This window comes from Manis pentadactyla, chromosome 19 (genome assembly GCF_030020395.1).
Source record: "Manis pentadactyla isolate mManPen7 chromosome 19, mManPen7.hap1, whole genome shotgun sequence".
Lineage (NCBI taxonomy): Eukaryota > Metazoa > Chordata > Mammalia > Pholidota > Manidae > Manis > Manis pentadactyla.
The window spans coordinates 28,909,935-29,138,652 of NC_080037.1; the positions used below are offsets into that span (position 1 = coordinate 28,909,935).

At 41.6% G+C, this 228,718-nt stretch overlaps 1 protein-coding gene and 1 pseudogene across 3 annotated transcripts; both read left to right on the plus strand.

Moving 5' to 3' along the window:
* Positions 1–9,110: 9,110 nt before the first annotated feature.
* CFH (complement factor H) lies at positions 9,111–113,950 on the plus strand. Of its 3 annotated transcripts, XM_036919696.2 has the most exons (23): positions 9,115–9,306; positions 34,638–34,682; positions 35,471–35,656; positions 35,982–36,087; positions 39,111–39,187; positions 40,558–40,749; positions 41,247–41,417; positions 53,873–54,046; positions 64,145–64,339; positions 64,747–64,923; positions 92,850–93,032; positions 94,698–94,874; positions 100,969–101,145; positions 101,928–102,110; positions 102,221–102,400; positions 103,904–104,080; positions 106,308–106,490; positions 106,960–107,169; positions 107,495–107,668; positions 108,369–108,545; positions 109,715–109,888; positions 112,912–113,094; positions 113,540–113,950. In XM_036919696.2, exons 1-23 carry the CDS (start codon positions 9,249–9,251, stop codon positions 113,740–113,742), a joined length of 3,762 nt encoding a protein of 1,253 aa, XP_036775591.1. In that variant the 5' UTR covers positions 9,115–9,248; the 3' UTR covers positions 113,743–113,950. The 3 variants fall into 3 exon arrangements, with proteins under 3 accessions (XP_036775593.1, XP_036775591.1, XP_036775592.1); XM_036919698.2 differs by lacking the exon at positions 107,495–107,668 and having other exon boundaries at positions 9,111–9,306; XM_036919697.2 differs by lacking the exon at positions 34,638–34,682 and having other exon boundaries at positions 9,118–9,306.
* A 10,504-nt stretch (positions 113,951–124,454) lies between these two features.
* Positions 124,455–128,315, plus strand: LOC118929510 (MKI67 FHA domain-interacting nucleolar phosphoprotein-like; annotated as a pseudogene).
* The last annotated feature ends 100,403 nt before the right edge of the window (positions 128,316–228,718 follow it).

Sequence of the window (228,718 nt, forward strand, 5' to 3'; positions counted from 1 at the left end):
CCATGCCCCCTAGGTGGGGACTTTGACCTCCCTCTCAGTCAAACTGCAATGCCCAACTGTCCTCCTGTGGGGCTGAGGGCCCAGGCAGAGCCTGAGTTCTGTCCCCCAGGAAGTCTTTTACAGACACAGGCTGGACATGGGGCTTTGCCTCTAACTTCTGTGTCCTGGACCTCAGCTTCTGCCAAAACCGGATGCTCATGTCTACCATCTCACTCTGGGCATAGAGGCGGAGCATGGAGTGCTCCACAACCTGGGAGGGAGCTGCTCCTCCCCCTGAGTAGCCCATGGTTGCTACATTTTTATTTTCTTAATTACAACGGAGCAGGCCTTTAATACAGGAGAGGCTGGTGCCTCAGGCAGTGGTCTTGGCCACAGTTCAACCTTTGGCCCCACTCCCTCATCCTCCCCCAACATCTCTACCATCTCCAGGGCTGAAGGCACCTCTCTTTCCTCCCCTTCCCCCATGGCCTCCTGCAACATGGATTCTCTTGCTGCCCCCTCCCTTGCTGGTAGTGTATCTTCCAGAAGCATTACCTGTCTTCTCAATAATTGTCTTTATTTCTTAAGGGTATCCCATAGGTCATCGCCCAGCTCCTTCAACCACCAGTGAAATTTTCCTCTCTTGATAACCCTTTCCACTATCTTGAGAAACAAACATCCCACAATCCTGGCTGCTACACAGCCATTTAGGGCCTCACAGCAGTCTTCTATCTCATAGAGGGTTAATTCCCCAGCTTCCAGTGTCCCCGCCCTTTCACAGTTCTGGGGAAGGGCCCATCCATCTGGGAGGTACTTTGCCCTAGGCCAATTCCCCACTGGGGGCTCCTCAAGAGGAAGCCCCATGGATAGGAGGTTGCTGGGTTAAGCTGCACCCTCTACCACTGCCAGAGGGAAGTGAGTTGTCAGCTCCCACTGCAGCAGCCACTGGGGCCTCCCCACCATTCCTAGGGGCAGCCCACCCGAGCATCGCACCCATGAAGACAGATTTCAGGTTCAGCGGTCCTCCTGACTACTGCCACGTGCAACTTTGGCAGGAAAATCTGTTCCCACCCCAGGGCAAATTATCTTTGAAACGAAATCAGTCAAAGTGAGAAATAAAGTGGAAGAAACACATTTTTTGCTTACAAGCAGTCATCCACTTCTGCTCGTCCATGTCTCTCATGATCCAGCTGCAAAACAGACTCGGCCCACCTCTCCAGCCCAGAGATGCCTTCATTCCCCCATGGAAACACCTACTGATATGGAGATGGACTAAAGCCAGGTGAGAGATTTCGGCATTTTGAAATTTTACCCACAAATGTATAAAGAATTTATAAAGAATTCCTACAATGAAATAAATAAAAGACAGACAATTCAATAGAAAAAATATGCAAAAGAATTAGACACTTCACCAAAGAGAACATCTAAATGGCCAATTGCTGAATAAAGTTGCTCAATTTCATTCATCATTAGGAAAATTATTATTAAAACCAAGAGAATGACTGCTTAATGCTCATAAGAATGGCTAAAATTACAAAGATTAAACATTCAAGTGTGTTGAGGATGTAGTGCAACTTACTCGCTGCTAACAGGAATGTCAGTTACATAACCTTTTGGAAAACTGTTTAATGTTACCTATTCCTCCTAAATATATTCATACATTATGTTCTAAAATTCTACTCTTAGGTATGTACTCATGAGAAATGAGGACGTGTTTATCAAAAATCTCATAATGTGATATTCATAATGATACCATTTGTATTATCTCCAAACTAGACTCTACTCAGAAGCCCATAAACAGGCAGACAAATAAAATGTGGTATATTCAAATAATTGGATATTATTAAGCAGTAATAATTAACCATCCATACCTATACCCAACAGTGTGGTTGAATAACCTAAGCATAATTTTTTTTTGTATCATTAATCTACAATTACAGAAACAGCATTATGTTTGCTAGGTTCCCCCCTTCACCAAGTCCCCCCCACATACCCCTTAACAGTCACTGTCCATCTGCGTAGTAAGATGCTGTAAAATCGCTACTTGTCTTCTCTGTGTTGCACAGCCCTCCCCGTGCCCCCCATGCACTATACGTGCTAATCGTAATGCCCTCTTTCTTTTTCCCCGCCCTTATCCCTCCTTTCCCACCCATTGTCCCCAGTCCCTTTCCCTTTGGTAACTATTAGTCCATTCTTGGGTTCTGTGATTCTGCTGTTGTTTTGTTCCTTCAGTTTTCCTTTGTTCTTATACTCCACATATGAGGGAAATCATTTGGTACTTGTCTTTCTCTGCCTGGCTTATTTCACTGAGCATAATAGCCTCTAGCTCCATCCATGTTGTTGCAAATGGTAGGATCTGTTTTTTTCTTATGGCTGAGTAGTATTCCATTGTGTATATGTACCACATCTTCTTTATCCATTCATCTACTGATGGACATTTAGGTTGCTTCCATATCTTGGCTATTGTAAATAGTGCTGCAATAAAACATAGGGGTGCATCTGTCTTTTTCAAACTGGAGTGCTACATTCTCATGGTAAATTCCTAGAAGTGGAATTCCTGGGTCAAATGGTATTTCTATTTTGAACTTTTTGAGGAACCTCCATACTGCTTTCCACAATGGTTGAACTAATTTACATTCCCACCAGCAGTGTAGGAGGGTTCCCCTTTGTCCACACCCTCACCAACATTTGTTGTTATTTGTCTTTTTGATGATGGTGATCCTTACTGGTGTGAGGTGATATCTCACTGTGGTTTTAATTAGCATTTCTCTGATGATTAGCTATGTGGAGCATCTTTTCATGTGCCTGTTGGCCATCTGGATTTTTTCTTTAGAGAACTGTCTATTCAGCTCCTCTGCCCATTTTTTAATTGGATTATTTGCTTTTTGTTTGTTGAGGTGCGTGGGCTCTTTATATATTTTGGATGTCAATCCTTTATTGGATCTGTCATTTATGAATATGTTCTCCCATACTGTAGGATACCTTTTTGTTCTATTGATGGTGTCCTTTGCTGTACAGAAGCTTTTTAGCTTGATATAGTCTCACTTGTTCATTTTTGCCTTTGTTTCCCTTGCCCGGGGAGATATGTTCATGAAGAAGTCACTCATGTTTATGTCCATGAGATTTTTGTCTATGTTTTTCTAAGAGTTTTATGGTTTCATGACTAATATTCAGGTCTTTGATCCATTTGGAGTTTACTTTTGTGTATGGGTTAGACAGTGATCCAGTTTCATTCTCCTAAATGTAGCTGTCCAGTTTTGCCAGCACCATCTGTTGAAGAGACTGTCATTTACCCATCATATGTCCATGGCTCCTTTATTGAATATTGATTGACCATACATGTTTGGGTTAATGTCTGGAGTCTCTATTCTGTTCCACGGGTCTGTGGCTCTGTTCTTGTGCCAGTATCAAATTGTCTTGATTACTGTGGCTTTGTAGTAGAGCTTGAAGTTGGGGAGCGAGATCCCCCCCCACTTTATTATTCCTTCGCTGGATTGCTCTGGCTATTCAGGGCCTTTGGAGGTTCCATATGAATTTTTGAACTATTTGTTCCAGTTCATTGAAGAATGCTGTTGGTAATTTGATAGGGATTGCATCAAATCTGTATATTGCTTTGGGCAGGATGGCCATTTCGATGATACTAATTCTTCCCAGCCAGGAGCATGGGATGAGTTTCCATTTGTTAGTGACTCTTTAATTTCTCTTAAGAGTGTCTTATAGTTTTTAGGATATAGGTCTTTCACTTCCTTGGTTAGGTTTATTCCTAGGTATTTTATTCTTTCTGATTCTATTGTGAATGGAATTGTTTTCCTAATTTCTCTTTCTACTAGTTCATTGTTACTGTATACGAAAGCTACAGATTTCTGTGTGTTAATTTTGTATCCAGCAACTTTGCTGATTTCCAATATTAGATCTAGTAGTTTTGCAATGGAGCCTTTAGGGGTTGTTTTTATGTACAATATCATGTCATCTGCGAATAGTGACAGTTTGACTTCTTTACCAATCTGGATTCTTTGTATTTCTTTGTTTTGTCTGATTGCCGTGGCTAGGACCTCCAGTACTATGCTGAATAACAGTGGGGAGAGTGGGCATCCCTGTCTTGTTCCCAATCTCAGAGGAAAAGCTTTCAGCCTCTCGCTGTTCAGTATAATGTTGGCTGTGGGTTTATCATTTATGGCCTTTATTATGTTGAGGTACTTGCCCTCTGTGCCCATTTTGTTGAGAGTTTTTATCATGAACGGATGTTGAATTTTGTCGAATGCTTTTTCAGCATCTATGGAGATGATCATGTGGTTTTTGTTCTTCTTTTTGTTGATGTGGTGGATGATGTTGATGGATTTTCGAATGTTGTACCATCCTTGCATCCCTGGGATGAATCCCACTTGGTCATGGTGTATGATCCTCTTGATGTATTTTTGAATTCGGTTTGCTAATATTTTGCTGAGTATTTTTGCATCTATGTTCATCAGGGATATTGGTCTGTAGTTTTCTTTTCAGGTGGGGTTTTTGCCTGGTTTTGGTATTAGGGTGATGCTGGCTTCATAGAATGAGTTTGGGAGTATTCCCTCCGCTTCTATTTTTTGGAAACCTTTAAGGATAATGGGTATTATGTCTTCTTTGTATGTCTGAAGAAATTCTGAGGTAAATCCATCTCTCCCGGGGGTTTTGTTCTTGGGTAGTTTTTTGATTACTGATTCAGTTTCATTGCTGATAATTGATCTATTTAGATTTTCTGTTTCTTTCTGGCTCAGTCTTGGAAGGTTGTATTTTCTAGGAAGTTGTCCATTTCTTCTAGATTTTCCAGCTTGTTAGCATATAGGCTTTCATAGTAGTCTCTAATAATTCTTTGTATTTCTGTGGGGTCCGTGGTGATTTTTCCTTTCTCTTTTCTGATTCTGTTGATGTGTGTTGACTCTCTTTTTCTCTTAATAAGTCTGGCTAGAGGCTTATCTATTTTGTTTATTTTCTTGAAGAACTGGCTCTTGGTTTCATTGATTTTTCTATTGTTTTATTCTTCGCAGTTTTATTTATTGCTTCTCTGATCTTAATTATGTCCCTCCATCTGCTGACCTTAGGCCTCATTTGTTCTTCTTTTTCCAATTTTGATAATTGTGACATTAGACTATTCATTTGGGATTGTTCTTCCTTCTTTAAATATGCCTGGATTGCTATATACTTTCCTCTTAAGACTGCTTTTGCTGCGTCCCACAGAAGTTGGGGCTTTGTGTTGCTGTTGTCATTTGTTTCCATATATTGCTGAATCTCCATTTTAATTTGGTCGTTGATCCAATGATTATTTAGGAGCATGTTGTTAAGCCTCCATGTGTTTATGAGCCTTTTTGCTTTCTTTGTACAATTTATTTCTAGTTTTATACCTTTGTGGTCTGAAAAGTTGGTGGGTAGTATTTCAGTCTTTTGGAATTTATTGAGGCTCTTTTTGTGGCCTAATATGTGGTCTATTCTGGAGAATGTTTCATGTGCACTTGAGAATAATGTATATCCTGTTGCTTTTGGATGTAGAGTTCTATAGATGTCTATTAGGTCCATCTGTTCTAGTGTGTTGTTCAGTGCCTCTGTGTCCTTACTTATTTTCTGTCTGGTGAATCTGTCCTTTGTAGTGAGTGGTGTGCTAAAGTCTCCCAAAATGAATGCATTGCATTCTATTTCCTCCTTTAATTCTGTTAGTAGTTGGTTCACATATATTGGTGATCCTGTATTGGGTGCATATATGTTTATAATGGTTATATCCTTTTGTTGGACTGAGCCCTTTATCATTATGTTATGTCCTTCTTCATCTCTTGTTACTTTCTTTATTTTGAAGTCTATTTTGTCTGATACTAGTATTGCAACACCTGATTTTTTCTCTCTGTTGTTTGCATGAAATATCTTTCTCCGTCCCTTGACTTTTAATCTGTGCATCTCTTTGGGTTTGAGGTGAGTCTCTTGTAAGCAGCATATAGATGGGTCTTGCTTTTTTATCTATTCTATTACTCTGTGTCTTTTGATTGGTGAATTCAGTCCGTTTACATTTAGGATGATTATTGAAAGATATGTACTTATTGCCATTGCAGCCATTAGATTCATGGTTACCAAAGGTTCAAGGTTAGCTTCTTTACTACCTTACTGTCTGACTTAACTCGCTTATTGAGCTGTTATAAACACAGTCTGATGATTATTTCTTTCCCTTCTTTTTCCTCCTCCTCCATTCTTCGTATGTTGGGTGTTTTGTTCTGTGCTCTTTTTAGGAGTGCTCCCATCTAGAGCAGTCCCTCCAAGATACTCTGTAGAGGTGTTTTGTGGGAGGCAAATTCCCTCAACTTTTGCTTGTCTGGGAATTGTTTAATTCCTCCTTCATATTTAAATGATAATCGTGCTGGATACAGTATCATTGGTTCAAGGCCCTTCTGTTTCATTTCATTAAGTATATCATGCCATTCTCTTCTGGCCTGTAAGGTTTCTGTTGAGAAGTTTGATGATAGCCTGATGGGTTTTCCTTTGTAGGTTCTCTCTCTGGCTGCCTTTAATACCTGTCCTTGTCCTTGATATTTGCCATTTTAATTACTTTGTGTCTTGGTATTGTCCTCTTTGAGTCCCATCTCTCAGGAGTTCTGTGTGCCTCTGTAGTCTGAGCAACTATTTCCTCCCCCAGTTTGGGTAAGTTCTCAGCAATTATTTCTTCAAAGACACTTTCTATCCCCTTTTCTCTCTCTTCTTCCTCTGGTACCCCTATAATGCAGATATTGTTCCTTTTGGATGGGTCACACAGTTCTCTTAATATTGTTTCATTCCTGGAGATCCTTTTATCTCTCTCTGCATCAGCTTTTATGCATTCCTGTTCTCTGGTTTCCATTCCATCAACGGCCTCTTGCATCTTATCCATTTTGCTTATAAATCCTTCCAGAGTTTGTTTCACTTCTGTAATCTCCCTCTGGACGTCTGTAATCACCCTCCAGACTTCTTCCCTTAGCTCTTGCATATTTCTCTGCAGCTCTGTCAGCATGGTTATGATTTTTATTTTGAATTCTTTTTCAGGGAGACTGTTTAGGTCTACCTCTGCATATCCTTTCTCAGGTGTTGTTTGAACTGTCTTGGACTGGACTAAATTTTTTTGCCTTTTCATGGTGATAGAGGTGGCTGTAGGCAGGTTGCATGTGTGTCAGCTGGGAGAAGTAAGTCCTTTCCTGCTTGCTTAATGCCTTGCCCTTCTCCGCTGCCTGTGACAGTTACCCACACTCCTGGAGCAGCCACCATGTTAGTCCCCTAAGCTGCAGTGGGCGGGGTCTCCATTAGAGCAGCATGGAGCCCTGCAAAGAGTGGCAGGAATGCCAGGTGTGCTCCTCCGTGCTAGCAGCTCCCCTGCCAGGTAGCTGTGTGCTAACAGCGACCTTTTGGTCTGGCCCAGGTTGCTGTGCTTAGGGCTGGGATTCTGGTCAGCTGCTGGGATCACACCTGCTCCCTCTGGCTCTGCTGCAGGTGCACGCAGGGCTGTACCAGGCTTCTCTGGCTTCACTGCCACTGGTGCACCTGAGCCATGCCCACGCTGTTCGGTTGTGCTGCTGCGGGTTCACACAAGCCTCTCCTGGTCCTGTCTGGGGCTGCTGGCACATGGATCTGCTCCCGGTCCCTTATGGTGCTGCCATCCCCGGCACGTGCTGCCACTCTCCTGTTACTGGGCCGGTGTGTCAGGGTCTGCACCAGTTGGAGGAATGACTGGCAGGCTGCTTAGTGCTGTGAGGGGCTTCAGAGCTGCACTGCCTCCCCAGGGTTTAGGGCACCTAAGTTTCCCCGGGATTCCCAGCTGCTGGCTATGTGTGCTGGGACAACTTCATCCAGCAATGGGGTCCCTGTATCTTTAAGACTTGCAGAAAGCACTCCTTTTCTTTTGTCTTAGGGGCACCGGTTGCAGGGACCTGCCCACAGGTTTTGCTTTTCCAATACTCTAATATCCAGCACCCCATGCACCTTGTGTCTACGTTCCGAGTGCGGATTTCTAGAGCTGGTTGTTTAGCAGTCCTGGGCTTTCACTCCCTCCCTGTTCTGACTCCTTTCTTCCCACTGGGTTTTGGTGTGGGGGAGCGTTCAGGTCCTGCCTGGCCAAAGCTTGTATCTCACCCCCTTCATGTGATGTTGGGTTCTCACAGATGTAGATGTATCCTGGCTGTTGTACTGCATCCACTGGTGTCTCTTTTAGGAATAGTTGTATTTATTGTATTTTCATAAATATATATGTTTTGGGGAGGAGATTTCCTCTGAACTACTCATGCCGCCATTTTCCCATGATAAACATAATTTTTAATGAAAGTCTGTAAACACAGAAGAGTAAGTATCTTACTCAATTTATATAAAGTACAAACAGTCAACTCTATTATTCCGTGTTCTTAGACATCAGAATAGTGATTATCCTGTGTGCACAGGGGTTAGGGGGGTTGACTGAAAGAGAGAACTGGGGCTTTCTGAGACATAGTACTGTTCAGTTTCTTGACCTTGGTGCTGGTTTCATGGTTGTCTTAACCTTCTCAATATTCAGCAATCCTTTTGCTTATTTCTCTTTGCATATTAAATTTCAATATAATTTCAATATGCAAACTTTTAATAAACTAAGCATTTTTATTTCTTGATTTTGAATTATTAAACTCATTTATGCCTAATGAGAATAAGACTGTTGATTCACATAACAAGTCATTAGAAGACTAATTTCACGAATTACAGGGAAAGCAGGCCCCGCAAATCAGCCAGCACTGCATTCTTGGCAAAGTTTGCTTACATTATCTGGGCCTTGATTGTGAAAACATTGCCTAACCACAAATTCTGTAAATAATTTTTTCAGAGTGTCTATTATTTTTTTCTTCTGAGGTTTACAGACTATAGACATGAATGAGGTTTAAATAATTGGAGGGCTTATGATATCCAGAAGAAATCACCAGTTACTGTTTTGCAAAAACTGCATTCCAAGAACCTGAATTTGTTTCAATGGAGGACATGTCTGGATTTATAACAACAAATCAAAAGCAGGCCACAGCATTAACATTCAGTAGGAGTAAGAATCAGGTTTAAACTGGTATTCCTGGGGCTTATGATTGATTTTTTTTCTTCTACTTTGCAAAAGTTTCCAGTGGGTGGGGCATCTAATAATCTCTTTAATTCCTAGGCTGTGTTTCAACTTCCTTTTGGAGCAAGTGCTTTCTGACTCTACTCACAATTTTTATCAGAGGAAAAGCTTACAGTGTGAGCAGCATAAGCTATTAAATGTACTCCTAAAAGATCCCAAAATGAGATTTCAAATGAAGATTGTGTGGATTATGTTATGGACTGTTTGTGTAGCACAAGGTAAGAGTAAATAAGGAAGATTTTTTCTACATTATAAACATTTTCTAATAGGATTTTCACAGTGTTAATAAAAATTTGGTCTAGAAAATGTGAATTTAATTACTGCTCTTAGCTTAATGTGTGAGTGGCTGTTGACATTGTTAAATTTAAAAATATAAGTAACTTATTAAATCTGGTTATTCATCATTTTATTTAATGTAAAAGTTCAGCTGTTTTAACATTTTTGAAAATTTTAATGTGATAATCATTTTCCTTGTAATTATCATAAAATGCAGTTCACTATTTTGCATAAAATTTTTACCAAAATGCTTTACCTGAAAGCACTAAACAAGTATATGAACATATATAAAACCACACCATAAATTAAATAAGAACCTTCAAATAATATAATGATTGGGTTGATTTCAAATATAGATATTAACTCTTCTTGATCAAAAATTCATTTATCATTTACAGCTGATGTTGTCATGGCCTTAAAAGTCTTGTAGACAAACATTATTTGTATCATTAGAATGAAAATACTACATAAATTAAAAAAAAACTGAATATGTAATCTTTGTAATATCTAAATTGTTCAATCGTTTTTTTTTGTGGTTGTATATAAAATACCTTCTAGAAAAGCAGTTTTTAAGAGTAGTGAATCTGATTGTAGGAGGTTTTTTTTCTGATATCAGTTAAACTTTCTGGATTCATAATTAAGTTTAATTCTATCACTATTTGTTGGTATATTAAAATTTTTTTTTCTTGGGGAAACTTAGTTTCCTAGATCATGATAGGTAACTAATTTGTGGCAGATATTTTATTGACATTTTTAAACCAAACGAATTACATATCATTCACAAATTTCTAAAACTTTTTCTAAGTCAACAAACTTTTATTGATAGTTTATTTCATGTCAGGCTCTAAACACTGAGAAGTATTAGCAAATAATACAAAAGCTCTATCCTTCAGGGTCTTTCAATCTAGAGTATAAAGGCAGATAACTTTTTCAGTTATATCCTGTAGTAATTCTTTGTTTCTTTAAATATGTTTAATACTTTTTTGAAAGATACAACCTTTTTTCTGTTATAAATTTTCATATGCTGTTGCTTAATTTTTAGCTTGTAAGCCTTATATCTAGCCACTTTTTAAACTAGGCATAAAATCATTTCTGTGCACATATAAATACTACAATTCATATTCAAAAGTAAAATATCATTTTACTGCAAAGAGTTCTGAAACAATGTTAATGTTACCAATCATAGCAAACATAATTGTCTTTTCTTTAATGGAAATATTTTGTTTCACTATTTAGATAATGCTTTCAGTGTTTTTATGTAGATATCATTTGTCACATAAGGAAGACTTTTTTCTAGCTCATGTTTAAAATTCAAGAATCATAACAAGTTCAATTAAACTTTAAGTGATTAGAAAATGGAATTTGAAATATTAAAATTTGATGCTAGAAAGTATGTTATCAAAATTAAATAACAGTGATTCAAATTTCTTGCTTACATAATTGATTCCTGCTGACTCACTTCACTTGTATTTTATATTTTGTTAGTGTATGTTAAATGAGATTATCAGTTTCTTTTGGCAGTTGAGCATTAGAACTATATATGTCATAGGGAGAATGACTGTAAATCTGGCTACTTCTTAACAGATAAAGTAGAACTTTAGTATTTAAAGCTACACTTAAGTTAGTCTCATGATTTTCACATAATGTAAAAGCTAGCAGAGAAAAATTACATGAATTTTCAGTAGATTTAGAACTGCTATTTTATTCCTTGTTTCCCAAATAATTCTAAAAGTAAATTAGTTTGAAATGTCAATCAAGTCTATCAATCTACTATATAACAAATTTTACTCAACAGAGCAACCTTGATCATTTAAATATCCATATATACTTCAACATTTACCTGTTTTTATTTCCCAGGTAGAAATAAATATGGAAGACTAAATTGAGATATTGAGAAATACTAATTGAGAAAATGAGAAGACAGTTTGAATACACAAAACAAAAGAGTAAAGCAGAATCACAATCTGCTCTACTCAACTAGAAAACATTTTAGAATTTCGTAAGTTGCCTCTGCCCTGTTAAGAGTGAACATTCCTCAAAACATACTATTTGCCCCTAAAAAAAGAGGAATAATAACCAACAGGAAGAATTTATTAGCTCATCTTTGTTTTTTTCTCTCCGTTTTTTAAATATTAAAGAGCAAGTAGTACCTTTTCAATTAAATAGTTTCTCTGCATTCACATTCCTAATTGTATAAGAACATTGTTCCTTCCTTTCTGTAAAAGGTCATGGATGAGAGAATCACCACAGGTTGCTAAGAACCTGGTCAAATTTACAAGACAAATTTAGAATAACAGTTCATCAGATAGTTTCTATTTTCTGGAACATATTATGACCAAGCTTTTCAAGCAGATATTTTAGATTTAGGTTCTAAGAAGTGTACACTTTTTTAAAGTAGCCACAGCCAGGAATTCTAGACTGATTAAAGTGAATGCCTACTGAAACATGTCCAGTGTGACTATGTTGTTTGGAAAGATATATGTTTTCTAATTCTGGAGATATCTGAAGGGCAAAAAAGTTCTTTTAGGACCTAAAATATATTACAGATCAAAAAAAGAGCATCTAGTCCATCAGAAAGAGAATACTGTTGCAAGTATCAGATGGTTTCAAATTTGGGTTAACCTTAATATGGAAGAAAAATTGATATTATGAAAATCACAAGAATGAATTATAAATTAATTTAAAAAATCATAAGGCTATATGAATATTTTGATATGCATAGTTATCTAATCCAGAAAATCATGGTAGTGATTTGTAATCCTAAATTTTGTTTTAATTCCAGTGTGATAAATAAGAACTCCCCACATCTGCCCCCCAAACCCCACATTTTCAAAGATAGTAGTATGGGAATTTCCTATATGTCATGATTTAAAGGTGTAAAAGGCAAGTTGTATTCAATATTCTCTCCTAAAATGTCTTACACATTGATAGTACCATACATTCAACCAATCCAAAATCATGTGAAATGATGAATACTCTGAATAAATACTTTGGGATAGTTAAATTTAGTAGTATTCATCACATATTACTGTGAATTATTTTAAGTTGATAAATTTTCTGCAACAATCGTAGTGGGGAAATGCAGAAATGGATGAGGAAAAGGATAAGAAGAGGACTAAGACGTCCTGGAGGCTGAGGTGTTTGCAGCTGTGACGGATCTGACTGACGGACCGCTGTGCCGTGCACGTTGAGGAAGGGGCAGAACCGATGCTCCCAGGAATGTCACAGAAAGAAGAGGGGCGCCCAGGCAGGCCTTACCAACTGCAAGCCAGGCATTTCCTGGGGATCCACAGGCTACTCTGTTATCTGCATATAATATTAAACCAGAAATGAATTATTTAAGTTTTGCTAAAATTATTCTTAGCTCGATACAAGTTCCCAAACATAAGTTGACTCAGAGGTTAGTGAAGATTCTCCATTTTTCGGCCTTTGATTGCTAGGGCTTGAGCCAACGTCTGAATCAATCCACTTTTATTTCAAAGCTCAATTCCTGATTTTACTTCAGCCTTTACCACCTCTCCTTCCTCCCAGCTGTGCCTCCTCCTCACTACACACACCATCCACCACCGAGCCTGTGACTGTAAGATCCTGCCAACAAATCTATCCAGTGTCCATTTAACTAAATTTTTAGAGTGCACCCATTTCTTAACAACTTTAACTGGTTTCAGAGCATAGTGCATGAAAAGAAAAGGATGTAACTGGAAATAAACAGTGTTACATTTTAAGTTAAAATTATAAGGAAACTTTATAAAAACAGCTCAGAGAAAATGAGGTAATGAAACAGAAAAAATCACAAAAATAATAAAAGAAAGGAAAAATATCGATTTGACAGGTTATTTTTTTTTGCTTTGACATTGTAACAGAGAGCCAGGTTTCTCATAAACCTTGTTAACCAGAAAATGTAATAGATATTAAAATGATTATAGAAATATTCCTTCAGAAGATCCCAAGTTTTTTGAGCTAAATTAAAATGGCTCTTGATTTCAAAAAGTATAACATAAATTAAAGCTTAAGACATATAGACACGATGAACAGTGGAATTACAGATGTTAGAGTTTCTTAGGTTCATGCAACAGAGAATTAAGTGCACTAAACAGTTCCCCCTCTGTCTTCTCTTCTCTTATACATTTGCTACTGTTTACAATGCCCTTTCCACAGCTTATCCATAATCTAAAGATAAACTGGAAAAGGCAACAAGATAGTTCCATATTCATTCATTTATTCTTTCATTTCTTCATTCAATAATTTTTTTGACCGTTAAGTGCCAGGTGACAAAAGGAGGTCTCTTAGTGGGGAAAACAAAAGGAATGATTATTGTATTTTATTGTACTGAGTATTGTGATAGAGTTGAACAAAAGAGACTCTAGGATCACTTAGGGAAGGCAAGAAACCCAAATTGGAATAAGAGGATGGAGTGGGACCTCTCCCACTTCTATTGAGGACTTGGATTTTAAAAGGTGCAATTAAGAGAGAGAAATACGTCAGGGTTGCAATGGCATCTAGGGTGGGTTTTGAAAGTTAACTAGGCATTAACCAGATGAGTCAAGACTAAGGATACATCAAGTGTTTATACAAAGAACTAACAGTAGTTTTATAAAACTGGAGGACTGAAATTGTCTTTTCTAACTCTTCTATCAATCAAACTCCTACAAGTACTCCAAATCAAATTGAGTATACTGTGTATTGTTTTTCCTTTCTTTATCTTTTAATACTTAGCCCAAAAATTGTCAGGATAATTATTCAGATGCTAAATTATTCCTGCTACAGAATTTTCAGTGTTCTCATGAGTATGTTACCGTGTGACTTGGCTCCTTTCTACGGCAAACAGTGAAGGCTTATGAAAATTATTCCACATATACTAACAACTTATTTTAAGAAGCTAATATTTTTAACTTGAACAATAATTGGCATTAGGTATTAATTATACAAACACTACACATTTCAAGAAACTTTATCTCAGTGGAATATTTCAGCATGTATCCTGATAGTAACTTGTTTCAACCCTAATTATTATATATATATATATGATTCTGCTCAGTTTCTTAGAGCTATCACTTATACTCCCATTTGCTTTATATCACCCTGGAATTATCTTCATGCTCTTTTTCACTGTGAATTTTTAGAAAGAAATTGTATAATCATCTTTTCAAATCTTAAAAATATAATTTTATTTCCTCAGTGCTTATTAAATACATGATCTGTTTTTTTCTAGAGCTTATTTTTTAAAAACTTTATTGCTACTGATATATTCTTTACATGGGTGTATATATTACTTTCCAAAATACCTTTGATTATTCTAATGTTATTTGTAAAAATCTAAATATCTGTTATTTTGAAAGCTAATTGGATCATGTCATATCTATGTAATATATACATATACCAATAAGAAGATAGGAAAGAAATTTAACATAAAATGCCTACTTTTGTTATATCTGTTTTGTCCACTTGCTTTATTTTTTCCAAGTTGATTTTTAGTTTTACCTTAAAATATATTCTCTAATATCTACTTAGTTTAAAATTAGACTATTTAAAAAGTAGTCTTCTGTTCTTTTCTCCCAAAATTATTTTACAAAAAATAGAGCAATTGAACAAAGAGACCACTAGTAGTCTACCAAAGCAATCTAATACAACCTTGGTTAAGGTTTTCTCAAATACATAATTTTATCATGAGTTAGTTCATGTGATTAAGAACACTTTTTAAAGACGAGTTTATAGCTATTTTGACATTAAAAACAAGTAACTTGTTCTGTGTTTGTAAGTCAATTATATTCCCTTAAAATATGAAAGTGAAAAAATTAAGTAAGTGATCATTACTAAATATCAAGTACATTTGTCTTTATCTTTGACCAAACTATTATAACACTGTCCCTCAAGTCAAAGCAAAATGAATCTTACTCCTGTCCAAAAGCCAAATCCACTTGTACTCCTTAATTTAGGGACTGAATAACTTTAAATTGGAAAATTTAAAGGACAAGTGAATAAAAAGTTCATCCAACTAGTGTCTTATAAAAAATTAGCATTTAAATGACTATGTAAACACATAAGATGAACACATTGTTTAAACCCAAGTAAATATTTGACATAAGAAACCTCAGCTAACACATTAACTTAGAACTTGAGAAATGAGATGGTTATTCAAAAATAATTTTTAAAGTTTAAGGTAAATCCTACCTCAAAAATATTTCCATACTTTTGAAAATGTTTTTATGCTACCTGTTTAATAAGTTCCTGCTTTATTTCTTCAAGAACTGCCAATTTAATTCAAGTAAATTTGGTTGTTTTACATACAGGCAAACAGTTTGACTAGTTGGGCTGTGAATTGTGAACTCCGTTGTGAAGGAAGTCAAGTAGGGACTTAGGGAAAATAACAGAAGTGAAGTGGTGTGGTATGTAGACTTTAGCCAGGCTGGGTTTGGAGACTGAGATAAGTAGATCACTTTGAATAAATAAGATTTCAGTAGAATCTGAAAGATGAAGCAAAGCCAGCCTCAAAAGTCTGTGTTAAAGTGTTTTACGAGGAGAAAACATGTGCAAAAGACTTAAGGGGAAAAGAATTTAAGATGATCAACAAAATGTAAGCAAACAAACCACAGTGGCTTTGGCACAGTGAATAAATGGTAGAGGTGACAAGATGAGATTAGGGAATGACAATAGCCAGACAAGGAGTTCCAGAGCCAAGGTCTGAGGTTTGAAATGTCATATAAGAGGAAAAGTCATAGAAGAATTTTAATCACAGGAGTGACGTGACAAATTTTGCAAAAATTCCTTGTAGTTCTGTAGAAAATGGGGAAGTGGAGATTTGGAAGCTAGTTAGGCTGTTTCATAGTCAAGGTGACAAATAATGATCAGAACTAAGAGTTTGGAGATAGCAGTGAGAAGACGGAAAAATGGAATAAAGGTGATAATATCCTTTCTTACAGACTCAAGAGATGCCATTTAAAGTTCATAGAAAAAGCATAAAAATTTTAAGTATTATTTGAGGTAAAGAGTGTAAACAATGAGACTCTAGATATATGGTAAGCATATACACAGAGTATATGCTGTGAGAAGCTGGTAGGAAGATTATGTGAAAAAGACGTATCCTTGTCTTTCATATCTGGTTATTAAAAGCAATTAACTAAATTTGAAAAATCAAGAATTAGAGGTATAAATATATTATCTGGAAATAAAACAACAACTAAAAGTAAAAGCATTTACCTCTGACTAGTGAATGGGCTGAATTTTTTTGTGGATAGATTGCTGTGAATATTTTGTAGATGGATTAGTCTTTTGATAGATTGATTACTTTAACAAAAATAATGTAAATATATTTTGAAAAATGTTATCACTTTCCTGCGCAGTAGCTTAAAAACAAGATAGGAACTAAGTTTATCAAAATGTTAATGTATTTGTGGAAAATAGTTCTATTTATTCTTAACTTATTTTTATAATAACCTAACTGCCATGAAGTGATGTGAATTTCTAAAGTAAAAAAAATGTATATTACCCTAATTATAGTTATAATATTATAATTATAAACAAAAGATTTCTAAAAACATGAACATTAAATTTAAAAAAACACAAAAACGAGGGCTTTTGTGGGGGGTGTTTGAGATGGGGTGTACACTGTGTGTTTTTTATAATAGGGTATTAGCACCATCTTGTGGAGTAAAAGTATATTTACTTAAATTTTATAATTTTAAATCAAAACAAATGTGGAATTATTACAAAGTTCCCTAACATAAATATGCTAAAAATTTGCAAGAACTTCAAACAATTAACACATATGAAAGCACTATCAAGTATCATTTGTTACATGAAAATGTATTTTCATACAGTGCTTCTGTGTAATATGGTAAAATATTTTTTAAATGATGTTTCATGCTGGGATTCAACTAATTATTTCCCCTTTGCTTTTTAAAAAGAACTACTAAAATAGAATTAAGCCATTGTAAAAACAAGAAAGGAGTTTAATAATGTAAGTAAAACAATAAATATGTTTGGTAATCAGTATCTTTGAATTTGCCATTTTTAAAAGTAATGTGTTGGGGTCTACTAATGTAATAATCTTATTAATGGTAGTTATATCTAAATTAAACTGTAGGCAGTATCAAAAATATTATCAATTATAATCCATAGGCATGCATTTTTTATTCATTTCCTTTGTTCTTTTGGTATTTCATTAGTTATTTAATTTATTGCAAAATAAGGATCACATTTTATATGGAGACTCTATATAAAATCTTTAATATCTTTATTGTAAAATATATGAGTGAATAAGATATGAATGCACTGTATTACAAATGATTATAATTATCCATTCCCAGGATCCCAGAAAAGTCCCTGTGAGTTTCTTCTAAATATCTCTAACTTTCCACTAGAAGAAAACATTTTCTTAGTATTTGTTAATTACACTCTGGCTTTTCTTTCATAATTTCACTGCCTATGTACATACCCCTAATATATAGCTGTGTTCTTAATTTTATTTTATTCATTTTGTTATCATTAATCTACAATTACATGAAGAACATTAGGTTTACTAGGCTCCCCCCTTCACCAAGTACCCCCAACAAACCCCATTACAGTCACTGTCCATCAGTGTAGTAAGATGCTGTAGAATCACTACTTGTCTTCTCTGTGTTGCACAGCCCTCCCTGTGCCCCCCCCACAACATTATACGTGCTAATCGTAAGGCCCCCTTTATTTTTTCCCACCCTTATCCCTCCCTTCCCACCCATCCTCCCCAGTCCCTTTCCCTTTGGTAACTGTTAGTCCATTCTTGGGTTCTGTGATTCTGCTGCTGTTTTGTTCCTTCAGCTTTTCCTTGTTCTTATATTCCACATATGAGTGAAATCATTTGGTACTTGTCTTTCTCTACCTGGCTTATTTCACTGAGCATAATACCCTCTAGCTCCATCCATGTTGTTGCAAATGGTAGGATCTGTTTTCTTCTTATGGCTGTGTAATATTCCACTGTGTATATGTACCACATCTTTATCCATTCATCTACTGATGGACACTTAAGTTGCTTCCATTTCCTGGCTTTGTAAATAGTGCTGCGATAAACATAGGGGTGCATCTGTCTTTTTCAAACTGGAGTGCTGCATTCTTAGGTAAATTCCTAGAAGTGGAATTCCTGGGTCAAATGGTATTTCTATTTTGAGCATTTTGAGGAACCTCCATACTGCTTTCCACAATGGTTGAACTAATTTACATTCCCACCAGCAGTGTAGGAGGGTTCCCTTTTCTCTACAACCTCACTAACATTTGTCGTTGCTTGTCTTTTGGGTGGTGGCGATCCTTACTGGTGTGAGGTGATACCTCATTGTGGTTTTAATTTGCATTTCTCTGATGACTAGCTATGTGGAGTATCTTTTCATGTGCCTGTTGGCCATCTGAATTTCTTCTTTGGGGAACTGTCTGTTCAGCTCCTCTGCCCATTTTTTAATTGGATTATTTACTTTTTGTTTGTTGAGGTGCGTGAGCTCTTTATATATTTTGGATGTCAACCCTTTATCGGATCTGTCATTTATGAATATATTCTCCCAAACTGTAGGGTACCTTTTTGTTCTATTGATGGTATCCTTTGCTGTACAGAAGTTTTGCAGCTTGATATAGTGCCACTTGTTCATTTTTGCTTTTGTTTCCCTTGCCTGGGGAGATATGCTCATGAAGAAGTCATTCATGTTTATGTCCAAGAGATTTTTGCCTATGTTTTCTCTAAGAGTTTCATGGTTTCATGACTTATGTTCAGGTCTTTGATCCATTTAGAATTTACTTTTGTGTATGGGGTTAGACAGTGATCCAGTTTCATTCTCTTACATGTAGCTGTCCAGTTTTGCCAGCACCATCTGTTGAAGAGACTGTCATTTCCCTATTGTATATCCATGGCTCCCTTATCACATATTAATTGACCATATATGTTTGGATTAATGTCTGGAGTCTCTATTCTGTTCCACTGGTCTGAGGCTCTGTTCTTGTGCCAGTACCAAACTGTCTTGATTATTGTGGCTTTGTAGTAGATCTTGAAGTTGGGGAGCATCATCCCCCCACTTTTTTCTTTCTTCTCAGGATTGCTTATGTTATTCGGGATCTTTGGTGTTTCCATATGAATTTTTGAACTATTTGTTCCAGTTCGTTGAAGAATGCTGTTGGTAATTTGATGGGGATTGCATCAAATCTGTATATTGCTTTGGGCAGTATGGTCATTTGATGATATTAATTCTTCCTAGCCAAGAGCATGGGATGAGTTTTCATTTGTTAGTGACCTCCTTAATTTCTCTTAAGAGTGTCTTACAGTTTTCAGGATATAGGTCTTTCAGTTCCTTGGTTAGGTTTATTCCTAAGTATTTTATTCTTTTTGATGCAATTGTGAATGGAATTGTTTTCCTAATTTCTCTATTAGTTCATTGTTAGTGTATAGGAAAGCCACAGATTTATATGTGTTAATTTTGTATCCTGCAACTTTGCTGTATTCTGATATCAGTTCTAGAAGTTCTGAAGTGGAGTCTTTAGGGTTTTTTATGTACAATATCATGTCATCTGCAAATAGTGACAGTTTAACTTCTTCTTTACCAACTTGGATTCCTTGTATTTCTTTGTTTTGTCTAATTGCCATGGCTAGGACCTCCAGTACTATGCTGAATAACAGTGGGGAGAGTGGGCATCCCTGTCTTGTTCCCGATCTCAGAGGAAAAGCTTTCAGCTTCTCGCTGTTCAGTATGATGATGGCTGTGGGTTTGTCATATATGGCCTTTATTATGTTGAGGTACTTGCCCTCTATACCCATTTTGTTGAGAGTTTTTATCATGAATGGATGTTGAATTTTGTCGAATGCTTTTTCAGCATCTATGGAGATGATCATGTGGTTTTTGTCCTTCTTTTTATTGATGTGGTGGATGATGTTGATGGATTTTCGAATGTTGTACCATCCTTGTATCCCTGGGATGAAGCACACTTGGTCATGGTGTATGATCCTTTTTATATATTTTTGAATTCAGTTTGCTAATATGTTGTTGATTAGTTTTGCATCAACGTTCTTCAGGGATATTGGTCTGTAATTTTCATTTTTGGTGAGGTCTTTGCCTGGTTTTGGTATTAGGGTAATGTCGGCTTCATAGAACGAATTTGGGAGTATTCCTTCCTCTTCTAATTTTTGGAAAACTTTAAGAACAATGGGTACTGTATCTTCTCTGTAGTTCTGAGAAAATTCCGAGGTAAATCCATCTGGCCCTGGGGTTTAATTCTTGGGTAGTTTTTTGATTACCACTTCAATTTCTCTGCTGGTAATTGGTTTGTTTAGATTTTCTATTTCTTCCTTGGTCAGTCTTGGAAGGTTGTATTTTTCTAGGAAGTTGTCCATTTCTTCTAGATTTTCCAGCTTGTTAGCATATAGGCTTTCATAGTAGTCTCTAATAATTCTTTGTATTTCTGTGGGGTCCGTGGTGATTTTTCCTTTCTCTTTTCTGATTCTGTTGATGTGTATTGATTCTCTTTTTCTCTTAATAAGTCTGGCTAGAGGCTTATCTATTTTGTTTATTTTCTTGAAGAACTGGCTCTTGGTTTCATTGATTTTTCTATTGTTTTATTCTTCGCAGTTTTATTTATTGCTTCTCTGATCTTAATTATGTCCCTCCATCTGCTGACCTTAGGCCTCATTTGTTCTTCTTTTTCCAATTTTGATAATTGTGACATTAGACTATTCATTTGGGATTGTTCTTCCTTCTTTAAATATGCCTGGATTGCTATATACTTTCCTCTTAAGACTGCTTTTGCTGCATCCCACAGAAGTTGGGGCTTTGTGTTGCTGTTTTCATTTGTTTCCATATATTGCTGAATCTCCATTTTAATTTGGTCGTTGATCCAATGATTACTTAGGAACATGTTGTTAAGCCTCCATGTGTTTGTGAGCCTTTTTGCTTTCCTTGTACAATTTATTTCTAGTTTTATACCTTTGTGGTCTGAAAAGTTGGTGGATAGTATTTCAATCTTTTGCAATTTACTGAGGCTCTTTCTGTGGCCTAATATGTGGTCTATTCTGGAGAATGTTCCATGTTCACTTGAGAAGAATGTGTATCCTGTTGCTTTTAGATGTAGAGTTCTATAGATGTCTATTAGGTCCATCTGTTCTAGTGTGTTGTTCAGTGCTTCCATGTCCTTACTTATTTTCTGTCTGGTGGATCTGTCCTTTGAAGTGTATGGTGTGTTGAAGTCTCCTAGAATGAATGCATTGCATTCAATTTCCTCCTTTTGTTCTGTTAGTATTTGTTTCACATATGCTGTTCCTCCTGTGTTGGGTGCATATATATTTACAATGGTTATATCATCTTGTTGGACTGACCCCTTTATCATTATGTAATGTCCTCCTTTATCTCTTGTTACTTTCTTTGTTATGAAGTCTATTTTGTCTGGTACTAGTACTGCAATACCTGCTTTTTTTTCCCTCTTGTTTGCATGAAATATCTTTTTCCATCCCTTGGCTTTTAGTCTGTGCATGTCTTTCATTTTGAGGTGAGTCTCTTGTAAGCAGCATATAGATGGGTCTTGTTATTTTATCCATTCAGTGACTCTATGTCTTTTGATTGGTGCATTCAGTCCATTTACATTTAGAGTGATTATCGATAGGTATGTACTTATTGCCATTTCAGGCTTTAGATTCGTGGTTACCAAATGTTCAAGGTTAATTTCCTTACTATCTAAGAGTCTATCTTAAACCACTTAGTATGCTGTTACAAACACAATCTAAAGGTTCTTTTCTGTTTCTCCTCCTTTTTCTTCCTCCTCCATTCTTTATATATTAGGTATCATATTCTGTACTTTTTGTCTATCCCTTAATTGTCTTTGGGATAGTTCATTTAATTTTGCATTTTCTTAGTAATTAGCTATTCTACTTTCTTTACTTTGGTTTTATTACCTCTGGTGAAAGCTATTCAACCTTAGGAACACTTCCATCTATAGCAGTTCCTCCAAAATAGACTGTAGAGATGGTTTTTGGGAGGTAAATTCTCTCAGCTTTTGCTTATCTGGAAATTGTTTAATCCCTCCTTCAAATTTAAATGATAATCTTGCTGGATAAAGTAATCTTGGTTCAAGGCCCCTCTGCTTCATGGCATTAAATACATCATGCCACTCCCTCCTGGCCTGTAAGGTTTCTGCTGAGAAGTCTGATGTTAGCCTGATGGGCTTTCCTTTGTATGTGATCTTATTTCTGTCTCTGGCTACTTTTAACTGTCTGTCCTTATCCTTGATCTTTTCCATTTTAATTACTATGTGTCTTGGTGTTGTCTTCCTTGGGTCCCTTGTGTTGGCAGATCTGTGCATCTCCATGGCCTAAGAGACTATCTCCTTCCCCAGATTGGGGAAGTTTTCAGCAACTACCTTCTCAAAGGCACTTCCTACCCCTTTCTCTCTCTTCTTCTTCTGGTGTCCCTATAATGCGAATATTGTTCCATTTGGATTGGTCACACAGTTCTCTCAATATTCTTTCATTCTTAGAGAACTTTTTTTCTCTCTGTGCCTCAGCTTCTTTGTACTCCTCTTCTCTAGTTTCTATTTCATTTATCGTCTCCTCCACTCTATCCAACCTGCTTTTAATACCCTCCGTCGTGCTCTTCAACAATTGGATCTCCGACCTGAATTCATTCCTAAGTTCTTGGATGTCTTTTCACACTTCCATTAGCACGTTGATGATTTTTATTTTGAACTCCCTTTCAGGAAAAGTCACAAGGTCCATATCATTTAAATCTTTCTTGGGAGTTGTATTAATAATTTTACTCTGGACCAGGTTTCTTTGGCATTTCATATTTCTATGTGGTGCCCTCTAGTGTCCAGAAGCTCTATTCTGGAGCTGCTGAGCCCCTGAAGCAATGTCAGGGGTCGCAGGGGAGCGGTATTGGTGCCTGGGGGGAGGAAAGAGCTGTTCCCTGCTTCCCGGCTGCTGTGCCTGTCTCCACTGCCTGAACCAGTGGGCCGAGCACACAGATACAAGCTTTTGTCCCAGAGCAGCCGGATATGGATCCCTGCTTTCCACAAGCAGCCAGAATCCCAGTCTCCCCAGGAACTCTTACTGTATTAACTTTCCAACCCGGTAGTCATGCGAGTATCATGAAAGCACCATGAAATGTAGGTTTGTGCTCCCAGTGCAGATCTCTGGAGCTAGGTGTTCAGCAGTCCCAGGCCTTCCACTCCCTCCCTGCTCCATTTCTCTTCTTCCTGCCAGTGAGCTGGTGTGGGGGAAGGGCTCAGGTCCCACTGAGCCAAAGCTCTGGTACATTACCCCATTCAGTGAGGTCTGCTCTTTTCTCCAGGTGTGTGCAATCTGGCGCTGAACTCTTTCCTGTTGCTCTTTCAGGATTAGTTGTGCCAACTATATTTTCTAATTATATCCAGTTTTAGGAGGAAGCCTCTGTCTCTCCTCTCATCCTGCCATCTTTCTCTGTTCTTAATTTTTATATGGATGAAATAATCATGTAATATTTGATGTACGCTCATGGTTTTTTACTTCATGTGATTATTATTTTTTCTTTTTATGTCATTTTGTGGCATTGGTGTATTATTCCACTGCATGGATATACTATTCAACTGTTGATGTACATGGAATTATTTCCATTTTGACTATTAAAAATCATATGACCATAAATATTAACATCCACAAAATCTGATTCACATGTGCATTATTTCTCTAGGATAGATTCCTAGGAATATAATTGCTGAGTAATAAATGATGCATATCTTCAACTTCACTCTTGGTTGCTAAACTCTTTTCTCTTGTGATTCCAATTGTTCTTCTTACCAGTGGTTCCTAAATGTTCCACATTCTTACCAAATACTGAGATATTTTAGATTTTATTTTTTGCCAGTAATGTTATTTTATTCATGGTTTATTATGGTTTTAATTTTCAGTTTCAGTTTACGTAATTTTTAATAAGTTTATCTCTTGGATTTTCTTTTTCATGAAATGCATGTTCAAGTCCTTTACCCCTTATCTTTTTTTAACTAGCCTTCTCAGTTTTAACAGCAATATCATTTTTCCTTGTATGTTTTGGAGAAGTAGCTGGTGAGGGCACTTCTGCAAACTGAGGCTAAATACAGTATGTTTAGCTTATTGAACCAAAGGTTTTTAAAATCTCTGTGAGTCAGTTTTATTGTCACATTTTCTTTTATAAATTTGTCTATTTTGTAAGTATTTTTAAATATATTGACAAATAGCTCTTTAAAATATTCTGGTAGAATCCTTTTGGTGTTTGCAAGCTTTGTAGTGATATCCCTTTTTCATTCCTGCTCATGGTTATTTGTGCCTTCTCTATTTTTTTATACCTTGATCAGTTTTGCCAGATTTTTATCAATATTATTTACCTTGTCAAAAAATTATTACTTTATTGATACTTTATATATTATGTATTTTTTTCATTTATTTCTACTCTTGTTATTCTTTTCTATTTACTAATTAATCCATTACAGCTATTCTAGCTTTTTAAATATGCTGCTCTCTTCATTAATTTTTACTCCTTCTTCTCCCAGTTAATATGGTTAAGTGTTATACCAAAAGCTTGTATAGAACTTTTGTTCTTGTTCATTATAAAAAATAATTTCTGGACAGTGACTGTAATGGGGTATGTGGTGAGGACTTGATGATGGGAGGAGTGTAGTAACCATAATGTTGTTCATGTAATTGCAGATTAATGATACTAAAATAAAAAATAATAAAAATAATAAAAAATAATAATAATAATTTCTACTGTAATTTCTTCAATGAATCACACAAAGAGATTTAGTAACTTACCATACCATGATTTTTTTGTTAATTTTTCATTATTTCTTGTAACACTGGGGGTTGGAGAATATATTTTGTTTAACTGTAATTTTTGTGATACTGATCAAGACTTGCATTGCACCTAGTGTGGTCAATTTTCATAAACATTTCATGGATTCATGGATTCATGAAATGTTATTAGGGGAAGCCCTCTCTATATATAAATTAGATCATTTGTTATATATGCTTTTGAAACTTTTATAACCTTATTGATTATTTTTCCTGCCTTTTCCCTTTCAATTACCAAAGAAGTGTATTAGATTTTCCCACTGTAATCTCTCTATGTGTATGTATTTGTGGCCTTATTGGTAGGTGCTACACATTTAAAATATCTTTCTGTGTAGTTGAACTTTTTGTCATTATAAAGTGCCTTTTTTTAACTTCTGATGTGCCTTAATGTCTATTTTGCTTGGTAATAATATAGCGACACCAACTTTCTTTTGATAGTATTTGTTTGGATGATAAATTTCCATCATTTTACTTACTTTAAATCTTCTGCATTTAAATTTAGATATCACCTATAGATAACTTTCAGTACTCTGTTTTAAATATAGTTTGAAAACCACTGTCTTTTCTTTTCAAGCTTGTCAGAGTACAATTGAAAAAATTGTATGTATATGTATATATATATATATATATATATGTATATATGGGTACAGATGTGATGATTTGATATATGTACACACTGTGAAATATTTACCAAAATCAGGTTCATTAACGTATCCATCAAATCACATAGTTATCCTTTTCTGCATGTGTGTGGTTGATTGGAATGCTTAAGATCTGATCTTTTATCAAACTTTAAGTATACACCACAGTATTTTTTTTATTATGGTATTATTGATATACAGTCACATGAGCAAAATTGTGGTTACTAGATTCCCCCGATTATCAAGCCCCCACCACATACCCTATTACAGTCACTGTCCATCAGCATAGAAAGATACTATAGAATCACTACTTGTCTTCTCTGTGCTATACTGCCTTCACCGTGTCCCTTTACATTATGTGTGCTAATCATAATGCCCCTTAATTCCCTTATCCCTCCCTTCCCACCCATCCTCCTCAGTCTCTTTCCCTTTGGTAACTGTTAGTCCATTCTTGGATTCTGTGAGTCTGCTGCTGTTTGGCTCCTTCAGTTTTTGCTTTGTTGTTTTACTCCACAGATGAGTGAAATCATTTGGTAATTTTCTTTCTCCACCAGGCTTACTTCACCGAGCATAATACCCTCTAGCTCCATCCATGTTGTTGCAAATGGTAGGATTTTTTTCTTCTTATGCCTGAATAATATTTCATTGTGTATATGTACCACCTCTTCTTTATCATTTCATCTACTTATGAACACCTAGGTTGTTTCCATTTCTTGGCTGCTGTAAATAGTGCTGCAATAAACATAGGGGTGCATATGTGCTTTTGAATCTGTGATCTTGTATTCTTAGGGTGAATTCCTGGGTCAAACAGTATTTCTATTTTTAGTTTTTTTAGGAAACTCCATACTGCTTTCCACAATGGTTGAACTAATTAACATTCCCACCAGCAGTGAAGGAGGGTTCCCCTTTCTCCACATCCTGGCAAGCATTTGTTGTTATTTATCTTTTGGATGTTGGCCATTCTAACTGGTATGAGGTGATATCTCATTGTGGTTTAATTTGCATTTCTCTGATGACTAGCGATGTGGAGCATCTTTTCATGTGCCTGTTGGCCATCTGAATTTCTTCTTTGGAGAAGTGTCTGTTCAGATCCTCTGCCCATTTTTAAACTGGGCTATTTGCTTTTTGGTTGTTGACACATGAGGCTCATTCTGTATTTTGGATGTGAACCCCTTATTGGATATATCATTTATGAATATATTCTCCCATACTGTAGGATGCCTTTTCGTCCTACTGATGGTGTCCTTTGTCATACAAAAACTTTTTAGTTTGATGTAGTCCCATGAGTTCATTTCTCCTTTTGTTTCCCTTTCTCAAGGAGATGGGTTCAGGAAGAAGTTGCTTATGCTTATATTCAGGAGATGTATTCCTATGTTGTCTTTTAAGAGTTTTATGGTTTCATAACTTACATTCAAGTCTTTAATCCATTTCGAGTTTACTTTTGTGTATGAGGTTAAACAATAAACCAGTTTCATTCTCTTGCATATAGCTGTCCAGTTTTGCCAACACCAGCTATTGAAGAGGCTGTAATTTCCCCATTGTATATCCATGGCTCCTTTGTCATATATTAATTGACCATATATGCTTGGGTTAGTATCTGGGCTCTGTAGTCTTTTCCATTGTGCCAGTATCAAACTCTCTTGATTACTCTGGTTTTGTAGTAGAGCTTGAAGTTGCAGAGCATAATCCCCCCAGCTTTATTCTTCCTTCTCAGGATTGCTTTAGCTATTCAGGGTCTTTTGTGGTTCCATATGAATTTTAGAACTATTTACTCTAGTTCATTGAAGAATGCTATAGGTATTTTGATTGGAACTGCATTGAATCTTTAGATTGCTTAAGGCAGGATGGCCATTTTGACAATATTAATTCTTCCTAGCCAAGAGCATGGGATGAATTTCCATTTATTAGTGTCCTCTTTAAGTTCTTTTAGGAGTGTCTTGTAGTTTTCAGGGTATATGTCTTTCACTTCCTTGGTTAGGTTTGTTCCTAGGTATTTTATTCTTTTTGATGCAATTGTGAATGGAATTGTTTTCCTGATTTCTCTTTCTGCTACTTCATCATTAGTTTATAGGAATGCTACAGATTTCTGTGCTTTGTTTTTATATCCTGCTGCTTTGATGAATTCAGGTATTTGATCTAATAATTTTGGAGTGGATTCTTTAGGGTTTTATGTTACAATATCATGTCATCTGTAAACAGTGAAAGTTAAACTTCTTCTTTGCCAATCTGGATGCCTTTTATTTCTTTGTGTTGTTTGATTGACTTGGCTAGGACCTCCAGTACTATGTTGAATAGAAGCAGGGAGAGTGGGCATCCTTGTCTTGTTCCTGATCTTAAAAGAAAAGCTTTCAGCTTCTCACTGTTAAGTATGATGTTGGCTGTGGGTCTGTCATATATGGCCTTTATTGTGTTAAGGGGTACTTTGCCCTCTATACCCATTTTGTTGAGAGCTTTTATCATGAGTGTTAAATTTTGTCAAGTGCTTTTTCATCATCTATGGAGATGATCATGTGGTTTTTGTCCTTCTTTTTGTTGGTATATTGGATGGTGTTGTTGGATTTTCGAATGTTGTACCATTCTTGCATCCCTGGGATGAATCCCACTTGATCATGATGTATAATCCTGTTGATGTGTTTTGGAATTCGGTTTGATAATATTTTGTAGAGTATTTTTACATCTATGTTCATCAGGGGTATTGGTCTGTAGTTTTCTTTTTTTGTGGTGTCTTTGCCTGGTTTTAGTATTAGAGTGATGCTGGCTTCATAGAATGAGTTTGAAGTATTCCCTCCTGTTCTATTTTTTGGAAAACTTTAAGGAGAATGAGTATTATGTCTTCTCTAAATGTCTGATAAAATTCAGCAGTGAATCCATTTGGTCTGGAAGTTTTGTTTTTGGGTAATTTTCTGATTCCCAATTCAATCTCATTGCTGGTAATTGGTCTGTTCATTTAGATTTTCTGTTTCTTCCTTGGTCAGTATTGGAAGGTTGTATTTTTCTAGAAAGTTGTCCATTTCTTCAAGGTTTCCAGTTTGCTAGCATATAATTTTTCATAGTATTCTCTAATAATTCTTTGTATTTCTGTGGTGTCTGTAGTGATTTTTCTTTCTCATTTCTGATTCTGTTTAAGTGTGTAGATTCTCTTTTTACTTTAATAAGTCTGGCTAGGTGGTTATCTATTTTGTTTATATTCTCAAAGAACCAACTCTTGGTTTCATTAATTCTTTCTATTTTATTCTTCTCAATTTTATATATTTTTTTTCTGATCTTTATTATTCCCTCCGTCTACTAATTTTGTGCCTCATTTGTTCTTCTTTCTATAGTTTCAATAATTGTGAAATTAGACTATTCATTTGGTATTGTTCTTTCTTCTTTAAATAGGCCTGGATTGCTATATACTTTCCTCTTAGAACTGTTGGGGTGTTGCACTATTGTTTTTATTTGTTCCCATATATTGCTTGATCTATGTTTTAATATGGTCATTGATCTATTGATTATTTAGAAGCATGTTGTTAGGCCTCCATATGTTTGTGACCTTTTTGTTTTATTTGTACAATTTATTTCTAGTTTCATACCTTTGTGATCTAAGAAGTTGGTTGGTATAATTTCAATATTTTTGAATTTACCAAGGCTCTTTTTGTGGCCTAGTACATGGTCTATTCTGGAAATGTTGAATGTACACTTGAGAAGAATATTTATCCTGCTGCTTTTGGGTGGAGTGTTCTGTTAGATCCATCTGTTCTAATATGTTGTTCAGTGCCTCTGTTTTTCTACTTATTTTTTGTCTGTTTGATCTGTCCTTTGGAGTGAATGGAGTGTTGAAGTCCCCTAAAATGAATGTATTGCATTCTATTTCCTCCTTTAATTTTGTTAGTATTTGTTTTACATATGTAGGTGCTCCTGTGTTTGGTGCATAGATATTTATAATGGTTGTATCCTCTTGCTGGACTGATCATTATCATTATGTAATATCCTTCTTTGTCTCTTGTTACTTTCTTTGTTTTGAATTCTATTTTGTCTGATAGAAGTACACCTGCTTTACTCTCCCTATTGTTTGCATGAAATATCTCTTTACATCCCTTCACTGTTGGTCTCTGTTTCTCTTTGGGTTTGAAGTGAGTCTCTTGTAGGCAGCATATAGATGGGTCCTGCATTTTTACCCATTCAGTGGCTCTATGTCTTTTGATTGGTGCATTCAGTCCATTTACATTTAGGGTGATTATCAATAGATATGTACTTATTGCAATTGCAGGCTTTGGATTCATGCTTACCAAAGGTTCCAAGGGGAGCTTACTTACTATCTAGCAGTCTCCCTTAACTCGTTTATTACACTATTATAAACAGAGTCTGATTATTCTTTTTCTCTCCCTTCTTTTTCTTCCTCCTCCACTCTTTATATGTTAGGTGTCATATTCTCTACTCTTTGGTTATGCCTTGACTGACTAGCTGATTTAATTTTGCATTTGGTTGGTATTTTGTTGGTCTACTTCCTTTTTTGTGCTTTTATTTTCTCTGGTGACAGCTATTTAGTCTTAGGCATACTTCCATCTAGGGCAGTCCCTTTAAAATACACTGTAGAGATGGTTTGTGAGAGGTAAATTACCTTAAGTTTTGCTTATCTGGGAATTGTTTAATCCTGTCTTCAAATTTAAATGATAATCTTGCCAGGTAGAGTATTCTTGGTTCTAAGGCCTTCTGTTTCATTGCATTGAATATATCATGCCATTCTCTTCTGGCCTGTAAGGTTCCTGCTGAGAAGTTTGATGACACCCTGATTGGTTTTCTTTTGTAGGTGATCTTTTTTCTCTCTCTGGCTGCTTTTAATACTCCGTCCTTGTCTTTGATTTTTGCCCTTTTAATTATTATATGTCTTGGTGTTGTCCTTCTTGGGTCCTTTGTGCTGGGAGATGTGTGGACCTCCGTGGGCTGAAAGACTATTTCCTTCCCCAGATTGGGGGAGTTTTCAGCAATTGCTTCTTCAAAGACATTTCCCATCTCTTTTTATGTCTTCATCTTCTTCTGGTAGCCCTATAATGAGAATATTGTTCCATTTGGATTGGTCACACTGTTCTCTTAATATTCCTTCATTCCTAGAGATCCTTTTTTCTCTCTCTGCTTCAGCTTCTCTGTATTCCTGTTCTCTAATTTCTATTCCATTTACAGTCTCCTCTACCTCACCTAATCTGCTTTTAAATCCCTCCATTGTTTGTTTCCTTTCAGTCATCTCCCTTCTGAATTCATCCATTAGCTCTTGAATATTTCTCTGTAGCTCTATCAGCATGCTTATGACTTTTATTTTGAATTCTTTTTCAGGCAGATACTTAGGTCTTTTCCATATATTTTTTAACCACTTAGGTTGTTTTCCCTATATATATTGTTGTTTGGGGTTTTTTTTTGATGGTTTCTATTGCTTTGTCAATCTTCTCTCTTTGTTCATACATTGTTTTCCTAATTTTATTGAAGTGTGTGTCTGTGTATGGTATAACACTTTAACAAAGGAATGATAAAAACCATATGATCATCTCAGTAGATGATAAAAAAAGCATTTGACAAAATTCAACACCCATTAATGACAAAAACTCTCAAGAAAGTGTGTATAGAGGGGATATAACTCAACATAATAAAGGCCATCTATAAAACACACAGCTAACATCATACTCAATGGTGAAAAGCTAAAAGCTTTTCATCTTACATTAGAAACAAGACAGGATGCCCATGCTCACTACTTTTATTCAGTTTAGTAATGGAGGCCCTAGCCACAACAATGAGACAAGGCAAAGAAATAAAATGCATCCAAATTGGTAAGTAGTAAAATTGTCACTATTTGCAGATGACATGATGGTATATATAGAAAATCCTGCAGACTCCACAAAAAAATAACATTAGAATGAATAAACTAACTCACTAAATTTGCAGAATACAAAATAAATATAGAGAAATCAGTTGCATGCCTATATCAAGCTAGCAGGAGAAATTAAAACAATAGTCAATACATGGAAACAACCTAAGTGTCCATCAATAGGTGAGTGATTAAAGAATATATATATTTATTTCACAATGGAATATTATTCAGCTATAAAAAATGAGGAATCCCAACAATTTGCAACAATGTGGATGGACATTGAAGGCATTAAGCAAATAAGTCAGACAAAGAAAAATACTGTATGATCTCACATGTGGAATCTAAAACAAATAAACTCATAGATAAAGATTCAGACGTGGTTATCAGAGGTAGAAGGAGTGGGGAAAGGTAATTAGAGGAAGTTGGTCAAAAGGTACAAATTTCCTGCTATAAGATAAGTACTAGCAATGTATTGTACAACATGATGACCATACTTAACACTGTTGTTTGATATATAGGAAAGTTAAGAGAATAATCCTAAAAGTTCTTATCACAAGAGAAAAAATTGTTTTGTTATTTTTCTTTTTATGTATCCATATGAGATGACTGATACTAGCTGAACCTATTATGATAATTGTTTCACAATATACATAAATCAAACCATCAAGCTTTGTGCCTTTACATTATAGCTATGTATGTCAATTACTTCTTAATAAAACTAGAAAAAAATGATATCACATCATATATAGCAGGTCACTAAAGAAATTATAAAAGCATGAAGTTTTATGCTTTTTCTCAAATTTTTAAAATCCACTCTTCAATCTACATGGAATTTGTGTGTATGTGTCTGTGTGTCTTCATAGATAAAGTAAGGATTCAACTTATTCCATTTTACTTCCACTGGTTTATCATTACAAGACTGCCAGAGTAGGTTTCAAACTGAGATTGTCAAATTCACACAATCCAGTTGACTTATCCAGTGCCAATTTTACTTTGTTTCAAGAAATAATATATAATAAAGAGTATAGCAATAGGTTCAATAAAAAATTGATGAAAATTTTACTCTCAGACATCACTTCTGGGGTTTCAACCACCCTATGGTTGTTTTTGTTCATGGAGATGAGCTGATGCAAATATAGTAATATTCATGCAAGACAACTATAGGCTTAGGGATCTTCAGCTTAAATACTTTATCACCTAGAATCTGGAGTGTATTTTGTGCTCTCAACTTTACTTACTATTTTCCTTTTTCTTTAGACTTAATTAATTTTTTAGCTCCAGGAGTAATAATTCTCAACTGTTCTAATGCATTAATGGTATAATTTCCCTTTTAATCATCTCACAAATTTTGATATGCATTATTTTTTATTATGGTTTAGTTCAAATTATATTTTAATTTGTATTGCGATTTCTTCTTTAACCCATGAGTTATTTAGAAGTGTTGCCTAACCTCAAAACTTTTGAGAATTTTCAGTTATTTACTGTTAGCAATATCTAGTGGTCATTCCTGGGGAGCATACTTAGAAAGTTTTCAATCTTTTGAAATTTGTTAAGACTTTTTATGGTCTATTTTGGTGAGTATTCCATGTAATCTTGGGATGATAAATATGTATCTTACAGCAGTTGAAGGTTCTATTCTATAAATATAAAAAGGCTCAATTTGGTTAATAATGTTTACATCTTCTATATCCTTACTTGTGTATTTGCTTGTCTATCAGACACTGGAAGAAGTGTTATTTAAATTCCAACTATGGTGGTGGATTTGTTCACTTCTCCTTTTACTTCTGTATTATTGTTCTAATGAAACAAATATGCTTTCTTTTCTTTGTCTGCTTTTAAGATTTTGCCTTTCTCTTTGGTTTTCAGCAAAGCCTCAGTATAGTTTTTCATTGTATTTACTTTTTGGGAGGTGTCTGAGCTTTTGAATATGATACTTTATTTCTTTCATCATTTTGGAACTTTTCACCCATTATTTTTTCAAATATTCCTTCTGTCCATTTTCTCTACTTTTGTAACTCCATCTAGATATATTTCACTTGACTCTGCCCCATACATTTCTTACAATCTGTTTTATTTGTTGCTGTTTTATTCACTTTTGTCTTCCTGTATTCAGTTTGGTTGTTTCCACATTGACCTTCTTCAAGTGTAATAAGTTTGTGTTATGCTGTATCCATTTAGCTCTTAAGACAATCCAATGTATCCTTATTTCAGGTATTTATTTTATGATTTTATGTAACATATGACTATTTTGTAGTATCACCTCCTTTGAATATCTTTGTCTTTTCACTTATTTTACCTATCTTTTTCCTATAGTTCCTTTAACATAGTTAAAATGGCTATTTTTAAATTGACACCAATTCCAACATCTGAATCTGAGTGTCTGCTTCTACTAGAGATTTATTTTCACTTCACTTTTTGCCATATTTCTCCTGCTTCTTTGTGCATTTTTAATTTTTACCCCAAACCATACATTTTATATTATATAAATGTAATGGTAATTTTTATATTATTTAGCCCACTGGCAAGAACGTTTGCTCTTTCTTGATCCGATTAGAAATTGAGCTCAGATGGACCCGAGTTACACCTGGAGTTTAAGTCAATCTTCTGGTTTTAAAAGTCTCAAGATAGAGACCTTTCTTTAAGCTTTTTATCAAGAACTTTGGTGGTCTCTTCTTCCTCCATCCAAAAGATGATAGATTTATCTTGTATTTCTGTTTTGACCTCTGCTCTTACCTGAGTCACTTACCTGAATCTTACTCTGAGTCACTTTCAAATATGGTAAATGCCTTGATGAAGATACCAGCTGTGTATTTGAAGCAGGTCCCTTTTCTTAGTAGGACCTTTCTGATAAGACTGTAGGAAAATTCAATCCACCCTTAAGAAACTAATTAGGCTTCAGCAAAGTGTCCTGATTCTGTTAAGTTTCAGAATTTTTCATGTTAGACACACCACCAAAAGTTTGGTTCTTTCCCTCATTAACATCCCTCTATTCAGACAAATACTCATCAATCTATACCCTGAGCTGGAAAACCCAACCAGGTAAGAAATGGCCAGAGACACGTTTACAGGCTCTTCCCACTTTGTTTTAATTCATTTCCTCCTACAATTTCCAATTTAAACAGACATGCGCGCACACACACACACACACACATTTGTTGTTTTCCTGTTTGTAGTAGGAGTTTTGTTCTATTCCATCCTATTCTATCCTATTTGGAATGTTTCCATATAAGTTTGCATCATCTTACCATGCTTTATTTTTCTAAATATAATTGATCTGTTAAGTATATGTACATCTCTTTAATTAGTTATTTTTACAACTACCTTCCCTCCTAGAGAGGAAGCAGTATGAGAGGAGGTACTTTGTCTCTTTTTTTCACTGTTTGGTCTTCAGAACTTTTAGAACAGTGCCCAATAAATATCTTCCAAATTAATGAATGAATAGTAGAATGCAGTGCAGCAGTTAAGAATAATATGGCATAGTAAATATAAGCAAATATTTACTATAATATTTAATAAATGTGTTAATATAATATAAATATAATATTTAATACATTTTATAGTACTCAATTATCAAATTAAATAATATGTAAATAAGTATTTATAATATAAAAAAATAATATGGCATAGTAAAACTATTTCTCTGGACAGTTATTCTTACAAATTTGTGTAGACTCAATTTCTGTAATGTAAAATATATTTTATATACATGTTAAGACACACATTTGGAAGGACCTATAGCTGTATAGGTATTTTTAAAGAAAAAAACAACCTAAACAAGCTGTATATTTAAATACTTTAAATGCTTATTCTGTTTTTATTATTTGTAGATTGTAAAGGACCTCCTCCAAGAAAACAGACAGAAATTCTGTCTGGTTCCTGGCCTGAACAAACATATCCAGATGGCACTCAGGCTATATATAAATGCCGCCCTGGGTATAGAACTCTTGGAACTATTACAATGGCATGCAAGAATGGAGAATGGGTGGCTCTTCATCCATCGAGGATATGTCGAAGTAATTGATACACTTATGAAATTTATGAATGTTTTGAGTTGTAAAAATACTGAATGATATTATAGTTATAGTGACTGAATTATATCACTATTATTATTTAAATACAGAACAATACACCATCATTATTCTTAGAAAGAGGTTGTTAGCCTCCAAAATTAAAAAAAAAGAATCAGATAGGTTCAACTATAAAAAATACCCTTGGCATTTTTCACTTTTCCATATCTTCAATTCCATCCTTCAATTCTGTCAAGTATCTTTGTGCTTGAACTCCTACATAAAATGTTTCCCTGCGTTTTATATTAGTATTATATATTTTTTATTTTAGAGAGACCCTGTGGACATCCTGGAGATACTTCCTTTGGTTCTTTCCATCTTGCAGTAGGAGATGAGTTTGAATATGGTGCAAAGGTTGTTTATACATGTGATGAGGGGTATGTATGAAAATACCAAAAGAGGTTTATAATTGAATAATTTATAAGTGACATAGTAAATGGGAACTGTACTAATTTGTATTTTTAAGGTTACTTTACTTTTCTATGAGCAACACACAAGTAACCTGAAAAATTACACTATAATAAGAATGACTATATTTGGATACCACAGTATGTCTTCAATGTTGAAAAAATTTTAATTATTACTCTGGTAGAGTGTAGTTATAGGACTCCAAGTCCTCATTACATTCTATTATGTGCAGGGTATTATGGCAGTTCAGTGTGTCAGGTACAATAAGAATGGTAACAAAATCAGATGACATGTTAATTATCTTGATAACGTCTTATTAAATTTAGTACAAGCAAGTCTTCTACATTGAAATGATAATAAGTACTATTCTTTAAGTTTCCATGGTCTGCAAATTATTCTTATCACATAAAGCCAAAATGCCACTATGTTCATAATCATTGACTCTGTTCTCTGACCATCTACCTAGTTTTCATGGCTAATCTTTACACTGTATTACCTCCTAAGTGTTCTTTCTTTCCTGATGTTCTCAGCCAGGTAAAAAATTATTTTGAAAAAATGTCTCATACATGGAAAAATCAGTATCATGACAATTTTATACTACATAAATACAAATAAGATCAAGAAATTTAAAATAGACTCACATTGTTCTCCCCATTATTTTTTGATTTGGGGCAAGAAAACATACTTTAAAGCTTAGGTACTGTAGTAAGCTTGCATTACAAGACTCCACCACTCAGTAACTCTTGGAATTTTTAAGATATCTTTTCACTCCCATTTCATCACCAATAAAAGCAGAAACATATCAGATGCATAATAGGTTTGGAGGGAGAAATAAATAAGGCATACAATGAAGCCCTTAGACACATTCTTAGGATAATGCAGATACCTCATACATATTAGTTCTTATAAATTTAGTCTCTCTTGCTATTACCTGAGGGAAATCTTTCATAGTCACTTCTACCCCAAACTTCAGTCATGAGTACAGTATTACACATGACCAAATAGATTAAGGCCGTTTGGCCCTGAGCTTTTCAATTCGTTCCACTCTAACCTCTGAAATACCCTTTCAATCCAAGCTAGTCTTAACCTGGCAAAAGGGATCAGAACTCATAGACTTCTTCCCACTAAGGTCCCTAAATCTCAGTAATAAAATATATTTATAATTTGGCAAAGAAATTAACAATATAATTACTTCTTCCTGGCTCTGTTTAACTCATCTTTGTCACCTCCATTTTGTATAAATTATAGGTAAACTCGGCTTTCGATTCTATAAGAATAACTGTCTCTAAAATGTGATTCAGTTTGGGCCTCTAAGAGGATTAGATATTTTGTCAGTGAAATGAGTCCTCAGACCCTGCAATGTCAGCAAGCAATAGTATATTATGCTATTTTAAAATATCACTGATGGATTATTTTACCTAACAGAGGTTGTGATTTTTTTGACCCATTGTGGAATGTGATGGTAAACTGAGTTTTCTACATCCACGGTTTCTTCCAGTCAACCCACCTCCTCTCACCTCTTGTCTCCAACCACCTTTTCTTTGTTAAATACCTATTTAGCTGAATAATAGATACAAAATATTTACTGTGGGTGTCTAGTTTCATTATTCTGCAAATAGGTAGTTTTAAAGAGGCCCTCTGCAAAACTTTTTTCTGGTAATTTAGCTGGCCGGGGTTAGAGAAACATGAGCCTCTACTTTTCCCCAACCACCAACATTTAGACAATTCATCTGTTTTCTCCTCATCCCTTATGAATATGGGCCCTAGGAAGTTTTGTACGAATTTTGCAGAATTACTGAAGGAGCTTTGGGGGAATGGATGGATCTCTGGTATCTATGGAAAGTGTTAATCAGGAAACCAGCTTTCTATGTTAGAGAAGGGTACCAGTCGTAAAACCAGAGAAGAATCTTTAATAACCAATTATTTTGTTTCTTCATATGACAGAGGCATAGCGTAAATATTTGACTTCAAGTTCGGCAACTCTCATTAACTCTACTGAATTTTTTATTGCTTTAGCTAATTAGGAACAAATAAAAAGCAAAGACAAAGGATTTTTTGGAGAGAGAAAGGTTTTTTTTTTTTAACTGTGTAATGGATAAACAATCCTTATTTACAGATGAAAGGAACATTTGTTTATGTAGAATTATTTAGAAGTTTATGAAAGCCTTTTATCAAAATTATCTCCCTGTGGTTATCAAATTCTGTCCATTATTTATTTTTTGAGAAAAAGCTTTTTGCCTCCAGCTCTCCACTGTAATACTAAGAAGGAAACTAACTACCTTGCTCTAAAGTCTCTGGTAATGACTGTACCTTCTTCATGTGCCCTAGGGAACTTTCTTCCAAGAAGAGCATTTTAGATTTTAAGGACAGGATTGATGGTTTACTTTAATTAGGTAAAGTTGACATTGAATGTGTTGTATAAGCAGACATTACTCAATGACCACACTCTGGAATGAATCTCTGGGATGAAGATGGGGAGATAGAAACAAATGCTGACATTAAGCCACATACTAATAAATGTTGACTAGCACTATCCTTAATATGTAAACAGTGTCTGGAAAATATCACAATCATGGAGGGTTAGAGTATGAAATAATGTAGGAGGAGGGATAACATATCATATTTTTAGCTTTTGTTTTTGGTGATAGTTCATGGAGATTATAACATTGTTCAGTGTAACTAATTTACTGACTCAGTGAAAAAATAGAAGTAGTATTATACATGAGTATAAAATAAAAGTAGTATTATGTATAATGTATATAATAAGTGTGCTATGAGCCAATGATTCTGGTTATTCCAAGACTAGAGGGTTTGAGACCCTTTCTTAGAAAGAGAGTGGAAGAAAAGGAAGGTAGTAAAGAAGGGAGGAAGCAAAGAAGGAAAGAAAGAAAAAGGAGAGAAGAAAGAAGGGGGATAAATACAGAATGGTGTCAACCTTAAAATTGCATATAAATGCACAGCAGCTCACCATTCTGCTATTTTTGGCTTTCAGGTATCAAATGCTTGGTGAGATTAATTATCGTGAATGTGAAGCAGATGGATGGACCAATGATATTCCTCTATGTGAAGGTAAATGTAAAATTGATTTATAAGTATATTAAATACTTAAAATATCTAAGGTTTTTTGAAATGCCTTACATTAAAATATCCTTTAAGTCCATAGTTAAATATTTCTTACTCAAGTTACTTCTGTAGTTTCTAATATAGTATAGAATGGATATCTGAGCTTTTTATTACTACATTTTTTGTGTGTTTCAATAACCAAATATGGATATAGTGCATGTGATCTAATAATCAAAATATTAGAGATTAGAAAATCTAAAACTTGTTTTTCTTTCCTCTTGGATTCTAGCTACTAGAAATAACACAAGTGTCAGTATTTAAGTCAAGATCAGAATTTCATCTTTCTTAATGAAGAGGCACTTACCCAATAACCACCCATATGCAGGGATCTTGTAACAGCTGAATGGAGACTATGATTCAGACTTCTCTACTGTCTTATGTGACAAGGAAGGTTTCCTTGTGGTCTTGGTTGTAGCTCCAGGGGGAAGGGTGTTCCCAGCCCAGGGCAAGACCCCCTATGAAACCAGTGAAACCAAAATAAGTCAAGGGAAAGGGTAGATAGGGAGAAAGGTTTTTATTCATTACAGTCACTAGCCAGACTCAGCACCTTCTGTCTCTTCCAGCTGTGGCTCATGCTCTGCAAGTCCTTTCTCCCTAGTCCCCACTAGCAAAAGCCCACTCCATGCTCCATTTCCCTCTAGCCACTGTGTGCTCTCTACTTCCTGCCTGCTCCTTCTTGAAAGGACTCCATGGGTGGGTCCTTGGTGACTGGAAATTGCTAGACAAATTACATAGCAAGAAGAGAGGGGAGGGGAGAATGGCAGTTTTCTCTCCACCCCTGGCCCCAGGTCAATGGGAGGATCTGAAATGATAAGCACTTATTGATATGTAAATGAACTAAGACTAGGTGTGAGATTCTGTAAATTCTGCCATTTACCCCACATGGTCCTACTGAAAAAAGACAGGAAATAGAAGAGAGCTCTGCTCTTTCTTACTGGCCCATAAAGCAAAGTGAGGATGAGAAAAAGTAGATCCTATTTCCAAACTTTGAGCTAATAAGCCCAATCTGTAGTCATCCTGGAAATAAAAGATATCAATCAGGACTGTTTTTCCTACTTCCATGAAGAGGTTTAAGTAAGGGGTGGGGAGTGGGAAGAGAGAAAAAGAAAAAAAGAAAGAGAGAGAAAGGAAGGAAGGAAGGAAGGAAGGAAGGAAGGAAGGAAGGAAGGAAGGAAGGAAGGAAGGAAGGAAGGAAGGAAGGAAGGAAGGAAGGAATAAGACAAAGGTTGTACAAGCAGACAGTGCTTGTCCCCACAATGTATATTTCTCATGATGTTTTCAAATTCTTTTAGAGAAAGTTATGTTTATTCTTTCAGTTGTTAAGTGTTTACCAGTGACAGAACCAGAGAATGGTAGAGTTATCAGTGGTGCATTGGAAACAGACCAGGAACATGTTTTTGGACAAGTGGTACAGTTTGATTGCAATTCAGGCTTCATGCTTAATGGACCTAAACAAATACATTGCTCAGCAAATGGAATTTGGAGTGGAGAAAAACCAGAATGTGTGGGTAAGACACATTTATTATTCCTTTGATTGTTTGAATGATTTTAATTTTTCTCATGAAAATAGGCATTTCAAAACATTGTGCATCTAACCTGCATTTACTGAGCACTTACTATTTCCCAGTAATTGATATAAATTCTTTACATGCATCATCTCATTTTTCCTTCAGAATGACTATATGACTTGCATACTGTTTTCACCTCTACCTTATAATTGATGAAATGGTAATGTGAAGTTAAATGACTATTTCAAAAGGACTAGTTATTCCTCAAACCAATTAAAATTAGCATTATGATTTTAATCAGTATTTTAACTTCCTTCAAAAATGAATATTAAGAACAACAGATAAATTACACACCAAGCATTCAAGTTAAAACAGAACTTTTGGTTGTTTGCCTGATTTACCTAACAGAAACAAAAATGTTTGTCTTTATTTAACTATCTTAGACATAGTCCTTTAATATATAACACATATTTTGGAATTTAATCCCTTATATCTAGAAATTTCCTGCAAAATTCCAGACATTTCAAATGGATATTCTATATCTCAGAAGAAAACTTACAAGGAAAATGAACGATTTCAATATAAATGTAACAAGGGTTTTGAACACAGTGAAAGAGGAGATGCTGTATGCACTAAATTTGGATGGGCTCCAGGTCCTTCATGTAAAGGTAATGTTATATTCTTTTCTGTCTTTTGCTGTAGATTTTATCAGTTATGTAAATCATATACTCCTTATAGTTAAGGAGCTTATTTTTTCTCACAATTGAGTATTAATATTATAAGAATAAAATAGAATAAAGGTAACATATCTTAAAATTTTATGTGAGCCAGGCCCATTTTGAGATTAATTGGTATGATTCTCTCACTCTGAAGATGAAAACACATCTATCTTAGAAAACTTGAATACCTCATTAAGAAGTTGGTTGTAGTTCAACAGCAAGTCTAGAGCCGAGCCAGGATTGTACTAGGTTTCCTAACTCCCAGGTATATACACTACCAAACAATTAGATTGCTCTTCTAAGGTCTACCATTTAGCTTTAAAAAGTAAATTATATTAATACCAGACAAGGAAACTCTCAATTGACAATGGAATTAATGGGAAAAAATTGGAGAGTTCATTAACCACAGGCCTAATATGAATTAAAAGTGATGTTGGCACTGCCCAAACCCAATTATTTCAGGCTTCATAGTGGAAAGATGGTGTACACAGTCAAGAGTTCATCTCAACTGCTCTTTGACCACCAAAAAATATATCTGGAATATGGTGTTATATTCACCCTACTTCATTTAAAAAGTGATGGTATCAAATGATCATAGCCTAGAAGACAGAAGATAGTTCAGCAGTTTAAGAAATCATAAGAATAGCAAGAGGTACAACTTAAGCAGGGTTATAGCTGTGCTGAGATATTTGCAAACATTTATGAAAAGGAGTGAGTTCACTTCTGATGAGGTCTGTTGCAGTGAATGAAATAGATAAGGGTGCCATCGTGCATGACACCAGAGCTCAAACACCGTTCTCAAAGGGCGAATTTTGCAGTAATTGTCATACTGTGGGGAGGAAGAAGAGTTGGCCTCAAAAGCCCTCTGAACTTTAATAAATTATGTGATCATAATTACATGTTTAACCTTATTGAATGATCTTCTTTTACAAAAACTAGAATTAATTTTTTTGTTGATTTTATTCTTTAAAAAAATGCTTTTGTTGAGTCCACAAGTACCTCCTTTGGAAATACAGTCTCTTACACAATTGAGTGACCTCCACTTTCAGGAATATTTTTAATTTAATTTTAAATTTTTTTAATTTTTCAGGAATTGTTAAGAAAATATTTTAGAAAGAAACACAAAAAAATAACACATTAGCTCTGTGTTAGGCATATGGCATGTGGAGCCCATCAAATCGTCTTCATGTCATCTGTGTTTCCTAAACAAAGAGAGTGGGTGTACAACTCCTCTGGCATTAATTTCTGCTGTATCTTTACATCCAGGACCTCTCTTAAATAATGCTAGTCAATTTATCCATTCAATCATCAAAAAATTCCTTATATAAGCTATATATAACAGTTTATATAGCTTATGTTATATCAGGTCCCTTGTCCTATATTGAGGATAAACCTTAGAATAAATCATCATCCCAGATTTCAGTGATTCAAAGTAAAACTTTGGGAATTCAGTTTTACGTGGACATGAGGAACAACTGCTTCTTAGGTATCATCTAATTATCTATCTTTGTCAATCAGTTAATTACTTAAAACTCATTTGACACATTTTTTTAGCAGTAGGAAATCTGCTTGTATCATTACATTTGTATCATTACAATTCCTTGGCTTCTCTTGAAACTTGATTCATTTACATACACACACAGCCCCAAAGACTCCACATTCACAAAACATATTCTTTTTAGAATTCTTTTCCACTTTTTTGGTGTTAAGTCATAAGTTAAAAATTCAAGACTATATGCTTTATTTAGGGAGAGAGAAGCCCAGGATTGTGATGCACTGGGATCGGGTATTCTCTTTCATAGGACAGTTTTGTAAAGATCAGTATAAATAAAATTAGATAAGCATGCATTCTCTCTTACAACATGCTTCATTTTATTGAAAAGTGTTTTACATTAACTAGATGTAGAGAAGTCCTTATTAAAAGAACTCCACCTGCCAACCTGAGCTAATATATCATTTACTTGCTTATATGATGAATTCCAAATCTATGTATCTTATTTTCTCCAAATCTATAATAAATTAGGAACTAAATAAGAAAAGAAAAATTTTTTTAATCATCTAAGATAAAATTTTCTTCTTGTATATGTCAGAGGTTTTATTTGAGGGTGATTTGTCAAAACTTTGGTCCCTATCTCCAAAGGGAAAGCCTCTGACAACAGGTCATTTATAGGGATAATTAAAACTACCAAAACTTTCCAAGTAAAAGCTTTTGATCAAAATCCATTTATTCCCAGTACCGACTGGATTTTCTACTGACTCACAACATAAAGTACTAGCACTGAACTATTATTCTTGTTTCAAATGCTTTATGGTTATTTCTAACAGTACAAAAAATGTGGCCTATATTTGAACAGTCTCAAATATTACTTTGAATAGAGGAACCTAACCTGAAAATGCTTTAATAACATCAATTATTTTAATGGGGATTATGAAAGTAGGGAATTAAATTCCATCAAGTAATTTATGTCCATTGTTTGAAATCACCAGAAGTTCATATTGTCTTAATTAATTTAACACAATTCTCCCAGTATTTTGTTGGTATCTTAGTAAAGTTATGGGAATTTTTATATAGTATAGCTTTTGATTTCAACTATTGATAATAAGTTCAGTTGTGTTATGAAGTAAAAGCAAAGATATGTAAACTGGACTTCAATGTGTATATAAAAATATGATAGATATAGAAGAATGAAGTGAGAAAGAAAAAAGTAGATGAACACATTTAAGACAAGATTATTGTCAATTAACATCAAGCACTGAAGGCCTATTTCACTTAAAACTTATGTTTAGGTGATCACATATTATTTCTAATCTTTGTAATATCATTGCTAATATAAGTATATTATGTTAGCAGTAAAAACATATTAAAGCTTATTCTGGAAGAATGGAGTATAAATGTAAGACCAATTAAGACACTATGACAATGCCTCTAGGAGCTGTGTATACATAGTTGAAGCATGGTATGGAGAGGAGAAAAAAATATAAACAATAATTACAACTTTATAGGGCACAGTGTCTTACATACAGTGATAGGGATGGAGGAATAGGGGATCAGTTTCCAGGCTTCTGTCATGGGGTTCTCCAGTCAGAAACTAAAATGTTGAATACTTGAGGGAAAGCATATATTGTGAGAAAGATGGCAATTTAATTTGATATTTAATGAGTTGGATATGTCTTTGAATTACATACAAGGACCTGTTCACTTTGATGCTGAAATTGGATATATAGATATGGATCTAACTAAAGAAGTTAGAATAATGAAGGTAGGTTTTTATTATGGAAATGTCTTGGGTCACACAGAAAATGAGAAGAGGAAAACAGCATAATCAAGGACAAATATGTAGAACCAACTGTAAAGCAAAGATATTAATTCATACTATAAGGTTTCCAGAAAAGATATTTTTTAAGTTGTGATAAGAATCAAGATCTAGAAAAAAGATGGCAGAGTAGGAAGGCAAGGCAGAACCTTCCTCCCCCACACACCAAAGAAGCAAATATATCTAAACCTGAAAACTACAGAACCGATCACCTATAACTAGCAAAGAAGAGCAGACCACACAGAGAAAGGTAAAGTGGCAGAGCGAGATTGAGTGGACACAAGCCTCTCCCCAGCCCCAGCCCACACACAGGAGGAAAAGGAATGGAGCAGGGAGAAAACAGGTGCTTAAGAACTCTGCACATCTGGTCCTGGAGATCTCTGGGAACAGGAGCACATTGCACTGGTTTCTAGTGATAAGTGGAGCTGGACACCAGGGACAGTTGGAATGCTCTGGGAGGCTGAGACTCCAGCTTCTTAAGGAGGACAGAAATGTTCCACAGGTCCTGCTGAGACCTAAAAAGAGGCAGCAGTTTGAAATATTTGACAGCAGCAGGAGGGGTAGCAAAGGGCAAAGGTTGGATGCTCTCTCCAAAGGAGAAAGGGAAGATGGATAATTGTTTCACAGTTCTCCCTTAGCCCAACAGGAGCCCCAGGTCCTCCATTACAACTGCTGGTAGTTTAGGTGCTACCCTGCAATCCAGCAACATAAAATTATGCTACCTGGAAGACATAGGGAGGCTTTCCTAGATTTCTAGGCCCTCTAATTAGAGAGGTGTCTGCAGGAGCCAGTTCCCAGTGCTCCTTCATCCTCATGAGAAGCCACTCCAGCCTCTGCATGACTCATCACCTGACCACCTGATCAGGTGACCATCACCACGCACCTGACCCAGAACTGTGTGACAAGTCTCCCTTCCCTATTAACACAGCAGCTGTGTCATTGCTGCAGAGCAGGCAGAAGGTAGTCCTGCCCACAGTGATATCAGCAGAAGTCACTGCTGTGATCACAAAGAGACAGATGAGGCAAACTGCTGGTCAGAGTGCACTGATAGACCAGTACCAGCAGACAAACAGGAAGGACTCCCTGCCTATTGTCCACTGACAACAACTGGGCCTCCACCACAAAGAAGAACCAGGCACTGGAAAATAAACAGTAGTGAGCTTCTGGGAATCACAGGATGTCTTCTTCATAAAGCAATTACTTTATAGACCAGGAAACATAGCAGATCCAACCCAAAGGAAGAAATACAGAAACGCTGACAAAAAATGGTGGCAAAGGAATATGTTCCAAAAAAAAACTACAGGAAGACACTAGAAAGAGGGATGAATGAAATGAAGATCACCAATCTTCTTGATAAATATTTCAAAGTAGCAGTCATTAATATGCTCACTAATCTGCAGAAAAGTATTGAAGATATCAAGGAGGACTTCAACAAAGAGATATAAAGGCTGTAAAAGATACATTTAGAGCTGAAGAATAAAGTAACAGGGCACAAATACACAACTGAGGGAATGAATAATAGACTGCTGCAAGTAGAGGAAACAATGAGATGAAAATTAAAGAACAGGAAAACAATGAAACTGAGGAACAGAAAAATAAAAGAATACTCAGGAATGGAAAAATGCTGATAACTGTGTGACCACTCCAAATGAAATAATATTTATATAATAGGTGTACTAGAAGGAGAAAAGACAAAGGGAAAGAAGTCTCTATGAGGAGATAATTGTGGAAAACTTCCCCAATCAGGAGAAGGAAGTAAACACTCAGATCATGGAAGTACAGAGAACCCCTAAAAAAATGTACCCCAGGAAGACAACACCAAGACATACAATTAAAATGACAAAGGTTAAATATAAGGAGAGAGAATTGAAAGGAGCCAGAGAAAAAAGATTACTTATAAGGGAAAACCCATCAGGCTATCAACAAAACAGCTACTTTACAGGCCAGAAGGAGTGGAATGAAATATTTAATGTATTGAAACAGAAATACCTTCAAAGAAGAATCCCTTACCCAGCAAGACTATCATGTAAATTAGGAGAGATTAAACACTTCCTAGGTAAATGAAGGCTGAAGGAATTAATGACTACTAAACCAGCATTACAAATATGTTAAAGGGACTTCAGTAAATGGAAATGTTCCTAAACCTAATTTTCAGAGTAAAAATAAATCCACAGTAAAGGTCGTAGACCAATTACTTACCAAGCAAAAATGAAATCAAAGCAAACAAAACAATGTAGTTGTAGGTAAAACTGTAATATTTCCAGAATATTTTGCCTGGCTTTAGTACATCTGCCTATCAATAGGCATTCAAAAGATGGAAAAAAGTATGGCTTTAGTGAATTTGCATGATTCCTCAGGGGTGGAGAGAAGTTCATCTCCATATCAATGGGTAATCACCTGGGCAAGAAGGGCTTATCTGTACCTGAGACAGGGGGAGGGCCAGTTTTGCTTCTGCTGGAGCAGGAAGGAGAAACGGCCTAGACTGAAGTTTGTAAGCAACAAACAGACTTTCAACTTTATTTCTCCCTTTGACTGATTTTGGTTTTCAGAGGCATTTTGCACTGGGATTTCCTTTCCCTGGACTTACATTAGAAAAACCAACTGTACATAAAATCAGTCAAGGAATACACAAAAAATGAAGATTATGACATCTAATACATGAAAGAGGAAGCATGAAAGAGGAAGAAGAAGATAAAAAAAGTACTTTTAGATTGTGTTTGAAACAGAGCAATCATCAGCTTATATAGTTAGGAAGCTGTCCTTGAACCCTATGGTAACAATAAACTTAAAGCCTGTAATAGATACACAAAGAATTAAAGAAGAGAAATCCAATCACAGCACCAAATAAATCCATCAAATAACCAGAGAAATGTAGAAAGGGTAAGAAAGGAACAGAGGGGAACTAAAAAACATCCAAAAAACATTAATAAAAATAGCAATAAGTACAAATGTATAGATAATTAACTTAAATGTAAATGGTTGAATGCACCAATTAGAAGACATAGAGTTTAAGAATGGGTAAAGAAATAAGACCCATCTAAATGCAGCCTACAAGAGACTCACTTCTGACTCAAAGACATACACAGATTAAAGTGAAAGGAAGGAGAAAGATATTTAATGCAAATAATAGGTAGAAAGAAGCAGGAGTAACAATATTTTATCAGACAAAATAAACTTCAAAACAAAGAAACAATAGACAAAGGATTTTACATAATTATAAAGGGGTCAGTCCAACAAGAGGATATAACCATAATAAATATCTATACACCCAACATAGGAGCACCTAAATATGTAAAACAAATACTAACAAAATAAAAGGGGGAAGTGGATTGCAACTCATTTATTTTAGGATAATCTAACACATCAGTTACATCAATAGACAGATCAGCCAGACAGGCAATAAATAGAGCCATGGAACAATACATTAGATCAGATGGACTTAACAGATATCACAGAACATTACATGTAAAAGCAGTAGGATACACATTTTCCTCATGTGTACATAGAACATTCTCCAGAATATGTCATGTACTAGGCCACAAAAACAGCCTCAATAAATTAAAAAAGATTGAAATTTTATCAAGCAGTTTCTCACAAGCAGCTTCTAAGACCACAATGGTATGAAACTAGAAATGGATTACACAAAGAAAGCAAAAAAGCCTGTAAACACATGGAGGCTAAAAAACATGCTTCTAAATAATCAATGAATAGATGAACAAATTAAAACAGTCAAGCAATACATGGAGAAAAATGAAAACAAAATTACAGCAGTCCAAAATGTGGGGGATGCCTCAAAAGTGGTTCTAAGAGGGAAGGACACAGCAATACAGGCCTACCTCAGGAAACAAGAACAGTTCCAAATAGTGTAGACTTACAATTAAAGAAAATTTAAAAATGAAGAAGAAATGAAACACAAAATTAGTAGAAGGAGAGACATAATAAAGATCAGAGTAGAAATAAATAAAGAAGAATAAAACAATAGAAAAAAATAAATGAAACCAAGAGCTGGTTCTTTGAGAAAGTAAAATTGACAAAAACCTAGACATACTTACAAAGAAAAAAAGAGAGTGTAACCAAATAAACAGAATCAAAAACAAAAAAGTAATAGTCACAACAGGTAACACAGAAATACAAAGAATTATTAGATGATTCTATGAAAAAGTATATGCCAATAAATTGGATAACCTAGAAGAAATGGACAACTTCCTAGAAAAGTACAACATTCTAACACTGACCCAGGAAGCAAGAGAGAATCTGAACAGACCAATTACCAGAAATGAAATTGAATTGGTAATCAAAAACTCCCAACAAACAAAATTCCAGGACCAGATGGCTTCACAGCTGAATTCTATCAAACACTTAAAGAGTTAATTAACCCATCCTTCTGAAGGTACTCCAAAAAGAGGAGAAAATACTTCCAACCTCATTCTATGAGGCAATCACCACTCTAATACCAGAACCAAAGACACTACAGAAAAAAGAAAATTATAGACCAATATAGTAAAAATCTTCAACAAAATATTAGCAAGCTCAATTCAAAAATACCTCAAAAGGATTATTCATCACAACCAAGTGGGATTTCTTCCAGGGACAAAAGGATGGTAGAATATTTGTAAATCAATCAATATTATACCCCACATTAATAAAAAGAAGAATAAAAAACACATGATCATCTCAACTGATGCTGAAAAAAGCATTTGACAAAATTCAACATCCATTCATGATTTTTAAAAATTCCACACAAAATGGATATAGAAGGTGTATACCTCAACATAATAAAGGTCATATTCAACAAACCCACAGTTAATATAATACGAAACAATGAGAAGCTGAAAGCTTTTCCTCTAATATCAGGAATAAGATAAAGATATCCTCTCTCTCCACTCTTACTTAACATAGTTTTGAAAGTCCTAGCCTATAGTCAGGCTATACAAAGAGATAAAAAGCATCCAGATAGGTAAGGAAGATGTTAAATTGTTGCTATTCATAGGTGACATAGAAAACACTAAAGACTCCATCAAAAAATCTATTATAACTAATAACTGGATTCAGCACAGTTGCATGATACAAAATGAATGTATAGAAATATGCTGCTTTCCTGTGTATGAACATGGACTAGCTACAAGAGAAATCAGGAAAACAATTCCACTTACAATTGCATCAAAAAGAATAAAATGCCTCAGAATAAACTTAACCAAGAAGGTGAATACCTGTGCCCTGAAAACTATAAGACACTCATGAAGGAAATTAAAAGACACCAATAAATGGAAATATATCCCATGCTCATGGATAGGAAGAATTAATATTGTCAAAAAGGCCATCCTGCAGATTTAATGACATTGCTATCAAAACACCAACAGCATTTTTCAGTGAACTAGAACAATTAGTTTTAAAATCCATAGGGACCCACAAAAGACCCCAAATAGCCAAAGCAATCCTGAGACAAAAAACAAAGCTGGGAGTATTATGCTCCCTGACCTCAAGCTATAGTACAAAGCTACAGTAAATAAAATAGTATGAAACTGGCACATGGACAGACCCTTAGATTAATGGAACAGAATAGAGAGCCCAGATTTAAACCCACACATATATGATCAATTAATATATGGTAAAGGACCCATGAATATACAATGGGGAAACAGATAGCTTTTTCAATAACAGGTGTTAGAAAAACTAGACACCTTTGTGCAAGAGAGTGAAAATGGATTACTGTCTAATTCCATACACAAAAGCAAACTTGAAATGGATCAAAGACCTAAAAGTAAGACTTGAAACCATAAAACACTTAAAAGAAAAAAACAGGCAAAAATATATTGAACATGGGATGTGAACAGTTCCCAGGAATGTGTTGTTTTAATTTGTCTGTTTTTTCTCAAACTATTCAAATTCAGTTAGACAATATCCATTATATTATTGATAAGTTTTCACAAATGCCTAGAGTACCTAACTGGTTTTCTTGGTTTCACTGGATATGGCTGGTAATTGTAGGTCTGCTTTTGTAATGTAGCTGTATTCCTATTCTGTTAATGTGTGTACGCAATTCAATTAGTAGTTTGTTAAAACCTATACATGCTTATGTTACTCTACAAGAAGTTATGTTAAAGAAATAATCAATCTTCCCATGTTTTTTTCTGTCTGCTACTTCTAAAGCTTTTCTTCTTCCTTCCTAATTACAACTCTTTAGTAGAATTCGTGCCTCATATTGAAAATTACCGAGTATCATAATTCTTCCAAGTGGTAAAGACACCTCAAGACAAATGCTGGGCATAGAAGCCACAGGGCATAAATCTGCAAAGAAGTAAAAAGCTAACCTTTTCAAAGAATATTGCTTCTCTCTCACTTACCAACTTTACATTTTTCTGTATGGCCCCGGAAGATGACTGGTTAGCCAGAGACGGGTAAGATTCCTCAAGGGAGGAACAACCTAAGACAGGCACAGTCGCAGGGGGGCCATCAGGTGAGAAATTGGGGATCAACAGAGGTGAGGCTTAGAACCTCAGCCCCCCTGTTTTGATAGAAATCTTCTGCATCTGTGGATATTTTGTTAACCTTGTCTAGCTTGGATTAATACTTAGTCTATAGGCACAGACCTGATCATCTACATTTGCCCTCTTACAGCACTAAATTATGTTTTCTACCTTTATCTTGCATCTACCTACCACTTCAGCATTTTATTTAAAAAAATAAGGGAGAAATGTGGGATTCACATATAAATCAAGTATAGAAATCAAATAAATAATCATACCTGACTTGATTGTTTATAGTTCACGATGCGTGATCAAAACCGAAAGTTTCTGTGATATGACTGCCCTTGCACTGTTCACCATGTAAGAACTTGTTCATTATGCTTCAGAAGATTGGAGACTGTTGAGAATTAGGCTTGAGGTTGATTAATGATTGTGCATTGAGTCCCCTATACAGAATTTTATTGTTGTTAACAACCATTTGATCAATAAATATGAGAGATGCCCTCTCAAAAAAAAAAAAGAATCAAATTGAGGATCTAGAGGAGAATCATAAAGCAAAGAATATAAAGTGCAAATGACAGGATTAAGCTTGCAATATGTGAAGACCAGACAGAAGGCTATGTGGGTGGTACAGAGAGTAAATATAAAAGTAGTAGGCGATAAGATCTCAGAAAGTAGGCAGAGCCTAAATATTAAGGTAAGGAAAAGGAGACAGTTATAAAAAAATAAATAAATAAAACAAAATGGCATTGTTCCCATAAAGATAAGAAGTACAACATAAGAATGTAAGGCATTGGAGAACTTCAAGAAGTCAGTGATCAACAGTATCAATATTGCAGAGGGTTTGTACCTGTTCAGTCCAACAAATACCTAAGGAGCATGTAATATATACTACCAGCCACTGTGTTACATGGAATGCAAAGTGAATTTAGAAACTGGAGGACTATGGTGAATTTTGTCAGAGGAGCACCAGCACAAGGGAGTTATCAGTAGCTGGTTAACAGTAGGTTGAAGAGTGATTGGGAGGTTGGAAAATGGAGACAGTAAATTGGTATGTTGAGGATCTTGTTTTTGAAGGGGAGGAGAAATGTACATTGGCTAAATTTGAACAAAGCATTAAGAGAAGGATTTTTTAAATGGAAAAGTTTGCATGTAAGAAAGAGGGAAGCACAAAACAACAGTTCATGATCCATGGGAAACCGAAGATTTGAGAAGCTGACCTGAATCTGGAAAAAAAAAAAAACTTACCATTGAAGACTAAAGGAGAAGCTTAAGTCCAGAACAGATACAGCTGAAGTCAAAGAAATGTTGGAAATAAATATAGGGAAACCACAGCTAGTAGTCTCAATTGTTTTCAGTAAAAACAAGGATTTTATCATCTGATGAAGGACAATTGTGGTAAGTGGCTTGAGGACCATGGGTCACTTACTTTGGGAAATGGAATAGGAAGCAAATTAGGGAAATGTTAATGGCTTTCAGACAGTGCTGAATGTTGAATCACAGGTTGTTAGTCCAAAATACAACATGGCCCTAATAAAAATGGTTATATAAATGGTTATATGTAACATTTCTACAATTGTTAAAATGCATGGTATTTTATTAGAAAATGAATATTACAAATTGACCCATTGTTTAGACATGGCAATATTGATAGAAAGGGTTGAGGAGGGACTTGATAAAGTAGGAGAGACTAGATTGAATAATAGCACACTGTCCCCTCTGGGCAAAGCCCAGGCTCTTCCCTTTGTGTAAAAAAGTTTAATTGGAGTACAGCCATGCTTATTTGTTTATATATAATTTATGGCTATGTTTTCACTACAACATCTGAGCTGAGTAGTTGTGGCAGAAACCTCTTGTCTGGTTCTTTACATGAAAGGTTTTCCAAATTTTGAACCAGGTTATCTCATTACAATAAAACAAAACAAAACTAAAAGTATTCCAAAATTACAGCATCCTAATAAACTAAAATGTATTTCCTATTCATGCTCACTTTCAATGTAGCCAATGTATGTCAAAAGGGACTCTGTTCATTATATTAATTATAAGAATTAGGATAAAGACATCACCTATGCCCTTCCTTAACACTGTAGCTGTGGGGAAGAGAACATAAAAATTCACACAATGACCTTTAAAAACTTCCTACTGAGAGACATATTACTACCACATACATTTCATTGTCCTGTGCAAGTCATATGACCACATCTACTTCAAATGGGTATGAATATGCAACCCTATCAAATGTCTGAAAAGTAGAGTCTGAATATTGGTAAACAATCCTAATGAAAACTACAGAAGCCAGGGAAGTTGAAGAAAGTGGAAAAACTCATTAAAGTAATACATCATGAATTCATTGCCACATATGGAATATCATGATGTGTGTGATGGCTTTAAAGAATGAGAATTTAAGATTCCAGCGGCCACAAATACATTACATGAGAGATACGGAAGTGGGGGGAGTGAATGGTATAGCAGAAATAAAATGAGGCTGTACTCATTTTAATGCCATTTTTTGCTATGGTAGGGACAAAAAATAACATCCACTTTCATGTATTTGATTTTATGTACTTGATTATCTTAATGGATAGTGATTGTTACATTACCTATATATTCTTTTTCTTTTCAGAAATAACATGTAATCCTCCTTATATTCCAAATGGTGACTACACACCTGAAAGAATCAAACACAGAACAGGAGATGAAATTAGGTATCAGTGTAAAAATGGCTTTTATCCTGCAACCCGAGGAAATACAGCAAGATGCACTAGTACAGGCTGGGTACCTTCTCCTAGATGTAGCTGTAAGTTGCATTTCTGTCTTGACCTAATTATTTCTCTTAAATACTTTCTCTGAACTTTCTCTTAAGCACAAAAAATTGGAGACACAGTAAGTCCAAATATTTGCTTTATCATACTATGTAAAGCAGAGGCTCCAAAGGATTTGGAGCTACTTTTCAAAGTAGCGAATTCTAAGTACAATCAGCAACAAAATTTTGTAAATGAAAGCGTTTAGTTTCTGCTATTCAATGTTAAATATGTATATGTGTGAATATAAATCTCTCTAATATAATTCTAGTATCTGACTAAACCATTTCATAAGACTAATAACATATTCTTTATTTCTGTGTAACAATTTTCCCCGAGATATAATGAGTCATTCATATTTTCCAAGTATATTTGGTCTTCATCCACAGTTCCTGAAAACGCTTCAGTTTTAAAGATGGAATGGGTGTTTTGTCATATTAATGAGAGACTGTTCACCCCCACCCCAGGGCAGGGGCTGGAGGAGAATCAGCCAATGGCTCATAATTTAGTCAATCATGACTAAGCAATGAAGCCCTCACAAAAACCCCTTGGAAGAGCTTATTGCTCTCTGCTCTGCTCTGCTTGGTTGGAGCCCACTTCTTGGTTGAAGAGAGCTTCTAAGTTTAAGGAAACCAGAACGCCTGCATGGGCCACCAAGTCAGGCCTCAAGCTCCACCAGGATAGAAGCTCTGTTATTTGGGGCCTTGCCCTGTGTCTCTCTTTATCTGGCTGTTAACTTGTACCATTTATGGTATCCTTTATTAAATTGGTAAATGTAAGTGTTTTCCTGAGTTCTGTGAGCTGCTCTAGTAAATTAATTGAACCTAAGGGGGAGGTCATGGTAACCTCCAATCTGTAGCCAGTAGGTCAGAAGCACAGGGAACTGCCTGGGGCTTGTGACCAGTATCTGGAGTCGGGGGTGGAGGGCAGCCTTGTAGGACAGAACCCTTAACCTGGGGAGGGTGGTGCTGTCTCTGGGCAGGTAGCATCAGAATTGAGTTGAGTTCTCAGACCTCATGCTGGTGTTCAAGAATTGCTTGGTGTTATTTAGAGGGTTTGGAAAGACCCTCTCCCACATACTTACAAACATGGGAATCAGGTCCAGGAACCCAAATAGAGTTTTACCACCATTGTTGCTGTGTAAAATATTGTTATTGTTATACATATATGCAGGGAAAAAATACACCATTGCGTCTGGTGTTGGGGGAGAGTGATTAACACCCCCAAAATGTATTGGCTTAAAACAATAAGCATTCAATACCTTAAAGTATCTATGGGTCAGGGATTTGGGAGTGGCTTAGACAGCTAGTTCTTTGTTGCAGGATGGATGTTGGCCTTGGCTGCAGTCAACTGATGGCTTGGCTGGGCTGGAGGATCTGCTTCCAAGCTGGCTCACTCACGTGACTTCTGACAGGAAGCATCAGTACCTGACCAAATGGATGCTTCCATACATTGCTTAAATCGCAGCTTTCTCCAGGGCTAGTGATCTAGGAGACAGAGAAGGAACCACTATACCATTTATGAGCTAATCACACACTACCACTTCAGCGGTACTCATTTAGCCCTGAGTCCCTAAAGTCTAGCACACTCGAGAGGAGGGGGATCAGGCTCCATTTATTGAAAGGAGGAGAGCTGAAGACATTGTGGAATTTTCTACAACCACCACATGTAACAAAATTCCACTCAGTTCAACAGGGGTCTGTATTTTATTTCTGGGGATGTTTCCTTGCCATTTTTGAAGCGTTTTCTATCTCTACAATTGTATTCCCTTTCTTTATATGTCACATTTAATTGTAAAGGTATACACTTAAACTGGGTAATTCATGAATGAAAACTGTGATGATGAACATGATAGGCCAGTGGCTTCATGAACCCTAGGCGTGAATCCAGATGAACTTTCAAAGCACGAGACCCTTAAAGAGGAAGGTGTTATTAGTAAAGAACCAACTTCAATGTACATAACAACTACAAGGAATTTATTTTAGATATAATTTACATTTAATATCATATTACTTTTGTGTGTACAACATAATTATTTGATATTTATATCTATTGTGAAATGATCACAAAAACAAATCTAGTTGACATCTATCCCAGCACATACTTGAAATTACTTTTTCCCCTTGTGATGAGAACTTTTAAGATCTACTCTTTTAGCAACTTTCAGAAGTACAGTACAGTAGTAATAACTATAACTGCCATGCTATCCATTACATCCCCATGATTTAATAATTATTGTATCTGGAAGTTTGTACCTTTTGATGTCCTTCACTCATTTATCCCTTCACCCCATGCCTTACTTCTGGCAACAACTAATCTGTTTTATCTGAGTTCAGGTTTTTTTAGATTCCAGATATAAGTGAGTTCACACAGTGAATTGTGTCTTGTCTTCTTCTAACTTATATCATTTAGCATAAGGCCCTCAAGATATCCATCCATGTTATCTCAAGTGGCAAGGTTTCTTCCTGGGTTATAGCTGAAAAATATTCCATTTTATATACATATATTATATATGGAATTCCATTCACATTTTCTTTATCTAATCATCTGTCAATGGACACAGGTCATTTCCATTTCTTTACTAAAATAAATAATTCTATAATGAACATAGGGGTGTATATAACTTTCAAATTAGTGTTTTTATTTTTGATTCTTTTTATCATTTGTGCATCTAACATGTTTCAAAAACTAACATGTTTTAAAAATTAACATGTTTTGCCTGAGGTTACCATGAGGCTTACATAAAACATCTTACAATTATAACAATCTATTTTAAAGTGATAACAACTTAACTTCAAATGCTTACAAAGCTCTACATTTTTATACTTTCCCCCACATTTTGCTTTTATTGTTACAACTTGTCTTTTTATATTTTGTAGTTAACAAATTGTTGTCGTTTGTAATATTTTATCTTTTAACCTTCATATTAGTCATAAGTGATTTACCCATCACCATTACAATATTAGGGTAATTTAGATTTAACTATATACTTTTCTTTACCTGTGATACTTATGCTATAGTATATTTTCATGTTATTAATTATCATCTTTTCATTTCAGCTTGAGGAACTCCCTTTAACATTTATTATAAAGCAGGACTAGGGTGATGAAAGCCTTAAGCTTTTATTTGGCAAGAAAACTATCTCTTCTTCAATTCTGAAGGACAACTTTGCCAAGTAGAGTGTTCTTGCCTGGACCTTTTCTCTTTCAATATTTTGAGTATATTGTTTCAGTCCCTTCTCACCTGCAAAGTTTCTGCTAAAAAATATTCTTATTCTTTATGGATATTCCCTTGTATGGAAAAAGTTGTTTTTCTATTGCTAGTTTTTAGGATTCTTTCCTTGTCTTTAACTTTTGACATTTTACTATGGGGGTCTCTTTGGAACTCTCTGGACTTTGGACTTGGATTTGGATGTCTGTTTCCTTCCCCAGGTTAGGGAAATCTTTAGCCATTATTTGTTCAAATAAGTTTGCTGCCCTTTCTTTCTCTCTTCTCCTTCTGGAACCCATAATGCAAATATCGATCTGCTTAATGTTGTCCCATGAGGTCACTTAAGCTATTTTCACTCTTTTTAATTCTTTTTGTCTTTTTGTTGCTCTGCTTGAGTGAGTCCCACCACTGTGTATTTGAGTTTATTGATCCTTTCTTCTGCTACATCTAATCTGCTATTGAACCCTTTTACTGTTCAGCTCTGTTATCATATTCCTCGGTTCTACAACTTCTATTAGGCACTATATTTCCATCCATAAAATATTTCCTATATTTTCCATCTCTTTTTTAAAATCTATGTTCATCTGTTCTTCTGTGCTCAGCGAGCCTCGTTATAACCATTATTTTGAACTCTTTATCAGATAAATCACTTATACTCATATCATTAAAGCAGATTCCTCAGGTTTTATCTTCTCTAATTTTGAAGATTAAAGAACAAGATAATCTTGTTCTGTTTCTTCATTTTTCCCTGACTCTATGTGGGGTTTTATGTGTTAGATAAAACAGCCACCAGTCCTAGTCTTGAAGGACTCTCACTCCATTTGTTATGGTTCTGTAGCCTCACTTAGAACAGAAACCTTATCATTCAACCCTGCCTACCTCTTGGTTGTCTTGAAAGCCCTTGTGATTGTTGGATTAGTCTAGTTATTTTCAGAGGCTCCTAATAGCGGAGGGTTTGACAAGACCTATCATTGTCCTAAAGAGCAAGATCTTAGCACACAGATTCAGTCTTACTGGGAGCCAGGTTCTCAAGCAGCAGCTTTTAAAGTCTGCAAATATACCTCTTTCAAGGAAAGACTGGGATGTAGGAGTTTTCTCTGCTCCTAAGCTCAGCTGTGGGTGATAGCCAGTTAAGAACTGTTTCTTTATTTGATGCCATCTCACTGTACTTTTGTGAACAAGGCTTGCTGGCCACCAGAGCAGGAATATCAAAGACAACATTTGGGACCAATCACAAAAACCAGCACACCACACACAAAAACTGGGACACCAGTGTGCAAGTTCCCTTCTAGCATACTGGTACTCTAGAGTGCATCAAAGGAAGAACTGAGATCCCTGGAGGTGTCTGGGAAAGATTACAGTCAGCCCTTAGTGGTGTGTTTAATTAAAAGCCTGTCCCTCAGGCCTCTGCAATGAAGACAGGCTAATAGGACTCTTTCACAGAAAGACTGTGTTCCTCAACCTCTGGCATCTCTGCTGGGCTCAGTATGGAAGCTGGTTAAGAACTCTCTCTCCATTTGTTATGGTTCTGTGGGACCTGCAAGCATCAACTCCACTAAGCCACCAGAGGCTGGTGATCTAGAGGTATCTCACGGCTGCAGCCCCCGAAATCAGAGCACCAGTGGAGGGTACAAACACTGGCAAACTAGAGCAAGGCACAGGGAGAGTGCAAAGATGGCATCCACAGGCTGTAGTCCCTGAGAGCACCTAAGAATGTCCATAGGTGTGTGCCAAACCAGAAGCCTGCCCCTCAGGCTGAATCTCCAGGACAAGCTAATAGGCCTCTCTCATAGAAAAATGGAGGCTGTATTTCAGTCTGCAGCTGCACCGTGCAGACAGACAAAATGTCACCCCACTTGTCACAGTCCCATGGAACCACAAACACAAGCCCCGTTGGCCACCAAAGCCAGGCCATACAGGAATGTCTTGTGGATGGCAGCCACAAAATCTATCATGCTCAACATAAACACCAGAAAGGCAGACACTTGTACGAACTCCCATCCAGGAATCACCAGTGCTCTTGAGTGCAGATGAGGGTATGTAGAGAGCACCTATCTTGCGAGGTCTCCAGAGAGGATTACAGTTAGCCCTTAGTTGTGTGTCTAATTGAAGTGTGACCTTCAGGCCACAGCTATGAAGATAAATGTAATAGTTCTTTTTCACTGAAAAATGGGTGTCTCTCTACTATGCCTTGGGGGTGGTAACCTGATAAGAACTCTTTCTCCATTTGTTACAGTCCTGTGGGACCTGCAAGCATAAGCCCCACTGGCTACTGTAACCAGGTGACCTAGAAGTGTCCTTTGGGTGGCAGCTGTAAAAATTGGGGTGCCAAAGGAGGATACAAGCCCCTTGGATGGAGACACCAGTAAGCTGCAGTGAGGTAGAAGGGGAGTGAAAAGATTGTGATGCCTGCCTGTGTCTTTGGAGATTATTTCAGCAGGTCTCTAGATGTGCACTAAATTAAATCTCTGCCCTTCAGACCAAAGCTCTAAGATCGGCAAATAAGCCTCTTTTGTAGAAGGTGTGAGCACTTCTCAGTTGTCTCCCTCTGCCCTGGGCCCTGGGGAGGGCCCAGCAGATGAGCCCATACAAGTGGGCCCTTGAAGAGCTTTTTCTCAGTTAGCTTTAGCCCTGTGGGTCTTGTGGACATAAGCCCAATTGACTTTCAAAGCTAGAGGTTTTGGGGGTATATCTCTCAGGCACAGGTCTTAAAATTGGGTGGTAGATGTGGGGTTGAAACCCTTCACATCTGAGGGAGAAACTTGAGGTTTTCAGTTCCATCCCCATAGGGAGACCCTGTACCAAACATGAGGTTTATAGCAAGACAGTGTCTCAGGCTCATCTACCCACTTTGATATGTTTTTATTTTCTCATTTGTTCAATATATAGGAATCACTCAGGTAGTTTTTTGTGGGTTTTTTTTAAGAAGAAATTATTTTATTATGTAGCTGTAGATTTGGTGGTGTGACCATGGGTAAGGCAAGTTTAGGATCATCCTACATTGCCATCTTGAACCACTTTCATATGGAAAATATTAAGTCATCCTTATGGTTGGTTTATGATCAGCCTAACTATATCTGGACCTCAAAAAGTTATTCCACAAGGTTCAAACCTGTTAGGATGGCCAACATCAGAAGACAAAAAAGAGGAGAAAGGGGAACCCTCCTACACTGCTAGTGGGAATGTAAATTAGTTCAGCACTGTGTGAAAGCAGTATGGAGGTTCCTTGAAAAACAAGAAATAGAAATACCATTTGACCCAGGAATTCCACTCCTAGGAATTTACCCAAAGAAAACAAGATCCCTGATTCAAAAAGACATGTGCACCCCTATGTTTATCACAGCACTATTTACAATAGCCAAGAAATGGAAGCAACCTAAGTGTCCATCAGTAGATAAATGGATAAAGAAGATGTGGTACATACACACAATGGAATATTATTTAGCCATAAGAAGAGAACAAATCCTACCATTTGCAGCAACATGGATGGAGCTAGAGGGCATTATGCTCAGTGAAATAAGCCAAGTGGAGAAAAACAAGTACCAAATGATTTCCCTCATTTGTGGAGTATAACAAAAAAGCAAAACTGAAGAAACAAAACAGCAGCAGACTCACAGACTCCATGAAGGGACTAGTGGTTACCAAAGGGGAGGGGTTGGAGAAGGTAGATGGGGAGGGAGGGAGAAGGAGATTAAGGGGAATTATAATTAACACTCACAATATAGGTAGGTCATGGGGAAGGCAGTATAGCACAGCAAAGACAAGTAATGACTCTATAGCATCTTACTACACTGATAGACAGTGACTGCAGTGGGGGGGGAGATTTGATAATATGCGTAAATGTTGAAACCACAATGTTGCTCACATGAAACCTTCATTAGATTGTATATCAATGTTACCTTAATTTAAGAAAAAAACAAAGAACAAAAAAGTTATTCCTCAAGGGACCTTCTGAAGTTCTTGTGGAGAAGATGGGGAAATTGACCACTTAGATGGTTTATCAGATAATTTATAATTTCATTAAGTAATCTTATCTGATTATCACTTGCAGGACATTGTTCTCAGGCCTACTCCATTACTCATTTGTGTCATCAAATAGTTTGTAGTTTAGAGGAAATACAGCACTATCTTACAATTGGAATGATCAGGGGGTGATCATTCAAAAAGAGTCCTATGTACTAGGGTGAATTGAGTAACATGACACCTTGCAGTGATAACTAAAGATACTGGGATTGGGCCAAAGAAGTCACCTGCACAACTGCTAACAGATTAGAAACAGTTTTAAAACTTAATATCAATTTTAATCAATTTTGAGATCAGTGTGAGTCAAAATTCTGATGGAACCACCATAACTGCTAATGAGAGCACAATCTTCATTTTTAGAAGTGTAAGAGGTAAAAATGATGTTTTACTATGTCTTGCCAATCTCACTGGTGATCAGACCGTATGTAACACATCTGCTTCAGAAATGATCTTGTTAGAGGATAAAGACAGGTTTAATTATGCCCAAAGAAAAGAGAAAAAGAACAAAGGGTCTCAGGATGTGATAATAATAAAAATACCTACTTTTATTTTGTTCCCTTTGCATACCTTTTTAAAAGAAATCTCAGTGAACTATTTAATTCATATCCTTTGAAACATCACAATAGATGGATTACCATGCTTGTTCTCAAATCAGACCACCAGGGTTCAAATCTCTTTTCTGTTACTTAGTAACAAATTGAATTTAGTATTTTAAGACTCAGATTTTACAAATCCAAAGACTCAAGTTTGCCCAAGGTAGAATTATTGTCAAATGACACACTTCTTGACATATCATGGTTAAATTTATCCAAGGGTAAAGATAAAATAATCCAAATCTCTAAAAAGTGGTGTATAAAAAAACTAGAATATTACTTAAAAGGAATGAGACTAAATGAAGATTTTAATCCAGTATTAGAGGCTTCAGAAACATTGGGGAGAAATCAACAATGATGAGTGTTACAGACTATAGGCACGAATTTATACTTATAGAAGGTACCATTCACAAATCTGTGTTAAAGAAAGACATTAGTCCAACCAGGCCAAATTGTGCACAGAGACTGGCAGGCAAGACTGACCACAGGTGGGAAATTAAATGCCATATTTTTATTAGAGCAGTGCTTCTCCAATTATAACATGCTTTCAAGTCCGTCAAAATGTAGATTTTGACTCAGTAGGTCTGGGGAGGAATCTGAGATTCTGCATTTCTAACAGGCTCCCAGGTGACACTGGTGCTGCTGGTCTCTGTAAGTCTGTCTCTTTTTTTAGATTCAAAGCAACTGTTCTCTTTTCAGAAAAATAACCCCCAGAGGGAAGCTATGGGGACTACCTTCTCTCAAACTCCCTATTGAAAATTGAATTGTATCCCCCAAAAAGATATGTTCAACCCCCAATACCTGTGAGTGTGACCCTATTTAGAAATAGAGTCTTTGCAGATATGACCAATTAAGATGAGATCATACTGAGTGGGGTGAGCCCTAGTCCAATGACTGGTGTCCTTATAAGGAGAGGGAAATCTGAACACAAAGACTGACATACAGATGGAAGACAACCACATGAAAAAGGTGGCAGAAATTGGGATGATGCGGCTACAAGCCAAGGAATGCTGAGGACTGCAGGCAACCGCTGGAAGCTAGGAAGGAAGTACTCTTCCCTGGAGGCTCCAGAGATTACATGACCCCAGTGATGCCTTAATTTCAGACTTTTATCCTCCAGAACTGTGGGAGAATAAATTTTGGTTATTTTAAGCCAAAAAAAAAAGACATTAGTATGCACAAGAATTCAGCTTATAATCAAGATAAAAAGTCTATAGAAACTACTCAAAAAAAATTTACTTATCATAGGTAAAATAAATGCGTCAGTAAGCTTAAGAAGGATGAAAATGATAATGAATCCTTCTGTGTATGTAAATGTGGGAGGGGGAGTTTTTTTAATAGGCTGAGTAAGGTTTCTTGCAATAAAATATTTCATGGGAAAAAAGCTAATACTAGTCTTCTATTAAAAGTACTGAGCTCTAAAACATAACAATGAATAGGACAAATTTTTGTGGAAAAAATATTATATATAAATGTGCAATAAACAACATAACACATATATGTCAAAATTATTCAATATATGAAAATAACTTAAGAAAACATAATTATACCTCATTTAAAAATATTTATTAGATACATTTTTAAATAGCTCATTCTCCAATTAATAGCAATCAATTGTTTAACATAATCTTAACTATTTAGATATTAATAAAAATTCTTAGTCCATTTCTCTGTTAAATAAAGAAAGGAAACTTTGCCCCTGTGAGTGATTTGAGGTATCAATAAAAATGTTATTTTTCTGTGTGATGTGATGTGAACAATGAAAAATTTGTGTGCCTCTCTATATTTCTTACACTATTTCCAATAAATAGAGTAATAAATTGGATGTTAGCCTATAAAAACACTATCTCCTTACATCGAGTTGGCCTAAAAATTAAAGTTAGGGCTCTGGTTTCTGGTGAAAATGGAAAAGAAAGAACAAGAAGACTAATGTCCTGAGCAATAAAATCAGTACTTTCATCATTCAACCAAGATATTCAACTATACTCCAGGATAATTCATTAAATAGGTTCATTTTCTTCCTGGAGAGTATTCATACAAGTTTATACATCATATGGTCCACAAGATGTAATTTTATCTTCATGAGCAAGGACTTCCTCACACATCAGTCATCTGAATTTTATAACTTTTCTTGTTCTAGAACCCTAATGCAGTGAGTATAATTATGCTAAGAGAATATAATTCATCAATGAAAGAATTAATTTCTAATTTGATTTTTTATAAGGTAGAACATTTATACTGTCTTTCCTTTTTTTTTTTATTTACAAGTGAAGCCTTGTGATTTTCCAGAAATAAAGCATGGAGCTCTATATTATGAAGACAGATATAAACCATATTTTCCAGTACCTATAGGAAAATATTATACCTATTACTGTCATCAAAATTTTGTGACTCCTTCACAGAGTTACTGGGATTACATTACCTGCACACGAGAAGGATGGTCACCAGCAGTACCATGCCTAAGTAAGTAAACGTTTTTGTATTTGTATAGTATAAATATTTCAAATACTGGGATAAGAAAGACATGTAAATGAGTACAACTAAAAATTATATGACAAAATAAGGCCAAGGGATGACTTCTATGAGAAAAGACCACTATAGGTTTTTACTTTTATGGGAAAAATCACATAAGAGATAAAGATAGAGACTACAAAAATATCTATATCATTTATATTTTAGTTATTAAAACAAAAGATTGAATTCAAATATTGAATTTTCTCTTTAAAAAACTTTTGGTAGCAGCTGGTTTTTCTTAAGTTATACATTATTTTTGTATGCTTATTCATTCTAATTTAAATGTTTCACAGATAATTTTGACAAAATTGACAATTATATGTTTTAATTTTCATTTTTCATTTCATGATCCTTAGGACAATGTATTTTCAATTATTTGGAAAATGGAAATTATCCATATTCACAAATAAAATATTTACAGGGTCAATCTATAAAGGTTGACTGCTATTCTGGCTACAGTCTTCCAAATGGGCAGAGCTTAATGACATGTACAGAGAATGACTGGTCCCCTCCACCCAGATGCATCCGTGTCAGTAAGTAAAATGGTCTGAGATCCCAGTGTATTTATGAATTTCTGACACTCATTAATATTCATTGTAGCAAAATGTTTATCAATTTCTTACCTTGCCAATGGACCTAGATTTATTTTTTCCAGCTATGAACGTATATGTGAATTCCTTGATACATATATAGCAAAATAAAGAGCCTATTGATATATGTTAGTAAAAAAAGGAGCAAAATAACTGCAAAGAAACCTGTAATAATAGAGTGATATCATCAATATGGCAGAATAGGAGTTTCTGTTGTCTTTCCCACAAGGATCGCAAATTTTAGTAATCACCTGCAAATGAGAAAACCTTTGTGGGAGTCCAGGAATTTAGCAGGGAGGTTTCAGTGCACCAATAGGCCAAAAAGATCTAATATATTGGATGCATTGAAAAGGTGAAAGGAACTGTTTCACTTATCTGAGTCACTCCTCTAATGTGGCACAGTTCAGTGCCAAGGGAGTCACACCTGGCCCATAATTTCTCTATTGAGGGAAAGAAAGAGCATGTGAGTGAGCATCTGGGGGCTGAAGGGGAAGTAAAGCCATGCACTACCTACAAAACTGTGTACTATCACTGCAGCTTTTAGCACACACATAGGATGAAAGTAAAGGGGTGGAAAAAATATTCCATACAAATGGAAACCAAAAGTGACTAACAGCAGCTATACTTATATTAGACAAATTGTCTATTAGTCAGATAGGAATAAGAGACAAGTCTAATGATGACAAAAGAGTCAAACTATCAAGAGAATATAAAAATTGTAAATATATATGCATCCAACATTGGAGCATCCAGATATATTAAGCAAGTACTAACATATCTTAAGGGAGAAATAGACAGTAACATAATAACACTAGCAGACTTAAATAACCCATTTTCAACAATGGTTAGATCAGTCACAAAGAAAATCAATAAGGAAACATTGAACTTGAAATATACTTTAGACAAAATAGGCATAAGACACATATACAGAACATTCCATTCAACAGTGGCAGAATACTTATTCTCCAGAAGCACACATGGTACATTCTCCAGGATAGGTAGTTGCATTAGGTCACAAAGCAAGACTTAAAAAATTGTTTAAGATTAAAATAATGCCAAATATGTTTCCTGACCATAGTGGTATGAATGTAGACACCAGTAAAAAAGCCAATGGGTCAAAGAAGACGTCAAAGGGAAATAAAAAAATATCTTTAAAGAAATTCAACATAACAAATAACTACAAAAGCAGCTCTGTGAGGGGTGTTTATTAAATAAACACCCACATTAATAAAAAAGAGTGACCTCAAATAAAATGCATAATAGTATACCTCAAAACAAACTAGAAAAAGAACAAGACTAAAGTTAAAAGACCTAAAGAAATAACAAAGATCAAAGTAGAAATATATGAGAAAGAAACCAGAAAAATGAGAGAAAAAAATCAACAAAACTAAGACCTAATTTTTTGAAAAGATAAACAAAATTGACAAACATAAAGTTGATTGACCAAGAAAAAAGAGAGATCAAATAAAATCAGAAATGTAAGTGGAGACATTACAAATGATGCCACAGAAATACTAAGGATCATGAGACAGCTATAAGCAACTATACACCAACAAATTGGATAGCACAGAAGAAATAGACAAATTCCTAGAATCATACAACTTACCAAGACTAAATAATGAAGAAATAGAAAATATGAACAAACCAATAACAAGGAAGATTGAATCAGTAATCAAAACAAGATTGAATTAGTAATCAAAAACATTTTCAGAGAAAAGCCAAGGACCAGAAATTTTTATTGGTAACTTAAAGAATTAATGCTTCTCAAACCATTCCAAAAAAATGAAGAAGAAGGACACTTCCAAAATCATTTTATGAAGTCAGCATTACCTTAACATCAAACCAGACAAGGATACTACAAAAAAAAAAGAAAAGTATAGGCAAAATAGCACTGATGAAAATAGATGTAAAAATGCTGAACAAAATACTAAGACACTGAATTCAACAGCATAATAAGAAATACACCATGATAAAATTGGATTTATCCATGAGATTCAAGGATGGTACATCAGATGCAAATCAGTAAACATGACATACCACATTAACAATATAAAGGGTAAAATCATATGATCAACTTAATGATGCCTAAAAAGTATTTGACAAAATTTAACATTCCTTTATGATAACTCAACAAATGAAGTATTAAAGGAATGTGTCTCAACATAATGAAGGACGTAAATGAGAAGCCCACAACTAAAATCTTAATGGTAAACAGCTGAAAGCTTTTCCTTGAGTATCAGGAGGTAAAGATACCCATTCTAACCACTTCTAGTCAATATACTACTGGAGATCCCAGCCAAAGCAATTAAGCATTGAAAGGAAATAAAAGACATCCGAATAAGAAAGAAAGAAGTAAAACTGCCTGTTTGCAGATGACAGGATCTTACATACAGAAAACTCTAAAATCTCCACCAAAAAACTGTTAAAATTAATAAAAGAATTCAGTAAAGTTGCAGGATACAAAAACAATATATAAATATCATTTGCATTTCTATACACTAACAACAAACTGTAAGAAAGAGGAAGTAAGAAAATAATCCCACTTACAATAGCATCAAAAATAATATCTAGGAATAAATTTAACCAAGAAGGTCAAAGACATGTACTCTGAAAATTATAAGATATAGATGAAATAAACAGAAGAATACACAAATAAGTGGAAAGATATCCCATGTTAATGGATTGGAAGAATTAATATTCATAAAAATGTCCATGCAACTCAAAGTGATCTACAGATATAATGAAATCCCTATCAAACTTCCACTGGCATTTCTCACAGGAATAGAAAAAAAATCCTACAATTCATTTGGAACCACAAAACACCCCCTAACAGTCAAAATAAACTTGACAAGAACAAAACTGGAGACATTGTGAAACCCAATTTCAAACTGTATTACAAAGTGAAAATAATGAAAGCAATATGGCACTAGCATAAAAATGGCATACATATCACTGCAACAGAATCAGGAGCCCAGAAATAAACCATGCATATGTAATCAACTACATTTGACTACAACTAATATTTGACAAGGGAGCCAAGAATACACAATGGGGGACGGAGTGTTTTCAGTATGAAACAGGGCACCTATATTAAATCAGGGTACCTATATTAAAACACTAATGGAAATTAACTCTAAATGATTTAAAGACTTAAATATAAGACTTGAAAACATAAAAACCTAGAAGAAAACACGAAAATATCTTCTGGACATTAGTCATGGCAATGATTTATTTTGGATGTGACACCAAAAACACAGGCAACAAAAATTAAAATAAATTTGACTTCATCAAACAAAAACGCTCTGCTCAGCAAGTCAGCAAAATAAAAAGTCAACCTATAGAATGGGAAAAATACTTGTAAAACATATATCTAATAAGGAGGTCAATAAATATGTAGAGAGATCTACATGTGATCTATATATAGTATATGTATTTTTAAGGAAGAAAACTGATACAACTCAGTAGTAAAAAGAAATAATAAAACTCAAATGGTCCAATACAAAATGAGCAAAGGATTTAAATAGATATTAGACATTTTTCTGAAGAATAGATGCAAATAGCCAACTGATACATGAAAAGGTACTCAAAAATCACTAATCATCAAAACCACAGAGAGATATCACTTCATACACGTTAGAATGGCTTTTATCAAAAAGATGAAAGAAAGCATGTGTTGATAAGGATGTAGAGAAAAGGAAATACCTGTACACTTTTGGTAGGATTGTAATTTGTTACAGCCATATATATATATATATATATGTCATATGTCTATTTTCAAGATGTTTGTAGCATTTTATATTCCCAGAACCAATGTATGAAAATTCCAGTTGATTCACATCATCATTAACAAACTGGATGGTTGGTTTGGTGTGTTATTGTACTTTAGGTGAACAACTTTTAGTTTGCTTTTGGCCATAGTTCTTGTTTTGTAAATATTTAGCTCCTTGCCATTTTTAATTTGGTTTATCTTATTATTAAGTTATAGTAGTCCTTTAAATATTTGGGATAAAATTTCCTTATGAGATGTGTGGTTTACCAGAATTTTCTCACATTCTATGTCTAGTCATTTGAGTTTTCAACAGTTTATTTCTAGGAAGAGGTATTTTAACTTTTGATGAAATGCAAATTTATCAATTTTTAGTTATTTATTTTGTGTCCTATACTGGACAACTTTACCATCCCAATGTTGCAAAGATTTGTCATACCTTTTGTGGAATGTTTATATACTTACTTTTACATTCATGTCAATGATTTATTTCCAGTTCTTTTGGGTGGAATAGAGTTCATTTATTTCCTTATATGGATTTCCAGGTGTCCCATACAATTTTTTGGAAATAATAACCCCTTACTCCTTTGAGGAACTTTGTCAAAACTCCACTGAATATAGGTTTGTGTGTGTTTCTGGACTTATTACTATTTTCCATTGATTTATATATTTATCATTGTATCAATATGTCATGTTTTGATTAATATAGTGTGCGTCCTTTGACTTTGTTCTTAATTACGGAAGGTAGAATAAAGGCTGTCCCCAAATGTCTGTGTTTTAATCTTTGGAACCTGTATATATGTTACCTTCCTTAGCAAAAGGAACTTTGCAGATGTTATTACGACAATATCTTGAAATGGGGAGATTATTAATGGATTGCCTGGGTGGACTTATGGTAATAACATGTGGAAAGGGAGAAAGAAAAAAAGGTGTGACTGTGGAAGAAGGATCAGAAGGGGATTCAAAGTTTCTGGCTCTAATAATGGACAAAGGAGCCAGGAACCAAGGAATTCAGGCAACCTTTAGAATCCAGAAACCACCTCAGAAACAAAAATAGCCTTGCTGGCATCTTGATTTTGTCCTGGTAACATCTGTGTCAGGCTTCTGATCTGTAAAAAAAAAAATTGAATATAATAAATTAATATTGTTTAAGCTGCTGAGTTTGTGTAATTATTTAATAGCAGTGGTAGAAAACTATTACATTAATTATTAAATTGGCTTTTCTAGTTATTTTCTATTTTATTTGAATTTTAGCATCACCTTGTTAATTTCTATGATAAAGCCTACTGATATTTTGATTGGGATTTAGTTGAATCTGTGCATTAACTCAAGGAGAATTAGTATGGTAAAATACTAATTCTTCCGATTCATAATTATCCATTTACTTAGGCCTTTTTATTTCAGGAAGGTCTTGTAATTTTCAGAATACACATCATACACATATTTTGTTAAATCTTTCCTTAAACAGCATAGGTTTTTTAATACTGCTACAAATTATATTCAACATTTTTATTTTCCAACTTTTCATTCCTATTGTATAGAAATAAAATTTTGTTTAATGTATTGATTTTTTATCCTATGACCTTGGTAAATTTATTGTTAGTTTTGTACTATTTTTGTAGGTTCTGTGTGGATATTGCAACAATTACATAGCATCTGATAATTAAGAGGACAGACAAGACTCCATAGTATAAATTGATATTAGGTTTTATAAAAGTTAAGGACACAGCACAACAGGAGAAAAAAGTAGGCAATTCTAGAAGAGTCTGAATACATCCAGGCACAGCCATCCAATATCATTTTTCAGGATATTCTCCATCTGTGGTTTCCAAATCATCAAGATATATGCAAGGTATCTAATTTTCAGAAATATTAATGCACACTTTTCCAAAGGGGTCCCTTGTATATCCCACTGCTTGCATAATTAAACCTAATCCATGTAACCAATTACACTAGATGCAATCTATGAAACTATATATTCCTACATGACATAGACAAGTTTGTACAAGTGTATCCAAGTAAGTTTCAAACTGTAAACAAATTATAAATCATTTGGTACTACATCTAATGCCTAACTTGGTCAAGGGTTAGCACTAAAATTATGTATATTCCTGAAGAAAACCATAGAGTGGTTTTATCCCACCTTTAATCCTATCCTTACATGGTTCATCTTTCTGATCCTTGGTCAAGCTTTCTTAATTAAAAATCATTCACAGTCATTCTTGTTTTTCTGTGTCTTTTAAAAACTTATAGAATAGAAAAAGCCAAAAGATAACATGAGTGGCAAATAGGTATTGCTTTCAATATTTGGGTTTTTGCAAATATTTTAACATAACCTTGTTGATAAATGTGAACTTTATGAAAAGTATCGGGAGAGTGATTCAATTTAATGAATAATTGGTTTCTAACTAAACTTAATTTTTCCTCTGGCAAAGGAGTTTTGATCAGAAAACCATTTTGTGAAGGTTTTCATTCAATATTGAATGAAGGTTTCATTCAATAAAAAGCATTGTAAGTTTTCTTAATATGTCCCAAATTGTCCCTTAATATGTCCCAAATCTTAACAGGTATACCACTACTACACCAGGTAGTGGATTTCACTATAAGGTAGTCTAATAAATTATACAATAAATTAGTTAATATTGCCATAGAATTTTATCAGTATTCCCCCTTCAATATCTTAAAGATCTATCTAATGATGATCTCCCTTATTTCCATGGATGTTAAGTTGTAACACACATTCTGTTATGCAAGCCATTTCTTCAGTGCCTTAATACCACCCCTGCTGAAATTAACTAATAGGCTTTCATTTATTCTGATTTTTTTCAGTCTGCTACTTTTTGGGTCAAAAGGAAAATGATAAGTGTAGGTCATTGAATATGCTGTTTCTTAGTCTATTGTTGTACTGCACTTGCCATAAAATGGGTTCCTTGTCCAGATAATATATAACCAGGAGTACCAATTTAAGACTGTAAGCCTCAAATAATGTTACAGACATTGATTTTAGTCATCAGTTATGAAAATAGAGGTCCAAAATGAATATATATTCTGGTCAAGACCAATCGGAACTTGGAGGAAAATGCTGCTCCAAAATCCCTTTCTAGGTAATAGCTACTTTCAAAGTCTGAAAATCTCATTACTCATTTCTTTCTCTGTAGATTTTTTATTAGAGGCTAATAATACATCCTGATTTGATATGTAATTTATATTGATATCAAACAACTCAATCGGTTTTGTTCCTCCTCCTTTGGTGTTGGAACTAACAGAGTCGAACATTTATTTCCATGTGTTCAAGGAATGTGCCTAGATCATCTGGTTCAAGTTATTTATAAGAATTTTATTCTTCACGTACTTTAGTCAGGATATTTAGCCATTCTGTGGTGGTTATATAATTAATAAATATTAGCTTGATCTTCAGATTGTGATATCATTATATAATCATTATATAATCATCAATTATTTTTCAATTGAATCAAATTTAATTCTCTCCAACTACATATGACAATAAGTAGATGAATTCAAATATACTTGTGTAAGCACAGTAGATAAATATTAAAGCATATGTTATATGAGTGCACTACCTTTGAAATAGGTATTGAAAAGAAAACATTATCCAAATGGATTGCAGAATACAAATTTCCCTTAGCTTGTACAGTTTGAATTGTTAACACCAATTTATGCTTCTCAAGACATTACCTTTTGTGGCCTCTGCAGTATACAATTAAATCCAAGGTCCATCCTAGATTGATACTTCTGAAGACACTAGTTTTTGTAGCCTTCTATAGCATACAGTTAAATCCAGGATCTTCCAGTAATTTCTCTGGCTGTATTAATTTTTAAATAAAGAATATTTAGGTATTAATATATCCACAACTAATACCCTTAATTAAAGCTGAAATGTTTTAATGATCCCTCAGATATAATTTTTTTAATTTTCATACAGTAATATCTTTTGTTACACATTTTTATATTTGACAAATACATGAGTCATGTAACCTCCACTAAAATCATGATAAATAGTAGTTCACTCAAAGCAAAAACTTCCTTCATGCCTCCCTTTGTAGTCACACCATCCCATACACCTAACTGCAGGAAATAGTCGGTCTGTTCTTGGTACTGACACTTGTGTCTTTTACAGAGAGTTAAATATATGAAAACACACAGTATGTTCTCTGAGTCCAGCTTTCAATAAACACAATTCATGTTGATCCATGTATCAGTAGTCATTTTTTATTGAAATATAGGTGATATAAAATATTATATTAGGTTTGTTGTACAACACTGATTGATGTTTATGTACATTATGAAGAGGTAACCATAAGTCTAATTACCATCAGTCACCATCCATGATTATTACAGTATTACTGATTATATTCCTTATGCTGTACTTTACATATTCCAGTTATTTATTTTATAAGTGGAAGTTTGTGTCTTTTAATCCCCTTCACTGATTTTGCCTCTCTCTCTCTAGCCTTCTCCCCTCTGGCAACCACCAGTATGTTTTCTATATTTATGAGTCTCTTCGTGTTTTGTTTTGTTTGTTCACTTCTTTTCTGTTTTTTTAAATTCAAATATAATTGAAATCATATAGCATTTGTCTTTCCCTGTCTGCCTTATTTATTTCACTTAATATAATACACTCTAGGTTGATTCATATTGTCAAAAATGGCAATATTTTATTCTTTTTATGGCTATATATTTGGTATATATTGCATATATACCACATCTTTTATCCATTTACCTATCAATGGACATAGGCTGCTTCTGCATCTTTGCTATTGTAAATAATGTTGCAGTGAACATACAGGTGCATGTATTTTTTGAATGAGTGTTTTCATTTTCATTAGATAAATACCCAGAAGTGGAATTACTACATCATCTGTTATTTCTGTTTCTAATTTTCAGAGGACTTCCCAAGCTATTTTCTATAATGACTGCACCAGTTCACATTCCCTACAGCCCAGAGACTGCCTTTCTCCACATCCTTTCCAAAACTTACTATTTCCTGTCTTTTTGAACCTAGGCATTCTTACAGGTGTGAAGTGATACCTCATTGTGGCTTTGATTTGCATTTCCTTGATGATTTATTATGTGGAACATCTTTCCATACAGGTGTTGGCCATCTGTATGTCCTCCTTTGAAAAATGTCTGTTCACAACCTCTGCCCATTTTTTAATCAGACTCTTTTCTGGTATTGAGTTGTATAAGTTCTTTATAAATTTTTTATGTTAACATTTTATCAGATATCTTTTGTAAATATATTCTCCCAGTCAGTAGGTTGTCTTTTGTTTTGTTGATAATTTCCAAAAGCTTTTTGTAACAAAGTTCAAAGCTAGAAGAAGGAAGGATCAGAGTGGAAATAAATTAAAGAGGCTAAAAACAATTAAAAAAAGAATGAATGAAACTAGGATCTGGTTTTGTGAATAGAGAAATAAAATTGATGAAGCTTTTACCAGAAAAAAAGAGTGAGGACTCAAAATCAGAAATGAAAGTGAAGCTTACAATTGATACCACAAAAATAGAGTATTATAAAAGACTTTTTGAGCAATTATATGCCAAGAAATTGGAAAACGTAGAATAAATGGATAAATTTCTAGAAACATAGTCTTCCAAGACTGAATCAAGAAAAAATAGGAAATATGAAGAGACTGATTACTAATATTTAAAATGAATCAGTAATCAAAAACTCCCAGCAAACATCCATAACCAGATGACTTTACAGGTGAATTCTACTAAACATTTAAAGAACAGTTACTACCTATCCTTCTCAACTATTCCAAAAATTGAAGAGGAAGAAAGACTTTCAAATTAGTTCTATAAGGCCAACAATACCCTGATACCAAACCCAAAGACACTACAAAAAGTTACAGGTCAATATCCCTGATGAACATGCTTTTCAATTAGCCATCTAAATGTGTGTGGTTGTATTATCTCATCCCTAGCAACAAATTGTCTTGAGCATTATTTTCTGTGTTTGTTTGCCATGTATATATATCTTTTATGGTGAAGACTGTTCAAATATTTTACCCACTTTTTCACTGGGTTGTTTGGTTTGTTATTATTGAATTTTGTTATATACAGAATATAATATAATTCTGGCTACAAGTCCTTTTGTGGAGTAGTTGTTTGGCAAATGTGTTCCTACCATCTGTACTTTACTTATTCCCTTCATAGTCTTTCATAGAGCAAAATTGTTTAATTTTGATACCATCCAAATTGTCTAAGACCTGTTTTTTAACCTATCGTATTATCTATCCTGAAGAATATTTCATATTCTGCTGCACTGGATGGAATGATCTGTGTATGTCTGTTAGGTCCGTTTGGTCTAAAGTTTGGTTCAATTCAATGTTTCCTTTTTGAATTTGTGTCTGGGTGTTCTACTTATTGTTGATAGTGGAGTATTTAAGCCTCCTATCATTATTGTACTGTCTATTTCTCCTGAAAGATATGTTACTATTTGCTTTGGATATTTAGGCACTCCAACTTACATCTTGATGAATTGGCCTCTTTATTATTATATAATAACTTTATTTTTCTTTAATTTGGCTTGAAGTTTGTTTTGTCTGACATAAGTATAGATGCCCCTGCTTTCTGTTGGGGCACAGTTGCACTGCACATACTTTCTCACTCTTTACTTGCAGCTTCTTTGTGTCCTCACTGCTGAAGAGTTTCTGGTAGGCAGCATAGATTTCAGTTTTGTGGGCTTTTTGGTAATGTTTTGTTTTGTTTTTGGTTTATCCATCCATCCATTTTGATTGAATTTGATTGTATTTTGATTGGAATATCAACCCATTTACATTAAGAGTAGTTATTGATAGGTAAGGACTTACTGTCATCTTATTAATTTTTTCTCAAACACCTTGTAGTTTCCCTATTCCTTTCCTCCTCTCTTTATGACTTAATGATTTTCCTTAGTAGTAAACTATGAAACTTTTTTTCTTTTGTGAATCTATGCTTTATGGTTTCCATGAGGCTTACATAAAAGCATCTTACACATATAACAGTCTATTTCATAATAAGTTAATTTCAATCACATACAAAAACTTTTTTATGTTTTTGATGTCACAATTTACTTCTTTTCATTTTGTATTCATTAGCAAATTATCATAGCTATAGTTATTTTTACTCTCTTGTCCTTTAACCTTTATATAGAGTTAGCTGTTTAACAATCTACCATATTAATATTAGAGTATTCTGAATTGGAGAGTATACTTATGTTTACAAGTCTGTTGTCTATTTTCATATGTTTTCATATTACTAATTAGCATTCTTATATTTCACCTTGAAGAACTCCTTTCCTTATTTCTTGTAGGGCAGATCTAGTGGTACTGAATTCCCTCAGCTTTTGTTGGTCTGGGTAAGTCTTTGCATCTCATTCATTTCTGAATGATTCTGTTCCAGATAAAGTATTCTTGGTTTGCAGGGTTTTTATTCATCACAGTGAATATGTCATCCCACTCTTCTTCTGGCCTGTAAGATTTTTGCCAACAACTCTGCTTAAAGTCTTATGAGGATTCCCTTTTAAGTTACAAGGTTTATTCCCTTCTGCTTAAGATTTGTATTTGTTCTTTGACTTTTTGCAGTTTTATTATACATCTTGTAGAAGATCTTTTTAGGTTGATCTTATTTGGTTACCTATAAGCGTCATGAACTTAGATATCCAAATTTCTTCCCTTATTGGGAAAGTTCTTAGCCATTATTTCTTTAAATAAACTTTCTGTCCCACCTTCCTTTTTTCCTCCTTCTGGAACTCCAGTAGTTCACAAATTGGTTCTTTTGATGGGTGGCCATAAATCATGGAAGCTTACTTCACTTTTTATCATTCTTTTTTTTCTTTATTCTCCTCTGACTGGATAATTTCAATGTACCTATCTAATATCACAGATTTTTTTCCTCTGCTTTATCCATTCTGTTGTTGATGCTCTGTATTGCATTTTTTAGTCATTGTATTCTTCAGCAGTAGAATTTATTTTGCATTATTTTTTATGATTTCTATCTCTGTTAAACTTTTTGCTTTGGTCATGTAGTGTTTTCCTGATTTTGTTCAGTTGTCTTTCTGTATTTTCTTGTAGCTCACTGAGTTTTTAAAAATAGCTATTTTGAATTTTTATTAGGTAAATCACAGATATTCATGTCTTTAGGTTTGGATATTGAAATATTTTTGTGATATTTTGCTAGTGCCCTGTTGCTATGATTTTTCATGTTCCTTGATGTTTTGTGTTACTGTCTTTACATTTGAGACTGCAATCACCTCTTCCAGACTTTAACTAACATCCTTTGAGAGAGGGACAACTTCCTTCAGCCCTACTAAAGGTTCTGAGGCTGTATCAGACTGCCTATGGGACACTAACCCCATGCCTCTTGCTTCCTTTTAGAGCAATTCTTATGAATGTATCCCTTGTCTAGATCCTGCAGTGCACCAAGTGGGTGCTGACAGCCTCTCCTATTTCTACAAAGCTAGCATTTCATCCCATTGTTGTGGTCTCTCCCTGGCCCATAGCTGTGAGCCACCTTTTTATGCATGCTCACCAATTATCTGTCAAAGCTTGGTCTCACTGTCAATGTCAGTTGTTCTCACAGGCAGTTGTCCGCCGGGTGGGAAGGTGTGTGGGTGAGGCACACAGAGCACTGACGATGCCCATGGGCCAGTTAAGGGGAATCTGAAAGTGAGGCATTCCCAGAGGCTTGCGAGTGGGCTTTCTGAGTCGGCAATAGAGTTAATGAGATCTGCATCCCTTTAATGTCCTCCAAGAGTATTCTCTGAGGTTCTTCCAGCCCCCTCACTCAGGCATACAGCTCATCAGCCAGTAGTCTGAATGCGGTGAGAAATAAATATACCACTTGGCAGCATCCTACAGAGGTAGGGAAGCTGTGTGCTAACTCACAGGCTCCCCTCTGCCCCTGGGGGAGAAATCAGGAGCTGAGGAAGTTCTCTCTCGGCTTTAAACTGTGCTACCTTAGCAAAGGAATGATGCAGATAAAGTCAAGTTGCTCCTCTTACCCAATCCAAAGAGTCTAAAACCATATGTTTTTTTCTGCTCCAATGGTGTGCGGGCACTTCTGTGAAGACCTGGATTTCCATATAGGCACTTCTGTTTGTGGGTGATTAGGAGTATTTTCCGGGGTTTCACAGACTGAAGCTGAGGGGCTAGAGCTGATCCATACACCCCTGCAGGACCCACATCCAGAACATGTCTATTGCCTGATGTACAGGTGGGTGAGATTCCTCCCTGGCCTCCTGGCACACGTTGCTGAGTCCCACAGCGACCTCAAAGACACTTTGTTGATGGGTCTTGAATTTTTTTGTTGGGTTGGGGACAAAAACAATAGTTGTCTTCTGCCACCATGGTCTCATGTTTTCTAGAGAGAGTTTCAACTTAAAGTTTATTTTGTCCTATATAAGTATCACTATGTCTGCTTTCTTTTGGTTATCATTTTCATGGAAGTTTTTTATCCTTAACTTTCAGCTTTTGTGTGTCCTTATATTTAATATTTGTTTCTAATATACAACATATTGTGAAACCTTTTAAATCCATGCCTCCAGTATATTTTTTATTATGGACTTAAATATATTTACATTAAAAGTACTTGATACCAAATTTATTTACTATTCCCATGTTGTTTTTGTTAATTGTGTTTCATCCCACATGTTGCATACCACTGTCCACTGGCCTGTGGGACGGTTTCTGTTTATCTTGTACTTCTGTTCCTTTTTTTCTTTCTCTTTCTTGCAATTTTCCTGTGTTTCATTTTGTTGTTTTCTTTTTTGTATATGATGCCTTCCTTTTTTTTCTCTGTGTAATGTATAGGTATTGTCTTTGTGGAGCTTACATAAGATATTTAATGGGTATAGCAATCTGTTTTAAAATGATAACAGTTTCACTTGCACAGAAAACCATAGTTTTACCTTTCCCTCCAAATTATATGATATTGATGTCATAATCTTCATCTATTTATATTTGTATTCACTAACATAATTTGTTATATTTATTTATACTATTGTATTTTAACCTTTATACTAGAATTAAAAGTGATCTTTCACTACCATTACAATAATACAGCATTATGTTTTCATCTATATATTATACTTATGTTTACCACTGAGTTTCCTACTTTCTTCTGCTATTATGTTGCTGTTTACCACCCTTTCATTTCACCTTGAAGAGCTCCTTCTAGCATTTCTTAGAATGCAATTCTAGTGGGGATGGACTGTTCCAAATTTTGTTGCTCTGGTAATGTCTTTACCACCCCTGCATTTTCCAAAATGTTTTATTAAGGTTTCATTGATATACACAGTTATGAAATTTCACATGAGAAAATAATGTGGTTACTACATTTACCTGTATTATCAATTCCCCACCCATACCCCAAGGCAGTCACTGTCCATCAGTGCAGCAAGTTGCCACAGATTCACTGTTTGCCTTCTCTGTGCTACATTGTTTACCCTATGACCCCCCCACACCATGTTACTAAACATAATACCCCTCAATCCCCTTCTCTCTCCCTCCCCACCCGCCCTCCCACACCCCTCCCTATTGGTAACCACTAGTCTTTTCTTGGAGTCTGTGAGTCTGCTGCTATTCTGTTCCTTCAGTTTTGCCTTGCTGTTATACTCCACAAATGAGAGAAATCATTTGGCACTTGTCTTTCTCTGCCTGGCTTATTTCACTGAGCATAATGTGCTCCAGCTCCATTCATGTTGTTGCAAATGGCAGGACTTGTTTCTTTCTATGGATGAGAAATACTCCATTGTATACATGTACCAAGTGTTCGTTATCCATTCATCTACTGATGGACACTTAGGTTGCTTCCATATCTTGGCTATTGTAAATAGTGCCACGTTAAACATAGGGGTGCGTATGTCTTTTTCAGTTTGAGAAGTTGTATTCTTTGGGTAAATTCCAAGGAGTGGGATTCCCAGGTCAAATGGTATTTCTATTTTTAGTTTTTCGAAGAACCTCCATATTGCTTTTCACAATGGTTGAATTAGCTTACATTCCCACCAGCAGTATAGGAGGGTTCCCCTTTCTCCTCATCCTTGCCAGCATTTGTTCTTAGTCTTTTTGATGCTGGCCATCCTTACTGGTGTGAGTTTTAACTTGCATTTCCCTGATGATTAGTGATGTGGAGCATCTTCTCATGTGTCTGTTGGCCATCTAATCAGAATTTCTTCTTTGGAGAATTATCCCTTCATATCCTCTGCCCATTTTTTAATCGGGTTATCTGCTTTTTGGGTGTTGAGGCATGTGAGTTCTTTATATATTTTGAATGTTAACCCCTTGTCAGATATGCCATTTACAAATATATTTTCCCATACTGTAGGATGCCTTTTTGTTCTATTGATGGTGTCCTTTGCCATACAGAAAACTTTTAGTTTGATGTAGTCCCATGAGTTCATTTTTGCTTTTGTTTCCCTTGTTCAAGGAGATGTGTTCAGGAAGAAGTTGCTCATGCTTATATTCAGGAGATTTTTGCCTATGTTTTCTTCTAAGAGTTTTATGGTTTTATGAATTACATTCAGGTCTTTCATCTATTTCGAGTTCACTTTTCTGTATGGGGTTAAACAATAATCCAGTTTCATTCTCTTGCATGTAGCTATCCAGTTTTGCCAATACCAGTTGTTGCAGAAATAAGCCAGGCAGAGAAAGACAAGTTGTCATTTCCCCATTGTATGTCCATGGCTCCTTTATCATATATTAATTGACCATAAATGGTTGGGTTTATATCAGGGCTCTCTAGTCTGTTCCATTGGTCTATGGGTCTGTTCTTGTGCCAGTACAAATTGTCTTGATTACTGCAGCTTTGTACTAGAGCTTGAAGTTGTGGAGCTTAATTTCCCACCTTTATTCTTCCTTCTCAGGATTACTTTGGCAATTTGAGGTCTTTTGTGTTTCCATATGAATTTTAGAATAATTTGCTTTAGTTCATTGAAGAATGCTGTTGATATTTTTATAGGAATTGCATTGAATCTGTAGATTGCTTTAGGCAGGATGGCCATTTTCACAATATTAACTCTTCTATCCATGAGCATGGATGTGTTTCCATTTATTGGTTTTCTTCTTTAATTTCTGTCATGAGTGTCTTGTAGTTTCCAGAGTATAGGTCTTTCACTTCCTTGGTTAGGTTTATTCCTAGGTATTTAATTTTTTTTATTCAACTGTGAATGGAATTGTTTCCCTGATTTCTCTTTCTGCTAGTTCATTGTTAATATATAGGAATGCCACAGATTTCTGAGTATTAACTTGTATCCTGCAACTTTGCTGAATTCAGATTTAGTTCTAGTAGTTTTGGAGTGGAGACTTTAGGGTTTTTTATGTACAATATCATGTCATCTGCAAACAGGGACAGTTTAACTTCTTCCTTGCCAATCTGCATGCCTTTTATTTCTTTGTGTTGTCTGATTGCCATGGCTTGGAACTCCAGTACTATGTTGAATAGAAATTGGGAGACTGGGCATCCTTGTCTTGTTCCCGATCTTAAAGGAAAAGCTTTTAGCTTCTCGTTGTTAAGTATAATGTTGGCTGTGGGTTTGTCATATATGACCTTTATTATGTTGAGGTACTTGCACTCTATACCCATTTTGTTGAGAGTTTTTATCAAGAAAGGATGTTGAATTTTGTTGAATGGTTTTTCAGGATCTATGGAGATAATCATGTAGTTTTTGTCCTTTTTGTTGATGAGGTGGATGATGTCGATGGATTTTCGAATGTTGTAGCATCCTTCCATCCCTGGAATAAATCCTACTTGATCATGATGAAGATCTTTTTGATGTATTTTTAAATTTGGTTTGTTAATATTTTGTAGAGTATTTTTGTGTCTATGTTCATCAGGCATATTGGTCTGTAATTTTCTTTTTTGTGGTGTCTTTGCCCAGTTTTGGTATTAGAGTGATGTTGCCCTCATAGAATGAGTTTGGAAGTATTCCCTCTTCTTCTACTCTTTGAAAAACTTTAAGGAGGATGGGTATTAGGTCTTCACTAAATGTTTGATAAAATTCAGTGGTGAAGCCATCTGTCCAGGGATTTTGTTCTTAGGTAGATTTTGATTACCAATTCAATTCATTGCTGGTAATTCGTGCATTCATATTTTCTGTTTCTTTCTGGGCCAGCCTTGGAAGGTTGTATTTTTCTAGAAAGTTGTCCATTTCATCTAAGTTATCCAGTTTGTTAGCATATAATTTTTCATAGTATTTTCTCTAGTAATTCTTGGTATTTCTGTAGTGTCTATAGTGATTTTTCCTTTCTCATTTCTGATTCTGTTTATGTGTACACTTTTTTTTTCTACATAAGTCTGCCTAGGGGTTTACCTATTTTGTTTATTCTCTCGGAGAACCATCTCTTGCTTTCACTGATTCTTTCTATTGTTTTATTCTTCTCAATTTTATTTCTGCTCTAATCTTTATTATGTCCCTCCTTCTACTGACTTTGGTCCACAATTGTTCTTCTTTTTCTAGTTTTTTAAATTGTGAGTTTAGACTGTTCATATGGGATTGTTCTTCTTTTCTGAGGTAGGCCTGTATTGCAATATACTTTCCTCTTAGTATTGCCATGGCAGGCTTTAGATTTGTGGTTACCAAAGGTTCATGGTTAACTTCCTTACTACCTAAAAGTCTAACTTAACTCACATAATATGCTATTACAAACAATGTAAAAGTTCTTTTTTTCTCCTCCTTTTTTCTTCCTCCTCCATTCTTTCTATATTATGTATCATATTCTGTACTCTTTGTCTATCCCTTGATTGACTTTGGGGATAGTTGATTTAATTTTGCATTTGCTTAGTAATTAACTATTCTACTTTCTTTAGTGTGGTTTTATTACCTCTTTTTATTTTTATTTTATTTTTATTTTTTTTATTGAAGGGTAGTTGACACACAGTATTACATTACATTAGTTTCAGGTGTACAACACAGTGATTCAACATTTATATACATGGTAATTCTAGGTACCAGCTATCACCATACCAAGTTGTTACAATATTTTGACTCTATTCCTTATGCTATACATTACATCCCGGTTACTTCTTTATTTTACAATTGGAAGTGTGTTATATATATATATATATATATATATATATATATATATATATATATATATATATATTGTGTGTGTGTGTGTGTGTCTGTCAGGGCATCTCTCATATTTATTGATCAAATAGTTGTTAACAACAATAAAATTCTGTATAGGGGGGTCAATACTCAATGCACAATCATTAATCCACCCCAAGCCTAATTTTCGTCAGTCTCCAATCTTCTGTTGCATAATGAACAAGTTCTTACATGGAGTACGAATTCTTACATAGTGAATAAGTTCCATGGTGAGCAGTGCAAGGGCAGTCATCACAGAAGCTTTCGGTTTTGCTCATGCATTATGGACTATACACAGTCAGTTCAAATATGAATATTCATTTGATTTTTAAACTTGATTTATATGTGGATACCACATTTCTCTATTATTATTATTTTTAATAAAATGCTGAAGTGGTAGGTAGATACGGGATAAAGGTAGAAAACAGAGTTTAGTGTTGTAAGAGAGCAAATGTTGATGATAAGGTGTGTGCCTGTAGACTATGTGTTAATCCGAGCTACACCAGGGCAATAAACATCCACGGATGCAGAAGATTTCTCTCAGAACAGGGGGGGTGAGGTTCTAAGCCTCACCTCTGCTGATCCCCAATTTCTCACCTGATGGCCCCCTGCGACTGTGCCTGTCTTAGGTTGTTCCTCCCTTGAGGAATCTTACCCGTCTCTGGCTAACCAGTCATCTTCCGGGGCCATACAGAGAAATGTAAAGTTGGTAAGTGAGAGAGAAGCCTTATTGTTTGAAAAGGTTAGCTTTTTACTTCTTTGCATATTTATGCCCTGTGGCTTCTATGCCCAGCATTTGTCTTGAGGTGTCTTTACCACTTGGAAGAATTATGATACTCGGTAAATTCGACATGTGGCACGAGTTCTATTTAAAGGTTGTAATTAGGTAGGAAGAAGAAAAGCAATAAAAGTAGCAGGCAGAAGAAAACCTGGGAAGATTGATTATTTCTTTGACATATCTTCTTGTAGAGTAACTTCAGCATGGATAGGTTTTAAACTACTAATTAAATTGTGCACACACATTAACATAATAGGAGTATAGTTACATAACCAAAGCATACCTGTAATTACCAGCCATCTCCAGTGAAACCCAGAAAACCAGTTAGGCACCTTAGGCATTTGTGAAAACTTATCTATGATATGGTGGATATTGTCCAACTGAACTTGAACAGTCTGAGAGAATTCAGATAAATTAGAACAACCCGTTCCTGGGGACTGTTCACATCCCATATGTTCTTTTAACGATAAATAGTCTGTGGTTGTAAGATTTTGGAGTGCTACAATTTGCACTTCTCCTAATTCTTGTTTGAGTTCCAACAGTATAGATCCAGTCCAATTTGTTGTTTTACTGTATGCACAGGCCAGCTTAGATATCTCCTTCCTCATTCCCATGGCAAGTCCAGGAATTGGTGGGATGAGTGCATCTACACCTGTGGCAGCGCGTGGATCTTTGTTGGAGTTTTTTTTTTTGCTGATCATCTTCTGTCATGAGTCTTCCTGAGAGTGCTGATGTTGGAAGTTCTCTTTCATATCGTTTCTTAGTTCATTTTCGGGGTAGCCAAATTAGGCTTTGATCCTCTGTATAAACACAAACAGACCCTTTGCCTACACTTTTATATGCCCTTTATATCATTGTGTAGAACTCATTGGAGGTCACCACACAGGAACTGCTTTTTTTTTTTTATCATTAATCTACACTTACATGACGAATACTTTGTTTACTAGGCTCTCCCCTATACCAGGTCCCCCCTATATACTCCTTTACAGTCACTGTCCATCAGCATAGCAAAATGTTGTAGAATCACTACTTGTCTTCTCTGTGTTGTACAGCCCTCCCCTTTCTCCCACCCCGCTATGGATGCTAGTCTTAATACCCCTCTTTTTCTCCCCCCCTTATCCCTCCCTACCCACCCATCCTCCCCAGTCCCTTTCCCTTTGGTACCTGTTAGTCCACTCTTGAGTTCTGGGATTCTGCTGTTGTTTTGTTCCTTCAGTTTTTCCTTTGTTCTTATATTCCACAGATGAGTGAAATCATTTGGTATTTCTCTTTTTCTGCTTGGCTTGTTTCACTGAGAATAATACCCTCCAGCTCCATCCATGTTGCTGCAAATGGTAGGATTTGTCCTTTTCTTATGGCTGAGTAGTATTCCATTGTGTATATGTACCACATCTTCTTTATCCATTCATCTATCGATGGACATTTAGGTTGCTTCCAATTCTTGGCTATTGTAAATAGTGCTGCGATAAACATAGGGGTACACTGGTCTTTCTCATACTTGATTGCTGCATTCTTAGGGTAAATTCCTAGGAGTGCAATTCCTGGGTCAAATGGTATGTCTGTTTTGAGCATTTTGAGGAACCTCCATACTGCTTTCCACAGTGGTTGAACTAATTTACATTCCCACCAGCAGTGTAGGAGGGTTCCCCTTTCTAAACAGCCTTGCCAACATTTGTTGTTGTTTGTCTTTTGGATGGCAGCCATCCTTACTGGTGTGAGGTGATACCTCATTGTAGTTTTAATTTGCATTTCTCTGATAATTAGCGATGTGGAGCATCTTTTCATGTGTCTGTTGGCCATCTGTATTTCTTTTTTGGAGAGCTGTCTGTTCAGTTACTCTGCCCATTTTTTAATTGGGTTATTTGTTTTTGTTTCTTGAGGCATGTGAGCTCTTTATATATTCTGGACGTCAAGCCTTTATCGGATCTGTCATTTTCAAATATATTCTCCCATACTGTAGGGATCCTTTTTGTTCTATTGATGGTGTCTTTTGCTGTACAGAAGCTTTTCAGTTTAATATAGTCCCACTTGTTCATTTTTGCTGTTGTTTTCCTTGCCCGGGGAGATATGTTCAAGAAGAGGTCACTCATGTTTATGTCTAAGAGGTTTTTGCCTATGTTTTCTGCCAAGAGTTTAATGGTTTCATGACTTACATTCAGGTCTTTGATCCATTTTGAGTTTACTTTTGTATATGGGGTTAGACAATGGTCCAGTTTCATTCTCCGACATGTAGCTGTCCAGTTTTGCCAGCACCATCTGTTGAAGAGACTGTCATTTCGCCATTGTATGTCCATGGCTCCTTTATCAAATATTAATTGACCATATATGTCTGGGTTAATGTCTGGATTGTCTAGTCTGTTCCATTGGTCTGTGGCTCTGCTCTTGTGCCAGCACCAAATTGTCTTGATTACTATGGCTTTATAATAGAGCTTGAAGTTGGGGTGTGAGATTCCCCCTACTTTATTCTTCTTTCTCAGGATTGCTTTGGCTATTCGGGGTCTTTGGTGGTTCCATATGAATTTTTGAATTATTTGTTCCAGTTCATTGAAGAATGTTGCTGGTAGTTTCATAGGGATTGCATGAAATCTGTATATTGCTTTGGGCAGGATGGCCATTTTGACGATATTAATTCTTCCTAGCCATGAGCATGGGATGCGTTTCCATCTGTTAGTGTCCCCTTTAATTTCTTTTAAGAGTGACTTGTAGTTTTCAGAGTATAAGTCTTTCACTTCTTTGGTTAGGTTTATTCCTAGGTATTTTATTTTTTTTGATGCAATTGTGACTGGAGTTGTTTTCCTGATTTCTCTTTCTGTTGGTTCATTGTTAGTGTATAGGAAAGCCACAGATTTCTGTGTGTTGATTTTGTATCCTGCAACTTTGCTGTATTCCGATATCAGTCCTAGTAGTTCTGGGGTGGAGTCTTTAGGGTTTTTTATGTACAGTATCATGTCATCTGCAAATAGTGACAGTTTAACTTCTTCTTTGCCAATCTGGATTCCTTGTATTTTTTTGTTTTGTCTGACTGCCATGGCTAGGACCTCCAGTACTATGTTAAATAACAGTGGAGAGAGTGGGCATCCCTGTCTAGTTCCCGATCTCAGAGGAAATGCTTTCAGCTTCTCGCTGTTCAATATAATGTTGGCTGTGGGTTTGTCATAGATGGCCTTTATTATGTTGAGGTACTTTTCCTCTATTCCCATTTTGCTGAGAGTTTTTATCATGAATGGATGTTGAACTTTGTCAAATGCTTTTTCAGCATCTATGGAGATGATCATGTGGTTTTTGGCTTTCTTTTTGTTGATGTGGTGGATGATATTGATGGACTTTCGAATGTTGTGCCATCCTTGCATCCCTGGGATGAATCCCACTTGGTCATGGTGTATGATGGTTTTGATGTATTTTTGAATTCGGTTTGCTAAAATTTTGTTGAGTATTTTTGCGTCTACATTCATCAGGGATATTGGTCTGTAGTTTTCTTTTTTGGTGGTGTCTTTGCCTGGTTTTGGTATTAGGGTGATGTTAGCTTCATAGAATGTGTTTGGGAGTATCCCCTCCTCTTCTATTTCTTGGAAAACTTTAAGGAGAATGGGTATTATGTCTTCCCTGTATGTCTGATAAAATTCTGAGGTAAATCCATCTGGCCCGGGGGTTTTGTTCTTTGGTAGTTTTTTGATTACCACTTCAATTTCTTTGCTGGTAATTGGTCTGTTTAGATTTTCTGTTTCTTTTTGGGTCAGTCTTGGAAGGTTGTATTTTTCTAGGAAGTTGTCCATTTCTCCTAGGTTTCCCAGCTTGTTAGCATATAGGTTTTCATAGTATTCTCTAATAATTCTTTGTATTTCTGCAGGGTCCGTCGTGATTTTTCCTTTCGCGTTTCTGATACTGTTGATTTGTGTTGACTCTCTTTTCCTCTTAATAAGTCTGGCTAGAGGCTTAGCTATTTTGTTTATTTTCTCGAAGAACCAGCTCTTGGTTTCATTGATTTTTGCTATTGTTTGATTCTTCTCAATTTTATTTATTTCTTCTCTGATCTTTATTATGTCCCTGCTTCTGCTGACCTTAGGCCTCATTTGTTCTTCTTTTTCCAATTTCGATAATTGTGACATTAGACCATTCATTTGGGCTTGTTCTTCCTTTTTTAAATATGCTTGGATTGCTATATACTTTCCTCTTAAGACTGCTTTTGCTGTGTCCCACAGAAGTTGGGGCTTAGTGTTGTTGTTGTCATTTGTTTCCATATATTGCTGGATCTCCATTTTGATTTGGTCATTGATCCATTGATTATTTAGGAGCGTGTTGTTTAGCCTCCATGTGTTTGTGAGCCTTTTTGCTTTCTTTGAACAGTTTATTTCTAGTTTTATGCCTTTGTGGTCTGAAAAGTTGGTTGGTAGGATTTCAATCTTTTGGAATTTACTGAGGCTCTTTTTGTTGCCTAGTATGTGGTCTATTCTGGAGGATGTTCCATGTGTACTTGAGAAGAATGTGTATCCTGTTGCTTTTGGATGTAGAGTTCTGTAGATGTCTATTAGGTCCATCTGTTCTAGTGTGTTGTTCAGTGCCTCTGTGTCCTTACTTATTTTCTGTCTGGTGGATCTGTCCTTTGGAGTGAGTGGTGTGTTGAAGTCTCCTAGAATGAATGAATTGCATTCTATTTCCTCCTTTAGTTCTGTTAATATTTGTCTCAGGTATGTTGGTGCTCCTGTATTGGGTGCATATATATTTATAATGGTTATATCCTCTTGATGGACTGAGCCCTTTATCATTATGTAATGTCCTTCTTTGTCTTTTGTTACTTTATTTTGAAGTCTGTTTTGTCTGATACCAGAATTGCAACACCTGCTTTCTTCTCTCTGTTGTTTGCTTGAAATATCTATTACCTCTTTTGACAGCTATTAAACCTTAGGAAAACTTTCATCTATAGCAGTCTCTCCAAAATAGACTGTAGAGATGGTTTTTGGGAGGTAAATTCTCTCAGCTTTTGCTTATCTGAAAATTGTTTAATCCCTCCTTCAAATTTAAATGATTATCTTGCCAAAGAAAGTAATCTTGGTTCCAGGCCCTTCTGCTTCATTGCATTAAATACATCATGCCACTCCCTTCTGGCCTGTAAGGTTTCTGCTGAGAAGTCTGATGTTAGCCTGTTGGGCTTTCCTTTGTATGTGATCTTATTTCTCTCTCAAGCTGCTTTTAGTAGTCTGTCCTTAATCTTGATCTTTGCCATTTTAATTACTGTATGTCTTAGTGTTGTATGCCTTGGGTCCTTTTTGTTGGGAGATCTGTGCACTTCCATGGCCTAAGAGACTATCTCCTTCCCCAGATAGGGAAAGTTTTCAGCAATTACCTCCCCAAAGACACTTTCTATCCCTTTTTCTCTCTCTTCTTCTGGTACCCCCATAATGTGAATAATATTCCGTTTGGATTGGTCATACATTTCTCTCAATATTCTTTCATTCTTAGACATCCTTTTTTCTGTGCCTCAGCTTCTTTGTATTCCTCTTCTCCCATTTCTGTTTCATCTATTGTCTCCTCCACCATATCTAATCTGCTTTTAAAACTTTCCATTGTATGTTTTATTTGCGATACTGTGTTCCGTAATGATTAGATCCCCGACTGGAATTCATTCCTGAATTCTTGAATATTTTTCCGTACCTCCATAAGCATGTCAATTTTTATTTTGAAATCCCTCTCAGGAAGATTCATGAGGTCGATTTCATTTGAATCTTTCTCAGCTGTTGTATTCATAATTTTACTTTGAATCAGTTTCATTTGGCATTTCATGTTTGTATATGGCACCCTCTAATGCCCTGAAGCCCTATCTCTGAAGCTGCTCAGCCCCTAGAGCAATGTTGAGGGTCACAGAGGAGTGGGATTGGTGCCTGGGGGGAAGAAAGAGCTGTTTCTTGCTTCCCGGCTCCTATGCCTGTCTCCACTGCCTGAACCAGTGGGTTGAGCACACAGATATAAGCTTCTGTGCTTTGTGTTTGTAGTTGCTGTAGACAGGGCTTCCCTCTGGCTGGCCTAACACCAGGTTAGGGTTTGCTGGTTTGTGAGCCAGTTGGAGCTAGCCAGAAGAAAGGTGCAGTAGGCTGCATATCATGGAGAGTGTCTTTGTAGCTGTGTAGCCAGCCAGGGAGCTGGAGTGCCTGAAGATCGTGAAAGTTCCCAACCTTCTGGGAAGAGTGCACCCAGACAATTTTGTCCACCTGTCCTTTCTCCTGAGCACTAAGCTCTGTGCAATCCTTGCTCCTTTAGCAGCCCTCTTGCTATTAGGAAGTCTCTCAGACTGCCTGCCTTTCTTTTGTCCCAGAGCAGCTGGATATGGATCCCTGCTCTCTACAAGTGACTGGAATCTCAGTCTCTCCAGGTATTCTGCCTGTCTTAGCTTTGCAAACCCCTAATCAGGATATTACCATAAAAGCACCATAAGATGTAGGTTTGTGCTCCCAGAGCAGATCTCCAGAGTTAGGTATTCAGCATTCCCGGCCTCGGCTCCCTCCCTGCTCTGTTTCTCTTCCTCCAGCCCATGAGCTGGGGGAAGGGCTTGGGTCCCACGGGCCATGGCTTTGGTACATTACCCTATTCCATGTGGTCTGCTCTTTTTTCCAGGTGTTTGCAGTCTGGCACAGTCCTCTTTCCTGTTGTTCTTTTGGGATTGTTGTATTAATTATATTTTCATATTATATGCGATTTTAGGAGGAAGCCTCTGTCTCACCTCTCACACTGCCATCTTTTATCCAGACCAATCCCACCCCTGCACTTTTGAAGGAATAATTTGCTGGTATAGTATCCTTGGTTGCCACTTTTTTTTCTTTCAGTACTTTGACTACATCATCCCACTGCCTACTGGTCTGTGGGGTGGTTTCTGCTATAAGATCTCTACATTTTTATGGTTTCATTCTATTTGGTGCTTTTCTAGTGCTGATTTCAAAATTCTGTTTTGTCTTTGACTTTACACAAATTGATTATAATGTGCCTCAGTGAGGTTTTTTGGGGCTAATGTTACTTTATACCCTTTTGAGTTTACTGGACCTGGATCTATTTCCTTCACAGATTTAGTAAACTTCCAGACACTGTTTCCTTAAATGTTTTATTACCCTTTCCCTCTCTCTTCTCTTTTGGGACTCCCGTAATGTGTATATTGATCCTTTTGGCAATGTCCTACAAGTGCTTTAAGTTATTGTCACTGTTAATTCTATTTTTTCTCTTTGCTTCTCTGACTCAATTATTTTCAGTGACATTTCTTTAAGTTTGCTGATCTTTTTTTATCTTTTTTCTGCTTGATCTATTCTATTGAGCCTCTTATTTGAAATTTTCAGTTCATTAATTTTATTTTAGTTCTATTATTTCTGTTTTGTAATTTTTATATTTTCTCTTTGTTGAAATTCTTTTGTTAATGTATCGTTCTCCTGATTTGGGTAAGCACCTAATATGACTTTTATTTTAAATCTTTCTTGGGTGAATCATTTATCTCCATTTCACTATGGTCAGTTTTGGAGATTTGTCTTGTCTTCTAATTGGAGCATATTTTTCAATTTTATCACCTTCCTTGACTATGCATTGATGTCTGCACATTAAATAAAACACCATAACTCTAAGTTTTCAAAGACTGGCCTTGTACATTAGAAGGACTCCATCAATCAGACCAGTCAGGTATTCCATGAGCCTGTCATACCTCTGTGTTCATCCAACTCCCCCTTTGTATCCCAAGAGTTTAGTATGCCAAGTCCCATCAGTGTCCTGAGATAGGTGAGAGAAAAACATCCCTTGCATAGTGGCTAAAAAAGTTGGTCCAATTTTTCTCTACTCAGGGTGAAACTGGGAGCTGAACTTTTTAATTTTACTTACTCTGCACTAAGCAGGGGAGAGGAACTGTGGCAAATGCATAAAAACTCTTTCAAACCACATGCTCTTTCAAACTTTTATTTTGCTCTCTGTAGCTCCTGGGCACACAACAAATTCTGGGGATTATTAGTTCTCAGTCAATCTCTTATGCAGTAGCTAGAAAAGTTAGGTGTAGAAACATAGTCTAACTCTTTCCAGGGAGAAACTGTGAGCTAAGCTTTACTACCTGCTAACCATTCACTAAGCTGGAGGATGAAGTGTGAGAAGTACTTGCACACAGATTCATAACTGACACTTTGTTTTCCATAATTCCCAGGAGAATAGCAACTTTTAGGCCCACTACCTCCCAGAGACAGACAAGTTAGAACTCAGACTCTGGTGCACCAGTTGGAAAACTGGGGCACTAGATGTGTGATTCATACCCTTTGCTACTTAAGGAGAAGCTGGGAGTTGGGAGTTACCTTTCAATTATATGGTACTGTTTAGGGATGAAGGGATCTCAATTTTTTCTAACCATTTAGGATGTTGGCAATTCCTTACTCAGTGTGCAGGAGTTTCTCAGCTAGTTTTTGTATTTCTAATGAAGGCAATAGCTACATCTATAACTACTAATATTTGGTGTCTGTAGACAGAGGGAAATTTCAAGGCATTCTATTCCACCATCTTACATTACTCTATTTTTTTCAAATTTATACTTATGCTGGGTTTGGTTTGCTTTCCTTTTTCTAATTTCTTAAAGTAGAAACAATTGTTTCTTCTTTATCCGTGAGCCATTTAATAATGAAATTGAGTTCTGTGAAGAAATCTCATAATTAACAAAAGTTTACCTTTACTATTTCAAGTTATACTTAATTTGAGGAATCATCATTCTGGCCTTAAAGATAAATGAATGTGTTGATCTTTCTCATTTTCATTGAACACCATGTATCTGTACAGTTTTAAGCACTCAGTTATGATAATAAACATTTCAAATTCTCAGACCCAAAGGCTGTGGTCTCTATGGTGGAAGATTTCTGAGATAACGTGACCTGAAATACCCCTGTTGTTTAACTGAGTTCTATGGTTGCTTCAGAGATCCAAACTAGGTAATATTTAAAACAAGTCCAACAAAGGACCCATTGCTCGTAGAGATCCATTATTATATATCCATTAGACAGAAAGATTTCTAATTACTTAGAAGGGATTCTGAGTATTATAAATCTTTCTTTGTTCCAAAAATTTGTAAATAAACTAATTTGATGTCTTTGGAAACTTATAACTTGCTTTCTATGACACAAGAATTTGGATGATTAGGATTCTTCCAGTTTTCCATTTACAAATGACTACTGGTTTTTGCATTGTTTTATTATTTGAGTCCTTATTAAAAAGCATACCTTTTCCTTGTGCTTTCTCCTTTTTAGAAACCTGTTCAAAATCAGAGATAAAAATTGAGAATGGATTTATTTCTGAATATGAATTTACATATCCTTTAAATAGACAAGCACAATATAAATGTAAACCAGGATATGTAACAGCAGATGGTGAAACATCAGGATCACTTACATGTCTGCAAAGTGGATGGTCATCTGAACCTACATGCATTAGTAAGTAATTCAAATGATAGTGTTCATTATCCTAATGATCACTGAACAGAAGCTTACTTAAAGTTAACTTTTTGGGGGCAGGAGTTGGGGCTTGATGTGGTTCTATTTAAAAGGATATATTTAAAATATTTAAGAAAAAATACCCAATATTTTGACTTTTAAAATTAATCACTAGTAGAGTAGAATATCAGTTCATCTTTCAGTACAAGTTTTTCCTACTTTATATCCCATGATTCAGAAACTAATTAGGGAATCATGTGTATTCTCATGTAAAATCAGTTATTTTTAGCTGAGACCTTTGTGCTTGTTGTATTTGTTTTTAGGTGATCAAAATTTTATGGTAGAATATTTTTCTTTGTAAACATAAAAGTTCATGTTTTTTCAGTTAAGATATGGGTCCATAGAGCATACTTTTTGGAATAATTTAGTTACCTTTTCCTTATAATTTAGATGTACATTTGTACAATTTGTATGTTGGATCCTATAGAGTAGGTTCACTTCTGAAAAATTCTGTCCCTTAGAAAATCTTCATGAACATCTAATTTGTGGAAACAGAGAAATGTTCCTAGATAGTACCAAATTCTGCTTTGTTGAAAGATTGCCCCGTCACAATATCTATATGTTTATGAAGATAATCTAGGAACAATTTCCTCAGTTTATATTATTTACTCCAAAGCAATGCAGTGATAACTTTGAAGTGATATTTAACATATTCACTTTGAGTGAAGTGGATTTTAAAATATCCCTTTCTACTGTTTTCATTTCGTTTTTTTTCCTATTTTTATGCTTAGTATGGGCACTAGCCAAAGGAAAAAAATTACAAAAGTTTCTCCCATATCAAACTCACTTTATACTATATTGTGACTATTATCCACTATAACATTCTCATTATGAAAAAGAAAATATCTTGATTACAATTTTTTTACTAGTTTGTTTTGCTCTATTTTTTTAAATTCTTAAGCTAGCTGTCTACATAGCACATTATAAAATTTGAGATAAATTATTTAAACCTTTATTAACTAGTTTAATTAGTGTAAATTGAGACTATTTTTAACACTTTCTTTTTACAACTAATTATAAACAATAAAAATTTATCTATGTTAAATCTCGGTGAGTTTGAAAGAATACATAGCCATCAGGAAAATATTTGGGAGTCAAAATCAGTGTGTGAGTTTTAAAAATAAGTATGTTTTAGTGTTTTATACAATTTTAAAAATTTACACACATTGTTGAAAATTAACCATTTTATTCAACTAATCAATTTTTCTACTGTATATATTTCACAACTGCTGATATGGTTGTCATCTCAATTCACAAAATGCCATTAGGCTTTGTTAAAAAAAGTACAAAGCATCTGTAATGACCAATTTTATTTAAAGAATAGGTCAAATGCATGAGTATAATTGAATTTAGAAAAGTGTCCTTAAAACAAATCTTTCAGAAGGCATAATTGATGAAGAAAATGTGTAGAAACATATTTTTCCATTTTGAGTAACTTTTTCAAGACAATGATTTATCATCTGTATTCTTAGATTACTTTTATGTGATACTTCATTAGCGCATACTACTTGATAAAGCTTATTTTCCCTTGGGGTTGGACTTACTCGATTTGATCACCCATTAAGTAATATTAGAAATGTAGTCTTTAATTCTATTATGCCTTAGAATCTTGTGATACACCAGTATTTGAGAATTCCAGAGCCAGAAGTAATGGCACATGGTTTAAGCTTGATGACAAGCTGGAATTTGAATGCCATGATGGATATGAAAGCAAAGGTGGGCACAAGACAGGTTCCATAGTGTGTGGTGACAATGGTTGGTCTGAAAAACCTGCATGTCATGGTAAGTATTTTCTTTTCAGGTGTTCTTTTTTCATAATTAACAAAATTTGTTTAAAATATTCCATTTTTAACAAATTTGAATTATCTATAATCATTTTAAAGGAACAATTATTTACATCAATGTGTCTCCTTCTTATTCAATGTAAACTGGAAGAAGAGGGTGTTTTGAAGCCTAAAGATAATAATCTATCTGATAAATTAGCATTTCCTGTGAGCCATATATATCATAGGTATGTGAATAAAGTATAATTGCTTTATTATTCTAAGTACAAGCTTTCTTATTACTTAAAACTGGGCTCTCATGACCAAAATTAGTTTCTTAGAACTTCCTCACCTTTTTTGCTCCTGTGTTTCTGCTTTACAACTTCTACAGGTCCTGAGAGAAGCAGTTTATTTTCCAACATTGACAATTCTGTGGATGTTATGCGAATCTCTTGTACGTTTGCTAATCAGCTGATTTCCAGGGTTAATAACAGGGCTTGAATCTATGTAAAACTGAGTGGGTATAGAGTGTTCCAAACCCATGAATAATACGTGCAAAGGTTTGATAAAAAAACAGTATTTGAGAAATATCAGCATGAGTGGATTCTATTCAAGATGTGGGAGAATTAATTTTATGAGCTGAATAGGAGGCAAAGGAAAGATTATCCAGGTTATTTCAGGGCATGCCAGTATTGGGATTAATTTTATGATTGATGAAAGCCATATAGGAGTTTTAAGGAAAAGAATGATACATATTTTTAGATTTTAAAAATATTTTTTCCCCATATGCTGTGCTTTGTTGAGCAAGAGAAGATTCAGAGTTTACATAGGGTGACAAAGTGTGGCAATTGGGGTACAGTGATGGCCAAAGAGATGAAGAGCAGAGGACACATTTAGGATATATTTCGGTGATAGAAAACACAGGTAATGGTACTAAATGTTAGGCATAGGAAAGTAACAATAAAGGGCTCACATGTTTGTTTGTTTTTCATAAGCAAGCATGTAAATGGCAATGCCTTTCCAAGATGGTGCTGCCAGAGGAAAGATCACTTTGGGAAATATTTAACAACTTTTGACTCAGTTGTATTAGGGTTGAGTTGTCCATGGATGATTGAAATTAGATATGCAAACTAGAGTTGAATAGGTTTGGCCAAAAGATATACACTTGGGATTATCACCATATAAATGATTATATCAAATTGGAAAAGAATACAGAATGAAAGCAGAGGAGAGTTCAAGACTAAGCCCTGAAGGATTCCAATATTGAGATGTCAGACAGAAGAGGAGCAGGTGGCAAGGTAAATACAAAAGAAGAAGGACCCAGAGAACCACAAGATAAAAATAAAAACAAAAGTTGGAATGAATGTGGTCATAGACGTGGAGAAGAGAAAATGATTAAAGGAAAAGGAAGTACACTAGATTGATTAATAGTGAATGCTGAGGACTCAGCCTGGCTGCATTCCAATTTCAATTTTCACCATTGCTAAATATGTGTCTTAGGCAACACCCAAGTCTATTCGAAGATTTATTCATTCTTTTCTATCTGTAAAATGTTTTAATATTTACAAATGTCCTAATATTTCAAAGGATTATCTTAGTTATTAGACTAAATTATCCATGTAAAGTCCTTGCCACAGTCTATAAAAGCCTGCCACACAATAAACTCAAGGAAATTGTAATCTAATTCTGTTATTATGATACAGTGGTGAATATTTCTAATTCAGTTGATATGTGCAATTAGAAGACTATAAAAATGTGGTATATTTGGCTGTGTACAGGCCAACAGTAAGTGGAACACAGTTTTGGATGGAGTAGATACTGCAGAACCTACATAAAACCTGCTGAAAAGAATCATTGGTCAGAAATTCAATACAGCTTGTGTACATCACTCTTTCAAAAAACTTTGCTGTGCCAGGTAACAGGAAGTTCAGAATATTGCTGGAGAAAAACATGCACAGCAAGGATTATTTAAAAAAATAAATGGGAGAGGAGAGGATACTGAATGCTGAAGAGGACATAGGAGAGGGGGAAGAAGGCAGAGACTGGACACGTGAAGCAGTTGGTCCCTGTGAAGGTGGCAGCCAAAGGGAACCATTGCACTTAAGTATTAGGCTTTGGTGGCAACAGGGATGCTTCTGACTTTTTAACAGGAAGAAGGAAGGAAAATGTGTAAATCTAATGCTGAAAGGAGGCAGGAGCTGATAGTTTCTATTTTCCTTCAAAGTATGAGAAAGTCTAAAATTGAGTTGTAAAAGGGGAAAGGAGGAGAAAGAATGCTACGGAGAGAAGAAAAGATTGAACATAGAGACTTGAGAGAGAGGGTCACACAGTGACTAAAAAGATATGATAGATTTCCTTAGTGGTGTCTAGGGTCCAGGTAAATTTGATTCACTCAAGCTCTCAGCAAACACTTATTATGGGCCAAGATAAAGTGGTGAAAAATTCAAACAGGGTTCTGTCTTTTGAGGGCTTTCACTCCAGGATAAAAAAAAACATATTGAATTAAGCCAAATAATAATATAAAAGTATTCTAAATGCATTTTGTATATAAACTATGTTCAAAGAAACAAAAAAAATCAATGAAACTTAGAAAATAGGACTGTATTGAGTAATATGTTTTATACAAGAAGACTTGTAATAAAAAGGAGTGTTCAAAATCATTCATGAGATAGCCGTCTGTGCAATAACTGAGGCAGCAAAGAACTTAACCTTGTAAAACATTCAAAGATCATAAAGCCTGGATTGACAGGGGAAGAGAGATATAAAATGACATTGGAAGTATAGCAAGGAATGGATCATAAAGACTGGATTTTACTATAACTAAAAGAGGGAAGGTTTTAAGATGATTATTAATTTCTTTTCTGGAATGAGAGGGAGGTTTTGTGAAGTCAGAGCTTTTATAATTTTGAGAAGGCTTTTCTCAAAGAAATACAAAGTCATGAATATACAATTCCCATGGTCTTTCAATGTCACCACATGACAGGAAAATGTGAAGAAGTTAGAGGGACAGGCAAATCAAAACTGATGAGGCTTTCTACTGCAAATCTTATAAACACTTGTGACCTTTAGAACACATTGGCAGGAATTTACCAGCACAGTGTAGGCCTACAGAGATTGAATAAACAAACAGCTTAATATTCTTCTCAAATAACTTACCTCAACCATGTAGCAGAAAATTGCACACAGCCTGGCTGAGACCTGAGATTATCTCATCTGCCCTGGGAGTTCTTTATTTCAGGGAAAAATTTAAAGAACTGTTGTTACCATAAACCACTTAAGGCAAACAGTGTTTATAGCAACCTTAAATAAATGTACACTTCAAAGTAAAAAAATCATACTAACATTTACAAGTATCAGTGCTAGGATTTATGGTTTTGACTTTTAGATAAAGACAAATATCTCTAATTCCAGATGTGCCCTTTCAAACTCTTCTTTAAATCACATTTCTTAGGTCCACATCTTTATATAAATAAAACAGTTGGAAAAGAGCCAACAGCTAAGACCCTTTTTTTTGTTATTTTACAATATGATGAGATAGATAATTTATTTAAAATGAGCACAAAAAAGACACATACAAATAGAATAACTTATTTGTAGAATATTGGAATAGAATTCTAGGAGAAGAATCCCAGTGGTTCTCATTTAAGTGTGATCTTAACAAAGTTACAGAACAATATTGAAACAAAAACAAAAGAAAATTTACTGAGTTATTTTTTTATGTCAATACTTTAAAATTAGTTAACACAACTAATTTTATGATCATGTGTTAATACTTGACTTTTGTGTAGTATTATTCTAATTTTTAAATATCATTTTTAATTTTATAAATTAGCAAGATAGGAAGATTCCAAATAAGAAAAATGCACTCTTTGATAATCTTTAGTATGTAACAAATGTGACATTTTACAAGTCTTAAGGGGTAATTTTATATATTCCTAAATTAAATCAGATTAACAATTTATTAAAAGCTAGTAAAAACTACTAGGTATAATAAGAACAGGTAGCTGTAATCTACAGATTCAATGCAATCCTTATCAAAATACCAACTGCATTCTTCAACAAACTGGAGCAAGTAGTTCTAAAATTCATATGGAACCACAAAAGACCTCAAATAGCCAAAGCAGTCCTGAGAAGGAAAAATAAAGCAGGGGGTATCTCACTTCCCAACTTCACACTCTACTACAAAGCCACAGTAAGCAAGACAATTTGGTACTGGCACAAGAACAGACCCATAGACCAGTGTAACAGAAAGAGAGTCCAGATATTAACCCAAGCATATATGGTCAATTAATATATGATAAAGGTGCCATGGATATACAATGGGGAGATGATAGCCTATTCAACAGCTGGTGTTGGCAAAAGTGGACAGGTACATGCAAGAGAATGAAACTGGATTATTGCCTATCCCCATACACAAAAGTAAACTCAAAATGGATCAAAGACCTGAATGTAAGTCATGAAACCATAAAACTCTTCGAAGACAATATAGGCAAAAATATTCTGAATATAAACATGAGCAACTATTTCCTGAACGCATCTCCTTGAGCAAGGGAAACAAAAGCAAAAATGAATACATGGAACGGTATCAAACTAAAAAGCTTCTGTACAGCAAAGAACACCATCAGTAGAACAAAAAGGTACCCTACAGTATGAGAAAGTATATTCATAAATGACATATCTGATAAGGGGTTGACACCCAAAATATGTAAAGAGCTCATTCACCTCAACAAACAAAAAAGCAAATAAGCCAATTAAAAAATGCGCAGAGGAGCTGAACAGACACTTCTCCAAAGAAGAAATTCAGATGGCCAACAGGCACGTGAAAAGATGCTCCACATCACTAATAATCAGGGAAATGCAAATTAAAACCACCATGAGATATCACCTCACACCAGTTAGGATGGCCACTATTCAAAAGACAAACAATAACAAATGTTGGTGAGGATGTGGAGAAAGGGGAACCCTCCTACACTGCTGGTGGGAATGTAAATTAGTTCAACCATTGTGGAAAGCAGTATGGAAGTTCATCAAAAACATAAAAATAGAAATACCATTTGGCAGAGGAATTCCACTCCTAGGAGTTTACCCTAAGAATGCAGGATCCCAATTTCAAAAATACATGTGCACCCCTATGTTTATTGCAGCACTATTTACAGTAGCCAACAAATGGAAACAACCTAAGTGCCCATCAGTAGATGAATGGATAAAGAATATGTGATATATATGCACAATGGAATATTATTTAACCATAAGAAGAAAAAAATTCTACATTTGCAACAACATGGATGGAGTTAGAGGGTATTGTGCTCAGTGAAACCATGTGGAAAAAGGCAAGTACCAAATGACTCCAGTCATCTGTGGAGTATAAGAACAAAGCAAAAACTGAAGGAACAAAACAGCAGCAGAATCAGAGAACCCAAGAATGGACTAACAGTTACCAAAGGGAAAGGGACTGGGAAGGATGGGTGGGAAGGGAGGGATAAGGGGAATAAGGGGAATTACAATTCACATACATAATGTTGGGGGGGGTACACAGGGAAGGCAGTATAGCACAGAGAAGACAAGTAGTGACTCTATATCCTCTTACTCTGCTGATGAACAGTGACTGTAATGGGGTATGCGGTGGAGACTTGATAATGGGGATGATCTAGTAACCACAATGTTGCTCGTGTAATTGTATATTAATGACACCAAAAAAAAAGAATAAGTAGCTGTATATTATATAAATATTCAGGACTCACAGAATATGCATAGCTATATGATATTGAACATGTTTTCTTTATTTTCTTTTCTGTTTCAGTTTGATAGTTTGAGTTTGATTTCTTCACATATAACATAATATTAATTAAGTGATTTTTAAAGTTTTTCTAACTAAAATGCCTCTTTTGAATGTTCTGTTTCCACAATTTATATTAAACAAAATGGCAATTTTTATGTAACCATACATTTTTAAAGTTGTAGTATTATTTTTTTAATTAATGTGAGAGAATGTAATGTAATCATAATGCCCCTATATATATATATCACACTCAGCCCCTCATTTTTTGTGACACATAAAGTTTACTTTGGCAATGATTAATTATACATTCTCATTAAATTATTTGACCTTTTAGAAAGAGAATGCAAGATTCCCAAAATAGAAAAATACTTAATTGCTGAGCCCAAGAAAGAGAGATATAAAGTTGGAGATGTGCTGAAATTTTCCTGCAGACAAAGACTTACAAGAGTTGGATCAAATTCAATTCAGTGCTACCACTTTGGATGGTCCCCTAATCTTCCAACATGTAAAGGTGCATATTTATCTTACAATTGCTGAAGAAAGAATTAGAACTGTGTTATCAATCTTTTTTCCTTGTCTGAAATTTCTGTTGGCTTCCACTGTGGCTATAATCTAATTCAATATATCCATGAAGAACATGTGTTGGGTACTAAATAACTCAGACTTACTTATTTAAGAATTCAATATCCAGTTATTTATTGGAATATGTAGTGGAAGTATCCATAAATATTTAGAACCCACATAGTGTCTGACAATGGAAGGACTTCTTTTCCTACTTTTCCTTTTGACTGCGATTCCACCATTATTACTGGACATTTTATACAGCATGTACCTTATCTCAAGTTTCACTTACTGTGTCTGAACAATATTCAAGCATTTTACAGTGAAATAATCACATGTATGACTTTAAGTTAAAATATGTTGACCGACTGTTTACCTCAAATGATGGCATTTTTTCAAAAAGCTTTGATAAAAATGTTTCTTTGGAGAATGATTATTGTTAGCATTTGCACAGCCATATTTCTTAGTTGGTTTGCACACATCTTTAGAATATCTAGATTATCAACATTAATTTCTGAGCTTGAATATAATTCCTAATTCACTTTAAGTAATAGAACTGAGAGACATGAATCTGGTGCAAACACCATCCTTCTCTCATTTTTTAAGAAGGCTATAATAAATTGTACTATAAATAATAAACTGATTAAAGAAAAAACTTTCAAACGTTTAACTCAGTTTTTAAGTTGTAAAATAGACACTTTAACCATTATTGACACAATATTTCTCCTATAGGGCAAGTAAAATCATGTGTTCCCCCTCCTCAACTCTCCAATGGGGAAGTTAAAGAAACACAGAAAGAAGAATATAGACATGGTGATGTGGTGGAATATGTTTGCAATCCTAGATTTCTGTTGAAAGGTTTTAATAAAATTCAATGTGTTGATGGAGAATGGACAACCTTGCCTATGTGTATTGGTAATGTATAAAACATTAACATTTAAACTTAAGTGAACACTTTTTGTTTGTAATCATATAAACACATAAATTATATTTTTAAAATAAACATTTTAATGAAATTTTCACAGAGGACAATAGTACCTGTGGAGCTATACCTGGACTTGATCATGGGTATGCTGAGCCCCCCACCCCTCCCCATCATCATGGAGATTCCGTGGAGTTCAACTGCAGGGAAGGATTTACGATGATTGGACACAGATCAATCACATGTACCAGTGGGACATGGACCCAGCTTCCTCAGTGCATTGGTGAGAACTGTACTTCTTAAATTGACACTTAACAAAATTTAATGTTTTTACTGTAAAAATTATATTTGCAACCGTATTTTTGCAATTAAGAGATACTTTTGAAAATGTCAGGTCTTAAATTATAATGACTCCAAACATTTGTTTATAGTTCATTGTGTTTCCACAAGCAAAAAATATAAACTAAAAATGTAAATTCACAATAGAATTTTACAAATCCAGTCTAATTTTTCACTCTTCTCTATATGTTTGTTTTCACCTAATCAACAAAGAAATCCTTTCAGAAATCACAGGTCAATGACAACCACCACCACCACTCCTTTTGATTATAGATTTTCCTTCAGTTACCATCCCTTGGCGAATACTTTGTTTTGTCCTCCTCAACTCTTTGGACAAGTCCAAAAAATTGTGCTAAGTCTTAAGACTCTAGTGTGTTTTGAAATAATATCCTTTATTTTATTCTTTTTTTAAGACTATATTAGAAAATCATTACTTTTCTTTGGCCAATTATTAACAAATCATTAACAAATACTACCAAAAACCTATAATGATACTTTATCAAATTCAAAAAATGCTCCCATTTGCATTGAAGTTTTGAAATATATAGCTAAATTAAAAAAGTTGCTATGGTCCATGTTTAACTCACACTAGAGTCAGAAAAAATTTATTATAGCATTATAATATCACTGGATTATAGGATGATCTGGTGTATAAAATAGCTTCTCAAAGATTCTAAGACTATATATAGAAAACAGGTCACAACTTTAAGTACCAAATTTATTATTGAAGTATAATTGATACACAATATTGTATTGGTTTCAAGTATATAACACAGTGGTTCCACAGTTACACACTTTATTAAATCCTCACCCCAGCTAGTGAAGTTGCTGTTAACACAGAAATATGTTATAGAACCACTGGCTATATTCTTCAAAAGTATCTATCTCTGTCTTTGGTTACCCTGCAAAATATCTGCTTAAATAATCACTTTCTGTACAATATATCTTAGGTGTACATTTCTTGTTATACATTACCTCTCTTGAAAAGGTATATTTAAGCAAGCAATTCCATATGTTCTTTTCCAACAGATAATTGTTTTATTTTAATGCTTTTAAATTGTGGGTTTAAAATAATGTAGAGATGCTTGAGATCAAGAAACAAATGAATTTAGACATTTTCACATATTTCAAGTGTTGTACTAAATAAGTCAGGTGATGACTTTTCACTATGTAGATAATCCAAAACAGTAAAATTATCATGCTCTTTTAATCCACAAAGTGCAGAATGTCTTTACAATGGATATTTTTTCTGAAAGGTAAAGAATAGACATGACTTATGTTCATACATGATAACCCATATCATGCAATATGATCAAAATTGGCTGGTGAGATTTATCGGCATAATTTCTAATTTCATTATACTATTGACTCCATAGCTTTTATTTTGTAGGAGTAGTTGCTTTGATTCTCATCATAGTCTTTTCAAGGGAATATTTTTATTTTATAGCAACAGATGGACTTGAGAAGTGTAAATCTTCAAAATTAATTGTGCATGAGGCAAACCTACCAGCTAAGACTGAATTTGAGCATAACTATAATATAAGTTACAAATGTAGGGGAAAATCAGAATACAAGTACTCAATCTGCATAAATGGAAGATGGGATCCTGAACTAACCTGCACAGGTAAGCTGTTTATATTTTCAGAAATTTATTCTATTTCTTCCTAACTTGTAAAAGTGTTATTGTTGTGTATTTTAAAAATTTAGCTATTTATTATTACAAATAATTTTCAAGCTGAAAGCTAATTTAGAAACTAACCAAAACACTTTCTAAATATTGTGTCATGTGTATTAGTCAGCTATATAACAAACCACCTAGAAAACTTGCTTATGTGATTGTATATTAATGATACCAAAAAAATAAAAGAGCCTAAATAAATTTTAAAAGATTAAAATGTATTCAGTTCTTTTTATTGGCTCATAATATTTTCTGTTTAGGATTGTTCCATTTTCATATAAAAGTTTAGGTTATACTCTATGTATTTGATTAGGTTAAAGTAGTTCAAGGTAAAGTGATCTTCAAATTTATCTGCCTTTTGAAATTTTTTTTATCTAATTGTTCTTTCAGTCAGAGGAAGGCTATGAGTATTGCTAAGTAGGTTTGTGGATTTGTCTATTCCTTTAATTCTCTTTACCTTTGTTTCATGTATATTGATATATTTTTAGATACATACACATTTATGATTGCTTTGTCGCTGTTAATTAACCTTTTTTATAATTATAAAATATTTCTTTATGTTTTTAATACTCCTGTCTTGAAGCCTGTATTTGTCTTATTTAATGTAGTCATTTAATTTAAAACAATTGATCATTTCTATGTGATAAATTCCCAACAAATTTCAAGAAATCAATGCCTTCAAACTCTTATTTCTAAATTAAAAACAAAAATAAAATGAGAGCTAGCTACATACATTATTTATCCACTTCGCAAATCTGGAAAATAAAAGTAAAGCCTGTATCAATGATTTACTAACAGAAAATACTTTAAATAAAATGACAATGATAGCAATACACATTGAGATCTATGGGACACAGCACAAGCACAGATATAGATAGGTCTGAAACATGCTTTTTAAAACAAGGGACAAAACTAAAATAATAGGTATTACAACCTGGGATCTAGAAAAGGACATACACCCAAAAACCTTAGAAGGAAAGAATAACTAAAGCATAAATTATGAGCTAAAAAGAAAGCAAAAACAGTTGATTTGCAGGGAAATTTAGTAGACAGACCAACCTCTGATAAGATTTATCAAGAAATAGTACAAATTAAGATTATTAATACAAAAATGTTTAAACATCAGAGATAGAAGAAAAGAAACTGAAAAAAATGCCAAGAAATTTAAAACAGAAGTAATAAAATACATTTTTAGTGAAATATAACATACTCTTATTGACAGATATAAATAGAAGCTTTGACAGTAAGCATGAATGAAATGTATTCAGTCAAGTATTTCCCTGAATGTAATACAAAATGTTAGACAACTAAAAGGCCTTATAAGACTACTTTGTGCACACTTATGAAATAAGATACAGGATCATATGAGAAAGCAAAACAAGGAATCAGAGAGGTGTCCAAAATCTCCCAACTATTGTCCTTCCAGTTTCCCTTCACTTGAAAGGGCATACTTTGTCTTCAGATTATGAACTGCCATGATAGAGCTGAGGTATCTCAGTTTTATGGGAACTTGAACACAAGTTTACAGAGGAATATTTTATAACATGCTGGTTATGTAACTAAAGCCACGCTGTCAGGTGAATTTCATCGATCTACATATCCCTTAGTAATTCAGGCAAGCTAGTAACAGTGCCTCCAGAAGACTGTTGAACTTTAAGTACACTATGAATCACTAGTGAACACATCTAATTCATGCCTTGGGCAAGAATCTGTATCGAATTACTTGAACATTAACTACATGTAACTGTTCCTATGGCTAATCAGCTTCCATTGGTAGAATCCTTGTGAGGTTTTTAATATAATCCCGCAATACATTTGATCACGGATATCTATAAAAACGATCTTGATATCAGTCTTTCTTTAGTGCCTGTTATTGAGTGAGCAATTCTGTAAGAACATCCTAATGGTTAGAAATAATTAAAATCACTTTTACATAAATTATGCAAGACCAATCACAGATAATAAAAGGAAGTAACTATAAGAAAGGCCATAGAATATAAACCAAATGTCATATATTAAAGTGCCATACAAGGTGAAGAGTATAACACTTAACTATAGACTACAACATTATCATTTAGTCATTTATGATACATTACTTTTTTATTTATTCAATTATCCTCTTGATATTTTAACCTCTGATTTTAATCAAAAAATCTAATTTTAATATTTTTAGAAGTAGAAAAACAATTATGCCCACCTCCACCTCAGATTCCCAATGCTGAAGATATGACAACTACAGTGAATTATTGGGATGGAGAAAAAATACCTGTTTTCTGTCAAGAAAATTATCTAATTCAGGAAGCAGAAGAAATTGTGTGCAAAAATGGAATATGGCAGTCAATCCCACGCTGTGTAGGTAAGGAGTGAATGACCTGCATCATAACATTCTGTCAAATGAAGTTGATGTTCCCCTGTGCTTTGAGTAAATGAGCAAGAGGAAGGCCATTCTTTATATCTATTCCATTTTATCTTGAAGCAATAAGCTACAATCTAGGCATACAAATCATCAGCATTCCTTCATTTCCACTATGAAATAAATACAAACAAAAACCTTGGGGTACTATGTAAATACAGATAAACTTCTGTTTATGCCTATTTTACTCCTCATGATAAATGGACAAACATGAAGGAACATATTGAACAGAAGATAGTAGCATAGATGTTATGGAAATGTATCCCTGCAATTTTCAAATACTTTCTGGATTTTAAAAATTCTGTTTATTCAAATTACCCTTATTTTAAAATCTCAAATAGTATTTGATTCTGTTTTTTCAGTTTAAATATTATATCTGTGCTTGACCCTTTGATCTCTGTTCTTCATATAGAAAAAATCTCATGCTCTCAACCACCTCCTGTAGAGCATGGAACGATTAAATTATCTAGCTCTACAGAAATAAGCAAAGAAACATTTGAACCCAAGCTTTATGCACATGGCACCAAACTAAGTTACATTTGTGAAGATGGTTTCAGGATCTCTGAAGAAGACGGGGTAACATGCCATATGGGAAAATGGAGTTCCCCACCTCAGTGTGTAGGTAAGTACACAAACTGAGAGTCTATTTTCAATACAATTCATTAAAAATAGTCAATTGTCATCAAAATCATGAGACAGAATCCTTTAGATTCTTAAATACACAAAATCACTTACCTCTAAATCATTGTTATTTTACCAAATACATTTATTAAATCAAATGAATCTTATTTTTAATTTCATTGTTTCGTTATAGAATTACTTTTAATTCTGGGATTTAAAAAAATTAAAACTGGATATGTGATCAATTTAAACCTACCTATTCATATAGATATTGATATACATAGGTATACATATGCGAATATTCATATTCTGTCATTTTATTTTAGGACTTCCTTGTGAACCACCACCTTTGATTCCGCACAGTGTTTTATCTCACAAGTTAGACAATTACCAATATGGAGAAGAAGTTACATACAACTGTGCTGAAGGTTTTGGGATTGATGGACCTGCATCTATAAAATGTTTAGGAGAAAAATGGTCCCATCCACCAGAATGCAAAAGTATAGTATATTTCATTTTGTTCTAAGGCTGATAAATATACTTAGTTCAGAGCACAAATGGTAAAAATATGAAACTAAGCAGTAATTCTAGAATTTAACAAGGCATGTCTGAAAAGTCCTGGATTCTGGTAGAGAATTAATAGCCCTAGTATAATAAGTTTGACGACATGAGCTAAATGATCTCACTTTAATGTCATTTTCTGTGCACTTTGGAATCCTCTGACATATATTCTCAAATTTCTCATCTCTATGCATATTATCATAGTGGACCCCTGTTCATCAATCTCATCATTATTCAATTTATTGTTAATCAGTTATCTCCTCATAAATATATAATTTTGTAAGATATTTCACATAATTAAAGGTAACAGATTTTGACAGAATCAAAAGAATAGAAAATATACACAGTTTAGATGTATATGTTCCTTAGAGCAAAAAGGAATTTGAATGCAAGAAGTATGGTTTCAAGTATTACATATATCCATATCTTTTCAGGCTTTTACTATCAGCATTCCCATGTTATACTTTTGATAAATGTAGAACCATTCAATGTAATTGAATGAAAATTTTTTCAGACTGTCAGAAAATTATTGTACAATATTCATTGGTTTGATATGTACCCATTATTCTAGAATATAGTTATTAGCTATTATATATTTTTAAAGATTTACTGAACAAGTACATGTTATTTTTCTTTCAGAAATGGATTGCTCTGGCTTACCAAGCTTTGATAATGCTATACTCATAGGCCCAAAGAAGGAATCATATAAGTCAGGAGAACAAGTGGCTTATGAATGTCCAATGTATTACCAATTGGATGGGTCCAATACTGTGCAGTGTATTAAGAAGAAATGGATAGGAAGGCCAACATGCAGAGGTACTTCAGTGAAATTTTAAAATTTTATTTATAAAACTGTCTTAACTAATATAGAATTGCCTTTAGCATCATTAAAAAAATGGACATAGATTTTTTTTTTTGGCCTGGTCAAAGAAGGTTGTACTTCACATTAAGGGTTGAACTTATGTACTCAGTGGTTAATCTTATAACCCAGTAACCCTCAAATTATGGTTCCTGAAATAGCAGCATTAACATCTTCTAGAAAATTGTTAGGAATAAAAATTAACAGGTCAAATATGAATATTCGTTTGATTTTTATACTTGATTTATGTAAGAACTTGTTCGTTATGCTTCAGAAGATTGGAGACTGTTGAGAATTAGGCTTGGGGTTGATTAATGATTGTGCATTGAGTCCCCTATACAGAATTTTATTGTTGTTAACAACCATTTGATCAATAAATATGAGAGATGCCCTCTCAAAAAAAAAAATTAACAGGCTTATTTTGGACTTACTGAATCAAAAACTTTGAATACAACCCCAAAATTATTTTTAGCAATTCCCAAGAGATTCTTTCTACATCTCCTGTTTAGGTCCTTTGATTAATCATCTTCAATTATGGTATTCTTCCAAGAGTGTTAAGTCTTGATTTATTCTCTAAGGAATAACCTGTTGTTTTTATTTGTCAGGGGGTCTAAAACTATAACTCATAAACAGAAGATTGTAAACCAAATTCTGATGCCAAATAGGTTTTTACTATGATTTTGTTGTGGTTTATTAAAAATTCATTTTGATTTATATAATTTATAATACAGATTTTACTAAATTCAGAGTCCACAAAAACTCAATTTCACTGGCCTAAAAAATGTCTATCAACCTTCTAGTGAAGGATGCAAGAGGGAGTTTAAAGTATAGAAGCCTAAATAAGATTGAAGTTTTTTAATGTTCTTAAAAATATTATTTAGAAATATTTAAAACAGTTTACTATTTAAAAGTTATTAAAATTCTAAAATTACTTTAAAATTTAAAATTAGAAAACTGCTCTCCTTTTCCTCAAACTTAATGTAAACTTCTCAAAATTAGCAGTCTTAGTGACAAATTAGCTATTGATCTTTTTTAAATCCCTCTTGAAATATATTTTGAATCCTATTTGATAATTTGCTACTCAAAATGATCATTACACTGTAGATATTTTTTTCTTTCTCTTCAGATGTTTCCTGTATGAACCCACCCAGAGTGGAAAATGCTGTGATACCAAATGAGTCTCAAAGGTACCTGTCTGGTGACAGAGTACGGTATGAATGCACAAAACCTTTTGACCTGTTTGGGGAAGAAGAAGTGATGTGTTTAAATGGAACCTGGACACAACCACCTATGTGCAAAGGTAAAATATCTTAATTCTTCCCAAATTTTAAAAGACATTAGGGACAAAATATTTTAATAAAAATGTATAACAAAGTAGTTCTTATGGAATAATTTCTTAATACAAAGAAAATGATGGCACTTATAATTTAATTCTTTGGTGGACTGAAATAAATAATATATGGTGTATTTATTTAATAAATAAATACATTTTAGACAGTTGGATTCATGGAAAATCCCTTAACTTAAGCATGAAGACACTCAGTTATTTCCTGAGAGATAAATGTATTAAAGATATATTAAGGACATGTGACAGCCCTATGAAATTCCACTCTGGATTTCATGCAATAAGCAGCCCAGGCATGAACGTATAGTATGGGATAAATTTGGGCTTCTTCAGCATATGGGTTATTTTTAAAGGTTTGCTACTACCTGAGCTCATCCAGGAAATTATTGTATACATATTTGGTTATAGGACACTCCAGTATTTAGAGTTCAGGAATTAAGGGGAGTCAACAAAGGAGATATATAACCCAGTAATCCTCAAATTATGGTTCCTGATATAGCAGCATTAATATCTTCTAGAAAATTGTTAGAAATAAAAATTAACAGGTCAAATATGAATATTCGAATTTTAGCCACTTTAGTTTTTCAAATTAACTTTTGCATGGTAGATAGTTTTTCCAGTCCTTTACTTTAAGCCTGCCTATGTTTTCATATTTGAAGAGAGTTTCTTGAAAACAACATATAGTTGAGTCTTGTTTATGTGTCCATCCTGTCATTTTCAGTCTTTTAACTTGAGTATTTAGACTTTTTACATTTAAAGTAATTATTAGTGTATTAGGGACTATGTCAGCCATTTTGTTATTTGTTTTGCATGTTTTCACCATTTATCATTCCTGTTTCCTTTTCCTGCCTTCCCTATGGATTTTTTTGAACACTTAAAAATAATTTTATTTTGATATATCTGTATTGTTTTTGAATATATCTCCTTATAATTTTATTGGTGATTGCTCTAGGTATTAAGACATACATTTGTAGCTTATCACTCATTTCTGGTATTGAAATTTTACAACTTCAAATGAAATATGGAAACCTTACTTCTACTTAGATGCATTTACTCTCCCCACACTTCAAACATAAATGTCTTAGGTACTTTCCTCTACTTTCGTTGAGCACCATATCAAATGGTATAATTTTGCATGAACATTAAACATAATTTAATGAACTCATAAGGAAAAAGATTCTTTTATAATGTTTACCCCCATTGTCAATTCCTTTGGTTATTCTTCATTCCTTAAGTCTCTTAATCTTCCTTCTGTTATCCTTTTTGTCTATTTGAAGATTTCCACTTATTTTTATTAATTTTTATAAATTCAATTGTTCATTCTTTCTTCCTGAAGTCTCAGGATTCCTTTTGTTACCCTTTCCTTTCTATTTGAAGAGTGTTTTTAAGCAATTCCTTAATAATATGTCTGCCCTAGACAGATTCTCTTAGTTTTCATTTGTCTGGGAGGTTTGAATAATTTCTATCTAGCTCCTTTTGAGATTTTTTCATTTTCTTCTGTTTTCAGCAGTTTGATTATGCTGTAACTTGGCATGAATTTCTTTGGGTTTCTCCTGTTTGGAATTCATTCACCTTTCTTACTATGTAGGTTTATGCCTTATGCCAAAGTGTGAAACTTTTAGCCATTACTTCTTAATTTTTTCTTCCATCTCTAACCCCTTTCTTTTCTCTTTCTGCTGTCCAGTCTCTGCTATCTTCCCACAAGTCCCTGAAGCTCTGTCTATTTTGTTTTGTTTTGTTTTCAATCTATTTTTAAAGAGTAATTTGTTTTGTTCTAGCTTCAAGTTTATCTTATGTCACCTGCAATCTATTATTGGGGCCATCCAGTGAATAGTTTTTACTCTGTTATTATATTTTTCAGGCTTATAATTTCCACCACATTTTTTAAAACCATTGTCACATAATTCCAACATCTGTGTCATCTCAATGTTGTCTTCTATTGATTGTTTTTTCTCTTTTGAGATTTTCCTTGGTGCTTAGTATAACTCTTTCAATTGTATTCAGGATACTTTGGGTATTATGTTTGAAGACTTTAGATTTCTATTGAAATCTTGTATAGATCAGGCCTCCATTACACCACCCAGCCTTCCTACTTGGCCCCCACTGGCATCACAGGAAAAGAAGAGAAGTCTGGTCCCCTCGTGGTGTGGGTAGAAGTCTAGGTTGTCTAAGGCTTTATCTATGAGTTTCTTCCAGAGTAATTCAGGTATTACAAAAAATGTTTCTTTCCTGATAAGCTGCTCCTTTCCTGGGCCTTTGGTGAGAGAGCAGGCTCTTGGGAGATTTATTTGCCCAAAGTTGACATCATTTCTGGGTTACAGTTTTCTTTGGTGTCTAGTCCAGGATACAAAGAAGGCAAACATGAAAGCCCGAACAGCTTGCTGCAATGTGATTTCTTAATTCCAAGGTCCTTAAGCAGACTGACTTCTTCTCTACATCTTTCATACATCTCTAATGTTGGTTCAGGATTTTAACTTAGCAGATGGTATAAACAGAAATATTTGTACTTCATCTTGTCCAGAACAGGAAGCCAGCAATTCCCTTTCCCATCTTATAAATTCGTAATTCTTTGAATTTTGTTAAAGGAGTCATGTCTTTGTAGTAGAAATCAAAATCAATAAAAAATGACTAAAGATACAATAGATGCTGCCATATGTTGTATATAAAAACAAAATTTTTTTTCTGTTTATCTTAGCTATCCATCTGCCCAGGATATATTCACTAAGAGAAACATCTTTTAGTACCGGAATACTGCAAAGCAGACATATTTCTTAATGTTTTATGTGTGCTTTCATGTAGGTGAAGCAAGTGCTTAAAATAGGACTCATTTTCAGTGATTAAAATTTCAGTGAATCATTTCTGTCATCAGAAATCAGTAGTTTTTGTGTTATATTACATATTATGCTGTAGTTTTATTTGCTTTGTTTAACCTGTGTTTTTCTTTGGTCTTTCAATAAATTAAATAACATATTTTTTAGATTCTAAAGGGAAATGTGGACCCCCTCCACCTATTGACAATGGAGATATTACCTCATTCCCATTACCGGTGTATGCTCCAGAATCAACAGTGGAGTATCAATGCCAATCCTTTTATGAACTTCAGGGAAACAGGAATATAATATGTAGGAATGGAGAATGGTCAGAACCACCAAAATGCTTAGGTAAATATTTAAATATTCTCATGGATCCTGAGAAAATCATTATAATGAGTATGATGTCTTGCTGTTTATGGTAGAATTTTCAAGGGTACCAACAAGTAACCATTGTTGAATGCTTGACTACCAGCACTAGTATGTGAGGGAATAGAAAAATCATTGTTTAAGTAACAAAAGAGTCCTTAATGAACAATCTTCATATGATAATTGACATTATGAATCTTTAATTATAATATTTAATTATCACACATTAAACATGGTACCTCATTTTTACATCATTAATAATTTTAAATGTTTTGTCTACATGATAGATTTTAAATGAGTTGATTTGGAAAAGGTGCTGAGAATGAGGTCCTGAACCCGTGTAGATGATTCTACTTCAAAGTCTGAAATTCTGTGGAAAATATTTGTAAACTACTTAATGCTTTATGTTCATATCTTTAACCTTCAGATGCATGTATAATTTCAGAAGAAATCATGGAAAAACATAACATTCAGTTACGATGGCGTTACCAGAAAAAAATTTATTCTAAAACAGATGACACTGTTGAATTTATGTGTAAACATGGATATCGTATAAAGTCACCTCTTCATACATTTCGAGTAACTTGTCAGGAAGGGAAACTGTTATATCCCACTTGTGTAAAAAAATGATGGCTAAATCGCAGTCATATATTTTGTACATTTATTCAAATTTTTCATTATTGACCCAATTATTGTTTATTTTTTCAAGTACCACTTAACTCATTTTTATTCATAAATCAGATTTGTGTTAAATGTTATGTGGATGATGTAATTATAATCTGAAAGATGAATGAATCACTCTTTGAAAGCACATCATTAAAAACTTGGCAAACCAAAATGCTATGCGTCTTATTCATAGAACATCTAAGGAAATGAGTTAGATGCAGTCACTTCAGAACCTAGTTCCATCCATCATTCTCCTGTCTTTCTCAAAACTTTCTCCATGACTTCTTAGTCTTTCTGAAGCTTCCTAATTCAAATGAAATGAAAAAAGTTTTTCACCATCTTCAAAATAGTCTCAATTCACAAACACACAAAAACTTGATTATGTCATATCTTTAATAGTAGTAAGATGTACTTATTACTTACTTTTGCTTATCTATCAATAGATCAATACATACCAAAAAATGATGAAACCGTGATCTTCTACAAAGCCTATGTAGCACCTATAATTCAAACAAATCATAAAGAGAATTTAGAATTTAATTGGGTGCACAACCCATTATCAAGTAAAAACACATACACACTTGGTTCACAAGCTCCTTGAGAACCAACGGATGTAACCTGAAACCTGTGTCCCATACATGAAGGACAGGGAGAGAGCAAAGAAAGAGGGAGGCCACTCCACACTGCTAGGCAGCATGTTCACTAAACACTTACACCTGAGATTTGTCTTGGGAGGCTGCAGGGTGAGTAGCTCTCCGCACCCACCTACCAAATTCTCAGGTTTTATAGAAGCCTTACCTGGATTCAGCCATGTATACGGTCCATAAGATCTCAACACCACTTCACTGTCTCAAGGCTATGTCTTGATGCAGTCTCTGGGAGGGGGAAAGTCCAGCAGAAACCACATTGCAAGTATGGGAGGGTTGAAGAGCTTCTGATTGCTTGGGGTCCAGCACACAGTGTCAACGGGTGGTCACATCTTCTCAAGGATGTTCACCAACACGTACACACACACAATTAACACTGAATAAATGTTAATAGAACAAAGAGTGGCAGAGTATTTAGAGATAACTGTAGTTGAATTTAGAGATAATGAATTGAGACTCAATGTTTAACTCCTTTATACATATCTATATTCTCCGATTTCTCTATCTTTAATACTACCACCTTTGAATCACAAGAATGTTATTTTAAAATAAAGATATATAAAAAAAAATACATGTTAAGAGATATAAAGCCCTCTGTAGTAATGATGTTTAGATCTAATAATATTTTCAAGATTTTGCTGGTATAGAGGGTTTTGGAAATATCCAACAGGAGTCTAAAATTTGACTTTTATCTCCATACATTACAAATGACATAATTAGTTAAAATCAGTTGACCATAATTAACATTTCAATTTTTACAAAAACCTGAAAACTTTAAGATGAAAATAAAGATACAAATAATTAAGTTAAAAATATTTTAAGTTGGTATCTTATTACTTAATTTCACATCAAGCCAAGTGGCATTCTTAGCATTAGAAGCCTGGCTGTCACTAGGGGAGCCCATTTATCTGAATCTGAACCTCTAGTGACAGCCAGATCCCCCACATTGAAAGGTGGACTGTTACAACTGGCAGCATCTTTGCTGTTCATATTAGCGTTTGTGAATATACTACCTGTCCAAACCCTTCACTTAATGTTGGTGGAATCTATTTGTGAAACTAGCCTGAAATCAATTATTTCATTGTTGGCTATAAAAAAAGTGATTTTTACAATCAACTCTATCATTTTTCTGAATATTTAAATGATCATTTTTGTGTAAAAACAAGTATTGATTTACCAGCTCTGTTTAACTTAAGCTTGCCCCTGAGATTTCATAAATCTTTAATTTTTCCCTTTAATTTCCAATTTTTTGGAGTAAGGACTTGGCATAATAGTGACCTTCCATGATGGTCTGAAAGATAATTTTTCTTTCTTTTGTTAAAATGTATCAGCACACATTCATGAATTTTTATTTAATTTGTCACAATCAATTACACTAATTATTCTTTGAAGTTCAAATTATCCCAAATTTGACGAGTGGGTGCCTCTTGAAACTGGCTCCTGATTGATTTGATATGCCTCCATTAGTCCTTGAGCATTTATTTTCTTTTTAACACAACATGATGCTCCAGGCCTATGTACGCTTCCACTGCCCCCTACAGCCTAATCAGATATCTTTCCAAAAAGGTGTGATTTTCTTCATTCTGGAATAATGTTTAGAATCCAAGAATTGTGTTATTGGTGCTAGATGGGAGTGATCAATTCTGTTTAAATGTCTTTATTTCCAGGGTCTTGTGGTGTCAGAGATTTGAAATAGAAATAAAATTCTTAATTCATTAGTTCTTATTGGATTTTGCAATTCAATTTTAGTAATACATGGTTAAAAATGTTTTAACACATTTCTTTTTAGTTATATGTTTACTTACTTAAATATAATGTCCTTATACTTCGATATTCATGAAGATAACATCAAGAGTATAATGCAAACATTATTATTAGCAATTAAACTACTAAACAAAGTTTAAAATGCCTTTGCATTTATTTGACCCAGAATATTCAACTCTAAATGTAAATACTTTCTTCAAAAAAGATTTGAAATAATTTTAATCTCTGGCTGGATCATTACTAAATTAAGAGTATTACATTTATTTGCATTAGTATTTTTTTTTCAATTTTAGACTTTGCTGCTTTTTTTAGTCTAACTTTTTTTTTTGAGAGGGCATCTCATATTTATTGATCAAATGGTTGTTAACAACAATAAAATTCTGTATAGGGGACTCAATGCACAATCATTAATCAACTCCAAGCCTAATTCTCAACAGTCTCCAATCTTTTGAAGCATAACGAATAAGTTCTTACATGGTGAACAGTGCAAGGGCAGTCATATCACAGAAACTTTCAGTTTTGATCACGCATCATGAACTATAAACAATCAGGTCAAATATGATTATTCATTTGATTTTTATACTTGATTTAAATGTGAATCCCACATTTCTCCATTATTATTATTATTATTATTATTAATAAAATGCTGAAGTGGTAGGTAGATGCAAGATAAAGGTAGAAAACATAATTTAGTGCTGTAAGAGGGCAAATGTAGATGATCAGGTGTGTGCCTACCCACACGTTTAAAGTAAAAATGATACAAGAAGGGTCTATGCAGTTAAGATGGCCAGTATCGAAAAGACTAAGAACAATAAATGCTAGTGAGAATGTGGAGAAAGGGGAACCCTCCTACACTGCTGGTGGGAATGTAAATTAGTTCAACCATTGTGGAAAGCAGTATAGACGTTCCTAAAAAAGCTGAAAATAGAAATAGCATTTGACCCGGGAATTCCACTCCTCAGAATTTACCCAAAGAATATAATTTCTCAGATTCAAAAAGATATACACACCCTTATGTTGATTGCAGCACTATTTACAATAGCCAACATATGGAAGCATCAGTAGATGAATGGATAAAGAAGATGTGGTACTTATACACAATGGAATACTATTCAGCCATTAGAAAGAAACAAATCCTACCATTTGCAACAACATGGATGGAACTGGAGGATATTATGCTCAGTGAAATAAGCCAGGCAGAGAAAGACAAGTACCAAATGATTTTCCTCATTTGTGGAGTATAACAACGAAGCAAAACTGAAGGAACAAAACAGCAACACACTCACAGACTCCAAGAAGGGACTAGCGGTTACCAAAGGGGAGGGGTGGAGAGGGTGGATGGAGAGGGAGGGAGAAGAGGATTGAGGGGTACTATGATTGGCACACATGGTATGGGGGAATCATGGGGAAGACAGTTTGGCACAGAAAAGGCAAATAGTGACTATGTGGCATCTTAGTATACTGTTGGGCAGTGACTGCAATGAGGTATGGGGGGGACATGATAACATGGGTGAATGTAGTAACCAGTTTTTTCATGTGAAACCTTCATAAAAATGTATCTCAATAATACCTTAATAAAAAAAGGAAGGGTCTATGCAGAGTAGTCTTCCTTCCATCCACCATTCCTGTTTCCTCACTTAAGTTATAACTTTTTTAAGTTTCTCACATCCCCCCAGTGTTCACTGATCTCTTTCTTTGATATAGGAAGGAGTTTATTTTACACATTTATCAGTACATTGCTGTTTTCATTTTAGGATAAATCTCACTCAGACCACTCTGATATTTTACTTACAGATAATGATTAATAGGATGAATAATAAATTGTGTGAACCTATTGCCAAGATACACTGGTTGAAATAAAATTAATGGATTATTGGGCAATTACTTAGATACTTGAATTATTTTTCATAGAAGTGCTGTATGTTATTCTGTAGTGTTATCCAGTGCTTACTTCTCCTTGGCCTTGCCAATATAGGATATTGTCAATCTTCTGAATATTTTTCCTGTTCAATAAATAATAAATGGTACTTTTGTGTAGTTTTAATGTATTTGTCATTATTAGGAATATGCTTAGCTGTATTTAGATATTTAAGGCCTACTGTTATGTTTTATTTTTTTCTCTTAATTTTCAGATCAAGGTAGCTAGCTCCTTTTTTCCAATTATTGTTCTTTTCTTTAAAAATAATCAAATTATCACTTTTCATTTCACATTTCTGTAATATGAATTAGACATATTTTCCAAGCTTTTATTCGACTTTTAAGTCCATGTTAATTTTTCTAGGAAGAACTCTTCATATTTTATGCACTTAGATTTATCAGTCTTTGTATTTTACTCAAATTCTGTCATAATTTTAAATGTCCTATTAACAAAGGTACCCCTTGTTTTTATAGTGAATGTATTATTTTGGAGATTTCTAAATCTTTTTAATTCAAATAGCATTGATGCACAATCTTATATTAGTTTTAGGTATACAACACAGTGCTTCAACAGTTAACTGTATTATTAAATCCTCACCCCCACTAAAACAGCTACTATCTGTCAACATAAGAAGATGAGATCTTTAACATTTTAAATTATGTGGGAGTACAGATATATTTTATTGTTAAGTGACTTTCCAGTTGTCTCAACAATATGCATACCAATTCAATTTCCTTCCTGGTCATTGGTCTATTCAGATTTTCTGTTTCTTCCTGGGTCAGCCTTGGAAGATTGTTTTTTTCTAGAAAGTCGTCCATTGCTTCTAGGCTATCCAGTTTGTTATCACATAATTTTCATAGTATTCTCTCATAATTCTTTGTATTTCTGTGGTGTCTGTAGTAATTTTTCCTTTCTCATTTCTGATTCTGTTTATGTATGTAAACTCTTTTTTTCTTGATAAGTCTGGCTAGGGTTTTGTCTATTTTGTTTGTTTTCTCAAAGAATGAACTCCTGCTTTCATTGATTTTTTCTATTGTTTTATTCTTCTCCATTTTATTTACTTATGCTCTGTTCTTTATTATGACCCTACTTCTACTGACTTTGGGCATCATTTTTCTTCCATTTCTAGTTTTGTTAATTGTGAGTTTAGACTGTTCAATTGGGATTGTTCTTTTTTCCTGAGGTAGACCTGAACTGCAATATACTTCCCTCTTAGCACGGCCTTCATGGACTTTGCAGTGTTGAATTATTGTTGTCATTTGTCTCCATATATTGCTTGATCTCTGTTTTTATTTGTTCATTGATCCATTGATTATTTAGGAGCATGTTATTAAGCCTCCATGTGTTTGTGGGCTTTTTCATTTTCTTTGTGCAATTTATTTCTAGTTTCATGTCTTTGTGATCTGAGAAGCTGGTTAGTACAATTTCAATCTTTTTGAATTTACTGAGGCTCTTCTTGTGGCCTAATATATGATCTATTCTTGAAAATGTTCCATGTGCACTTGAGAAGAATGTGTATCTTGTTGCTTTTGGATGAAGTGTTCTGTAGATGTCCATTAGGTCCATCTGTTGTAGTGTGTTGTTCAGTGTCTCTGTCTCTTTACTTATTTTCTGTCTGGTTGATCTGTCCTTTGGAGTGAATGGTGTGTTGAAGTCTCCTAAAATGTATGCATTGCATTGTATTTCTCCCTTTAATTCTGTTAGTATTTGTTTCACATATGTAGGTGATCCTGCGTTGGATGCACAGATATTTGTAATGGTTATATCATCTTGTTGGACTGACACCTTTATCATTATATAGTGTCCTTCTTTGTCTCTTGTGACTTTCTTTGTTTGAAGTCTAATATGTCTGATACAAATAACTGCAACTCCTGCATTTTTCTCCCTGTTTGTTGCATGAAATATCTTTTTCCATCCCTTTACTTTCAGTCTGTTATGTCTTTGGGTTTAAAGTGAGTCTCTTGCAGGCAGCATATAGATGGATCTTGTTTTTTTATCCATTCAATGACTCTATGTCTTTTGATTGGTGCATTAAGACCATTTACATTTAGGGTGATTATTGATAGGTATGTACTTATTGCCATTGCATGCTTTAGATTTGTGGTTACAAAAGGTTCAAGGGTAATTCACTTTTATCTAACAGTCTAATTTAACTCACTTCATATGCTATTACAAATACAACCTACAGGTTCTTTTTTCCCTCCCTTTTTCTTCCTCCTCCATTCTTTATATGTTAAGTATCATATTCTGTACTCTTTGTCTATCCCTTGATTGACTTTTGGGGTAGTTGTTTTGATTTTGCATCTGCTTAGTAATTAACTGTTCTATTTTGCTGTGGTTTTATTTCCCCTGATGATGTCTATTCAGCCTTAGGAATACTTCCATCTATAGAAGTCCCTCCAAAATGCACTGTAGAGGTGGTTTCTTGGAGGTAAATTCTCTCAGCTTTTGCTTATCTGAAAAATTTTAATCCCTTTTTCAAATTTAAATGATCACCTTATCGGGTAGAGTGTTCTTAGTTTGAGGCCCTTCTGCTTCATTACATTAAATACATCATGCCACTCCCTTCTGGCCTGTAAGGTTTCTGTTGAGAAATCTTATGATAGCTGATGGGTTTTCCTTTTTATGTGATCTTTTTCTCTAGCTGTTTTTAAAAGTCTGTCTTTATCCTTGATCTTTGCCATTTTAATTATTATGTCTTGATGTTGTCTTCCATGGGCCCCTTGTGTTGGGGGATCTGTGGATCTCCATGGCCTGAGAGACTATGACCTTCCCCAGATTGGGGAAGTTTTCAGCAAGTACCTCCTCAAAGACGCTTTCTATCCCTTTTACTCTCTCTTCTTCTTCTTCTAGTGTCCCTGTAATGAGAATATTGTTCTGTTTGTATTGGTCACACGGTTCTCTCAATATTCTTTCATTCTTAGAGATCCTTTTTTCTCTCTGTGCCTCAGCTTCTTTGTATTCCTCTTCTCTGATTTCTATTACAGTTACCTTCTCTTCTACTCCATCTAATCTGCTTTTAAATCCCTCCATTGCATGTTTCATTTCAGATATGGAATTTCTTAATCATTGAATCTCTCTATGTTAAATTCATCCCTGAGTTCTTGAATATTCTTCTGTACCCCCAAGAGCATGATTATGATTTTTATTTTAAACTCTCTTTCAGGAAGATTTGTGATTTCAGTTTCATTTAGCCCTTTTTCTGGGGTTTGTGAGATTTTGGTCTGGACCATGTTCTTCTAACATTTCATATTTCTGTGTGGTGCCCACTAGTGCCCAAAAACTCCAGTGTCTGGAGCTGCTCAGTCCCTTGACTGAGGTTGAGGGTCATAGGGGAGCAGAGCTGGTGCCTGCAGGTAGTAAAGAGCTGTTTCCTGATTCCTGGCTGCAGTGCCTGTCTCCAGTATCAGAGCCAGTCGGCCAAGCACACAGGTGTAAGCCTCTGTGCTTTGCATCTCTAGCTGTTGTAGGTGGGACCTCCCTCTCACTGGCCTGATGCCAGTGCAGTGACTGCTGGTTTGCAAGCTGGTACTGGCAGGACAGGAGGAAGGCACAACAGGCTGCAGGTCACAGTGGGGGACCTCAGAGCTGAGTAGCCAGCCAGGTGGATGGAGTACCTGAAGCTCCTCAAAGTTCCCAACCTGCTGAGCAGAGTGTGCCCAGACAACATTGTCCACCTATCCCTTCTCTCATGTAGGAAGCTCCATGCAAATCCCACCCCTTCAGCAGTCCTCTCACTGCTAGGTAGCCTCTCAGACTGCCTGCCTTTCCTTTGTCCCAGAGCATCTGGGTGTGGATCCCCATCCTCCACAAATAGCTGGAATCTCAGTCTCTCAAGCACTCTACCTGTCCCAGCTCCCCAACCCCACCAACCTCCAGAGCACCACACAATGTTTGTGCTCCAAAGCAGACCTCCAGGGTTAGGTGTTCAGTAGTCTTAGGCTTCCACACCCTCCCTGCTCTGTTTCTCTTCCTCCTGCTGGTGAGCTGGTATGGGGGGAAGGGCTTGGCTCCGGTCAGATCAAGGCTTTTGTAAGTTACCATGCTGCATGTGGTCTGCTTTATTCCTGAGGCCTGTATGCAGTCTGGTGCAGCCTTCTTCCCTGTTGCTGTTTTAGGACTAGTTGTATTAACTATATTTTCACACTATATGTGGTTTTTGGAGGAATTCTCTGTCTCACCTCTCATGCCTCCATCTTGAATGCCTTGTGTTTTTTGAAAAAAAATTTTCTGCCTTTTGTGCTGTGTTATTTTGTACGTTTCTTCCCATATTACAATGTAGTCATTGTTCTCCCCACCTTTGTAGTTTGAAAATGTTCAAGTCCACAGACTGGTAGAAAAAATAGTGTAGTGAACTTCTCTACCCCTCACCTGGATTCACCCATTAACTATTCATTAGTGACATCCTGACAAACTAGCTTCATCTTTCTACATATTTGTAAAAACATAGACTTTTTTCTTTGCTGAACCTTTTGGAGAAAGTAGCAGCCATAATACTTTACTGCTGAATACTTAATCATGAATATAATAAGACCCTCCCGCATACACATAGTGCAGCATCCATAACATTCTCTGCATCCTCATGTGTTCTCAGTTCCAGAAGTGTCTTGAGCTGTTTTTTTTCCTTACTCATCATGGGATCCAATCAAGGTCCATGCACTGTGCTTGGTTGGAACTCTTCAACAGATGAGACCGTTCCTTCCCCTTTTGCTGCTCTTCTTGATATTGACTGTTATGATGAGTTTGGGCTGGTTGTCTTACAGGTAGCCTGCTCCTTAAGGGGATGCACTAATATTACCTTGTCCAGCGTTGTTGCACAATAAAGCTACCACCTTCCCCATTCACCCCAATTTTGACTATTTGCTTAGTATTTCGAACAATCTGGGATTACTAGGTAAAGGTATTTGGTGTGTTTGTTTTAGACACCTGACATTTTATTTTCACATGACTTTTCAGTAGGTTTATGTCAGTTGCACATTACGTTGGATTTCATAGCATCTCTTCCACTTCATCTTTCCATTCTTTTTGAAAGAGAGGATGGCGAAGGGTTTTTAAGCATTTATTTTTTATCAGAGTCCTCCTGTTGCCAGACCTGTGGGCGTGTCCAGGTTACTAGTTAATAGCATAGCTGGTGTTAGAAAATGAGCCTCTTGGTTAAGCCATGAACCTTTTAAGTGGTTTCTTATTTCCAGAATCACATCACCAGTTCTGATCCAAATCCAAAAATATATTTAATGCAAAGTTGTGAAATATTTCTAGTTATTGTTACTAATAATGGAAACTATATGGAAGAAAAGAATTCTATTACTCCCCTAGGTTCTGTGGCTGGGACTCTAAATTGGACTGAGAAATACAGATTAACAAGACTAAATCAAACATAAGTATGCTACCCACAGGAGTACTCAGAGATGAGTCACTCAGGGAGAACTAGGCCCTCTTAGCATCTTAGTAAAGGGACAATGCCTTTTCAGAAAAGTGACAAGACAAAGGAAGAGGACTTTGAGTTTCTCAGGATGCAAATTGTGGGAAGGCAAATAAATGGGAAATTAATGATAAAGTCTTATTAGTGGGCTTTGTTATGTAGACTACTCTAACTTTTGTCTTTCCTGTAGACAGGAGGGAAGGCACCTTTGGTATGTCTTGCTTTTAGACAAATACAGGAGGCAGTGAGCTTTTCCTTTATCTGCTTCTCAGTTGTCTTTGGCTCAAAATAGTGACCAACTAGCATTCTTTGGGACAGTTTAATCTGCTATCCTGCAGTAACATTATTGAGTCCTTGACAGGCATTGTGTGGAGCACTTTTGATTATTTCTTATCTTCATAGCAACCCTATGGGAGTATTTTATCCTTGTTTTATGGAATGAAAAACTGAGACTTAATGTTACCTTCCCAAGTACGTGTCAGAGCCAGGACCCAGCACCTGGCATTCAGACTCTCGGACCCATGCTCTGTCACTGAGATGAGGCCAAGAGTCCGGAACCCAGGATGCGTATTTCAGGGATGCTGACACTGCTCCTTTGCCCCAACTATAAAGGTGATCAATCCCTAGGAAACATGAAAATGGCCACAGTATTTTATTGAGTAGCTTGGAGACACTGAGGAGTTAGGTTTTTTTACTTCTTAACATATAGAATGAGAATTGTATAACCTGCATTCTCTGTGAAGCATTGTACTATCCTGAGTGTTTCTAAGACATGACTAAAGTGACTGCCAATGAAATCGATTGTGAATAAAGTACCATGGGGCTTCCAGAATTTTCTTTATGTGATAGGCACTGCTATTGAGTTATTCCAGTTAGAGTGATGTACTTGTCACATAATCAAAAACCCAGGAATACCTTAAAATCGATGGCAGGTTTGGGCCCTTTCCTGTAACGGACCCCATATTGTGAGTTGAAGTTGGAATTGAAGGTGTCATAGTGTTACTTGTTAATGCAGTTAATGTCTGTTAAATTGATGGCATTTTAGAATTTTAATGAAATGTGAGAATTCAGTTGTCCTACTTTTTGTGGTGAATTTTCCATTGCAGACTGGAAATGCAAAGGCTATGGCTTCGTGGAGTTTGAATCTGAAGATGTTGCCAAGATTGTTGGTGAAACAATGAACAACTACCTTTTTGGTGAAAAACTCTTAAAGTGTAAGTACTCTTGTCGGACCCGTATGAGCACTGGACACCCACCCCCAGGTGCCCAAGGCTCATGTGCCTGCTCGAACAGCTGTCCAGGCTCCTCAGGCAGCATCTCTAAACTGGCTCTGTTGCCATGAGAGAGAATCTCAGTAGCCTCTTTTATGTCACGGGACCATTCACAAGTTACAGGCATGGCTCTTGTAGGAGGAAATGGCCAAGAGGGGACTCAGAGGATGTCAGGACCACCCACACATGGAGGACCAGTGCTGTGTTGTCTGGCTTTTTCCTGAAAGGTGGGTCACAGTCGGATGGGCCACATCTTTTCTGAATGAGGTAGTTTATTTTGGATGTGATCCTAGGAAAATACCTGCAGGGTGTGAAGTGAGACAGAAGTCAGTGAAGTGTATGTTAGTCAGCTGCTCAGCTCCATCCTGCTTGGTGACACTGGAGACAGAAGTATTCCCACTGGGACCGGGGCACTGGGGCCTTTATCCCCTGCTCCTCGTCCATCATTGTGGGTTGCCTCTGGGGATTTTGGCTTTCCTCCTGTATGTTCCATTGTGCTTTGATAGCCTGAAAAGGGCCCTCACAGGGACATGTAGACAGACAGGCAGTGAGCTGCCCTCATCCTGGAGAGGGACCCAGGGGAGTTGGGCTCCAGCAGGCCACATGACCCATGGAGGGATCCTTAGCTTCAGGAACCCATCCTGTGCATCTCATTCTATGATGTATCCTCTGCCCCGGAACAGTTCTTGTTGCACAGTAGCTGTCTGATGAACAGCTGGTGACTGTGCCTTTCCTTAGGGTACCTGCTTTATTCTCCTGGGCTGCCCCGTGTACATGGCAACATGTCATCTTGAGTGAGACATGGAGAAGGACACTGGGGAGTCCTGAAATCAGCATTAAATTGTCCCTCCACTTGGCTGAAGGCCTTCTTCTTTTTGACATAGGTCATTTCACACCACCTGAAAAAGTGCACGAGGAACTTTTCAGAGAGTGGCACATGCCATTTAAAAAGCCATCATGTCCAGCAGTGAAGCGGTACAATCAGAACCGGACGCTTCTTCAGAAGCTACAGAGGGAGGAGTGATTTAAAAAGAAAGAAAAATTGCTCAGGAAGAGATTAGCTAAGAAATGAATTGATTATAATTTCCTTCATTGGTAAGTATTTTCTTTGGGGTGGGTTTGTACCTCACTAGTTACATGTTCATGATTTGATATATGGAGTGTATGATGCAGTGTTTATCAATACTAGGTTTGGAAACTTTGCATTGTACGCCCTTGCTGAGTTTTTCAGAGCAAGTCCTGTATCTCCCTCAAACAGAAGCAGAAACTCCTGAAAGTGATGTGCAAAATTTCATGTCCTGTCTTTAAATTATTGAAGTTAAACTACTTTAACCAAAAACCATAATGCTCATAGATTACAATTAAAGGTGTTGTTACCAGAATTAAATAATTGGTTTATTTCATTTTATGCTGTCAGTAAATACCAAGATATGTAGTTCACTATCCTTTTAATGCATTCCAATAAAAACTTCATTTAATGTTTTAAACTGGAAATTGTTTTAAAGGTAATATCAGGATTAACTAGAAAGCCTCAAGTCTATGAATTAATTGAGTAGGTATTGAAATGTAGCAAGTCTGCTTCTATGAAGATGAGTTAGCACAGACTTTCATCCAGGTCTTGCTTGCTAGTTCAAACAGGGGACCCTGCTGACTCTTTGATCCCCTTTCATGGTAAGGAGAGCTGTGTCTTTTACTGTAAAACAAGAATGTAGGTCATTCAGGTGTGGAAGCCTTTTAACTAAATCTCAAGATTGTTTTGGGTCTTCCATAGACCCTCTCATGCTTATTTTCAAAAAGCTAATGATTTGATAAGAGCTGGCGTGTATTCCCAAGTTTATTAGGTTTTTAACCTGTCTAAAAACTAGAAGACTGAGTCACCCTCTTTGGGCCCAGTTCCTGGTGGTCAGTTCTTTTCCCAGATCCCAAACATGGTCTCCAGGGATATGTGTTGAAGAGCACTTTGTCACAGACCTGGGCCCTGGCACTCTTGGGAACCTTTAGGAGCTGGAGCACTGAAGCTCAGAAAGGCTGGCTACTCTGGGAAGGCAGGCCTGCTTCGCTGCCCCTGTCCTGATCTCTGCCAGGACTGCCTGCCCACTCAGGGCCTGCCTGCTGGCATCCACCTGGCTCCACCTCCCTGCCAGGCCTCTGTGCAGCCAGCCCCTGGCTTGGACCTTAACCTCCCCCTCTGTGGCTTCTACCCACTCCTCAGTCAGGACCCTCTTTAGTTTTCCCTTCTAATAAGGTCATTCCTGTGTTTGTGGGCTTTGCCTTTTGAACTGCAGTGCTGTGTCATTTAGGGAGGATTTACTGGTGATACATATGGGGGTCTGATTTAAGTTAAAAATGCAAATATGTGAGGCTGTCATAACTTCTTTAAGTTTATTTAAGATTATGCATAAAAAGGGAAAAATGATTCAAACACCAATCTTCAGAAATCTATAAACAGCCAGGTAAATTTTTATTTATCATATTTCATATCAGATAATAGAGAAAGATAGATGGGAAAATTAGACACAGTAGCTGGTAAACATGTCGATCGATGAAGTCTCTCAAAATTTACTGCAGGATTTTTCTAACAAAAAAAATTTTTTAAAAGCTTCAGGCCCTCTGAAAATTCCTGAGAAGACTGGATAGCCAGGTAAATTTTTTCTTATTACATGCCAGATAAAAGGAAAGATATATGGGAAAATATAATTAAGACACTACAGTTGATAAATATGCCAATTGATGAAGTCTCCAAAAATTTATTGAAGGTTTTACCTAAGAAGAAGAAGAAAAAGGCCCTCAGAAATCTCCTGAGAAGCCTGTGGAGAGCCCGGTAAAATTGTCCTCAGTATTATGGGTATCAGGTATTACAGAAATAATTTGAAAAGGAAAAGCAGTTTCTACTGTTATTACTTATTAAAATTTCAAATTCAATCTTCTGACTTTTGGTAAACCCTTACTGGTGATTTAGCAGATAAAGTGAGTTTAGCTAAAGCCATTGTCAGTTTATTGCAGTTTTTACCTTTCCAGCAAAGTGAAAAAGTCAGTAGGGAAAAACAGCTTCTATTTTCATAAATGTAACATTAGTTTTCTACCTGATGCCCTAGAATGGAGCGTATTGTATTCCAATTAATTGTAAATTTCCAAACTAGGTATGATAAGCACCTAAGCTCTTTATTATACGCACTTATATCACTGAAGGTTGGAACAGGCCTAAAATAACATCACGACTTGTAGAAACAGGGAAGGTGATATTTGAGGGGCAGGGTGGGGGTAAAAGTCATTCCTAATCCTCCCACATTTAGGTATTATAATCTTTGGCTTACTGAATCCAGGACCCCACACCAGTTTGTACACCAACTTTTTTGGAGAAACAGAAATCTGAAGCAGCTGAGATAGATGATGATGGTAAAGATAATGAAATAGTTTTCAAACAGCCCACATCTGGTGTAAAAGAAACTCAGGAGACTCAAATGCCTACAGGCTCATGGAGAAAAAGGTGAAGAAAAAGCAGTCAGTGCTTCTGAATACATTATGTATAATATTTCTTCTGAAATGTGATTTTTTTTATTTTGTATTAGGTAAAGTGAAGCCATTACAATCGTCAGAAAGGAAAACTGGCTTCCCTGCCCTCACTGGCCCACACCGGTACAGCAGCTAGGTGCTCAGGGCCTCTTCTGGTTTCCTCTGGTTATTTTAGCAGTTTCTTGCTGTCTTTAGTGACTCTGCTGGGAGAGAAGGGTCACCACTAACTGCAGGCTTACTCAAATGCAGTATTTGTTGTTAATATCAAAGAAAATAAAGTCTCCCTTGACCATCTGTGTCGGTCTCTGTTAGGCTGTGCATGTTTAATCCATAGGGTGCCTTAGGCTTTAGGATCATATGATTGGCACTGGAGGTTAGATTACATGGGGAGTGAGGAGCCTGCTGGAGTGTGTTTATGTCATCATTCTTACCAACATAACATTAGGTTTTTGGTGGGCTGGCATGTATTAGTAACATCATTCTGAATATCATCTAAGTATCATTAATGTGGAGCTGTAGTTCAGGAGTCAAACAGTGACCAACAAACATTTTCTACAGTTTATGTGTAAGTGGAACTTGGCTGTCTTGAAGCAAAGTAGTAGGTTTCATCTTAGATATTCTAAAGTTTCCATGCCTTTGAAATGTGCTTTTTTAGCTAATCCAGATTGATTAAAAATGCTCATTGCCACCAAATGTTTTTCACCCAATATTTGTTAAAGCTTTAAAATTATACTGGCTAGGTGTGATACAAAGCATAGAAGGTACTGTGTTTTAAGTATATGCACAGCAGATCTCACCTCTAGAACAGTACCTGACAGTGTGTTCAATGAATAAAAATCAGGTGCCTCTCTCTTTTTTTAATTTCGTTATCATTAATATACAATCACACGAGCAACACTGTGGTTAATAGATTCTCCCCGTTATCATGTCCCTATCACATTCCACATTACAGTCACTGTCCATCAATGTAGTAAGATGCTATAGAGTCACTACTTCTCTGTGCTATACTACCTTCCCATGGCCCCCTGCTGTGTTGTGTGTGTTCATCTTAATGCTCCTTATTCTCCTTGCTATGGGTACATTTATTTATGGGTTGTAGAGAAGTAAAATTATTCAATTAAAGGGGAAGTACATTTAAAATTTTAATGTATATTGCTTACTTTATCTCCAACCCACATCCACACTCTGGTCAAATATTATTAGTATATTTTTATGTTGCTATAATTAATGTACAGTTACATGAGCAACATTATAGTTACTAGGCTCCCTCTATTATAAAGTCATTGTCCATCAGTGTAGTAAGATGCTATAGAATCACTATTTGTCTTCTCTGTGTTGTACAGCCCTCCCCGTGTCCCACACACACACATTATGTGTGCTAATCATAATGGCCCCTGGTACCCCTTATCCCTCCTTTCCCGCCCATCCTCCCCATTCCCTTTCCCTTTGGTAACTGTTAGTCCATTCTTGGGTTCTGTGAGTCTGCTGCTGTATTGTTCCTTCAGTTTTTTCTTTGTTCTTATCCTCCACAGATGAATAAAATCATTTGATACTTGTCTTTCTCTGCCTGGATTATTTCACTGAGCATAATACCCTGTAGCTCCATCCATGTTGTTGCAAATGGTAGGATTTGTTTTCTTCTTATGGCTGAACAATATTCCATTGTGTATATGTACCACATCTTCTTTACCCATTCATCTACTGTTTCCATTTCTTGGCTATTGCAAACTAGGCTGCTGCATTCTTAGGGTAAATCCCTAGGAGTGGAATTCCTGGGTCAAATGGTATTTATATTTCGAGTTTTTTGAGGAACCTCCATATTGCTTTCCACAATGGTTGAACTAATTTACATTCTCACCAGCAGTGAAGGAGGGTTCCCCTTTCTCCACATCCTCGCCAACATTTGTTGTTGTTTGTCTTTTGGATGGTGGCCATCCTAACTGTTGTGAGGTGATATCTCATTGTGGTTTTAATTTGAATTTATCTGACTATTAGGGATATGGAGCATCCTTTTCATGTGCCTGCTGGCCATATGAATTTCTTCTTTGGAAAAGTGTCTGTTCAGCTCCTCTGCCCATTTTTTAGTTGGCTTATTTGCTTTTTGTTTGTTGAGGTGTGTGTGCTCTTATATAATTTGATTGTCACTCCCTTATTGGATATGTCATCTATGAATATTCTCCCATACTGTAGGATGTCTTTCAACTTCCCATTTTTTAATAGGGTTATTTATTTTTGGGGTGTTGTGATGTGTGAGTTCTTTATATATTTTGGATGTCAACCCCTTGTCTGATATGTTACTTACAAATATATTCTCCCATACTGTAGGATGCCTTTCTGTTCTGTTGATGGTGTCTTTGCTGTACAGAAGCTTTTTAGCATTACACAGTCACATGTGTTCATTTTTTATTTTGTTTCCCTTGCCCAAGGAGATGTGTTCAGGAAAAAGTTGCTCATGTTTATATTCAAGAGATTTTTGCCTATGTTTTCTTCAAAGAGTTTTATGGCTTCATGACTTACATTCAGGTCTTTGATCCATTTTGAGTTTACTTTTGTGTATCGGGTTAGACAATAATCCAGTTTCATTCTCGTGCATTTAGCTGTCCAGTTTTATTAACACCAGTTTTTGAAGAGGCTGTCATTTTCCCATTGTATATCCATGGCTCCTTTAACGTATATTAATTGACCATATATACTTGGGTTTCTGTCTGGGCTCTCTAGTCTGTTCCATCGGTCTATGGGTCTGTTTTTGTGTCAGTACCAAATTGTCTTGATTATTGTAGCTTTGTAGTAGAGCTTGAAGTTGGGCGGTGTAATCTCCCCAGCTTTATTCTTCCTTCTCAGGATTGCTTTGGGTATTTGGGGTCTTTCACGGTTCCATATAAATTTTAGAATTATTTGCACTAGTTCATTGAAGAATGCTGTCAGTGTTTTGATAGGGATTTCATTGAATTTGTAGATTGCTTTAGGCAGGATGGTCATTTTGACAATATTAATTCTTCATATCCATGAGCACAGGATGTGTTTCCATTTATTGGTATCTTCTTTAATTTCTGTCATGAGTGTCTTGTAGTTTTCAGAGTATAGGTCGTTCATTTCCTTGGTTAGATTTATTCCTAGGTATTTTATTCTTTTTATGTAACTGTCAATGGAATTGTTTTCCTGATTTCTCTTTCTGCTATTTCATCATTAGTGTATAGGAATGCAACAGATTTCTGTGTATTAATTTTGTATCCTGCAACTTCACTGAATTCAGATAATAGTTCTAGAGGTGCCTCCCTTTTTGAACCATCTCTCAACCTTGTGGATTTGGGTGTCCCTCAGGTTTCCCCATCAGGGAACACATCAAGATAAGTGTGTCAGTGTGGTCTCTCATTTATTTTCCCAAGGGTTATAGGCACTGAAACACACATGTACATGTAGCAGTAAGAGTTGGCCATTTGCCTCTTCCCAACCTGCTCCCTGCCTCACTTAGACATGGTACCATCACTGTCACTTAAATGTAAAGAATTTTTTACTGTACCCTTAGGCAAGTTTTGGTATTAGGGTGTGTCTTCCCAATGGGTTTCAGCCCCAGGCAAGTTCACTATGGATTCAATGACACCAAAGAAATGACAGGGGAACATTCTTGGGGTGAAAGGGTTTATACCCAATTTTATTTCCACAGTGGCAGGTCTTGAATCCCATCCACTCAAAGCAAGTCTGCATGCAGCAAGCTGGTCTCTGCTTCTGGCCCTCTCTGCCCCTGCAGCCATCTCAGTCTCTGTCCTTGGTGCTGCCACCACTCCAGTCTCTGCTCTCCTGCACCCTTGCAGCCATGTCACTGTGTTGCCCAGAGCACTGAGCAGAGCTCTTTATATACAGTCAAAGCAATGTAGTGCCCACATGTGTAGTGAGCTAGCCAACCAGGGCCAGGTGAGAATCCCAGCCATAGGAACCTTCAGTATCCACAGATGACATTGGCCTCAGAGTTTGGAAGTATTCCCTCTTCTGATTTTTGGGTACTTTAAGGGATGGATATTAGTTCTTCTTTAAGTGTTTGGTAGAATTCACCTGTGAAGCCTTCTGGTCATAAACATTTTGCTGGGAGCTTTTTGATTACCAATTTAATTTTGTTACTAGTAATTGGTCTGTTTAGATTTTCTTTCTGCCTGGGTCAGTCTTGGAAGAGTGTACATTTCTAGGAATTTGTCCATTTCCTCTCAGTTGACTTATTGTTATGTGACATTTTATATAATTTTCTTAGGAGTCTGAATTTCTGTGGTGCAGGTTGTCCATCTCACCAGCAATGTTACATTTTGGCCATAGTCATCTGCACAGCTGGAGGTGACAGTGTAGTTTTCACTCCATTTCTCTGATAAGTGCTGTTGAGTCATGAGCAGAAAGCCCAAGGTGATTACCTTGTGTCAATTCTGGACCATTTATCCAGCATCCTCCTTTGAGGATGTTTTTCTCTCTTCACCCCTGTCTCTGCTAAACACACACATACCGGTTGTGTTTGATACAGGGGTCACAGGTTTGTTTCCCAATAGTTAAGATTCTTCTGTATCTTTCTACTATATTTTAGGACACAAAATAACCATCTAGCTTTACCACTCTTTTAGTGGCTCATCTCCCAACAAAATCATGCACTACTCAAAGCTTAGACACACACTTCCAGACCAAGGTCCAAAACTCCCCAGATTCTCAACTTGGAAACAGCACATTCCTGTCACACATTTCTAATTTTAAATAAAAATATCCCCTCTAATAATCATTTTTCAAACAATTAACTGCATCAGAGTTCTTTACTCCTGTCCTGCCCTCCCTTTTTTATTCCTGTAAACCTAAGCTTTTTTCCTAAAGATTCAGATTCTGAATAATTTGTGACCATCTTTGTAATCTATTACAAAATGCCATTTTCATAGACATTTTGTGTGATCCAGCAATCAAAAATATGATACTACATTTTGTGTTGACATATTCACTTTACATGTATTATCTCCTCAGTACAGTATTTTAAGTTAAATTGTACATACAAGGAGGTAGACTGACATGAGCTTTAAATGTTTTACACAGCTGTGCCCACATACTGCTTCATGCTTACAAAATACTGAGATACATTTATTAAAAAGAAAAATATTTAAACTTTTGAATTTGAATCTAAAAGTTAACTTTCTAAATATTCAAATTCATTTAACTATAATTATACAATTATATATTTCATAGAGGTTACTGTAATATTGCCTAAGATTCCAATCCATTCTCCCCGTAATCCAACTCTAAGACATTAGCTATGATTATTTTTAAATGCAGATATAATCATTGCACCTTTTAAATTCTTCATCTCTGTCTTCAGCACATATTTATAGTAAGTCTCATTTAATTCCTGTTATCCTGGTATAATTATTGTAGCCCATTAATTATCTGAGATCTCCCAATTAGGAGAGAGAGTTAATTGGTCCCCCAACATGTAAAGCAGCTATCACATGCTACACTCCACAAGAACCGTGGTCCAGAGGGACTTGACAATGGTGGAATGAGAAGTGAGACAGAAACCTCCCCGCAAAACCACAAATAATATGAAGTGTAGCAAATACAACTAATCCTGAAAGAGTGACAGGAAAGAAGACTGACAGATTGCCCATATCTGGGGAAAAGAGAAGACCTCACAGAAATGGAAAAAGTAGCAAAGCTGTGATCTGATGGATCCCAAGCCCTTCCCCCATCCAAGCTCACTGGTGAGAGGAAGAGAAACAGAGTGGAGAGGGGATGGAGGTCTAGGACTGCTGAACACAGCCCTGGAGATCTACTCTGGAACCATGAAACTACATTACATGGTGCTCTGGAGATTAGTGGGGTTGGAAAGTGAAGATGGGTGGAATACTCAGACAGATTCCAGCCACTTGCAGAGAACAGGTACCCACAAACAGCCACTCTGGGATGAAAGAAAGGCAGGGAATCAGAGACCTCCCAACAGTGAGAGGGATGCTAAAGGGGTAAGGATTATACAGAGCTTGCTGCTCAGGAGAAAGGACAGGTGGACAAAATTGTCCTGGGGCACTCATCCCAGCAGGTTGGGTTCTTTTGGGAGCTTTTAATAATTTCAGAGCAAATAAACAATTTCCTCTTTCAGAAGCTCCAGTCACTCCACCGCCCTGGCTGGTTACATGCGCTGAGGCCCCCCACTGCTAAATGCAGCCTGCTGCTCCTTCCTCCCAGCTGGTGGTAGCTTGAAAACTGCTGCCCTGGCCCTTGCGCCAGGCCATCCAGGGGGCAGCCCTGCCTATGGCAGCTATGGGGGCCTGGCATAGAGGCTCCTCCCTGCATGCATGCCCACTGGTCCAGGCAGTGGAGGCAGGCACTGCAGCCAAGAAGCAGTATAGAGTTTTCCTCCTGGAAGTCACTGGTGCTACTCACCTGTGACTCCTACCATTTCTCAAGGTGCTAGGCAGCTCCAGAGAGCAGAGCTTCTGGGCACTAGAGGGCACTGCCTACACTGTTATTATTCCATATTATTCATTACAAATATGAAACGTCAAAAGAAGCTGGTACAAACCAAAATCCCATAAACATCAGAAAGAGGGAAAAGTGAAACTGAAAACACAAACCTTCCTGATAAAGAGTTCAAAATAAAAATCATAAACATGTTCACAGAGCTACAGAAAAATATTCAAGACGACCTCTGGGAGGACCTCCAGAAAGAGATAGAAACTTTGAAAAAATATAGTATCTGAAGTGAAACACAATGGAGGGATTTAAAAACAGATTAGATGAAGTAGATGAGACAGCAAGTGAAATAGAAATTAGAGAACAGGAATACCAAGAAGCTGAGACACAGAGAGCAAAAGGATCTCTAGGAATGAAGGAATAAAGAAAACCATGTGGCCAATCCAAACAGAACAATATTCACATTATAGGGGTACCAGAAGAAGAAGAGAGAAAAAGGGATGGAAGTGTCTGAGGAAATAATTGCTGAAAACCCCCAATCCAGGGAAGGAAATAGTCTTTCAGGTCATGGAAGTGCACAGACCTCCCAAGACAAGGGACCCAAGGAAGACAACACCAAGACATATAATTAAAATGGCAAAGATCAAAGGTAAGGACAGAGTATTAAAAACAGCCAGAGAGAGAGAAAAGATCACATACAAAGGAAAAGTCATGAAGCTATCATCAGACTTCTCAGCAGAAACCTTAAAATCCAGAAGGGACTGGCATGATATATTTAATTCTGTGAAACCCAAGGTCCTCAAACCAAGAATATTCTGGCCAGCAAGAATATCATTTAAGTTTGAAGCAGGGATTAAACAATATCCAGATAAGTAAAAATTGAGGGAATTTACCTCCCATAAACCATCTCTACAGGATATTTTGGAGGTACTGCTATAGATGGAAGTGCTCGTAAGGCTAAATAGCTGTCACCAGAGAAAATAAAACTATAGTAAAGGAAGTAGACCAGTTAATCAATATGTAAATGCCAAATTAACTACCCCCAAAGTCAGTCAAGGGATACACAAAGAGCACAGAATATGACACCTAATATATAAAGAAGGGAAGGTAAAAAAAGAAACTTCAGATTGTGGTTGAAATAGCTTACTAAGTGAGTTAATTAGACTTAGGTAGCATGAAGCTGCCCTTGAACTGTTGGCAACTATGAATCGAAAGCCTGCAATGGTGATAAGTAGATACCTATCAATAATCATCCTAAATGTAAATGGTCTGAATGCATCAATCAAAAGACATAGAGTTACTGAATGGATAAAAAAACAAGACCTGTCCATATGCTGCCTACAAGAGACTCACTTTAAACCCAAAGACATACACAGATTAAAGTGAAGGTATGGAAAAAGATACTTCATGCAATTAATAGGGAGAAAAAAGCAGGAGTTATAGTACTTATATCAGACAAAATAGACTTCGAAACAAAGTCACAAGAGACAAAGAAAGATATTACATAATGATAAAGGGGTCAGTCCATCAAGGGAATATAACCATTTTAAATATTTATGCACCAACATAGAAGCACCTACATATGTGAAACAAATACTAACAGAATTAAAGGGAGAAATAGAATGCAAAGCATTTATTTTAAGAGACCAACACACCACTCACTCCAAAGGACAGTTCAACCAGACAGAAAATAAGGAGGTGGAGGCATTGAACAACACATTACAACAGTTGGACCTAACAGACAGCTACAGAACAGTCCACCCAAAGGCAACAGGATACACATTCCTCTCAAGTGCACATGGAACATTTTCAAGAATGGATCATATACAAGGCCACAAAAAAAGCCTCAGTAAATTCAGAAGGATTGAAATTGTACCAACCAGCTTCTCGGACCACAAAGGTATGAAACTAGAAAAAAAATTTGCAAAGAAAACAAGCCCACAAACACATGGAGGCTTAACAATTTGCTCCTAAATAATAGATCAATGCTCAAATTAAAACAGAGATCAAGAAATAAATGGAGACAGATGAAAACAATAACTTAAATATGCAAAACCTATGGCATACAGAAAAGGCCATGCTAAGAGGGAAGTATATTCCAATATAGGCTTACCTCAGGAAAGAAGTACAATCCCACAGGAACAGTCTAAACTCACAATTAATGAAACTAGAGAAAAAAAACCAAATGAGGCCCAATGTCAGTAGAAGAAGGAATATAATAAAGATCAAAGCAGGAATAAATAAAATGGAGAATATAACAATAGAAAGAATCAATGAAAGCTGGAGCGGGTTTTGAACAAATAAACAAAATAGATGAACCCCTAGCCAGACTTATCAAGGGAAAAATAGAGTCTACACACATAAACAGAATCAGAAATGAGAAAGGAAAAATCATTATGGACACCACAGAAATACAAAGAATTATTAGAGAATACTATGAAAAATTATATGCTAACAAATTGGACAACCTAGAAAACAACTTTCTAGAAAAATACAACCTTCCAAGACTGACTCAGGAAGAAACAGAAAACCTGAACAAACCAATTACCAGCAATGAAATTGAATTGGTATTCAAAAAACTACCTAAGAACAAAACACCTGGACCAGATGACTTCACCACTGAATTTTATCAAACATTTAGTGACTGCCTAATACCCATCCTCCTTAAATTTTTGAAAAAATAGAAAAGGAGGGAATACTTCCAAACTCATTCTGTAAGTCCAGTAACACTCTAATACCAAAACCAAAGATGGACTAAATTTCTGAACAGGCACTTCTCCAAATAAGAAATTCAGATGGCCAACAGGCACGTGAAAAGATGCTCCACATTGCTAATCATCAGAGAAATGCAAATTAAAACCACAATGAGATATCACCTCACACCAGTTAGGATGGTCAACATCCAAAAGACAACAACAAATGTTGGCAAGGATGTGGAGAAAAGGGAACCCTCTTACACTGCTGGTGGGAATGTAAAATATTTCAACCACTGTAGAAAGCAATATGGAGGTTCCTCAAAAAACTCGAAATATAAATACCATTTGACCCAGGAATTCCACTCTTAGGAATTTACCCTAAGAATGCTGGAGCCCAGTTTGAAAAAGACATATGCACCCCTATATTTATCACAGTACTATTCACAATAGCCAAGAAATGGAAGCAACCTATGCGTCCATCAGTAGATGAATGGATAAAGAAAATGTGGTACATATACACAATGGAATATTACTCAGCCATAAGAAGAAAACAAATCCTACCATTTGCAACAACATGGATGGAGCTAGAGGGCATTATGCTCAGTGAAATAAGTCAGGTGGAGAAAGACAAGTACCAAATGATTTCACTCATCTGTGGAGTATAAGAAGAAAGAAAAGACTGAAGGAACAATACAGCAGCAGACTCACAGAACCCAAGAATGGACTAACAGTTACCAAAGGGAAAAGGACTGGAGAGGATGGGTGGGAAAGGAAGGATAAGGGGGTAAAAGGGACTTTATGATTAGCATGCATAATGTTGGCGGGGGGACACAGGGAAGGCAGTATGACACAGAGAAGACAAGTAGTGATTCTATAGCATCTTAGTACACTGATGGACAGTGACTGTAATGGGGTATGTGGTGGGGACTAGATAATAGGGGGAGTCTAGTAACCATAATGTTTTTCATATAATTGTACATTAATGACAGCAAAATAAAAAAGTGTATATCAGTGATACCTTAATTTTTTAAAAAGCCGTAATCCAGAAACAAACCTTGAAATGCATTGCCCTTATTTATTTTAATATTGGTGAGACAAGAATAAAGAAAATAATTTATAATATAGTGTCAGTTATAATTAAATGCTGCAATGAACAATATAATGGAAAAAGACACAGATGAGAGAGGAAGAATTGATGGAAAGAGGGATGAAAATGAACTGCAGTTAGACGACATTAGCAAAGTCTGAGGACATGGTATTTGAGGACAGCTATATAATAATGAAAGACCTAGAACATTTTGGATGGAGATTTTTTTCAAGGAGGAGACAGTTGAGCAGTGCCAGCCAAATACTACTTCCCCTTCCACATAATGAGTGTTTTTTAAAAATCTGGCATAATATTCCCAGAAAGCTTCATATACAAAAAATGTACAAAATCTTTAATAGTATTCAGTAAATATTAACATAGAAAATAACCTACAAGATACTGTCTTGTATTAAGAGCAACTGTCTGCTAACTTAAACATGTTTCACTCAAGGAAAAAAAATATGCAAATGGACATTATTGCTATCCATATGGATTCTGAACTCACCTGAAGAGACTGGCCTGGTAAACAGGTTACTGTAGGCCTCCCAAGGTTGCAGTGTTGTCCTGCTGAGCCCATTCCTCACACAGCCAGTAGCTGGCTGGAAACAGCAGAGATGTCTGCCTCTGATTCCCCTTTTATGGAGAAGAGAGTATTGTAGAGAAAGTGAAAGTCCTATGGCTAGAATTCTCACCTGACCCTGGTGGGCTTGCTCACTACATATGTGTGGGCAATATGTTGTTGTTGACTGTAAAGAGCTCTCTGCCCAGTGCTCTGGGTTGCACGGCAGCAGGCGAGCAGAGATGGAGGGGGATTACAGGTCTGCAGACTGCTGGATGCAGACGAAACCTATTGCCAAGAAAGTAAAGCTAGGTGGGTAATAAACCCTTTCACCCCAAGAACGTCCTATTGTCATTCCTTGGTCTCACTGACTCCACAGTGAACTTGTCCAGGGCTGAAACCCATTGGCAAGACAGAGTAGTTCACCAAGTCAGCAGACAACCCAGAGGAGACATCCTGTCTCACATACACAGGATTTGAGAGATTCCTAAATCTTTATACAGAAACACAAAAAAGGGGTTATTGATATTTAATGGAGTTGGTAAATTTTTTAATTAAGGTATTTATATATGGGAGATTGTATATGCAGTTTCTTAGATCATCTTTGATTACATTCTATAGGAATAGAAGATTCTATGTACATATTTTCAAACATTGGTATTAATAGGAAAAATTAGTTTGTTTAAATGTTTATATGTAAGCTATATTTGAAACATTTATTAATTCCATAGAATAAATCACACAACCATTTAAAGGAGATTAAAATATTGTACACTTACATTTTATACAATTACTGTTAAATTTGATTATTTAACAATCTTATTTTTTCCTCATGATCTGACCCAACTGGTTATGTCCCTTTAGTCCATTGACTTGATTTACTTGGAATTAAATATTTTATCTCCCATGGTTTCTTCTGTAAACTTATAAGTCACATAAGGGTGTGCATGTAGTTACAGTAATGATTAACTTGCCTCTTGCCTTGATACAGGCTAATACATTTACTTTTACCACCTCCTCCCAAAGTCTGATAACTTAAAAAACTTTAACACAAAAAGCAAATAAGCCAACTAAAAAATGGGCAGAGGAGATGAACAGACAACACAGTTTGGCCCCAAGACCAACTAGGGGACCAGTAGCAATGGCTGCTTAATGGAACTCTTAACCCTACCACCCTAATTCCACGTGATCTCTTCTGCAAACAACTGGGTAAATGGAAAGAGATCCCATATGTTCAGGCCTTTGTCTATCTTAGAAGCTGGGGGGATTTCTGTCAGGCTTGTAAGTTAGTTGGTCCCACCCTCCCTCTGCTCCTCTCCCTGCTTCACCCCCACCCTAGTACCTGGGACCACCCAAGGGCAGAGCATCTCAGCTAACCCCACGGAGCCACCTAGGACTGAGTCCCAAGTACTCAGATTCACTTCCAAAGGCACCCACTGAAGTTCTACCGTCAGTGGTAACAGTGGGCAGAAAATTCTGTACCATGCTAGTCCACAAACCTTTTTCACTAACCTAATTAAAACAGCTCAGGGATGATCTCGACAGCTATGCTACCAATCCAGATAACTATGCTGATCAATTCCAGCATATCCACCTAGTTTATGACCTCATCTAGAAAGATGTCATGATAATACTGGGACAGATACTCTCTGACTCTGAACAAGAGACAGTTACTAAGGAAACCTGTAAATCTGCCAACAGCCTCCATTTGTCAGACACTAAATTTCCCACTGGGGAAACAGCTGTTGCCTCTATAGACCCTAACTGGGGTTATAATGACAAAGATGCAGTGTGGGAAAGAGACCTCTTCCTCCTTTGCATAAAGACACTGCTAAAGAATGCCAGACAAAAGGTTATAAACAATTCAAAGTTTGCAGCTGTTAGGAACCAGAGGAAAATCCAGTTACCTGCTTAGACTGCAAGACACCGTCACTAAATATACTAACCTACATTTAGATTCATATGAGAGACAAGTAACTCTGAGAGAGGAATTCTTCTCACAGTCTGTACCTGACATCAGAAAGAAACTACAGAAACAGATCCAGGCAAACCCTAATACCAGTGTAGATGAACTGATAGCGGCCAATACTGTGTTCTGTGGCCATGGTCAGGAAGAAGGAGCTAGAGCTCAGGAAGAGGAAAAGGAGACCCTACATACTTAACTATTAGCCGTCCTTGTGGTCCAGTCCATGTCCACAGGCTCACAAGGTCCCGAACAGAATTCTAAGATAAGTGTGATGTGTCAGAGACTTGGGCATTAGGTAGAGTTGTCCTAACAGAGACAAGCCTCCCCAAACTCCCTGCTACAAATGTAAGGAAATGGTCACTGGGCCTCCCTGTGCCCCGAGGGCCACAGGGCTCCTGTACCACTGGAGTGGCCCATGGTCATCAGGCTCCTTCCTCAGGAATGAAGAGGCCCCAACCAGTCAGCCCTGCCCCATGACATTGGCATCACTAGACTAGATTCTAAACTTTAGACAGGGGACCATCACAGAAAAAAGCTGTAGATCTGCTTGAGGACCTGTAAACATGGGCCCCTGCCTTAGGACTCCAAGCTCAGCCAGGCCATCCCAGTTGTCCTCTTGTGAGAGACCCAACTCAGCAACATATGTCCTATTTGTCAAAAAGAATTAGTCCCACAGCCTGGGGTTGACCTTACTGTTTAAGAGCCATTGGGACCCTTAATTTTTTGCTAGAAGAAACCCTCAGACTAACCTTGGGGCTCCCATCCAGCTTTATACCTCTTACACTATCCCTAATTTTATACAGTATGGAATATGATGGCTGGCTGACAACAGACTCCTTAAATACCAGGCCTGGCTGTTAGAAAACCCTGATAACACCATAGCTGCATGCTCGACTATTAATCCAGCTACTTTGCTCCCAGACACCCAGGAGGAGCCCATCCATTCATGTCAAGAAGTGCTGTTGCTTCTCTTGGCCCTAGGCTCCACCATACAGACCAACAGTTAGCCCAAATCTTATCTGGTTCACTGATGAGAGCAGTTTTGTCCTCAATGGACAACAAAAGGCTGGGTGTGCTATAGTCTGTATGTGAAACAGAGCCCAACCTCTGTTCCCACAGACTTCAGCTCAATGAGCCAAGCTGTGTGCTCTATCTTGGGCCTTAGAACTGGCACAAAGGAAAACTTACCCTCTATACTGACTCCAAGTATGGATTTCTTGTTCTCCATGCCCATGTGGCCATCTGGAGAGAGGATATTTAACTACCAAAGACAGTCCTATTAAATATAGAGATCAGCTCTTAAGGCTGCTTGAAGCAGTAACTCCCTCAAAAGGTGGCTGTGGTACACTGTAGGGACACCAGAAGGGAGATGCTGAAGTAGCTAAAGGCAACCGTCTGGCCAACAGGCAGCTTTTTGAGACCCCTCATCTTCAGGATCCTTTTTAGGTTGGTCTCTTCCCCTCCACCAACTTCCCAACACCTCAGTACACTGAAGAAAAGAAGACTTGGGGTCAGAAGCAAGGATATACTTTACAGGCCAATGGGTGGCTCACCAGAGATGGCCTCTTTTTTATACCCCAAAGTCTAAAATGGAAAATCATCAAATCACTACAGGGTGCTGCCCGTTTAGGACAATCTGCTTTCACCATGTTGTCAGCCAGTTACTGGTAAGGGGTTAACAAATACTATTAAGTAGCTGCAGCTTTTCATCTCTGTACATTTAGTCCTTATATCCACCCCTACAGCTGTCAAGATCACCAGAGTTGCCAGCTGGATAAAGCTCATGTGTAAAACCTTGGAAAGAACCCACCACAGAAGATAATATCACCTGGACCCCAGCTATACCTGGGAACCACTGGAGGACTTGAGACTTCTTTTCATATGACAGCCACCCAATAAGATAAGTCACTCAAGACTGAGCTCACAAATTGTCAATCAACCTTCTTTGAGCATTTTCCTTCCCTTGAGCTCTTCTGTCTCATGTCTGTGGAAAAACAGTCTGGTCCCTGTACTGAAGCTTAGTGCTTTAAAATTGGAATAAACTAACTATAAAATAATCAATACTTAGGCTCAACATGCAGGTAAATTTCCCAAGACCTCCTGTCTAGACAAACTCACTGGCCTTTGCTTTCAAACTTGTTCTCATTTCCTGGCACATAACAAGGTATGGGCTACTCCTAAAGGAATCTGAAGACATAGGACACCTCCATAAAACCCTAAATTTAACACATCACCTCTTAAATACCACCAATCCCCAATTGGCACATGACTGCTGGCTGTGTCTCCCTATGTGTCACCATGTACGCAGCTGCTCCAATTCCAGTCCATTTATGGCCGAACCTTGCAATGATCCTCCATCCCAAGTACCAAGGGGGAAGCCCCTTCCAACTAATGAGCTTAAATAGTCTTTATGACTTCCGAATCAGTGATTATACAAAAAGAACAATTACAGGAAGTGCAGTCCAACTCCTCCAGTCCTACATGAACAATTTAACTCAGGCCTCCACTGCTGGTCTGCCCATCTGGGGTTCAGTAACTTCCCACACTAAATTTAATTTTCAGGCCCCACTTTGTATTAAAAGATCTCAAACTTAGGGCCAAAATTTGGGAAAGCTCGAGGAGCACGTTTGTAACTTCACCTTAGAGATCAAGCCCTCAAGCAGCCATGCCAGTTACCAGGTCACTCAGGCAGCCCCTCTTCCAGACCCATTCAGTTCTCAGGAAAACCCCCCTTATAAACCAGCACCTTAAAAGATAAGCAGTCAGCTATTGCCAAGGCAGACCCACCTCCTGTATGGAGCTTTTTCCTTGGGAAATATGTTCCAACCACCACCCTCCGCAGGAATGCCTACTAGTCCCCACTTATAAAAATTCCTCCAAGTGGATTATAATAGATATCAAAAGGAATTTCATACAGTGGGAAAACAGAACCTTTGGAGCAATCCACTACACACTTCAGGGCCCTTTCCAACCTGTTACTGGGGCTGTTTAGCAGGAACTCTGTCTGTCTGGGAAAATGAAAACAACAAATTCACCCACCTATTTTCTATCAAAACCAATTTCTGCCTCAAAAGACAAGGAGTTTTTTCTTATTTGGATCAAATACCTATTTGTGCCTCCCAGCTAATTGGACCAGAACTTGTACCATAGTCCACCTTGCCCCAGACATTGACATTGTTCCCAAGAACCAATCACTGACCATTTCTCTGTCATCTCACACAAGAACTAAACTAGCTGCACATAGTCCTCTCTTGTTGGCTTAGGGATCACCACAGAACTGGACCCCAGCATAGGGGGACTACCTCTATCTCTGTCCTACTACCAAAGCCTGTCCAAAGATTTTTCTGACAGCCTAGAAGAAATCACCCAGAGCATTATAACTGCCCAAAATCAGCCTCCTTGGCAGCAGTAACTCTTAAAAATCAAAGAAGATTAGACCTCTTAACTGCTGAAAAAGGAGGCCTATGCCTCTCTAGATGGAGAATGTTGTTTTTATGCTAACAGGTCTGGCCTAGTTACAAATGCCATCCCTAAGCATATTGACCATGTCTCCAGAGTCTGACAACTATTAGAGTCCTGGGGCACCTGGTCCCAAATTTGGAGTTGGGCATCCTGGTTGCTTCTCTTAGAAGGATCCCTAATGGTGCTTTTCCCAGCCCTACTGTTTGGACCATTCCTATTAACCCTCTTAACTGAATTTATTTCTTCCAGACTAGAGTCCATAGAGTCCTATTGTCACAAGGATTCAAACCGTTACCACCTGAGGAATGAGACATCTTCTGGGACCCCTAGATAGACAAACTTATGGTCCTAACCTCCACCATCCTGACAGTCAGCAAGCAGGGAAACCTAAGGGTACCACACCACCCCTCACAAGCAGGCAGTAGCCAGAGCAAGAGCAGTCATCACCCTTCATCCCATTGATTTGGGTCCCAACTGCTTGAGGGGAGAATGTTAGGCAGAAAGATAGACATGAATGGGGTGGAAAGAGTAAGGCCAATCCAGAATGACTCAGAGTTAATCAAATGAGGCCCCAAAGCCAGGAATGAGTCTGAGATGCCCAGGGTCACCCCAGATAAACATCAGAGCACAGACACAGCTTCTCATGTCCTCATTTCACCCATCAGGTCAGGCCACGAGGGCCAAGGACTGTCAATCCAGGACTTATGTGCCCCACCAAAAGCAGTGTAGAAAAGGCCCCACGGTAAGCAGTAAGGGCCTGTTGGATACTAGGTGGGAGTCCACTCCATCAAGAAGGGTAATAAACCTGCTTGCTTGACTTTGGTTCCACTTTGACCAGCTTCCCTGTGACACGGAACCAAACCCCTTCCTAGCAGTGTATTTATTTCTGGTCACATTCCCAAGCATAAAGTGGCAGTAAATATCCCTTTATTCTGGGTGCAGTCATTAGTGGAGACAAGGTTAAGAATGTGTTACAGATGCTTTAGAAAAATTGAACTAGCTGCCCTTCTCTGTGTCAGGGAGGAGGAACAATGTTCCCCCTACCATTCTAGGTTCTCCGCAGAGACAGCCATGTCATAAAAAGATTAACAGGAGAAAAACACATTAAATGCTGTATGCCTCCTGCATATGCGGGAAAGTTCCAGGAAAACGGAGTCACTCCCTGAACTCAAGTCGCCACCTTGAATGTCACCTTCAGTTAGAGAAGATATCAGGGGACAGGCGAGCCAATTATGGGAAGTTGTCAGGAAAAGCACAGTAAACAAGGGCATGATTAAGTCTCCACCTTTACTGATAAGAGTTTTTAGAGGTCTTCAGGTGCAGAGAAGATGCCCTTCCAAATGGAGATTCCCTTACAATGCAAATGTCTCTTACAAAAGGATAACTGAGACTTGGTTTTAAGAGCTGCTCCTCTCTGCTGTTTATTTCTATCAGCCTAAAATAATCTTTATGCCAAAGAGGCATATTTTGAAGGGACAAATTATGCTCTCCTTCACTCAGTGCCCCAAATGAAACATGAGCACTGTGCCAGAACATAGTGACTCTTGGAACTCCCTGTTATGAAAAGGTTCAAGTTATTGGCCTCTACTTGGTGTGCTGGTGAACTCACATGAAGGATTCAGCTGAACCCTTTTCAGTGTATATTCTTGGAGGCTGTCACTTCCCAACACATGGAAACAGGCCAGTCTTATTCAACCATGAGGTCATCCTCACATTGAGAATCAGAGATTGTTAAATTCTGATTTACCCCAAACTCTGATATTTTATTTCCCTTATGAATACATATACATAGCCTATACAGAGTGAACATTATTAGAGTCCTGCTCTTGGGAGTTTAAAGGAATTTGTACTGGCTGTGAAGGACGTCAGTCATCAGTCTAGGAGGCAATGGAAATCTTTTCACTTTGTATTGAGCTTAGTTTTCATGGCAAGTCAATTTCTGTGGAAGATCACAGCTGTTTGGGGCCTATGGAAAAATTACTATTGAGGGAATCATTGTGTATCTTTTGGGAACTACACTGGCTATTTTGTTCCAACTGCTCCTCTCGCCATTACATACAGATCCAATTGGAATGAAAGTGTAATTGGCAGAAAGGTGAAAATCATTAACATTTGCTGTTTGCTTGGTCACTTACTGTCTGGATGGTGAGTGTACTGTACCTGTCTTAGCTGCCATGTAAGATGGATTGTGAAGCTCAAAATAAAGAACACAAAAGAAGCTTTACACCAAATTTAAATGGTTACAGCCTGGAAATACAAGAAATGCAACATTTTTTAATCTAGACTTTTAACAAAAAGATAATTGCTATATCAGAAACAAAGATATTAGGATAGGGTTCTTGTAAAAAGGGTTCATATTTACAACAGAACAAATATAAACAATTTGGGAAAAGCAGAGAAAATTGAGATTATCCACTACCAGCACCACTTCCACAGTTAATGTGAATTAAGAGCTAAGCATTCTACATCTATTACCATATTTAAGTCTCTAAAAAGAGGAGGTTATTGTTACTTTACAGAAGAGTATATTGAGAAGTTTGAAAAATTGAGGAATTTAGCATGACACTAAAACTTCTGACTTACCAGAAGAGGTGAGTTTATTTTTTTAAATTTCAGGTCCCTGTGTATCTTCAGTTGATGAATTACAGGCCATTTAGAAAGAGGTCTAGAGCACCAATCTCAGGGGCAGATTTATACATCATCAGTGACTACCAAACCTTCGGGGTTTTATCTACACAGAAGAGTTTGAGCAGAATGGAAGAGGGAAAAATAAAGACAATCATGTCTGAGATGTGCATTCCTCCCCAGAAGAACCCAGCTTCCAGTGATCTGGGTTCCTGGGCTTGTTAGGAAACAGAGCTGAGTGTCTGCCTTAGAAAGGCCACAAGTTAAGAGAAAAGTTCCTGTATGTTTATGTTTTCTTCTAAGTTCCATCAATTAGCTCATCCCTTGAGGAGCAAGCAGAAGCTACACTGAAAATCATCAGCTACTCTGCAGCACAGAATCCCAGGTCATGACTTCTGAACACTCTTAAATGACAGGATTGAGTTTAATGATTAGTGAGTGAGTGCTTCTTTCAGATGAATTATCTATTTTGTATAGTCAGCACTTCATATATTAATCTTTAATAATTTTATTTATTTTGCAGAAATAATCTATTCCATATTGCAATTTTTAAAAAGTCTCTTTATAGTTAGTCTTTCTGTGAAAGACTCCATTATTGAAACCTATGGTATCAAGTATGCGAAAAATGGAAGTACCAAGTTTCAGTTTCCCAAGCAGGCTAACTGCCACTTCACTTCTTTAAAGGTAGCAAAAGCTACTATTAAAACCTGGGGAGAAAAATAAAATTGGTGCACATATCTAGCAACAGAGGTGGCTGGAAATAGTAGGACCAATGTACAACAATCAAAAATAGCAGAAAAAATTAATTTAGCCAATGATTAATTAAATAAGTTATGAATCTGAGTTAACCAGCTAAGATAGTATTTACTTATGATAATAAAATGTCCATTTCCTGAAGAAGTGGAAACTGTTATTACCTGTATTATTGACTATGTACTGTTCATCATGTAGTCATTCTAAAATCAGCAAATCATGTTAAAATATCAAAGTGACCTTTTTGTCTCTTTAGACTTTATATTTCAGATTACATTATCAGCAAATGGAATGATATAATTTCCATCTATATATATATATTATCAATCTGAATTACTCTAGATCAAAACTGGGTTCTCTATTGAACTTCCTTGTTTAGGAATAGACACTAAATAGGTAACAGTGAGTCTTGTTCTTAGTTGTAAATGAACTTTCATTGATGTTTGCACATTTAATTCATTAAGAAATGATTATTACTAATAAAAAATGAATTCATTCACAAATAGTCTTTTGCAAGCAGAAATAGTTAAAATCCTAAATATTCTTAAGGCATAGATTAGCCATTTGCCACATTTAAAAAAGTCATTTTAGCATAGAAAATGCTGAAGTGATGACAGTTTCCATCTGTGATGTCTGAGGTGTGAAGGAAATGTGTTGTACTTTTTTCTGCCTTGTGTGAAAGTGACCTGGCTTCTAAATGAAGAAAATATTTCCACACAGCTGCAGTGCAAGGATATTTCTGGAATGGGCACAGAAATCATCTTCATTTTTAAAGGTCTTTAAATTTGGAGTATAATTTCACCAGAATTATACATTTGCACATCAATTCACAATTTCCCAGGTATTTTGCTTTCATTATCTCAACTGAATTTCACAGAACCCTGAAAAGAGGAACAAAGATAAAATCTCCATCTGTAAAAATTATTTTAATTTTTGGAATAAAATCATACTTTTTGCTTGTGTGGAATTTCTGAACATTCACAAAATTTATTTGAAAAAATTAAAAGAATCTTGACATCCCTATATATAGATAATCAAAGTAAATATTTCCATGTGTAAACTTAAAGAGCTTTTACTAGTAATATTCAAAACTATATATGATGATTTGTAAGCTGCTTTTTTCATATACTATTAACATTTTATATCCATTAATTAGGTACATACATGATTTTTAATGTCTGTTCATTTGACCCTGAAATATAATCAGTATTTAAACATACCGTTTTAGGAAATTAAAATGGCTAGACAGCCAACCACAGTGAGGTAAGATGGGTACTCTTATTATTACTATTTAAAACAGTTGAAGAGTGTTAAATAATTTTAAAATATTCCTCAGATATGTAGAGCTGAATTTTGTATACACTCAAAACAGTTCTTTACAACAAAACAGAGTGGAGGCTAAGAAATTACTGGCTGAATTTTTGAAGTGTGAGCACTCAATATAGATACCTTTGAATCTAAAGTGAATTGAAGGATAATATTTGGCTAGGAAGAAATTCCATTTTGGCCTTTTGTCTCACACAATTTCCTTCATTTTCCTCATAAACACACATTAGTTTGGTTTGCCAGAATCAACCTCACAATTAATAAAGATAGTTGGATTATTTCTAAATCTGTAGGGCAACTCCCATTGATTACTTTTGTTACCTTTGGATTTCAATACCTTGATTGAAAGGCCACCTTTAAAAGAAATCAAAATTGGAGTTTAATCCTGACTTATACTACCTTAAAATTTTTCTGTTACTTCTTGTTTTGTCTAAGGTTTTCAAATGCTGTGTAGACACACTCTCATTAAGTCTTAGGGGATACCTGGACACCAGTTGTAGGACAGGTTTTCCTATTACTCTCACTTCCCATGAAATGGAGGCCCTGGGGAGTTCCATGACTTGCCCAAGGCTGTAGACTGAAGCCAGAGTGTCTGAAAATGGACTCCAGATCCTGGGCTCCCTTTCCAAATGGCATTTTCTCTGCAATAAGTAACATTGCTGTTCTGGAAGCTGACTCTTTGATCATGTTTTATGCAGAAGAATTCAAATTACTATTGAGTTGCACAGTGTTATGATACTAATTTTATATGGAGGCTGAATATACTTATGAAACACATGAAATGCAGCACTCTTGATCTATTTGTTTTGCCCTATTAATGATCTTTGGGGATTAATCTGTGGTTGATATGTTTATGGACACTGGCATTTATTATTAAGGAGACTGAAATGGCAGTGTCCCCTGATTCACAATTCCATCACCCATTGTATATGGGCATGGGCAGAGTTTAGACAAGTTAAATAAAAGATTGTTCCTAGTTGGACACACTTGGTGACTCATCAGAAAAATCGCACACTAAATGGTGTAAGTTCTTTAAATCAAGTAAAGACAATTCTGAAAACACACTTGGAGAAACAAATGAGGGTTTTCTTATTTGAATTTAGCTCCCTCCACTCATTTTAAAATCAACAAGAAAGGTAACTTTCTTTTTAATAATGGGCTTCCACTGCGACTTCACAGTATGAAGTCATAAGTCTCTGTTTGTGGCATCATAATCATTTCCATAACAATTAATGGAGATATCAGAGCTCCAAACAAATATTTATAGAGGAAAATCAATAGGAAGATTACCCAGATTAAGGAGAAATCATAATTAAAATGTAAATGTTTATTAAATAATCATTCAGCCAATGATTTCTAGAATAAAGGATAGAAATTGAAAAAAAGAATAAAATGGAAATATATCAATGAAAGGTTATTTTATAGATTATTTTAAATACAGATGGGTATATATTTCTTAATATAGCTGAGGATGCTTTTAGGGAGGAAGAAATTACCTCTACCCCTCAAGGTTCTTCTATCTGGTCTAAGAATCAAACTGACATAAGATCAACAGCAGAAAAAGTTTAATTACATACATATGGTAAAGCCATAGACATGGGTTCCAAAGAGTCAGGGAGAGAGGAAAATATGTCACCCTCAACCAAGGAGAAGGGATGGGATCTGAGACTCCAAAGAAATAGGGAAGAAAGTCACAGGAATAGGGCAGAGTGAACGTTTGGTAAGCAAAATACTTGATGGGCCACACAGACACAATGGGGCACAGAGAGCAATTTTAACAGACTTTGTCACACTCTATCCTAGTTTACATTATAATGTAGCTCCTATGGTGATAGCTCTCCTTCTGGAGTAGTTCCTCCATAGAAATTTTAGGCAGCTGGGTTTTGGGTGTCAAAGTATTTTCTTGAGTCTTTTGGGCCTTGGTGGTTTTCAGCTCAAAATAATCTGCATGTCACAATGGCACGTCTTGCAGCAGCCTGCCCTTGGTCCCTCTGTTGCTCCAAGAGGTTCACTATGAATTCACTAAGATCGAATAATATTGAGGGTAAAAAGGGGCTCATCCCAAGTTTTATTCTCACAACAGTAGGTTGGGCACTCGACTCCCATCTTCCTGTCTCAGTCTCTGACCCTGTCTCCAGTCTCTGGTCTGCCCCAGGAGCTGCGTCTGCTGGTGGTTCTGTCTCCTCTCCCTCACGCTTCCCTCTGCCCTTCTCAATTGGCTTTCTGCTTCCTAGCATGGGGCTCTGCAGCTTCCCCTTGCACTCCTAGCACCAGGTGGAACTCTGTGGGTGGGTGTCTATGGTGAATGGCCATACATCCTTTGCTGTACAGAAGCTTTTTAGTTTGATACAGTTCCATGTATTCATTTTTGCTTTTGTTTCCCTTGCTCAAGGAGATGCTTCAGGAAAAAGTTGCTCATGTTTATATTCAGGAAATTTTTGCCTATATTGTCTTTGAAGAGTTTTATGGTTTCATGACTTACATTCAGGTCTTTGATCCAATTTAAGTTTACTTTTGTGTGTGGGGATAGACAATAATCCAGTTTCATTCTCTTGCATGTAGCTGTCCACTTTTGCCAACACCAATTGTTGAAGAGGTGGTCTTTTCCCCATTGTATATCCATGTCTCCTTTATTGTATATTAATTGACCATATATGCTTGAGTTTATACCTGGGCTCTCTAGTCTGTTCCATTGGTGTATGGGTTTGTTCTTCTGTCAGTACCAAATTTTCTTGATTACTGTGGCTTTGTAGTAGAGCTTGAAGTAAGGGAGTGTAATTACCCCTGCTTTATTCTTCCTTTTCAGGATTGCTTTGGCTATTTGGGGTCCTTTATCATTCCATATGAATTTTAGAACTATTTTCTCTAGTTCATTTCAGAATGCTGTAGGTATTTTGATAGGGATTGCATTGAATCTCTAGATGGGTTTAGGCAGGATGGCCATTTTGACAATATTAATTCTTTCTAGCCAGAAGCATGGGATGAATTTCCATTTATTAGTGTCCTCTGTAATTTCTCTTAAGAGTGTCTTGTAGGTTTCAGAGTATAAATCTTTCACTTCCTTGGTTAGGTTTATTCCTAGGTATTTTATTCTTTTTGATGCAATTGTGAATGGAATTGTTTTCCTGATTTCTCTTTCTGCTGGTTCATCATTAGTTTATAGGAATGCAATATATTTCTGTGTATTAATTTTGTATCCTGCAACTTTGCTGAATTCAGATATTAGATCTACTAGCTTTGGGGAATGGATTCTTTAGGATTTTTTATCTACTCTATCATGTCATCTGCAAACAGGGACAGTTTGACTTCTTCCTTGCCAATCTGGATGCCTTTTATTTCTTTCTGTTGTCTGATTGCTGTGGCTAGGACCTCCAGAACTATGTTGAGTAAAAGTGGGGAGAGAGGAAAGATGGCAGCATGAGAGGTGAAAGAGAGGCTTTCTCCTAAAACTGTATATAATATGAGACTATAATTAATACAACTAATTCTGAAAGAGCAACAGAAAAGAGGACGGCGCCAGACTGCATACACCTGGAGAAAATAGCAGACTTCATGGAACCAGGTAACATACGAAAGCTGTGGCCCAGTGGGATCCAAGCCCTTCCCCCACCTCAGTTCACCAGCTGCAGGAAGAGAAACAGAGGAGGGGTGGGGCTGGAGGCCTGGGACTTCTGAATACCTAACTCTGGAGATATGCTCTGGGAGTACAAACCTACATGGCGCTTTCATGATACTCTTCATGATTAGGGGATTGGAAAGCTAACACAGGCAAAATTCCTGGAGAGACTAAGATTCCAGCTGCTTGTGGAAAGCAAGGATCCATATCTGGCTGCTCTGGGACAAAAACTTATACCTGTGTGCTTAACCCACTGGTTCAAGCAGTTAAGACAGGCATAGAAGCTGGGACGCAGGTAAAAGCTCTTTCCTTCCCCCAGGCACCAATACTGCTCCCCTGTGACCCCCGACATTGCTTCACAGGCTGAGCAGCTCCAGAGAGTTGAGTTTCTGGACACTAGAGGGCGCCATACACAAATATGAAATGCCAGAGGAACCTGGTCTAGAGTAAAATTAATATAAAGCCTGGGAAAGATGATATGAACCTCACGATTCTTCCTGAAAGGGAGTTCAAAATAAAAATCATTACATGATAATGGAGGTACGAAAAGATATTCAAGAAATCAGGAATGAATTCTGGTTGGAGATCCAATCATTGAAGAGCACAATGGAGGGTATTAAAAGCAGGTTGGATATGATGGAGGAGACAATAAAGGAAACAGAAACTAGAGAAGAGTAGTACAAAGAAGCTGAGGCACAGAGAGAAAAAGTCATCTCTAAGAATGAAAGAATATTGTGAGAACTGTGTGACCAATCCAAACAATATTCGCATTGTAGGGATACCAGAAGAAGAAGAAGAAGAGAGAGAGAAAGGGATAGAAAGTGTCTTTGAGGAGGTAATTGCTGAAAACTTCCCCAATCTGGGGAAGAAGATAGTCTCTCAGACCATGGAGATCCACAGATCTCCCAACATAAGGGACCCAAGGAATAAAACACCAAGACATATAATAATTAAAATGGTAAATATCAAGATTAAGGACAGACTATTAAAAGCAGCCAGAAAGAGAAATAAGATCACATACAAAGGAAATCCCATCAGGCTAACATCAGCCTTCTCAGCAGAAACCTTACAGGCCAGAAGGGAGTGGCATGATGTATTTAATGCCATGAAGCAGAAGGGCCTGGAACCAAGATTACTTTCTTTGGCAAGATTATCATTGAAATTTGAAGGAGGGATAAAACAATTTCCAGATAAGCAAAAGCTGAGAGAATTTACATCCCACAAGCCATCTCTACAGTCTTAGAAAGCAAATGCAAAATTAAATTAACAATCCCCAAAGTCAATCAAGGGATAGACAAAGATTACAGAATATGATACTTAATATATAAAGAATGGAGGAGGAATAAAAAGGAGAAAAAGAAAAGAACCTTTAGATTGTGTTTGTAAAAGCATATTAAGTGAATTAAGTTAGATTCTTAGTAAGGAACTTAACCTTGACCCTTTTGTCACCATGAATCTAAAGTCTGCAATGGCAATGGGTATGTACCTATCAATAATCACCCTAAATGTAAATGTACTGAATGCACGAATCAAAAGCAATAAAGTCATTGAATGAATAAATAAATATGACCCATCTATATGCTGCATACAAGACACTCATCTTAAACCCAAACACAAACACAGACTAAAAGTGAAGGGATGGAAAAAGATATTTCATGCAATTAATAGAAAAAAGCAGGAGTTGCATTACTTGTATCAGACAACATAGACTTCAAAACAAGAAAGTCACAAGAGACAAAGAAGGACAATACATAATGATAAAGGGGTCACTCCAACAAGAACATACTATAATAAATATCTATGCTCCCAACACAGGAGCACCTACATATGTGAAACAAATACTAACTGAATTAAAAAGGGAAATAGAATGCAATGAATACATTCTAGGACACTTCAACACTCCAGTCACTCTGATGGACAGATCAACCAGACAGAAAATAAGTAAGGACACAGAGGCACTGAACAACACATTAGAACAGATGGACCTAACAGACATCTACAGAACCCTATACCCCAAAGCAGCAGAATACACATTCTTCTCAAGTGCACATGGAACATTTTCAAGAATAGATCATATACTAGGCCACAAAAAGAGCCTCAGTAAATTCAAAGACTGAAATTGTACCAACCAGTTTCTCAGACCACAAAGGTATGAAACTAGAAACAAATTACACAAAGAAAATGAAAAATTCAACAAATACATAGAGGCTTCACAATGTGCTTCAAAGTAAACAATAGATGAATGATGAAATAAAAACAGAGATCAAGCAATATATGGAGACAAATGACAACAAATAATTCAACATCACACAATCAGTGGGATGCAGCCCATGGCCATGCTAAGAGGTAAGTATACAATACAGGCCTAATGCAGGAAAGAACAATCCCATATAAGCAGTCTAAACTCACAATTAATGAAACTAGAAAAGGAAGAACAAATGAGGCCCAAAGTCAGTAGAAGGAGGTACATAATAAAGATTAGAGAAGAAGTAAATAAAATTGAGAAGAATAAAACAATAGAAAGTATCAATGAAAGCAAGACCTGGTTCTTCAAAAAAATAAACAAAATAGATAAACCCCTAGCCAGACTTATCAAGAAAAAAAGAGAGTCTACACACATAAACAGAATCAGAAATGCGAAAGGAAAAATAACTATGGACACCACAGAAATACAAAGAATTATTAGAAAATACTATGAAAAATTATATGGTAAAAACTGGATAACCTAGAAGAAATGGACAACTTTCTAGAAAAGTACAACTTTCCAAGGCTGGCCCAGAAAGAAACAGAAAATCTAAACAGACCAATTACCAGCAAAGAAATTGAACTGGTAATAAAAAAACTACCTAAGAACCAAACCCCTGGAACAGTTGGCTTCACTACTGAACTTTATCAAACATTTAGTGAAGCTCTAATACCCGTTCTCCTTAAAGTTTTCCAAAAAATGGAAGAGTAGGGAACACTTCCAAACTCATTCTGAGGCCAGCATCACTGTAATGACAAAACCAGGCAAAGACGCCACAAAAAAAAAGAAAATTACAGACCAATATCCCTAATGAACAATAGATGCAAAAATACTCTACAAAATATAAGCAAACCGAATTCAAAAAATACATCAAAGAAGATCGTCCATCATGATCAAGTGGGATTCATCCCAGGGATGCAAGGATGGTACAACATTTGAAAATCCATCATCATCATCCACCACATCAACAAAAAGGACAAAAAACACATGATCACCTCCACAGTTGCTGAAAAGGCATTCGACAAAATTCAACATCCATTCATGATAAAAACTCTCAACAAAATGGGTATAGAGGGCAAGTACCTCAACATAATAAAGACCATATATGAGAAACCCACAGCCAACATTATACTTAACAGTGAGAAGCTGAAAGCTTTTCCTTTAAGATCAGGAACAGGACAAGGATGCCCTCTCTCCCCTCTATTTTTTAAAATTTTTTGTTAAGGTATGATTGATATATACTCTTATGACGGTTTCACATGAAAAAACATGTTTACTACATTTACCGATATATTCAAGTCCCCACCCATACCCCATTGCAGTCACTGTCCATCACTGCAGAAAGATGCCACAGATTCACTACGTGCCTTCTCTGTGCTACAAGTGATCCCCCACACCATGTGTACTAAACATAATACCCCTCAATTCCCTTCTCCCGCCCTCCCCACCTGCTCTCCCATAGCCCTCCCCTTTGGTAATCACTAGTTCATTCGTGGAGTCTCTGAGTCTGCTACCATTTTGTTCTTTCAGTTTTTCTTTGTTGTTATACTCCACAAGTAAAGGAAATCATTTGATATTTGTTTTTCTCCACCTGGCTTATTTCACTGAGCATAATGTCCTCCAGCTCCATCCATGTTGTTGCAAATGTTAGGATTTTTTCTTTCTTAAGGCTGAATAGTATTCCATTGTGTATATGTACCTCATATTTTTTATTCATTCATCTACTAATGGACACTTAGGTTGCTTCCATATCTTGGCTATTGTAAAAAGTGCTGCGATAACCATAGGGATGCATATGTCTTTTTGAGTCTGAGAAGTTGTATTCTTTGGGTAAATTCCAAGGAATGGGATTCCCAGGTTAAATGGTATTTCTATTTTCAGTTTTTTAAGGAACCTCCATATTGCTTTCCACAATGGTTGAACTGGCTTACATTCCCACCAGCAGTGTAGGAGGGTTCCCCTTTCTCTGCATCCTTACCAGCATTTGTTGCTCTTAGTCTTTTCAATGCTGGCCATCCTTATTGGTGTGAGATGATACCTCATTGTGATTCTAATTTGCTTTTCCCTGCTGATTAGTGATGTGGAGCACCTCTTCATGTGTCTGTTTTCCATCTGAATTTTTTCTCAGGAGAAATGTCTCTTCATATACTCTGCCTATTTGTTAACTGGGTTATTTGCTCTATGGGTGTTGAGGTGTGTAAGTTCTTTATGTATTTTGGATGTTAACCACTTGTCGGATATGTCATTTACAAATATATTCACCCATACTGTATGATGCCTTTTTGTTCTGTTGATGGTGTCCTTTGCCATATAGAAACTTTTTAGTTTGATGTAGTCCCATGAGTTTATTTTTGCATTTGTTTCCCTTACTTGAGGAGATGCACTCAGGAAGAAGTTGCCCATGCTTATATTCATGAGATGTTTTCCTACGTCGTCTTCTAAGAGATTTATGGATTCATGACTTACATTCAGGTCTTTAATCTATTACGAGTTTTGATCTGTTGAAGGTGTTCATGTTGTGGAATGGGACGGAATGGGGTGTAATGTGACAAAATAGAGGGTACTGGGAGGTTTTGGAGTAGAATGGGGCATTATTTGAGGGAGTGGAATGCAATGGAATGTTGGTGAGTGCGAGTGGAATATTAACGAGTGTTATACAACATCATGGCATGGTAATGGAAGGCAATTTGGTGCAATAGAACGTGATGGAATGTAACGGAATGTTGTGGAATTGGATGGAATGTGACGCAATAGAGGGTTCCAGAAGGGTGTGCAGTGGAGTGGGTCATTATGTGAGGGAATGGAATGCTATGGAATGCGATGGAATGTTGGGGAGTGCGAGTGGAATATTAACGAGTGTTATAGAATGTGAAGGAATGGTAACTGGATGCAATGTGACACAATAGAACGTGGTGGAATGGAATGGAATATTGTGGAGTGGGGTGGCATGGTGTGGAATGTGATGCAATAGAGGGTACTGGAAGGGTTTTGAGTGGAATAGGGCATTATGTGAGGGGATGGAATGGTATGGAATGCAATGGAATGTTGGGGACAGCTAGTGTCACCTGAATAAGTGGAGTGGAATGCAATGAAATAGTAATGTGACACATAGAATGCAATAGAACGTGGTGGAATGGAATGTTGTGGAATGGACTAGAATGTGATGCAATAGAGGATATCAGAAGGGTTTGGAGGGGAATGGGGCATTATGTGAGGGAATGGAAAGCAATGGAATTTTGAGGAGAGCGAGTGGGATGTTAATGAGTGGAATGTAACATCGTGGAATGGTAATGGGACACAATAAAACACAAAAGAAAGTGGAGTGAAATGGAATGTTGTGGAATGGGGTGGAATATGATGCAATAGACAGTACTGGAAGGGTTTAGAGTGGAATGGGGTATTATTTGGGGGCATGGAATGCTATGGAATGAAATGCAATACTGTAGAGAGCAAGTGGTATATTAATGAGTGGAATGGGACATCACGGAATAGTAATGGGATGTAATGTGATGCAATAGAACGTGGTGGAATGGAATGGAAAGTTGTGTAGTGGTGTGGAATGTGATGCAATAGTACTGGAAGAGTTTGTAGTGGAATTTGGCATTATTTGAGGGAATGGAAAGCTATGGAATGCAACCGAATGTTGGGAAGAGCAAGTGGAACATTAACAAGTGAAATGTAGCATCATAGAAAGGTAATGGGACATAATGTGATGCAATAGAACATGGTGTAATGGAATGCAATGTTGTGGAATGTGGTGTATTGGCATGGAATGTGACTCAATAAAGTGTACTGGAAGGGTTCAGAGTGGAATGGGGTGTTATATGACTGAATGGAATGCTACGGAAGGTATTGCAATGTTGCAGAGAGCAAGTAGAGCATTAACAAATGGAATGGAATGTCGTGGAAAGGTAATGGGATGAAGTGTCACTCAATAGAATGCAACAGAACATGGTGGAATGGAATGGAATGTTGTGGAATGGAGAGAAATCTGATGCAATAGAGGGTATCCCAAGGGTTGGCAGTGTAATGGTGTGTTATTTGAGGGAAGGAAATGCTATGGAATGCAACAGAATGTTGGGGAGAGTGAGTGGTACATTAACGAGTGGAATGGAATGTCATGGAATGATAATGGGAGGCAATGTGACACAATAGAACGTGATGGAATGGAGTAGAATGTTGTGGAATGGGGTGGAATGTGACACAAGGGAGGGTCCCAGAGGGTTTATATTAGAATGGTGTGTTTAGTTTGTGTGTGTTATCCATGTCTTTGTGTTTGTGGGTGTTTATTTGTGTTTGTTGTGGTTATTCCTTCAGTGTGTGTTGCGTGTGGCTTTATGTGTTGTATATAGTGGTTGCATTGGACTGTGTGTTGTGTTGTTAATGCAGGGTGTTGTGGGTGTTATGAGCTGTGATGTTTGTGTGTGATGTTTGTGTGTGTTTGAAGTATTGTTCAGTGATTTGTGTATTATTTTGTGTGTTGTGTTAACATATTGATGTGTTTCTTTTAATGTGTGTGTTGTGTGTGTCATATTTGTGCTGTGCGTCTTTTTTGTGATGTGCTTTGTGTTTGTTGGCTTTTGTGTAATGTGTGAAGTGCATTGTTTTCCTTTTGTTTATATGGTAGGGCATGTTTTGTGGTGTTTGTGATTGTGTGTCTATTCTCTATTGTGTTACATTTTGCGTGCTGAGTTATTGTGTGTTTTTTGTTGTGATGTCTTTGATCTGTTGGTTTAATGTGTGTGGCCGTGTTTATGTGGTTGTGTGTTTCCTGTGTGTTGTGTTCTTTCTGTGTTGTGACTGTTGTGTATGTGATGTGTGCAGTTGGTTACTTTTTTGTTTGTAGTGTAAGTTCTGTGTGAATTTGCGGAGTTCTGTGTGAGTGGTGTGGTTGTGGACGGTTCTGTGTTGGTTGTTGTGTGCTTGGAGTGTGTCTTTGTGTATTGTATGTTTGGCGTCCTTTGTGCAGCTTGTTGTGCTTGTGGTTGGGAATGTTATGTGTTCTTGAGTGGCTTTCTATTTTACGTTTAGTGTGTGATGGGACTGCACATGTGTCTTGTGATGTGCAATGTATTGTGTTCTCAGTTGCTTGTGTGTTGTGTGTATTCCTTCTTGTTTTGCATACTGTGCGTGTGTTGTGTCATCTGTGAGTTTTACATGTTGTTTGGGATATTAATTGTGTACTGTGTTGCACATGCTTTGTACATATATTCTGCGCTTTGCATCGTGTGCTCTGTGAGAACCTGTGTGCTGTATGTTTTATGTGTGTTTTGTGTGATGTGTGTAGTGTGTGAAATGTGTGTTCCATGAATTCAGTGTTTTCTTTTTATGGTGTGTGTATTTTTACATGTGTTGTGTGTGGTGCATGTTTTGCATGTGATTGTGATATGTGTGTTTGTGTGTGATATGTGTGATATGTATGTGTGGTTGTCTAAGTAATGAGTGTAATTTGTGATGTGCGTACTGTGTGTGCTCATACTTGGAGAGTGTGCCTCACTGTGTGTGCTGTGTTTACTCTGAGAACCGTGGTTCATGTGTATTGTGTGCAGGTATGTGCTCGGTGTGTGTGGTGTTTGTTGTTTAGTGTGAGGTGATGTTTGTGTGTTGAGAGGTTGCATGGAAACTGGTTTTGCGTGTTGTGGGTGATTTGTGTGTGTGTGTGCTGTATGTGTTGTTTTGGCACTTCCCATGTGTGTTGTGTGTGGCTGTGTTCATTGTATGTTTGATGTGTGTTGTTTTATGTGTGTTGTATTGTTTGTGTTTTACGTAGTGTGTGTTGTTTGTGCTAACTGTCGCGATGTACGTTTTTGTGTGTGTTGCATTGTGGGTGCTGTGTTTTGTTTTGTTTCTTTGTTTCATGTCTTCCTGTGTGGGCTGTGTGTTATGTGTTTTTTACTATATATTGTGTGTGTTTGACCTGTGTTGTGCTTTCTGGGTTTGTATATTGTGTAGTGTGCTGTTTGCATTGTTGGTATAAGGTAGTGAATGATTTGTTGTGTTTGTTTTGTGATTCTGTGTGTATTCTATGTTGCTATGCTGGGTGTGCTGTGTGTTCTTGTGTGTCTTGGGTTGCGTTGTCTGTGATCTGTGGGTCTTTTTTATTCTCTGTGTGTTGTGCGTTGTCCATGTTGTGTGTGTTGTGTATGTACTATATGTATGGGATGGGTTCTTTACTGCTTGTTGAGTACATTGTTCTGCGTACTCTTCTCTGTGTGGCATGCAATGTGTGATGTGTGTGGTTGTGAGTTGTGTGTTGTGTACATTGAGCCTTATAGCAGACTCTACAGGTGACACAGTCCACCGGGCACTGAGGGGACCCTCCCTGAGAGACTGCCAGGCTGCTTTCCCCTTGCAAGCAACTTGCTCCTGTGTGATATGGAAAACGAAGTAAACTGCAGTAGCAGGCTGTCCTCTTTGTACACCCTCTATCTCGCAGACTTCGAAAAGACCTTAGGACTAGGCACACGGGAAGGTGCAGAACAAGATGTTTTGAAATAGCAGCAGTGGAGGCAAGTGAGATTTAGGTTCAGCTTATGTGGGTGAAAGAAAGCAGTGCAGGATGCCCCATTCATGGAATCATTGACATCGCTGCAGTGGATTCTGAAAGTGAGCTTGCAATGTGCTTTCCGTGTGTGTCCTGTGTGCCTTCACTCTAAGCACCTGGTGAAGTCTCCTGTTTAGAACTCTCTTTTGCTGAGCGGCAGATGCTCGCTTCTGGGGCCATTAACATGAGGCCTTGCTGAGGAAGCCTGCGTGTCAGAAAAATGCCAGCATACAATGACTTTGGCTTGGAAGTTCAAAAAATGCTTTTTCCTGCTACTTCCTGGCTGCTTGAGAGAGGAAAAGGTTTGCCTCTGGGGTATGTAAACCGGACTATCGTGTCACAGTCTGAGCTTTGAGAACTGAGTGCACATTGGCTTCAGTCAGCCAGCATCATGTCAGCAAGAGGTGTGTGCAAGCCTCTCCAAAGCCTGGTGGCAGAAGTGCCCTGAGCCTCAGAGCTGCTGTCCTGCAGAGAAGGCTCTGAGGCTGTCTCAGTCCAAGTGGATTGCTTCCCAGACATGCATGTCCAGACTGACAGCTAAACACTGCGGTGGCAAGGTGAGATTCTTACATAGACTTGTACTCCCAGACACAAGAATACTGTGAGGAGGTCTGCGGACAAGCCTCAGGGGAAGAGGCAAGAGGAAGTTGCTTTCCGCACAGCACTGGAAGCAGGACGGATGGGCGTTCTGTTCAACAGGTGAAAAGCAGGGAGGAACAGCAGCGTCGGTCAAGTGAGCTCCCCCTTGTGGCTAGTGGAGCTTAATTCAAACCTGCGATGGAAACTGTGCTGGGGATGACTGAGCTCTAACTTCACGATCTGACACTTTCAGTCACTTTCTCCTAACTCGCACACGGTGGAATGGCCAAACGTAGGTGTGCAGGGTGTCCTCTCTGAAATCTAGCTTAAGTCCAAGAGATACGTGTGCTGAGAAGAGGACTGGCAACTAGTTCAAGGGAAGATGCTGTTGGGACTCCTTCAGCTGATCATCCCCCCATCAGAACAAAGCGTTTCTCTGGGCCAGAGCTCTATCAGCCTGAACCAACCATGTGCAGCACAGCTCTCTCTTTGTGATCTTCAGGGAGAAACCATCCTACGCCATGACTCGAAAGCTAAATGCTTAAGGGCCGTCCTAAGACTTCTGCATTCGAGCACCCTGAAGAAGGCCTTTCGTGCTTGGCTCTCTCCTCCACAGGTTTGGAATCATCCGGGAGGTCCTGGATTCCTGAGGGCGCTGGAAGAGGACGCAAAAGGCCACCTCATCCCTTTAGTAGCGATGCCATGATGACGCCTCGGCTGTCAAGAGTCGGAAACTGCTGCAGGAGAGCCTGATTGCCAGACTTTGCTGGGGAAGCATTCCACCGGGCACTGAGGTGCCCCTCCCTGAGAGAACTCTCGGTTGCTTTTGCCTTGCATGCTCTTTGCTCCTGTGTGGTGCGGAAAACAGCAAACATAGCAGCGGAAGGCGGTGCTCTCTGTACGCCCTCTATCTCAAAGAGGTAAGTGGGCTTGGGATAGGCATTCGCACTAGCCACATGGGAAGCTGCAGAACAAGAAGCTTTGAAATAACAGCAGTGGACGCAGGTCAGCTTTGGATTCAGCTTACGTGGGTGAAAGAATGCAGGGCAGAGCGTCCCATTCGAGGAATCATTGACGTCGTTGCAGTGGATGCCGAAACTGAGCTTGCGATGTGCTTTCCGCGTCTGTCCTGTGTGCCTGCACTCCAGGCACCTGAGTGAACACTGCTGTGTAGAGTGCTCCTCGGCCGAGCGCAGATGCTCGTCTGTGGGGCCACTAACGTGAGGCCTTTCTGAGGAAGCCTGGCTGTCAGTGAGATGCCCGCATACAACGAATTTAGCCTGCAATGTGCTTGCCGTGTCTGTCCTGTGTGCCTGCACTCTAGGCGCCTGAGTGAAGTCTCCTGTGAAGAGGTGTCTCCTGCTGTGCAGCGGTGGGCGCTCGCTTGTGTGGCCACTAACGAGAGGCTTTGCTGTGGAAGCCTGGCTGCCAGGAAGACGCCCGCATAAAACGAATTCAGCCCGCAATGTGGTTTCTATGTCTGTCCTGGGTGCCTGCCCTCTAGGCGCCTGAGTGAAGTCTCCTGTGTAGAGCTCTCTCTAGCTGAGCGGCGGCGGGTGCTCGCCTGTGTGGCCGTTAAATACGTGAGGCCCCGCTGCGGAAGCCCGGCTGTCGGAAGGAAGCGCGCATACAACGAATTTAGCTTGGAAGTTTAAATTGTTGCTTTTTTTCTGCTACTTCCTGGCTGCTTCAGAGAGGCCCAGGGTTGTCTCTGGGGGGTGTGTGTGGGTGGCGGTGGGTGTATGTATGTCGGCCTCACAGTCTGAGCATTGAAAGCGAAGTGCCCATTCGCTTCAGTCCCCGAGCATCATGGCAGCAAGATGTGTGCAAGCCTCTCCAAAGCCTGGTGGCAGAAGTGCCCTGAGCCTCAGAGCTGCTGTCCTGCAGAGAAGGCTCTGAGGCTGTCTCAGTCCAAGTGGTTTGCTTCCCAGACACGCATGTCCAGACTGACAGCTAAACACTGCTGTGGCGAGGTGAGCTTCTTACATATACTTGTCCTCCCAGACACAAGAACACTGTGAAGAGGTCTGCTGCCCAGCCTCAGGGGAAGAGGCAGAGAACGCTGCTTTCCGCACAGCACTGGAAGCAGGACGGATGGGCGTTCTGCTCAACAGGGGAAAAGCAGGGAGGAACAGCAGCGTCGGTCAAGTGAGCTCCCCCTTGTGGCTAGTGGAGCTTAATTCAAACCTGCGATGGAAATTGTGCTGGGGATGACTGAGCTCTAACTTCACGATCTGACACTTTCCGTCACTTTCTCCTAACTCACACACGGTGGTGGGATGGCCAAAAAAACATAGGTGTGCAGGGTGTCCTCTCTGAAATCTAGCTTAAGTCCAAGAGATACGTGTGCTGGGAATAGGACTTGCAACTAGTTTAAGGGAAGATGCCGTTGGGACTCCTTCAGCTGCTCATCCCCTCATCAGAACAAAGCGTTTCTCTGGGCCAGAGCTCTATCAGCCTGAACCAACCACGTGCAGCACAGCTCTCTCTTTGTGATCTTCAGGTCAGGGAGAAACCATCCTACGCCGTGACTCGAAAGCTAAATGCTTAAGGGCCGTCCTAAGACTTCTGCATTCAAGCACCCTGAAGATGGCATTTCGTGCTTGGCTCTCTCCTCCACAGGTTTGGAATCATCCGGGAGGTCCTGGATTCCTGAGGGCGCTGGAAGAGGACGCAAAAGGCCACCTCATCCCTTTAGTAGCGATGCCATGATGACGCCTCGGCTGTCAAGAGTCGGAAACTGCTGCAGGAGAGCCTGATTGCCAGACTTTGCTGGGGAAGCATTCCACCGGGCACTGAGGTGCCCCTCCCTGAGAGAACTCTCGGTTGCTTTTGCCTTGCATGCTCTTTGCTCCTGTGTGGTGCGGAAAACAGCAAACATAGCAGCGGAAGGCGGTGCTCTCTGTACGCCCTCTATCTCAAAGAGGTAAGTGGGCTTGGGATAGGCATTCGCACTAGCCACATGGGAAGCTGCAGAACAAGAAGCTTTGAAATAACAGCAGTGGACGCAGGTCAGCTTTGGATTCAGCTTACGTGGGTGAAAGAATGCAGGGCAGAACGTCCCATTCGAGGAATCATTGACGTCGTTGCAGTGGATGCCGAAACTGAGCTTGCGATGTGCTTTCCGCGTCTGTCCTGTGTGCCTGCACTCCAGGCACCTGAGTGAACACTGCTGTGTAGAGTTCTCCTCGGCCGAGCGCAGATGCTCGTCTGTGGGGCCACTAACGTGAGGCCTTTCTGAGGAAGCCTGGCTGTCAGGGAGATGCCCGCATACAACGAATTTAGCTGCAATGCGCTTGCCGTGTCTGTCCTGTGCGCCTGCACTCTAGGCGCCTGAGTGAAGTCTCCAGGGAAGAGGTGTCTCCTGCTGTGCGGCGGCGGGCGCTCGCTTGTGTGGCCACTAATGAGAGGCCTTGCTGTGGAAGCCTGGCTGCCAGGAAGACGCCCGCATACAACGAATTCAGCCCGCAATGTGGTTTCTATGTCTGTCCTGGGTGCCTGCCCTCTAGGCGCCTGAGTGAAGTCTCCTGTGTAGAGCTCTCTCTAGCTGAGCGGCGGCGGGTGCTCGCCTGTGTGGCCGTTAAATACGTGAGGCCCCGCTGCGGAAGCCCGGCTGTCGGAAGGAAGCCCGCATACAACGAATTTAGCTTGGAAGTTTAAAAAGTGGCTTTTTTTCTGCTACTTCCTGGCTGCTTCAGAGAGGCCCAGGGTTGTCTCTGGGGGGGGGGGGGCGGCGGGTGTATGTATGTCGGCCTCACAGTCTGAGCATTGAAAGCGAAGTGCCCATTCGCTTCAGTCCCCGAGCATCATGGCAGCAAGAGGTGTGTGCAAGCCTCTCCAAAGCCTGGTGGCAGAAGTGCCCTGAGCCTCAGAGCTGCTGTCCTGCAGAGAAGGCTCTGCGGCTGTCTCAGTCCAAGTGGTTTGCTTCCCAGACACGCATGTCCAGACTGACAGCTAAACACTGCTGTGGCGAGGTGAGCTTCTTACATATACTTGTCCTCCCAGACACAAGAACACTGTGAAGAGGTCTGCGGCCCAGCCTCAGGGGAAGAGGCAAGAGGAAGTTGCTTTCCGCACAGCACTGGAAGCAGGACGGATGGGCGTTCTGTTCAACAGGTGAAAAGCAGGGAGGAACAGCAGCGTCGGTCAAGTGAGCTCCCCCTTGTGGCTGGTGGAGCTTAATTCAAACCTGCGATGGAAATTGTGCTGGGGATGACTGAGCTCTAACTTCACGATCTGACACTTTCAGTCACTTTCGCCTAACTCGCACACGGTGGAATGGCCAAACGTAGGTGTGCAGGGTGTCCTCTCTGAAATCCAGCTTAAGTCCAAGAGATACGTGTGCTGAGAAGAGGACTGGCAACTAGTTCAAGGGAAGATGCTGTTGGAACTCCTTCAGCTGATCATCCCCCCATCAGAACAAAGCGTTTCTCTGGGCCAGAGCTCTATCAGCCTGAACCAACCATGTGCAGCACAGCTCTCTCTTTGTGATCTTCAGGGAGAAACCATCCTACGCCATGACTCGAAAGCTAAATGCTTAAGGGCCGTCCTAAGACTTCTGCATTCGAGCACCCTGAAGAAGGCCTTTCGTGCTTGGCTCTCTCCTCCACAGGTTTGGAATCATCCGGGAGGTCCTGGATTCCTGAGGGCGCTGGAAGAGGACGCAAAAGGCCACCTCATCCCTTTAGTAGCAATGCCATGATGACGCCTCGGCTGTCAAGAGTCGGAAACTGCTGCAGGAGAGCCTGATTGCCAGACTTTGCTGGGGAAGCATTCCACCGGGCACTGAGGAGCCCCTCCCTGAGAGAACTCTAGGTTGCTTTTGCCTTGCATGCTCTTTGCTCCTGTGTGGTGTGGAAAACAGCAAACATAGCAGCGGAAGGCGGTGCTCTCTGTACGCCCTCTATCTCAAAGTGGTAAGTGGGCTTGGGAATAGGCATTCGCACTAGCCACGTGGGAAGCTGCAGAACAAGAAGCTTTGAAATAACAGCAGTTGGACGCAGGTCAGCTTTGGATTCAGCTTACGTGGGTGAAAGAATGCAGGGCAGAGCGTCCCATTCAAGGAATCACTGTCGTCGTTGCAGTGGATGCCGAAACTGAGCTTGCGATGTGCTTGCCGTGTCTGTCCTGTGCGCCTGCACGCTAGGCGTCTGAGTGAAGACTGCTGTGTAGAGTTCTCCTCGGCCGAGCGCAGATGCTGGTCTGTGTGGCCATTAACGTGAGGCCTTGCTGTGGAAGCCTGGCTGTCGGGGGGAAAAAAGCCCGCATACAACGAATTTAGCTTGGACGTTTAGAAAGTCGCTTTCTTCCTGCTACTTCCCGGCTGCTGCAGAGAGGCCCAGGGTCGTCTCTGGGGCGGTACGTCTGTCGGCCTCCCGTGCCACAGTCTGAGCATGGAAAGCGAAGTGCCCATTCGCTTCAGTCCCCGAGCATCATGGCAGCAAGAGGTGTGTGCAAGCCTCTCCAAAGCCTGGTGGCACAAGTGCCCTAAGCCCTCAGAGCTGCTGTCCTGCAGAGAGGGCTCTGAGGCTGTCTCAGTCCAAGTGACTTTTTTGCTTCCCAGACATGCATGTCCAGACTGACAGCTAAACACTGCTGTGGCGAGGTGAGCTTCTTACATATACTTGTCCTCCCAGACACAAGAACACTGTGAAGAGGTCTGCTGCCCAGCCTCAGGGGAAGAGGCAGAGAACGTTGCTTTCCGCACAGCACTGGAAGCAGGACGGATGGGCGTTCTGCTCAACAGGCGAAAAGCAGGGAGGAACAGCAGCGTCGGTCAAGTGAGCTCCCCCTTGTGGCTAGTGGAGCTTAATTCAAACCTGCGATGGAAATTGTGCTGGGGATGACTGAGCTCTAACTTCACGATCTGACACTTTCCGTCACTTTCTCCTCACTCACACACGGTGGTGGGATGGCCAAAAAAACGTAGGTGTGCAGGGTGTCCTCTCTGACACCCAGCTGAAGTCCAAGAGATACGTGTGCTGGGAATAGGACTTGCAACTAGTTTAAGGGAAGATGCCGTTGGGACTCCTTCAGCTGCTCATCCCCTCATCAGAACAAAGCGTTTCTCTGGGCCAGAGCTCTATCAGCCTGAACCAACCACGTGCAGCACAGCTCTCTCCTCTTTGTGATCTTCAGGTCAGGGAGAAACCATCCTACGCCGTGACTCGAAAGCTAAATGCTTAAGGGCCGTCCTAAGACTTCTGCATTCAAGCACCCTGAAGATGGCCTTTCGTGCTTGGCTCTCTCCTCCACGGGCTCGGAATCATCCGGGAGGTCCTGGGTTCCCGAGGGCGCTGGGAGAGGACGCAAAAGGCCACCTCATCCCTTTAGTAGCAATGCCATGATGACGCCCCGGCTGTAAAGAGTCAGAAACGGCTGCAGGAGAGCCTGATTGCCAGACTTTGCTGGGGAAGCATTCCACCGTGCACTGAGGAGCCCCTCCCTGAGAGAACTCTCGGTTGCTTTTGCCTTGCATGCTCTTTGCTCCTGTGTGGTGTGGAAAACAGCAAACATTGCAGCGGAAGGCGGTGCTCTCTGTGCGCCCTCTATCTCAAAGTGGTAAGTGGGCTTGGGAATAGGCATTCGCACTAGCCACGTGGGAAGCTGCAGAACAAGAAGCTTTGAAATAACAGCAGTTGGACGCAGGTCAGCTTTGGATTCAGCTTACGTGGTTGAAAGAATGCAGGGCAGAGCGTCCCATTCAAGGAATCACTGTCGTCGTTGCAGTGGATGCCGAAACTGAGCTTGCGATGTGCTTGCCGTGTCTGTCCTGTGCGCCTGCACGCTAGGCGTCTGAGTGAAGACTGCTGTGTAGAGTTCTCCTCGGCCGAGCGCAGATGCTGGTCTGTGTGGCCATTAACGTGAGGCCTTGCTGTGGAAGCCTGGCTGTCGGGGGGAAAAAAGCCCGCATACAACGAATTTAGCTTGGACGTTTAGAAAGTCGCTTTCTTCCTGCTACTTCCCGGCTGCTGCAGAGAGGCCCAGGGTCGTCTCTGGGGCGGTACGTCTGTCGGCCTCCCGTGCCACAGTCTGAGCATGGAAAGCGAAGTGCCCATTCGCTTCAGTCCCCGAGCATCATGGCAGCAAGAGGTGTGTGCAAGCCTCTCCAAAGCCTGGTGGCACAAGTGCCCTAAGCCCTCAGAGCTGCTGTCCTGCAGAGAGGGCTCTGAGGCTGTCTCAGTCCAAGTGACTTTTTTGCTTCCCAGACATGCATGTCCAGACTGACAGCTAAACACTGCTGTGGCGAGGTGAGCTTCTTACATATACTTGTCCTCCCAGACACAAGAACACTGTGAAGAGGTCTGCTGCCCAGCCTCAGGGGAAGAGGCAGAGAACGTTGCTTTCCGCACAGCACTGGAAGCAGGACGGATGGGCGTTCTGCTCAACAGGCGAAAAGCAGGGAGGAACAGCAGCGTCGGTCAAGTGAGCTCCCCCTTGTGGCTAGTGGAGCTTAATTCAAACCTGCGATGGAAATTGTGCTGGGGATGACTGAGCTCTAACTTCACGATCTGACACTTTCCGTCACTTTCTCCTCACTCACACACGGTGGTGGGATGGCCAAAAAAACGTAGGTGTGCAGGGTGTCCTCTCTGACACCCAGCTGAAGTCCAAGAGATACGTGTGCTGGGAATAGGACTTGCAACTAGTTTAAGGGAAGATGCCGTTGGGACTCCTTCAGCTGCTCATCCCCTCATCAGAACAAAGCGTTTCTCTGGGCCAGAGCTCTATCAGCCTGAACCAACCACGTGCAGCACAGCTCTCTCCTCTTTGTGATCTTCAGGTCAGGGAGAAACCATCCTACGCCGTGACTCGAAAGCTAAATGCTTAAGGGCCGTCCTAAGACTTCTGCATTCAAGCACCCTGAAGATGGCCTTTCGTGCTTGGCTCTCTCCTCCACGGGCTCGGAATCATCCGGGAGGTCCTGGGTTCCCGAGGGCGCTGGGAGAGGACGCAAAAGGCCACCTCATCCCTTTAGTAGCAATGCCATGATGACGCCCCGGCTGTAAAGAGTCAGAAACGGCTGCAGGAGAGCCTGATTGCCAGACTTTGCTGGGGAAGCATTCCACCGTGCACTGAGGAGCCCCTCCCTGAGAGAACTCTCGGTTGCTTTTGCCTTGCATGCTCTTTGCTCCTGTGTGGTGTGGAAAACAGCAAACATTGCAGCGGAAGGCGGTGCTCTCTGTGCGCCCTCTATCTCAAAGTGGTAAGTGGGCTTGGGAATAGGCGTTCGCACTAGCCACGTGGGAAGCTGCAGAACAAGAAGCTTTGAAATAACAGCAGTTGGACGCAGGTCAGCTTTGGATTCAGCTTACGTGGTTGAAAGAATGCAGGGCAGAGCGTCCCATTCAAGGAATCACTGTCGTCGTTGCAGTGGATGCCGAAACTGAGCTTGCGATGTGCTTGCCGTGTCTGTCCTGTGCGCCTGCACGCTAGGCGTCTGAGTGAAGACTGCTGTGTAGAGTTCTCCTCGGCCGAGCGCAGATGCTGGTCTGTGTGGCCATTAACGTGAGGCCTTGCTGTGGAAGCCTGGCTGTCGGGGGGAAAAAAGCCCGCATACAACGAATTTAGCTTGGACGTTTAGAAAGTCGCTTTCTTCCTGCTACTTCCCGGCTGCTGCAGAGAGGCCCAGGGTCGTCTCTGGGGCGGTACGTCTGTCGGCCTCCCGTGCCACAGTCTGAGCATGGAAAGCGAAGTGCCCATTCGCTTCAGTCCCCGAGCATCATGGCAGCAAGAGGTGTGTGCAAGCCTCTCCAAAGCCTGGTGGCACAAGTGCCCTAAGCCCTCAGAGCTGCTGTCCTGCAGAGAGGGCTCTGAGGCTGTCTCAGTCCAAGTGACTTTTTTGCTTCCCAGACATGCATGTCCAGACTGACAGCTAAACACTGCTGTGGCGAGGTGAGCTTCTTACATATACTTGTCCTCCCAGACACAAGAACACTGTGAAGAGGTCTGCTGCCCAGCCTCAGGGGAAGAGGCAGAGAACGTTGCTTTCCGCACAGCACTGGAAGCAGGACGGATGGGCGTTCTGCTCAACAGGCGAAAAGCAGGGAGGAACAGCAGCGTCGGTCAAGTGAGCTCCCCCTTGTGGCTAGTGGAGCTTAATTCAAACCTGCGATGGAAATTGTGCTGGGGATGACTGAGCTCTAACTTCACGATCTGACACTTTCCGTCACTTTCTCCTCACTCACACACGGTGGTGGGATGGCCAAGAAAACGTAGGTGTGCAGGGTGTCCTCTCTGACACCCAGCTGAAGTCCAAGAGATACGTGTGCTGGGAATAGGACTTGCAACTAGTTTAAGGGAAGATGCCGTTGGGACTCCTTCAGCTGCTCATCCCCTCATCAGAACAAAGCGTTTCTCTGGGCCAGAGCTCTATCAGCCTGAACCAACCACGTGCAGCACAGCTCTCTCCTCTTTGTGATCTTCAGGTCAGGGAGAAACCATCCTACGCCGTGACTCGAAAGCTAAATGCTTAAGGGCCGTCCTAAGACTTCTGCATTCAAGCACCCTGAAGATGGCCTTTCGTGCTTGGCTCTCTCCTCCACGGGCTCGGAATCATCCGGGAGGTCCTGGGTTCCCGAGGGCGCTGGGAGAGGACGCAAAAGGCCACCTCATCCCTTTAGTAGCAATGCCATGATGACGCCCCGGCTGTAAAGAGTCAGAAACGGCTGCAGGAGAGCCTGATTGCCAGACTTTGCTGGGGAAGCATTCCACCGTGCACTGAGGAGCCCCTCCCTGAGAGAACTCTCGGTTGCTTTTGCCTTGCATGCTCTTTGCTCCTGTGTGGTGTGGAAAACAGCAAACATTGCAGCGGAAGGCGGTGCTCTCTGTGCGCCCTCTATCTCAAAGTGGTAAGTGGGCTTGGGAATAGGCGTTCGCACTAGCCACGTGGGAAGCTGCAGAACAAGAAGCTTTGAAATAACAGCAGTTGGACGCAGGTCAGCTTTGGATTCAGCTTACGTGGTTGAAAGAATGCAGGGCAGAGCGTCCCATTCAAGGAATCACTGTCGTCGTTGCAGTGGATGCCGAAACTGAGCTTGCGATGTGCTTGCCGTGTCTGTCCTGTGCGCCTGCACGCTAGGCGTCTGAGTGAAGACTGCTGTGTAGAGTTCTCCTCGGCCGAGCGCAGATGCTGGTCTGTGTGGCCATTAACGTGAGGCCTTGCTGTGGAAGCCTGGCTGTCGGGGGGAAAAAAGCCCGCATACAACGAATTTAGCTTGGACGTTTAGAAAGTCGCTTTCTTCCTGCTACTTCCCGGCTGCTGCAGAGAGGCCCAGGGTCGTCTCTGGGGCGGTACGTCTGTCGGCCTCCCGTGCCACAGTCTGAGCATGGAAAGCGAAGTGCCCATTCGCTTCAGTCCCCGAGCATCATGGCAGCAAGAGGTGTGTGCAAGCCTCTCCAAAGCCTGGTGGCACAAGTGCCCTAAGCCCTCAGAGCTGCTGTCCTGCAGAGAGGGCTCTGAGGCTGTCTCAGTCCAAGTGACTTTTTTGCTTCCCAGACATGCATGTCCAGACTGACAGCTAAACACTGCTGTGGCGAGGTGAGCTTCTTACATATACTTGTCCTCCCAGACACAAGAACACTGTGAAGAGGTCTGCTGCCCAGCCTCAGGGGAAGAGGCAGAGAACGTTGCTTTCCGCACAGCACTGGAAGCAGGACGGATGGGCGTTCTGCTCAACAGGCGAAAAGCAGGGAGGAACAGCAGCGTCGGTCAAGTGAGCTCCCCCTTGTGGCTAGTGGAGCTTAATTCAAACCTGCGATGGAAATTGTGCTGGGGATGACTGAGCTCTAACTTCACGATCTGACACTTTCCGTCACTTTCTCCTCACTCACACACGGTGGTGGGATGGCCAAAAAAACGTAGGTGTGCAGGGTGTCCTCTCTGACACCCAGCTGAAGTCCAAGAGATACGTGTGCTGGGAATAGGACTTGCAACTAGTTTAAGGGAAGATGCCGTTGGGACTCCTTCAGCTGCTCATCCCCTCATCAGAACAAAGCGTTTCTCTGGGCCAGAGCTCTATCAGCCTGAACCAACCACGTGCAGCACAGCTCTCTCCTCTTTGTGATCTTCAGGTCAGGGAGAAACCATCCTACGCCGTGACTCGAAAGCTAAATGCTTAAGGGCCGTCCTAAGACTTCTGCATTCAAGCACCCTGAAGATGGCCTTTCGTGCTTGGCTCTCTCCTCCACGGGCTCGGAATCATCCGGGAGGTCCTGGGTTCCCGAGGGCGCTGGGAGAGGACGCAAAAGGCCACCTCATCCCTTTAGTAGCAATGCCATGATGACGCCCCGGCTGTAAAGAGTCAGAAACGGCTGCAGGAGAGCCTGATTGCCAGACTTTGCTGGGGAAGCATTCCACCGTGCACTGAGGAGCCCCTCCCTGAGAGAACTCTCGGTTGCTTTTGCCTTGCATGCTCTTTGCTCCTGTGTGGTGTGGAAAACAGCAAACATTGCAGCGGAAGGCGGTGCTCTCTGTGCGCCCTCTATCTCAAAGTGGTAAGTGGGCTTGGGAATAGGCGTTCGCACTAGCCACGTGGGAAGCTGCAGAACAAGAAGCTTTGAAATAACAGCAGTTGGACGCAGGTCAGCTTTGGATTCAGCTTACGTGGTTGAAAGAATGCAGGGCAGAGCGTCCCATTCAAGGAATCACTGTCGTCGTTGCAGTGGATGCCGAAACTGAGCTTGCGATGTGCTTGCCGTGTCTGTCCTGTGCGCCTGCACGCTAGGCGTCTGAGTGAAGACTGCTGTGTAGAGTTCTCCTCGGCCGAGCGCAGATGCTGGTCTGTGTGGCCATTAACGTGAGGCCTTGCTGTGGAAGCCTGGCTGTCGGGGGGAAAAAAGCCCGCATACAACGAATTTAGCTTGGACGTTTAGAAAGTCGCTTTCTTCCTGCTACTTCCCGGCTGCTGCAGAGAGGCCCAGGGTCGTCTCTGGGGCGGTACGTCTGTCGGCCTCCCGTGCCACAGTCTGAGCATGGAAAGCGAAGTGCCCATTCGCTTCAGTCCCCGAGCATCATGGCAGCAAGAGGTGTGTGCAAGCCTCTCCAAAGCCTGGTGGCACAAGTGCCCTAAGCCCTCAGAGCTGCTGTCCTGCAGAGAGGGCTCTGAGGCTGTCTCAGTCCAAGTGACTTTTTTGCTTCCCAGACATGCATGTCCAGACTGACAGCTAAACACTGCTGTGGCGAGGTGAGCTTCTTACATATACTTGTCCTCCCAGACACAAGAACACTGTGAAGAGGTCTGCTGCCCAGCCTCAGGGGAAGAGGCAGAGAACGTTGCTTTCCGCACAGCACTGGAAGCAGGACGGATGGGCGTTCTGCTCAACAGGCGAAAAGCAGGGAGGAACAGCAGCGTCGATCAAGTGAGCTCCCCCTTGTGGCTAGTGGAGCTTAATTCAAACCTGCGATGGAAATTGTGCTGGGGATGACTGAGCTCTAACTTCACGATCTGACACTTTCCGTCACTTTCTCCTCACTCACACACGGTGGTGGGATGGCCAAAAAAACGTAGGTGTGCAGGGTGTCCTCTCTGACACCCAGCTGAAGTCCAAGAGATACGTGTGCTGGGAATAGGACTTGCAACTAGTTTAAGGGAAGATGCCGTTGGGACTCCTTCAGCTGCTCATCCCCTCATCAGAACAAAGCGTTTCTCTGGGCCAGAGCTCTATCAGCCTGAACCAACCACGTGCAGCACAGCTCTCTCCTCTTTGTGATCTTCAGGTCAGGGAGAAACCATCCTACGCCGTGACTCGAAAGCTAAATGCTTAAGGGCCGTCCTAAGACTTCTGCATTCAAGCACCCTGAAGATGGCCTTTCGTGCTTGGCTCTCTCCTCCACGGGCTCGGAATCATCCGGGAGGTCCTGGGTTCCCGAGGGCGCTGGGAGAGGACGCAAAAGGCCACCTCATCCCTTTAGTAGCAATGCCATGATGACGCCCCGGCTGTAAAGAGTCAGAAACGGCTGCAGGAGAGCCTGATTGCCAGACTTTGCTGGGGAAGCATTCCACCGTGCACTGAGGAGCCCCTCCCTGAGAGAACTCTCGGTTGCTTTTGCCTTGCATGCTCTTTGCTCCTGTGTGGTGTGGAAAACAGCAAACATTGCAGCGGAAGGCGGTGCTCTCTGTGCGCCCTCTATCTCAAAGTGGTAAGTGGGCTTGGGAATAGGCGTTCGCACTAGCCACGTGGGAAGCTGCAGAACAAGAAGCTTTGAAATAACAGCAGTTGGACGCAGGTCAGCTTTGGATTCAGCTTACGTGGTTGAAAGAATGCAGGGCAGAGCGTCCCATTCAAGGAATCACTGTCGTCGTTGCAGTGGATGCCGAAACTGAGCTTGCGATGTGCTTGCCGTGTCTGTCCTGTGCGCCTGCACGCTAGGCGTCTGAGTGAAGACTGCTGTGTAGAGTTCTCCTCGGCCGAGCGCAGATGCTGGTCTGTGTGGCCATTAACGTGAGGCCTTGCTGTGGAAGCCTGGCTGTCGGGGGGAAAAAAGCCCGCATACAACGAATTTAGCTTGGACGTTTAGAAAGTCGCTTTCTTCCTGCTACTTCCCGGCTGCTGCAGAGAGGCCCAGGGTCGTCTCTGGGGCGGTACGTCTGTCGGCCTCCCGTGCCACAGTCTGAGCATGGAAAGCGAAGTGCCCATTCGCTTCAGTCCCCGAGCATCATGGCAGCAAGAGGTGTGTGCAAGCCTCTCCAAAGCCTGGTGGCACAAGTGCCCTAAGCCCTCAGAGCTGCTGTCCTGCAGAGAGGGCTCTGAGGCTGTCTCAGTCCAAGTGACTTTTTTGCTTCCCAGACATGCATGTCCAGACTGACAGCTAAACACTGCTGTGGCGAGGTGAGCTTCTTACATATACTTGTCCTCCCAGACACAAGAACACTGTGAAGAGGTCTGCTGCCCAGCCTCAGGGGAAGAGGCAGAGAACGTTGCTTTCCGCACAGCACTGGAAGCAGGACGGATGGGCGTTCTGCTCAACAGGCGAAAAGCAGGGAGGAACAGCAGCGTCGGTCAAGTGAGCTCCCCCTTGTGGCTAGTGGAGCTTAATTCAAACCTGCGATGGAAATTGTGCTGGGGATGACTGAGCTCTAACTTCACGATCTGACACTTTCCGTCACTTTCTCCTCACTCACACACGGTGGTGGGATGGCCAAAAAAACGTAGGTGTGCAGGGTGTCCTCTCTGACACCCAGCTGAAGTCCAAGAGATACGTGTGCTGGGAATAGGACTTGCAACTAGTTTAAGGGAAGATGCCGTTGGGACTCCTTCAGCTGCTCATCCCCTCATCAGAACAAAGCGTTTCTCTGGGCCAGAGCTCTATCAGCCTGAACCAACCACGTGCAGCACAGCTCTCTCCTCTTTGTGATCTTCAGGTCAGGGAGAAACCATCCTACGCCGTGACTCGAAAGCTAAATGCTTAAGGGCCGTCCTAAGACTTCTGCATTCAAGCACCCTGAAGATGGCCTTTCGTGCTTGGCTCTCTCCTCCACGGGCTCGGAATCATCCGGGAGGTCCTGGGTTCCCGAGGGCGCTGGGAGAGGACGCAAAAGGCCACCTCATCCCTTTAGTAGCAATGCCATGATGACGCCCCGGCTGTAAAGAGTCAGAAACGGCTGCAGGAGAGCCTGATTGCCAGACTTTGCTGGGGAAGCATTCCACCGTGCACTGAGGAGCCCCTCCCTGAGAGAACTCTCGGTTGCTTTTGCCTTGCATGCTCTTTGCTCCTGTGTGGTGTGGAAAACAGCAAACATTGCAGCGGAAGGCGGTGCTCTCTGTGCGCCCTCTATCTCAAAGTGGTAAGTGGGCTTGGGAATAGGCGTTCGCACTAGCCACGTGGGAAGCTGCAGAACAAGAAGCTTTGAAATAACAGCAGTTGGACGCAGGTCAGCTTTGGATTCAGCTTACGTGGTTGAAAGAATGCAGGGCAGAGCGTCCCATTCAAGGAATCACTGTCGTCGTTGCAGTGGATGCCGAAACTGAGCTTGCGATGTGCTTGCCGTGTCTGTCCTGTGCGCCTGCACGCTAGGCGTCTGAGTGAAGACTGCTGTGTAGAGTTCTCCTCGGCCGAGCGCAGATGCTGGTCTGTGTGGCCATTAACGTGAGGCCTTGCTGTGGAAGCCTGGCTGTCGGGGGGAAAAAAGCCCGCATACAACGAATTTAGCTTGGACGTTTAGAAAGTCGCTTTCTTCCTGCTACTTCCCGGCTGCTGCAGAGAGGCCCAGGGTCGTCTCTGGGGCGGTACGTCTGTCGGCCTCCCGTGCCACAGTCTGAGCATGGAAAGCGAAGTGCCCATTCGCTTCAGTCCCCGAGCATCATGGCAGCAAGAGGTGTGTGCAAGCCTCTCCAAAGCCTGGTGGCACAAGTGCCCTAAGCCCTCAGAGCTGCTGTCCTGCAGAGAGGGCTCTGAGGCTGTCTCAGTCCAAGTGACTTTTTTGCTTCCCAGACATGCATGTCCAGACTGACAGCTAAACACTGCTGTGGCGAGGTGAGCTTCTTACATATACTTGTCCTCCCAGACACAAGAACACTGTGAAGAGGTCTGCTGCCCAGCCTCAGGGGAAGAGGCAGAGAACGTTGCTTTCCGCACAGCACTGGAAGCAGGACGGATGGGCGTTCTGCTCAACAGGCGAAAAGCAGGGAGGAACAGCAGCGTCGGTCAAGTGAGCTCCCCCTTGTGGCTAGTGGAGCTTAATTCAAACCTGCGATGGAAATTGTGCTGGGGATGACTGAGCTCTAACTTCACGATCTGACACTTTCCGTCACTTTCTCCTCACTCACACACGGTGGTGGGATGGCCAAAAAAACGTAGGTGTGCAGGGTGTCCTCTCTGACACCCAGCTGAAGTCCAAGAGATACGTGTGCTGGGAATAGGACTTGCAACTAGTTTAAGGGAAGATGCCGTTGGGACTCCTTCAGCTGCTCATCCCCTCATCAGAACAAAGCGTTTCTCTGGGCCAGAGCTCTATCAGCCTGAACCAACCACGTGCAGCACAGCTCTCTCCTCTTTGTGATCTTCAGGTCAGGGAGAAACCATCCTACGCCGTGACTCGAAAGCTAAATGCTTAAGGGCCGTCCTAAGACTTCTGCATTCAAGCACCCTGAAGATGGCCTTTCGTGCTTGGCTCTCTCCTCCACGGGCTCGGAATCATCCGGGAGGTCCTGGGTTCCCGAGGGCGCTGGGAGAGGACGCAAAAGGCCACCTCATCCCTTTAGTAGCAATGCCATGATGACGCCCCGGCTGTAAAGAGTCAGAAACGGCTGCAGGAGAGCCTGATTGCCAGACTTTGCTGGGGAAGCATTCCACCGTGCACTGAGGAGCCCCTCCCTGAGAGAACTCTCGGTTGCTTTTGCCTTGCATGCTCTTTGCTCCTGTGTGGTGTGGAAAACAGCAAACATTGCAGCGGAAGGCGGTGCTCTCTCTGCGCCCTCTATCTCAAAGTGGTAAGTGGGCTTGGGAATAGGCGTTCGCACTAGCCACGTGGGAAGCTGCAGAACAAGAAGCTTTGAAATAACAGCAGTTGGACGCAGGTCAGCTTTGGATTCAGCTTACGTGGTTGAAAGAATGCAGGGCAGAGCGTCCCATTCAAGGAATCACTGTCGTCGTTGCAGTGGATGCCGAAACTGAGCTTGCGATGTGCTTGCCGTGTCTGTCCTGTGCGCCTGCACGCTAGGCGTCTGAGTGAAGACTGCTGTGTAGAGTTCTCCTCGGCCGAGCGCAGATGCTGGTCTGTGTGGCCATTAACGTGAGGCCTTGCTGTGGAAGCCTGGCTGTCGGGGGGAAAAAAGCCCGCATACAACGAATTTAGCTTGGACGTTTAGAAAGTCGCTTTCTTCCTGCTACTTCCCGGCTGCTGCAGAGAGGCCCAGGGTCGTCTCTGGGGCGGTACGTCTGTCGGCCTCCCGTGCCACAGTCTGAGCATGGAAAGCGAAGTGCCCATTCGCTTCAGTCCCCGAGCATCATGGCAGCAAGAGGTGTGTGCAAGCCTCTCCAAAGCCTGGTGGCACAAGTGCCCTAAGCCCTCAGAGCTGCTGTCCTGCAGAGAGGGCTCTGAGGCTGTCTCAGTCCAAGTGACTTTTTTGCTTCCCAGACATGCATGTCCAGACTGACAGCTAAACACTGCTGTGGCGAGGTGAGCTTCTTACATATACTTGTCCTCCCAGACACAAGAACACTGTGAAGAGGTCTGCTGCCCAGCCTCAGGGGAAGAGGCAGAGAACGTTGCTTTCCGCACAGCACTGGAAGCAGGACGGATGGGCGTTCTGCTCAACAGGCGAAAAGCAGGGAGGAACAGCAGCGTCGGTCAAGTGAGCTCCCCCTTGTGGCTAGTGGAGCTTAATTCAAACCTGCGATGGAAATTGTGCTGGGGATGACTGAGCTCTAACTTCACGATCTGACACTTTCCGTCACTTTCTCCTCACTCACACACGGTGGTGGGATGGCCAAAAAAACGTAGGTGTGCAGGGTGTCCTCTCTGACACCCAGCTGAAGTCCAAGAGATACGTGTGCTGGGAATAGGACTTGCAACTAGTTTAAGGGAAGATGCCGTTGGGACTCCTTCAGCTGCTCATCCCCTCATCAGAACAAAGCGTTTCTCTGGGCCAGAGCTCTATCAGCCTGAACCAACCACGTGCAGCACAGCTCTCTCCTCTTTGTGATCTTCAGGTCAGGGAGAAACCATCCTACGCCGTGACTCGAAAGCTAAATGCTTAAGGGCCGTCCTAAGACTTCTGCATTCAAGCACCCTGAAGATGGCCTTTCGTGCTTGGCTCTCTCCTCCACGGGCTCGGAATCATCCGGGAGGTCCTGGGTTCCCGAGGGCGCTGGGAGAGGACGCAAAAGGCCACCTCATCCCTTTAGTAGCAATGCCATGATGACGCCCCGGCTGTAAAGAGTCAGAAACGGCTGCAGGAGAGCCTGATTGCCAGACTTTGCTGGGGAAGCATTCCACCGTGCACTGAGGAGCCCCTCCCTGAGAGAACTCTCGGTTGCTTTTGCCTTGCATGCTCTTTGCTCCTGTGTGGTGTGGAAAACAGCAAACATTGCAGCGGAAGGCGGTGCTCTCTGTGCGCCCTCTATCTCAAAGTGGTAAGTGGGCTTGGGAATAGGCGTTCGCACTAGCCACGTGGGAAGCTGCAGAACAAGAAGCTTTGAAATAACAGCAGTTGGACGCAGGTCAGCTTTGGATTCAGCTTACGTGGTTGAAAGAATGCAGGGCAGAGCGTCCCATTCAAGGAATCACTGTCGTCGTTGCAGTGGATGCCGAAACTGAGCTTGCGATGTGCTTGCCGTGTCTGTCCTGTGCGCCTGCACGCTAGGCGTCTGAGTGAAGACTGCTGTGTAGAGTTCTCCTCGGCCGAGCGCAGATGCTGGTCTGTGTGGCCATTAACGTGAGGCCTTGCTGTGGAAGCCTGGCTGTCGGGGGGAAAAAAGCCCGCATACAACGAATTTAGCTTGGACGTTTAGAAAGTCGCTTTCTTCCTGCTACTTCCCGGCTGCTGCAGAGAGGCCCAGGGTCGTCTCTGGGGCGGTACGTCTGTCGGCCTCCCGTGCCACAGTCTGAGCATGGAAAGCGAAGTGCCCATTCGCTTCAGTCCCCGAGCATCATGGCAGCAAGAGGTGTGTGCAAGCCTCTCCAAAGCCTGGTGGCACAAGTGCCCTAAGCCCTCAGAGCTGCTGTCCTGCAGAGAGGGCTCTGAGGCTGTCTCAGTCCAAGTGACTTTTTTGCTTCCCAGACATGCATGTCCAGACTGACAGCTAAACACTGCTGTGGCGAGGTGAGCTTCTTACATATACTTGTCCTCCCAGACACAAGAACACTGTGAAGAGGTCTGCTGCCCAGCCTCAGGGGAAGAGGCAGAGAACGTTGCTTTCCGCACAGCACTGGAAGCAGGACGGATGGGCGTTCTGCTCAACAGGCGAAAAGCAGGGAGGAACAGCAGCGTCGGTCAAGTGAGCTCCCCCTTGTGGCTAGTGGAGCTTAATTCAAACCTGCGATGGAAATTGTGCTGGGGATGACTGAGCTCTAACTTCACGATCTGACACTTTCCGTCACTTTCTCCTCACTCACACACGGTGGTGGGATGGCCAAAAAAACGTAGGTGTGCAGGGTGTCCTCTCTGACACCCAGCTGAAGTCCAAGAGATACGTGTGCTGGGAATAGGACTTGCAACTAGTTTAAGGGAAGATGCCGTTGGGACTCCTTCAGCTGCTCATCCCCTCATCAGAACAAAGCGTTTCTCTGGGCCAGAGCTCTATCAGCCTGAACCAACCACGTGCAGCACAGCTCTCTCCTCTTTGTGATCTTCAGGTCAGGGAGAAACCATCCTACGCCGTGACTCGAAAGCTAAATGCTTAAGGGCCGTCCTAAGACTTCTGCATTCAAGCACCCTGAAGATGGCCTTTCGTGCTTGGCTCTCTCCTCCACGGGCTCGGAATCATCCGGGAGGTCCTGGGTTCCCGAGGGCGCTGGGAGAGGACGCAAAAGGCCACCTCATCCCTTTAGTAGCAATGCCATGATGACGCCCCGGCTGTAAAGAGTCAGAAACGGCTGCAGGAGAGCCTGATTGCCAGACTTTGCTGGGGAAGCATTCCACCGTGCACTGAGGAGCCCCTCCCTGAGAGAACTCTCGGTTGCTTTTGCCTTGCATGCTCTTTGCTCCTGTGTGGTGTGGAAAACAGCAAACATTGCAGCGGAAGGCGGTGCTCTCTGTGCGCCCTCTATCTCAAAGTGGTAAGTGGGCTTGGGAATAGGCGTTCGCACTAGCCACGTGGGAAGCTGCAGAACAAGAAGCTTTGAAATAACAGCAGTTGGACGCAGGTCAGCTTTGGATTCAGCTTACGTGGTTGAAAGAATGCAGGGCAGAGCGTCCCATTCAAGGAATCACTGTCGTCGTTGCAGTGGATGCCGAAACTGAGCTTGCGATGTGCTTGCCGTGTCTGTCCTGTGCGCCTGCACGCTAGGCGTCTGAGTGAAGACTGCTGTGTAGAGTTCTCCTCGGCCGAGCGCAGATGCTGGTCTGTGTGGCCATTAACGTGAGGCCTTGCTGTGGAAGCCTGGCTGTCGGGGGGAAAAAAGCCCGCATACAACGAATTTAGCTTGGACGTTTAGAAAGTCGCTTTCTTCCTGCTACTTCCCGGCTGCTGCAGAGAGGCCCAGGGTCGTCTCTGGGGCGGTACGTCTGTCGGCCTCCCGTGCCACAGTCTGAGCATGGAAAGCGAAGTGCCCATTCGCTTCAGTCCCCGAGCATCATGGCAGCAAGAGGTGTGTGCAAGCCTCTCCAAAGCCTGGTGGCACAAGTGCCCTAAGCCCTCAGAGCTGCTGTCCTGCAGAGAGGGCTCTGAGGCTGTCTCAGTCCAAGTGACTTTTTTGCTTCCCAGACATGCATGTCCAGACTGACAGCTAAACACTGCTGTGGCGAGGTGAGCTTCTTACATATACTTGTCCTCCCAGACACAAGAACACTGTGAAGAGGTCTGCTGCCCAGCCTCAGGGGAAGAGGCAGAGAACGTTGCTTTCCGCACAGCACTGGAAGCAGGACGGATGGGCGTTCTGCTCAACAGGCGAAAAGCAGGGAGGAACAGCAGCGTCGGTCAAGTGAGCTCCCCCTTGTGGCTAGTGGAGCTTAATTCAAACCTGCGATGGAAATTGTGCTGGGGATGACTGAGCTCTAACTTCACGATCTGACACTTTCCGTCACTTTCTCCTCACTCACACACGGTGGTGGGATGGCCAAAAAAACGTAGGTGTGCAGGGTGTCCTCTCTGACACCCAGCTGAAGTCCAAGAGATACGTGTGCTGGGAATAGGACTTGCAACTAGTTTAAGGGAAGATGCCGTTGGGACTCCTTCAGCTGCTCATCCCCTCATCAGAACAAAGCGTTTCTCTGGGCCAGAGCTCTATCAGCCTGAACCAACCACGTGCAGCACAGCTCTCTCCTCTTTGTGATCTTCAGGTCAGGGAGAAACCATCCTACGCCGTGACTCGAAAGCTAAATGCTTAAGGGCCGTCCTAAGACTTCTGCATTCAAGCACCCTGAAGATGGCCTTTCGTGCTTGGCTCTCTCCTCCACGGGCTCGGAATCATCCGGGAGGTCCTGGGTTCCCGAGGGCGCTGGGAGAGGACGCAAAAGGCCACCTCATCCCTTTAGTAGCAATGCCATGATGACGCCCCGGCTGTAAAGAGTCAGAAACGGCTGCAGGAGAGCCTGATTGCCAGACTTTGCTGGGGAAGCATTCCACCGTGCACTGAGGAGCCCCTCCCTGAGAGAACTCTCGGTTGCTTTTGCCTTGCATGCTCTTTGCTCCTGTGTGGTGTGGAAAACAGCAAACATTGCAGCGGAAGGCGGTGCTCTCTGTGCGCCCTCTATCTCAAAGTGGTAAGTGGGCTTGGGAATAGGCGTTCGCACTAGCCACGTGGGAAGCTGCAGAACAAGAAGCTTTGAAATAACAGCAGTTGGACGCAGGTCAGCTTTGGATTCAGCTTACGTGGTTGAAAGAATGCAGGGCAGAGCGTCCCATTCAAGGAATCACTGTCGTCGTTGCAGTGGATGCCGAAACTGAGCTTGCGATGTGCTTGCCGTGTCTGTCCTGTGCGCCTGCACGCTAGGCGTCTGAGTGAAGACTGCTGTGTAGAGTTCTCCTCGGCCGAGCGCAGATGCTGGTCTGTGTGGCCATTAACGTGAGGCCTTGCTGTGGAAGCCTGGCTGTCGGGGGGAAAAAAGCCCGCATACAACGAATTTAGCTTGGACGTTTAGAAAGTCGCTTTCTTCCTGCTACTTCCCGGCTGCTGCAGAGAGGCCCAGGGTCGTCTCTGGGGCGGTACGTCTGTCGGCCTCCCGTGCCACAGTCTGAGCATGGAAAGCGAAGTGCCCATTCGCTTCAGTCCCCGAGCATCATGGCAGCAAGAGGTGTGTGCAAGCCTCTCCAAAGCCTGGTGGCACAAGTGCCCTAAGCCCTCAGAGCTGCTGTCCTGCAGAGAGGGCTCTGAGGCTGTCTCAGTCCAAGTGACTTTTTTGCTTCCCAGACATGCATGTCCAGACTGACAGCTAAACACTGCTGTGGCGAGGTGAGCTTCTTACATATACTTGTCCTCCCAGACACAAGAACACTGTGAAGAGGTCTGCTGCCCAGCCTCAGGGGAAGAGGCAGAGAACGTTGCTTTCCGCACAGCACTGGAAGCAGGACGGATGGGCGTTCTGCTCAACAGGCGAAAAGCAGGGAGGAACAGCAGCGTCGGTCAAGTGAGCTCCCCCTTGTGGCTAGTGGAGCTTAATTCAAACCTGCGATGGAAATTGTGCTGGGGATGACTGAGCTCTAACTTCACGATCTGACACTTTCCGTCACTTTCTCCTCACTCACACACGGTGGTGGGATGGCCAAAAAAACGTAGGTGTGCAGGGTGTCCTCTCTGACACCCAGCTGAAGTCCAAGAGATACGTGTGCTGGGAATAGGACTTGCAACTAGTTTAAGGGAAGATGCCGTTGGGACTCCTTCAGCTGCTCATCCCCTCATCAGAACAAAGCGTTTCTCTGGGCCAGAGCTCTATCAGCCTGAACCAACCACGTGCAGCACAGCTCTCTCCTCTTTGTGATCTTCAGGTCAGGGAGAAACCATCCTACGCCGTGACTCGAAAGCTAAATGCTTAAGGGCCGTCCTAAGACTTCTGCATTCAAGCACCCTGAAGATGGCCTTTCGTGCTTGGCTCTCTCCTCCACGGGCTCGGAATCATCCGGGAGGTCCTGGGTTCCCGAGGGCGCTGGGAGAGGACGCAAAAGGCCACCTCATCCCTTTAGTAGCAATGCCATGATGACGCCCCGGCTGTAAAGAGTCAGAAACGGCTGCAGGAGAGCCTGATTGCCAGACTTTGCTGGGGAAGCATTCCACCGTGCACTGAGGAGCCCCTCCCTGAGAGAACTCTCGGTTGCTTTTGCCTTGCATGCTCTTTGCTCCTGTGTGGTGTGGAAAACAGCAAACATTGCAGCGGAAGGCGGTGCTCTCTCTGCGCCCTCTATCTCAAAGTGGTAAGTGGGCTTGGGAATAGGCGTTCGCACTAGCCACGTGGGAAGCTGCAGAACAAGAAGCTTTGAAATAACAGCAGTTGGACGCAGGTCAGCTTTGGATTCAGCTTACGTGGTTGAAAGAATGCAGGGCAGAGCGTCCCATTCAAGGAATCACTGTCGTCGTTGCAGTGGATGCCGAAACTGAGCTTGCGATGTGCTTGCCGTGTCTGTCCTGTGCGCCTGCACGCTAGGCGTCTGAGTGAAGACTGCTGTGTAGAGTTCTCCTCGGCCGAGCGCAGATGCTGGTCTGTGTGGCCATTAACGTGAGGCCTTGCTGTGGAAGCCTGGCTGTCGGGGGGAAAAAAGCCCGCATACAACGAATTTAGCTTGGACGTTTAGAAAGTCGCTTTCTTCCTGCTACTTCCCGGCTGCTGCAGAGAGGCCCAGGGTCGTCTCTGGGGCGGTACGTCTGTCGGCCTCCCGTGCCACAGTCTGAGCATGGAAAGCGAAGTGCCCATTCGCTTCAGTCCCCGAGCATCATGGCAGCAAGAGGTGTGTGCAAGCCTCTCCAAAGCCTGGTGGCACAAGTGCCCTAAGCCCTCAGAGCTGCTGTCCTGCAGAGAGGGCTCTGAGGCTGTCTCAGTCCAAGTGACTTTTTTGCTTCCCAGACATGCATGTCCAGACTGACAGCTAAACACTGCTGTGGCGAGGTGAGCTTCTTACATATACTTGTCCTCCCAGACACAAGAACACTGTGAAGAGGTCTGCTGCCCAGCCTCAGGGGAAGAGGCAGAGAACGTTGCTTTCCGCACAGCACTGGAAGCAGGACGGATGGGCGTTCTGCTCAACAGGCGAAAAGCAGGGAGGAACAGCAGCGTCGGTCAAGTGAGCTCCCCCTTGTGGCTAGTGGAGCTTAATTCAAACCTGCGATGGAAATTGTGCTGGGGATGACTGAGCTCTAACTTCACGATCTGACACTTTCCGTCACTTTCTCCTCACTCACACACGGTGGTGGGATGGCCAAAAAAACGTAGGTGTGCAGGGTGTCCTCTCTGACACCCAGCTGAAGTCCAAGAGATACGTGTGCTGGGAATAGGACTTGCAACTAGTTTAAGGGAAGATGCCGTTGGGACTCCTTCAGCTGCTCATCCCCTCATCAGAACAAAGCGTTTCTCTGGGCCAGAGCTCTATCAGCCTGAACCAACCACGTGCAGCACAGCTCTCTCCTCTTTGTGATCTTCAGGTCAGGGAGAAACCATCCTACGCCGTGACTCGAAAGCTAAATGCTTAAGGGCCGTCCTAAGACTTCTGCATTCAAGCACCCTGAAGATGGCCTTTCGTGCTTGGCTCTCTCCTCCACGGGCTCGGAATCATCCGGGAGGTCCTGGGTTCCCGAGGGCGCTGGGAGAGGACGCAAAAGGCCACCTCATCCCTTTAGTAGCAATGCCATGATGACGCCCCGGCTGTAAAGAGTCAGAAACGGCTGCAGGAGAGCCTGATTGCCAGACTTTGCTGGGGAAGCATTCCACCGTGCACTGAGGAGCCCCTCCCTGAGAGAACTCTCGGTTGCTTTTGCCTTGCATGCTCTTTGCTCCTGTGTGGTGTGGAAAACAGCAAACATTGCAGCGGAAGGCGGTGCTCTCTGTGCGCCCTCTATCTCAAAGTGGTAAGTGGGCTTGGGAATAGGCGTTCGCACTAGCCACGTGGGAAGCTGCAGAACAAGAAGCTTTGAAATAACAGCAGTTGGACGCAGGTCAGCTTTGGATTCAGCTTACGTGGTTGAAAGAATGCAGGGCAGAGCGTCCCATTCAAGGAATCACTGTCGTCGTTGCAGTGGATGCCGAAACTGAGCTTGCGATGTGCTTGCCGTGTCTGTCCTGTGCGCCTGCACGCTAGGCGTCTGAGTGAAGACTGCTGTGTAGAGTTCTCCTCGGCCGAGCGCAGATGCTGGTCTGTGTGGCCATTAACGTGAGGCCTTGCTGTGGAAGCCTGGCTGTCGGGGGGAAAAAAGCCCGCATACAACGAATTTAGCTTGGACGTTTAGAAAGTCGCTTTCTTCCTGCTACTTCCCGGCTGCTGCAGAGAGGCCCAGGGTCGTCTCTGGGGCGGTACGTCTGTCGGCCTCCCGTGCCACAGTCTGAGCATGGAAAGCGAAGTGCCCATTCGCTTCAGTCCCCGAGCATCATGGCAGCAAGAGGTGTGTGCAAGCCTCTCCAAAGCCTGGTGGCACAAGTGCCCTAAGCCCTCAGAGCTGCTGTCCTGCAGAGAGGGCTCTGAGGCTGTCTCAGTCCAAGTGACTTTTTTGCTTCCCAGACATGCATGTCCAGACTGACAGCTAAACACTGCTGTGGCGAGGTGAGCTTCTTACATATACTTGTCCTCCCAGACACAAGAACACTGTGAAGAGGTCTGCTGCCCAGCCTCAGGGGAAGAGGCAGAGAACGTTGCTTTCCGCACAGCACTGGAAGCAGGACGGATGGGCGTTCTGCTCAACAGGCGAAAAGCAGGGAGGAACAGCAGCGTCGGTCAAGTGAGCTCCCCCTTGTGGCTAGTGGAGCTTAATTCAAACCTGCGATGGAAATTGTGCTGGGGATGACTGAGCTCTAACTTCACGATCTGACACTTTCCGTCACTTTCTCCTCACTCACACACGGTGGTGGGATGGCCAAAAAAACGTAGGTGTGCAGGGTGTCCTCTCTGACACCCAGCTGAAGTCCAAGAGATACGTGTGCTGGGAATAGGACTTGCAACTAGTTTAAGGGAAGATGCCGTTGGGACTCCTTCAGCTGCTCATCCCCTCATCAGAACAAAGCGTTTCTCTGGGCCAGAGCTCTATCAGCCTGAACCAACCACGTGCAGCACAGCTCTCTCCTCTTTGTGATCTTCAGGTCAGGGAGAAACCATCCTACGCCGTGACTCGAAAGCTAAATGCTTAAGGGCCGTCCTAAGACTTCTGCATTCAAGCACCCTGAAGATGGCCTTTCGTGCTTGGCTCTCTCCTCCACGGGCTCGGAATCATCCGGGAGGTCCTGGGTTCCCGAGGGCGCTGGGAGAGGACGCAAAAGGCCACCTCATCCCTTTAGTAGCAATGCCATGATGACGCCCCGGCTGTAAAGAGTCAGAAACGGCTGCAGGAGAGCCTGATTGCCAGACTTTGCTGGGGAAGCATTCCACCGTGCACTGAGGAGCCCCTCCCTGAGAGAACTCTCGGTTGCTTTTGCCTTGCATGCTCTTTGCTCCTGTGTGGTGTGGAAAACAGCAAACATTGCAGCGGAAGGCGGTGCTCTCTGTGCGCCCTCTATCTCAAAGTGGTAAGTGGGCTTGGGAATAGGCGTTCGCACTAGCCACGTGGGAAGCTGCAGAACAAGAAGCTTTGAAATAACAGCAGTTGGACGCAGGTCAGCTTTGGATTCAGCTTACGTGGTTGAAAGAATGCAGGGCAGAGCGTCCCATTCAAGGAATCACTGTCGTCGTTGCAGTGGATGCCGAAACTGAGCTTGCGATGTGCTTGCCGTGTCTGTCCTGTGCGCCTGCACGCTAGGCGTCTGAGTGAAGACTGCTGTGTAGAGTTCTCCTCGGCCGAGCGCAGATGCTGGTCTGTGTGGCCATTAACGTGAGGCCTTGCTGTGGAAGCCTGGCTGTCGGGGGGAAAAAAGCCCGCATACAACGAATTTAGCTTGGACGTTTAGAAAGTCGCTTTCTTCCTGCTACTTCCCGGCTGCTGCAGAGAGGCCCAGGGTCGTCTCTGGGGCGGTACGTCTGTCGGCCTCCCGTGCCACAGTCTGAGCATGGAAAGCGAAGTGCCCATTCGCTTCAGTCCCCGAGCATCATGGCAGCAAGAGGTGTGTGCAAGCCTCTCCAAAGCCTGGTGGCACAAGTGCCCTAAGCCCTCAGAGCTGCTGTCCTGCAGAGAGGGCTCTGAGGCTGTCTCAGTCCAAGTGACTTTTTTGCTTCCCAGACATGCATGTCCAGACTGACAGCTAAACACTGCTGTGGCGAGGTGAGCTTCTTACATATACTTGTCCTCCCAGACACAAGAACACTGTGAAGAGGTCTGCTGCCCAGCCTCAGGGGAAGAGGCAGAGAACGTTGCTTTCCGCACAGCACTGGAAGCAGGACGGATGGGCGTTCTGCTCAACAGGCGAAAAGCAGGGAGGAACAGCAGCGTCGGTCAAGTGAGCTCCCCCTTGTGGCTAGTGGAGCTTAATTCAAACCTGCGATGGAAATTGTGCTGGGGATGACTGAGCTCTAACTTCACGATCTGACACTTTCCGTCACTTTCTCCTCACTCACACACGGTGGTGGGATGGCCAAAAAAACGTAGGTGTGCAGGGTGTCCTCTCTGACACCCAGCTGAAGTCCAAGAGATACGTGTGCTGGGAATAGGACTTGCAACTAGTTTAAGGGAAGATGCCGTTGGGACTCCTTCAGCTGCTCATCCCCTCATCAGAACAAAGCGTTTCTCTGGGCCAGAGCTCTATCAGCCTGAACCAACCACGTGCAGCACAGCTCTCTCCTCTTTGTGATCTTCAGGTCAGGGAGAAACCATCCTACGCCGTGACTCGAAAGCTAAATGCTTAAGGGCCGTCCTAAGACTTCTGCATTCAAGCACCCTGAAGATGGCCTTTCGTGCTTGGCTCTCTCCTCCACGGGCTCGGAATCATCCGGGAGGTCCTGGGTTCCCGAGGGCGCTGGGAGAGGACGCAAAAGGCCACCTCATCCCTTTAGTAGCAATGCCATGATGACGCCCCGGCTGTAAAGAGTCAGAAACGGCTGCAGGAGAGCCTGATTGCCAGACTTTGCTGGGGAAGCATTCCACCGTGCACTGAGGAGCCCCTCCCTGAGAGAACTCTCGGTTGCTTTTGCCTTGCATGCTCTTTGCTCCTGTGTGGTGTGGAAAACAGCAAACATTGCAGCGGAAGGCGGTGCTCTCTGTGCGCCCTCTATCTCAAAGTGGTAAGTGGGCTTGGGAATAGGCGTTCGCACTAGCCACGTGGGAAGCTGCAGAACAAGAAGCTTTGAAATAACAGCAGTTGGACGCAGGTCAGCTTTGGATTCAGCTTACGTGGTTGAAAGAATGCAGGGCAGAGCGTCCCATTCAAGGAATCACTGTCGTCGTTGCAGTGGATGCCGAAACTGAGCTTGCGATGTGCTTGCCGTGTCTGTCCTGTGCGCCTGCACGCTAGGCGTCTGAGTGAAGACTGCTGTGTAGAGTTCTCCTCGGCCGAGCGCAGATGCTGGTCTGTGTGGCCATTAACGTGAGGCCTTGCTGTGGAAGCCTGGCTGTCGGGGGGAAAAAAGCCCGCATACAACGAATTTAGCTTGGACGTTTAGAAAGTCGCTTTCTTCCTGCTACTTCCCGGCTGCTGCAGAGAGGCCCAGGGTCGTCTCTGGGGCGGTACGTCTGTCGGCCTCCCGTGCCACAGTCTGAGCATGGAAAGCGAAGTGCCCATTCGCTTCAGTCCCCGAGCATCATGGCAGCAAGAGGTGTGTGCAAGCCTCTCCAAAGCCTGGTGGCACAAGTGCCCTAAGCCCTCAGAGCTGCTGTCCTGCAGAGAGGGCTCTGAGGCTGTCTCAGTCCAAGTGACTTTTTTGCTTCCCAGACATGCATGTCCAGACTGACAGCTAAACACTGCTGTGGCGAGGTGAGCTTCTTACATATACTTGTCCTCCCAGACACAAGAACACTGTGAAGAGGTCTGCTGCCCAGCCTCAGGGGAAGAGGCAGAGAACGTTGCTTTCCGCACAGCACTGGAAGCAGGACGGATGGGCGTTCTGCTCAACAGGCGAAAAGCAGGGAGGAACAGCAGCGTCGGTCAAGTGAGCTCCCCCTTGTGGCTAGTGGAGCTTAATTCAAACCTGCGATGGAAATTGTGCTGGGGATGACTGAGCTCTAACTTCACGATCTGACACTTTCCGTCACTTTCTCCTCACTCACACACGGTGGTGGGATGGCCAAAAAAACGTAGGTGTGCAGGGTGTCCTCTCTGACACCCAGCTGAAGTCCAAGAGATACGTGTGCTGGGAATAGGACTTGCAACTAGTTTAAGGGAAGATGCCGTTGGGACTCCTTCAGCTGCTCATCCCCTCATCAGAACAAAGCGTTTCTCTGGGCCAGAGCTCTATCAGCCTGAACCAACCACGTGCAGCACAGCTCTCTCCTCTTTGTGATCTTCAGGTCAGGGAGAAACCATCCTACGCCGTGACTCGAAAGCTAAATGCTTAAGGGCCGTCCTAAGACTTCTGCATTCAAGCACCCTGAAGATGGCCTTTCGTGCTTGGCTCTCTCCTCCACGGGCTCGGAATCATCCGGGAGGTCCTGGGTTCCCGAGGGCGCTGGGAGAGGACGCAAAAGGCCACCTCATCCCTTTAGTAGCAATGCCATGATGACGCCCCGGCTGTAAAGAGTCAGAAACGGCTGCAGGAGAGCCTGATTGCCAGACTTTGCTGGGGAAGCATTCCACCGTGCACTGAGGAGCCCCTCCCTGAGAGAACTCTCGGTTGCTTTTGCCTTGCATGCTCTTTGCTCCTGTGTGGTGTGGAAAACAGCAAACATTGCAGCGGAAGGCGGTGCTCTCTGTGCGCCCTCTATCTCAAAGTGGTAAGTGGGCTTGGGAATAGGCGTTCGCACTAGCCACGTGGGAAGCTGCAGAACAAGAAGCTTTGAAATAACAGCAGTTGGACGCAGGTCAGCTTTGGATTCAGCTTACGTGGTTGAAAGAATGCAGGGCAGAGCGTCCCATTCAAGGAATCACTGTCGTCGTTGCAGTGGATGCCGAAACTGAGCTTGCGATGTGCTTGCCGTGTCTGTCCTGTGCGCCTGCACGCTAGGCGTCTGAGTGAAGACTGCTGTGTAGAGTTCTCCTCGGCCGAGCGCAGATGCTGGTCTGTGTGGCCATTAACGTGAGGCCTTGCTGTGGAAGCCTGGCTGTCGGGGGGAAAAAAGCCCGCATACAACGAATTTAGCTTGGACGTTTAGAAAGTCGCTTTCTTCCTGCTACTTCCCGGCTGCTGCAGAGAGGCCCAGGGTCGTCTCTGGGGCGGTACGTCTGTCGGCCTCCCGTGCCACAGTCTGAGCATGGAAAGCGAAGTGCCCATTCGCTTCAGTCCCCGAGCATCATGGCAGCAAGAGGTGTGTGCAAGCCTCTCCAAAGCCTGGTGGCACAAGTGCCCTAAGCCCTCAGAGCTGCTGTCCTGCAGAGAGGGCTCTGAGGCTGTCTCAGTCCAAGTGACTTTTTTGCTTCCCAGACATGCATGTCCAGACTGACAGCTAAACACTGCTGTGGCGAGGTGAGCTTCTTACATATACTTGTCCTCCCAGACACAAGAACACTGTGAAGAGGTCTGCTGCCCAGCCTCAGGGGAAGAGGCAGAGAACGTTGCTTTCCGCACAGCACTGGAAGCAGGACGGATGGGCGTTCTGCTCAACAGGCGAAAAGCAGGGAGGAACAGCAGCGTCGGTCAAGTGAGCTCCCCCTTGTGGCTAGTGGAGCTTAATTCAAACCTGCGATGGAAATTGTGCTGGGGATGACTGAGCTCTAACTTCACGATCTGACACTTTCCGTCACTTTCTCCTCACTCACACACGGTGGTGGGATGGCCAAAAAAACGTAGGTGTGCAGGGTGTCCTCTCTGACACCCAGCTGAAGTCCAAGAGATACGTGTGCTGGGAATAGGACTTGCAACTAGTTTAAGGGAAGATGCCGTTGGGACTCCTTCAGCTGCTCATCCCCTCATCAGAACAAAGCGTTTCTCTGGGCCAGAGCTCTATCAGCCTGAACCAACCACGTGCAGCACAGCTCTCTCCTCTTTGTGATCTTCAGGTCAGGGAGAAACCATCCTACGCCGTGACTCGAAAGCTAAATGCTTAAGGGCCGTCCTAAGACTTCTGCATTCAAGCACCCTGAAGATGGCCTTTCGTGCTTGGCTCTCTCCTCCACGGGCTCGGAATCATCCGGGAGGTCCTGGGTTCCCGAGGGCGCTGGGAGAGGACGCAAAAGGCCACCTCATCCCTTTAGTAGCAATGCCATGATGACGCCCCGGCTGTAAAGAGTCAGAAACGGCTGCAGGAGAGCCTGATTGCCAGACTTTGCTGGGGAAGCATTCCACCGTGCACTGAGGAGCCCCTCCCTGAGAGAACTCTCGGTTGCTTTTGCCTTGCATGCTCTTTGCTCCTGTGTGGTGTGGAAAACAGCAAACATTGCAGCGGAAGGCGGTGCTCTCTGTGCGCCCTCTATCTCAAAGTGGTAAGTGGGCTTGGGAATAGGCGTTCGCACTAGCCACGTGGGAAGCTGCAGAACAAGAAGCTTTGAAATAACAGCAGTTGGACGCAGGTCAGCTATGGATTCAGCTTACGTGGGTGAAAGAATGCAGGGCAGAGCGTCCCATTCAAGGAATCACTGTCGTCGTTGCAGTGGATGCCGAAACTGAGCTTGCGATGTGCTTGCCGTGTCTGTCCTGTGCGCCTGCACGCTAGGCGTCTGAGTGAAGACTGCTGTGTAGAGTTCTCCTCGGCCGAGCGCAGATGCTGGTCTGTGTGGCCATTAACGTGAGGCCTTGCTGTGGAAGCCTGGCTGTCGGGGGGAAAAAAGCCCGCATACAACGAATTTAGCTTGGACGTTTAGAAAGTCGCTTTCTTCCTGCTACTTCCCGGCTGCTGCAGAGAGGCCCAGGGTCGTCTCTGGGGCGGTACGTCTGTCGGCCTCCCGTGCCACAGTCTGAGCATGGAAAGCGAAGTGCCCATTCGCTTCAGTCCCTGAGCATCATGGCAGCAAGAGGTGTGTGCAAGCCTCTCCAAAGCCTGGTGGCACAAGTGCCCTAAGCCCTCAGAGCTGCTGTCCTGCAGAGAGGGCTCTGAGGCTGTCTCAGTCCAAGTGACTTTTTTGCTTCCCAGACATGCATGTCCAGACTGACAGCTAAACACTGCTGTGGCGAGGTGAGCTTCTTACATATACTTGTCCTCCCAGACACAAGAACACTGTGAAGAGGTCTGCTGCCCAGCCTCAGGGGAAGAGGCAGAGAACGTTGCTTTCCGCACAGCACTGGAAGCAGGACGGATGGGCGTTCTGCTCAACAGGCGAAAAGCAGGGAGGAACAGCAGCGTCGGTCAAGTGAGCTCCCCCTTGTGGCTAGTGGAGCTTAATTCAAACCTGCGATGGAAATTGTGCTGGGGATGACTGAGCTCTAACTTCACGATCTGACACTTTCCGTCACTTTCTCCTCACTCACACACGGTGGTGGGATGGCCAAAAAAACGTAGGTGTGCAGGGTGTCCTCTCTGACACCCAGCTGAAGTCCAAGAGATACGTGTGCTGGGAATAGGACTTGCAACTAGTTTAAGGGAAGATGCCGTTGGGACTCCTTCAGCTGCTCATCCCCTCATCAGAACAAAGCGTTTCTCTGGGCCAGAGCTCTATCAGCCTGAACCAACCACGTGCAGCACAGCTCTCTCTTTGTGATCTTCAGGTCAGGGAGAAACCATCCTACGCCGTGACTCGAAAGCTAAATGCTTAAGGGCCGTCCTAAGACTTCTGCATTCAAGCACCCTGAAGATGGCCTTTCGTGCTTGGCTCTCTCCTCCACGGGCTCGGAATCATCCGGGAGGTCCTGGGTTCCCGAGGGCGCTGGGAGAGGACGCAAAAGGCCACCTCATCCCTTTAGTAGCAATGCCATGATGACGCCCCGGCTGTAAAGAGTCAGAAACGGCTGCAGGAGAGCCTGATTGCCAGACTTTGCTGGGGAAGCATTCCACCGTGCACTGAGGAGCCCCTCCCTGAGAGAACTCTCGGTTGCTTTTGCCTTGCATGCTCTTTGCTCCTGTGTGGTGTGGAAAACAGCAAACATTGCAGCGGAAGGCGGTGCTCTCTCTGCGCCCTCTATCTCAAAGTGGTAAGTGGGCTTGGGAATAGGCGTTCGCACTAGCCACGTGGGAAGCTGCAGAACAAGAAGCTTTGAAATAACAGCAGTTGGACGCAGGTCAGCTTTGGATTCAGCTTACGTGGTTGAAAGAATGCAGGGCAGAGCGTCCCATTCAAGGAATCACTGTCGTCGTTGCAGTGGATGCCGAAACTGAGCTTGCGATGTGCTTGCCGTGTCTGTCCTGTGCGCCTGCACGCTAGGCGTCTGAGTGAAGACTGCTGTGTAGAGTTCTCCTCGGCCGAGCGCAGATGCTGGTCTGTGTGGCCATTAACGTGAGGCCTTGCTGTGGAAGCCTGGCTGTCGGGGGGAAAAAAGCCCGCATACAACGAATTTAGCTTGGACGTTTAGAAAGTCGCTTTCTTCCTGCTACTTCCCGGCTGCTGCAGAGAGGCCCAGGGTCGTCTCTGGGGCGGTACGTCTGTCGGCCTCCCGTGCCACAGTCTGAGCATGGAAAGCGAAGTGCCCATTCGCTTCAGTCCCCGAGCATCATGGCAGCAAGAGGTGTGTGCAAGCCTCTCCAAAGCCTGGTGGCACAAGTGCCCTAAGCCCTCAGAGCTGCTGTCCTGCAGAGAGGGCTCTGAGGCTGTCTCAGTCCAAGTGACTTTTTTGCTTCCCAGACATGCATGTCCAGACTGACAGCTAAACACTGCTGTGGCGAGGTGAGCTTCTTACATATACTTGTCCTCCCAGACACAAGAACACTGTGAAGAGGTCTGCTGCCCAGCCTCAGGGGAAGAGGCAGAGAACGTTGCTTTCCGCACAGCACTGGAAGCAGGACGGATGGGCGTTCTGCTCAACAGGCGAAAAGCAGGGAGGAACAGCAGCGTCGGTCAAGTGAGCTCCCCCTTGTGGCTAGTGGAGCTTAATTCAAACCTGCGATGGAAATTGTGCTGGGGATGACTGAGCTCTAACTTCACGATCTGACACTTTCCGTCACTTTCTCCTCACTCACACACGGTGGTGGGATGGCCAAAAAAACGTAGGTGTGCAGGGTGTCCTCTCTGACACCCAGCTGAAGTCCAAGAGATACGTGTGCTGGGAATAGGACTTGCAACTAGTTTAAGGGAAGATGCCGTTGGGACTCCTTCAGCTGCTCATCCCCTCATCAGAACAAAGCGTTTCTCTGGGCCAGAGCTCTATCAGCCTGAACCAACCACGTGCAGCACAGCTCTCTCCTCTTTGTGATCTTCAGGTCAGGGAGAAACCATCCTACGCCGTGACTCGAAAGCTAAATGCTTAAGGGCCGTCCTAAGACTTCTGCATTCAAGCACCCTGAAGATGGCCTTTCGTGCTTGGCTCTCTCCTCCACGGGCTCGGAATCATCCGGGAGGTCCTGGGTTCCCGAGGGCGCTGGGAGAGGACGCAAAAGGCCACCTCATCCCTTTAGTAGCAATGCCATGATGACGCCCCGGCTGTAAAGAGTCAGAAACGGCTGCAGGAGAGCCTGATTGCCAGACTTTGCTGGGGAAGCATTCCACCGTGCACTGAGGAGCCCCTCCCTGAGAGAACTCTCGGTTGCTTTTGCCTTGCATGCTCTTTGCTCCTGTGTGGTGTGGAAAACAGCAAACATTGCAGCGGAAGGCGGTGCTCTCTGTGCGCCCTCTATCTCAAAGTGGTAAGTGGGCTTGGGAATAGGCGTTCGCACTAGCCACGTGGGAAGCTGCAGAACAAGAAGCTTTGAAATAACAGCAGTTGGACGCAGGTCAGCTTTGGATTCAGCTTACGTGGTTGAAAGAATGCAGGGCAGAGCGTCCCATTCAAGGAATCACTGTCGTCGTTGCAGTGGATGCCGAAACTGAGCTTGCGATGTGCTTGCCGTGTCTGTCCTGTGCGCCTGCACGCTAGGCGTCTGAGTGAAGACTGCTGTGTAGAGTTCTCCTCGGCCGAGCGCAGATGCTGGTCTGTGTGGCCATTAACGTGAGGCCTTGCTGTGGAAGCCTGGCTGTCGGGGGGAAAAAAGCCCGCATACAACGAATTTAGCTTGGACGTTTAGAAAGTCGCTTTCTTCCTGCTACTTCCCGGCTGCTGCAGAGAGGCCCAGGGTCGTCTCTGGGGCGGTACGTCTGTCGGCCTCCCGTGCCACAGTCTGAGCATGGAAAGCGAAGTGCCCATTCGCTTCAGTCCCCGAGCATCATGGCAGCAAGAGGTGTGTGCAAGCCTCTCCAAAGCCTGGTGGCACAAGTGCCCTAAGCCCTCAGAGCTGCTGTCCTGCAGAGAGGGCTCTGAGGCTGTCTCAGTCCAAGTGACTTTTTTGCTTCCCAGACATGCATGTCCAGACTGACAGCTAAACACTGCTGTGGCGAGGTGAGCTTCTTACATATACTTGTCCTCCCAGACACAAGAACACTGTGAAGAGGTCTGCTGCCCAGCCTCAGGGGAAGAGGCAGAGAACGTTGCTTTCCGCACAGCACTGGAAGCAGGACGGATGGGCGTTCTGCTCAACAGGCGAAAAGCAGGGAGGAACAGCAGCGTCGGTCAAGTGAGCTCCCCCTTGTGGCTAGTGGAGCTTAATTCAAACCTGCGATGGAAATTGTGCTGGGGATGACTGAGCTCTAACTTCACGATCTGACACTTTCCGTCACTTTCTCCTCACTCACACACGGTGGTGGGATGGCCAAAAAAACGTAGGTGTGCAGGGTGTCCTCTCTGACACCCAGCTGAAGTCCAAGAGATACGTGTGCTGGGAATAGGACTTGCAACTAGTTTAAGGGAAGATGCCGTTGGGACTCCTTCAGCTGCTCATCCCCTCATCAGAACAAAGCGTTTCTCTGGGCCAGAGCTCTATCAGCCTGAACCAACCACGTGCAGCACAGCTCTCTCCTCTTTGTGATCTTCAGGTCAGGGAGAAACCATCCTACGCCGTGACTCGAAAGCTAAATGCTTAAGGGCCGTCCTAAGACTTCTGCATTCAAGCACCCTGAAGATGGCCTTTCGTGCTTGGCTCTCTCCTCCACGGGCTCGGAATCATCCGGGAGGTCCTGGGTTCCCGAGGGCGCTGGGAGAGGACGCAAAAGGCCACCTCATCCCTTTAGTAGCAATGCCATGATGACGCCCCGGCTGTAAAGAGTCAGAAACGGCTGCAGGAGAGCCTGATTGCCAGACTTTGCTGGGGAAGCATTCCACCGTGCACTGAGGAGCCCCTCCCTGAGAGAACTCTCGGTTGCTTTTGCCTTGCATGCTCTTTGCTCCTGTGTGGTGTGGAAAACAGCAAACATTGCAGCGGAAGGCGGTGCTCTCTCTGCGCCCTCTATCTCAAAGTGGTAAGTGGGCTTGGGAATAGGCGTTCGCACTAGCCACGTGGGAAGCTGCAGAACAAGAAGCTTTGAAATAACAGCAGTTGGACGCAGGTCAGCTATGGATTCAGCTTACGTGGGTGAAAGAATGCAGGGCAGAGCGTCCCATTCAAGGAATCACTGTCGTCGTTGCAGTGGATGCCGAAACTGAGCTTGCGATGTGCTTGCCGTGTCTGTCCTGTGCGCCTGCACGCTAGGCGTCTGAGTGAAGACTGCTGTGTAGAGTTCTCCTCGGCCGAGCGCAGATGCTGGTCTGTGTGGCCATTAACGTGAGGCCTTGCTGTGGAAGCCTGGCTGTCGGGGGGAAAAAAGCCCGCATACAACGAATTTAGCTTGGACGTTTAGAAAGTCGCTTTCTTCCTGCTACTTCCCGGCTGCTGCAGAGAGGCCCAGGGTCGTCTCTGGGGCGGTACGTCTGTCGGCCTCCCGTGCCACAGTCTGAGCATGGAAAGCGAAGTGCCCATTCGCTTCAGTCCCCGAGCATCATGGCAGCAAGAGGTGTGTGCAAGCCTCTCCAAAGCCTGGTGGCACAAGTGCCCTAAGCCCTCAGAGCTGCTGTCCTGCAGAGAGGGCTCTGAGGCTGTCTCAGTCCAAGTGACTTTTTTGCTTCCCAGACATGCATGTCCAGACTGACAGCTAAACACTGCTGTGGCGAGGTGAGCTTCTTACATATACTTGTCCTCCCAGACACAAGAACACTGTGAAGAGGTCTGCTGCCCAGCCTCAGGGGAAGAGGCAGAGAACGTTGCTTTCCGCACAGCACTGGAAGCAGGACGGATGGGCGTTCTGCTCAACAGGCGAAAAGCAGGGAGGAACAGCAGCGTCGGTCAAGTGAGCTCCCCCTTGTGGCTAGTGGAGCTTAATTCAAACCTGCGATGGAAATTGTGCTGGGGATGACTGAGCTCTAACTTCACGATCTGACACTTTCCGTCACTTTCTCCTCACTCACACACGGTGGTGGGATGGCCAAAAAAACGTAGGTGTGCAGGGTGTCCTCTCTGACACCCAGCTGAAGTCCAAGAGATACGTGTGCTGGGAATAGGACTTGCAACTAGTTTAAGGGAAGATGCCGTTGGGACTCCTTCAGCTGCTCATCCCCTCATCAGAACAAAGCGTTTCTCTGGGCCAGAGCTCTATCAGCCTGAACCAACCACGTGCAGCACAGCTCTCTCCTCTTTGTGATCTTCAGGTCAGGGAGAAACCATCCTACGCCGTGACTCGAAAGCTAAATGCTTAAGGGCCGTCCTAAGACTTCTGCATTCAAGCACCCTGAAGATGGCCTTTCGTGCTTGGCTCTCTCCTCCACGGGCTCGGAATCATCCGGGAGGTCCTGGGTTCCCGAGGGCGCTGGGAGAGGACGCAAAAGGCCACCTCATCCCTTTAGTAGCAATGCCATGATGACGCCCCGGCTGTAAAGAGTCAGAAACGGCTGCAGGAGAGCCTGATTGCCAGACTTTGCTGGGGAAGCATTCCACCGTGCACTGAGGAGCCCCTCCCTGAGAGAACTCTCGGTTGCTTTTGCCTTGCATGCTCTTTGCTCCTGTGTGGTGTGGAAAACAGCAAACATTGCAGCGGAAGGCGGTGCTCTCTCTGCGCCCTCTATCTCAAAGTGGTAAGTGGGCTTGGGAATAGGCGTTCGCACTAGCCACGTGGGAAGCTGCAGAACAAGAAGCTTTGAAATAACAGCAGTTGGACGCAGGTCAGCTTTGGATTCAGCTTACGTGGTTGAAAGAATGCAGGGCAGAGCGTCCCATTCAAGGAATCACTGTCGTCGTTGCAGTGGATGCCGAAACTGAGCTTGCGATGTGCTTGCCGTGTCTGTCCTGTGCGCCTGCACGCTAGGCGTCTGAGTGAAGACTGCTGTGTAGAGTTCTCCTCGGCCGAGCGCAGATGCTGGTCTGTGTGGCCATTAACGTGAGGCCTTGCTGTGGAAGCCTGGCTGTCGGGGGGAAAAAAGCCCGCATACAACGAATTTAGCTTGGACGTTTAGAAAGTCGCTTTCTTCCTGCTACTTCCCGGCTGCTGCAGAGAGGCCCAGGGTCGTCTCTGGGGCGGTACGTCTGTCGGCCTCCCGTGCCACAGTCTGAGCATGGAAAGCGAAGTGCCCATTCGCTTCAGTCCCCGAGCATCATGGCAGCAAGAGGTGTGTGCAAGCCTCTCCAAAGCCTGGTGGCACAAGTGCCCTAAGCCCTCAGAGCTGCTGTCCTGCAGAGAGGGCTCTGAGGCTGTCTCAGTCCAAGTGACTTTTTTGCTTCCCAGACATGCATGTCCAGACTGACAGCTAAACACTGCTGTGGCGAGGTGAGCTTCTTACATATACTTGTCCTCCCAGACACAAGAACACTGTGAAGAGGTCTGCTGCCCAGCCTCAGGGGAAGAGGCAGAGAACGTTGCTTTCCGCACAGCACTGGAAGCAGGACGGATGGGCGTTCTGCTCAACAGGCGAAAAGCAGGGAGGAACAGCAGCGTCGGTCAAGTGAGCTCCCCCTTGTGGCTAGTGGAGCTTAATTCAAACCTGCGATGGAAATTGTGCTGGGGATGACTGAGCTCTAACTTCACGATCTGACACTTTCCGTCACTTTCTCCTCACTCACACACGGTGGTGGGATGGCCAAAAAAACGTAGGTGTGCAGGGTGTCCTCTCTGACACCCAGCTGAAGTCCAAGAGATACGTGTGCTGGGAATAGGACTTGCAACTAGTTTAAGGGAAGATGCCGTTGGGACTCCTTCAGCTGCTCATCCCCTCATCAGAACAAAGCGTTTCTCTGGGCCAGAGCTCTATCAGCCTGAAGCAACCACGTGCAGCACAGCTCTCTCCTCTTTGTGATCTTCAGGTCAGGGAGAAACCATCCTACGCCGTGACTCGAAAGCTAAATGCTTAAGGGCCGTCCTAAGACTTCTGCATTCAAGCACCCTGAAGATGGCCTTTCGTGCTTGGCTCTCTCCTCCACGGGCTCGGAATCATCCGGGAGGTCCTGGGTTCCCGAGGGCGCTGGGAGAGGACGCAAAAGGCCACCTCATCCCTTTAGTAGCAATGCCATGATGACGCCCCGGCTGTAAAGAGTCAGAAACGGCTGCAGGAGAGCCTGATTGCCAGACTTTGCTGGGGAAGCATTCCACCGTGCACTGAGGAGCCCCTCCCTGAGAGAACTCTCGGTTGCTTTTGCCTTGCATGCTCTTTGCTCCTGTGTGGTGTGGAAAACAGCAAACATTGCAGCGGAAGGCGGTGCTCTCTCTGCGCCCTCTATCTCAAAGTGGTAAGTGGGCTTGGGAATAGGCGTTCGCACTAGCCACGTGGGAAGCTGCAGAACAAGAAGCTTTGAAATAACAGCAGTTGGACGCAGGTCAGCTTTGGATTCAGCTTACGTGGTTGAAAGAATGCAGGGCAGAGCGTCCCATTCAAGGAATCACTGTCGTCGTTGCAGTGGATGCCGAAACTGAGCTTGCGATGTGCTTGCCGTGTCTGTCCTGTGCGCCTGCACGCTAGGCGTCTGAGTGAAGACTGCTGTGTAGAGTTCTCCTCGGCCGAGCGCAGATGCTGGTCTGTGTGGCCATTAACGTGAGGCCTTGCTGTGGAAGCCTGGCTGTCGGGGGGAAAAAAGCCCGCATACAACGAATTTAGCTTGGACGTTTAGAAAGTCGCTTTCTTCCTGCTACTTCCCGGCTGCTGCAGAGAGGCCCAGGGTCGTCTCTGGGGCGGTACGTCTGTCGGCCTCCCGTGCCACAGTCTGAGCATGGAAAGCGAAGTGCCCATTCGCTTCAGTCCCCGAGCATCATGGCAGCAAGAGGTGTGTGCAAGCCTCTCCAAAGCCTGGTGGCACAAGTGCCCTAAGCCCTCAGAGCTGCTGTCCTGCAGAGAGGGCTCTGAGGCTGTCTCAGTCCAAGTGACTTTTTTGCTTCCCAGACATGCATGTCCAGACTGACAGCTAAACACTGCTGTGGCGAGGTGAGCTTCTTACATATACTTGTCCTCCCAGACACAAGAACACTGTGAAGAGGTCTGCTGCCCAGCCTCAGGGGAAGAGGCAGAGAACGTTGCTTTCCGCACAGCACTGGAAGCAGGACGGATGGGCGTTCTGCTCAACAGGCGAAAAGCAGGGAGGAACAGCAGCGTCGGTCAAGTGAGCTCCCCCTTGTGGCTAGTGGAGCTTAATTCAAACCTGCGATGGAAATTGTGCTGGGGATGACTGAGCTCTAACTTCACGATCTGACACTTTCCGTCACTTTCTCCTCACTCACACACGGTGGTGGGATGGCCAAAAAAACGTAGGTGTGCAGGGTGTCCTCTCTGACACCCAGCTGAAGTCCAAGAGATACGTGTGCTGGGAATAGGACTTGCAACTAGTTTAAGGGAAGATGCCGTTGGGACTCCTTCAGCTGCTCATCCCCTCATCAGAACAAAGCGTTTCTCTGGGCCAGAGCTCTATCAGCCTGAACCAACCACGTGCAGCACAGCTCTCTCCTCTTTGTGATCTTCAGGTCAGGGAGAAACCATCCTACGCCGTGACTCGAAAGCTAAATGCTTAAGGGCCGTCCTAAGACTTCTGCATTCAAGCACCCTGAAGATGGCCTTTCGTGCTTGGCTCTCTCCTCCACGGGCTCGGAATCATCCGGGAGGTCCTGGGTTCCCGAGGGCGCTGGGAGAGGACGCAAAAGGCCACCTCATCCCTTTAGTAGCAATGCCATGATGACGCCCCGGCTGTAAAGAGTCAGAAACGGCTGCAGGAGAGCCTGATTGCCAGACTTTGCTGGGGAAGCATTCCACCGTGCACTGAGGAGCCCCTCCCTGAGAGAACTCTCGGTTGCTTTTGCCTTGCATGCTCTTTGCTCCTGTGTGGTGTGGAAAACAGCAAACATTGCAGCGGAAGGCGGTGCTCTCTGTGCGCCCTCTATCTCAAAGTGGTAAGTGGGCTTGGGAATAGGCGTTCGCACTAGCCACGTGGGAAGCTGCAGAACAAGAAGCTTTGAAATAACAGCAGTTGGACGCAGGTCAGCTATGGATTCAGCTTACGTGGGTGAAAGAATGCAGGGCAGAGCGTCCCATTCAAGGAATCACTGTCGTCGTTGCAGTGGATGCCGAAACTGAGCTTGCGATGTGCTTGCCGTGTCTGTCCTGTGCGCCTGCACGCTAGGCGTCTGAGTGAAGACTGCTGTGTAGAGTTCTCCTCGGCCGAGCGCAGATGCTGGTCTGTGTGGCCATTAACGTGAGGCCTTGCTGTGGAAGCCTGGCTGTCGGGGGGAAAAAAGCCCGCATACAACGAATTTAGCTTGGACGTTTAGAAAGTCGCTTTCTTCCTGCTACTTCCCGGCTGCTGCAGAGAGGCCCAGGGTCGTCTCTGGGGCGGTACGTCTGTCGGCCTCCCGTGCCACAGTCTGAGCATGGAAAGCGAAGTGCCCATTCGCTTCAGTCCCCGAGCATCATGGCAGCAAGAGGTGTGTGCAAGCCTCTCCAAAGCCTGGTGGCACAAGTGCCCTAAGCCCTCAGAGCTGCTGTCCTGCAGAGAGGGCTCTGAGGCTGTCTCAGTCCAAGTGACTTTTTTGCTTCCCAGACATGCATGTCCAGACTGACAGCTAAACACTGCTGTGGCGAGGTGAGCTTCTTACATATACTTGTCCTCCCAGACACAAGAACACTGTGAAGAGGTCTGCTGCCCAGCCTCAGGGGAAGAGGCAGAGAACGTTGCTTTCCGCACAGCACTGGAAGCAGGACGGATGGGCGTTCTGCTCAACAGGCGAAAAGCAGGGAGGAACAGCAGCGTCGGTCAAGTGAGCTCCCCCTTGTGGCTAGTGGAGCTTAATTCAAACCTGCGATGGAAATTGTGCTGGGGATGACTGAGCTCTAACTTCACGATCTGACACTTTCCGTCACTTTCTCCTCACTCACACACGGTGGTGGGATGGCCAAAAAAACGTAGGTGTGCAGGGTGTCCTCTCTGACACCCAGCTGAAGTCCAAGAGATACGTGTGCTGGGAATAGGACTTGCAACTAGTTTAAGGGAAGATGCCGTTGGGACTCCTTCAGCTGCTCATCCCCTCATCAGAACAAAGCGTTTCTCTGGGCCAGAGCTCTATCAGCCTGAACCAACCACGTGCAGCACAGCTCTCTCCTCTTTGTGATCTTCAGGTCAGGGAGAAACCATCCTACGCCGTGACTCGAAAGCTAAATGCTTAAGGGCCGTCCTAAGACTTCTGCATTCAAGCACCCTGAAGATGGCCTTTCGTGCTTGGCTCTCTCCTCCACGGGCTCGGAATCATCCGGGAGGTCCTGGGTTCCCGAGGGCGCTGGGAGAGGACGCAAAAGGCCACCTCATCCCTTTAGTAGCAATGCCATGATGACGCCCCGGCTGTAAAGAGTCAGAAACGGCTGCAGGAGAGCCTGATTGCCAGACTTTGCTGGGGAAGCATTCCACCGTGCACTGAGGAGCCCCTCCCTGAGAGAACTCTCGGTTGCTTTTGCCTTGCATGCTCTTTGCTCCTGTGTGGTGTGGAAAACAGCAAACATTGCAGCGGAAGGCGGTGCTCTCTCTGCGCCCTCTATCTCAAAGTGGTAAGTGGGCTTGGGAATAGGCGTTCGCACTAGCCACGTGGGAAGCTGCAGAACAAGAAGCTTTGAAATAACAGCAGTTGGACGCAGGTCAGCTTTGGATTCAGCTTACGTGGTTGAAAGAATGCAGGGCAGAGCGTCCCATTCAAGGAATCACTGTCGTCGTTGCAGTGGATGCCGAAACTGAGCTTGCGATGTGCTTGCCGTGTCTGTCCTGTGCGCCTGCACGCTAGGCGTCTGAGTGAAGACTGCTGTGTAGAGTTCTCCTCGGCCGAGCGCAGATGCTGGTCTGTGTGGCCATTAACGTGAGGCCTTGCTGTGGAAGCCTGGCTGTCGGGGGGAAAAAAGCCCGCATACAACGAATTTAGCTTGGACGTTTAGAAAGTCGCTTTCTTCCTGCTACTTCCCGGCTGCTGCAGAGAGGCCCAGGGTCGTCTCTGGGGCGGTACGTCTGTCGGCCTCCCGTGCCACAGTCTGAGCATGGAAAGCGAAGTGCCCATTCGCTTCAGTCCCCGAGCATCATGGCAGCAAGAGGTGTGTGCAAGCCTCTCCAAAGCCTGGTGGCACAAGTGCCCTAAGCCCTCAGAGCTGCTGTCCTGCAGAGAGGGCTCTGAGGCTGTCTCAGTCCAAGTGACTTTTTTGCTTCCCAGACATGCATGTCCAGACTGACAGCTAAACACTGCTGTGGCGAGGTGAGCTTCTTACATATACTTGTCCTCCCAGACACAAGAACACTGTGAAGAGGTCTGCTGCCCAGCCTCAGGGGAAGAGGCAGAGAACGTTGCTTTCCGCACAGCACTGGAAGCAGGACGGATGGGCGTTCTGCTCAACAGGCGAAAAGCAGGGAGGAACAGCAGCGTCGGTCAAGTGAGCTCCCCCTTGTGGCTAGTGGAGCTTAATTCAAACCTGCGATGGAAATTGTGCTGGGGATGACTGAGCTCTAACTTCACGATCTGACACTTTCCGTCACTTTCTCCTCACTCACACACGGTGGTGGGATGGCCAAAAAAACGTAGGTGTGCAGGGTGTCCTCTCTGACACCCAGCTGAAGTCCAAGAGATACGTGTGCTGGGAATAGGACTTGCAACTAGTTTAAGGGAAGATGCCGTTGGGACTCCTTCAGCTGCTCATCCCCTCATCAGAACAAAGCGTTTCTCTGGGCCAGAGCTCTATCAGCCTGAAGCAACCACGTGCAGCACAGCTCTCTCCTCTTTGTGATCTTCAGGTCAGGGAGAAACCATCCTACGCCGTGACTCGAAAGCTAAATGCTTAAGGGCCGTCCTAAGACTTCTGCATTCAAGCACCCTGAAGATGGCCTTTCGTGCTTGGCTCTCTCCTCCACGGGCTCGGAATCATCCGGGAGGTCCTGGGTTCCCGAGGGCGCTGGGAGAGGACGCAAAAGGCCACCTCATCCCTTTAGTAGCAATGCCATGATGACGCCCCGGCTGTAAAGAGTCAGAAACGGCTGCAGGAGAGCCTGATTGCCAGACTTTGCTGGGGAAGCATTCCACCGTGCACTGAGGAGCCCCTCCCTGAGAGAACTCTCGGTTGCTTTTGCCTTGCATGCTCTTTGCTCCTGTGTGGTGTGGAAAACAGCAAACATTGCAGCGGAAGGCGGTGCTCTCTCTGCGCCCTCTATCTCAAAGTGGTAAGTGGGCTTGGGAATAGGCGTTCGCACTAGCCACGTGGGAAGCTGCAGAACAAGAAGCTTTGAAATAACAGCAGTTGGACGCAGGTCAGCTTTGGATTCAGCTTACGTGGTTGAAAGAATGCAGGGCAGAGCGTCCCATTCAAGGAATCACTGTCGTCGTTGCAGTGGATGCCGAAACTGAGCTTGCGATGTGCTTGCCGTGTCTGTCCTGTGCGCCTGCACGCTAGGCGTCTGAGTGAAGACTGCTGTGTAGAGTTCTCCTCGGCCGAGCGCAGATGCTGGTCTGTGTGGCCATTAACGTGAGGCCTTGCTGTGGAAGCCTGGCTGTCGGGGGGAAAAAAGCCCGCATACAACGAATTTAGCTTGGACGTTTAGAAAGTCGCTTTCTTCCTGCTACTTCCCGGCTGCTGCAGAGAGGCCCAGGGTCGTCTCTGGGGCGGTACGTCTGTCGGCCTCCCGTGCCACAGTCTGAGCATGGAAAGCGAAGTGCCCATTCGCTTCAGTCCCCGAGCATCATGGCAGCAAGAGGTGTGTGCAAGCCTCTCCAAAGCCTGGTGGCACAAGTGCCCTAAGCCCTCAGAGCTGCTGTCCTGCAGAGAGGGCTCTGAGGCTGTCTCAGTCCAAGTGACTTTTTTGCTTCCCAGACATGCATGTCCAGACTGACAGCTAAACACTGCTGTGGCGAGGTGAGCTTCTTACATATACTTGTCCTCCCAGACACAAGAACACTGTGAAGAGGTCTGCTGCCCAGCCTCAGGGGAAGAGGCAGAGAACGTTGCTTTCCGCACAGCACTGGAAGCAGGACGGATGGGCGTTCTGCTCAACAGGCGAAAAGCAGGGAGGAACAGCAGCGTCGGTCAAGTGAGCTCCCCCTTGTGGCTAGTGGAGCTTAATTCAAACCTGCGATGGAAATTGTGCTGGGGATGACTGAGCTCTAACTTCACGATCTGACACTTTCCGTCACTTTCTCCTCACTCACACACGGTGGTGGGATGGCCAAAAAAACGTAGGTGTGCAGGGTGTCCTCTCTGACACCCAGCTGAAGTCCAAGAGATACGTGTGCTGGGAATAGGACTTGCAACTAGTTTAAGGGAAGATGCCGTTGGGACTCCTTCAGCTGCTCATCCCCTCATCAGAACAAAGCGTTTCTCTGGGCCAGAGCTCTATCAGCCTGAAGCAACCACGTGCAGCACAGCTCTCTCCTCTTTGTGATCTTCAGGTCAGGGAGAAACCATCCTACGCCGTGACTCGAAAGCTAAATGCTTAAGGGCCGTCCTAAGACTTCTGCATTCAAGCACCCTGAAGATGGCCTTTCGTGCTTGGCTCTCTCCTCCACGGGCTCGGAATCATCCGGGAGGTCCTGGGTTCCCGAGGGCGCTGGGAGAGGACGCAAAAGGCCACCTCATCCCTTTAGTAGCAATGCCATGATGACGCCCCGGCTGTAAAGAGTCAGAAACGGCTGCAGGAGAGCCTGATTGCCAGACTTTGCTGGGGAAGCATTCCACCGTGCACTGAGGAGCCCCTCCCTGAGAGAACTCTCGGTTGCTTTTGCCTTGCATGCTCTTTGCTCCTGTGTGGTGTGGAAAACAGCAAACATTGCAGCGGAAGGCGGTGCTCTCTCTGCGCCCTCTATCTCAAAGTGGTAAGTGGGCTTGGGAATAGGCGTTCGCACTAGCCACGTGGGAAGCTGCAGAACAAGAAGCTTTGAAATAACAGCAGTTGGACGCAGGTCAGCTTTGGATTCAGCTTACGTGGTTGAAAGAATGCAGGGCAGAGCGTCCCATTCAAGGAATCACTGTCGTCGTTGCAGTGGATGCCGAAACTGAGCTTGCGATGTGCTTGCCGTGTCTGTCCTGTGCGCCTGCACGCTAGGCGTCTGAGTGAAGACTGCTGTGTAGAGTTCTCCTCGGCCGAGCGCAGATGCTGGTCTGTGTGGCCATTAACGTGAGGCCTTGCTGTGGAAGCCTGGCTGTCGGGGGGAAAAAAGCCCGCATACAACGAATTTAGCTTGGACGTTTAGAAAGTCGCTTTCTTCCTGCTACTTCCCGGCTGCTGCAGAGAGGCCCAGGGTCGTCTCTGGGGCGGTACGTCTGTCGGCCTCCCGTGCCACAGTCTGAGCATGGAAAGCGAAGTGCCCATTCGCTTCAGTCCCCGAGCATCATGGCAGCAAGAGGTGTGTGCAAGCCTCTCCAAAGCCTGGTGGCACAAGTGCCCTAAGCCCTCAGAGCTGCTGTCCTGCAGAGAGGGCTCTGAGGCTGTCTCAGTCCAAGTGACTTTTTTGCTTCCCAGACATGCATGTCCAGACTGACAGCTAAACACTGCTGTGGCGAGGTGAGCTTCTTACATATACTTGTCCTCCCAGACACAAGAACACTGTGAAGAGGTCTGCTGCCCAGCCTCAGGGGAAGAGGCAGAGAACGTTGCTTTCCGCACAGCACTGGAAGCAGGACGGATGGGCGTTCTGCTCAACAGGCGAAAAGCAGGGAGGAACAGCAGCGTCGGTCAAGTGAGCTCCCCCTTGTGGCTAGTGGAGCTTAATTCAAACCTGCGATGGAAATTGTGCTGGGGATGACTGAGCTCTAACTTCACGATCTGACACTTTCCGTCACTTTCTCCTCACTCACACACGGTGGTGGGATGGCCAAAAAAACGTAGGTGTGCAGGGTGTCCTCTCTGACACCCAGCTGAAGTCCAAGAGATACGTGTGCTGGGAATAGGACTTGCAACTAGTTTAAGGGAAGATGCCGTTGGGACTCCTTCAGCTGCTCATCCCCTCATCAGAACAAAGCGTTTCTCTGGGCCAGAGCTCTATCAGCCTGAACCAACCACGTGCAGCACAGCTCTCTCCTCTTTGTGATCTTCAGGTCAGGGAGAAACCATCCTACGCCGTGACTCGAAAGCTAAATGCTTAAGGGCCGTCCTAAGACTTCTGCATTCAAGCACCCTGAAGATGGCCTTTCGTGCTTGGCTCTCTCCTCCACGGGCTCGGAATCATCCGGGAGGTCCTGGGTTCCCGAGGGCGCTGGGAGAGGACGCAAAAGGCCACCTCATCCCTTTAGTAGCAATGCCATGATGACGCCCCGGCTGTAAAGAGTCAGAAACGGCTGCAGGAGAGCCTGATTGCCAGACTTTGCTGGGGAAGCATTCCACCGTGCACTGAGGAGCCCCTCCCTGAGAGAACTCTCGGTTGCTTTTGCCTTGCATGCTCTTTGCTCCTGTGTGGTGTGGAAAACAGCAAACATTGCAGCGGAAGGCGGTGCTCTCTGTGCGCCCTCTATCTCAAAGTGGTAAGTGGGCTTGGGAATAGGCGTTCGCACTAGCCACGTGGGAAGCTGCAGAACAAGAAGCTTTGAAATAACAGCAGTTGGACGCAGGTCAGCTATGGATTCAGCTTACGTGGGTGAAAGAATGCAGGGCAGAGCGTCCCATTCAAGGAATCACTGTCGTCGTTGCAGTGGATGCCGAAACTGAGCTTGCGATGTGCTTGCCGTGTCTGTCCTGTGCGCCTGCACGCTAGGCGTCTGAGTGAAGACTGCTGTGTAGAGTTCTCCTCGGCCGAGCGCAGATGCTGGTCTGTGTGGCCATTAACGTGAGGCCTTGCTGTGGAAGCCTGGCTGTCGGGGGGAAAAAAGCCCGCATACAACGAATTTAGCTTGGACGTTTAGAAAGTCGCTTTCTTCCTGCTACTTCCCGGCTGCTGCAGAGAGGCCCAGGGTCGTCTCTGGGGCGGTACGTCTGTCGGCCTCCCGTGCCACAGTCTGAGCATGGAAAGCGAAGTGCCCATTCGCTTCAGTCCCCGAGCATCATGGCAGCAAGAGGTGTGTGCAAGCCTCTCCAAAGCCTGGTGGCACAAGTGCCCTAAGCCCTCAGAGCTGCTGTCCTGCAGAGAGGGCTCTGAGGCTGTCTCAGTCCAAGTGACTTTTTTGCTTCCCAGACATGCATGTCCAGACTGACAGCTAAACACTGCTGTGGCGAGGTGAGCTTCTTACATATACTTGTCCTCCCAGACACAAGAACACTGTGAAGAGGTCTGCTGCCCAGCCTCAGGGGAAGAGGCAGAGAACGTTGCTTTCCGCACAGCACTGGAAGCAGGACGGATGGGCGTTCTGCTCAACAGGCGAAAAGCAGGGAGGAACAGCAGCGTCGGTCAAGTGAGCTCCCCCTTGTGGCTAGTGGAGCTTAATTCAAACCTGCGATGGAAATTGTGCTGGGGATGACTGAGCTCTAACTTCACGATCTGACACTTTCCGTCACTTTCTCCTCACTCACACACGGTGGTGGGATGGCCAAAAAAACGTAGGTGTGCAGGGTGTCCTCTCTGACACCCAGCTGAAGTCCAAGAGATACGTGTGCTGGGAATAGGACTTGCAACTAGTTTAAGGGAAGATGCCGTTGGGACTCCTTCAGCTGCTCATCCCCTCATCAGAACAAAGCGTTTCTCTGGGCCAGAGCTCTATCAGCCTGAACCAACCACGTGCAGCACAGCTCTCTCCTCTTTGTGATCTTCAGGTCAGGGAGAAACCATCCTACGCCGTGACTCGAAAGCTAAATGCTTAAGGGCCGTCCTAAGACTTCTGCATTCAAGCACCCTGAAGATGGCCTTTCGTGCTTGGCTCTCTCCTCCACGGGCTCGGAATCATCCGGGAGGTCCTGGGTTCCCGAGGGCGCTGGGAGAGGACGCAAAAGGCCACCTCATCCCTTTAGTAGCAATGCCATGATGACGCCCCGGCTGTAAAGAGTCAGAAACGGCTGCAGGAGAGCCTGATTGCCAGACTTTGCTGGGGAAGCATTCCACCGTGCACTGAGGAGCCCCTCCCTGAGAGAACTCTCGGTTGCTTTTGCCTTGCATGCTCTTTGCTCCTGTGTGGTGTGGAAAACAGCAAACATTGCAGCGGAAGGCGGTGCTCTCTGTGCGCCCTCTATCTCAAAGTGGTAAGTGGGCTTGGGAATAGGCGTTCGCACTAGCCACGTGGGAAGCTGCAGAACAAGAAGCTTTGAAATAACAGCAGTTGGACGCAGGTCAGCTATGGATTCAGCTTACGTGGGTGAAAGAATGCAGGGCAGAGCGTCCCATTCAAGGAATCACTGTCGTCGTTGCAGTGGATGCCGAAACTGAGCTTGCGATGTGCTTGCCGTGTCTGTCCTGTGCGCCTGCACGCTAGGCGTCTGAGTGAAGACTGCTGTGTAGAGTTCTCCTCGGCCGAGCGCAGATGCTGGTCTGTGTGGCCATTAACGTGAGGCCTTGCTGTGGAAGCCTGGCTGTCGGGGGGAAAAAAGCCCGCATACAACGAATTTAGCTTGGACGTTTAGAAAGTCGCTTTCTTCCTGCTACTTCCCGGCTGCTGCAGAGAGGCCCAGGGTCGTCTCTGGGGCGGTACGTCTGTCGGCCTCCCGTGCCACAGTCTGAGCATGGAAAGCGAAGTGCCCATTCGCTTCAGTCCCCGAGCATCATGGCAGCAAGAGGTGTGTGCAAGCCTCTCCAAAGCCTGGTGGCACAAGTGCCCTAAGCCCTCAGAGCTGCTGTCCTGCAGAGAGGGCTCTGAGGCTGTCTCAGTCCAAGTGACTTTTTTGCTTCCCAGACATGCATGTCCAGACTGACAGCTAAACACTGCTGTGGCGAGGTGAGCTTCTTACATATACTTGTCCTCCCAGACACAAGAACACTGTGAAGAGGTCTGCTGCCCAGCCTCAGGGGAAGAGGCAGAGAACGTTGCTTTCCGCACAGCACTGGAAGCAGGACGGATGGGCGTTCTGCTCAACAGGCGAAAAGCAGGGAGGAACAGCAGCGTCGGTCAAGTGAGCTCCCCCTTGTGGCTAGTGGAGCTTAATTCAAACCTGCGATGGAAATTGTGCTGGGGATGACTGAGCTCTAACTTCACGATCTGACACTTTCCGTCACTTTCTCCTCACTCACACACGGTGGTGGGATGGCCAAAAAAACGTAGGTGTGCAGGGTGTCCTCTCTGACACCCAGCTGAAGTCCAAGAGATACGTGTGCTGGGAATAGGACTTGCAACTAGTTTAAGGGAAGATGCCGTTGGGACTCCTTCAGCTGCTCATCCCCTCATCAGAACAAAGCGTTTCTCTGGGCCAGAGCTCTATCAGCCTGAACCAACCACGTGCAGCACAGCTCTCTCCTCTTTGTGATCTTCAGGTCAGGGAGAAACCATCCTACGCCGTGACTCGAAAGCTAAATGCTTAAGGGCCGTCCTAAGACTTCTGCATTCAAGCACCCTGAAGATGGCCTTTCGTGCTTGGCTCTCTCCTCCACGGGCTCGGAATCATCCGGGAGGTCCTGGGTTCCCGAGGGCGCTGGGAGAGGACGCAAAAGGCCACCTCATCCCTTTAGTAGCAATGCCATGATGACGCCCCGGCTGTAAAGAGTCAGAAACGGCTGCAGGAGAGCCTGATTGCCAGACTTTGCTGGGGAAGCATTCCACCGTGCACTGAGGAGCCCCTCCCTGAGAGAACTCTCGGTTGCTTTTGCCTTGCATGCTCTTTGCTCCTGTGTGGTGTGGAAAACAGCAAACATTGCAGCGGAAGGCGGTGCTCTCTGTGCGCCCTCTATCTCAAAGTGGTAAGTGGGCTTGGGAATAGGCGTTCGCACTAGCCACGTGGGAAGCTGCAGAACAAGAAGCTTTGAAATAACAGCAGTTGGACGCAGGTCAGCTTTGGATTCAGCTTACGTGGTTGAAAGAATGCAGGGCAGAGCGTCCCATTCAAGGAATCACTGTCGTCGTTGCAGTGGATGCCGAAACTGAGCTTGCGATGTGCTTGCCGTGTCTGTCCTGTGCGCCTGCACGCTAGGCGTCTGAGTGAAGACTGCTGTGTAGAGTTCTCCTCGGCCGAGCGCAGATGCTGGTCTGTGTGGCCATTAACGTGAGGCCTTGCTGTGGAAGCCTGGCTGTCGGGGGGAAAAAAGCCCGCATACAACGAATTTAGCTTGGACGTTTAGAAAGTCGCTTTCTTCCTGCTACTTCCCGGCTGCTGCAGAGAGGCCCAGGGTCGTCTCTGGGGCGGTACGTCTGTCGGCCTCCCGTGCCACAGTCTGAGCATGGAAAGCGAAGTGCCCATTCGCTTCAGTCCCCGAGCATCATGGCAGCAAGAGGTGTGTGCAAGCCTCTCCAAAGCCTGGTGGCACAAGTGCCCTAAGCCCTCAGAGCTGCTGTCCTGCAGAGAGGGCTCTGAGGCTGTCTCAGTCCAAGTGACTTTTTTGCTTCCCAGACATGCATGTCCAGACTGACAGCTAAACACTGCTGTGGCGAGGTGAGCTTCTTACATATACTTGTCCTCCCAGACACAAGAACACTGTGAAGAGGTCTGCTGCCCAGCCTCAGGGGAAGAGGCAGAGAACGTTGCTTTCCGCACAGCACTGGAAGCAGGACGGATGGGCGTTCTGCTCAACAGGCGAAAAGCAGGGAGGAACAGCAGCGTCGGTCAAGTGAGCTCCCCCTTGTGGCTAGTGGAGCTTAATTCAAACCTGCGATGGAAATTGTGCTGGGGATGACTGAGCTCTAACTTCACGATCTGACACTTTCCGTCACTTTCTCCTCACTCACACACGGTGGTGGGATGGCCAAAAAAACGTAGGTGTGCAGGGTGTCCTCTCTGACACCCAGCTGAAGTCCAAGAGATACGTGTGCTGGGAATAGGACTTGCAACTAGTTTAAGGGAAGATGCCGTTGGGACTCCTTCAGCTGCTCATCCCCTCATCAGAACAAAGCGTTTCTCTGGGCCAGAGCTCTATCAGCCTGAAGCAACCACGTGCAGCACAGCTCTCTCCTCTTTGTGATCTTCAGGTCAGGGAGAAACCATCCTACGCCGTGACTCGAAAGCTAAATGCTTAAGGGCCGTCCTAAGACTTCTGCATTCAAGCACCCTGAAGATGGCCTTTCGTGCTTGGCTCTCTCCTCCACGGGCTCGGAATCATCCGGGAGGTCCTGGGTTCCCGAGGGCGCTGGGAGAGGACGCAAAAGGCCACCTCATCCCTTTAGTAGCAATGCCATGATGACGCCCCGGCTGTAAAGAGTCAGAAACGGCTGCAGGAGAGCCTGATTGCCAGACTTTGCTGGGGAAGCATTCCACCGTGCACTGAGGAGCCCCTCCCTGAGAGAACTCTCGGTTGCTTTTGCCTTGCATGCTCTTTGCTCCTGTGTGGTGTGGAAAACAGCAAACATTGCAGCGGAAGGCGGTGCTCTCTCTGCGCCCTCTATCTCAAAGTGGTAAGTGGGCTTGGGAATAGGCGTTCGCACTAGCCACGTGGGAAGCTGCAGAACAAGAAGCTTTGAAATAACAGCAGTTGGACGCAGGTCAGCTTTGGATTCAGCTTACGTGGTTGAAAGAATGCAGGGCAGAGCGTCCCATTCAAGGAATCACTGTCGTCGTTGCAGTGGATGCCGAAACTGAGCTTGCGATGTGCTTGCCGTGTCTGTCCTGTGCGCCTGCACGCTAGGCGTCTGAGTGAAGACTGCTGTGTAGAGTTCTCCTCGGCCGAGCGCAGATGCTGGTCTGTGTGGCCATTAACGTGAGGCCTTGCTGTGGAAGCCTGGCTGTCGGGGGGAAAAAAGCCCGCATACAACGAATTTAGCTTGGACGTTTAGAAAGTCGCTTTCTTCCTGCTACTTCCCGGCTGCTGCAGAGAGGCCCAGGGTCGTCTCTGGGGCGGTACGTCTGTCGGCCTCCCGTGCCACAGTCTGAGCATGGAAAGCGAAGTGCCCATTCGCTTCAGTCCCCGAGCATCATGGCAGCAAGAGGTGTGTGCAAGCCTCTCCAAAGCCTGGTGGCACAAGTGCCCTAAGCCCTCAGAGCTGCTGTCCTGCAGAGAGGGCTCTGAGGCTGTCTCAGTCCAAGTGACTTTTTTGCTTCCCAGACATGCATGTCCAGACTGACAGCTAAACACTGCTGTGGCGAGGTGAGCTTCTTACATATACTTGTCCTCCCAGACACAAGAACACTGTGAAGAGGTCTGCTGCCCAGCCTCAGGGGAAGAGGCAGAGAACGTTGCTTTCCGCACAGCACTGGAAGCAGGACGGATGGGCGTTCTGCTCAACAGGCGAAAAGCAGGGAGGAACAGCAGCGTCGGTCAAGTGAGCTCCCCCTTGTGGCTAGTGGAGCTTAATTCAAACCTGCGATGGAAATTGTGCTGGGGATGACTGAGCTCTAACTTCACGATCTGACACTTTCCGTCACTTTCTCCTCACTCACACACGGTGGTGGGATGGCCAAAAAAACGTAGGTGTGCAGGGTGTCCTCTCTGACACCCAGCTGAAGTCCAAGAGATACGTGTGCTGGGAATAGGACTTGCAACTAGTTTAAGGGAAGATGCCGTTGGGACTCCTTCAGCTGCTCATCCCCTCATCAGAACAAAGCGTTTCTCTGGGCCAGAGCTCTATCAGCCTGAACCAACCACGTGCAGCACAGCTCTCTCCTCTTTGTGATCTTCAGGTCAGGGAGAAACCATCCTACGCCGTGACTCGAAAGCTAAATGCTTAAGGGCCGTCCTAAGACTTCTGCATTCAAGCACCCTGAAGATGGCCTTTCGTGCTTGGCTCTCTCCTCCACGGGCTCGGAATCATCCGGGAGGTCCTGGGTTCCCGAGGGCGCTGGGAGAGGACGCAAAAGGCCACCTCATCCCTTTAGTAGCAATGCCATGATGACGCCCCGGCTGTAAAGAGTCAGAAACGGCTGCAGGAGAGCCTGATTGCCAGACTTTGCTGGGGAAGCATTCCACCGTGCACTGAGGAGCCCCTCCCTGAGAGAACTCTCGGTTGCTTTTGCCTTGCATGCTCTTTGCTCCTGTGTGGTGTGGAAAACAGCAAACATTGCAGCGGAAGGCGGTGCTCTCTGTGCGCCCTCTATCTCAAAGTGGTAAGTGGGCTTGGGAATAGGCGTTCGCACTAGCCACGTGGGAAGCTGCAGAACAAGAAGCTTTGAAATAACAGCAGTTGGACGCAGGTCAGCTTTGGATTCAGCTTACGTGGGTGAAAGAATGCAGGGCAGAGCGTCCCATTCAAGGAATCACTGTCGTCGTTGCAGTGGATGCCGAAACTGAGCTTGCGATGTGCTTGCCGTGTCTGTCCTGTGCGCCTGCACGCTAGGCGTCTGAGTGAAGACTGCTGTGTAGAGTTCTCCTCGGCCGAGCGCAGATGCTGGTCTGTGTGGCCATTAACGTGAGGCCTTGCTGTGGAAGCCTGGCTGTCGGGGGGAAAAAAGCCCGCATACAACGAATTTAGCTTGGACGTTTAGAAAGTCGCTTTCTTCCTGCTACTTCCCGGCTGCTGCAGAGAGGCCCAGGGTCGTCTCTGGGGCGGTACGTCTGTCGGCCTCCCGTGCCACAGTCTGAGCATGGAAAGCGAAGTGCCCATTCGCTTCAGTCCCCGAGCATCATGGCAGCAAGAGGTGTGTGCAAGCCTCTCCAAAGCCTGGTGGCACAAGTGCCCTAAGCCCTCAGAGCTGCTGTCCTGCAGAGAGGGCTCTGAGGCTGTCTCAGTCCAAGTGACTTTTTTGCTTCCCAGACATGCATGTCCAGACTGACAGCTAAACACTGCTGTGGCGAGGTGAGCTTCTTACATATACTTGTCCTCCCAGACACAAGAACACTGTGAAGAGGTCTGCTGCCCAGCCTCAGGGGAAGAGGCAGAGAACGTTGCTTTCCGCACAGCACTGGAAGCAGGACGGATGGGCGTTCTGCTCAACAGGCGAAAAGCAGGGAGGAACAGCAGCGTCGGTCAAGTGAGCTCCCCCTTGTGGCTAGTGGAGCTTAATTCAAACCTGCGATGGAAATTGTGCTGGGGATGACTGAGCTCTAACTTCACGATCTGACACTTTCCGTCACTTTCTCCTCACTCACACACGGTGGTGGGATGGCCAAAAAAACGTAGGTGTGCAGGGTGTCCTCTCTGACACCCAGCTGAAGTCCAAGAGATACGTGTGCTGGGAATAGGACTTGCAACTAGTTTAAGGGAAGATGCCGTTGGGACTCCTTCAGCTGCTCATCCCCTCATCAGAACAAAGCGTTTCTCTGGGCCAGAGCTCTATCAGCCTGAAGCAACCACGTGCAGCACAGCTCTCTCCTCTTTGTGATCTTCAGGTCAGGGAGAAACCATCCTACGCCGTGACTCGAAAGCTAAATGCTTAAGGGCCGTCCTAAGACTTCTGCATTCAAGCACCCTGAAGATGGCCTTTCGTGCTTGGCTCTCTCCTCCACGGGCTCGGAATCATCCGGGAGGTCCTGGGTTCCCGAGGGCGCTGGGAGAGGACGCAAAAGGCCACCTCATCCCTTTAGTAGCAATGCCATGATGACGCCCCGGCTGTAAAGAGTCAGAAACGGCTGCAGGAGAGCCTGATTGCCAGACTTTGCTGGGGAAGCATTCCACCGTGCACTGAGGAGCCCCTCCCTGAGAGAACTCTCGGTTGCTTTTGCCTTGCATGCTCTTTGCTCCTGTGTGGTGTGGAAAACAGCAAACATTGCAGCGGAAGGCGGTGCTCTCTGTGCGCCCTCTATCTCAAAGTGGTAAGTGGGCTTGGGAATAGGCGTTCGCACTAGCCACGTGGGAAGCTGCAGAACAAGAAGCTTTGAAATAACAGCAGTTGGACGCAGGTCAGCTTTGGATTCAGCTTACGTGGGTGAAAGAATGCAGGGCAGAGCGTCCCATTCAAGGAATCACTGTCGTCGTTGCAGTGGATGCCGAAACTGAGCTTGCGATGTGCTTGCCGTGTCTGTCCTGTGCGCCTGCACGCTAGGCGTCTGAGTGAAGACTGCTGTGTAGAGTTCTCCTCGGCCGAGCGCAGATGCTGGTCTGTGTGGCCATTAACGTGAGGCCTTGCTGTGGAAGCCTGGCTGTCGGGGGGAAAAAAGCCCGCATACAACGAATTTAGCTTGGACGTTTAGAAAGTCGCTTTCTTCCTGCTACTTCCCGGCTGCTGCAGAGAGGCCCAGGGTCGTCTCTGGGGCGGTACGTCTGTCGGCCTCCCGTGCCACAGTCTGAGCATGGAAAGCGAAGTGCCCATTCGCTTCAGTCCCCGAGCATCATGGCAGCAAGAGGTGTGTGCAAGCCTCTCCAAAGCCTGGTGGCACAAGTGCCCTAAGCCCTCAGAGCTGCTGTCCTGCAGAGAGGGCTCTGAGGCTGTCTCAGTCCAAGTGACTTTTTTGCTTCCCAGACATGCATGTCCAGACTGACAGCTAAACACTGCTGTGGCGAGGTGAGCTTCTTACATATACTTGTCCTCCCAGACACAAGAACACTGTGAAGAGGTCTGCTGCCCAGCCTCAGGGGAAGAGGCAGAGAACGTTGCTTTCCGCACAGCACTGGAAGCAGGACGGATGGGCGTTCTGCTCAACAGGCGAAAAGCAGGGAGGAACAGCAGCGTCGGTCAAGTGAGCTCCCCCTTGTGGCTAGTGGAGCTTAATTCAAACCTGCGATGGAAATTGTGCTGGGGATGACTGAGCTCTAACTTCACGATCTGACACTTTCCGTCACTTTCTCCTCACTCACACACGGTGGTGGGATGGCCAAAAAAACGTAGGTGTGCAGGGTGTCCTCTCTGACACCCAGCTGAAGTCCAAGAGATACGTGTGCTGGGAATAGGACTTGCAACTAGTTTAAGGGAAGATGCCGTTGGGACTCCTTCAGCTGCTCATCCCCTCATCAGAACAAAGCGTTTCTCTGGGCCAGAGCTCTATCAGCCTGAACCAACCACGTGCAGCACAGCTCTCTCCTCTTTGTGATCTTCAGGTCAGGGAGAAACCATCCTACGCCGTGACTCGAAAGCTAAATGCTTAAGGGCCGTCCTAAGACTTCTGCATTCAAGCACCCTGAAGATGGCCTTTCGTGCTTGGCTCTCTCCTCCACGGGCTCGGAATCATCCGGGAGGTCCTGGGTTCCCGAGGGCGCTGGGAGAGGACGCAAAAGGCCACCTCATCCCTTTAGTAGCAATGCCATGATGACGCCCCGGCTGTAAAGAGTCAGAAACGGCTGCAGGAGAGCCTGATTGCCAGACTTTGCTGGGGAAGCATTCCACCGTGCACTGAGGAGCCCCTCCCTGAGAGAACTCTCGGTTGCTTTTGCCTTGCATGCTCTTTGCTCCTGTGTGGTGTGGAAAACAGCAAACATTGCAGCGGAAGGCGGTGCTCTCTGTGCGCCCTCTATCTCAAAGTGGTAAGTGGGCTTGGGAATAGGCGTTCGCACTAGCCACGTGGGAAGCTGCAGAACAAGAAGCTTTGAAATAACAGCAGTTGGACGCAGGTCAGCTTTGGATTCAGCTTACGTGGGTGAAAGAATGCAGGGCAGAGCGTCCCATTCAAGGAATCACTGTCGTCGTTGCAGTGGATGCCGAAACTGAGCTTGCGATGTGCTTGCCGTGTCTGTCCTGTGCGCCTGCACGCTAGGCGTCTGAGTGAAGACTGCTGTGTAGAGTTCTCCTCGGCCGAGCGCAGATGCTGGTCTGTGTGGCCATTAACGTGAGGCCTTGCTGTGGAAGCCTGGCTGTCGGGGGGAAAAAAGCCCGCATACAACGAATTTAGCTTGGACGTTTAGAAAGTCGCTTTCTTCCTGCTACTTCCCGGCTGCTGCAGAGAGGCCCAGGGTCGTCTCTGGGGCGGTACGTCTGTCGGCCTCCCGTGCCACAGTCTGAGCATGGAAAGCGAAGTGCCCATTCGCTTCAGTCCCCGAGCATCATGGCAGCAAGAGGTGTGTGCAAGCCTCTCCAAAGCCTGGTGGCACAAGTGCCCTAAGCCCTCAGAGCTGCTGTCCTGCAGAGAGGGCTCTGAGGCTGTCTCAGTCCAAGTGACTTTTTTGCTTCCCAGACATGCATGTCCAGACTGACAGCTAAACACTGCTGTGGCGAGGTGAGCTTCTTACATATACTTGTCCTCCCAGACACAAGAACACTGTGAAGAGGTCTGCTGCCCAGCCTCAGGGGAAGAGGCAGAGAACGTTGCTTTCCGCACAGCACTGGAAGCAGGACGGATGGGCGTTCTGCTCAACAGGCGAAAAGCAGGGAGGAACAGCAGCGTCGGTCAAGTGAGCTCCCCCTTGTGGCTAGTGGAGCTTAATTCAAACCTGCGATGGAAATTGTGCTGGGGATGACTGAGCTCTAACTTCACGATCTGACACTTTCCGTCACTTTCTCCTCACTCACACACGGTGGTGGGATGGCCAAAAAAACGTAGGTGTGCAGGGTGTCCTCTCTGACACCCAGCTGAAGTCCAAGAGATACGTGTGCTGGGAATAGGACTTGCAACTAGTTTAAGGGAAGATGCCGTTGGGACTCCTTCAGCTGCTCATCCCCTCATCAGAACAAAGCGTTTCTCTGGGCCAGAGCTCTATCAGCCTGAACCAACCACGTGCAGCACAGCTCTCTCCTCTTTGTGATCTTCAGGTCAGGGAGAAACCATCCTACGCCGTGACTCGAAAGCTAAATGCTTAAGGGCCGTCCTAAGACTTCTGCATTCAAGCACCCTGAAGATGGCCTTTCGTGCTTGGCTCTCTCCTCCACGGGCTCGGAATCATCCGGGAGGTCCTGGGTTCCCGAGGGCGCTGGGAGAGGACGCAAAAGGCCACCTCATCCCTTTAGTAGCAATGCCATGATGACGCCCCGGCTGTAAAGAGTCAGAAACGGCTGCAGGAGAGCCTGATTGCCAGACTTTGCTGGGGAAGCATTCCACCGTGCACTGAGGAGCCCCTCCCTGAGAGAACTCTCGGTTGCTTTTGCCTTGCATGCTCTTTGCTCCTGTGTGGTGTGGAAAACAGCAAACATTGCAGCGGAAGGCGGTGCTCTCTGTGCGCCCTCTATCTCAAAGTGGTAAGTGGGCTTGGGAATAGGCGTTCGCACTAGCCACGTGGGAAGCTGCAGAACAAGAAGCTTTGAAATAACAGCAGTTGGACGCAGGTCAGCTTTGGATTCAGCTTACGTGGTTGAAAGAATGCAGGGCAGAGCGTCCCATTCAAGGAATCACTGTCGTCGTTGCAGTGGATGCCGAAACTGAGCTTGCGATGTGCTTGCCGTGTCTGTCCTGTGCGCCTGCACGCTAGGCGTCTGAGTGAAGACTGCTGTGTAGAGTTCTCCTCGGCCGAGCGCAGATGCTGGTCTGTGTGGCCATTAACGTGAGGCCTTGCTGTGGAAGCCTGGCTGTCGGGGGGAAAAAAGCCCGCATACAACGAATTTAGCTTGGACGTTTAGAAAGTCGCTTTCTTCCTGCTACTTCCCGGCTGCTGCAGAGAGGCCCAGGGTCGTCTCTGGGGCGGTACGTCTGTCGGCCTCCCGTGCCACAGTCTGAGCATGGAAAGCGAAGTGCCCATTCGCTTCAGTCCCCGAGCATCATGGCAGCAAGAGGTGTGTGCAAGCCTCTCCAAAGCCTGGTGGCACAAGTGCCCTAAGCCCTCAGAGCTGCTGTCCTGCAGAGAGGGCTCTGAGGCTGTCTCAGTCCAAGTGACTTTTTTGCTTCCCAGACATGCATGTCCAGACTGACAGCTAAACACTGCTGTGGCGAGGTGAGCTTCTTACATATACTTGTCCTCCCAGACACAAGAACACTGTGAAGAGGTCTGCTGCCCAGCCTCAGGGGAAGAGGCAGAGAACGTTGCTTTCCGCACAGCACTGGAAGCAGGACGGATGGGCGTTCTGCTCAACAGGCGAAAAGCAGGGAGGAACAGCAGCGTCGGTCAAGTGAGCTCCCCCTTGTGGCTAGTGGAGCTTAATTCAAACCTGCGATGGAAATTGTGCTGGGGATGACTGAGCTCTAACTTCACGATCTGACACTTTCCGTCACTTTCTCCTCACTCACACACGGTGGTGGGATGGCCAAAAAAACGTAGGTGTGCAGGGTGTCCTCTCTGACACCCAGCTGAAGTCCAAGAGATACGTGTGCTGGGAATAGGACTTGCAACTAGTTTAAGGGAAGATGCCGTTGGGACTCCTTCAGCTGCTCATCCCCTCATCAGAACAAAGCGTTTCTCTGGGCCAGAGCTCTATCAGCCTGAACCAACCACGTGCAGCACAGCTCTCTCCTCTTTGTGATCTTCAGGTCAGGGAGAAACCATCCTACGCCGTGACTCGAAAGCTAAATGCTTAAGGGCCGTCCTAAGACTTCTGCATTCAAGCACCCTGAAGATGGCCTTTCGTGCTTGGCTCTCTCCTCCACGGGCTCGGAATCATCCGGGAGGTCCTGGGTTCCCGAGGGCGCTGGGAGAGGACGCAAAAGGCCACCTCATCCCTTTAGTAGCAATGCCATGATGACGCCCCGGCTGTAAAGAGTCAGAAACGGCTGCAGGAGAGCCTGATTGCCAGACTTTGCTGGGGAAGCATTCCACCGTGCACTGAGGAGCCCCTCCCTGAGAGAACTCTCGGTTGCTTTTGCCTTGCATGCTCTTTGCTCCTGTGTGGTGTGGAAAACAGCAAACATTGCAGCGGAAGGCGGTGCTCTCTGTGCGCCCTCTATCTCAAAGTGGTAAGTGGGCTTGGGAATAGGCGTTCGCACTAGCCACGTGGGAAGCTGCAGAACAAGAAGCTTTGAAATAACAGCAGTTGGACGCAGGTCAGCTTTGGATTCAGCTTACGTGGTTGAAAGAATGCAGGGCAGAGCGTCCCATTCAAGGAATCACTGTCGTCGTTGCAGTGGATGCCGAAACTGAGCTTGCGATGTGCTTGCCGTGTCTGTCCTGTGCGCCTGCACGCTAGGCGTCTGAGTGAAGACTGCTGTGTAGAGTTCTCCTCGGCCGAGCGCAGATGCTGGTCTGTGTGGCCATTAACGTGAGGCCTTGCTGTGGAAGCCTGGCTGTCGGGGGGAAAAAAGCCCGCATACAACGAATTTAGCTTGGACGTTTAGAAAGTCGCTTTCTTCCTGCTACTTCCCGGCTGCTGCAGAGAGGCCCAGGGTCGTCTCTGGGGCGGTACGTCTGTCGGCCTCCCGTGCCACAGTCTGAGCATGGAAAGCGAAGTGCCCATTCGCTTCAGTCCCCGAGCATCATGGCAGCAAGAGGTGTGTGCAAGCCTCTCCAAAGCCTGGTGGCACAAGTGCCCTAAGCCCTCAGAGCTGCTGTCCTGCAGAGAGGGCTCTGAGGCTGTCTCAGTCCAAGTGACTTTTTTGCTTCCCAGACATGCATGTCCAGACTGACAGCTAAACACTGCTGTGGCGAGGTGAGCTTCTTACATATACTTGTCCTCCCAGACACAAGAACACTGTGAAGAGGTCTGCTGCCCAGCCTCAGGGGAAGAGGCAGAGAACGTTGCTTTCCGCACAGCACTGGAAGCAGGACGGATGGGCGTTCTGCTCAACAGGCGAAAAGCAGGGAGGAACAGCAGCGTCGGTCAAGTGAGCTCCCCCTTGTGGCTAGTGGAGCTTAATTCAAACCTGCGATGGAAATTGTGCTGGGGATGACTGAGCTCTAACTTCACGATCTGACACTTTCCGTCACTTTCTCCTCACTCACACACGGTGGTGGGATGGCCAAAAAAACGTAGGTGTGCAGGGTGTCCTCTCTGACACCCAGCTGAAGTCCAAGAGATACGTGTGCTGGGAATAGGACTTGCAACTAGTTTAAGGGAAGATGCCGTTGGGACTCCTTCAGCTGCTCATCCCCTCATCAGAACAAAGCGTTTCTCTGGGCCAGAGCTCTATCAGCCTGAACCAACCACGTGCAGCACAGCTCTCTCCTCTTTGTGATCTTCAGGTCAGGGAGAAACCATCCTACGCCGTGACTCGAAAGCTAAATGCTTAAGGGCCGTCCTAAGACTTCTGCATTCAAGCACCCTGAAGATGGCCTTTCGTGCTTGGCTCTCTCCTCCACGGGCTCGGAATCATCCGGGAGGTCCTGGGTTCCCGAGGGCGCTGGGAGAGGACGCAAAAGGCCACCTCATCCCTTTAGTAGCAATGCCATGATGACGCCCCGGCTGTAAAGAGTCAGAAACGGCTGCAGGAGAGCCTGATTGCCAGACTTTGCTGGGGAAGCATTCCACCGTGCACTGAGGAGCCCCTCCCTGAGAGAACTCTCGGTTGCTTTTGCCTTGCATGCTCTTTGCTCCTGTGTGGTGTGGAAAACAGCAAACATTGCAGCGGAAGGCGGTGCTCTCTGTGCGCCCTCTATCTCAAAGTGGTAAGTGGGCTTGGGAATAGGCGTTCGCACTAGCCACGTGGGAAGCTGCAGAACAAGAAGCTTTGAAATAACAGCAGTTGGACGCAGGTCAGCTTTGGATTCAGCTTACGTGGTTGAAAGAATGCAGGGCAGAGCGTCCCATTCAAGGAATCACTGTCGTCGTTGCAGTGGATGCCGAAACTGAGCTTGCGATGTGCTTGCCGTGTCTGTCCTGTGCGCCTGCACGCTAGGCGTCTGAGTGAAGACTGCTGTGTAGAGTTCTCCTCGGCCGAGCGCAGATGCTGGTCTGTGTGGCCATTAACGTGAGGCCTTGCTGTGGAAGCCTGGCTGTCGGGGGGAAAAAAGCCCGCATACAACGAATTTAGCTTGGACGTTTAGAAAGTCGCTTTCTTCCTGCTACTTCCCGGCTGCTGCAGAGAGGCCCAGGGTCGTCTCTGGGGCGGTACGTCTGTCGGCCTCCCGTGCCACAGTCTGAGCATGGAAAGCGAAGTGCCCATTCGCTTCAGTCCCCGAGCATCATGGCAGCAAGAGGTGTGTGCAAGCCTCTCCAAAGCCTGGTGGCACAAGTGCCCTAAGCCCTCAGAGCTGCTGTCCTGCAGAGAGGGCTCTGAGGCTGTCTCAGTCCAAGTGACTTTTTTGCTTCCCAGACATGCATGTCCAGACTGACAGCTAAACACTGCTGTGGCGAGGTGAGCTTCTTACATATACTTGTCCTCCCAGACACAAGAACACTGTGAAGAGGTCTGCTGCCCAGCCTCAGGGGAAGAGGCAGAGAACGTTGCTTTCCGCACAGCACTGGAAGCAGGACGGATGGGCGTTCTGCTCAACAGGCGAAAAGCAGGGAGGAACAGCAGCGTCGGTCAAGTGAGCTCCCCCTTGTGGCTAGTGGAGCTTAATTCAAACCTGCGATGGAAATTGTGCTGGGGATGACTGAGCTCTAACTTCACGATCTGACACTTTCCGTCACTTTCTCCTCACTCACACACGGTGGTGGGATGGCCAAAAAAACGTAGGTGTGCAGGGTGTCCTCTCTGACACCCAGCTGAAGTCCAAGAGATACGTGTGCTGGGAATAGGACTTGCAACTAGTTTAAGGGAAGATGCCGTTGGGACTCCTTCAGCTGCTCATCCCCTCATCAGAACAAAGCGTTTCTCTGGGCCAGAGCTCTATCAGCCTGAACCAACCACGTGCAGCACAGCTCTCTCCTCTTTGTGATCTTCAGGTCAGGGAGAAACCATCCTACGCCGTGACTCGAAAGCTAAATGCTTAAGGGCCGTCCTAAGACTTCTGCATTCAAGCACCCTGAAGATGGCCTTTCGTGCTTGGCTCTCTCCTCCACGGGCTCGGAATCATCCGGGAGGTCCTGGGTTCCCGAGGGCGCTGGGAGAGGACGCAAAAGGCCACCTCATCCCTTTAGTAGCAATGCCATGATGACGCCCCGGCTGTAAAGAGTCAGAAACGGCTGCAGGAGAGCCTGATTGCCAGACTTTGCTGGGGAAGCATTCCACCGTGCACTGAGGAGCCCCTCCCTGAGAGAACTCTCGGTTGCTTTTGCCTTGCATGCTCTTTGCTCCTGTGTGGTGTGGAAAACAGCAAACATTGCAGCGGAAGGCGGTGCTCTCTGTGCGCCCTCTATCTCAAAGTGGTAAGTGGGCTTGGGAATAGGCGTTCGCACTAGCCACGTGGGAAGCTGCAGAACAAGAAGCTTTGAAATAACAGCAGTTGGACGCAGGTCAGCTTTGGATTCAGCTTACGTGGTTGAAAGAATGCAGGGCAGAGCGTCCCATTCAAGGAATCACTGTCGTCGTTGCAGTGGATGCCGAAACTGAGCTTGCGATGTGCTTGCCGTGTCTGTCCTGTGCGCCTGCACGCTAGGCGTCTGAGTGAAGACTGCTGTGTAGAGTTCTCCTCGGCCGAGCGCAGATGCTGGTCTGTGTGGCCATTAACGTGAGGCCTTGCTGTGGAAGCCTGGCTGTCGGGGGGAAAAAAGCCCGCATACAACGAATTTAGCTTGGACGTTTAGAAAGTCGCTTTCTTCCTGCTACTTCCCGGCTGCTGCAGAGAGGCCCAGGGTCGTCTCTGGGGCGGTACGTCTGTCGGCCTCCCGTGCCACAGTCTGAGCATGGAAAGCGAAGTGCCCATTCGCTTCAGTCCCCGAGCATCATGGCAGCAAGAGGTGTGTGCAAGCCTCTCCAAAGCCTGGTGGCACAAGTGCCCTAAGCCCTCAGAGCTGCTGTCCTGCAGAGAGGGCTCTGAGGCTGTCTCAGTCCAAGTGACTTTTTTGCTTCCCAGACATGCATGTCCAGACTGACAGCTAAACACTGCTGTGGCGAGGTGAGCTTCTTACATATACTTGTCCTCCCAGACACAAGAACACTGTGAAGAGGTCTGCTGCCCAGCCTCAGGGGAAGAGGCAGAGAACGTTGCTTTCCGCACAGCACTGGAAGCAGGACGGATGGGCGTTCTGCTCAACAGGCGAAAAGCAGGGAGGAACAGCAGCGTCGGTCAAGTGAGCTCCCCCTTGTGGCTAGTGGAGCTTAATTCAAACCTGCGATGGAAATTGTGCTGGGGATGACTGAGCTCTAACTTCACGATCTGACACTTTCCGTCACTTTCTCCTCACTCACACACGGTGGTGGGATGGCCAAAAAAACGTAGGTGTGCAGGGTGTCCTCTCTGACACCCAGCTGAAGTCCAAGAGATACGTGTGCTGGGAATAGGACTTGCAACTAGTTTAAGGGAAGATGCCGTTGGGACTCCTTCAGCTGCTCATCCCCTCATCAGAACAAAGCGTTTCTCTGGGCCAGAGCTCTATCAGCCTGAACCAACCACGTGCAGCACAGCTCTCTCCTCTTTGTGATCTTCAGGTCAGGGAGAAACCATCCTACGCCGTGACTCGAAAGCTAAATGCTTAAGGGCCGTCCTAAGACTTCTGCATTCAAGCACCCTGAAGATGGCCTTTCGTGCTTGGCTCTCTCCTCCACGGGCTCGGAATCATCCGGGAGGTCCTGGGTTCCCGAGGGCGCTGGGAGAGGACGCAAAAGGCCACCTCATCCCTTTAGTAGCAATGCCATGATGACGCCCCGGCTGTAAAGAGTCAGAAACGGCTGCAGGAGAGCCTGATTGCCAGACTTTGCTGGGGAAGCATTCCACCGTGCACTGAGGAGCCCCTCCCTGAGAGAACTCTCGGTTGCTTTTGCCTTGCATGCTCTTTGCTCCTGTGTGGTGTGGAAAACAGCAAACATTGCAGCGGAAGGCGGTGCTCTCTCTGCGCCCTCTATCTCAAAGTGGTAAGTGGGCTTGGGAATAGGCGTTCGCACTAGCCACGTGGGAAGCTGCAGAACAAGAAGCTTTGAAATAACAGCAGTTGGACGCAGGTCAGCTTTGGATTCAGCTTACGTGGTTGAAAGAATGCAGGGCAGAGCGTCCCATTCAAGGAATCACTGTCGTCGTTGCAGTGGATGCCGAAACTGAGCTTGCGATGTGCTTGCCGTGTCTGTCCTGTGCGCCTGCACGCTAGGCGTCTGAGTGAAGACTGCTGTGTAGAGTTCTCCTCGGCCGAGCGCAGATGCTGGTCTGTGTGGCCATTAACGTGAGGCCTTGCTGTGGAAGCCTGGCTGTCGGGGGGAAAAAAGCCCGCATACAACGAATTTAGCTTGGACGTTTAGAAAGTCGCTTTCTTCCTGCTACTTCCCGGCTGCTGCAGAGAGGCCCAGGGTCGTCTCTGGGGCGGTACGTCTGTCGGCCTCCCGTGCCACAGTCTGAGCATGGAAAGCGAAGTGCCCATTCGCTTCAGTCCCCGAGCATCATGGCAGCAAGAGGTGTGTGCAAGCCTCTCCAAAGCCTGGTGGCACAAGTGCCCTAAGCCCTCAGAGCTGCTGTCCTGCAGAGAGGGCTCTGAGGCTGTCTCAGTCCAAGTGACTTTTTTGCTTCCCAGACATGCATGTCCAGACTGACAGCTAAACACTGCTGTGGCGAGGTGAGCTTCTTACATATACTTGTCCTCCCAGACACAAGAACACTGTGAAGAGGT

Excerpts from the sequence above, each read along its gene's own strand:
- CFH (XM_036919696.2), top strand. The coding sequence starts at position 9,249 with ATGAGATTTCAAATGAAGATTGTGTGGATTATGTTATGGACTGTTTGT. Across the intron at positions 34,683-35,470 it reads GAGCTGGAAAACCCAACCAG|ATTGTAAAGGACCTCCTCCA; the intron begins GTAAGAAATGGC and ends TATTATTTGTAG. Across the intron at positions 36,088-39,110 it reads GTTTATACATGTGATGAGGG|GTATCAAATGCTTGGTGAGA; the intron begins GTATGTATGAAA and ends TTTGGCTTTCAG.